Genomic DNA, 263,704 nt, shown 5'->3' on the forward strand with positions numbered 1-263,704 from the left:
CTTCCAAATAACATAATTTTTTAGGTAGATATCTTTTACATTTTAGTAAATGCATAAATATTAAAATCCTTTACTACTTAAATACATCACTAGCGGATACGCAACTAGACTCCTAGAGGTCTCTAGAATGCTTGAGGGAAGATGATGGAGTGGGTCAGTCTGTTATACTTTTAATTTAGTTTTAAAATAAAAACTGAATTGTACTAAAATTTTGTTTTGAAGTAATCTCCCCCAAAATAGTCACGAACCTTCCCTGGACACTGTAAGGGAAAATCATATCAGTCTAGTAGTAAGCAAGATCCTAAGACAGACAGATTTTAAAAAGAATACTAATATCTTCGAGTGAATAAAAATGAAACCAAGTGAATAAGTACAATAAGTTGAATATTTAGTTTAGTATGCATTATGCCTGTATGAGTGGTAGGAATTTATGTTTTAATGAGCCTTGGGGGCACGAAGGTGTTCAGGACCAATACTAGGACTAAATTTTTTTGATTTTCTATTATTCAGATGCGACCAGTGATAGCTGTGTGTTAAAAAAAAAGATTAGACATGAAATACTAACAGGTGCCAATAACTATCTACTAGTCGCCAGTCACCAATAATTGACAGCGCAGCTGTCCTTTACTTGGCAAGTAAGAAACATAATTGTACAAATCAATAATGTTTGGATTTGATCATCAACCTGGCCACTTTATACAGACAACACAAAAATAGATCACTCAAAACCTCTGAACGCCACAAACCATAATTATTGAATAATGGAAGGATTTATATTAGTTTGTTTATTTAAATCTACTTAATGGCTTTTAAGTTTATTTGCTAAGTTTCATTATAGGTTTCTATTAGTGGCGTGCAAATTGGGGGTGTGAAATTTTAAATTGAGGGGAGGGGGGCAGTTTTACCTTATATCTTAGTTTAGGGAGATTTTGACAACCCCTGCCGCTCTACACTATAGTACTTTTAGTAGATTTTAGACAATTTCAATCAACCAACTAAACTGACATGCTTATTTAGTCAAACAAGCCCCTTTAACAACTATTTATTATCTACCATTTATATTTCGTCAAAAAAATCTATTGATTGCACGAACTATGCCAAGATCTTATAAATGTGAAGATATTTTTTCGTCTTTTTGGTACCAAAATAATCTTCCTCATTTTTATGCAACAAACTAAAAATTAAAAATATTTAATTTATGTCTTTAGAATGACGAGGTTTAGACAGACACCCGAATCTTTAAATTGGTGCAGTTACTTTAAACGCCAGAAAATCTCCTGTCTAAGGCGTTTAAAATCTTGCTGTATGTTACTTAATAAAACTGGGCACACTTTACATGGATAATTAACTTTTTATATACAACTAAATTAGTCATCATTCGAAACAACAACAAAAATGATGCACTAAACCAGCTTGATCTTCAAATTGCTTTGCTTTTTCTGTATTCTCAGTTTGAACTATAAACTATAATGGTTTCTGAAGTTTTATAAACAAGTCCTAACCTTTATCGTTGGATGAAAAACTTTTGGTACTTGAGTCAGGATTGGTTGGTTCAAATTTACAGTGTCCAGTCCAAGAATATTAATCAATGATTGTTATCTACAGAAGGAATGAATTATTTCCCTGATGTTTAATGTCCACTATTTAACATTAAAACAAGGATGACACATCCATAAAAGCGAAGCACTAAAACGGTAGGACAAACGGACATTAACACTTATATAATGTCAGAACTGAATAATCAGTATATAAAGGTATAAGAGTCGAAGCAAAAATGTAAGTAAATTTGTTGAAAAACTGCTTGATACAGGATTATGCTTATGGACATACTTACATTTTTAGGACTTGATTATAGAGTTGCTTCGCTTATAACATTATACTTTGTTGCCCCAGGAATCAAAATACCACAGATAAGATCAATCGGATTATTAGATCAAATAGAAATTTGTTGTTAAAAAATCAACATGTTTAAAATGGACGTACGGACATTCTTGTAATGATTATAGAGTTGCTACGCTTTCTAAATCGTACCTAATTACTAAAGGAATCACCATACAAAGTTTGAAATCGATAGGAAAATTCTAACATGCCTAAATTAACGACAAAATATATCGACTCTAATTATAGAAAAGCTTCGCTTTTAAAAATGAATAATGTTTTGTCGTTATTTGGGTTTAATTTCCAGCATTATTACTAAAACCAGTTTCGATTCTGTAACGCTATTCTGGTAATGTCAACAATACTGGAAACTTATGATATTTGAATAACAGCAAATATTCATACACATTACATGAACATCCCTTAATTTTATCCGCCCAAACAACCCGCATTTTTCAACTCCTTTTTCCTCCATTAGCCTTCTTTAGAGCAAATCGCCTCTTATACAACCAAAGCCTATGCAATGCGTCCATGTGAATGAGTACAATTCAATAATTTGATAATAGATTTAGCATATACGTGGATATTATGTCAGGGGGAAAATTGTCGTAAATTTAGGTTGCTAACATGGACATCAGTTATTAGTAAGCTCGTTCATCCAGTATTATTTATCATTTTATTAGAGTACATAAAAATCTGGTGTGAGATCCAAGCAATAATAAACCCATTAATTTGATTGTATTAGTTTTTGTTAAAAAGGTAACTCTTTAGTCCGCCAGTTTGTCCGTAACGCAATATGAGGGACATACGCTTTTCCCGGCTGCTCTTGATATAGACAGCTGAAATATTTGATGAAGATTCCTGAGCTTGTCGGTCATGCTCTGAAAGACAAAACAAATGTTTCTTTAAAAAGGTTGCGTGAATTTCTTAGAATTTTAACATATTCTTTCTGTGACATCTGCTCTAAAACTAACTTTGACCGTTTGTCCATACATGATTAATTTGTGCTTCGATACTTATGACTTTTGTTAAATCCTTGTTTGAGCTTCCTTTCATATCTTCTGTACTATAATTGCAATTACTGGCTTGCTTTATTAACTTAGTTAGGGACCCAAGAGTATAAGATGACCACTATAGAAGAACTAAAATAAACAAGGATGACAACATCCAACAGCGAAGCTCTGAAACTGTAGGACAAGCCGACATTAACACTTGTATAGTGTCAGAACTGAATAATCAGAATATGTATAAGAGTCGAAGCAAAATTGTAAGTAAATTTGTTGAAAAATTGCTTGATGCAGGATAATTATTAAAGACATACTTACATTTTTTGAACTTGATTATAAAGTTGTTTCGCTTACAATATTGTACTTTGTTGTCCCAGGAATCAGTATACCAAAAATCAGATCAATCGGATAATTAGATCATATAAAAATTTGTTGTTCAAAAGTGAAAAAATCAATATGTTGAAAATGAACGTACGGACATTCTGGTAACGATTATAGAGTTGATACGCTTTCTAAACTATACCTAACTACTACAGGGATCACCATGCAAAATTTGAAATCTATAGGACAATTTTCTAACGTGCCTAAATTAACAAATAAAGTTATCCGTCACGGACGGACGTAAAGGACCGACCCTAATTATAGAAAAGCTTCGCTTCTAAAAATATTTATTTGGAAACCTTCCATCTTGACTAAGCTTTTTGGTAGAAAAACGCAAATTATTTGTGCGTTAATAGTAAAAACCCATTAACAGGGTGCATTACATACTATTTGACACCAATAACACAGAGATTACTTTAGATATAAGGGCAGGTATAGCTCATTGGTTTGAATATTGAACTTATTTTTAAAAATGTGCTTTTTGCAGTGAAAAAGAAATAAATGTTCAAAAAAGATTATTAATATTCAATCTATAAAAAAATTGGTTCAACTGATGCTGTCAGGTAAGTGATATTATTTGCAAGAACAGGACACTTGCACAACTATAACTTATTTAAACAGTAATGACACCCAGACAAAGTCATGTAAATTAAAAGATTGATATTTAATGAAACCTGATTCTTGATAAGGTTTATCAAAACATCTCAACTTCAACCCCAAAGGGTGACAATGCCCATTAACCAACTTACAAAGTACTGCATAGTAATTCTATAATTGTCAATGTAAACCCAACTTGACCTATCATCTATCAACCAATACTTCTTCCTTATGGTTGTAGCCAGGTTTTACAACCGCAATAAAAGTTTTTTTTAAACCAAAATACTTCTTATTTCCTTAACTATAATAGGATACCTTGGGGCGAATTTTAAGAATTGAAATTAGGGGGATAATTTTTATGCTGTATTAGTTTAAAGAGATTATTTAGAACCAAATTAAAATTATTTCTGCTCACCCCCTAATCAAATAGGCAGGTTTTGAAATTGATTGGCCAACGACCCAACTAAAAATCCGCCAGTAATGTAGCTTTTATTATAAAGAAATTTAAACAAAATAAGATTTTAGCTACTTAAGAAAGATTTGCGGCTAGAGTACCCCTTCTCTAACTGCTTTAATGTATAGTTACTTTCTCTATTCAAAGTCTATCAATACCAAATCAGGAATTAAGGAATAAAATTGAAGATTTATTCGTACTTAAGTAAAGAAAAGATTATAATAGTTATTTATCGCATCGTATTAGAGACAGCTTCCCACGAATATTAAAATAAAATATTAAAACCAGTTTTATTAGACACGAGGGGCCGCAGGCCCAGTATAACAATTCTTGTATTTACTTCATGATTTTTATTTTAATATTTGTGGAAAATTTCTGTATTACGATGCTATACATGGTTTTCCAGTATGGATGAGAACCAGTTCTTATCCACCGAATATTAATTGGTTTTGAAACCATACAGTAATAGTTATTTCACGCATCGTATTATAAACAGCATTCCACGGATATAGAATGTTCAATTATAAGATTAAAACTAGTTTTTTTTATCCCCGAGGTGCCGAAGGCACGGGCTAAAAAAACTGGTTTTAATCTTATGATTGTACATTTTTATATTGGTAGAAAGCTGGATATAATACGATGCTAGACATAGTTTTTTCGTATGGATGAGAACCGGTTCCTATCCACCGGATTCGAATGAATACGAGAATAGTTATTTCTCGCATCGTATTATAAACGGATTTCCGCGGATATAGAAAGTACAAATATAAGATTAAAACTAGATTTTTAGCCCCGAGGTGCCGAAGGCACCGGCTAAAAAAACTGGTTTTAATCTTATGATTGTACATTTCTATATTCGTAGAAAGCTGGATATGATACGATGCTAGACATAGTTTTTTCGTATGGATGAGAACCGGTTCCTATCCACCGGATTCGAATAAATACGAGAAAAATTATTAAATTAATGAATACACAAAAGCTTAGCAGATGCCCAAAGATAGATAAAATTAATTTAGCTTTCGTTGTCTATCAATATATCCCTGAATATACAGTACACTTACAATATTTTTTTGCAAAATAATAAAACCATCCATTTATAAACAGTTAAGGAAAGTGCAATGAAACTTTTTTAATATTTTGAAACAAGATTGAAACTTCATTAAATTTAGGAGATGTATTGAAGAATTTTGTCTTGTTTTTGAAAATTACATCTACAATGCAAAGTAGAATGATGTCTTTGTGTTTGAAGCTTAAGATCTCGGTAACCGCTAGACTTGTCCTTTTGAGCCTGTGCTGGTTTCAAGCTTTTACTTGGGGGATGAGACATCCACTCTCCCACCCCCAATAAAAAACAACGCTCAAATCTCAATTTGTAAGTAAAAACAAATAAGGGGGATGGGAATTCCCCCACCAAACCTACGAAAAAAAATCAGATTTGAAACGTTAAGCAAAACTAATTTCCTCAACTAATGACCCCAACTGTAAGAAAAACTATTTCTCATTCAAGATCATTACTCATCAACTCGGGACCCTGATTCTAAATATTTCCTATGCATTTTAGAAAATCTAAACAAGGACAAATTTTGTTGATAATACAAGGTAGTTTATCTGTGTGTATAGAAAGATCTCGCTATTTAGGGGGAGGGTAACACCAACTTCCAATGATCAAAAACTTTCCCTTGACCTATGAAATGCTTCATTTGTTATGGAGAACCATATTGGTAGAGCGGTTAGCAAGATCCTTCACTACTAAAGACAAACAGACATCCTGTAACTTTTATATAACTAAAATAAGAAATATCTAAAAAAAAAGCCCCTACAATGGAAAAGAAATCTTTAAGAACCTTGGGCCAAAAATATTGCAAAATTGTAAATGACCGATCGAATAGTTATTTTCATTCTTTTCTTTATATTTACAAACGCAATATAATAATGTATATTTAAAATAAGAATATTCAGACAAAAAATCATTTGACCTTAATATTATGAAATAAAAGAAAAAAAGATTTTTCCTCAGATTTCTAATTAAAAAGACAAATAGATCCATTAATAGCCAACCAACCAATTCTTTCATAAACAAGAAGACAGCATCCATAAGTTGAGGAACACTAAAAATCATGGATTAATAGACTATCAAAGATATAAAGAAGATATTCATTGGTCATAAGAAAAAGAATATATATAGTAAAATCACGAAACCCTAACATTTTGATATGTACTTAAATGTGTCTATTAGTCTGACCGACAGACTGACGGACTAAGTTATATACTAGCTTGATGCTTTTAAATGTGGGGAAACTTCACATAAGAGGCCCAAATAGCAGCATAAAAATAACATTTCACTCATGACGTTACGTACGGTTAAACGGACAGACTTAGTTACAGAGTAGCTTCATTACAAAAAAGAATTAATAAAATTTCTAAAACATATATTAACAATTTATACATAAATAAATAAAACTGGTAAAAAATGCATATCATTAGTAAAACAGCTAGTGTATAACTAGATTATGTCCATGACTGAGCTGTCATGTTTTATCGCAGCTACAGTACAACCAGATTATGTCTATGACTGAGCTGCCATATTTTAGCGCAGTTTTTATACAACTAGATTATGTCTATGACTGAGCTGCCATGTTGTTGCAGACAATATAAATAGTTTTGCAAGGTTCGCTCTTCTCTTTGGTCTCTAGGTATCCGATGTCAACTAAATTCTCCTGAAATTTTTATAAGTTACTCCACAATGTTTACTAACTCTGAAAGAAGCCGACCGGTTAAAAACTTAAAAGATGCAAAAAAGTTCTCTCTATTCCCCCCCCCCCCAACAAAAAAATAAAAAAACTTTTTTCATATGAGGAGACCAAAGGACATTGAAAGAAGGTGTATCAACTTTTTTTTTATAGCTAGCCGGTTCTTTTAGTAAGTAGTAGATGTAAAATTTTTCATAGAATTCAGATATGCAATCGTTTTTTTTGTAGACCTCTTATTTTTTAAGTAATTTAAGTTTTTTAAAAAAATAATTAAGTCGGTTTTAAGGTACTAAAACGCAACAAAATAAAAGAAGAAAATGGCCAGTAAGAACAAAAATAGTAAGATCTTTAATTTGACACCTTACTTTTAAAATTCTGTTGAGTAATTATTGAAAAAATCATTTTTTTAACCTCGGTTTAATAAAAACTTTAGACCTAAATATTTTCTCAAACAGACATAAAAAACATGGGTTCATATATACCTTTAGAATCAGAAAAATATTACGAATCCATTGTAAGCAAAATTGAAAAAAAGTAAAAAAATAAAAAAATAATCAAATGGCCAATTATATTTTTTGTTCAGGCAACACTATTGTCTTCCCTTTTTTACCCCCTCTTTACCCCCTTCCCATTTTTATACTCAATTAAAGAATTAAGACGTTGCCTGTACAATATAATATGATATTTTCATATAATTCCTTTTATTGTAGTTTATATACTATATTGTAAACTTTTTTTTCAATTTTGCTTACAATGGATTCGTAATATTTTTCTGATTCTAAAGGTATATATGAACCCATATTTTTTTACCTGTGAAATGATAAAATTAAGTTCAGAGTTTTTATTCTCGTGGGTTTAAAAAAATCGATTTTTTCAATAATTACCTGACAGAATTGAAAAAGTAAGGTGTCAAATTAAAGATCTTACTATTTTTGTTCATAATGGCCATTTTCTTTTTTTTTTTGTTGCATTTTAGTACCTTAAAATCGACTAAATTTTTTTTTTTTAAACTTAAATTACTTAAAAAATAAGAGGTCTACAAAAAAACCGATTGCATATCTGAATTCTATGAAAAATTTTACATCTACTACTTACTAAAAGAACCAGCTAGCTATAAAAAAAAAAGTTGATACACCTTCTTTAGACTTTTCCATTTGCTCATAAAATGGATACAGAATATACGTGGATATTATGACAGGGGAAAAATTGTAATCAATTTAGGTTGCTAACATGGAACTTAGTTCATTCAACCCGTAGGAAGGAGTGAAAAAGGAGTTTTGTTGATTTAGTTAGCCCACTGTGACTTTATTAGAGATCATGAAAATCTGATGTAACATCACATGTTATAATAAATCCACTAAAAGGCCAACAAAAATTAATGTAAAATTAAGGCCAAGGAAAATTAATGTAGCTGCAATAAAATCAATAAAAGTTTAATCCCAATAACAAGGTTTAATTTACAATTTTGCATCAGATTACTTAATGCACACTTGACATGGGTATTCTTATTAGATATCTGATTTAATGATTTTACCAAAGCATTTAATGTGCATAGGCATTTTTACTGTGCAGCATATTGAAGGACGTCCAAGGGAGGGGGTAAAGTGGGGATTACAAAAATTTTCCCTGATTACAAATTTTTTGTGATGGCAAGGGTAAAAAACTGCCTTGGATATGACGGTGAAAATAATATGTATGTGATAAAACAGTAGAAAAAAGTGCAATCAAGATTTTTTAAAGAAAAGAAAACAAGACAGACACAGATGAATTAAAGAGTAGCTACTACATTATTAAACCTAACAAAACTTACCTGCTTATCTGGAAATTTTGGTGCGCTGAAGTACATGTCACCATAGCTTAATTCTTTACATAGAGCGGTGCCCATTTTATCCTCCCATTCTGTAGTACAGTAAATGTACCATTTCCCCTGAACATAAAAAATATGTATATACCTATAACATTTACTATACCACAATATAGTTTAAAAGATGTAAGTCAATATTTATGAATAAAAATGAGTTCATTTTATCTCTCAACATACAATAAGTATACAATCTACCCTGAAAAAATGAAAAAAGCAGCTATTTCAATATCAAATAATGTATAGAAGTAAGATTTTTTTTGTCTGAAGCTCAATAACTAATGAAGAGTTATCCTTTTAAGGGAAGCTTCACATAGGACATAAAGTTTTATGCTATTTTGTTTATAGGTTTAACCCTTTGGGTGATTTAGGCTATTTTTTGACCCCCTCCTTTTAATAATAAGCCAATCGATGCTAGAGGCGCAGCCGCAATTATCAAATAAGGAAGTTGCAGCACTTTCAGGTTTTGTTACTTAATAAAAGTAGCATATCCGCCTTTTTTAAATTTATGAAATATTGATTAAGTATACATATTAGGTTCCCACCCTGTAGTGCAGTAAATATAATAAATTACTGTAAAAAAACGTAGGCAATTCAGTTTTAATTTTAGTTTCCGGACGGTCGGTTGTTCCATATGCTTGTCGGTCAGACAGGTTTACCTTAATTCTAATCTGTAAATCTCCGAATGAACTCTTGACAGGTAGTATAGAGGAAGAATTTAGCACAGATTTACTAAAACATAATTCATTAGTTACAAGCAAGGAAAATTATTTTGGAAAATTTAGAGGTCCAACATGTTCCAAGGAGAAGAACTCAGAGACGTACTATCATTTTTTTCGGGGGGGGGGGGGGGGGGGTAGGGGGGGGGTGGAGGGGGGCATTGAATGACTGGATACAAGAGAAATTATGATGAATATCAGATAGTTTATTTCTGTACCTTGCATTGAGGTATTGGTCTAACCCTTTCTCTAGTTATTTTTCGCATCGTATTATGTATAGCTTTATGCGGATATTAAAAAGAAATATATCGATTATTATTGGTAGATATTATTTTATATTTATATTCGTAAAAACATTCTGTTATACAATATTATACAATTATTACATGATGGATGAAAACAGGTCCTAATCCAGCTTATAATGATCGGTTTCGAAGCCATACTGGAAAATTCTTACCTGCCCAAATTTATGCACATTGTATGTTCTTCATCAATTCCTATTATTATGATAAACTTAAAAATAAGATGTTTTACATTGCTAGAACAATCTACAAAAAAATAATCCCAGATTAATTTGTTTAATTAGAAAATAAATTTAAGAACACCATTTTTTTTACAGGGGGGGAGGGGCCGGGGCGACTTAAAGGTTAAAGATTTATTTAAGTATCTTTATAGTGTACTCAAAGCATGTTTACACCTACTATCCATTGTTCATCCTTGTTATTTTTACAATTTTACAACACATGTCAATAAAATAAGGATGACAACATCCGTAAAAGCGAAGCTCTGAAATGGAAGGACGAACAAACATTAACACTTGTTGAGTGTCAGAACTGAATAAACTGAATATTAATGCACATGTCAATGCAAAATTATAGGTAAATTTGTTGCAAAACTGATTAAATACATGTTACTGTTTAAGGACATACTGACTTTTTTAGGACTTGATTATAGAGATGCTATGCTTATAACACTCTGCCTTGTTGTAATAGGAATCCGTATACAAAAAATGAGATAAATCGGATAATTTTAAGTTTTAACATAGGTACAAAAAATCAACATGTTTAAAATGGACGTACGGACTGGTAATGATTACAGTGTTGCTACGCTTTCTAAATCGTACCTAACTACTACAGGAACCATTATGCAGTTTAAAATCGATAGGACAATTCTAACATGCCTAAATTAACAAAAAAAAGATATATGTCTCGGACGAACGGACGGACCGACCCTAATTATAGAAAAGCTTTGCTTTTCAAAAGTGACTGAGGAATATTTTTGTTGGAGAAAAAAAAACTAGAGAGGGAGAATATAAAAGTATGTCCAATAAAATTTGTTGAGGAATCTTTATGATAAAATATAGATTCTAGAGACCACACACAAACTTGGGACATGAAACTATTTTCTAACAGTCATAATCTATGTAGAAATAAAGTGCTATTATTAAAGTAAAGTAATAGAGAGGGTATGAACAATTTGTAACTTTGCCCATAGGGCAGGGATCCTGTCCCAATTTTGTGTTAGGTCTCTGTAATCAGCTAATAGCATCGAAAATATCAACACAGCAGAGTTCTAAAAAGAACGAAAAGCAATTTGCTAGCAGACGAAAAGGGTCTCCACCATATGGGCCAGGTAGTTGTCTGCATTATACATCTTTACTTATTATATACTTATTAGGCAATTTGTGTGTTAAAAACGGTGTAAATTAAAAATATTGCTTATGTACTTATTAAGATAATTAAAAACTACCTTTGAAACCTAGAAAAATTAAAATTTCTTAAAATCTATTCGTAAAATGCCCTAATTGTGATTTTATGGTTACCATATAATGAAAATTAAAAATGCACAAATATTATATTAAGGGGGGGGGGGGAAGTTTGTACACTTATAGGAAATGAAATTCAGTACCAAAGATTGGGAGGGCCGTGTGGGCTTGTTTTAAAAGTTATCAACCTAATTCTTTTTGTAGGCTCTCTTATATGACTGGATATACACGTATTTCTTTGAAAATTGAATTTTGGCACTTTCCTTCTAGGGGCTTCTGGAGCAATAGACCACCCAAAACACTAAAAATATGAGTTCTGACCTTATTTTTAAAGATATCAACCTGATTTTTTTTATAATACTTTTTTAACATAACCGAATCAACAAACCATTACAGATTTCATTTTGGGACTTTCCTTCTAGGGGCTTGTGGAGCAATAGACCCCCTAAAACACTAAAAATATGAGTTCTGACCTTATTTTTAAAGACATCAACCTGATTTTTTAAATAATACTTTTTAACATAACCGAATCAAAGAACCATTACTGATTTAATTTTTGGACTTTCCTTCCTTTCCTTCTATTTTTTTATTCCTTCTATCAGTTTGATATATTTAAAAATAAGCTCAGAACTCATATTTTTAGTGTTGGGGTCTTTTGCTCCACAAGCACCTAGAAAGAGAGTCCTAAAATGAAATCTGTAATAGTTCGTAGATTCGTTTATGTTAAATTAATATCTTTATAAAAAAGATCAGGTTGATATCTTTAAAAATAAGCTCAGAAATCATATTTTTAGTGTTTTGGGGGGTCTTGCTCCACAAGCCCCTAGAAGGAAAGTCCAAAAATGAAATCTGTAATGGTTTCTTCAATCGGTTATGTTGAAAAAGTATTATTTTTAAAAAATCAAGTAGATATCTTTAAAAATAAGCACAGAACTCATATGTTTAGTGTTTTTTGGGGTCTTTTGCTCCACAAGGCCCTAGAAGGGAAGTCCCAAAATGAAATATGTAATGGTTCGTTGATTCAGTTATGTTAAAAAAGTATTATTAAAAAAATCAGGTTGATATCTTTAAAAATAAGGTAAGAACTCATATTTTTAGTGTTTTGGGGGGTCTATTGCTCCACAAGCCCCTAGAAGGAAAGTCCCAAAATGAAATCTGTAATGGTTCGTTGATTCGGTTATGTTAAAAAAGTATTATAAAAAAAAATCAGGTTGATATCTTTAAAAATAAGGTCAGAACTCATATTTTTAGTGTTTTGAGGGGTCTATTGCTCCACAAGCCCCTAGAAGGAAAGTCCCAAAATGAAATCCGTAATGGTTTCTTCAATCAGTTATGTTGAAAAAGTATTATTTTTAAAAAATCAGGTAGATATCTTTAAAAATAAGCACAGAACTCATATTTTTAGTGTTTTTTGGGGTCTTTTGCTCCACAAGGCCCTAGAAGGAAAGTCCCAAAATGAAATCTGTAATGGTTTGTTGATTCGGTTATGTTAAAAAAGTAATATAAAAAAAATCAGGTTGATATCTTTATAAATAAGGTCAGAACTCACATTTTTAGTGTTTTGGGGGGGTCTATTGCTCCACTAGGCCCTAGAAGGAAAGTCCAAAAATGAAATCTGTAATGGTTCGTTGATTTGGTTATGTTAAAAAAGCCCCTAGAAGGAAAGTGCCGAAATTCAATTTTCAAAGAAATACGTGTATATCCAGTCATATAAGAGAGCCTACAAAAAGAATTAGGTTGATAACTTTAAAAACAAGCCCACACGGCCCTTCCAATCTTTGGTACTGAATTTCATTTCCTATAAGTGTACAAACTCCCCCCCCCCCCCTTAGTATTTTGAAATTACATGACAGACAATATGATTTTATTCAATTTAAAACAATACATGTATATGGAAAAATTATCCCTATAAAATTGTAATAAATCTAAACTAATGGTATCCTGCTCAATACTCAAGAATCATGAATCCTTTCCCTGACAAAAAATAGGAAAGATTTGGTAAACGTTTAAGATATTAAAAGGGACAATTTCACCTCATTATTTGATATTATTATAATCAATTAATTTTAGAATCTAAAATAAATTATGATTTTATTAAATAATGTTACACTTACATTATACATAATATGAATTTTTTAGCAATCATGATGATAACAGATATATCTGTAGTATAGATGGATATGCAGATAACTACCTTCTCCCTTTCCAGGCAAGTTTTATCTGCTAGCAAATTGTTTTCTACTACTTGGCTATGTTTATATTTTCGACACTATTGGTTGATCTCCAAAGACTGGTTTTTGTTAAAATTTTTATGTTTCCTGAGTAACAATGTTTTCTTCCATCACATAGATTCTCCATTGGCTGGCAATAAGGACTAAAATAAAAGTAAAATAATACCTACTATAATTTTATTTTTAATATTTAAATTTAACCTAAAATAAGAATCACTAAATCTTTCACGCAAATTTTTATATTTTTCAAAATCTATATCTTGTACCATATATGGCTGTGCGACCGACGACAAAGAAAATTACTTACTGGATTTTCCTTGGTACAAGGAATATTAACAAAAACATCAGCTATCTATCTTGAATAACAACTGAGAAAAATAAAATTCCCGCATAGCGTTACGGACTGGCAGACAATTTAATTATAGAGTAGATTCGCTACTAAAAATAGGTATTATCATTTTTGGATACTTTAAAATAGGATTTAAGCAAAGGTAGTGATTATGATCCTTCTTAAGTAAAAATTAATTGTGGTCATAGTCAAATGCTTTACTTATATCAAAATACAATTTTATTTTAACTGTCTGAAATAGACTTAACAAATAACTGATAAGTCATTCTCGCAGCTGGCTAATGCATGATGATACCTTCTATCCACCCCCTTGACCCTCTCTTCCTACTGTCAGTTTCATTAAAGTCAAGAATAACCTCTCTCCCCACCTGTTAAAATGTAAAGAATATACTTACAAATCATTCTCATCATTTGACAAATCTTTACACAGAAAATAATCTTTCGGGCATCCACATAGGGTAGGATCCTGCAATAGTTATTTATGGCATCGTATTATTGACAGCTTTCCGCAGATATCACAAATGATTTTTTTTTAGATCAAAATTAGGTCCGGGCTACAAATTTATGATACTATTTTGATATTCGTGGAACGTTGTCTGTATTATAAAACTAACATGAATTTTCAGTATGGCTCAGAAACGGTTCAAATCCAGCGAAAATTAAATTGTTTCAAAGTCAAACTGGAAAAAATTATTATAAAATTGTTGTTTGCTAATATGCGTACGTTTGTGGCAATATAAATGGCCTAGTGTTTAAAATAAGAGGAAAAGAAGAGTTGAATATGTAATAAAATATCAAGAAATTGTATATTAAAAAAAGACTTGCTATAGATGAGTAGTATCGCCAAGAAAATATCAAGATAAAAACTGAAATACAGCGCCAATAAGAATTTTTTAAATATAGAGATACTTGATTTGAAATAAGATAGTTTCAAAAAGAAAAACTGCGACTTGCCTCATCTTTTCCGTCTTGACAATCATAGTAATTGTTACACACTTTGTTTGGGTTGGTAAACCTATACAGATAAAGCATAAACCGAGTGAGTTCTCGTTTTTAGGGAAGCCTCACGGAGATAACAGGATGTTTTTAGGCTATTTACATTCAGAATTAGACCTTATGATGGTTTTAGGCTATTTACATTTAGAATGAAGCCTTAGGATGTTTTTATGCTATTTTTATGTCCTTCACTAATCCTTCGAATACAAAGCCCATAAATGCTAGGGGCGTAACTGTCTTTGAATATTAATCTTAAGCTTGATCTATTAACAATTAAGTATCTCAGTCTACTAGATGACTCAAAACAATAAAGTACAATGACCAATAAATGTACAAGTTTGAGATGCATAATTAAGACAACTACCTGTCAAAAGTTGTTGATACCCTTTACGCGTACTAGCAAATTACTTTCTGTTCTTTTTTAGGGACTGTGTTAATATATCGGTCGCTATTAGCTGATTTCAAAGACCCAATACAAAATTGGGACAGGGCAGAATTACATAAATCTCATGCCCACTCTATTCTTTTACTTAAAATCCATGACCTATTAATTGATCAAGGATTAAACTAAAGGGATGATGTGGTAAGTGAAAGTCTGATGCTTTAAATAGCTAACACCTAATGTTAAAAACTTACTGTAATTTTGCCAAACAAGTATCACATTGAGGTTTTTCATCAGAATTATCTCCACAATCATTCACCCCATCACAAAACCTATATTTATAAATAATATTATTCACACCAAAATTGTAAATTATACCCAAAGCATAACTATAAACACCTTCTCTAATTTGTTGGTTTAAAACCTTTGGGCATTTTGATTAAATCAAACTATTTTCAACATACAATTTTAACCTCCACACAGGATTAATTGAATCCTACGTTGGGGGTTTATATTAAGGGGTTTTTTTTTAATGCAACCATCTCGTAATCAATGATTAAATGGCACTTAGATTTCGAATTTCGATCTGAAATTGTGCATGAATAATCCTTGGTAGGTCTATTTTCCCTAAATCGAACAAAAGTTGGAAAATAACGGCTAACGGCTGGCGGCTTAGCTGTTTTCCCATTTTTTTGCTATCTTAAGAGCATATTAGTCACGAAACCTATATCCACATAATACTTTATCTTGCTCTAAAACCTTATCAAACGGTTCTAGCCGGTAGCTGTTGGTACTAGAAATTTTAAAAACTGTTATTGCTATCATTTAACATGAATTTGTGGTATTCGGCGACCCTGAGCCATGTTGTATGGCAACCCTGACCTCGGTTCGGAGGAGGGCCGAGGGCCCTCCCCCGAGTAACGGGGGAATGGGTCCACCTGACCCCTCCCCATGCTTTAAAACTGATTATAGATTTGACAGCCGCATTATGGCTAATCTGCATTGTTTGGTTCCCCACCCCTTTCCAGGGATGGGGGATAATTGTTGTCTATTTTGATTAATGTATGTATAGTTATATTGACTTTGATTTAGTATTAATTATTCCAATCTGTGTATTTATTATTTGTTGTATTATAAATCAGTAACCTTTAGACTCTGAATAAAGTAACATCTGAATAGATTCTGTTTGTTATTTGGTGATAGCTAGAGAAGCCCAGTTTCTCTATAATTATACGTGTCCACGTCTGTCCGCACTGCTGTAGTCATTTGAACTTGGGTAACGGCCATTAAACCGAGGCGGTTACCTACCACAAATTAAACCAAAAATATGTTTTAAAAAGTTGATTTCTACGTAATTAATGATGAATTTGCCCTGAAAATAGGCAAAAAACGGCTAAACAGCTGAGCCGCCAGCCGTTACTTTTCCAACTTTTTGTTCGATTTTGGGAAAATAGACCTACCAAGGATTATTCATGCACAATTTCAGATCGAAATTCGAATTTTAAGTGCCATTTAATCATTGATTACGAGATGGTTGCATTAAACCCCCCCCCCCCTTTATTTTTCATTGTCTTGTCCCTTAAGATCTCTGTAAAACCCTCATCTATTTTATAACAATTTGCAATCTTATTACAAATAACAAGAATATTATAATAATAAAAAAGGAAAACTATGACTTAAATACCTACCTTAATTGTCAACTTAAGCAATTTTATTTTACCTAAAAACTTTTAATTTACACAATTTAAAAAGGATAATAAAATGCTTACTTGCTTTCGGGAATACAGATGTTGTTATCACATTTTCCATGCAACTAAATTAAAACAATAACAAGATTGACGATGCCCATAAATTACGAAAATCATAAATGAGACAAACAAAAGAACATTTACAAAAATAGTCAAAACTCTTTTAATATAAAATACTATAAAGTCTGAAAAAAAGGCCAATAGGACTATGGGAGGAATGTGATTATTTTTCACAGCTGACCCATACGAATTACATGCATTATAAAACTTACTTGGTCCGTCAGTCTATCGGTCATGCTTCTAAAGACCTGTTTATAAATATTCTCTATACTACAAACTAGGCTCTAATCTTCAGGGAATATACCTACTGGTCCTGTGGTGGTTTTAAGCTATTTTCTTGATAATTAAAGATGACTTACCAAAGGACAAGCACATGAGGTATCATTGATTTGTTTGCATTTGGGAAATGGCATTTCAAAACTGAAAAATAGTAAGAGATAAAAAGAGGTACATGCATGTCTTGTAAGTTTTCGGAAACTTGTTAACGAAAGAGGATCGTTTATCCAGTATGCAATGTGTTTGCGCTTGGCTGGTTCGGGGTTTATGGAAAACCAAAAACGATGAACAATATTTGTCAAAAAATATAGAATGTTTTGTTGAAAAATTAATTCACTTATTTGAAAGGTATCTTTAAATGGTAGAAATTTGAGTGTATTTACACAATGGCTACTTATCAAGAGGCCACGCTTCAAAATGGATAATTGGGAGCTTTAAAACCAATTAAAAATAAGGGGGGGGGATTTTTTATTTATGATTAACCCCTGTGGGACTACCTAGTACCCAACATAACCTAACGTGACCTCAAGTAACAAAAAAAAACCGATAAAATTACCACACTTTATAATTTCAATTTAAAAAAAAATAAAGGGGTGAGGGTTTCATTGTTCTAAGGTATCTTTGTATTAAAGATCCTGCAATTTGCTTACCTACACTTCTTTTCATCACTACCATCCGCACAATCCCACTGTCCGTCACAGACCTGTTCAGCTGTCAAACAGTTTCCCCTTCTACACCTGAAAACAATAAAATATTTCTCATTGCACTATAACCATGACAAATACAGTGACATCAATTTTAATTGCAAGTTACATCGAATGTTGTTGACCTAGGAATCCTCATTGCAAAATTCATGTTTCGCTACATTTCCAAAGGGGACTATCCACGAACGAGAACAAGTGATTCTAAGCACCTTCCAGCATTGATCTATAGAATTTTTTTTAGTTAATATGTGGTATTCGGCAACCGTGAGCCATGCCTATGGCACCCCTGACCGGGGTTCGGGGAAGGGCCAACGGCCCTCCCCCGAGCCCTGGGGAAGGGGTCTGCCGACCCCCTCCCTATGTCTAAAATTAATGATTGAATCTGACAAGCTTTATTATGGTTAAAACTGTATTGTTAATTCCCCCCACCCTTTCCAGGGATGGGGGATCATTATTGCCCAAACTGACTATTGTATATGTATTATAATGCTTTTATGTTATGATTATTTATTCCTATCTGTGTAGTTATTGTTTGTTGTATATAGCTTTAGTACTCTTTAGACCTTCAATAAAGTGACAACTGAAATAGATGTTGATTATTATTTAGGGAATGCTAGAGAAGCGTAGCTTCTCTATAGTAAGGTGTCCACGTCTGTCACACTGCCGTAATCTAATTGAACTCCGGTGTCTGCCATTTATCCTCGGCGGATACCACAACTTTTGGTGACAGCTGTGTGAGATTACGGCAAACCACAAGTGTAGAGCAGACGCGCAGCTGAGGCTAAGGTACTCCCAGCAGTGAAACTGGCAAAACTGACACAAGCAACCTGAATTACCCACCCTGGATAGCAAGGTCTAACTCTGCATCCGGCAGTTGTGGAAGTGAAACAGCGAAACTTGACGAAGAACCGCGAGAAGCGCCGACATCTAACGGAGAATTGAGCGCTCAAAGGGCTGAAACAGGCCTGCGGACTGGCTGAAACAAGCCAAATAAGTGCAAATGGCTGAAAATAGGCCAACCTTACTGCAAGAGATAGCAGGATCCAAACCAGCGGCGCTAGCAGGACGGGACATTCCCTGCCGCCATCAGCCGGATTTGGATCAGCAGCGCTAGCAGGACGGGACATTCCCTGCCGCCGATAGGCTGAAACACGCCACATAACTGCGAGCTGCGAGCCAACATACGAGTGTAGTGCACCAAAGCAGAGAAAACTACATCAACTCCAAGTATCCCTGAGAGGCTACAACGCAGCCACCCATCTAGAAAATCAGATATTATATCACATTGTAGGGATTACCACCCTGGTGTGATGGTTAAACAATAGATTTATGAGCAAAGATTGGCAAACAATTTGTTGTGTATTGTGATAAAACTAAAAATAGAACAGGCTTGGATTTGTTGTGTATTGTGATAACAACTAAAAATAGAACAGGTTTGGTAAACAAATCTGTTATGTATTGTGATAAGGACAAAAATAGAAGCTAGATGTAATATAACAAACGCCCTGATAAACAATCTAACCACCCCAAGCCTACAGCACAACAAAAATACACCCCTTATTTCAGAGGAAAGGGAGGGGCCCACTCTCCATTGAAGGAAATACAATCAAGGTGACATAACAGATAAGCCTAGGATTAAGGAGAAAGGGCACCATTACCTCATCACACAGTTACCTCAAACCCACAGCACTCCCCCCTTCCTCACAGGGGGAACGGACGGATTTACCCCGTCCCCTCACGCGCTTCCCCCCTCCTACCCACACTTGACTAAGTCCGCCCACGGTGTGGAGCTAGTGACCGGGAACACAGAGCGCCATTTACGGGTAGCGCAACGGAGTGCAGAAATATCATAAAATTCAACGGACAAAGCAGACCAATGAGAGAGCGAGTTGAGGGATAAGTGCGCGTTTTACCTGTGTGCGCGGATTTGACGGTGCGCAAGCGCGTTGCAAGGACAGGAGATTTCACGCACACACACACACACACCGGAGCGGAGCTACTCCATAGCATCTAACAGAGGTATTTTTTAGAAATAAAGAATTACAAGCTTCTCCCTCCTATCTATAGTGTGATAAAGGAAAACCAAATCAGTTCCTGACAGCAGTTCAGACCCTCAACACCTATCTACCCCTACCAGCCTACTCTACAACCTCAGAATCCAACTAGTGATAAGTACAGCTAAGTTATATCTTTGTAACTAAACTACCAACCTAGTGATAAAACAGTGTTGGCTGTTAGGCTAGAAAGCCTCAAGTGACAAATCATTTATAATATTGCCTTATAACCTTGTGTCCCGCCGTTGAACCGTTGACTCGATGGACCAGCCGCAAGCGCCAGGAGGCGACCAAGCCCCAGGATGGCTCCAGGATGACCCTCAGCCGGCTCCAGCCGAGTACCGCAAGCTGATGCTGAGTAACCTGCCGGAGTATAGAGGACCGCCCAAGCAATCCTGGAGTTCCCACAACCGCAGACTCGAGATGTCATGGGCGGCTTACCGCGTGCCGCCCCATGACTCCCTCAACCGCCGCAACGCCCTTTTACTGTCACTGGTAGGGCAAGCGGCGGAAATGGCTTCTCATCTGTTTGGCGAGGCAGGCCAAGCCTTGACCTACGAACAGGTCAAGGCCGAGTGTGAAATGTTATTTCGTCCCGCCTTTGAATCCCAGACGCTTAAACAAGCGTTTAGGGATTACAGGCAACACTCAACAGAACCTATACAAGCATACATATCAACAAAGTGTGCCTTGTATAGGGACGCCTACAGCCATGAGGATCTCGAGTTGTTAGTGGACGAATTAAATCGTGGCATTCGTAACGCTAATGTGAAACGTGAAATGATGAGTCATGAGATCACCAGTGTACCTGAGTACACACGGAGAGCCATGTTCACCGTCACAATGATTACCAAGCAGCTGAAGGAGGGTGTGTGCCTAGTGGACGCTACCGACGGGCTTACAGGATCAGCCAGCATCCAGTTGCCCCAATATGACGAGTCGGAGCCAATGGAGATTGGCGCCTTGGCTCCGGGTCTCCACCAGATGGGGAAGGTCGCTCCAGATGACAAGGTTCCAGGCCGCTGTTTCCGCTGCCAAGGGAAAGGCCACCGAGCTCGAGACTGCCCGACGCCTATGGAAGTCAGCCTAGAGGAGAGACGCACCCAGCCACGCCGTGACCGTTCTGCCAAGTGCGAGCGTTGCCACTATGCCGGCCACACGGCGGCCGAGTGCAGAGCTGACTGGGACCAGGTAGCCGGCCGCAGGCGCACCGCAGACAAGGGTGCTCCCCCAGGAAAGCCCAGCAGAGTAGCCCATATGGAAGGGAGCGCGCCCCCAGCACCACCGCAGCAAGCAGCCGCCCCCAACGCCGCGGGCCGAGCCGACGGGATGCCGCAGTTTGGGACCGTTCCAGCTAAGATCAACGTACTGGGCGGCGCGGCTGAACCCAACCGGGTTGGCCTGGGCTTCAGTCTCAACCACCTGGGGCCGGAGTTTGTGCAACCCAACAACATCGCCGAGCCAGAAGTTCTGAGGCCCCAGCCGTTTAGCCTCAACATGATGGAGCCTGCTCGACTGAGCCTACCCAGCAAGAGTGGAGGGGCGCTACCCAGCGTCACTGAGACGGTGTACGGGGAGGCCCTGGCGGCCGCTGAACGAGAGAGGCAGGAGGCGCTAGCCAGCGCATCAGAGTCGATGTATGGGGCGCCACCCGGCGCCGCCACCTGCGATGACTGGGGGGTGCTATCCAGCGCCTCCAATCTGGTGCCTGGGGCGACAACCGTCGCCGCCACCGAGATACCTGGATCCTGGAACGAGCCAGCCTCCAACCTGGTGCCTGGGGCGACAACCGTCGCCGCCACTGAGAGACCTGGGTCCTGGAACGAGCCAGCAGTCCCAGAGGAAGGGGTGACACCCGTCACCCCCAGCCAGCCAGCGCCACCAGCCTGCAGGGAGAGCCCAACTACACGCCATCCAGCGCCCCCTGCCAGCCGAAGGAACCCAGCTGCCCAGCACTTCCAGTCGAGCTAGGATAAGTTAAATTTAACAAATGTGTTGTATCCAAACCATTGTAAAACCCCAGCCTTGCCTGTGCCCCCTGCACCAGAGGCTGGGGAGATTGAAATTTGGGGATATAAGGACTTGCCTGTGCCACATGCACCTGAGTTCCTAGGGCAGGGGAGGGACGTGAGTCAGGGCGAGCCTGTGCCACACGCACTTCAGCCCCATGCCACTGGGCATGCCATGGACAAGGGAAGGGACCCCTTGGGGCTAGGGGAGCCGACACCCAGGCAAGCGCCAGTCGCCTGCCAGTCTGTCATTGGGGAGGGTATCGGGGTGCCCCGGCCACACCAAGATAACGCTCAATGGAAACTTGTATCTAGCCAGGAGCAGCCCAGCCGTGTCCAGCCCCGAGAAGCAGCCGTGACCCGAGTCGAAGATCCCCAGCCGCGTGCGCGAGGTAGATGGCTGTCTGGTAGCTTCTCACACTGGTGGATGGTCCTGTGGGGACTACTGCTGGCAGCCGTGTGGCCTACAACCAGCTACGTCCTGGTGGGATGGGACTGTGCCAACCCCACCCACGTCACAGCCTACAATAAAGAAAAGATGTGCAACACGGAACCTCTACACCAGGAGGTGCCCCTGGGCCATGAAGTACACGTCCTGCAGCAAGTCAAGATTAGGGAAACAACAGGATACAGTTGCCAGCTCACTGTGTCCCAGTGGACATTCAGGTGTGGGGTATGGGGTCACCTCAAGGTGACCTCGGTCCCCACCCTCATGAGGCCAACCAAGATAGATCCAGAAATGTGCCGAGACCTGGCCAGGAACCGAGGCTACACGCTGCCAGGCAAGACCCAGCCACTTACGTTCCAGCTGAACCATCCCCTGTTCTTCACCCTCGATATGGTGGGTGCCCTTGTCAACAGCCCCGAGGGGGTGGGTTGTGAAGGGGAGGACGTCCACTTCGAGGGCCAGCTGTACCGCAATGAATTAGTGCTCCAGGAGCGACGGCTGCTGGTCAAGGAAGAGACCTACGTAGTAGAGGATGGACGGGTGGAGTCCCAATCTGACCACCTGGCCTTAGAATGTCCCCACTCTGAGCTGTCTTGCATCACTGGGGAAGCAACCTACGTGTGGGACCACCTGGGGAGAGATTGCCCCTTGAGGCTGATCCGCAGCCTCCAGCCTAGCCTAGTGATGGATGCGTTCCTGGTTGACCATCAAGCCCAGTTTTTCATCAACATGACCAACCCCACCTCAATAGTGAACTGCGACTTTGAGGCCCATGCCACCAACCACCCAGCATTGTTCGTGGCAGCTGACCCAGCCGCGGCAGCGCTGCCCAGAGTATCGGCCAGGGATGTTGATGTCCCCTTGCAGGCCCAGATACATGCAGGTTATATTGGATTTACTCTGGAGACACGCATGAAAAGCACAGCAGCAGAAGAAGTAGCGGCCAACTGCTGGAAGCTCCAGCAACTAGACCCGGCCCACCCGGTGCGTGTCCAGGGGAGCACGTTCTCGGTGCTGAGGGGAGATGTCCTGCTCCAGCTTACCTGCCAACGCAACAAATATGTTGTCCGTGAACACAAGGAATGTTGGGACAAAGTACCAGTGGAGCCCACAGGATTTGTAGACGCCGTGACACGAGTGTATAGCGGCCACGCCACCAAGATTCCCTGCTCCTCCACATACCCCCTGACTGTGCACGCGGAGGAAGGCTGGATAGAGTTAACCCCCGCTCCTAAGAAGAGGCCACCCCCGCTGGATACGCCCAAGCAGCTGCTGACAGAACCCTTGGATGACTTCAGTTCAGGGGGCTTGTATTCGCAGGCTGAATTGAATGACTGGCAGCAACTGCTGGCGTTCCCAGCGTATAAAAGCGCCATGCTGACCGGCCTGTCCTATGGCTCATGCGTTCAGCAAGGTAGCTGTTCGGCCACAGGGGACCATGGGATAGTGTCCTACAACATCGACCGACTGGCGGAGGAAGGAGAGGCCGCCCTTGATGTCTGGGCTGGGTTCAGACAAGCTATTCACGAGTGGGGAGATGGCGCAGCCATACTGTGCTTGCTGTTGTTAATCCTCAAACTGCTGGGGGACCTGACCATCATTTCCCTGGCAGCAGCACAAGGAGGTGTACGGGCAGCCATGAATGCGATGTCACAAGTGTTCCTGTACCATCCAACTTTGTACAGGAAGGCCTTGGCCAGAGCCCGGCTCACCCATGCCAAGTCCCGGGACTTTTCAGTAGACTGGGATGCCATTCCCATCGGCCGGGAAGCAGCCGAGGAAATGGTGTCCATGCGATCAGCCGATAGCGGGCATGACCGCCCAGGCAGGCCAGGACCGCCCTCTGGAAGACCCCGCGGCCCCTCGGGAGGTCAGGCTGCCGCCCAGACGGTCAACTTGGCAGCCAGTGCCCCAGCCGCTGCCAACAACAACCAGAATGCCCCGCTGCTGACCGTCCCAGCAACAACTGTGCCACCCGCCAACCTGACACCTGCCGGCGCTGAACTACGTGTCCAACCAAAGCCAGCCTCTGCCTTCTATCCCACGTTGGGAGCCCATCAGCCCTGAGAAACACTCACCACTAGGATTCCATTGAATCATTATCATTTGTATATATCTTAGCCCTAAGGAGCGGACCGAAGGCCTCAACCACTGTCGGAAGTCTGGTAGGGAAACCCTCTCCCAGCCTTCCGAGGGGAGAGTTGTGGTATTCGGCAACCGTGAGCCATGCCTATGGCACCCCTGACCGGGGTTCGGGGAAGGGCCAACGGCCCTCCCCCGAGCCCTGGGGAAGGGGTCTGCCGACCCCCTCCCTATGTCTAAAATTAATGATTGAATCTGACAAGCTTTATTATGGTTAAAACTGTATTGTTAATTCCCCCCACCCTTTCCAGGGATGGGGGATCATTATTGCCCAAACTGACTATTGTATATGTATTATAATGCTTTTATGTTATGATTATTTATTCCTATCTGTGTAGTTATTGTTTGTTGTATATAGCTTTAGTACTCTTTAGACCTTCAATAAAGTGACAACTGAAATAGATGTTGATTATTATTTAGTGAATGCTAGAGAAGCGTAGCTTCTCTATAGTAAGGTGTCCACGTCTGTCACACTGCCGTAATCTAATTGAACTCCGGTGTCTGCCATTTATCCTCGGCGGATACCACAAATATACTAGGTTTATGTTTAATATTTGGGTTATCAACTAAAAAGTTAGGTTTAGGGTTCTTTTTTAAAAAATAATCGTAACATTTTGTCAATTCCTGCAGCCAAAGCTGAGTTACCCACCCGCACCCCCCCCCCCCCCTTCAGATTAAAATCTTGGATAACCTTGTTACATTGCGCATGCCAAAATTTAAACAACAAAAAACATCTTGAAACTGAATGTACATATTTTTGTGGTGGGGAATATGCTGCTGCTCTTTCTAATGCAAAGCTATGTTTTATTTAGAGAAAATAATAATATACTACCTATGAATACACGTATCATTGCTAAATTTATAGTTTTCATCCTCAAAGGCTGTTAACAATCCAGGAATTTCTAAAAAAGAGGGTATTTTAATTTTTTAGTAAAGTTGTGTGTAACCGTTTAGTCAAATGCTCTTCTTAAGTCAAACTGTGCGGATGTGCCACTTTTTGAAACTAAGAGTAAAACGCGCATGATATCAGCCCATAAGAGAGTTACAGCTCTGAAATTCGGCACAGCAGTTGCTTTTGTGAAGAACAGTATGAAACTGAAGAAACGGCGGCGGAACCGCCGCTCCCGCCGAAAATCGCCGTTTCCCGCAGAGATTTTTTTGCCTTTTTTTCGTCAAATTAGACAGTTCTCAATCATCTGAGATAAACTTTTTTTCTCATAATAATTTCCCTTATACTTTAACGTAACACTCAAATTAATATTTCTAACATGTCAATATTTAAAAAAAAATGTAAAATCCTACAAGTGTCTAGTGAAAATATAAGGGATTTTTTTTTATAAAAAGAAGTTTATCTCTGAAGATTGAAAATTGTCTATTATGGCGAGAAAAGGCAAAAAAATTTCGGCGGAAAACGGCGGTTTTCGGCGGAAGCAGCGGTTCCGCCGCCGTTTCTTCACAGTTCCATATTGTTCTCCACAAAAGCAATTGCTGTGCCGAATCTTATAGCTGTAACTCTTTTATTGGCTGAGATCATCCACGTTTTACTTTTCGTTTTAAAAAGTGGCACATCCGCCTCCCCCCTTTGGTCAAAATTAAGAAAAGATTGACTTGAGAAGAGCATTTGACTAAACTGATATACACAACTTTACAGAAAATACACAAAAATGATCCTCTTGATTAAATTGTGTAGGATAAATAAAAGTAATTAGAGTGCATCATTTTAATTTTAACATATAAAGTTATGCAAATGATAACAAGCAATAGTTTCTTTAAAGGTTTCAATTTCTATTTCATCACACCTAAGATCTTTAAACAATTAGCAATAGGTAAATCTCCACCCACACACACACTTTAAAATTCATCTTTTTATTATTGCTCATACTAAAAGAGAGCTTTTTAAATATTATTTTAGAGGGTTGAGGTACACTCCCTCAAAATACACACTGACATCCTGTTACTTTAATATAAGGATTGTTGATGAATCAATACTAATACTTACTCTCAAGCATTACAGAAGTAGCTAGATTGTAAAACTGTTTTGGCTGTGTATTTAAATTTTCAGTATTCAGGCCAACGTAGCTATAGGTTCCTAAAAATGATTTTTATTAACTCTATAAACCTGTAACCATATTATAACATGTTGCGAATATGAGGCAGTAATGGGTTCGAATCTCAGCCCATATACGTTCAAAGTTTTTACCTTCGTCTGCTTTGTCATATGCACAACTTTAATAATAAGAACAATGGAAATGACTTACTCATTACTTGCACAGTTAGAACTTAAAGACAAAGGTATTACACTCAAAATTTGTTGATGTTCTACACGAACAGACGGACGAAGGACATACTCCAGTCATGTAGTAGCTGCGCCACTAAAAATTAGATAGTTTCTAGTTTAGACTCGAGTGAGCCAAAACTAAAATTGCATTCTCCCAAGTTCAAACAAACAATATATAAACAAGGACAATACAATCCATAAACAGAATTGAAATATCAATACGATTATATTTGATTTCATTTGCTTTTTATTAAAATATATTATCTTGGCAGGTGTTAATAATACCATGTATATATACTAACAGCTACGCCCCTAGGGCGTCTAAAGTTACTTGAGTTCTAAAAAGAATTTGTAAAAAAAATTGTAGAGGGAGTTTTTTTTCTATGGGTGATTTCTATTGGCAAGATGGTGGCTCCCACCCTTATAACAGTTATAAACCTTCCCAGAACCTATGAAAAGCTACATTCTAAAGTAAACCATATCGGCCCATTGGTTAGCAAGATCCTTCGGTACGACAAACCTCATAATACTTTCATAATGATATATATTTATGAAGCAGTGTCAAGATCAACTATAAAGATAAATAAAACTTTAAAATATTGAGTAACTTTCTGCAGACATTTTAGAAATATTATGTTAGGTAGAGCATTTTTTTAACTTTATACAAAGGATTTAAAATGGACAAAAAAAGAAATATCCTAAAATTTAGCACAGCAAAATAAATTCCAGGTTTGAATAAAAAAAATAGTTTTGTTAAACGTGCCTTTTGTATTTTTGGGCTAACAAAACTGATTTTAAATCTTATAATTGTACATTTTTATATTCACGGAAAACTGTTTATAATACGATAACATAAGTAACTATAATCGCATCTTATATTAGTGATTGATTTTGTACTTATAATTTAGAACCATTACTGACCTGTTGTATTACGACAAGCCATAGCTTCACCCTATTCTTAGTGTCTAACTAAAGGGGACTATGCACGAACGAGAGCAAAAGAATTTAAGCACATTCCAGCAGTGATTTTGAGTATTTTTTCGGTGAATACGCTAGGTGTCTGTTTAATATAGTTATACTAACTAAAAAAAATAAGTTTCACCAGGGTATTATATTAAAACCAGTATTTTTAACCAGTACTTACCTGTTGAATTACTACAAGCCAAAGCTCCGCCCCAGGTAGTTACATATTTATTTTCTTCCTAAATTTAGAATATTTAAAGCCATTTTTAGCCTCAAGCTAATAATTCAAAAAAATACTAACTTGTACGGGTTTCGTGATTTTGAGCAATTATGGGTAGCAATGCTTTTAAGTATGATAATCTTTTTATCTGCCCCCAGAAATTATTTCATTTGTTGGCTATACCTAATAGCCTTGATTCCAATTTCTACAAAAAGTAGTCCAATGACTTTCCCTACCATTTAGTCATAGGGTATCAAAGGTTAAAATTCATATTTGGAGTTAAATTGTCAAATAAAAGACAAAAAAGAGAGAGAATACATAAGTATTAAACATTAGAAAATCACAAAACCTTTCCAAGAATCTATCTAAAATAGCAGCCGAGAAAATCACATATCCCTATACCATTACGGATAGAAGGACTGACAGATATACAAAGTTAACTAAAGAGTAGCTTAACTTATAAAAGTAATGTATTTCTAAAATATTAATCATTAAAAATTTTAAAAATATAAATTGGAAAATATTATTGAATTTAAAGATTCTTATGAATTGATTTCTGTTAATCTTTATCTTAAATGAGTTTTCAATGGGTTGGAATTGGTTTATTTGAAATCAAGGCCAATACTTCAAGTCCTTTAAACTTTTCAAATAGTTTGTGGAAATGTGCAGTTCTAAAATGATAACATTCCAATTTAGTTGGATTTTGGAAAAATATTGAGTCACAATTGAAATCATTATTTCATTTTTCAATAAAGGGAGGAAGGAGTAGGTTGCGCTAAACATCCGTAAAGGTGTGAGTTTTAAGGCTTAAAAATAAAAGTAGAACGGTAATATTCACTAAATATGTGTATTTCTTATTGAAAAGAACTATAGACAAAAATTTTTTTAAAAGTAAACTTAAATTTTATCGCTCTACTACTGTTTTTAACTTAAAACTCACAACCTTTACGGATTTTTAGCGCAACCTACTCCTCCCTTTCTAACAAAATAAGCTTGACTTTTGAAAAAAATAAAAAGTAAAGCTTAAATAATTTCACTAATGTAGTAGTTGCTTCGCCCAAACATAAGAAAATTGCGGGACACCACGTTCAATGGCATAAAACCTACCCATAAACATTACCTAACCCCCCTGAAAATATTTAGACAGTAACTTAATTTTGTATTGGAGGGAAAGGGATGGGAGGTTATTCTTATGTTTTTAAGGATACTTTTCTTTAAGGGGTAATGTCCCAAGAAAATAGCCTAAAACCTAAGTATGATCATTAGATATATCCCCTAAAAAGCGAATCCCAATTGGTCCTGCAGTTAGTGAAATCTTAAGCTTTAAAGAGACATACAGAGAGAACTTTTTACTTTTTAAGTAGTAACCATTGATTAAATATAGTTTACCGTTAGACCAAGCTTGCAATTTCCATTGACAGCATCACTGCTGTCACAAGTACATAACTAAAATAAAAATATACAGAAAACATACAACTCTGAATTTTTTATTGAACAAAGGCATTTGAGGAAACCATTTACAAATGTTTACCATGAAAGTGGAGAATTAACATATTATTAGTTTTGTTAGACAAGTACGTCTAAATTGCGCTTTTTTCAATTTTGAAATATATTATTCAGATTTCTGAAATATATTCTATTTTACATTATTGCTAGCACTATAACTCTAAAATTGTTAAAGTTTAACTTATTGAGCTAAGCTATCAAGATGATGTCATCCTTGTTTTCTTTTTTTTACCTGTTCTTCTGAAGAACATTTATCTGCCAATTCCACAGCATAACCGTCCAGTAGATTGTTTCCAGTCTTACCTGGTAATAAATAAAATAATAAGTGAATATTTCTGCAAATAGGATACACGTACTATTGGCAACTGAGTCAAGCTCTGACCTTCTAAGGCTTTCCTAACCTAATCATAAAAAATGCACAAAAAGTAATTTTTGGCTCCAATTTAGATAAAAATTAAATTCTTAATTTTCTCCCTGATTCAATATCTATCAAACACTTTTTAAAATATATGTAATAAATATATCATAAAAGTATGACCTTTTAATTACCTGAAGCTTTGCAGGTTGGGCTTTTGGGGAGTAATTGAGACTCCTTTATACCTTTAATTATGACCTTATGTGCCTTCTTACCCTGAAAGAACGTTATATACCTATTGTTAAAACAAATATAATTTCTTACCAGAGACATGACATGCAGTCTGAGGTTTAAAGTCTGGAAGACCTGGACACAAGTGCCTCACATAGTTGGTCATCTCAAATGGACTATCCAGATTGGCTACAACAAATTTTATTTTATAAAAACAAGATAAAAACTTACTCGGTTTGTATCAAAAAGTTTTAAACTGCGGCTTGTTATTTAGTGTCAAGTAAAAATGTAGGGGGAATTTTAGGAGAAAAAAATAAGTTGATTCAAAACTGTCCAATTTGGCGGGAAACTGAGTTTTTTGGTGAGAGCGGCAGTTCCGCCGCCGTTTCTTTACAGGTCCACATTATACCTCTTTAAAGCAACTGCCATGACAAATTTCATTGCTGTAACTCTTTTTTAGTGGACTTTCTTTGACTTTTAGTTTTGGTTTCAAAAACTGTCACAACTGCCCTCTCCCCCACCCCCTTTGGAAATGTAACAGCATTTTCCTCTGGAGGCAAAGCAACTTACATTAAAACTAAAATTGAAAACGAAAGCAACTAAGGTGGGGTCGGGGGGGTTAATGCAACTATCTCGTAATCAATGAGTGAATGGGACTTAGAATTGGTATTTCGATCTGAAATTTTGCATGTGTAATCCTTGGTAGGTCTATTTTCTATAAATCGAACTAAAAGTTGGAAAAGTAATGGCTGGCGGCTTAGCCATTTATCCATTTTTTGCCTACTTTCAGGACAAATTAATCATTAATTACGTAGGAATCAACTTTTTAAAACAAATTTTTGGTTTAATTTTTGTTAAATGATAATAACTATTTTTATAAATTTCTAGTACCAACATCTACCAACTAGAACCGTTTGATAACATTTTGGAGCGGCAAAGAGTATTATGTTGAGATAGGTTTCGTGACTAATTTGCACTGAAGATAGCCAAAAAATTGGCAACTTTTTGTTCAATTTAGGGAAAATAGACCTACCAAGGATTACTCGTGCATAATTTCAGATAGAAATTTGAATTCTAAGTGCTATTTACTCATTGATTACGAGACAGTTGCATTAAACCACCCCCTTCCTTTACAGAAAATAAAATAAAACACCACCTACAAGAACTTTAGTTCCTGAAATGCTCTTGAATTTGCCAAGCCTCCTGACTTGAGAATGTGGGCTCCAGCCAATGGTTTCAAGAATTTCTTTTCCTCCTACAACAGTGTTGAAACCTTTCCTAAATTAGAATTTTCCAAATCAAGAGAAATTATATGAAAATCATATACATATTAATATAATATTTCTTGAGCCCATTTTATTGTATAAAAAAAGTTTGTCCTATTTTCACAAAATATTTTCATAATAAAAAAGTTCCTTTAGTCAAAAATAGCATTTCATTTTAAATATTATTAGTTTCTATTAAAATCACAACCAGAAAACAATATTCTTATAAAAATCAATTAATTTTAAGATTTAATCTCTTGTACATGAAACATTAAAACTAGAACTGAAACTGGACAGAGCCAATAAATTACAGAAACTTAAAAAAATATGTTTTACCTTCTGAGAAGACTGACACCACAATCCCAGGTAGCAAGCAAATATTTTGGATGAATTAGCGAGGCGCTGCAAACATATTCACCATCTGCTAACAAGCTCACCGTCCATGGGTGTACTCCCATTCCTCCTAATACCTGAAATGGCCCTAGATTTTTACAAACAAATTAAAGAAAAAAATATTTTTTTTAGTAAGGCTTGGAAACTTATCAGCAGTCAAACTGAAAAATCATGTATCACTAGTAAAATGTAGGTTTTTTAGCCACAAAGAGGAATACTCTGGAAATTCGAACTGATATCATTTATTTATACCTATATAGAGAGCCCCACGTCTTTATTTAAATCATAAGTGCATAGCCTAAAGAATAAATTGCATTTGAACTTGAGTATATTTTTTCTTTTAAAAAAGCTGTAAAAATGTGTTTTTAACCTAACAAATTCATGAAAAAAAATCCGCAAGTCAAAATATGAAAAATCTGGGAAGCTTTTTAGTAATAAAATTCATTCTTATTGTGATTATTTCATAAATAGCAAACACGCCATATTTTGCAATAGATCTAAAACAATTTGTGTTGCTTGTGAAAGAAAGGGCAAGAATTGCCAAGATTAAGAGAAAAATGAAACGTTGTTTGTTCTTGAAAAGCTGGTGCAAATGAAGGAACTAACAGGTCTTTGTAATACTTGTAAAACATATTTATAAAACATATTTGTAATTATGAATTATAAATTCAAAGTGATGTGTCTATTAAAAGCAAAACTGTTCTAAAAATAGTGTTGGTCCGTTTACCCGTCCATATAGTTTTTTCCCTGTTAACTTAGGCATGTTAGAATTGTCTTATTGATTTCAAACTTTGCATGGTGATTCCTTTAGTAGTTAAGTATTTATTTAGAAAATGTAGCAACTGTATAATCGTTACCAGAATGTCCGTACTCAGTTTTTCAACAAATTTACTCCAATTTTGTTTTGACATTTAAAATATTATCATATATTATAATTATTCTCTAAGTGTTAATGTTTGTTCGTCCTAGTGACCTATTCCAGTATGAGAATCTGAAAAGCTATAATAATTCTTTTGAAATCTTTATATACTTTGAAATTTATTTTTAAATTTTGAATGCCATCTTAGTTTATTAAATGTATTTCTATACAAAACAAATATTATTGTGGATTTAAAAGAACTTCATATAAAATAATGAATAAAACTTGTTGGAATGATGTTAGATTTTTGGAAAATAGAGGGTTTTATTAGGTATAAAATATAAAAATATGAAAAAAATTAGGCTATGCACTTATGATTTAAATAAAGACGTGGGGCTCTCTATTTAGGTATAAATAAATGAAAACAGGTCGAATTTTCAGAGTATTCATCTTTTTGGCTAAAAGACCTACATTTTACTAGAGCATTGTATTACAGAAACAACTTTCCACAGATATTAAATAAAAATCATTGATACGAGTTTAGTTTTCCCGGGCCATCGACCCCCCCCCCCCCAGTCTGACAAAACTGGTTTTAATTTTTCATTTTACTATCCGCAAAAAGCTGTCTAAAATACAATGCGATAAATAACTGATTATTCCAGCAATATTTCATTATTTCTACTCTTATTTCTTACCAACTACGCTTATTACATCCTAGACCTAGTACACCAAAATTTACTCCAAAAAAAATCCATTTTTTAAGATTAATGAATTTGCTTAATCAAAGCCCCTTGTCTTGACTAAGTAAAAAAAAATATTATTTTTTTAAGTTTAAACTATAATACCTATCTAGACCAAACGTGTAGGAAGAATTGTAAAAAAATATTCTCAAATGCTTCAAAAATTTAACCAAACAAATGCTTAGGTAGTATAAAATTTTTGATAAATAACATTTCTATTTAAACTTTTTATTACCTGAGTTGTATCCGTTACACGATGCCTGTAAATTCAAAGATTTAAATAATGAATCTAAAATACTTTTCATTGTCATTTCATAAATCCAACATTTGAAAATTTGAGCACGTTACTGAAAAGATTCTAAATAATTTCTTTACGGAAGCCCTTCCAGTTTTTCAATTAAAAAATATCATGTCTGTTTGTCTGTAGCTTATGATCACATTACCGGCTGGAACGACATGGTATTCCTTTACAATGTAACTTCTCATAGTTCCAAAATATTTTTGGAAGGGTATCTCAACACTCCAAAAAGAAAGAAAAAACTTGTAAAATATAACCCCCTTGAAAGTAAACGGTCGACTTCTCCCCCCACCTCCTATCGTCCCTTTTGTGTCCCTATAGGCTTCTCTAGACCTAGCCGCTGGTTTCTTATAAATTGACTAGCAGCTGCCGCCCCCCCCCCCACCCTAGCATTTAGGGGCTCTACATCCGAAGGGATATTGTCGAAGGGCAGAATAATAGCCTAAAACCAAACCCAGACTTATTTATAAAAATAAAATAGCCTAAAACCATCTTAGGACTTATAAGAAGGTTCACTGTAAATGAGAACCAAATCGGTTTAGCGGTTACCTAGATTCTTCGCTACAGGCAAAAAAAGCTTACTACTTTATATAATAGAAAATAAAATCTTTGTTTTCCTGAGAGCCACAGGATCTCCACATCTAGGTTCTCCACAGGTTAGGTAAACATGGTAAATACAGCTGGATTTTCCTGTTGTATCCTTAAAAATAAAGTATTGATTATAATATTACATTCCATTTTTAGTAGCAAAGCTTCATTATAAATTACTTTCGTCTGTCCGTCCGTTACGCTATGTAGGTAATTTGATTTTCTTAGCTGGTGTTTAAAATAGACTGCTAATTTTAGGTGAAGATATAGTTCTTAGTAAAAGTATTCATTAAACAACATACTCGGTATTAATTTAGATTCATAACTTATTTTTAGTCTATTCTTCTCTTTTTGAAGTTAAGCTATTTTATAATTCACTTAATCTGTCGCTTCGTCTGAAATGCTCTAGGGATAAAGTAATTTTTATACCATGATATTTAGTGTACATAATTATAAATAAATTCACTTACTCCAGAATTTAATGGTGATTCATTTTTCTGAATTAACTGAAAAGTTCCGTCTGAGAAACCCATGAAACTAAAAAGATAAATGTTAAGAAGAAATAAATATAAAGGGGAGCGTTTTTCTTGCTGGTTTGAAGACTTTAATACAGGAGTTTAACGCTGAAATTTGGCAGTTGCTCTGATAAAGTATAATATAGAACTGTGAAGAAACGGCAGAAAACCCCCCCGGTGCTTGTCTAATTTGGAGAGAAAAGGCAAAAAAACTAATCGGATCTTCCTCCCTTTACTTTTAATTTTAGTTTTATAGAGTAAAAAATATTTTGAGAGGTCATTTTTTTCAAGAGGGGGATTTATCTTCAGAGGGTGGTACCCTCCCCCAAAATAGTAATACAATTTACGAGAACCAATGAGCAGCTAATCTGTTAAGGAATAACATATATGTTAAGAGTTTAATAAGATCCTTCAGTACGGACAGAAATATAAGGATATAATTGTGGCTTACTTGCAAAGAGCACTTGTTAGCCTGTTATAGAATGTTGGCACACAGATGGGCTTCCATTCACCACCAGACTAAAATAAATATGGAAGTAAAATATACATGGATATTATGACAAGGAAAGAATTTTCGCCAATGTAGGTTACTTTGTCCCCTGTCATCTATTTATTGCATTGGTTGGGCCGTTTCCAGCAGGATGGGGTGGGATGGGTTAGCGGGAAAGGATGGGGAGATAGCTATTTTAGCCCGCTACAAGGTTCACTTAGATATTATAGAAAAATCTGATGTAGGATCCAAGTAATAATAAATCCATTAAAGTAAATTTACATAATGATAGACAAATACTTGTATATTTGAAACAGTGCAGATGCAAAGGCATTAGAAAGTTATAAAAGGTTTGCAAATGGACAAAAAATTTATGGTAAATGATCAGAAATATTATTGATAACTTATTACCTTTTAAGGAACTATCCCTTAAAGATATCATATAACACAAAATAAATAATACTTACGAAAAGAACCAGGTATCCAGTATTATTCTTGATAATTTCTCCAGTACTGGACATAAGAACTTGCTTGTTACTCACTAAATAAGTAAATTAGTATCAGTGAATATTATGTTATAAACTGTTAGGACCTTCAGAAAATGGTGAACAATCAAAGGGCGTGTTGTCATAAGTTTATGTTAGCAACCATCCACCAATCATTTGATTAATTATAACCAACAGCCATTGAATTTTATCCTCTCAACCTTGAAAGACACAATGAACACATACATATCTATGTGTATAAACATTAACTATACATAGAACAGTACAGTCCACTTCATCCTCTCCACCCTGACCGTCATGCTTTGCTTTGAAATGATAACATCTAAGTATATAAATATTAGGTTTACTTAGAACAGCACAGTCAGTATCATCCTCTCCACCCTGACAGTCATGCTTTGCTTTGAAATGATAACATTTCGGTATATAAATATTAAGTTTACTTAGAACAGCACAGTCAGTATCATCCTCTCCACCCTGACAGTCATGCTTTGCTTTGAAATGATAACATTTCTGTATATAAATATTAAGTTTACTTAGAACAGCACAGTCAGTATCATCCTCTCCACCCTGACAGTCATGCTTTGCTTTGAAATGAGAACATCTCTGTATATAAATAATAATCATCCCTAGAACAGCACAGTCCACTTCATCCTTTCCACCCTGACAGTCATGCTTTTAATGAACACACATCTCTGTATATAATTAATAATCATCCCTAGAACAGCACAGTCAACTTCAATCCTCTCCACCCTGACAGTTGTGCTTTTAATGAACACACATCTCTGTATTTAAATAATAATCATACCTAGAACAGCACAGTCCACTTCATCCTCTCCACCCGGACAGTCATGGCGCTTATCACATTTCTTTCTTATACTCAAACAGATAGCAGTTCCTGATTTCATGCACAGTATGGTTATTTTGAGAAAGGATTGCCTAAAAAGATAAGCATGAAAGCTAATAAATCATTAAAAATATTTACAAAAGGTCCCTTTTCGTTCTAAGAGTAAAGCCTCAATAAAAAATCTATGGAAAAGAACTTTTCTCATTTAAAAATCTATCAACTGTAAGCACTGTTCCTGGACATCTGAACTCGTTTGATTTACAGAGAGTCTGATTTTCATCTGAGCCATCCTACAAAAACATAAAAAGTGTAATTTTTTCACATATTTTCTATAAAGTTGTGTTTCAGCATTTGGTCAAATGCGCTTATTAAGTCAAACTGTTCTTAATTATGAACATTTTATGTATGTACATTTGGTAGAAATTGAGAAGATTGACTTAATAGGCGTATTTGATTGAATGCCAACACAAAACTTTATAGAAAATTCAGAAAAAAATTACAATCTTTATTGAAAAAAGTGTTCAATAGGGGAGGTTAGTTAATATGGAGTTAAATAACTCCAATTTCTTTAATCCTCCTTGAACATACTAAATGTACGGCAACAGAAAAGTGGTTACCCAACAATCAGGAATTCCGTTATTAACCAAAGAGGAATTCATCTGCTTCATCCTATCTCCGCAGGAACATCCTGCTTCATCAGATCTAAAACATAAAGAAAATGTAAGAATTTTTTCAGGGCTTACTTCTGTTAAAATATTAAATACTAGCGGCTACGCCCCTTTAGACCTTTAGGGATACTTGAAATTAATTTTTTTTTTGGGGGGGGGCAGGGTTAATTTTTTTATACCCTTCCCAGGACCTATTAGAAGCTACCCTGGAACGGAGAAGCCTATCGGTTCAGCAGTTAGCGAGATCCTTTGGTACAGACAGACAAACGCACACAAAAACAACTGGTTACTTTACTATAATGATAAATAAATTTAAAAAAAAACATACTTATCAGCACAATCAAAGACTCCATCACACTTCTTGTAGGCAGGTATACACTGATCTGCATAAGAGCATTTTGTATGGTCACTTCCACAGGTAACATTAGTTGGAGTGAATTTTGGCCAATCACTAATAGGTACAGTTCTGTTTCATATCTTAGCTGGCAAGCATATGTATAAATTTTCTGCAATTTTATTAAGTTCTATTTTAAAGTAAATGCAATGCAGAAAAAAACATTTAATTTTATCTTAAATAGATAATAAAGACAGAATAAAATATGAAATTCCTAATATCAACAGCCAAAAACTGATTGCTTTCATTGTGATCATCTTCATTATCAGCTTCAGTACCATGTCCATGATCATGATCATGAATATGACCTTCAGCAGACTCCTCTTTAAAAGGAACTTCATCTACATCCCCCTGAAAAAAGTTAATTAATGTCCGAGTTTGAAAAGTTTATTAATACATTAAGTGGAGATTGCTTTAATCTTTTCCTCTTTAAGAGTTTTTCAACTACGTAATTCATCATCCTAATATATAGGTAATAGGATGTTTGTAGGCATGTATGTCCCATAGCTGCTAATACATAAAATAAAGTAGCAATGTTTATCTCGTAAAAAGCTAAAGATATCTGAAGATACTGGTCCATCTTGGTTGTAATTTTAGGGAAGATTATAAATGTCTTAAGGTGGCTCTGGCTTATTTCCCAGTTATGTGCAAAGCAACAAGTAAATTACATACCTAATATTCATACAAAATTTACATATTAGTTCTGCTTTAATAAGATTGCAAATATATGTAAAATTAATTGTAAAAACTTACCAAATCAGGTTCATCATAGAGTTGAACACCTTCTGGCAGTACCTGGACTCTCTCACCATCAACCTCCTAATGACAAGCAGGATAAACAGAGAAGTTAATTACAAAGATAATATTTCATATAAACTATTAAACTTATGGTTGACTAATGTATATAAATCTAGTGAACACTATACTTTTACAATGTGACTTTATAACTTTAAATGCCTCTTTAAAGAATAATGAAAATATAAGTACTTTAATTAAACAGAAAAATTGTTAACATTGTAAAAACACTAGTATCATAAACAATATTTTATTGTTATAAGCAATATTAATACCTATTCATTTATGTATTAATAGTTGCAGAGTTGCTCTTTTTAAAGGTAGGGTTTAGTCGGTGTTTAGTTGAGTAGCTCTTGGTTTCAAAAAGTGTCAAATCCGCCTTCCCCCTGCCCCCACTCAATACCTGGCAATATCTAACATCACCATTATCAAGACAGCTAACTTTATCATCACAAATTTCTTGTGTAGGAACACATTCTCCTGTACCACACATCAGCCCAGGGCAAACCTAAAAATGATCTTGTTCGTGCAAAGTACCTTTGAGTTTTATAGGGGACTATTTTTGAACAAGACCAATTGATACTAAGCAACTTCTAACATTGATCCTTAGTATTTTTTAGTAAATATATTAGGTTTATGTTTAATATTTGGTTTTACCATGGTTATACATGAAAAAACTTTGAAATTATGATCATTTTTTGATAAAATATCATTATATGTTTTTTTTAGTTCAAACTGTTGTTTCAAAAGCTTTAACACAAAAGTATTATTTTGATAAAAAAATGTATATATTGTAGGAAATAGGTTTGGAAACCTGTAATATTGTAAACAGTTAATTAATGTACTTTGTCATTAAACCAATAGGTATAAAACATAAACCTAGTATCTTCTCTAAAAAATACTAAGGATCAATGCTGGAAAGTAGTTAGAATAACTTGGTCTCGTTCGTGCATTCATAGTCCCCTTTAAAACTCAAAGATACTATTTCATTTTCATGACATTTTTAAATTTTGAACTAAACAAAGCATTTGATATTGTTTTGGTTCATTTATCTATATCATCAGATAGAAATCTAATATATTTAAAAAACATCATAGAAGAGGAAAAAATTTTGTATCACTAATTTAAATTCAGCTGTTTTTCATGAAACTATCCTTTTACCCCTTTAAATGTAACAGGCACCCAACAATAACATATCTATATATGTATTTAATAAGTATATGTAAGGCAATCATAAAATTTATTAAAGTTTGTTCAACTACAAGCTTATGAAAACTACCTTTAAAGGATCTCCAATTTTTGGTATGGTACCGGCCATGATCTGTTCTATCCATTCATAATATTTGGATAGTCTCACATATACACCTGGCTCCCCTGCTCTAAAATTAGTTTGTGGTTTTAGTGTTTTCTAAAGAGGAGTAGATCAATAACATTGTGTTTTTTAAAATACCCGTTTCATAAGTTGAAAAAATAGCATTAGCTTAAAAACACAAGTAATAACTAGAAGACTAGAATAATACAAAAATGGTAATTTTGAAAAATTTCAGGTATGAGGAACAAACAAACTTATTAAATCTATCTGCATCCTGATATACATCAACAATTATGATACACAAAATTATCCATTCTGTCGATTACAATTAGTGGTTTAAACGTTTGAGCAATCAACTTAATGATCCAACCAATCAAAATTCACATTTGGCCCCAAAGTTGTTCAGCCAACGGATAAGAAAACATTACCTATTATAAAAACTTTTGAGACCAGTGGACAGCCCAATGTCCCCTCTTTCCTTGCATATATTCATATAAAATTTTAAACTTACCTTCCACATCCCTTTCCATGAGAAATAACCCCAGCAAGATAGTTCTCGTCACTAAAAGTATAATTTGTTATGATAAAATATTATATTCAAGGGGGGGGGGGGGAGTTCTGACACATTTGCGTAAACGGTGAGTATAGGCTTTATCTTTGGACTGAGAGGATAGGTTATTAGGGATAAAATCATTCTTATATGATGAATTTCCCCCAGATTTAAGATTTTTTGGATAGGCCTCCAGGTTCCGGAGCTCCAGGCCTCCAGGTGGTCTCTGTACAGGTAAAAATGAAAAATAAAATTTTTTTTTTAAAGTTAAAAATCAACTTATAAAACAAAATATGCATATTTTTTCTTCAAATATGTGAATAATATTAAAAAATATGCATATTTTGTTTTATAAGTTGACCTGTAACTTTAAAAAAAATTTTTTTTTTCATTTTTACCTGTACAGAGACCACCTGGAGGCCTGGAGCTCCGGAACCTGGAGGTTTATCCAAAAAATCTTAAATCTGGGGGAAATTCACCATATAAGAATGATTTTATCCCTAATAACCTATCCTCTCAGTCCAAAGATAAAGCCTATACTCACCGTTTACGCAAATGTGTCAGAACTTCCCCCCCCCCCCTTGATAATTTTGTATTTTTATCTGCGATTTTTTCCACAAAAGTGAAGTTTTATGAAGCTTTGCCTCCCTCACTCTGTCCGTCTGTCTGTGTGTTTATACTGCTTAGAATTCTTTATGTAAATATCTGTTGTTTTGTGACTGACTTAAGATTTTTAAAAGCGAAGCTTTTCTATAATTAGGGTCGGTCCGTCCGTACGTCCGTCCGGAACAGATAGCTTTTTTGCTAATTTAGGCATGTTAGAATTGTCCTATTGATTTCAAACTTTGCATGGTGATTCCTGTAGCAGTAAGGTACGATTTAGAAAGCGTAGCAACTCTATAATCATTACTAGAATTTCTGTACGTCCATTTTAAACATGTTGATTTTTTTACTTTTTTAACAACAAATTTTTATGTGATCTAATCATCTGATTGATCTGATTTTTGGTATACTGATTCCTGGGACAACAAAGTACAATACTATAAGCGAAGCAACTCTATAATCAAGTCCTAAAAATGTAAGATTGTCCCTAAACATTATTCTGTATCAAGCAGTTTTTCAACAATTTTACTTACAATTTTGCTTCGACATTTATACATTTATATTCTGATTATTCAGTTCTGACACTATACAAGTGTTAGTGTCCGTTTGTCCTACCGTTTCAGTGCTTTGCTTTTATGGATGTTCTCATCCTTGTTTTGATAAAAATAGGTTAAATCTCACTGTTTAAAAAACAAACACACTAAACATTCACATAAAGCTAAATTACCCTATTATATAAAGTAGTAAGGTTTTTTATTGCATGTAGCCTAAGATTTCGATAACTCTACTTATAGATGTTGGGATGGTTTTATGCCATTTTATTTTTTTTAGGTTTAAGGGGTATATACAGGGGTATATATTCTGCACAAGATTAATTTTTTTCCCCTGTTGCAATTTTTTTATTCTTTTCCCTCCTGTTTTTTTTCCAGCAAAAGAAGGGGGAAATGGTAAAATATTTGCAGAACTCTTAATTTTATTCATATAATCTCCCCTCTTGCATATTCTTTTAGTTTTTTACACCAGGGAGGGGAGAAAAATGGAAAAGAAGGTTTTCAGTTCTCTTGATTTTTACATTTTTTTCCCTCAGCCACATATTTTAAAATTTTTTGTTTCACCTCCCTTTAGCAGGGTCAATTTTGCAGAATTACACCCCTGGCGTGGGATGATTAACGCTATTTTTTACCACTTTCTCTACCTCCACAAATACAAATTCCCTGGATGCTAGTTATTAATAATAAAGAAAATAATTATCAAAATAAACTTACTTGTACGACTGGCAGTACAAGGGGCCTCCAGAATCTCCCTGGCAGCTGTCCTGGCCCTGTTCTGCTCCTGCAAATACGTATCCAGGGATAGGGCAATCTTGATAAATTAATCTTACCCTATTTTTTTCATGTGTGATATTTTGCAGAATAAAAGGCGTATTTTGCTTCAATTACTAAACTTAATTTACAATAGCTTTTTTATTGGGGGGTTGGGGTAAGGATCTTAACTATGATTATTCTCTCCCTCCCTGCACATATCTGATAACTGACGTTGTTATATGATCTCCAGCAATCTTCCAGAACATGTAGCTTTACCTTAAATATATCATCAAGTTTAGATTTACTCTTTTACAGGGTTGGGGGATGGGCAAAAAGTCATCTGAAAGGAAAACAAGCCAAAAATGCCTCATTGGATTTTCACGCCCATGTTTAAAAACTTTTATAACAACTAACTGTTGGGAAAAAATACAGTTATACTTTTAAAATGCTAACTCCTTGAATGATTAATTAAGATCTTTTAAGTGAAATATTTCTAAAATAAACTATTTAAATGTAAATACGTGCATATTATGAATATTTTTTTTACACTTGTTAGGAATTTTAGGTATATAAATTATTTTTTTAGTCTGATTGTACGATTCGATTGAAGTTGTCATCCATTGTAAGTCTTTCTTACCTCTTTAAGCTCTTCAGAAGCAAGTCCTTTTTCACTGACAAGTCCCCAACCAGCTGCTGTACACGTTTGTCCTGAGAATAAAAACTTTGCTGAAAGTGCATGTCGAGCACTAGAATGCCCCCTTATTTTAAAAGAAAAGGTGATTTTTTTTTCCCCACTGTCTAATCCATGCAGGGGGCCATAAACCTTCGGATCAAAAAAAGCCTGAAACAAATCCCAAACTTATCAAACTAAAAGAAATTGACTAAAACTAATCCAGTACCTATGTGTAGCTTCTGCGCAACCGCTAATAAATACCTAGTTAAATAGTTTAAATTGAAATCTGGGATCATGGAAAGAAAACGAAGTAGGGTGTTTCGTAGCTTTTCTCCTAATTCTAGCCCCTGCAGGCTCAATTTTATGGGCAATAATTAACATATACCTAACCTAAATTAACCTATCAAAAGCAACTGTGAAAATACGACGAAACTAGCTACTGTTTTCTTTCAATGGTCCTAAACCTGGATCGGGAGTCATCTCATCATTATACGGTAGACACATGGGCTGTGCAAGTCTGTTCATAAGCACTGGTCTGTCCAGCTTTCCAAGGGCGAGGTCATGACGCAGGAAGTTGGGCTCGTATTCAGGGTGCATGTACACTTCACTGGAAACAAGATCAATAATAAATGAAAACTATCAAGTGATAGAAATTATACTTTATAAAAATTAGCGAAAAAAGCCATAGTTCCTGAATATTTCGTGTCATTTTTCGATAGAAAAGTATTTCAGACAATTATATTTGAAAAATATACATTTCTTTAAGTAACTTAATTGGTAATATTAGAAAAATAACAAATTTACAGAACACTTACGTAATAACTCTGTTTTGTTCCCAGGGGGATTGTGAGATCTTTCTCTGCATTCCAATTCTAATTCTAAACACAAGTAAAAAATCAAGGTAATTCATATTATCTTTATAATATAGCTCCAATTCAAATTAATTTTAGCTGGATTAAGGATAGGGAAATTACAAAGGCTAAGCTATTAAGACTACCAAGCAAAAAGGTAAATCTGAAGAAAAACTTATTTAAAATGTAAGAAGAGTAAGTATTTATAAAGTTTCTTCAAGATTTTATAAACAGCTGAAACCATTGGTGAGTAAATTTAGGCATTCATGTTTGTTCTTTTTTATTTGAGTGTTAGTATTACCTGAAGAACTTATCTCCTTTTTCATACTTGTACAAACAATGACCTAAAAAAGGGGACTATTCACGAACGAGAGCAAGATATTTTAAGCACCTTCCAGAAGTGAATGAGTATTTTTCTGTGAACATACTAGGTTTTTGTTAAATATAGTTATATTTACGAGAAAAAATAAGTCTCTTCATAGTTTTATATGGGAAAATATATATATCATCAAATGCTGTAAAATACAAAAGTACATTATCCAAACTTTTTACATTATTACAATACTTTGGGTACTTTTATTTAATTTTGATATGCGTACCTTAGCAATAGAGTATCTACACGGCAGTTATATGGATATATTCTAATTACCTACTTATATCTAGAAAAATTATTGTGGTAAAACTGAGATTTGTTGTTAATACCTGCTGTTAAAATCCAACTAGGGCTAAGTAAGGTTGCTCCACAAATAAAAGCAGAATTTCTATAAATAATCAAAAGCTTATTTAAGAAAGATTAGTAGATATAGATGATATGAATGTATTTAATAGGTAATTATTATTATAAAAAATTATCATTGAAAAACCTGTATAAAGCAACAGTAGAAGGCCAGAGTTTGATATTGCTTTCCATACCACCAACAATTTTACCTTCTGTTCCTTTAACTAAATCAAAAATATAAATAAAGCAATAGAACAATCTTAAAGGTACTGAAGTCATGAATAACACAATCAAAGGCTTTCTTTAGCTCAAAATACAAAAAATTAACACTTAACTTTAGGATGATAGGAAAAACCATAATACACATGACAAAAAATATACAAGTCAAATCAGAAGGGAATTATTAGTACTACAAAATTATAGCATTTTATTTAATGAAACAATATTGGATTGCATAATGCTTTGCCAAGGGATAGTATAACTTGATTGGGCAAAAAAGAAAAAATAATGTTAAACCCAATTTTAAGGGGTGTTATAATTAATTAAGCTTTGAGGCTTATCAAAAGTGAAAAAAATAATTCCCTTTCTAATTATAACCAGGATAAATTACTTGCAAGTGTTCCATTGAGGAAAGCTTGTTCAATAACTTTAGCAGACAAGTTCTGGTATTCATCTGGTAGTTCATGAGCTCTGAAAAAAAGGAACAGAGGTTGCCTATTTAAAAAAAAAATGCTGAATTGGCAAATTCTATTTTCTACAGCTTCTTTTTTAAATATCAACTGTGGTCTTTTATTTAAGTTGTGGTATTAATAGAAGATATTTGAAGGTTTTTATGATCCAATTATCTGATTTTTTTTTCTAATTTAAGGGGTAGTTCAATGATTTTTCTAATATTCCATAATGAAATATGCAATATTCATCATTTTTCCCCATACTCCGGAATGTTTTATTCTCAATTATAAAAACCTATTTATAGACATTTCTATGATTAATAGTTTAACAAAAGCTCCTACCTCTTTTCAACTTTAGAGAATGCCGAGCACGCCTTAGTTTTGCATTGAACATGAACCATATGCATGTGCTTGTATCTACCATCATTAGCACCAAACTTGAATCTCCTGTAGATAACAAAGAGGTTTTTATTCATAAAAAGGATGATGTATACTGCCTTAGGACAAGCTGATCGATTTAGGACATCTAATGATAACAATTTTTTGTCTTATCATAATATGACGTCTACCTTTATAGTATACTTTTAAAAGTAGGACACAGTTTGTTAGTTGTCTCGCCCATAGAGAATATTTAAGTCTTTGTCAAAATACTTGTAAGTTTTATATGAAATAGTAAGGTTTTTTGTCTAAAGCTCCAGTTTTCAGTAACTACTGAACCAATTGAGTTCTTCATTTTAAGGAAGCTTTAAATAGGTCCAGGGGAGGTTTTAGGCTATTTTTCAAACCATTTTAAGACAAAGCCCCTTATCAATAGAGACGCAGCCGCTAGATAACCTAAATAGTACAAAAGCGAAATTAAATTAAAACTAACAGCTTTAGATGAACATTAGTTGCGCTACTTAAAAATTCTTACTTGTTTTCAGCATCATAAGAATCAATGATGGCAACTTGATCAGGTTTGAAATTGTACTCAATGACATGAAAATCAACCTCAACCATATCAATCAATCCATAACAAGTCTATATCAATACAAGTTATGACTTTTCTATATAATGTAATTAAAAAATTACTTAGGAACTTTTGTATTGTTTATTCATTTTAGAAGCTTATTCATATCTACTTATAAAATTACTTTTTTTAATATATAATATTAAATATATAGATAAAAAAACTGGGAAATGTTTTTTCCTACAGAATCTTCAACCCTAATGAATACACTTACCCTCATAGCTAAAGCAGGAATTAGGTCTTCATGTAAATCTTCATCCACAGCTAAGTATTTGTATTCCTCACCCAGTCTTACTGTTAATAAACCTAGAAAAATAATAAATGTTAGATTACCTGGAGTTGTTAATTTACCAACAAAATACATAAAACAAAAAATCGAAGTGTAAGGAACTTAGGAACATACACAACAGACTATAAATCAATGTGGTAATTTAAGAAAACAGGCATACTAAAGGGGGGGGGGGGGGGGCGAAAGTGACACTTTTTGAAACCAAAACTAAAAGTCAAAGGAACTCAACTAAAAAAAGAGTTACAGGTCTGACATTTTGCATGGCAGTTGCTTTATTGGGGTACAATATGGAACTGAAGAAACGGCGTCGCAACCGCCGAAAACCGCCGAGAGAGGCAAAATAATTCGGCGGGAAACGGCGGTTTTCGGCGGTTGCGCCACCGTTTCTTCACAGTTCCATATTTTACCCCTATAAAGCAACTGCCATGCAAAATATCAGATCTGTAACTCTTTTTTTAGTTGAGTTCCTTTGTTGACTTTTAGTTTTGGTTTCAAAAAGTGTCACTTTCGCCCGCCCCTCTTTATAAGCATAAATGTAATTTTGAAAAAATTGAGAAGGAAGGCCAGGGCTTGACAAAAAATTAATGCCTTTAGTAATATATACTTACCAAAATAAAGCTGTCTATTATTATCTATAACTATCACCTGTAGTGTGCGAATAAGCAGGCCTTGCTTCAGTCAAGTTGAGAGTATGAGGAAAGTTTAGAATACATCCATCTTCATCTCTACCATTTCTACAGTCTTCAACTCCATCACAAACATATTTCTTGAATTGAAAAATATACAAAGAGTCCAATAAACAAACACAAGAACTGGTTGAAAACTTACAAAGAGAATGGCCATCTTACCTTGTCTTTACAAACTGGTTTATCAAAAGGTTCCATATCACAGAAGAACTCATTTGGCTTACATTTACAGTCCAATTCATCTTCTCCGTGTCTACAATCCTCATATCCATCACAATATCTAAAATTGTAAGATAATGTTTGGTAGGTATATTTCTACTAGAATTATTAATTGAGATTTAACCATTTATAAGCCATTTAAATATTTATATTTATCCCCATTACCTTCACTTATTTCTTGTCTGTTGACAAAAACCTAACCATCCAGGAAATAAACCTTATTTGGTTATCCTGACCCTAATATAACCTAAATAAGATTCACATATACTTTTTCTCTTCTTGACAATCTTGCTAAAGAACATTTACCTGGCATCTATGAGTCTTTCATGGCAAGTACAATTACTCTCATCAGAATAATCATTACAATCAACCTTAGAACATACATTTAAGATTAAATGCAATTTAAACAGTTTAAAAGAAATAAGCACAAAGAAAAAAAAATTATTATGAATTCAGCACTTTAAACATAACCTGTAGTACAACGCAATTTCTATATATATATAAAAGTTAGATCATAGAAAGAAAACTTAGTACCTAGTGGGTTTCGTCATATTTTCAAAGTAGCTTTTGATAGGTTATTTTAGGTTAGGTAAATGTTAATGATTGCCAGGCATGATTAGAGCCCCCCGCAGGGGCTAGAAAAAGTAGAAAAGCTACTGTGAAAATACAACGAAACCCGCTACTTCGTTTTCTTTCTATGATTCAAAAAGTTATTTATCCCTGTAAATATACTAACCTCGAGATCACATCTTTTATTAACAGGGTAGCACTGAGATTTATCTGCACATCTCAGCTCTCTCTTAGGATCACAAAATACCAAGGCCCTCCCAGTTGTAACTTCATCATCTTTTTAAAACAAAGAGTAGTTTCATAAAAAAATTACATTGAATTACAGATATCTAAAATTATCACTAACTAATAAACAACCAATGATTTATGATTGTGAATTATATGGACGCATCCTATAATGTTGGTTTGATAAACAACAAAGTTGAGTTGATTTCATGGATCTAATGGAGCTATGCAACAAAAGAGCAAGTTTATCCGGATTAGGGCTTAAAGGGGACTATGCACGAACGAAACAAGTGATTTTTAGCTCCTGCCAGCAGTACATATGAGTATTTTTTTTATGTTCATGTACATTATATTCATATCAATTTAGTCCCCCTTTATTTGTTGATTATTAAAGCATAACCTTAGTTTATTTAATCAAAAAATTTACATTACTTTTGCAAGGTGCTTTAAATCGCTTGCTCTTGTTCGTGCATTGTTCCCTTTAGGTAGATTAAATTATAACTGTCTTGCATAAAGTAAATATACCATCAAACATTTTTGGTTTCAGCCCGTCAAGTTCTTCATGAATATTATCCAACTCTGATATGTGGGCAGTATCAATCTTGTCAAGTTCATCTTTGATCAAATCAAAAGTAGGCACCACAGCAGCTTTCAAGGGATTGTCTGTAACCAAGAGATCAGCATCCTCCTTGACTGCTTCTACTGGATCAATGGCAAGTTGTTCAATGTTTGGAAGCATACTGTGTGGATCATCAACCACATTGTGAGAGTCAGGTCCTATTGTAAGCAAATATTCAATGAAATTTATTTTATAGTTTAAAAAAAAAACATAGGTATAATATGGCTTGAGACAAAGAAATTATAATTTCTTAATTTGAGGGCAAGTATCAAGAAAACAAAAGATGTTGATCATGATAAAAAAAAAGGTTCAAACATACATGAAAGCAAGGTTATCAAATCAGAAAGTATTACAAACAAATACAAATACAGATTATCAATGCATTTAATATGGATGTTTTTACAATTTTAATACTTCATAACAGAGATGCTTATATTCCTAAAGGTCATAGGAATCATCATTTCAAAATCAAGTGGATAGAACTATCATTTTAAATTAGTAAAAATAATTAAGTTTAAAAATTAAAATACTGACTATCAGTTAATGCTTATAGAGTTGCTACACTTTCTAAATTGTACCTTGCAGGTACAGGAATCTTATTGCCATAGTTGAAATCAATAACACAATTCTAACATTAAAAATAAGAGCTAAACATTACATACGGACCGATCCAATCCTAAAGATGCATTAGCATTTATTTAAATAATATGTTGAATATACCTTTATTTGGGTCAACAGCAATGGAAATCTCAAGAGGCAAAATATGATCATGGTCATGTAAATCAATGGCTTGATCACTTTTATCAACTTTGATGTCTGACGTAGATGATATTGTGGTTGCTTCTTCGGTAGTTATGTCTTTTGATGTAGTAGTTGGTGTGGTTTTTGATGTTGCTGTAGACTCATCAGTTGAGTCTGTTAAAATCTAAAAGAGCTTTATCAAGCAGAGCTAAAGTTTCTTTTGTCCAACCACAAAAATCTGCAGACAACTGCAAAAAGTTACTAGAATGCGAAATTTGTTTTGCCAGTAAATAGGTGGTCATTTATTAAAATTTTTTATTTATTTTTTCAACAAGAGTGAGGTGAAATATGATGTAAAATTATGTGTCTGTCTGACTAAGCGAGATAAATTAACCAAAATAATGTATGCCCAAAACAATAAAATAATGCAAATCCTCCTTCAATGAAAATTCCAATTTTGCCAATGACATTATCCTAAATAGCCCCCATATTGATAGCGCTACTGCTCTATAATAAGTTAAGATTACCACTGTTTTGTCTGAAAAATTTTCCGCAGCTTCAAGTGGACCACCTGAATAAAAAAAAAGAACAATAGAAAAACTTATAAGCAAAACCTTTTAATCACACAAAAACAAACTTTAGATAAAGGAATGAAAGCAAGGATCTAAAGGAGATAAGATAAATTGATGTACATTAGGGTGGGTCGATTTTGGACATTTTTATTTGAGACCATAGCAGGATTCTATTTGATTATTTAAAGTATATTACACTTCTGAACAGAGATGGCATAAAAAACACCACGTGGTTTTAATCAAGTGGTTTAAACCAAAAAAAACTAAGCCTAAAAAAACCCAAAAAAAACAAGGTGGGATGGTTTAAATGTTTTTTTTTTTAAATATTTATACAAAGGCCTATCTTTCCAGTTATATCTTTTCATATCGTAAATAATACAGTAAATAACTGTCAGTCAGGGTTGTCAAATCGGGCAGGCGGTTTTGGGCTGCCCTTTTTCGGGTCCTTTTGGGCAGATTTGTACACCCCCTGTTTCGGGGGTGAGAAAAAGGGGGAGGGTGTGAAAAAGAGGGGGGGGGGCAGGCCTATAATTTGGATATATTAAAAAAAACAAAAAAACCTGGTTTTTATCAAAAAAAACCCAAAAAACCTGGTTTAAACCAAAAAAAAACAAACAAGTTTGTTCTTTAAAAAAAAACCCTGTTTTTTTCCAACTCTGATTCTGAATAATTTAAAATAAATCTTAAGCCTTAAAACCGCTGGCGACCACACACACAATTGTATAAGTTTAATGAATGGGAGTCAAAGATTTATTCAATCAGAACTATGACTTCATGGTGAAACCTGAAACTGCCTTGAGGAGTAGAATCAGAAACTTGCTAGATAATAATCGGTTTCAAACCGACACTGGAAAAGTTCATATGATAAAACTTAATTTATACCTTTATTGGCTAAATGTAAGTATTCAGGCTGATTTGTAGCTTCCTAGAAAAAATATACAGTATTAATACAATAAAAAAATGGTAAAAATTATAAAAATATTTTCGCCTAAATAAAAGTAACAGGATTTCGGTCTGTCTGTGTAGCGAGATGTCTATCTTACTGATAAACTGATATGGTTTTCCTTTATTGTGAAGCTTCTCATAGGTCCAGGGAAGGTTTTTACTTTTTTGGGGGGTCCGAGAGTATCTCCACCATCCCAAGAAAAAATGCTCTCCCCAAAAAATCCATTTTAAAATTCTTTACAATTGAAAATAGGGGTGGGGATCGACTCCCCCCAACTTAAGTGACCCTATATCTCAGTGCCATTTGCTCACTGATTACGAGATGGTTGCATTAACACCCCCCCCCCCCGTTTTGACTTATTAGGGTAAATAGGTCTAAACGTTCATATTGTAGAGTTTATGTACAGTTTAGTTCCGCTTTCATGGATGTAAATATCCTTGTCGTTAATATGTGTTTACCTTTATTCCAACAATAATAAGTGCTAAAGCAATAATTCCTCCAAGGATCAACACTCCTAGGTAAACAACAAGATTAGTTCTCATGAAAACTGATGCCTTTTTAAACTGAAAAAAAAAAAAATAACGTCCTCTAGTGTATAGACATACAAACCTAGTGTAATATATTGATTAGGCCGGTAAAATGATTATAAAACTGCATGAACCATTGTTATAGCCATGCTACCAGGGAAAAGGGAATGATATTCTGACAAACAATTCAAAAGGAAAATTTCCCCATATCCCTTTTTCTCCCCTTGTTATCCACCCCTCTTCAGTTTTATAAAAACAAGATATACCCCCACCTTACTTCCAAAGGTTTCGTGATTTTTTTGTAGAATTAATTGTTAGAATAGCTACAGTTTTTGTTAAATAGTCGTTCTAACTCTAAATGTAAATATTTTTAATTTTGTTCTTTTGTAAGGACTCGGCTCTGCCTGCCTGCTACTTACAAACAGAAGAGTATGCCTTTTGGAACAAAAAGACGTAAAAAATATGCGTATTCTCTCAAATTGCCTAATTCAGCAAAGGGGGGGTTACTATTTTTTTTTCTTTTTATGTCCATTTTTTTTTGGGGGGGGGGGAGGGGCTGGAGCTATCCTTTGTATTTGCACCTGGATAAATGGATAAATGAAGCTAGTGGCAGGAGAAGCCAATAACAGAAAAACATATAGGAAAATGAATTTACCTATGCAAGCCATTTTGTTCCTTTGTTTTTTCCTCTCTTCAAATGGTCGTCGGGAGGTTTCACCAACCTTAATAAATTAAATCTTGTTTAAATTGATTATTTTAACGTTACAATAGTTATCTATCGCTTTGTATTATAGAAAGCATGATATTATACGATATTAAAATGAAAAAATAAAATATTAAAACCAGTTTTGTTAGCCGCGACGGTCCGATATACATAATTTTTCGGCGTTATCCTCTTTTTTTCAATTTTGAAAATTTAAGTACCCCCCCCCCTAAACAAGCAACCATTTTAGGTTAGGTTAGGTTATAGGCTAGGGAGCCGAGCGCTGCGGCTAGGCAGGCAAAAGGGCCGAGCACTGCGGCTAGGCAGGCTAGGGAGCCGAGCGCTGCGGCCAGACTTCATAGAGTTCTGTCGGACGGAGGGGGGGGGGGGGGGAGAGGGGTACTCAAACTTACAAAATTGAAAAAAAATTTCTAAGAGGATATTACTAATTTTTCAAATTGAAACAATTTGACTGGGTGGTAGGAAAGTAGTTTTTCGTTTATACAAACAAGATAATTTATAGCCCCGCAGGGTTAGCGCATCGCAGGTATACGGCTGGAGGGTTGGAAAGAAGAAAATAATGCCTCCTTTTTTCCAATTAGAAAGTGGGGGGGGGGGGATGGCGGTTACGTGCCCGACAAGCATTTTGTGGGAAAGCACCATCCTAATTGTGGAAAAGTTAATTGTATCTGATAAGTTGTTGCAAATAAATAAAAGTTAAAAGTACAAATGCTAACCTGTAGGGGGGCCTCCTCCATCAGGGGGGTGTTGGGCATTGGCCCCAACGAATCATCATTATACATATTTATCGTCATTTTTAGGAGCAAACCATCTAGGAGGCCTGAAATACAAGCAAACTTTTAAATATCAAAAAATCACATTTCCCCTAAAAATAAATGATTGACCCACACATTTTCGGAATACAGACGGTCAAATCACTGTACATATAGAGTGGATGGGCATAGGTGATAGAAATCTCCACCAAAAATTTAAGTTTTTAAGGTTTAAGAGAGGGGCAAATATAGTAGAATTTTACATCGAAAAAATTTAAATGACTCTGAGAGCGTGACTGACAGACCGACGGACAAGACAAGGTATAGACTGGATACTCATAGGGTATAGGAATCATCACGATGATATTTAGCTTTTTATCTTTAATAATATCCTAGAAAATAACGTTTTGCTTTCCCAGCAGACAGATGGACATAAATAAATACGGAGTAACTATGCCACCAAAACGTACCTATTCTAAATTTAAAATTAACTAAAAACATTTTACAATAATTTTCTGCATTTCTTCATCCTTATAATAAAGTAACAGAATGTCTGTCTGTTTGTCTGTACCGAAGGATCTCGCTAATCGCTGAACCGATCGGGTACTCCTTAACAGGGTAGCGAGGTATCGTAGATAGAGACTCCTAGGCAACATAGCTAGGTATCGTAGAAACTTAAACGCAACAAAAAAAACATTTAAAGTGCCACTAGAGGCTTCTAGGGTCGTAGCCGCTAGTAACTATAAGAGATTGGACAATAGACAATAAAAAATCTAAGCCTAGTTTTAAAAAAAAATATTAATAGTTGGTCAATATTGGGGTGAAGCAATGGTTGTAGATTAATTCATCCTTCATTATCCTTTAAAATTTTGCTTTGAAACCGATTAGAACCAGTTCTCAGCCATACTGAAAAATCATGTAACGCATCATTTTAAAGACTATTTTATTTTCCACGAAAACTAAAATAAAAACCATAAGATAAAATACAATTTTGTTAGCCGGGGCTTTCGGCCCCACGGGGGGTGACAAAACTTGTTTTAATCAAACAATTTTTCATTTTAATATCCCCGGGTAGCTGTCTGTAATACGATGCGACAAATAACTATTCTCTCCTCGCATGTGACCTCAATTAGTATTTGACGGCTGTGCGTGTCAATTCCGACTGATTAAAAAAAGTGTACAGTTTATACAAATAATAGATTTATTATACTAGATGGACAATTAATAAGACACGAAAATTCTTACAACTGAATAATGAATTTTAGCACACGAATATGTTGGATTAAATTATGATTCAATCACATAATACAATATAATTTTATATAGAAAAAATAGATTCTATGATTAACTTTTAGAAGCTAATTCAAATTGGAATGAAAAGAAAATTAGCTGCCTATTTATAATATTACTTGTACGCTTTCTGACCAATAATATGGTCGGCATTAATAGTTTTTACTAGTAACTACACCGGTTTTTAATTGGTCCCAGATTGAGGATCTAGCATTTCTATATTTATTGTATATACAGACAATGACCAAATTTTTTAACATAAATATAATAAGGTCGACTCGAAAAGGAAACATTTTAAATATTGCTCCTTTTAAAAGTTAAATTTTTTTTTTATTTATTTGAAGGAAAATATTTCGAAAATAATTATGCTTTTTCAGAAGCTTTAGCTTGCTATGTGTATTGGGATGGTTTTAGGTTATTTTCTGTCTCTTGAAGACCCTTCTGATAAAGCCTCGGACAAAGGTGATTATCGAGTAGATATTAAAGGCCATAAATATTTGAAGGAGAAAAAATATAATGATAAGATAATATAAAGGAAAATCACGAAACCTTTACATATCAATTAATAAATGTCTTTTGTAGACTGTACCTCGACAGACGTAGCCGTTGCCGTTGCCGTAGTCGAAGCCTAAGCCGTCGCCATCGCAGTGCTGGCAATAAAACATAGATTTTTAAAAGATTTTACAGCAGTGCTATCTATCCTAGAAATATGGATCTCTAAAATCTATGGCACACCTAAAAAACAAAGTATTTTTTTTAATTTTATTTTTATTTGGCCACGGCTAGAGTGTGGCTGTACCACTGGCAGCGGCAACGGCTACACATTTAAAGACCCAGCCCTGAATCCTTTTTTGTAAGGGTTATCTTCACCAAACAAATCAACAATTTTATAGATAGCATCTGATAAAATTCTCCCAGAGCGTTACAGACTTACGGACTACGATGTTAGGACAGATGAACATCCCAAAGTATAGCTTTGCTGTTAAACAAGGATGATAACATCCATAAAAGCGAAGCTCTTAAACAGTAGCACTAACGAATATTAACATTTGTAGAGTGTAAGAACTGAAAAATCAGAATATAAATGAACAAAAGTAAAAGCAAAATTGTTAGTAAATTTGGTCAAAAACTGCTTAAATACAGGATAATTTTTAAAGACATACTAACACTTTCAGGACTTCGCCTATAACATTTTACTTTGTTGTCCCAGGAATAATTATTTCAAAAATCTGAAAAATCGGATGATTTTATCACATAAAAATTAGTTGTTAAAAACGTCGAAAATCAACATGTTTAAAATAGACGTATGGACATTCTGGTAACGATTATAGAGTTGCTCCGCTTTCTAAATCGTACTTAACTACTATAGTAATAATCATGCAAAGTTTGAAATCGATAGGACAATTCTAACATGCCGAAATTACCTAAAGACAATAGCCGATAAAATGTACATTCCCAATGATGATACTCAAAATTACCCCTGCTGTAGATTAGCAGTTGAAACATTGGAACGCTCTACTTAATGACCCAACCAATCAAAACTCAATAAAAGTCCCCAAATAATTAATAAGCCAACGAATAAGAAAACGTTGTTATAAAACTTTGGGAACTAGTCAAATAAACAGCCGAATGTCCCCTCCCTTCCTGGATTTATTTTTCACTTTAACGTGGGGAAGCGCGTCAAATCCCTGCTCTCGTATTAAATGTAAAAATATTTGAATTATTTATTACAGAAACATCAAAACAGAGAGAGAAGTGAAAACTTTCACAACTGAACAAGAATCGTTACGTTCATTAGTATTGCAAAGCTGTTTTAAATTATGTGCTAACAATTAGGACAAACATTGGGAAAATTGATGTATTATTAATGGATGGATGAACTGACCAATAATTGAATTTCATGTTAGCAACCTATATGGATAGTTCCCCTGTCATTATATCCACGGATATTCTACATCCATTGTTAGGAGGTAAAGAAAGAGAAAGAAAACAAGGATGACAACATCCATAAGTAGCGAAGCCCAAAAATTATGTATAAGAATTTAAAGATTAGTTGTCAAAAACATGTATATTGGGGAAAAATCACGAAACCTTTTCAACATTTTAAAAAAATTTTTTAATACTTATATATCAGTACTATGACTAACAGACTGACGGTCAAAGTAAATTACATACTGGATGCTCAAAGCAACAGAAAATTTAATTTGATATTTTTAACTTAAAAAAATTTGAAATCGGAACAAAGATTTGAGGAAAAATGTGAAAAATATAAAAATAGCCAAAAACCTGCAAAAAGGCAGTCTGACCGCCATTGATGTTTTCTTGAAAAGACAGGAAATTTAATTTTAATATATATAACTGAAAAAATTTTGGAAATCGGACCATAAACACCAAAGGTATGGATAAAAATGTGAAAATACAAAAATAGCCTAAAACCTGCTTAAAGGCAATCTGACCGTCATAGTTGTTTTCTTGAAATGACAGGAAATTTTTTTTTTGATATCCAAAACTAAAAAATTTTGGTAATTGGACCATAAACACCAAAGATACGGAGAAAAATGTGAAAAATACAAAAATAGCCTAAAACCTGCTAAAAAGCGGTCCGACCGCCATTGATGTTTTATAGTTAATTAGGCTCCTTAATAATAGGAATGTTGTCAAAAAATTTCAGCCTTTTATCTTTTATAGGAGCCGAGAAAATCACGTTTCCCCCAAACTAAGACAGACGGACATACAGACAGACGGACATTTCAAGTTATAGAGTAGCTTCGCTACTAAAAATGTTTCCCACTTTTTAAAAGCGTACGTCCGTCACAAACGGATAGCTTTTTAAGTTTATTTAGGCATGTTAGAATTGTCCTATCGATTTCAAACTTTGCATGATGATTCCTGTAGCAGTCAGGTACGATTTAAAAAGCGTAGCAACTCTTTAATCATTACAAGAATGTCTGTACGTCCATTTTAAACATGTTGATTTTTTTACTTTTTTAACAACAAATTTTTTTGTGATTTAATCATCCGATTGATCTGATTTTTGGTATGTTTATTCATAGGACAACATAGTATAATGTTTCAAGCGAAGCAACTCTATAATCAAGTCCTAACAATGTAATTATGTCCATAAACATTATCATGTATCAAGCAGTTTTTCAACAAATTTCCTGACAATTTTGCTTCGACTCTTATACATTTATATTCTGATTATTCTGTTTTGACACTATATAAGTGTTAATGTCCGTTTGTCCTACAGTTTCCGTGCTTCGCTTTTATGGATGTTGTCATCCTTGTTTTCTAAATGTTTGTATGCTAAATTATTGACGGGGAGGGGCAGAGAAAATTAAGAGATGGGGAAGGAAAATATAAGCTAGGTAAATTATCTACCTAACATTACCTAACTGACAAAAGAACAGAAAGACACCAATATCTATAGAGATGCTTTGCTGCTTTAAAAAAAACACAAATATCAAATCTGACACTGAACTAAATAAAAAAAATTACTTGCTACTTTTCTGAGTTTCTAATTAATGAAGTTTCTCTTTGACATGTTTTCTTAATAAGAACCGGGAAAAAAGTTTGGAATTAATCAATAATGAAAATTAATGTAAATGATTTTAGAATTGCAGCTGTTTTAAAATCAAGGTATACCTTTATAGACTTTCGATCGGGTGTGGGTAAAATGGTGTTTACACCCCTCCTTAAACTTTGAAACCCCTTATTTTACCCCAATGAAATTTTGAAAAATAAACTATAGATTACTCCCCTTAAACCTTTGAAACTCTCCATTTTACCCACCTCAAAATAAAAAGCTTGGACGTTTCTGTTTACACTGAATTATACCTCTGAGGACGCCTGGTAGGTCCCAAGGCACAAACATACCAATTAGAACAGACAGACAACCATTTAACTGCACAACCTTTGTCTAGATGTCCTTGTAATGAGTTGCGTCTGTTTTTGGCCAAGCCATTTCCAAAATTTTGGTGGTGGAAAAGAACAGTCATCTGTAAGTCTTAAATTTAAAAATAACTTTATCTTTTTATTTCTTTCCTTCCGATTTCTATTTGATCTTTGATTTTATTTTTGTTTTGTTTGTGAATCCTTTAACCAATACTAACAGAGAAATAGATATGGATTCCAAATAATCCAAATATAAAAGTAACAGGATGGTGTAGGTCTGTCTGTCTGTTGTTGTTGTAGCCCACCACTGAATCGATTTCGTCCAAGGAAATTTTTTTGGGGGGAGGTTAACTTTTGGGGAGGTTAACTAACCCCCGCAAGATAAATTGCCCTTAGAAAAAAAAGTGAATTATAGAGTAGCTTCGCTACTAAAAATACTCATTCCCCCTAATTTTATTACTTTTTCTTTTTATAATTTAAATCGAAAGTGGAGGGTTAAATCCTACCCCTCCCCTCCAGTGCCTCTAGAGGCTACATGGGGGGAATAGCAACCAGTGGTCTAAAATAAATAATTTTACTTGAGCATTTGTAAAATAAAATTGTAAGACAAAATGTTTAATTATAACTATTCTCTTCAGACTAATTACACTCAGAATACTTCATATATTTACTAAAGATAAATACATCTACAAAAGAATTTGAAAAAAGTATTCATATATTATAGTGGGTTAGATTAAGATCTGTGGAAACGTTCGGTTGGACAAGGTTAATTGCAGAAAGGCTTCGCTTCAATGTAGCAGGTTATAGAGATGCTAAACTATCTATAATACAAAGTATGTCTGTCTCTCTGTTTGTTTGTTTGTAACGAAAAATCTCGCTAATCTCTGAATTGATCGGGCTCTCCTTGACAAAGTATCTTCTCATAGGTCATGGGACGGTTTATAACTATTTTAGGGAAGGGTACCACCACCCTCCCAAGAGAAATAACAAAAAAATCAAAAATTTATTTTAAAGTAGAGACTTGAACGCAACATAGAAATAATTACAATTACATGACTTTTTAAATAAAAACAAAACAAAAACATTTAGAGGCCTCTAGGGGCGTAGCCGCTAGTAACATAAAACACAGGTGGTTTTTATCAAAAGTAAACATAATAGTGGAGCGAATCTACCCTGTTTAAGGGCTTTCCCACAAGACTGTAAAATATATTACGGAGAGTGGATATTACTCCATTATGCAAACACCCCCCCCCCGGCCCCCCCTCCCTAAAAAAAGCTTTGATGTCCACAGTTCTTGCTTTCGCTGCCTAAATTACTGAACTTTTTTTACAATAACTTTGACCTAAAAGTAGTAAAAGATAATTTGAATAATTATACAAATCAGGAAAGTATCATACTTCATATCTAGTCTATTGTAAAAATAAACTAGAATTATTATTAAACAAGGATGACAACATCCATAAGTAGCGAAGCACAAAAATCATGGATGGGAATAAGTACAAGTAGATTTAAAGTGTATTTATTAAAATCAAGAATAGATTTATTGGAGAAAATAAACACCAAACCTTGTTTTATTAATTGTATGATGACGATTGTCAAAGTAAATTACATAAAAGATGCTCATAACAATGGGAAATAATATTTTGATATTGATATCCCAAAATTTTGAAAATTGGACTTAAAACACCAAAGATATGGGGAAATTTGTTAAATATATAAAAATAGCCAAAAACCTGATAAAAGGCAGTCTGACCGCCATAGTTGTTATCTTAAAACAAGAGAAAATTTAATTTTTCTATCCTTAACTTAAAAAATTAGATAAATCAGACTATATACACCAGAGATATGAAAAAATGCATGAAAAATTTAAAAATAGCCAAAAACCTGCAAAAAGGCACTATGGTCATCATGGTTGTTTTCTTTACCTAAACAACGGAAAATTTAATTTTAAAATCTATAACCAAAATTTTTTTGAAAATCAGACCATAAACACTGAAGATATGGAGAAAAATATAAAAATAGCCTAAAACCTGCTAAAAATGCAGTCTGGCCGTCATTGTTTTTTTTTGAAACGACGGGAAATTTAATTTTGATATCTGTAACTGAAAAAATTTTGAAAATCTGACCATAAACACTGAAGATATGGAGAAAAACGTGAAAAAATCTAAAAATAGCCTAAAACCTGTTAAAAGGGCAGTCTGGCCGACATGGTTGTTTTCTTCAAACGACGGAAAATTTAATTTTGATATCTATAACTGAAAAAATTTTGAAAATCGGACCATAAACACTTAAGATATGGAGAAAAATGTGAAAAATACAAAAATAGCCTAAAACCTGCTAAAAAGCGGTCCAACAGCCATTGATGTTTTATAATCAATTGTGCTCCATAATGATAGATATGTTGTCAAAAAATTTCAGCATTCTATCTTTTATAGGAGCTGAGTAAATCTCATTTCCCCCATAGCGTTACGGACTGACGGACGGACGGACTGACGGACGGACGGACTGACGGACGGACGGACAAAGTGAATTATAGAGTAGCTTCGCTACTAAAAATAATTAAATCTGGAAGTAGTGCTTTAATAGCTAGAACATTATAAAAAGGTTAGTAAAGTTTCATATAGTATAGGAATTATTTGTAACTTTTAAGACTACATTGGTTGTAATACCTGTAACCTATTAGTTAATTATTAAAAATTTGCGGCTACGCCCCTAAAGGCCTCTAGGGGCCATTGAGGGGGTGGTGGCATTTATCTAGGACCGATTTCTTTTGGGGGGTGGTGGTGCACACCCCAAAATAGTTATAAACCTTACCTGGACCTATGAGAAGCTAAAGAAGAACCATATCGGTTCAGCGGTTAGCGAGATCCTTCGGTATACACACACACAGACAGAAACGTAAATTCTGTTATAATATCGTAAGGATAATAAACTATTTTTAAAAGCGAAGCTTTTCTATAATTAGGGTCGGTCCGTCCGAGATAGTTAGCTTTTATTCGTTAATTTAGGCATGTTAGAATTGTCCTATCGATTTTAAACTTTGTATGGTGATCCCTGTAGTAGTTAGGTACGATTTAGAAAGCGCAGCAACTCTATAATTATTACCAGAATGTCCGTACGTCCATTTTAAACATGTTGATTTTTTCACTTTTTTAATAACAATTTTTTATGTGTTAAAATTATCCGATTGATCTGATTTTTTGATTACTGATTCCTATTACAATAAGGTTCAATATTATGAGCGAAGCATCTCTATAATCAAGTATTAAAAATGTCAGTATGTCCTTAAACAGAATTCTGTATTAGAGCTTCGCTTTCATGGATGTTGTCATCCTTGTTTCTCTAAAGTTACTATCACAGTAGGAAAGAAATTGTTACCCATCAGAATTTTCATATTTAAAACTAAGACAAACAAATTATAATACGTTGTATATTTATAAACTTTATTAGGGTAAATCAAGGCGAAAATTAAAGAATATTTTTTAAAGTGTATCTAGATTAATTCAAGTCCATCATAATCAAATTCTTTTGTAGTATTTGCATTATTAATTTATGTCCGATAATAATGACCGATAAATGATGTCCATGTTAGCAACCTAAATTGACGACAATTTCCCATGTCATAATATCCACATATATTCTATAACCATCTATTTAACAAAAAAACAATTATATTTTAAATCTTCTATCATAATTTTTTTCAAGACCTACGACCTAAATTAATTAGTAGCTTCGCTACTTAATATAAAGAAAGTTGAAACTGGTTGAAGTATCAGACTGTTAAATTTAAAATGATTCGCTTTGCAACCCACGGATCTTAAGGGAAAAGACAATGTCCGAAAATTAATGTATATCCCCAATGATTATACATACATTTCTGTAGATTACAATTAGTGGTTGAAACATTGGACACCCAACCTGAACAAAATTCATTAAAAGTCCCCAAAGTTGTTAAGACAATTAAGGGAATTATACAACTTTGGGGACTAGGATAAATAAACAGCCCATTGTTCCCTCACTCCCTGTTTGCAACCCCTCATTATCTTACTTAGAATAAAGATGCCTAACATTTTTTGACCAAATGAATGTTAATAAGCCTTAATTTTACTTCCAGGGGCAAAGGAAGAATTATCTTGGTTTTAGGCTATTGAAGGGCCTCTGTTTTTCTTTGGATATTAGGAGGGGAACAGTGGGCTGTTTATTACACTAGTCCTCAAAGGTTTATAATATTGTTTTCTTATTCGTTGGCTTTTAACAACTTTGAATTTGAATTTGAAAGTTGTATGTCCAAACGTTTCAGCCACAAATTGTAATCTACAGAAGGGGTAATTTTATGTGTCCTCATTGTACATACATTTTACATCAATTCAATACTTGTATTTCAGAAATTCAAAGTAATAATAAAAATCAACTCGGTTTACTTATTTGATTATCTTTAAATCTTTTTTAGCATTTGTGCTTTTATCTCCTCAATATTTTCATTGCAGGGTTACAGGGATTGAAAAATATGTTGATAAAATAAATCATTTATTCATCAATTCAACAATATTGTCTGCCTTCCTTCCATCTACAAATGGCCAGTCCATACATTAGTCCGTCTGTCAGTCCGTAACTGATAGCTCTAATGTCTTTTTTTTCTACATGTCATAGTTGTCATAAGTAGCAACTCTATAATTAATACCAGAAAGTCCGGATCACCATAATCATGATGATTTTTTGCTTTTTAAAAGAACAATATTTTATATGACACTGTGGGCTAGAATTGAATCAAGACAAAAGTAAGTGCCGAGTCCTGGGACCTATGTATGGTGAAAAAAGACATAAAACCAAAATGATTCCAGGTAAAACCAAAATATTTCAGCGGGGGCTTTTTGAGAAAATTAGATTTGAAAATTTCAAGTTCAATTTTCACCCCCTAGGAGTTGCCGCATAATCATGACAAGAAAAGCATATATTATTTATTTTAAATTTTGAACAACTTTGCTTTTATAAAGTTCTTCATAAAACCACTTCTGAAGGGAGTTAATAAATGGTCATTTCTATTGTGGTATCCGCCTAGGGTAAATGGCAGACATCAGAGTTCGAATAAAGACTACGGCAGTGTGAACAGACGTGGACACCTTACTATAGAGAAGCTACGCTTCTCTAGCATTCACTAGACAAGAATCAACATCTATTTCAGTTGTCACTTTATTGGAGGTTTAAAGGATACTGAAGCTATATACAACAAACAATAATAACATGGATAGGAATAAATAATCATAACATAAAAGCATAAATAATACATATACAGGGTGTTTTTTTTTAATGGAACAAAAGTATTGCTTAATATAACCCACTTGCCATTGACAGAAATTGATAATCTATATCTTAATTTCTTCATTGGGCTGGGGAGTTTTGTATATGAAAAAAATATTTAGCGATTTTCAACAAATTATGCCTTAAAAACCGGTTTTTCCAAACAACCTATTTTTGGAAGATTTTTGGATCATGACCAATTTAAAGAGTGAGCAAAAATGCTTACATTTTTAAAATTCAAATTGTGTGGCTTGTGTTAATAGTAGAAAAATGTTATGCATATTGTTGGAATCATCATAAACTCTAGTTTTTGGGTGTTTAAGAACTATTACTGTGCTACGTATAGTTTAGGAGCTACGTGGTAAAATGTCCCAACTTACTTAAAACTTTTCAACCTTTCTCACATTTTCCAACGTAGCTTCTATACTACAAATAGCATCAATATGATACATATATTTCCAAAAACTAGAGTTTATGATGATTCTAACGATATGCATAACATTTTTCTACTATTATCACAAGTCGCACAATTTGAATTTTAAAAATGTATGCAATTTTGCACACCCTTTAAATCAGTCATGATCCAAAAATCTTCCAAAAATAGGTGGTTTTGAAAAAACCGGTTTTTAAGGCATAATTTGTTGAAAATCGCTAAATATTTTTTGCTTATACAAAACTCCCCAACCCAATGAAGAAATTAAGATATAGATTATTAATTTCTGTCAATGGCAAGTGGGTTATATTAAGCAATACTTTTGTTCCATTAAAAAAAAACACCCTGTACAATGGTCAGTTTGGGCAATAATGATCCCCCATCCCTGAAAAGGGTGGGGGAGAATTAAGAATACAGTTAACCATAATAGACATGACAGATTCAATCATTAATTCCAAGCGTAGGGAGGGGGTCACTAGACCCCTTCCCCAGGACTCGGGGGAGGGCCATTGACCCTCCACCGAACCCCAGATCAGGGGTGCCATAGGCATGGCTCACGGTTGCCGAATACCACAACTCTCCCCTCGGAAGGCTGGGAGGTGGTTTCCCTACCAGACTTCCGACAGTGGTTGAGGCCTTCGGCCCGCTCCTTAGGGCTAAAATATATACAAACGATAATGATTCAATGGAATCCTAGTGGTGAGTATCTTCTTAGGGTTGATGGGCTCCCAATGTGGGATAGAAGGCAGAGGCTGGCTTGGATTGGACACGTTGGTCAGCGCCTGCAGGTATCAGGGTTGCTGGTGGCACAGTTGTTGCTGGAACAGTCAGCAGTGGGGCCTGCTGGTTGTTGTTGGCAGCGGCTGGGGCACTGGCTGCCAGGTTGATCGTCTGAGCAGCGGCCTGTCCTCCTGAGGGGCCGCGGGGTCTGCCAGAGGGCGGTCCTGGCCTACCTGGGCGGTCATGCCCGCTGTCAGTTGATTTCATAGACACCATTTCCTCGGCTGCGTCCCTGCCGATGGGAATGGCATCCCAGTCCACTGAAAAGTCCCGGGACTTGGCATGGTTGAGCCTGGCTCTAGCCAGCGCTTTCCTATATAAAGCTGGATGGTACAGGAACACTTGTGATATCGCATTCAGGGCTGCTCGGACTCCTCCTTGTGCTGCTGCCAGGGAAATGATGGTTAGGTCCCCCAGCAGTTTGAGGATCAACAACAGCAAACACAGTATGGCTGCGCCATCTCCCCACTCGTGGATGGCTTGTCTAAATCCAGCCCAGACATCCAGGGCTGCCTCTCCTTCCTCCGCCAGTCGGTCAATGTTGTAGGACACTATCCCATGGTCTCCTGTGGCCGAACAGCTGCCTTGCTGAACGCAGGAGCCATAGGATAGGCCGGTCAGCATGGCACTCTTGTATGCTGGGAACGCCAGCAGTTGTTGCCAGTCGTTTAACTCAGCCTGCGAATACAAGCCACCTGAACTGAAGTCATCTAAGGGTTCTGTCAACAACTGCTTAGGCGTATCCAGCGGGGGTGGCCTCTTCTTGGGAGCGGGGGTTAACTCTATCCAGCCTTCCTCCGCGTGCACAGTCAGGGGGTAGGTGGAGGAGCAGGGAATCTTGGTGGCGTGTTCACTGTACACCCGTGTCACAGCGTCTACAAAACCTGTGGGCTCTACTGGCACTTTGTCCCAACACTCCTTGTGCTCGCGGACAACGTACTTGTGACGTTGGCAGGTCAGCTGCAGCAGGATGTCTCCCCTCAGTACCGAGAACGTGCTCCCCTGGACACGCACCGGGTGGGCCGGGTCTAGTTGCTGGAGCTTCCAGCAGTTGGCCGCTACTTCTTCTGCTGCGGTGCTTTTCATGCGCGTTTCCAGGGTAAACCCAATATAACCTGCATGTATCTGTGCTTGAAGGGGAACGTCAACATCCCTGGCCGACACTCTGGGCAGCGCAGCCGCGGCTGGGTCAGCTGCCACGAACAACGCTGGATGGTTGGTGGCATGGGCCATGTTGGGTCATGTTGGGTCATGTTGGGTCATGTTGATGAAAAACTGTGCCTGATGGTCAACCAGATATGCATCCATCACCAGGCTGGGCTGGAGGCTGCGGATCAGCCTCAAGGGGCAATCTCTTCCCAGGTGGTCCCACACGTAGGTTGCTTCCCCAGTGATGCAGGACAGCTCAGAATGGGGACACTCTAGGGTCAGGTGATCAGACTGGGACTCCACCCGTCCATCCTCCACCACATAGGTCTCCTCCTTGACCAGCAGCCGTCGCTCCTGGAGCACCAATTCGTTGCGGTATAGCTGGCCCTCGAAGTGGACGTCCTCCCCCTCACAACCCACCCCCTCGGGGCTGTTGACGAGGGCGCCCACCATGTCGATGGTGAAGAACAGGGGGTGGTTCAGCTGGAACGTCAGTGGCTGGGTCTTGCCTGGCAACGTGTAGACTCGGTTCCTGGCCAGGTCTCGGCACGCTTCTGGGTCTATCTTGGTTGGCCTCATGAGGGTGGGGACCGAGGTCACCTTGAGGTGACCCCATACCCCACACCTGAATGTCCACTGGGACACGGTGAGCTGACAACTGTACCCAGTGGTTTCCCTCACCTTGACTTGCTGCAGGACGTGTACTTCATGGCCAAGGGGCACCTCCTGGTGTAGGGGCTCCGTGTTACACATCTTTTCTTTATTGTAAGACGTGACATGGGTGGGGTTGGCACAGTCCCACCCCACCAGGACGTAGCTGGTTGTAGGCCACACGGCTGCCAGCAGGAGGCCCCACAGGACCATCCACCAATGGGAGAGGCTTCCAGGCAACCATCTTCCTCGTACACGCGGCTGGGGATCTTCAGCTCTGGTCACGGCTGCTTCTTGGGACTGGACACGGCTGGGCTGCTCCTGGCTAGATACAAGTTTCCATTGAGCGTTATCTGTATGCGGCCGAGGCACCCCGATACCCTCCCCAATGACAGACTGGCAAGCGACTGGCACTTGCCTGGGTGTCGGCTCCCCTAGCCCTAAGTGCTCCCTTCCCTTGTCCAAAGCATGCCCAGTGGCATGGGGCTGAAGTGCATGTGGCACAGGCTCGCCCTTACTCACTTCCCTCCCCTGCCCTAGGAACTCAGGTGCATGTGGCACAGGCAAGTCCTTATTTTCCCAAATTTCAATCTCCCCAGCCTCTGGTGCAGGGGGCACAGGCAAGGCTGGGTTTTTACAATATCTTGGATACAACACATTTAACAAATTCAACTTATCCTGATGTTGAGCGGCTGGGTTCCCTTGGCTGGCAGGGGGCTCTGGATGGCATGTAGCTGGGCTCTCCCTGCAGGCTGGTGGCGCTGGCTGACTGGGGGTGACGGGTGTCACCCCTTCCTCTGGGACCGCTGGCTCGTTCCAGGGCTCAGGTCTCTCGGTGGCGGCGACGGTTGTCGCCCCAGACATCAGGTTGGAGGCTGGCTCGTTCCAGGATCCAGGTATCTCGGTGGCGGCGACGGTTGTCGCCCCAGGCACCAGGTGGGAGGCGCTGGATAGCACCCCCCCATCATCCCAGGTGGCGACGCCGGGTGGCGTCCCATACATCGATGCAGAGGTGCTGGCTAGCACCTCCTGCCTCTCTCGTTCGGCGGCTGCCAGGACCTCCCCATACACCGTCTCAGGGACGCTGGGCAGCGCCCCTCCACTCTTGCTGGGTAGGCTCAGTCGGGCAGGTTCCATCATGTTGAGGCTAAAAGGCTGGGGCCTCAGCACCTCTGGCTCGGCTATGTTGTTGGGCTGTATCAGCTCTGGCCCCAGATGGTTAAGACTGAAGCCTAGGCCAACCCGGTTGGGTTCAGCCGCGCCGCCCAGTACGTTGATCCTAGCTGGTACAGTCCCAAACTGCGGCATCCCATCGGCTCGGTCCGCAGCTCTGGGGGCGGCTGCTTGCTGTGGTGGTGCTGGGGGCGCGCTCCCTTCCATGTGGGCCACTCTGCTGGGCTTCCCTGGAGGGGCACCCTTGTCGGCGGTGCGCCTGCGGCTGGCTACCTGGGCCCAGTCAGCTCTGCAATCGGCCGCCGTGTGACCGTCATAGTGGCAACGCTCACACTTGGCAGAACGGTCACGGCGTGGCTGGGTGCGTCTCTCCTCTAGGCTAACTTCCACAGGCGTTGGGCAGTCTCGAGCTCGGTGGCCTCTCCCCTGGCAGCGGTAGCAGCGGCCTGGAACCTTGTCATCTGGAGCGACCTTCCCCATCTGGTGGAGACCCGGAGCCAAGGAGCCAATCTCCATTGGCTCCGACTCGTCATATTGGGGCAACTGGATGCAGGCAGATCCAGTCAGCCCGTCGGTCGAGTCCACTAAGCACACACCTTCCTTCAGCTGCTTAGTAACCATGGTCACGGTGAACATGGCCTTACGAGTGTACTCAGGTACACTCGTAATTTCATGGTTCATCATGAGGCGTTTTACATTGGCGTTACGAATTCCACGAATTAATTCGTCCACCAACAACTCAAGATCCTCATGGTTGTAGGCGTCCCTATACAAGGCGCACTTAGTTGATATGTACGCTTGTATAGGTTCTGTCGAGTGTTGCTTGTAATCCCTAAACGCTTGTTTAAGCGTTTGGGATTCAAAAGCAGGGCGAAATAGCAATTCACACTCGGTCTTGACCTGTTCGTAGGTCAAGGCTTGGCCTGCCTCGCCAAACAGATGGGACGCCATTTCCGCCGCTTGCCCTACCAGTGACAGTAGTAGGGCGTTGCGGCGGTTGAGGGAATCATGAGGTGGCACGTGGTAAGCCGCCCATGACATCTCGAGTCTGCGGATATGTGCCGACCAGGATTGCTTGGGCGGCCCTCTAAACTCCGGCAGATTGCTCAGCATCAGCTTGCGGTACTCGGCTGGGGCCGGCTGAGGGTCATCCTGGAGCCATCCTGGGGCTTGGTCACCTCCTGGGGCTTGATGCTGGTCCATTGGGTCAACGGTGCAACGGCGGGCACAAAGTTATACAGTACTAAAATGAATGGTTTGTCACTTGAGGCTCCCTAGCCTAACAGCCAACACTGTTTGTATCACTAGGTTGGGAGTTTAGTTGCAAAGATATAATCTTAGCTGTACTTATCACTAGTTAGGTGTTGAGGTGGTAGGGCAGGCTGGTAGAGGTAGGTAGATGTTGAGGGTCTGAACTGCTGTCAGGAACTGATTGGGTTTTCCTTTATCACACTAGAGCTAGAAGGAAAGAAACTTGCAATTCTTTATTTGCTAAAAAAATACCCCTGTTAAATGCTATGGAGTAGCTCCGCTCCGGTGTGAGTGTGTGTGTGTGTGTGTGTGTGCGTGGAATCTCCTGTCCTTGTAACGCGCGTCCGCGCCGTCAAATCCGCGCACACAGGGAAAACGCGCTCTCACCCCTCAACTCGCTCTCTCATTGGTCCGCTTCGTCCGTTGGATTTATGATATTTTCCGCACTCTGTTGCGCTACCCGTGAATGGCGCTCTGTGTGTCCGACCGCTAGCCCCACACTACAGACGGACTTAGTCTAGTGTGGGTAGGAAGGGGGAAGCGCGTGAGGGGACGGGGGTAACTCCGTCCGTTCCCCCTGTGAGGGAGGGGGGTAACTGTGTGCTGGTGTAATAGGGCCTTTTCTTCTTAATCCTAGGCTTATCTATTATATCACCCTGATTGTATTTGCCTTCAATGGAGAGGGGCCCCTCCCTTTCCCTTGGAATAAGGGGTGTATTGTTGTTGTGCTGTGGGCTTGAGATTGTTTTGATTGTATATCAGGGTCTTTATTATATTACATCTAGCTTCTATTTTTGTCCTTATCACAATTGCATAACAGATTTGTTTACCAACTCTGTTCTATTTTTAGCTGTTATCACAATACACAATAATCCAAGCCTGTTCTATTCTTAGATTTATCACAACACAACAATTTGTTTGCCAAGCTTTGCTCATAAATCTATTGTTTGGCCATCACACTAGGGTGGTAATCCCTGCAAATGTGATATAATATCTGTTTTCTAGATGGGTGGCTGCGTTGTAGCCTCTCAGGATACTTGGAGTTGACGTAGTTTTTCTCTGTTCTGGTGCACTACACTCGTATGTTGGCTCGCAGCTTGCAGCTATGTGGCGTGTTTCAGCCTATCGGCGGCAGGGAATGTCCCGTCCTGCTAGCGCCGCTTGCAGCTATGTGGCGTGTTTCAGCCTATCGGCGGCAGGGAATGTCCCGTCCTGCTAGCGCCGCTTATCCAAATCCAGCTGATGGCGGCAGGGAATGTCCCGTCCTGCTAGCGCCACTGGTTCGGATCCTGCTATCTCTTGCAGTAAAATTGGCCTATTTTCAGCCGTTTACACTTATTTGGCTTGTTTCAGCCGGTCCGCAGGCCTGTTTCAGCCTTTTGAGCGCTCAATTCTCCGTTAGATGTCGGCGCTTCTCGCGGTTCTTCGTCCAGTTTCACTTCCACAACTGCCGGATGCAGAGTTAGACTTGCTGTCCAGGGTGGGTAATTCAGGTTGCTTGTGTCAGTTTTGCCAGTTTCACTGCTGGGAGTACCTTAGCCTCAGCTGCGCGTCTGCTCTACACTTGTGGTTCGCCTTAATCTCACACAGCTGTCACCAAAGGTTGTGGTATCCGCCTAGGGTAAATGGCAGACATCAGAGTTCGAATAAAGACTACGGCAGTGTGAACAGACGTGGACACCTTACTATAGAGAAGCTACGCTTCTCTAGCATTCACTAGACAAGAATCAACATCTATTTCAGTTGTCACTTTATTGGAGGTTTAAAGGATACTGAAGCTATATACAACAAACAATAATAACATGGATAGGAATAAATAATCATAACATAAAAGCATAAATAATACATATACAATGGTCAGTTTGGGCAATAATGATCCCCCATCCCTGAAAAGGGTGGGGGAGAATTAAGAATACAGTTAACCATAATAAACATGACAGATTCAATCATTAATTCCAAGCGTAGGGAGGGGGTCACTAGACCCCTTCCCCAGGACTCGGGGGAGGGCCATTGACCCTCCACCGAACCCCAGATCAGGGGTGCCATAGGCATGGCTCACGGTTGCCGAATACCACACTATCACTTGCTTTGCAAAGGTCACAAAAATTCAGCTTAAAATAAATCATATATAGAGAGGTTTTAAGAAGGACTTCATAAAAGCAAAGTTGTTCAAAATTGAAAATAAATAATATTTGCTTTTCTTGTCATGATTATGCGGCAACTCCTAGGGGGTGAAAATTGAACTTGAAATTTTCAAATCTAATTTTCTCAAAAAGCCCCCGCTGAAATATTTTGGTTTTACCTGGATTCATCTTGGTTTTATGTCTATTTCCACCATACATATGTCCCAGGGCTCGGCACTTACTTTTGTCTTGATTCAATTCTAGCCCACAATGATGATATAATTATCAAAATCTCTTGATTTTTGGAATATAGATTCCTACGACCATTAGGTATGGTGTAAGCGTAACATTTCTATAATTAAGTTTAAAATAATGTAAGTATGTCCTTTCAAGCATCTCTTGTATTTAAGTAGTTTTTGTAATTTATCTTTTCTCAAACTTACAAATGTTGTTGAGCATTAAAAGCGTCGTTTCTCAACATTTGTTAATGGTCATTTGTTTAACTTACTAATATTTTAAGGTTTACTTTAATGGATGTTGTCATCCTTGTTATTAATAATGTCTCTTCCATTAGAGAGTAAACTAGAATTTTGTTTGCATCTCTTTAGTTTGGTCGACGATATTTGTCCCATCCCATAGAAATGACAAAAGTAAGAATAGATTTTAGGACTTTCTAATAAAAAATAGTTTTACAGAAATAAACATTTCATCTCATAATTTCTTCTATCTTTACAGTTTTATTTATACAGGTTTTTAATCCATTACCAACCCTTCTGACTATTTCTAAATTGTGAATAATTGAACAAAAGTTTGATCTTCTGTCCATTAAGATCTTGTTAACAACTGATCAGAGACATTACTCCGGCCTGCTTAAATTAATTCAGGACAAGGGCCACAACAACCAAAAACGTCCTGTTCCGAACAACCTGGGATGGAATTTAATCTGCTTTGGAAAAAAATCGTCGTCCTAAATTATGTATAAAATGTAGGCTGTTGTTGAAATATGTGACTATAGAGGAATGGTATGCTTGTAGTTATCTAAATATCAAATCTTTATGCAACACATTTTTACTCCTAGTTCTTAGGATATAAAAAGGCTTTTTATTGAAGAAAACTTTTAAATTACTTATCCACTTTATCTTAGTGAGGTGGAGGGGGGGGAGTATTTTTATTTTATTATACATAATCTTAAGGTGGTGCAATGGAATGGGAAAGTCGACCCCCCTCCCCATTTTAAATTGTAGTTTTAAAAAGAAAGAGACCATTAAGTTATTTAGTGGCCCCAGTTTGCAACACTTTCTGTTGGCATTTCTTTTCTAGGGGCAATTTCTCTTAGGATGGTGGTACCCTCCCATCAAAATAGTTATAAACCCTTACAGGACCTATGAGAAGCTACATTGTCCTTTCCCTCCTGATATTTTCGAAGAATCAAAAGGACGAAGCCTAATCTGTGACGTCATAAAATGAGGGAGATGAGAGGAGAAGTGGGAAAGAAAACCCCTAAAAAAGAGATGGAGAATATGACGTCAAAAGTGGTACAGATTGGGTTTCGTCATCAAAAGGGATTTAATTGAAAATATAAACGACGGTTTTTATCCAATGTATATACTCTAATAGTTTTGACTCTAAGGCATTGTCATAGTATATACTCTAACTCTAATACGGTTGGAATGAGACAGTCAGTTAGTCAGTGAGGGAAGGTGATACTTACAGAAAAGCTACGCATCTACAAAAATTTTATTACCATTAGTTTCATTTTTTGTACCATCAAAATCATATTAAGATATATATGTATACTATATTCATAAGAAAGTTATTCAGATCAATTTTGATAATAAATAATCTAAAAACTTTTGACTGTTCAATGTACAACCTATAAATTAGTAGGGGATAGGGATATAACATCTGAACAAAATATTTTGCCCCCAAAATTAGTGTCTTTTGCAGCTGCAATGAACTGCTATACATAAAATTAAAAACCTAATACCTAATTCTGAAAAAAAGACAAAGTTGCAAATTAGGTACTGTAATAGACATAGAATATACGCGGATATCATGACAGGGGATAAATTGTTGTCAATGATGGACATCATTTATTGGTCAGTTCGTTCATTCAGTAGGAGGAGTGGGGAAAGGTTAAAAATGGCGGATAAGGGGGGGGGGTATTATTTTAGCCAGCCACAAGTTTCACTTTATTAGAGTACATGATAGTTTTCTGCAAGATTCATATAATAATAGATCCACTGATAAAGGATACAAAAAAACACAGTAAATTTTGAAACTTTGTGACAAATCATTTTATCTCCCAATGCCAAATCCTTGTCCGTTATAAATTAGTTGATATTCATACTTGTAATGGATGTATTACTATTTGGATATTACACCAGATTTTCATGTACTCTAATTAAGTGAAACTTGTAGCAGGCTAAAATAAAGGTACTCTCTATCCACTCCCTTTACCCCATCCCCTCTGCTCCTATTTGATGAACCTACCAATTTACGAATAGCAGCCTAAATTGACGACAATTGTTTCCTCTGTCATAATATCCACCTATATTCTACATCCATTTACTTGTATATGTAAAAGGGGAGAGAGAAAGAAAGAGGGATAATGGCTTTATTGGGACATTTTTAAATGCCGCCAAAATAAACTGGTTAGTATAAAAAAGTTTTTACCTAATTTTGATTTTATAAAAAAAATTCAAGATTGAATTTTGTTGATTAGTTCTAATTGGTCTACTTTGGTCTTTAAGGTAAACTAAATTATTTGTCATTAACTCAAATAAACTTCAAGAAATGACAAGGTTTTTTTTCTTAGAAATGTTCAATAGTTGGCTTTTTCTATTTAAAAATGCTTTACCCTAGTCGTCCAATACTTAAATATTGGTTATGTTGTTAAAATACCTTTTTATTGGACACCCAGAATTTTTGGACCTTAGTTAGAGCAATAATAGATATAATATTACTAGATTGCTAAGAATAAAGATAGAAGGTTGAAATATCAATTTTTTAAAACTCTATTGTAGCACCCAACTAATGGTGCGCTCTCTATTGTTTGTACTTCTATTGTAGCACCCAACTATTGGTGCTCTCTCTTTTGTTTGTAACTCTATTGTAGCACCCAACTAATGGTGATCTCTCTATTGTTTATAACTCTATTGTAGCACCCAACTATTGGTGCTCTCTCTATTGTGTGTAACTCTATTGTAGCGCCCAACTATTGGTACGCTCGCTATTTGTTGCAACTCTATCGTAGCACCCAACTATTGGTGCTCTCTCTATTGGTTGTAACTCTATTGTCGCACCCAACTATTGGTGCGCTCTCTCTGTTCAGACTTTTTGCACACATTTATTTTCAAACCTAAAGAATTTAGTCCACATCAAATTAGAGAAATTGTAAATAGAATAGACACCAAGAAAAATTTGCCTACAAGAAAAATGGCATTAAAAATAAACCTATATGTCTTGTAGAATATGTACTACAAATGTTATTGGATAAAAATTGGTTGATTTCTATGCTATAAGCTGTATAAGCTTAATTGTTTGGTATCTATCTATCTTATTCATTATATAATTAACTATCTAACAATCCTTATACTAAAGTAACAGGATGTTTGTCTGTTTGTTTGTGTGTTTGTGTATCTGTGTGACTGTGTGTCTGTACCCAAGAATCTCGCTAACCGCTGAACCGATCGGGTTCTCCTTAACAGGGTAGATTCTCATAGGTCCCGGGAAGGTTTTTAACTATTTTGGGGGAGGGTACCACCACCCTCCTAAGAGATATTGCCCCTAGAAAATTTTTTAGAAAGAGAGTTTAACGCAAACATAAACGTCAAACGCAATATAGACATATTTTAAATATAAAAAAAAACATTTAAAGTGCCACTAGAGGCCTCTAGGGGCGTAGCTGCTAGTTTATTCAAAAAGTAATACCTATGGGATGATTCCCTAAAAAAGAATTCAATTAGTTGAGCAGTTATTGAAATTTTAAGTTTCTGACAAAAATATCTAACTACTTTTATATATGATAGAAAAATTAGCTAAGAAATGTATGATTCTTTGACTAATTACTCCATTATACAAGATTATACAGAGAAATTCTATTCATAAGGACCCAGATTTTTTTTTATAGATAGATAGATCTAGGGTCTGATAAAGATAGAAAGAAAGATAGATAGATATTATGGTCCGATAAAGATAGACAAATTATTGGATGAATAGAAACAATGCTATGGTCTGAAAAAGATATAAAAAAATACATATAGATAACAGGGCTCATAAAAATAGATAGATAGATGAATATATCTTATGGTAATATGTATAACAGAATTTATCCCCCTGACGAGAAATATTGTAAATCAATTTGGAAAATTATTTCAAAGTTTTTATGGTCTAGTAGAAATCCTGATGGAAAAATATCATACAGATATAAAATTTCACAAAATCGTATAGAACAAGATTTCACTCAGGGTGGTTTGAACTTTCTAAAACCTGACACCCAAGCATTTTCAATATGGTTAAATAGTTTTATGAATTGTCTAAGATTTTCTTCCCAACATAATGATACTACCATTAGCTTAATTTTAGAACATAAACATCTAAACATTCAAGCAATGTTACCTACATTTAGTTATAAAACAATAATTGAGCATCAAAATTTCTTTAAGAGTCTTTATCCATGTGCAGGTGGTAATTATTTTCATAAGCTAAGTGAGTTTTTTTATGATTTAGAACATGAACCATCCACGTTTTTCCAATCCCCCATTATTTCATCCAATTTTGCTAATATTTCAACACCTTTTAATAAACACGATGAAAATATATTACTTAAAACTAAGAAGCTAACCATTGCTTCCATATTTGAAACAAGAAAAATTGATGAAAAAGTATTGTTTTTGCCATGCATAAAATCTGATCTATCGAATATAATTAGAGATGTTTCTTTAATAAATAAATTGAGTAAACTAGTAGAGTCAACAAAAACAGCTTTTCCTAGAGATTGTGTGTTTAGCATGAAGAGAGCAAAGCAACTTTTGATTCCAATTGGAACAGTTTTTTTAAAGAACAAATCTGTATTTTCTCTCCATTTTAAACTAATTCATAGAAATAAAAACTCATGTGAGCTACCTGCACTAAAAACTAGAGTGAGTGATAAGTTATATATTCCAGACAAAGAAATGCTTTCTATGTCGTTAAAAAAAATATTTAGCATGCCAATTATTTTATATTATAAAAATTTTATCCTTGAACATATGAACAGAACATTAAATAGTAAAAATAAACTATATAAATTTAAATTAACTGATTCAAATTTATGTTCAAAATGTAATATAATAAGTTCAACAGAACATGCCCTCTATTTCTGTGTGTTTCCTACCTATTTTATACATAAACTTGCATTATTTCTAGATTATGTTCTAAATGATAGTAAGCCAGAATTCATCTTTTTAAAAGAAAACTTTTACTTATACAATATGTTTTATGAAGGCTTTTCAAACGATTTCTATCTACAATTATCCCATTTAATTTTAGTTGCAAAATATAGATCTTTAAAAATAAGCATAGAGGACGATTTCATTAAGTGGGATGACAACAATTTCTATGCACACTCTATTCTTTTATCTCAATTTACTTGTAAACTCCTTCATAATGCTGGCTTGAATAACAATATAATATATGATTTTATTAATTTCATATCAAACTAAGCCTAACATACACATTGTTTCTTTTATTCGTTCTATGTGGATCGATTTATGTCTTAATTTTATCTTTTTATTATTATTATGTTTTAACTATGTTTGTATATTATTTCGTATTGGAATAAATATTTAAATGATGGTAATATGTATAAAAACAGACAGATAAATAGATAGATCCTTAATCAGATAAAGACAGATTGATAGATAGATAGATCCTATGGGCAGATATGGCTCTATTCAGTAATTTAGTCATGGGAGGAAAGAAAAAGTGGGTTAGAAGGGTAGCAGTAAGAAAAGGATTTAAAAAGACAACAAAATAAAAAAAATAATTTTACTTTCAGTGTTTGTACTTTCGTTTCGGACATTCGTTTCTATTTTTAAAAGCAATGCATGTCAGAATTGTCCAATCGATTTCAAACTTTAGAAGATGCATCCTGTACAATTAGGTACGAAATAGAATGCGCAGCAACTCCATAATCATTACCGGAAAGTCTTTGAAGAATACCCAAATATAACTATTTATGTCGCGAATCTGACAAAGCTGCAATAGGAAACATTTTCAACGTGTTTAGTTATGACAACAACTTGATACGCTACTTGTTCTGACCCAGTCACGTTTGCTGACCATACGAATAGCGAGCTTTCTAAACAAAGTAATTGAAACCAATCCAGCCATTTTCGACAATTTAGCATTTAAAACTTGCAATCCGTTTTTTTCCCTTTGATACTAAAGCACCTGAAACGAGCACCGATGATTTAATTTCATAACAAAGCCAAAACGATGAGATTCCCTTTATAAGGGAAGGGAAGGGGTAGGTCTTGATATGTTTTATTGACACTAAAAACTCAATTGGTATGCCATATTTTTTGCACACCACTGAAGAAAGTCAGGTTCTAGAAAAATGATATTTGCAACACTCGGTTCATCAGTGTTATACCTTTCTAGAGGATTCCTGTAAATATAAGGTATAATCCTAGCATAAGCTGTGTATGAGGAAGGACATATTAATACCCTAGAACAACTCCATGACTAATAGCCTAAAACCATCTAGAAAGCTATGTAAGGCTTCCCTAAAATGAAAGACAAAACGGTTCAGTGGTTAGTGAGATCTTATCGAACAAACTTAATCAATAATTTCGTCAGTTCGACAGTAACGCCATGAGGGAAATGTGATTTTTTTCCTACCATTTTTAACGTGTTATTTCAATTTGTTTTTACTTTTTTTTAACAACTGAGCATTTGTTTTGTAACTCACTTTGTCCGTCCTTCAATGTTTTTAGTATTTCGACACTTATGGATGAATTCATCCGTGATTACAATATTTCGTATAACCTCGGAACTGGCTTTTATCAAATCATATTAATCAGCTGGAAAAAAAGGGGAAGTAGTAGAGTAGGCCAATTTTTCAGGGATAACATGGACATGTTAATGATTTATTTCAATGTTTGACCCCTCCCCCCCCCCCTTCATAGTTTTAAGTGGGATATGATTTTTTGATCCCCTCGTAGTTTTTAGGGGGGGGGGGGCGGGGGGGGGGTGTAGGCACCTTTCACGGGGTCTAGAGGGTGTATCCACCTCTCTTAGTTTTGCCTGGGATGAAGCCAATCTTCTATATAATTCACTTTGTCTTTTAGTCCGTCAGTAATGCTGTTTGCGAAATGTGCGTTTCTCGGCCACTTCTTTAGAAAAACTGCTGATTTTTGTGTTTTAAGATACTCTTTACAACAGTTTAATCCCCTTACCGTAGAAACTCATACATACAGCTTACTTGGCCAGTCGTTATATCATTCTACATATGACTACAAATATATAAAATATTAATAAATTGTATAAGGCTTGTATCATTCTTTATAACTTAATTTTCCCTTTATTTCCTGAAAGTTTTTTTGCTTAATAAAAAGCTTTTATGTAGCTGATGACTTTAAACTGACCACCACAATGTCTTTATTATAATTCAACATCCTTATTTTCAATAATCCTAAAGTATGAATATTTTGCCAGAACCTTAATAATAGTTATTTATTACATCGTATTATAGACAGCTTTCCGCGGATAATAAATTGAAAAATTATAAGATTAAAACCGAGGGACCGAAGGCCCGAGCTTACAAAAGTTGCATTAAGTTTATGATTTTTATTTTAATATTCGTGGAAAATTACCTGTAATTCGATGCTATACGTGAGTTTTCAGAATGGCTAAGAACCATTTCTAATACAGCGGATATTAATCGGTTTCAAAGCCATATTAAAAATAACTTTACAAGTGTTAGAAAGCATGAATTGTTTAAAACCATCTTTAACACATAATTTAAGCCCATAAATTACAAACTTTTAATTACATGGCTCTTGTCTTGATGCCCTGATTACACAGGTCTCACATTCGTTAGCTCTTAATTGATTGGTTTTTGATATTTTAATGTGTACATCAATTTCTCGACCATTGTCCTATCCCCTAAGATCCCTGAGTTAAAGGTTCTATTTTTTACAGTTGACCTCATTCGCCTGATATTGCAACAGTGATTTTCATTTTTATTTTAGTGTCACATAGTGTAAGACAGATTTGAGGTAATTTTTGTTCCGAAAAAAATGCTTTTTTCCAATTTTAAAAAAAATATGAAAATCGTCTAGACTTGTATTATGAATATTATCTTATACCTAATAATAATAACTCTTTTTCCTTAAAATACTTAAAAAATCTAATTTCCAAAATGAAATTAGTTTTTAGTAATTATAGAAAAGGAAATCTAAAATATACAAATTGCATTTTTAGAGAGCGAGGCTACTCTTCAAGTTATTTGTGATGATTGGTCTGTTGGTCTGTCAGGGATTCAGAAAAAATTTATTGATCTTTTTAGTATTTACACTACCTGCTAAGCTGAATTATGTTTTAAAATTGGATAAATGTATGTTAATTTTTACTTTTTTTAAAATTTGTTCTTTTCAAGAGTAATCAAAATTAAAGGCTTTTTTTGAAAGCTTCGCTATTATTGTATTTAGTCGTCCTTGCTTGGTAGACAGACATTTAGACATTTACATTTAAGCTTTTAAATTTTATCCCCTTTTCACCACTAATTATAAAAAGAAGCATTTTACATGCGTTTAAGGGCGCATGTCGTAATATTATTTGGTGGATTTTGATAATATATTTAATAATAACTAGCGGCTACGCCCCGAAGGTGGATTTGGGGGCTCTTATGGGTAAGTGGGACCCCAACGCCTGAAATTGATTGCAGCTGTAGGCAATTTTTTTTCTAGGGGTTATTTATCTTTGAATGTTGGGGGTACCATCCAAAAATAGTTTTAAACCTTTCTTGGACCTATAAGAAGCTTCGCTGTAAAAAGGAACATTTTTAGATCAGCAGGGGTTAGCTAAATCTAAAGTTACAGACAGCCAGCAATTCGTTGCTTTTTTACAAGGATTATTATGGAAATATTTTTCTTTTACAGTCCCCCCTTAAAACGCTACTTGTCTCTGAACTCGAGTTAAAGGATAATTAAGAAAATTAGGTAGCTTAAATTAAACCAATTATTAGAATACGGCCCACTACCCTCTTAAAGTTTGTGCTGCTATTGTATCAACAAAATGTTAGAAATAAGGTATCACCAACAAGCGAAATAAATCTAGAATAATATTTGGGGGGGGGGGGGGGGCAGATAAAATAGTCGTCATGTGTTGCCCCCCAACGACAGCTGAAAATCACGTATATGTGATTCCGTTGTTTGTTGGTATAAGCTGACAAAATGTAGACAGTTTCCCTCAGAGTACCTTTTGACAACAGATCCTCCCCCCCCCCCCCCCCCATTTGAGGGAAAGCACCAAAAACTACTTTTAATGTATTTGTATATAATATTTTTGTAACATAATATATAGTGCATTACTTATACATGCATGCAAATAAAGGTGTTCTATGGCGTCCACAAATTATTTTTTATTTAAGATAAACAGCCATACATTTTTCTAAAGATTACAGAATCGCATATATTAAATATATCAATACTTTCCCTTCGCCTTCATTCTGATTTTCTGTTTTGTTATTTTTAAGCATTGCAGAAATTAAGGACATCATCCGCTTGTGGGTTGCGATACTCTAAATCCAGCTCTGATATTAGGTTATGTATCATCCAACAGACAAAAAAACCTTCGACTGCTAGACCTTTGTAAAGGTTTTGAGGAATTTACACTTCCGATTTCCCCCATGTCTATTAGAATCACACATAAATCATAGCAGTAGTAGGTACCATTTTCAACGTCTCTAGTATGACATGGTGACGTCAAGAGTCGAACAACTTCCTGAGGGCGGACTTGATTGCACCACCACAAATGAATACGCCTAAAATTAAAGATTTCCTTTCCTCCTTAAACCTAGCTAAGTTAACGGACAATCCTATTATATAAAGTAGTAAGCGTTTTTTGTCTGTCCTGAAGGATCTCGCTAACTGCTAAACCGTTATTGTTCTCCTTTACTGTGAAGCTTCTTATAGGTCCTGGGAAGGTTTTGAACTAGTTTTGGAGAGGGTTTCTTTACCCCCCTCCCCCCAAAAATATTTTTTAACTCTTTTTAAACGCAAATTTAAAATGGGATAAGGTCGACTTTTCCCCCTCCTACCAGTGCCCCTAGAGGCTTCTAGGGGTGTAGCCGCTAGTTATTCTTAAAAAGAAGAGATTCAACATTTCTCCTTATACAAAATAAGTTAAAATGGGTACTTACCTTTTATGTTAAGACTATAATAGTCCTTTTCGTGGCAACGCCCCTTAAGGAGCGATTTGTCGTATTTATAAAATGGCTTTTGATATGTTATTTTAGGTTAGATTAGGTTATTTTGGGTTAGATGATTGCCCCACAGGGTTATGCAATTGGCCCCGCAGGGTTAGAGCCCACCGCAGGGGCTAGAAATAGGAGAAAAGCTACTGTGAAAAATACGAAGAATCGCCCCTTAAGGAGCGTTGCCACGAAAGGGACTATACCCAACTTAAGAGAGTATCCTCAAGATGCTTCGTCCCCTAAAATGAAATGGAGATAAAACCCTCTCCCCTAAGATTTATTTTTTTAAAAGCGAAGCTTTTCTATAATTAGGGTCGGTCCGTCCGTCCGTTCGAGATAGATAGCTTTTATTCGTTAATTTAGGCATATTAGAATTGTCCTATCGATTTCAAATTTTGCATGGTGATTCCTGTAGTAGTTAGGTACGATTTAAAAAGCGTAGCAACTCTATACTCATTACCAGAATGTCCGTACGTCCATTTTAAACATGTTGATTTTCTACTTTTTTAACAGCAAATTTTTATATGATCTAATTATTCGTTTGATCTGATTTTTGGTATATTGATTCCTGGGACAACAAAGAACAATTTTATAAGCGAAGCAGCTCTATAATCAAGTCCTAAAAATGTAAGTATGTCCATAAACATTATCCTGTATCAAGCAGTTTTGCAACAAATTTACTTACACTTTTGCTTCGACTCTTATACTTTTATATTCTGATTATTGAGTTCAGACACTATACAAGTGTTAATTTCCGTTTGTCCTACCGTTTCAGTGCTTCGCTTTTATGGATGTTGTCATCCTTGTTTCTTAATCGCTAAGATAAATATGTTACTTTATATCTAGCGGCCATGACTTCAAGGATGGGTAATGTACCAAATAGTCTAAAACCTAACCTGGACCAATACTGAACTTCCCTGAAAACTGGTCGAACCAGCAATCAAGAAATACTAGTGGACATACGTACATACAAACAAACATCATAATACTTAGAAATATCTTTGTCCAGAATATATATCCCAATTTCAGCTGAAACTCCTTTCAGGAAAAAGGAGAGGAAAAAAATATTTGCAAGGACAAAATTGTCAATTTCTTTAGTCATTTGTTGCAAAATTGTTTGCAAAAATAACAATTTAAAATGTTATATTTTTGTCTTTATATTGTCTGAAGCTAATTTATTTTTAAGTACTTAATTTTAATTGTAACTTTAAGTTTTTAACAAGTTATGTAAAGAAAGTACAAATTTTGATGACCCATATTAGAACAAGTTTATTTAAATAATTTGTTGTTCTTTTTTTAAAAACATACATAACAGTACGTTTTTTGTGAAGGATCTCAATAACTGCTGAACCGAAATGATTCTCCTTTACTATGTAGCTTTTGAGGTCCTGGAAAGGTTTTTAACTTTTTAGGGGGAGGGGACCATCACCCTCTACAGGGAAATCCATGGAAAGAAATCTCCCCCTCCCCCTCCGAAATTTTTACTTCATACTTTTTCTTTTTAAAATAAAATTGAAAATGGGGTAGGGTTCGACTAATCCTAACTTCAAACCTTCAAGTATCCTTAGATGCTTCTAGGGGCGTAGCCGAGGGTATAGATATAGGTTTGATGATCTTATTTACAATCTGCAGTAGTCTTCTATACCTTAACAAATTGTATAAATATTTGCATCTTAGCATTGTTCTCCCAAATTTTTTTTGTCCTTTCTCTAGTTGACCCACCCTGTCCTTCCTGTGTTTAATTTGACCGCTCGTTCTTTTCTCCTCGCCTACTAGCTCCGTACTTAGCTTTCCGTCAAATACATTGTATATTTGTAAACAATTATACTTTAGTTACAAGTTTAGTTTACTATAAGCGATGGTTATAAATGATAAAAATCAAGACCTTTTTTCGATATGTGATAAAAAAATCTAGTTTAAAAGAAATATGCTAATATTGCTTGATTAACATCTAATTCTACAAGAAGTGTATAGAGTTACAATATAATAAGGACAAGATTTAAAACTATGTATAATGAAATAGCCTGGATTCCTTTATAGAAAACAAGCAGTCCTCGAAAATTGCAGAATAATAGCCGAATTCCGCCAAAAGGCTTGAATCTAGAAATAAAATAGTCTAAAACCATACTGGGACCTATGTGAACTTCCCAAAAATTGAGAAGTATTAATTTCAGAGTAGTTATTAAAATCTTAAGCTTCAGACAGAAAAACCCTTTCTACTTTATATAATAGAATAAATATACTCTGTTTTGTGATGTTGTTCATCACAAAGCCAAGGTCAACCCAACTTCCAAGTGTAGCACAGCGGTCAAACTGTTGTAATTCAAATGTCAAGAGTATTTCATAATAACCATCATGGAGGAAAAGTTATTGGAAAAAGTTCAGCTGCAGCAACAATGGTCTCCCCAGTAGTGGGTGGGAGGGCATGGGGCGACAACCTGCCAACCAACTTGAGCTGGCTGGTTGTGAATAAGCTGGCAGGGTCAGCCTGTCCACAGTCAGAGCTGGAGCTACGCTCTTTACCTGGAATTAATATAACTCATGTAGTCACCTTATCTCCAGAAGCCAAACCTCCTAACTCTATAACAAAAATTCCAAATCTAAAATGGACCATCATTCCCATTGAAAACTTCCAAGGCGCCACTATTGAAGACTTCAACGCATTCTTTCAACTCCTAGCCTCTGATAATGATGTTGCTAGTGGTGAGAAAAATGGAGCAACTCTGGTGCATTGTAAAAGTGGTCGTGGCCGTACAGGCATGTTTCTGGCCGCATATTTGATGCGGTTTCACGGCATGTCGGCTTCAGAAAGTATAGCAGATGTGCGGGCAAAAAGGCCACATTCTATTGAGACCAAGGCACAAGAAGATAGTCTGCGGTTGCTAGAGGATTTCCTAAAATTATCACAAAAACCTTACACTGTGGGCAAGAATTGAATCAAGACAAAAGTAAGTGCCGAGCCCTGGGACCTATGTTTGGTGAAAATAGACATAAAACTATGATGATTCCAGGTAAAACCAAAATATTTCAGCGGGGGCTTTTTGAGAAAATTAGATTTGAAAATTTCAAGTTCAATTTTAACCCCCTAGGAGTTGCCGCATAATCATGACAATAAAAGCATATATTATTTATTTTAAATTTTGAACAACTTTGCTTTTATAAAGTTCTTCAAAAAACCACTCCTGGAGGGAGTTAATAAATGGCCATTTTTATCACTTGCTTTGCAAAGGTCACGAAAATTCAGCCTAAAATAAATCATACATAGAGAGATTTTAAGAAGGACTTCATCAAAGCAAAGTTGTACAAAATTTAAAATAAACAATATTTGCTTTTCTTGTCATGATTATGCGGCAACTCCTAGCGGGTGAAAATTGAACTTGAAATTTTCAAATCTAATTTTCTCAAAAAGCCCCCGCTGAAATATTTTGGTTTTACCTGGAATCATCATGGTTTTATGTCTATTTTCACCATACATAGGTCCCAGGGCTCGGCACTTATTTTTGTCTTGATTTAATTCTAGCCCACAGTGCTTAAAATAAGGGCCAATAAATTTGATACTGATCTAGATTATTTGTTTCAGAAAAGTTTAGAAGCTATTATCATATTTCTACACACTAAATGTATTAACTTTTCAGGTTAAGATAATAGTTCCTTATTCCCAATGTTTTCAAGCTTTACAAAAAAATTGGCACATTTACAAAGTACCTTGTTTAGCATCTAACAACTACCTTCCTCCATTTGATTTTTAAAATCCAAAATAAATGGGGAGAGGGGTAGTTCTTTTGATGAATTAATTAGCCCTTATAGGGTTAGAGGATTTATTCTTTTAATATAACCCTGTATGTAACACCTTTATAAGAGTTGCTACTTAATTTTGAATAATTTAATGTTTCATATTTTATGTTACATTTGCCTATACGTGTTTAGAGCTTCCATTCTCAAATAATATTACATAATATTTTTTAATGACCTTTTGTTGTATTCTTTTCATTTTAAGAATTTAAGAGAAGCTTATTTGTAAATATGTCATGTTTCAGATTTAGAATGAGTGAATGTTTTATATGCAAAGATGTCAACTCAACCAAATGTATAGGGAAGGAAAGAGATATTATAAAAGCTTAAAATCTACAGCAGTGATGTTGAAGTATTGCTTATCATTTAAAAAAAAAAAATAGTTTTTTCCATTCCTAATAGAATTTATAGTTTGCAAAATTAAATATAAGGAGGGAGGGTAAATTTTACTAGAAATAAACTTTTATGAAACACAAATCTATTTATTTAATCTTATTAAATACTGATTGGTTGGTTTGCTTGCAGTGTCCAAACTTGTCAACCAATAATCTTAATCTACTAAAAGGGTAATTTTCCTAACCATCATTGTCTTATCCCTTAGGATCCTTAGCAGCTTCTTGTATAAAACATGTTATTTTTATTAAATCTGTTTCAATTCTCAATCAGATTGCAGTACAATATATAGTTGTGAGGTTCATATGAAATCACATAGACAGGGTAAACAATGTCTACCATTCAGGTTAGTGTTTACAAGGATTTTATATATAAAGAAAAACTTTTTTTCAATAAAAACTCTACAATTTTGGTTAAAAATTAACAAAAAATAATCTAATTCATGCTCAAGCAATGACAATGAGAAGACAATATTAAACTACGAATCTACTCACCTCTCCAGAGCACTACAGTTCGAGACCTAGCCCTTATGAAGAATTTTCCTCTACCTTCTTTTACCAAATTAATATCTTAAATCTTACCCCTTTTGGAGATTAAATCTTTTTATTGTCAATTCTTATAGAATAAGCTATGATGATAAGAAAGGAAGGATTGTTTTGGCTTCAAGAAATATCAAGGTAAAAAAATTATTTGAAATTACTAATATTGCAAAATTGTTTTCATTATTTGCGAAAAAATACAAAATTCATTATGAACAACTATCAATTACAATTTTCACAGAAAATCTAGTTAATCTTAATTTCAGAAATTGTTTCTAGGCAGGTGATGTCATCCTGATAGATAAGCCTTTAGTCCAAGGACCTGGAGCAAAAACGTCAGCTACCTGTCTCAACTGTTTAGCAGGCACTAGTCTTATATTTATGAATTACAAATATTTAGAAATTAATATAATAAAAAAAAATAATCAACAACATAAGTAAATTAATAAAAAAATATAAAACATATATTACTTATTAATAATTATTTTCATCAAAATTATTAAATTAATCTTAAGGATGGTCCTCTGGATATACTTGTTCTTCCTGCAAATGGCCAGTTTGTAATCAACAGGTTAGAACATTTTCAAAAACTAGTTTCAAATGGTTTCTTGGTTCTCCATATGGGGGGGATGGGCATTTATTATTAGACCTTCCACAAAGAAAATAGCTAGAAATAGAAATATGAGAGAAGAAGACTAATGTATAGTAAAGAACTTGGTCATAATGAAAAAGGAACTATTAGATGGTTTCTTTATTAAGAAATTGTAACAGTTGAAACCTTATTAGAATCAGCTAAAATCTTTTTGTTAAAAAAGAATAAAAAACAGGTAAGGTAGAAACTTAAACAGTTTTAAAAATCATTTATTCTTTAAAAAAGTTTTAATCGCCGCACGTTTATTCACAACCAAAACTAGTTTAATAGATTTCTTTAGTAATTAAAGTATTTATAACCATTACAAATAATATTGTACATTTATTTTTTACACTGCATATGAGAAAATTATTTTAGATTCCAACATTATCTTTAAAAAAAAGGAATCGAATATTTGTTAATTAAGAACTGATATGTAATATTTGAATAAGTGTACGCTAACCAGATTCTTTAATTAAAAGAAGATATTTAAAGAAAATTAAATAGGGTTGAGCATGGTATGTCTTTTAAGATCTCGTCAACATATAAAATAATAATTAATGCTCAATTTTCAGGAAGTGTTTATATCGGCTTGTAGTTTTTTTTCATATTAGAAGATATCAGTTCATACAATATATAAACCTACAAAAGAAAAAAAAATCAAGTATCATATGCCATATTTTTTCAATCTTTCATATTATGGTTACTTTCATCCACCTCTTTAGCGAATCCTCTAAAAACTTTGAATTGTGACAATTAATTTCAAAATTAAAATTGCACTTATAAAAAAATGGAAATGGAGTAGACTCGTTTTTTATTATTTAGTTGTTTCCCTATTTTTTTAAAAATCTATTAAAAATTAAGGAGTAGTGTCAATAGCATCAATCTCTCACTAAATTTGAAAACTATTGAAACGAATTGATCTATGGGTTTTAATAAAGAAATTCGACCGTTTATAGCCGACTTTTTTATTGGGAAGAAATTTAAAAAATAAGGCCTTTCATACCAAAATGTGTACAGTTTCTACCCAATAGCAGGTCTGCCGAGTTCTCCCGGGATATTTTTATTGGTGGAGCCTGATTACCTCTCTTTCTTAGTACCTTTATTTAGCTAGAACATAATAATAGTTATTTCTCGCATCGTATTATAAACGGCTTTCCGCGGATATAGAATGTACAATTATAAGATAAAAACCAGTTTATTTTTATATTCATAGAAAGCTAGATATAATACGATGCTAGACATAGTTTTTTCGTATGGATGAGAACCGTATTCGAATGAATACAAGAAAATCAGTTCAGCGGTTGTCTTTCAGATAGATTTATTGACTGACAGACAGACGTTTTCTACTATAGGCATGTGTAAACAGATCAATTAAACAGATTAATCAAAAGAACCTTGATTGATTTTTGTTATTTGAAACTTTGTAAGGAAATCTTTTTTAAATACAGAAAGCATTGACTGATATCTTTTATTTGTTATTAAAATTAAGCTTAATTTCATAATAAAGTGTGAAGAAGGAAGGTGGCATCAGCTAGAGTGTTCATATTTGTCTTCTTTATCTCTATTACCTGACTTTACGAAAGGTAAACTAGATACTACAGTTTGATCCATTTTTAGACTTATCAATTAAACAAAGGGGATCATTTTTCTGCGCGGATTTTTCGTAAAAGTATGTGTTCTCAGGGAAAAGGGAATGTGATTCTGACAAACTTTTCTAAGTAAAAATTTCCCCTCAACCCCCTTCCCTTTTTTCTCCCCCTTCTTACACACTTCCTTTGCAGTTAAACAAAAAACAAGTTTTACTCCAACTTTACTCTAACAAAATATTTAATTTTCGGAAATTTCAAATGGAATTAATTGGCTGAATAGCAGCCCCTGTGCTTTCTAAGACTTTAAATAGGAGTAGAACGCTAAAATTTTGCATGACAGTTGCTCTAATGTTGTACAATATGGAACTGTAAAGAAATGGCGGCAAAACTGCCGCTGCTGCAGAAAACTGGTATATCTCACCATTTTTTGTAAGGTGAAAATATAGGGAAATTTATTTTTGAAAAAAAAGTTTGTCTCAAACTATTAAAAAATGGTGGTTTTCGGCGGTACTTTAAAAAATCCACAATAAAGCAAATGTTATGATAAATTTTATAGTTTTCTTGTTTTGTTGTTTTGGAACACATACCTTTTTTGCAAAATCCACGCAAAAAATGTCTCCCTTAGTTTACTTTTTTAATGCAGGAATAAGACTAAAACTTAAAAAAAATGTTTCTTTAGAATTTATACCTGAATATTCAGCTATTCTTCCTTTGAGAGTGTGCATTTCTGCAAAAAGTTCTGATACAAGGTAACATATTGATATGTTAAAAAAACTTAATAAATAAATTATAAAACTTGATATTTTAGAAAAAAAAGTCTGAAAAATTAAGCTTGAACTAATAAAGAAACTCCTCAAAGATAAAAATATTGGACACTAGTAAAATTCTAGAGTATATTTGTTTTATTTTAGGAAAAGTTTAGATCTTCTTATGGACCATGCAGGTATTGTTGCAAATGATGAAAAATTACAACAAGGTTATCATTTTAAGAATTTTAAGTTGTATTAACATTGAAAATTTCAAGTTGCATTTTATTTAAGGGGGTGTTGTTAGGTTATACCCCATCTTGTCCTGGCATAGATGGGTTACAAACTTACACCCCGTCTCTGAGGCCAACACCCTTTAATTATATAATAAAAAGGCTTTTGGAATACAACTCCCCCACTCACCTATACGGCAAATTCTGGGAATAGTCCCTTTCGCGGCAACGCCCATTAAGGGGCGATTCCTCATTTTTTAAAATGACTTTTTATAGGTTATTTTTAGGTTAGGTTAGGTTATCTTGGGTTAGGTGATTGCCCCACAGGGATAGGCATTTGGCCCCGCAGGGTTAGAGCCCCTAGCAGGGGCTAGAAATAGGAGAAAAGCTACTGTGAAAAATACGAAGAATCGCCCCTTAGGGTGCGTTGCCACGAAAGGGACTATACCCAAAATTCTTGTTTAAAAACATATAAAAAAGTTTTCCTAATATATGTAACCTATTTTATAAAATTTCCTAGTAAGTATTTGAAAATAAGCTTCTTGTCATTTTATTTTTATCTATGAGGCTTGTTGCTATTTTGGTGTACATAACCTTGATCTTGCTCATTGATACTTATTTTCATGATATCTATAATACAAAGTAGAACGATGTCTGTCTGTCCGTCTGTCCGTCTGTCCGTCTGTCTGTCCGTCTGTCCGTCTGTCCGTCTGTCTGTCCGTCTGAAGCTTAAGATCTCGGTAACCACTGAACCGAATGGGCTCTACCCTTCAGGGAATATACCTACTGGTCCTGTGGTGGTTTTAAGATATTTTCTTGAGGGGTGGGACACCCCTAACCCCCCCCAAAAACAAAAAAATCCCCCCCTTAGGGGAGACTTCAACGTCAAATTAGATGGTATCGTACATAAAAAATTAAATTTAACAAACAAAAACATTTAAAGTGCCACTAGAGGCCTCTAGGGGCGTAGCCGCTAGTAAATGAATATATTATTACTTGAATCTTACATCAGATTATCATGTGCTCTAAAAAGTGAAACTTGTAGCGGGCTAAAATAAAGATCCCCCCATCCCTCCCATTACACCATCCCATCCCTTTTTACTAGATGAACGAACGGACCAATAAGTGATGTCTATGTTAGGTACATTAATTGACGACAATTTTTGCCCTTGTCATAATATCCATATAAATTCTACATCCATTATGATAATCTGTTCAGGTCTAGAACTGATAGAAAAGTTAGAAGAACTTCCTTACTCTGGTGTAAGGGGAGCTGGTATTATTGCTACTAATGCAGTTTCTATGCCACACAGGTCAAATATTTAGAATATTTTTTTCTAGCATGGCTTGGTAACCGATTGATATTTGTTGTATTAGAACCAGTTCCCAGCCATACTGAAAAATCATGTATATCATCATATTACAGATGATTTTTCACGAATATTAAAAAAAGATTATTAGATTAGGACCCGTTTTGTTAGCCCGTTCCTTTGGCCCCACGGGGCTGACACAACTTGTTTTCATCTAATGATCTTTAATTTTATTATTCGCGGAAAGCTGTCTCTAATACGATGCTATAAATAACTATTCTGAACTAGTTAATATTTGACAATCCATGTTCAGGAAAACATATGATCTAATCTATGGACCACTCTTACTTTCATTTCATAATTAAAATTTGAAATAAAAGTATAATACATGCTTTTTTAATGAGGTGGATTTAATATGGTTATAAATCAACAAAAATAATCAAGACACAAAAAAATTCTATTTTGGAGGGAATGTTATCACATTTGATCCGCTGGCAGTGAAAGTGATCATAATTTTATTGATTTTAGAAATGGAAAATGGTTGTTTCCAACATTTTCATTCTTGTCTCACTCTTGTATTAGCAATGCAAGATTTTTTCCTTGTCCAGGTAACATTCAAATTTTTGGAGACAAGATAATATATAATTATATAAAAAGATTCTTTAATCTTTTACTTTTTCTGTTTTTTTGGTTAAGACTAAAATTTTATGTTTCTGCAACCCCCCCCCCCCCCCAACCCCTCCTATTTCTTCAAGCGCCCCTAAAGGCATCTAGGTGCGTAGTATGAAACAACTAAACATTACTAGGTTAACGTTATTATTACTAAAAAAGAGAATCTAATAAATCCAAGTTATTTGTGAAATCTCTTGTATAAGAAAGGCAGCCAAATCAGTGATACATTGATATACATCCCCGACAAAATTACCGTCCTGTAGTCAAAATTGTTGGACACTACTATTTTGGAATTAACAAATAAAAAACAAAAGTTATTGAGTCAACGAATAAGATAACATGTTCACAACATCCTGGGTCTCAGTGTAATTTACAATCCATTGTCCCCTCCCTCCCTGCAACAAACTTCAATCTTTTTTATTATAGGAGAGAAGATTTTAGTGAGAGCCCAAGTTGATATTCCAGATGGGGAGGAAGTAACAATTTCTTATGTTGAACCAGGTCAGATTTAGCAATGGATATACAAATACGTGGATATTATGACAGGGGAAAAAAATTGTCATCAATTTAGGTTGCTAGCAAGGGCATCATTTATTGGTCAGTTTGATCATCCAGTAGGACGGTTGGGAATGGGGTAAAGGGGCTTATAAAGGGGTATCGTTATTTTAGCCTGTTACAAGTTTCACTTTTTAGAGTACATGAAAATCTGGTGTAAGATCCAAGTAATAATAAATCCATTGATTTCTCAATCCCTGATAAAAATCCTAAAGTTGATTATTTACATTTTTTTATCTTTTTACAGTTGCATCTCTTATGAACATCAAGTTTCTTGTGTTAAAATTCAACGTTGTACGTTTATTAGGTATGGGTAATGTAATAAGAAAAGAACACATAGAAAAGAAATGGTACTTCAGATGTGAGTGCACACTATGCCAAGACCCAAATGAACTTGGTACATTTTTAAGGTAAAAATTTTAGGTTTAAGATTAATTTTTTTCAATATTTTATAGTTTGTAACGTAAAGAAATGTCCCCTAGATATATCAAAACCCTTCAAAAAAAGCAATTATAAAATTTTCAAAAACTTAAATGTTTGAGTGGTTGTTAGACATTTCCATTCTAATATATTACAAAAAAAATATTCTTGCTATTAGCCTAGCATTGTTTTAGTGGTATGAGATGCAGATTTTGCAAGTCTGGTACAATGTTACAAAGTAGTTCAGTGCAAGATTTTTGGAACTGTGTTAATTGTCAGGTGTCAAAAATATCCTAAAATTATGACTGTGGCATCGGGAAGGTGATTGTTTCGAATCTCGGCCCGACACCGCGTCATAACTAAAGACGTTGAAAATGATTCCTACTGACGCTTTGTCAGGTAGGGACAGAAGTAGTTAAAATAGTGGAATGCCTTAGCCCAAAACAATTGCAAAATCATACCAGGCACAGTTAGGACTTCAAGACATAGGTCGTGCAATAAAAGGGTTGATTGACTGAAGGACGTTTGACAGCATAAAGCACAGTTTGGTCCAGATATATACTAACAATAAGTGGCGTATCACAGCTTCAAGGTAATCCCAGGCAAACCATTTAAAAATAATATCATAAACCTATATAATTTATCGCTAATCTTATAATGAATTATATTATATCCTTATGGCAATGATATGACAAAAACAACGCTTAAAACAATCTATTAATAAATGCTTAGTTTTAGTGTCATAATCTAAAATAACATTTCATATGCTTTGTTTTAGTCAAGATGACTTAAATGATTATGAATACAATTTATTATTATTATTTTTAACAGGAGAAGGTGGATGGCTCCACAATGTTTGTTCTGAGTAAAACATTATTTTCAAAGGCATTCATTTTATCATTATATTTACCAATAAACAAGGATGACAATATTCAATATCCATGAAGTAGCGAACTACATAAAACATGGACAAGTTATTGAAGAATAAATTTATTAGATATCATGAAACATTCCTCATAACTGAAGGACGGACAGCCAAAGTGAAATATAGCGTAGCTGTGCTACTAAAAATTACTTTTCTTGTTCAGCTATTTTCTCGACTTAGTCCTTAAATCATTGAAGCTCTAATCTAGTTAAACTTTTATCAGATCATTTCTGAGCAACTTACAGAAAATCTTTTATCTTTTTATAATTCTATGAACAAAATTGTTTAATTATCAGGCCAAAGAGATGGAGAGTAAAGAAGAAATAGAAAATCTTTTAGAAAACTTGGAAAGAATATTACATCCAAACAATTTCATATTACTTCATCTTAAGGTGTACAATAATTTTTTTCTATATTATATTACTAATGGCAGCGCCCCTAGCCTATAAAAATTTCGCCCTAATAGAAGGTTATGAAAAAAAACCCAACATTTTACTTTTGTCTAATATATTCAACATACATACCTATGTTTGTACTTAAGAATCTTTTTTTTTGGGTGGGGGGGGGGGGGGATTTTTTTTCTCTTGATGAGGTTTATCCATTCATCACATAATATAGCCTTAAACCTACGACCTATAACATATATGGGACATTCCCTGAAAAGCAAAACCACATCGGTAAAGTGGTAAGATAGTCATGCAGCCATAATCCTACTTTGTATTATAAATTATATATATACATATTATATGTCCATTGTATTATTGGCATGACATATTTACCGACCAACCAAAAACATACCAAACCTAAGGCTTGTAGAACACCTGTATTGCTGATTTAGGAGAAATGGGTTAGTTTACCATGTTGTACGCGTGAAGATTTAGAAAAAGGTCTTGGCTATATGTCTGACATTATGAAATTAAGGTACACTATTATAAAAAGTGAAGTTTTTCTACATTTGATATAGATCCGTATGTTTGACTGTAAATAGCTCCTATCGATCTTAAACTTTACATTATGATTATCGTAACAATAAGTCACAATAAGATTACATTTGTATTACTAGCGGCTACTTTTCTAGCATTTAAAGGCATTTACTCGAAGATTGAGGTAGATAAATAACCAATCAAAAGAGGTTACGCCCATAGCATTTAGGGGCTTTGAATTCAAAGTAGGAGGGAAAAATAATAAAACCAACCAAGACTTGATTTTGAAAATAAATTAATCCCAGGACCAATGTGAAGCTTTCTTTTATGAATAGAATAGTTGGCACGATATCAAATGATAAAAATAAAATAATCTTACTTTTTTAAATAGGATATTCTATCTATAATACAAAGTAGAATGATGTCATCCTGTCTGTTTGTTTGTACCGAAGGATCTTGCTAACCGCTGAACCGATCGGGTTCTCCTTAACAGTGTAGCTTCTCATAGGTCAAAGGAAGGCTTATAACTATTTAGAGGAAGGGTACTACCATCCTCCAAAGAAAAATTTAACTTAAAAATAATTACCTCCAACCCCCCCCCCCACCCCCAAAAAATATTTTTTTTTCAAAAACTAAAATAAAAAATGTGTTTAGGGTTTCAACTCCACCCACCTGAAGTGCCCCTAGAGGCCTCTATAGGATGAAGCTGCTAGTATTTTATAAAACTTTTTAACCGTACGTTAAAAGTTTATTATCTATTAATTAAGATTAAATTAAATTATGGAAGAATGATATTTAAAAAGACTAATTCCTATCATAGTACGGATATTATCAAAATTATTTAAATGTGTTTAGTCTGAAAGTTAGAGGGATAAAGAGATAGGTTATTAAGGTTTTTTGTTTGGCTGTTTATTGCAAATTTATTTTTGATTTAAGACTTGATAAGTTTTGTTCACCCCCCCCCCCCTAATAAAGATGCCGTGATCTTAGGGGTTTAGGAGCTAGTAAGATTAATGGCTGGAATAGCGTCTAACAGACAGAGGAAAGGCCCTATATGGACGTCCAAGCTTTTTCTTTATTTTAAAAGGGATAAATTGAGGGGTTTCAATGGTTTGAGGAGGGTATTATATTGTATCTTTAAAATTTTAAGCTAGGTAAAATGAGGGGTTTTAAAGATTAAGGCAGATAACTAACCACCATTTTTTTTTGACTATTTTAACTCCCCATTTATCCCTTGATATTTGTAGTCGCTAATTTAACCTAAATACTGCGCATATTTCTAAGAATAATTTAACTGATTACCTACAGGCAGAAAGGGTTCATAATAGTTATCCTATCTATAATACAAAGTAGAACGATGTCTGTCTGTCTGTCTGTTTGTTTGTCTGTCTGTCTGTTTGTTTGTCTGTCTGTTTGTCTGTTTGTTTGTAGCGAAGGATCTCGCTAACCGCTGAACCGATCGGGTTCTCCTTAACAGGGTAGATTCTCATATGGCCCGGGAAGGTTTATAACTATTTTGGGGGAGGGTACCACCACCCTCCCTAGAGAAATTAATTTTTTTTTTAAATTTTTCAATTTTAGAAAGAGAGTTCAACGAAAAACAAACGTCAAACGTAATTTTTTTTACTTTTTCTTTTAAAATCTAAAATAAGAAATTGAATTATTAAATTCGACTCTCTCCTCCTCAAATGCCCCTAGAGGCCTCTAGGGGCGTAGCCGCTAGTTATACATATAAAGTATTAATAGTTTTTTTGCCTTAAGATCTCAATAACTACAGAACCAATTTGGTTATGTATTTAGGGAAAGCTTCACATAGTTCCAGTGATGGTTTTAGGTTATTTATTTACAGATTTATGTTTTGGTATAGTTTTAGGCTATTTTTTAGCCGATTTCTGCCACACAGAACTTCTAGATTCTAGGGACATATCCGCTGGTCCTATTTTATAAAGTAGTAAGAGTTTTTGTCTGAAGCTTAAGATCTCAAAAATTTCTGAACCGATCGGGTCCTCAATTTAAGGTAAGCTTCACAGAGGTCCTATGTTGGTTTTAATCTATTTGTATTTTGTATATCCCCTTTTATTATTCTTTGAAAATTGTCTTCAATACGATACGATATGTGATTTTACAGTATGACTCTAATTCAGCCGATTTTTATTAGTCTCGAAGCCATACTTGAAAAACATTTATCTTTCCTTAAATTTTGATATTCGTTGTGAAGCTACTCTATAATAGGACAATTGTTTACGTCTATCTAACAAGCCGTTTGTTACAATATTTTTATATCTAAGACTATTTATATCATTAAACTATCTATCTTTCTTTCTATTTATCTATTAAAACTGTCTCTCCATCCTGTCCTTATATACAGGGAGGGAGGAGACATTGGGCTGTTTATTACACTAGTCCCAAATTCTTACAATTAAGTTTTCTTATTCGTTGGCTTAACAACCTTGGGGACTTTTATTGAATTTTGTTTGGTTGGTTCATTTAGTTGAGTGTCAAAACGATTTAACCACTAACTGTAATCTACAGAAGGGGTAATATTGTATATGATCATTGGAGATGTACATCAATTTAACGGCCATTGTATTATCCCTTTAGATCCCTGCTTCTTATCTATCTATATATTTTATCTCTCTGTCTTGTTTTCTTAATTTAACTAATTTTCAAATATATAATCTACGTTTATGCGCATAATCTAATTCTATATATTTTTTCTATTTTGTTTTTCAACGATAAAATAATAATTTTAGATGTGCATATACTCAGTAATTCGTGTCTGTCCGTCATTCAAACCTTATTACAAATGCACATTAGGGTTGGTTCTTTCGTCTGTAAAATATAGTTCTAATTGTTACTATTAGAATCGTCCAATCAATTTAACTTTGTATGCTGATTCTTGTATTAAAATGGTACAATTCTAAAATCATATCTAAATAGTTCAATAATCTCTTAATCCATTAGCCTCTAGGACTAATGGATTCGGGTCAGGAAAATTGACCAATTTTATAGTTTTAAAAAGATAAAGTAAAAATTCCAATTTTTTTTTTTTTTTTTTTTTGGGGGGGGGGGTAATTTTTTAATATGGGCGATTTCTCCTGGAAGGATAATAATCTCCCCCTAAAAATAAAGTTAGAAAGCTTCACAGGACCTACCAAGAAGCTACCCTGTAAAGGAGAACCATATCGGTTCAGTGGTAAGCGAGATCTTTCGGTAAAAACATACAGACAAACACACAGACAAATAAACAAAGATACAGACATCCTGTTACTTTATTATAAGGGTAGGATAGGATTTGTATTTATTTATCTTGGTATCCTATATCTCCTCTAGTGTGTGCATAAAATTGTTTTGTTGAAATTGTGAATTCTTTGCACACCTCATTTCCTTAATTAAATTGTGTTAAACATATCACACAATGCTATACAAACCAGTTTAATTGGACAAAAATTATTTAAATTTTCTAAAAAGAATAGTTATTTCTCGCATCGTATTATAAACAGCTTTCCGCGGATATAGAATGTACAATTATAAGATTAAAACCAGTTTTTTTAGCTTGGCACCTCGGGGCTAAAAAAACTGGTTTTAATCTTATAATTGTAAATTTTTATATTCGTAGAAAGCTGGATATAATACTACACATAGTTTTTTTTGTATGGATGAGAACCGGTTCCTATCCACCGGATTCGAATTAATACGAGAAAACAATTTTCCTAGATAGGTGTTATTCTTATTGAATTCCATACAGCAAATTTTGTAATCTAAGACATTTTCCTAGTTTTGCTTTTTAGTTTTCTTCTACGTTTTTTGATATTGAGAGAAAAGATTTCGGATCATGGAAAGAAAACGATATAGCGGCTTTCGTCGTATTTTGATACATTATTGTAGGTTAGGTTATTATTAATGATTGCCCCGCAGGGGCTAAAAATAGGAGAAAAGCTACTGTGAAAATACGACGAAATCCGCTAATTCATTTCTTTCCATGATCTAAGATTTCTTTTACCATTTTATAATTTTATATCTATCTTTATAAACATGGACTTTTCCAGGTTACTAAAAGTGATAAGACAATTGCCGATAAATTGATGTGTATCTACAATGATGTTACACAAAATCACCTCTGTTGTAGATTACAATTAGTAGTTGAAACGTTTGGACACTCAACTTAATGAACCAACCAATCAAATTTAAATGAAAGTCCCCAAAGTTGTTAATCCAAAGAATGAGAAAACGTTATTATAAAACTTTAGGGACTGGTGTAATAAACAGCTTATTGTCCCCCTCCCTTCCTGGATTTTTTTTTTGCATAGTTTGGTCCATTGTGTGAAATCTGTGGATGTAATGAAAATATTTTCAACTTTGTTAGGAAAATACTGGAACCTGGATTAACTCTAAGCCTGGCAGAAAACTTGAAAACACTGAATCAGGTCCTGTTTTTATTAAAAGTCACGAACAAGGGATAACTAAATAGTACCCAAAAATCTTAACCTGGAGTGCCCACTTAGCTTATTTTTCATCTATTTAACAAAGCATCCATTTAGACGACCATGTTAAGTTTGGATAGTAAGGTTGAGTTGGCACCAATAGAACCATTAAAGCTTCAGTTACATTACATGAAGCATGAAAAAATATCATTTATGACTAGTAGAAAGTTTTAGGAATCTTAGAGGGTAAGACAATGGCCGATAAATTCATATAAATCTCCTATCTAATATCCTATATAAATTACCACTTCAGTGGATACATTAAGTGGCAACTAAAGGAACCAACCAATCAAAGTTTATAGAAGTTCCCAAGGTTTTTGAGCAAACTAATTAGAAAACGTGAATATAAGACTTTGGGGACACAACAGCTCAACATCTCCTCTCTCATTGAGAAAGTTAAGGCAAAATAATTTCTCATCAAATACCCTTCCCTTCCCAGGTAAAACTTAATTTCAGATTTAAAATACTTTAACCCTGCTAAATAAAAATGTCCAATATAAAGGTTTTACTGTGCATATGTGCTAATATAGGTTTTAAACTTTTCTAATATCTTTCCAGAATGGCTTCAAACCCGATTAATATCCGTTGGATTAGAACCGGTTCTCAGCCATACTGAAAAATTATGTATATCGTCGTTTTACAGACATTTTTCAATAAATATAAAATGCAAATGGTAAATTATTAACAGTTTTGTTAGAAAAGATCTTAATTTATCATTTTAATATCTGCGGAAAGCTGTACAATACGATGTATTAGATGACTATTATCTCTTTAAAAGCTGTAATACGTCATTAAACATCACTAAGCTTGTTTTTGTTCTTGTTTTTTTTGTTGTTTGTAACTTTTGATAATGGATATATGATACACATGGATATATTGACAGGGCTAATTTTGTCGTCAATTTAGCTTGCTAGTATGGACCTCATTTTCGTCAGTTAGTTCATTCAGTAGAAGGGGAGGAAATGGGGGTATCGTTATTTTAACCAGCTGTGAGTATCACTTTATGAGAGTACATAAAAATCTGGTGCAACATCCAAATAATAATTTATTGATTTGTGTAGTTTTAGTTTTCTGTTTTTTTTCTTTTATTAATTGGGCCTACCAACTCTCCAAGTAATTGACCTTGTTTTTGAAAAAGAGACTCTTCTATCAGAGTAGGAAGGAGGGAAATTAGGCTGTTTATTACACTAGTCCCCAAAGTTTTATAATAATGTTTTAATAAATATTTGACTATAAAATTGTAAATTTAGGTGTATTAATAGTTTTATTAAAGTTATAATTAGGGTTCTAAAGGGATAAGGCAATGGCTGATAAATTGGTGTAACTCCCTAATGGTGATAAAAAAATCACCTCTTTATAGATTATAACTAGTGGTTGAAATATATTGACACTCAACTAAATGAACCAACCAATCAAAAATCACCAAAGCTGATGAGCTAATTATTAAGAAAACGATATTCTAAAACTTTGGGGGTACTAGTGTAATAGATAGCCTCCATACATATAACACTGTATTTAAAAAAAACAACTTTTACATATCATAACAAAGTAAGTTAGGACGTCAGTTTGAAACTTTAAGGGCAGATCATATATAAATTCAAGTCAACTTATTGAAGAAAATTAATTGGTTTACTGTGATTACATACAAAATAACTTATTCATGTAGTTTTCCTTATTATTTAGATGATGCTTGAATTAGGAAAACTGAGGCTAGCAGCAGGGGAGATACAGAAGGCTGACTTTATGAAAATTGTGCTAGGAGCAGCAAACAATATGAAGATTGCAAAGAAGTGCTATGAAACAATACCTGATGAATTAGCAAATAAAGAATAGTTATTTATTGCTGCCTCGTGTTATAGACAGATTTCCGCGGATATTAAAACTAAAAAATAAGATGGATTCCAGTTTGGTTGGCCCTGAGCTAGCAAAACTGGAATTAATATTATGATTTTTTATTATTCGTAGAAAATTGTCTGTAATACAATACAATACATGATTTTTGAGATAAGCTACGCCAAAAAAACCTCCAATAAATTGTTTTTTTTGTTTAATGTTTTTGCTTTTTAACTTTTCTGCCAATCAAACATAATCTAAATAAATAATATTTGTCTTATTTTGGATAACTTTAAAGTAATGATATTGCTGTACTTTTGATATTGTTATGTATATTTTGTAGAAAATAATAAATTTTATAATCTTATTTTCATATAACAAGTTGCATTCATATTTATTTTGTGCATTATACATAATTTTCACAAAACAAGGAAGAGTTATATCTTTAATTAGAGGCTAAAATATTTAGCAAATTTTCCATGAAAAATCATTTGGCATCCACGTTATAAAGGGAAAATAAACGTGATTGAGTCAAAATGTATTTTTCTTATTTTTTGCCTTTTTTTAGATTGATGCAATTGTTATCAATATAGTTACTAATACAAAATTTCAAGGGTGCTACAGTTTTAATTCAGATTTCCGATAAAATAAACCTACCTGCCTTGGAAAACCCACCATCAAATAAAACTCCTGCATATGCCCCCCCCCCCCCCCATGAAGAAATATGGTATGGGTAAAATGCACCAGAAACATTAATTCTAGAATTCATTTTATTTTACAGCAATTAGAGGGTAATGAGCTTAGGAGAGCGGATACACAGAGTAACTTGTCATAGAGTAGAATTAAACAAGGACAATTATGCTCATAAGTAGCAGAGTATTGGACCCCAACTATAAACTTGAATGTAATTAGAACATTAAAAAACAAAATTAAGTTGGTAAAAATAAGAAAATATAGTAGAATTATTTAAATGAACTGTAATGGAAATAATAAAATATATAACGAAACCGTGACGGAATGACATACTGACAGTTGCTGTGCGGTAGGGTGATGTTAACAACCCCTTAAATTTGAAATTGGGAAGGCCTCTATTCCACTTTTAAATTCCTTAATGGTTTCACTGGTTAAATTGCTGTGCACTCCACTGCATACGGACATGCCTTAATTATGGAGTAGCTGCTCGACTGAAAGTTGCAGAAGTAATTTTATTCATTATTAAAGGCCAGTTGAGCACTGATTACTACTCCCATTCCCCCCTCCTTCCTTATTTTTTAACCCTGCAGGGCTACCCAGATTTAAAATTAACATAACCTGACCTAAAATAATAAACAAACAAAAATATTATTTTCAATTTGAAAGTAAGGGGGGTTAGGGTATTAATGTTGAAGAGGGTACTTTGAGATGTCCATTCTAATTCAAAACGGGCGGCCTACAAATTAAACACATTTATTTGAAATTAAGAAAGGGCTATATATACACTTTTAATGTATAATGTATCAGGAATTAAGAGAAACTTGAAAAATAAATTCAATAGATTATTCCAAACCTATACAAGACTTTTATAAAGTATGTGTATATAACTTCCCTGAAATGCATATCCTATTAATACTGGATAATTCCGATATTTTTGTTACTTACTGAAATCTCCAATTCCTTTAATTATAATACTGGATGTTTCACCAATACCCTATGGGAGCCCATTTTTTAAAAGCGAAGCTTTTCTATAATTAGGGTCGGTCCGTCCGTACGTCCGTCCGTAACAGATATCTTTTTTCGTTAATTTAGGCATGTTAGAATTGTCCTATCGATTTCAAACTTTGCAAGGTGATTCCTGTATTATTTAGGTACGATTTAGAAAGCGTAGCAACTATATAATTATTACTAAAATGTCCGTACGTCCATTTTAAACATGATGGTTTTTTTACTTTTTTAACAACAAATTTTCATGAGATCTAATAATCCAATTAATGTGATTTTTGGTATACAGATTCCTAGGACAAAAAAGTACAATATTATAGGAGAAGCAACTCTATAATCAAGTCCTAAAAATGTAAGTATGTCCATAAACATTTTTCTGTATCAAGCAGATTTTCAACAAATTTACTTTCAATTTTGCTTCGACTCTTATTCTGATTATTCAATTCTGAGTGACACTATACAAGTGTTAATGTCCGTTTGTCCTACCGTTTCAGTGCTTCGCTTTTATGGATGTTGTTATCCTTGTTTAAAGGTCTTTTGATAAAACACAACTAAAAACAACAAATATGAAGGTTCCCTGCAAAGAACAAACAAATCCCATTTATTTTCAAATACTTGTTTCTAATCTTATGAGCACTGAGTATTTTGAAATAATTTGGAAGAGGGGGGGGGGGGGGAGTTTTTTTCTGCTCTTTTTGAGTACAAATTTCCATTTATTCCTGAACATACATATATGTATACGATAAATAAATGATATCATACATAATATACTTTTCAGAGTAGCACTTTAAACAAACTCTTTGCTTCTTTTAATTCAATGTGATGAAAAAAATTTAATAAAAGTTCTATTTTATATGTTGTATCAATAATGCTTTTTTTTTGTGGAAAAGGTATGGGGGAGAAAGTCACCCAAAAATTAATCACGTGACGTCATAAAAATGAGGGATATGAGAGGAGAAGTGGGAAAGAAAACCACGTAAAAAGAGATCCCTCATTTTTATGACGGCTGATTTTTTTCAGTGACATTCTCCCCCTACATTGCAAGTCTTTCTGTCTGACACAATCACAGCAATTGCAACAACTATAATGTGTAAAGAAAAACAATATTAAGTATGCTAAAAAGGGAGAGTGGGTAGATTCGCAATTATTTTACAGAAAAAAGTATTAATTGATCTTATTAAAACGGCATTTTTGAAGATTCAAACAACAAGTCATACAGCACCTTGCTTTTCAATATCAAATAAACATGATGGTGCATTCTAATGCTATTCTGTGGGGCCATAACTTTCAGTTTATATATATTCTTTATCAATGTACTTTTTAGAAATTTGTAATTTAAATTTGAGCAGTTCAGTCGCATTCACACAAAGTAACTCGTTAAGCACTGATAAACCCTTCAATTCCCTCCTAGCTTGTTTGTTTATTACCAGGTTAAGGAGCTACTACACCAAAATTTTCATTTGCATGGATGACAGCCCTTAAATATAGGTTTGAAGCTGTTTTTATAATTCTATGAAAATTATAATTCATATTCTGAAACCTAGAATAACAATCTTTGTATACAAATAAATTCATTACACATATACATGTACATACACAGAGAAAATTTTACATTTACCTTTTCATATTTTACATTTTCAGAATTTTAAATATATTTTTACTTTTACAGCTACCTAAAAAGTAAGTAAAACAAGTAGTATAGTTGTTCATCGCATCGTATCATAGACAGCTTTCCGCAGATATTACAATGCAAAATTGTAAGATTAAAATCAGTTTTGATAGCCCCGAGGGGCCGAGGGACCGGGCAAAAAAACTCTTTTTAATTTTTTTCTTTTTATTTTAATATTCGTGGAAAATTGTCTATGATACGATGCTATACATGATTTTTCAGTATGGCTTAGAACCAGTTCTAATTTAGCGGATATCAGTCGGTTTCAAAGCCATACTGGAAGTCAATAAACATAACAAAAACATGGTTGACTACATCCACAGCGAGACTTTCAAAATAAAAATGCGTCACTTTGATTTTATTAGACATTATGTTATAGCGAAGCATCTCTATAATCAAGTCATAAAAGTATTTGAGTATCGCAATTTTTTAAAGATTTTAAAGGATTTTAGGTAGGGTTGAATACAAAATGCGTTGATACTCTTCATATGTAAAAATTCGTTTGTCTTACCTTTGTATTTGAAGCTTGTCTATTCTATTGATGTTGTTATTTTTGTAAGTAGTGCGATTTTTTAAAGATACTTTTTTTTTATAAATAATTTGTTGCTTTTATAAGATTTGATTGAAACAAAATATGAAATTCATAAATTCAGATCATATTTTAAATTACTTCTGATGTAGTTATTGAAAGCAAAACTTATCTATATTAAACTGCAAACGTTGCTTGATGATTGCTAGGTATGTACCAGATTGCTCTAATTGCTCATATTGTCTAATCTATTTTAAACTTTGCATGGTGATTCCTGTAACAGTTAGGTACGATTTAGAGAAAGCAGGAACTAAAATATGTGAGTATGTCCTTATTCAGTGTCCTGTACTTAAGTATTTACATACAACTTTATTCTAACATTCATATTCTGCTTATTATGTTCTATCACATTAGTATATAATGTCCTTCCGTTTCAGAGCTTCGCATTCAAAGATGTTGTCATCCTTGTAGTTTTTAAAATTATTTATCATACAGGTTATTTTAAAATTATTTTGGTATTATGAACTTTTATGTAAGGTCCTCCTAAAAATGATTTGCTGCTCTTGTTAGTAATGAAACTTGTAAAGAAGCAGAAAAATCTTACAGTGTTAAAATTTAGATTGTTACATATTTTAGAAAATTAGTTATATAATGCAGGGATTTAAAGAGATAGGACAATATCCGATAAAATGATGTACACATCTCTAATGAAGATACACAAAATACCTCTAGTGTAGATTATGATTTGTGGTTGAAACGTTGGACACCAAACTTAATGAACCAACCAATTAGAATTCAATATAAGTCACGTTATTATAAACTTTGGGGACCAGTGAAATAAACAGCCCAATGTCCTCTCTCTCCCTGTATTTAATGGGTGTAAAGTATTCAGGGAGGGTAGAGCAAAGTAATTATGTTTTCCTATTTTCTAATTAAATTAAATTAGGTTAATTGTTATTTTTTGCTTCCATATAATCACTTTAAATTAAAAGCTTTTCTGAGCTGGATTTTTAAAACATTCTAGTGGTGCGCCAGATCGGGGCGATCCAGAGGTGGTCCGGAGGTGGGCCAACGGTGCGCTACAGCCACTGCTTAAAAAACATTGATTTTTACAAGATTTTTGACGCGTTCCGATCAGCGCCGGTTCAACTTTATAAATTTTGTAACTGCCGCGCCAGAACCGCGCCACTATGTGCGCCGGTTCGACCTTGCCATTTTGATTTAAAGATTGATATAAGGTGCCCCGATCTGGCGCACCACTAAAAGATTTAAAGATCCACCTCAGCTCTGTATTCATGGAGTTTCTGTCTGCACCTACGGTTGTAACGTAACGTAATAAAATCATCTGATTAAAAATAATCTTTGCATGAACTTTGCAAACTTAATTTCTAGTGAGTTGTACAAACTGGCAGTGCCCAAAATCATTTAAAATTTGTAATATTTTAATGTAATTGGGAGTGTACATACGCTCGGCCCCCTAGCCATGTAACCTAACCTTACCTAACCTAAAAATTGAAAAGGACCCCGAAGGAGAGGGGGGGGGGGTGTGGAATAATACCAATTTAAAATAAGGAAAAAAAATTTAAGAGGATAACGCCAATTATCCGTTAAAACTATTACTCTTTTGTAGTTCTAAATTAAATGAAGTTTTAATAACAGAAAGACAGACAAACAACTTGTAGAGTAGCATTAGTACTTGAACCATAAACAAAAAGACATTTAACCTCAGGACTTCAGTGCTATGTAATATTTTTTTACTAAAAGAAACACAGATAAAAACTGTTAAAAAAAATAAGGTATCTAGAAAAAAAAAACAAATTTAGTAGATTTAGATCCAATGTATTCGTGATGACTTATTATATCAAACATTAAAAACATCAGGCCTTACCACTCTTATTTAATAATAACAATATGACTATGGTCTAATGCTAACGACATGCCTTGGCCCAAAACATGTGAAACTCATGCATAGTACCTGCAAAAGTGTCGTGCAATCAAAGAGTCTTTTGTCTGCAATAGTTGGGATGTTTGAGCAGTGGGACCTAATAGAAACTGTGGCCCTAAGCATAGACGTCCAAGGGGGGGGGGTCAAGGGGTGATTACCCCCCCTAAATGTATTTTGGGGTGCCGTAGGCACTCCCAAAATTTTGGGTTTTCAATTTTTATCCCCCCCCAAATAAAAAAAATACGCTCCTAGAATATAGAATACCCCCCCCCAAAAAAAAATTTTATTTTCAAAATTCCCCCCCCCCCCCAAATAAAAAAAACATGGACGCCCCTGGCCCTAAGTTGTTATCAACCGTCCCCAGAGGTATAAATCAGAGGTACGTATGTTACCAACCTCTCAAGAGAAATTGACCTTTGAAAAAAATGACCCCTCAAAAACCTTTTCTCTTTAAAAATACAATTGAAAGGGGGGGGGGGAAGTGTGTCGAATTCCTTTCATTCTTCAAGAGTCCCTAGAGGCCTCTGGACGCCTGAGTTAGGATAGAAGCATTTTACCAGGAACTATATGCCTCTTTATTATGAACATCCAATTTTCTATTTGTGCTTTTACTAAGCTATGTAGTCACAGAGAATGATTTATTATATTTTATAGGAACTAAAAGGATAAGTAAATGGTAAAAAATATTTATTCATAAAAAAACTTTTTACAGCTATTTGCTTTATGAAAAAGTCTAATTTAATAGCAAAAATGCAATGAACTAAACGTAAATACTTATCTATTTGATATTTAACTTTGATTGATTTGAAATTGATGATTGTATATTTGTAGAAAACTGGACATAATACGATGCCATATATAATTTTTTAGTATGGTTGAGAACTAGTTCTAATCCACCGGATATCAATCGGTTTCGAAACCATACTGGAATATTTATCTTTTAAATTTTTATCATTACTTAGATTTGACATCCCGTAATGCCTGGTTTAGGCCCAAGCATTTTTATCAAAATTCTTAGAGGCAAAAGAAGGCGAAATTCTTATTATTTATTACATACATATTCTACTCCATAACTTATACTATAGTCTCTCAGTTAATTATTTTAAGTAGCAGAGCTACTCTAAAATATGGGGTAAAAGTTCAATAAAGATTAGGTCAATCATTAAAGTTTTATTGTCCTAACAAATAGCCTAAACTATTTCTAGATATTTTATTATTTCAAATACCTTCCAACAATATTTTATGCAAATTTAGGTTAGGTTAGGTTAAATTGATTACTAAATGCCCTATATGGTAAGAGCACCGCAGGTAAAGGCCACGTAGGGTTAAGGCATACTGCTTCAGTGCTAAACAGGCACTTGATTCTAAAGGGGTGTGATTCTCCTCCCAAAATAAAACATAAGATTACCTCCCGGCCCTCCCAACCTTTCAAACTTCTTATTTTGCCCCCAACAAAATTAAAGCTTGGACGTCCTTGCCTGAATCCCTGACTATTGCGCATTTAATTGTTTATATTGCATGCTTTTACCTAATTTCATTTACCTTTTTTAAACATTGAATTAAATTAAACAAATATAATTAAACCATGTTTTTTTGGCATATTAAAAACATTTGCATTTAAATGGCTTGAATATTATAAAAATAACAGGAATAAAGCTGTAATACTGTAATTCCCGTTTCTACATCAATCATAAGTACAACTATCCTATAGAATAAAGTAGTAAGGTTTTTTGTCTGTAGCTTCACTTACGTCATCCGTTGTTTTTAAGCTATTTTATCTTAGAGTTAAGCCTTGGGATGGTTTTATGCTATTTTTCTGTCTCCGTCTTACCATTTTGAAGACATAGTCCCTAAATGCTAGGTTCGCGGATGCTAGTTGCAAATATATCAGTTAGATAAAGGTCAATTTTATCCACTGAAATTTTTATGTCTATCAACCATTGCATCACAATTTTTCTCAATTCTTTACTGTTTTAATCTTTTTTGTACCATTTCTCTTAAAAGTAACTAACTGTTTTAATCTTGCTTCATTAACCCTACACTTTAATATTTAAATTAATGTCAACCTTTATACTAAAATATTATTGATTGTAAAAGTTGCCAGTTGCTTTGCTGTTCTTTTACTTGCTATGATGAAACACACCCTAAAAATTGCTGTGTTTAGTCTAGTTACACTAATCCCACAATTTATAGTTTTAATTAATGTCAACCATTGCGTTTAGATATTATCAAGTGCATTGCTGTTCTTTGACTTGCTGCAATATAAATAAATAATAAAATTGCTGTTTTTAATCTAGCTACACTAACCCCACACTTTGTAGTTTAAATTAATGTCAACCATGGTGTGTAGATATTATCAAGAATGATTAGACGCTCAACAAAAAGGAATAGGAACTTTTTGGTGTTCTCTTAAAACAGCTCAAAATTTCAATTACAAGTATATAATTTAAAGATGGCTAGCACAAGGAAATATGTTTGACAGTTTCCGCGGATAATAGTATTAACAATTTTTGAATCAATTAATTTTTATTGGCTTCGAGGGGTCGAAATTAAGGCCAGCAAAATAATGATAAAATAGTGCCATGTTGGAAAAAAATTCCCGCTGCAAATATAAAATGCAGGGACACTTTTAGTATAATCTAGATTAGATCTATATGAAAAAATGGCATGTGTTCTAAAAATTCAACCACTACATATGCTCCACTTTTTGTCAACTTGTAATCAAGGAAGTCTTAATAAAAAGTTTTGACTAATTGACTTTCCTTCCCTAAAAAATCTTTTTACAATATTAAATTAATTTTTTTATTGAATTTTTTTAGTCAAAAATAAATAATATAAATACTTTATTTAATTAAAGAAAAAAATCAATAAGTATTATTTTTAACCCTTTACAAAAAATACAATAAATTTTCTTTGTTTATTTCTATTTATCAAAAAGCTAATATATTTATAACCTTTAATAGGTTTTTTCTTTTTATTTATAATTTAAAACAAATTTATTTAATACTTATATTTGCGGGAACTTTTTTTGAATGAAATCTTCCAATTTTTAACATTTACAAAACAGCCTGCTTTATTGCATCAAGATCCATGACAGATATATATAGGAAATAAATGTCTATTGAGCTCAAGTTTTCCAAGCAATAAATGTTTAAATAGTGCTCCAATAATCCGTAATAAACTCTCATTGACCAGAACGATAAGACCCATTATTTTACTATAGAAAGAATAAATTCATTTTTGTATTTCATGTTGTTATTTGAATTATATTGAAGTATTTAATTTCTATCCTTAAAACTGAAAATTTTATTTTGTAATATAGTAAATAAAAGAAAACTTAGTTTTAAATAATTTGATACTAGCGATACATGCATAATGTGGTCAGATATTGAACTAAAATCTAACAGTTAACTAAACATTTTAACCCTTTCAGAACGATAATTTGAAATAAAAAGTATGAAGATCCTAAAATAGTTTAAAGAAAGAAATCGTCAGGGAGAAGATATTGGAAGAATAGGGTTAATAGTCAAAATTCAGATAACCAAAAGAAAGTAAATAAAACATTGAATAAACCTAGCCAATAGCGAGATAATTATATCGAGCCCAACTCTAGTATTTTATATGCATTATAAATTTCAGAACTTTTTTTCTTCTTTATGGATCCCTATGTATTCAGCCATCGAATGAGAGACCTTGTTTATAAAACTTTGGGTACCAGTATTATTTCCAGACAAAAGACCACTCCTTCCCTGTTTTACCACTAGTAAGATCAGGGTGGCTCTAAATTTAAAGTCAACATTTTATAGGCATCCGGCTGGTTTTTGGCTATTTCTAGTTATACTCTGCTCTACTTCAAAATATCAATCGATATATTATTACTTGGATGTTGCACCACATTTTCATGTACTCTAATAAAGTTATAGATGCAGATGGCTAAAATTACAATACTTACCATCCCTTCCCCTTCTACTAGATGAATGAACTGACCAAAAAATGAGGACAATTGTAGCAAACTAGATTAAAGATAAATTTTCCCTTGTCAATATATCCACGTTTTGTCTAACCATTATATAATTTTTATTGAAGTTATAAATCTAATGAGGGGTTGGGTGTACAAAATAACACCCCAAAAATTTAAATAAAAAGCAATTCATAAAGAAAAGAAAAAATAAATTTTGCCTAAAATTTACCCTGTTCTACTTGTAAACAAGGATGACAACAGCCATAAATGCGAAGCTCTGGAACAGTAGGACAAACGAACATCAACACCTGTAGAGTGTAAGAACTGCGTGGGCAAAGTATGAAAATTAAGTCTAAACAAAATTGCAAGTAATTATTTGCTTAAATATTGTTCAAGGATATTGTTTAATTATGAAAAAAATTAAAAGTCCAGAGTTCATGAAACAAGAAATTAAACATAACATATTTTTGGAGCAAAAAGAAATGATAATTGCTGTGCTGCCCATTTATAGACAAATACAATACTAATTATAATAGAGATTCTACATCTTTAGACTAACAAGAATCAGGGATCTAAAGGGATAAGACAATGGCCGATAAATTGATGTAAATTCCTAATGATACACAAAACTAACTCTCCTGTAGATTATAATTAGTGGTTAAAACTTTTGAACACTCAACTTAATGTACCAACCAATCAAAACTCCATAAAAGTCCCCGTAGTTGTTAAGCTAATGAATAAGAAAACGTTATTGTAAAACTTTGGGGACTAGTGTAATAAATGTCTCCTCCCTCCATAAACAAGAATTAGGGAGGAACACTAATTGTTTTTATGCGTTTTTAGGGAGGTTGAACGTTCCAGAAAGGGAGTGGACCTTGTGCTTTTTATTACATTAGTCCCCAAAGTAGGGTTGGGCCGGATAGTTTTTTGGCCGGATACCGGATACCGGATATCCGGCCGATTTCAAATGCCGGATATCCGGTATCCGGCAAACTACCGGATATCCGGCCGGATAACCGGCCAAATTACTGGCGTCTTATTATATGAAACTGGCGGCTACGCCCTCAGAGGCCTCTAGGGGCACTTGAGGGAGGAGGGGAGTTGAATTTTGGGGGGGCTGACTTATTTAATATTTAGTTGAAAAACAGGTAAAAAGTAAAAACATTTTTATTTACTTAAACAAAGCATTTCATGTTATCAAATACTTAAATATTCTAGAGTCGTACATCCTCATAAGAAATATAGGTGTTCAAGTCGATTTCAGGTTCCAGGTATAGTCCTGCAAGTCCTGAACCTACAGGTCTCCAGAAATCTTTAAACGGTTCCTGTGACAGCAATTTTTGACTTTTTATATGTCTTCATTACATATTACAATTTCATAAAATCCGTTGCTGTTTACCTACCGACCGCCAGTTTGAGGCTGGCAGCTGCCAAGAACTGCTGCCCCCGCCAAAATTTATGTTTTGAGATTTCTAATATAAAATTTACATAAAGATAAACATATTCAAAAAATTGTTCTTATAGCTTCAATAATAAGAAAATTACAGCCATTTATAAGAAAAAAAGCAGAAATATTTGTTGTAAAATATAAAATATTATATTGCCGGATATCCGGCCGGATATTTTCAATATCCGGTATCCGACCGGATATTGAAAATGGCCGGATATTCGGCCTCACCGGATATCCGGCCCAACCCTGGGCCCAAAGTTTATAATAACGTTTTCTTATATAACTTTCATCATTAGGGACTATTATTAAATTTTAATTGGTTGGTTTTTTAAGTTGAGTGTCCAAACTTTTTAACCACTATTTGTAACCTATAGAAGGGCTAATTTTGTCTTTTATCATTTCAATGTACATCAATTTATCGGCCATCGTCTTATCCCTTTAGATCCCTGAGAAATTCACCCTTTAAGCTAAGGACACAGTATTGATAAGAAAGCTTCAGGATGAAGCATTCATAACATATTTGATGAATAACTTTTCTATTTAAATTTCTATTGTTCATTAATGATCTTATTATATATAAAAGAGGGTAAAAAGGGGCAAAACACTTGTAATTTTAATTGTGAAGCTACTCCTTAAATCGTATGAGTAAGCTATTTTGTAATCATAATTTAAAGGCCTTAAGGGCAGTTTAGGTTAGGTTATATTGGATACTGGTTAGCCCCTCATGGTCATTGCCCCCGGGGGTGTTACTCAATGGAAAAGTATAACCCTCTTTATTTTCAATTTATTTAAAAAATAAGAGGGGGGTAGGAAGGATTTTCTTCAGTGCTTTTTGGGAACTTTGAGGGAAAGCATGATTTGGATCATGCTTTAGCCTTAGAAAAGGCATACAATAGCGAATTTTAAGGCATTTATGTATTTTTCATTGAATTACTAAATTTTTAATACAAGGTAAACCGTATTTTGTTTAAAAGTGAATAGAAAAGATATTTTACTTTTTTTACTTCTCTAGTATAATTTATTTATATATGAACCCGAACCCTGGGATGGAGGGGAGCTGTAAGTTAGAGTTTTACCCAGTGTTTTTTAAACAAGTTTGCTTTAAGTACTTGTAGTACACATTGATTGGTTGGTTTAGAAATATTTAGTTATAAAACTTTCAACTTTCATTATTGGAACTTATATACTGAAATTTTCTTCCATTGTCTTATCCCTTGTGATCCCTGAATCTCCAGAGCTCCACAGCCCCATGCCACCCTACTGCTGTTGTAGTTGTTGATAGGTTCTCATTTACAAATTAAAGTAATTACAAGTATTACGGGAAACACCCAAAAATTTACACACTGCACTGTTATCGACCAATCTTAAGTATTTTGGGATTGAAGCTTACAGAGTCACTACGGTTTTTTTTTTTGAACGCTTACATTACGAAACAAACCAATATATACCAACATATGCATCAAAAGGGGTGAACACCGCCCTGTAACAGGATATTTGAAAAAACTGCCTCCCCCCCCCCCCTCCTCCCGGTATAGCGGCTTTACGTGCCTTAATAGCTTTGATATTATTTAACTAATTGATATTGTAACTGTTAAAGAATATTTTTAATTGTATTGCCTAAATTATAATTATGCTTTGAATTAAATTAGTTTTTATAAAGGCTTAATAAATAGTGCATAATAGTTGTATTTTTTAATCAAAAAAAATTAAATCAGCTCTAGGTAAAGTCAATTAATCTTCAAATCTTTTACTCATTTTTATTTTTTGTACTTAAAACTCAAGATTTAAGCTTAAACCAAATTTTACTGTAAAGAAAAATTAAATTGATTACCTTTTTTTCTAGTTTTAAATTACAAAAAAAAACATTATTATTCTTAAAATACTCACCTTGAAAAATTACTTTTTAAGTTAAAAGTCACGAAACCTTTCCAAATTAAATATTGCATGTATGGGTTATTGCAGTAACTTTATACTCGTGTAGAAAATAATATGAAGAGAACATCATTATTATATTCAGCAATGGCCACTAAACATCCCCAATAACTGTAAGACATTTCTATTTTTTGACGCTTTGTTCCTCAGTTGAAGCCTTCAGTTATTACTAATTTTTTATTTTAAACCAAAAATACATATGTAATTTGCATATTTGTCCACATTTTACTACATTTCAAAGTACGATCTGTCTATTTTTGTTTGTCCTTCTGATTTTTTCACTTTCATAGATGTTTTCATTATTGATTTTATGTTCTGCATATGCTTGTGCATTTATAGACCTGGAGGCAAACAAACCTACATATAACACTCAAAGGAAAGCTACGCTACTAAGATTTCAAGAAAGAACCAGGGGTTTAACGGGATAAGAAAATGGACTTTAAATTAATGTCCGTACCCATTGATAATAAACTAAATTAACACTTATTTCAAGATTATTGATTTAAATGGTTGGACACTTCTAGTTTGAACCAACCAAAATTCCAATATAGTACCCAATGATTGGTTATAAAACTTTGGGTACCATCGTAATGTCAATATCCCCCCCTCCTCCCTGAGAAAGAACTCAAGTGGCAAATTTTAAATATTTTTTTCCGAGAAATAATTCTATGATTTTCTAAAATCACTCAGAAAGGCATTAAAGCATGTCAGGGTAGGAAAAATTTAAATTTCAACGTCTTATACAATTATGAATTATCCTATTGTATTTTCCAGGGATAAGACAATGGCCAATAAATTGATATTCATCCCCAATGATGATACACAAAATTAATGCTTTTGTAAATAACAATTAGTGGTGAAAACGTTTGGATACTCAACTTAAATGAAATAACCTATGAAAATCGAATAAACGTGCCAAAGATGCCCAAAGTTCAACAAAAAGAAAACGTTGTAATAAAACTCTGGGGACTAGTGTAATAAACAGCCTAATGTTCCCTTCCTCCCTGGTAATTTCACTTTTATTTGCAGCAATAGAAATATTATGTCTAGATGGTCCGTCTATTCGTCAAACCTATAAAGGAATTTCTAGCAGACAAAAAACTTTTCTATTTATTTTTTCATTCAAGTAATACAAGCGAAGAATTTTATTCTATGGTTTCTTTAATGTGCTTCACCCTTTACTAGGAGATAAATTTCTGCACGATATGATATAATTTACACAATTAAGAAAAGCTATTCTTAAGAAATGCAACTATATTCAAAAAATTCCAACTCTCAGTTATGTGTCATATCCATACTTAAAAAGTCACGCAGTTTGGGCTCTTTATCTTTCACACACATAAAATGAGATAGAAAAAACCGGAGGGCGGGGCGTTCAACGCCCCCCCCCCCCCGACCGTTAAGGGTTAAAGGAAATTTGTGTTTTTCCTTCCTGATATGAAATATGGACTTTTCATTCCTTTTCGTCTTTTCTCTTTTTAAAATTACGTTAGTCTGTCGGTACTTTTTTTATGTCGGTTGCGCGATTTTATACTTGACTTTTGTGATTCGCTACTTAAGCATGTTGTTTTTAATTTGTGATGTTATTTTAAAATTCATTTAATGAATTAGTTTTAAAACATTAAATAGAAAAATTACAATGATGTAAAGTATACTCATAGTATCATGAATGTATTTTATTCCAGAGAAATTCAGGGGACATATGGATATCTAAAGAGAAGATTAATAAATCTTCCTAAAACATACAATGTTTTTGTTGACTAGACTTGTATTACATTATTTCCTAAATGTATTCTATTAAAAATTGTCATGACTGATATTTAATTGACAAATTTATGTTCTTTTATAAAAGCTAAATTGCTTAAAATTTGCTTAATAATAACTTATTTCGTCGGTGTAATTATTCAAACAGTAATTAACACAAAACCCATCTTCTCTATATTATACAGTGTGTTTTTTTTTATGAGCACTTTTTTGAAAGCAATTTTACCCCACTTATAGTTATCAGAATTTAATGATTAATGGCTTATTTTCTTTGTTTTTTAAGGGAAATTATGAAACAACAAAAAAAATTACAGTTTTTGTTGAAAAAGTACAGTAAAGTTGAAAATTAAAAACTTAGGTGTCAACATATAAAAATGGTTTTAGCGCATTTTTCTTAAAAAAATGGATTTTCTGTAGTCGACTTTGGGGGGCCAGTACTCCCTCCTTGGTTAAGATATGACCTTCAAACTTTAATATGTTCTAGTACATGTCCCTAATAGTATCTGTACACATTTTTAGCTCTATATCTCAACTTTGAAGTGTTTAGCAGCCATTCTTGCAAAAGGTTGATTATTTGAGCATAAGAAAAATGCGCTAAAACCACTTTTAGATGTTGACACCTAAGTTATTAATTTTCAACTTTACTGTACTTTTTCAACAAAAACTGTAATTTTTTTTGTTGTTTCATAATTTCCCTTAAAAAACAAAGAAAATAAGCCATTAATAATTAAATTCTGATAACTATAAGTGGGGTAAAATTGCTTTCAAAAAAGTGCTCATAAAAAAAAACACACTGTAGAATGGGTTTAAGTACCTGCGGGAAGCCCACATTCTTTGAGGCTCTACTGACCCTTATTAAAGGTGATTTAACCTAAAAAAGTAAATTAATATTTTTAAACAGTTGTAGGGATTCTTATAATCCTATTATATAAAGAAGTAAGCCTTCTTTGTATGTCCCAAAGGATCTCGCTAACCGCTGAGCCGTTATTGTTCTCCTTTACAGTGAAGCTTCTTATGGGTCCTTGGAATGTTTTAAACTATTTTTGGGGAGGGTGTCTTCACACCCTCCTCCCCAAACTAATATTTTCTTTACTCTTTTGAAACTCAAATTTAACCCATTAGTGCCGAGCGCCACTTTTATGGGCCGATCGAGCTGTAAGTTTCAGGGAAGCTTTATAATGGTCAAAACGGAATTCATATTTTTTTGTTTTGCTCTAGTGGCGTGCACAGGAAAGTTGCAAAAAAACCCGGTTCGGCTTGGCCATAAATACCAACCAGGCATTATCACCCGTTTTTGGTGCTTTCCCCCAGTTTTAAAACCCGGTTGACCTGTAAAAACCCGGTTATTTTGACCAAAAATCGAAAAATGTAATTTTTTAACGCCAAAAGTGAGATGAACACTTTTTAGAACTTTGATACGATCCGTAATTGAAAACTACACAACCTCATGTAATCTAAAGAGCTACAAGTATAATACGAAGCGATTTATTTCAAAATTAGTGTTTCGGCTATAGGTGCCGCCGTTTTCGGGTAAAAAAACCCGTTGCTCGAAGTTTTAAAAGACACACACTACAAAAAAAGAACATATTAAATTTGGGTGTTACATATCAGAAAACGAGCATAAAACTATTGGGTGACACCTAAAGAGATTACTAGGGTTATTAGGGTGGCTCAAACCCTTACTAATGACGTAAACTGTTATTTTTATTGGTTGAAAAGTTAAAACCGGGTAATAAAAACCAAAACCGAGCCGGGTTTTAAAATTTTCGGGTATTTATGGCCAAGCCGAACCGGGTCATAATAGGGCGTAAAAAAACGATAAAAAAATCATATAAAGAATTATAATTTGAATAAAACGAATTCACAAATAGATGTACTTGTCAATAAACATTAGATTTCACAAAAAAAATCAGCGACTTTACTATAAAAACAAAAAAGTTAGAAGGGGTATTTTGAATTTTCATGATTTTCAAATTTTGTTGAGCTATACCAGCAAACGGAAGTAAGCTAAACTGCCTGCTCCAGGGGGAAATGAAAGTCAGGGTAGTAGAGGGGGGATTCATTCTGAGAATGATGCAATTATAAAGCCGGAAACCGGTTTTTTTTTTCCATTTTTCGGAACCGGGTTTTAATGCCCGGTTCGGCACTAATGGGTTAAAATGGGATGAGGTCGACTTTTCGCCCTCCTACCTTAAGTATCCCTAGAGGCTTCTAGGGGCGTAACCGCTAGTCCTTATAATAAAGTAACAGGATGTCTGTTTGTGTGTCTGTCTGTCTGTTTGTGTGTACCGAAGGATCTCGCTTACCGCTGAACCGATCGGTCTCTCCTTAACAGGGTAGCTTCTCATAGGTCCCGGGAAGGTTTATATCTACATTGGGGGAGGGTACCACCACCCTCCCAAGAAAATCACAAAAAAATCGAACGCAACATAGCAAGATATCGTAGAGAGTTGAAAGCAACATAGAAAAAAAAATATTTAAAGTTCCACTAGAGGCCTCTAGGGTCGTAGCCGCTGGTAACATAATAACTGAAAAGATAGTAAATTACAATCGATATAATAATACTTGGATGTTGCACCAGATTTTCATATTCTGTGAAAAAGTGATGCACGCATATGGCTAAAATAACAAACATCATTCCCTCCCATCCTACTGACCAATACATGAGGTGCATATTAGCAAGCTAAATTGACGACAAGTTTTACCCTATTAATATATCCACGTACAACCCATATCCATTTATATTGGTCATATTAGTGATTAAATTGAAATATATCTCTCATTGGTCCATCCCTGAATACATGAATAAAAATAATTTTGAAACTATTAAGATAATGAATGAAACATAATATCTTGCATTTCAAGACAGGGAAAAGTTTTAAAACTTTATAAGTTTAAATAAAAGGTACTGTATATACTGTGAAGATACTGTAGAGTATTGACTGTGTAGATACTGTAGAGTATAGACTGTTCAGTTATTGTAGAGTATTGACTGTGTAGATACTGTAGAGTTTAGACCGAGTAGATACTGTAAAGAATTGACTGTGTAGATACTGTAGAGTATTGACTGTGTAGATACTATAGAGTATGGGCTTTGTAGATACTGTAGAGTCTAGACTGTGTAGATATTGTAGAGTATTGACTGTGTAGAAACAAAAAGTATAGACTGTGTAGATACTGTAGAGTATTGACTGTGTAGATACTGTAGAGTATAGACTGTGTAGATACTGTAGAGTATTGACTTTGTAGAAATTGTAAGGTATAGACTTTGTAGATACTGTAGAGTATTGACTGTGTAGATATTGTAGAATATTGACTTTGTAGAAACTGTAAGGTATAGACTGTGTATATTCTGTAGAAAATTGACTGTGTAGATACTGTAGAGTATGGACTGTGTACATAGATACTTTAGAGTATGGAATGTGTAGATACTGTAGAGTAGTGACTGTGTTGATACTGTAGAGTATATACTGTGTAGATACTGTAGAGTATGGACTGTGTAGATACTGTAGAGTATGGACTGTGTAGATACTGTAGAGTATGGACTGTGTAGATAATTTAGAGTATAGAATGTGTAGATACTGTAGAGAGTTGACTGTGTAGATACTGTAGAGTATTGACTGTGTAGATACTGTAGAGTATTGACTGTGTAGATACTGTAGAGTATTGACTGTGTAGATATTGTAGAGTATTGACTGTGTAGATACTGTAGAGTATTGACTTTGTAGAAACTGTAGAGTAATGACTGTGTAGATACTGTAGAGTATATACTGTGTAGATACTGTAGAGTATGGACTGAGTAGATACTGTAGAGTTTTGAGTGTGTAGATACTGTAGAGTATTAAGTGTGTAGATACTGTAGAGTATTGAGTGTGTAGATACTGTAGAGTACTGTAGAGTATAGACTGTGTAGATAGTGTAGAGTATTGACTGTGTAGATACTGTAGAGTATTGACTGTGTAGATATTGTAGAGTATTGAGTGTGTGGATACTGTAGAGTATTGACTGTGTAGATACTGTAGAGTATTGACTGTGTAGATACTCTAGAGTATTGACTTTGTAGATATTGTAGAGTATTGACTTTGTATATACTGTAGAGTATTGACCTTGTAGATATTGTAGAGTATTGAGTGTGTGGATAATGTAGAGTATTGACTGTGTAGATATTGTAAAGTATATACTGTGTAGATACTGTATTGTATTGACTGTGTAGATACTGTAGTGTATTGACTGTGTAGATACTGTAGAGTATTTACTGTGTTGATATTGTAGAGTATTGACTGTGTAGGTACTGTAGAGTATTGACTTTATAGATATTGTAGAGTATTGACTTTGTATATACTGTAGAGTATTGACTGTGTAGATATTGTAGAGTATTGAGTGTGTGGATAATGTAGATTATTGACTGTGTAGATACTCTAGAGTATAGACTGTGTAGATACTGTAGAGTATTGACTGTGTAGATATTGTAGAGTATTGACTGTGTAGATACTGTAGAGTATTGACTGTGTAGATACTGTAGAGTATAGACTGTGTAGATATTGTAGAGTATTGACTTTGTATATACTGTAGAGTATTGACTGTGTAGACATTGTAGAGTATTGAGTGTGTGGATAATGTAGAGTATTGACTGTGTAGATACTGTGAGTATATACTGTGTAGATACTGTAGAGTATTAACTGTGTAGATATTGTAGAGTATAGACTGTGTAGATACTGTAGAGTATTGACTGTGTAGATACTGTAGAGTATAGACTGTGTAGATGTTGTAAGAGATTTTAGAATTAAAATCTAAGCAAGTTTTCATAATCTTTTTCCGTGCTTTTACTTTATTGAAACCTTTGTACGGATGAAAATTAACTAAAATTTCATTCATTAAAACATTATATTTTTAACTAAACTTTTTAAAATAATATTCATTTTGTTAAAATTGGTGGCGAAATAGCTTTTGAATACGTAGTACAACGTACGAAAATTCCCTGGTTGTGAAGTAGCTACGCAAAGAGATCTTTATGGATAATACACTGGACTATAAGTTAATGAAGAAAATTACCCCTTTTATAGTTTACTAGCGGCTTCGCCCCTAGCCTCTAGGGGCTTTGCCCCATAAGGTAATTCAAAATAATAATAAAAGAGTCTGGTTCTAACGACCATAATTTATGTGAATTAGCGATTTTTTTTATTTTCATTTTTTGTGGAGGGGGGGGATTTTATTTTGGGGGGGTTGGGGGTGTCCCGCTCCCCCATAAATAGCTAAAAACCACCACAGGACCAGTAGAGATATACCCTGAAGAGTAGAATCCGATCGGTTCAGTGGTTACCGAGATTTAAAGGAACGGATAGACAGACAGACATCAAGCAACATTGTATTATTAGATAGTATTGATTTTATAGTGTGGACGCGGCTAGTTTGAAAAAGACAATGTAGCTTAGATAAAGTTTCAGGCTCACGAATGAGAAATCTTATTTTTAAAACTTTTGGGTATCAGTTTGATAAACCTCCAATATCCCCTCCCTTTCAAAAAATGCCAATATCAAAATATAAATATTTGAAATGTTTGTATGGTATATTAAGAAAGAGAAAATAAAGCTTAACCCAAGTTTTAAGGATAATTTCTTATTTTTACAATTAGCACGTTTTGAACTTAAAATCGAGCTTTTAAGCTAATAGGGTCTGAGTTTAAAAATATAAATATAATTTTCAAATTTTCTTAAAGATATATGTACAAGTTTGGCAACATTTATTACAGCAAAGTTCTGAAATCAAACCCGTTTTTATGTTTAAGCAAAAAGGTTATCTGTGTTTTTATTAGTTCGTCCTTTTTTAAACTCAGGAAAAATTAAGGAAATTGGAGACAATTGTAATTTATTACAATTGTCGAAAAATTTTCAATTTTTCCATATACCCTGATCATGAGAAAAATTTTATATACCGGTTTACGGGGGGGGTTGGAGGTAATGCCTCGAATATTTAGGAGGGAAGGGGGTGGGGTAGGAAAATGGGAAAGGTGTCAAAAGTTGCGTATTTATCATACGCAGATAGCAAAAAAAAGTTTGGGCCGATCGGACCAACGGTCCGCGCGTGGCGGGCGCGCAAGCGCCCAAAAAACGCCTAAAAAGTGACCGCGGCAATTTTCCATAAATCCTGACTCATGTGAAATTTCAACCATTTTTCAAAACCTTCGATTTTCAAACGTTAATACCGCCAAGACCGTGACAGATAGAGACGAATGGTTTTCGCGGGTCATCAGATCACCGTCATGGAATTCGGAAACTTTTGTTTCGGTGACCCCCATCCCTCCTGAAGGGGGGGATATGGGCCCCCAAAGTTTTGCAATTTGGTGTTTTTCACAAAAACCTGCTGGGTCCATTTTGGACAGGAAAGAGTCATTTTAGAGGGGTCTGAACATCAGGCCCATAAAACATACCCATTGAGACGTGTTAGAATCTGAAAAAAAATTTGGACTTGCCAATGACCGTTTTGACCGTTATTGACCGTTAAACGTAGCGTTTTTCGGTTTTTCGGCCAAAACTGGTGCAAGGAGTCGTTTTTTGGGATTGACATACAAAAGCAAGTTTGTCCAACTTTTTGAGGCGGACATTTCATTACTTATGCGTTATCCGCCTCAGGCGGACCGTTTGGCCGTTACGCGCCGCCGAAGGCGAGATTTTTGACGATTTTCCGAAAAATCTCGGTTTTTGCCCCTTTAGGGGGTGATGGAGTCGTTTTAGCGACGTTGACCTTTTCTTCACTTTTGTAGAACTTTTTAAGGCGGACATTTCTTTACTTATGCATCATTCACCTGCGGCGGACCGTTTGGCCGTTATTTGCCGCCAAAATCGCGATTTTCGGCGATTTTGCTGTTTGCGAGATTTTAACGGCCATTTAGGAGGCGAAAGAGTCCTCCAATCAAAATGACTCTGAATTACTTTTCTTTTGCAAATTAAATTTGCAACATTTCATGTGAAGTTCATTTTTTTGTATGTCCAACCGGTTTTGTTCTAGTTGGAATTTTAAAAAGAGGTGACTTCAGTTTTTAGTACATTTCCTCTCTAAATATAACAACTACTATTAGTATTACACCACCCCCCCTTCGGCTTAAAAAATTATTTCATCCAAACTTGTTTCTTGCAGGGTAAATATAATTGAAATTAATATCATAATAATCATTACTTTGTAAATCTGAATACTAATTGTTAATCCCTAGCAATTATTACTTTCAACTTTCATATGAATTCAACTTTTTGTATCCATTCACTGACATTTCGCTCTGCAACAGGCTGCCAAATCTTATAAACGATTGCTTACAATTTCTTTTCGATCCCCCATACCTTTAAGTAACTTATTTCCTCATAATTTTTCCGTGTGCCATAAATGTGGTCGATAACAGAAAAATCGATTTACAATTTATGGCGATCCCAGCATTGGTACACTCAGACTCAGGAAAAATTAAGGAAATTGGAGACAATTGTAATTTATTACAATTGTCGAAAAATTTTCAATTTTTCCATATACCCTGATCATGAGAAAAATTTTATATACCGGTTTACGGGGGGGGTTGGAGGTAATGCCTCAAATATTTAGGGGGTAAGGGGATGACCTAGGAAAATGGGAAAGGTGCCAAAAGTTGCGTATTTACCATACGCAGCAAGCAAAAAAAAGTTTGGGCCGATCGGACCAACGGTCCGCGTGTGGCGGGCGCGCAAGCGCCCAAAAAACGCCTAAAAAGTGACCGCGGCAATTTTCCATCAAATAGTGACTCATGTGAAATTTCAACCATTTTTCAAAACCTTCGATTTTCAAACGTTAATACCGCCAAGACCGTGACAGATAGAGACGAATGGTTTTCGCGAGTCACCAGATCACTGTCATGGAATTCGGAAACTTTTGTTTTGGTGACCCCCATCCCCCCCAAAGGGGGGGATATGGGTACCCAAAGTTTTGCAATTTGGTGTTTTTCACAAAATCCTTCTGGGTCCATTTTGGACAGGAAAGAGTCATTTTAGCGGGGTCTGAACATCAGGCCCATAAAACAAGTCCATTGAGACGTGTTAGAAACTGAAAAAAAATTTGGACCCGCCAATGACCATTTTGACCGTTATGGACCGTTAAACGTAGCTATTTTCGGTTTTTTGGCCAAAACTCATACAAGGAGTCGTTTTTCGGGATTGACATAAAAAAGCAAGTTTGTCCAACTTTTTGAGGCGGACATTTCATTACTTATGCATTATCCGCCTCGGGCGAACCGTTTGGCCGTTACGCGCCGCCGAAGGCGCGATTTTTGACGATTTTCCGAAAAATCTCGGTTTTTGCCCCTTTAGAGGGTCACGGAGTCGTTTTAGCGACAATAACCTTTTCTTCACTTTTGTAGAACTTTTTAAGGCAAACATTTCTTTACTTATGCATCATTCACCTCCGGCGGACCGTTTGGCCGTTATTCGCCGCCGAAATCGCGATTTTCGGCGATTTTGCTGTTCGCAAGGTTTTAACGGCCATTTTGGAGGTAAAGGAGTCCTCCAATCAAGATCACTCTGACATACTTTTCTTTTGCAAATTAAATTTGCAACATTTCATGTGATGTTTATTTTTTTGTACATCCAACCAGTTTTGTTCCAGTTAAAAAAAAATAACAACTACTGTTATTATTACACCACCCCTCAAAATGTATTTATTATTCATACTATAATTATCAATTATATTATCTTACTCTTTACAATCTATCAATAATTACACATAATAATTATAATTATCTTATTACTTTTTAATTATACTTCAAATGATTAGTTCTTTGTAAATTCCAATGATTATTACTTTGTAAATTCCAATGATTATTACTATTACTTTGTAAATTTTAATGTTTATAACTTTATAAATCTTGATAATTATTACTTTGTAAATATAAATTCTAATGATTATTACTTTGTAATTATAAATTCTAATGATTATTACTTTGTAAATTTAAATTTAAATTTAACTTTTTGGCAACAATTAACACACATTTTGCTCTGCTACAGGCTGATGCCTTGGGCCTATTACTATATTACTATTGTTATCCATCCTCTTTACAGGGTCCCCATACCTTTAAGTAACTTATTTCCTCATAATTTTTCCGTGTGCCATAAATGTGGTCGATAACCAAACAATCGATTTACAATTTATGGCGATCCCAGCATTGGTACACTCAGGAAAAATTAAGGAAATTGGAGACAATTGTAATTTATTACAATTGTCGAAAAATTTTCAATTTTTCCATATACCCTGATCATGAGAAAAAATTTATATACCGGTTTACGGGGGGGGTTGGAGGTAATGCCTCAAATATTTAGGGGGTAAGGGGATGACCTAGGAAAATGGGAAAGGTGTCAAAAGATGCGTATTTACCATACGCAGATAGCAAAAAAAAGTTTGGGGTGATCGGACCAACGGTCCGCGCGTAGTGGGCGCGCAAGCGCCGAAAAAACACCTCAAAAGTGACCGCGGCAATTTTCCATCAAATAGTGACTTATGTGAAATTTCAACCATTTTTCAAAACCTTCGATTTTCAAACGTTAATACCGCCAAGAGCGTGACAGATAGAGACGAATGGTTTTCGCGGGTCACCAGATCACCGTTGTGGAATCCGGAAACTTTTGTTTTGGACACCCCCACTCCCCCCGAAGGGGGGGATTTGGGCCCCCAAAGTTTTGCAATTTGGTGTTTTTCACAAAATCCTTCTGGGTCCATTTTGGACAGGAAAGAGTCATTTTGGCGGGGTCTGAACATCAGGCCCATAAAACAAGTCCATTGAGACGTGCTAGAAACTGAAAAAAAATTTGGACCCGCCAATGACCGTTTTGACCGTTATCAACCGTTAAACGTAGTGATTTTCGGTCTTTCGGCCAAAACTGGTGCAAGGAGTCGTTTTTCGGGATTGACATACAAAAGCAAGTTTGTCCAACTTTTTGAGGCGGACATTTCATTACTTATGCATTATCCGCCTCGGGCGAACCGTTTGGCCGTTACGCGCCGCCGAAGGCGCGATTTTTGACGATTTTCCGAAAAATCTCGGTTTTTGCCCCTTAAGAGGGTGACGGAGTCGTTTTAGCGACAATGACCTTTTCTTCACTTTTGTAGAACTTTTTAAGGCGGACATTTCTTTACTTATGCATCATTCACCTCCGGCGGACCGTTTGGCCGTTATTTGCCGCCGAAATCGCGATTTTCGGCGATTTTGCTGTTTGCGAGGTTTTAACGGCCATTTTGGAGGTGAAGGAGTCCTCCAATCAAGATCACTCTGAAATACTTTTCTTTTGCAAATTAAATTTGCAACATTTCATGTGAAGTTCATTTTTTTGTACGTCCAACCAGTTTTGTTTCAGTTGAAAAAAAAAATAACAACTACTGTTATTATTACACCACCCCTCAAAATTTATTTATTATTCATACTATAATTATCAATTATTTTATTTTACTCTTTACAATCTATCAATAATTACACATAATAATTATAATTATCTTATTACTTTTTAATTATAATTCAAATGATTAGTACTTTGTAAATTCCAATGATTATTACTTTGTAAATTCCAATGATTATTACTATTACTTTGTAAATTTTAATGTTTATAACTTTATAAATCTTGATAATTATTACTTTGTAAATATAAATTCTAATGATTATTACTTTGTAATTATAAATTCTAATGATTATTACTTTGTAAATTTAAATTTAAATTTAACTTTTTGGCAACAATTAACACACATTTTGCTCTGCTACAGGCTGATGCCTTGGGCCTATTACTATATTACTATTGTTATCCATCCTTTTTATAGGGTCCCCATACCTTAAAGTAACTTATTTCCTCATAATTTTTCCGTGTGCCATAAATGTGGTCGATAATCAAACAATCGATTTACAATTTATGGCGATCCCAGCATTGGTACACCCAGGAAAAATTAAGGAAATTTACATATAATTTTAATTATATGTAAAAATTTTCAATTTTTCCAATACCCTGATCATGAGGAAAAGTTCTAGTACCGGAAATCGGGAATGGTTGGCGACATTGCCCGTCAGTTTTGAGGGGGAAGGGGGTGGGCCAGGGGGATGAGACCAGTGTCAAAAGATGCGTATTTACTATACGCAGATGGCAAAAAAAAGTTTGGCCCGATCGGACCAACGGTCCGCGCGTGGCGGGCGCGTAAGCGCCCAAAAAACACCTAAAAAGTTAGCAATGTCCATTTCCATCAAATTCATACTCATGTGAAAAAATAGCCATTTTTCAAAACCTTCGATTTTCAAACATTAATACTGCCAAGACCGTGACAGATAGAGACGAATGGTTTTCGCAGGTCACCAGATCACCGTTGTGGAATTCGGAAACTTTTGTTTCAAAGACCCCCATCCCCCCCGAAGGGGGGGATATGGGCCCCCAAAGTTTTGCAATTTGGTGTTTTTCACAAAAACCTGTTGGGTCCATTTTGGACATGAAAGAGTCATTTTAGAGGGGTCTGAACATCAGGCCTATAAAACAAGTCCATTGAGATGTGTTAGAAACTGAAAAAAAATTTGGACCCGCCAATGACCGTTTTGACCGTTATCAACCGTTAAACGTAGCGATTTTCGGTTTTTCGGCCAAAACTTGCCCAAAGAGTCGTTTTTCGGGATTGACATACAAAAGCAAGTTTATTTAACTTTTTGAGGCGGACATTTCTTTACTTATGCATTATCCGCCTCGGGCGGACCGTTTGGCCGTTACGCGCCGCCGAAGGCGCGAATTTTGACGATTTTTCGAAAAATCGCGGTTTTTGCCCCTTAAGAGGGTGACGGAGTCGTTTTAGCGACATTGACCTTTTCTTCACTATTGTAGAACTTTTTAAGGCGAACATTTCTTTACTTATGCATCATTCACCTCCGGCGGACCGTTTGGCCGTTATTTGCCGCCGAAATCGCGATTTTCGGCGATTTTGCCGTTCACGAGGTTTTAACGGCCATTTAGGAGGCAAAGGAGTCCTTCAATCAAAATGACTCTAAAATACTTTTCTTTTGCTAATTTAATTTGCAACATTTCATGTAAAGTAAATTTTTTTGTACATCCAACTGGTTTTTTTCCAGTTGAAATTTAAAAAAAATAACAACTACTGTTATTATTACACCACCCCCCGAAATGTATTTTTTGGAGCCTTCGGCTTAAAAAATTATTTCATCCAAACTTGTTTCTTGCAGGGGGGTATTTAGGATCAGAGGTGACTTCAGTTTTTAGTGCATTCCCTCTCTAAATATAACAACTACTATTATAACACCACACCCGAAATGTATTTACCCCCCGCAAGAAACAAGTTTGGATGAAATAATTTTTTAAGCCGAAGGCTCCAAAAAAATTATTTCATCCAAACTTGTTTCTTGCAGGGGGGTATCTAGGATCAGAGGTAACTTCAATTTTGATACATTCTATCTCTATCTCTCAATGACTAGGTATTATTACAACAGTTATTAATTGAATTATCTAACCAATAAGTAATCTACCACCACCTAAAACTCTAAAATAAACACTTATTATTACCATTATCTTCTAAATTATCATGTAATAATAATTAATTACATTAAATAATTATTATTATATGTATTAACAAAATTATGATTATCTATTATAATATCTAACCTATTACTTATGAATCAAATAATCTTATTACATTAAATCTCAAACAATTCTATAAACTACACACTTATAATTATTTAACCTCCTACTAATTATACTATAATAATTATGAATTATAACATCTAACCTATTACATATCAATCAATAATTATTTAAAGTGAATATTGTTATCTTATTATTAATCATAATTTTATAATTATATTATCTTCCCTATAACAACTAATTCAATGATTTCACATAATAATTATAATTATCTTTACTATTTTATTCATATCAATTATCTTTATCTTATTATTGTACTTATCTTATAATTATCTTATTATAAACACTACAACAATTATATCATCTAACCTACTGCAAATAAATTCATAATTACTCATGCTAATTATCATTATCATATTATTAGTTATTAATTATGTTATACATCCTACTATAAATCAGTTTTTACTCATATTAATGACAATTATCTTACTATTACTTATGAATTATAATATAATAATTATCAGTTATATCATTTAACCTCTCACAATCATTCAATAATTACACATAGTAATTACAATTATCAATATTATTATCGCACCTATTTCAATCAATCAATAATTGCACATGTTGATTAAAAGTATCAATAATTATTACAAATCAATCAATAATTACACATATTACTCATAATTATCAATAAAATCATCTATCCAATACCAAACAAATCAATCAATAATTACACATATTACTTATAATTATCAATTATGCCTTCTAACCTATTTCATATCAATTAATAGTAACATATTTTGATTATAATTATTTATTATTAATTATAATATTATAAATATCAAATATATTATCTAACCTATTTAAAAATAACAAACCAATCAATTATCACACATAATAACTTTAATTATCTTATAATTACTTATTGATTAAATACTATAATTCACTATTATATTTTCTTACCAATTATCATTATCAATTAATAATTACACATAATAATTATAATTATTTTATTACTAATACTATAATTATCAATTATATTGTCGTACCCTTTACAAATCAATCAATAATTACACATATTACTTATAATTATCAATTATGCTTTCTAACCTATTTCATATCAATTAATAGTAACACATTTTGATTATAATTATTTATTATTAATTATAATATTATAAATATCAAATATATTATCTAACCTATTTAAAAATAACAAACCAATCAATTATCACACATAATAACTTTAATTATCTTATAATTACTTATTGATTAAATACTATAATTCACTATTATATTTTCTTACCAATTATCATTATCAATTAATAATTACACATAATAATTATATTCATTTTATTACTTATACTATAATTATCAATTATATTGTCTTACCCTTTACAAATCAATCAATAATTACTCATATTAATTATTATCATCTTGTTGTCGATTATTAATTATAATACTATAATTCACAATTATAATATCTTACCCATTAAAAACCATCAATAATTACACATAATAATACTAATTATCTCATCATTATTATTCATCAGTTTTAGTATTATAATTAATAATTATTATACCTAACCTATTACAAATCAATCAATAATTACTCATATTACTTATTATTATTACTTACTAATTATCATTTTATTATTATAATTTATATTAAATAACATTAATTGTAAATTACTTTGTAATCATAATTTTAATTTATAATTATCTTTTTATTATCTAATTGATCTCTAATGACTATTACTTTTTAAATATAAATTCTAATTAACTATTATTACTTTGTAAATGTGAATACTGATTATTACTATCTCTAGCAATTATTACTTTGTAAATATAATTGAAATTAATATCATAATAATCATTACTTTGTAAATCTGAATACTAATTATTAATCCCTAGCAATTATTACTTTGTAAATATGAATTCAACTTTTTGTATCCATTCACTCACATTTCGCTCTGCAACAGGCTGTCAATTCTTATAAACGATTACTTACAATTTCTTTTCGGTCCCCCATACCTTTAAGTAACTTATTTCCTCATAATTTTTCCGTGTGCCATAAATGTGGTCGATAATCAAACAATCGATTTACAATTTATGGCGATCCCAGCATTGGTACATTTAGATTTTTTAAACAGCTCGTGCGATCATGATATAAAACATCGGCTGTGCTCTTTATGTTTAATTCTTTTCTTGTTGTGCTGTCTTTTAATATTGTAAATTAGTGATACGGCGGGGATGTGTCAATGGAAAAATATGTTTATTTCCCTCAATAAGTTAGGCGATATGATTCCTTTACTTTATTTATCTAAAAAAGTTTTTTTTACTATATGGTTTATGTCCATAATATATCGTTTAAAGTTTTTTAGCTGAATAACTATATGTTTCTGTTTATCCAATTATGATATAATGGAATCTTATGATAAATCCAAAGACGATAAGATATGTTGTTAAAACATAACAACTATACAGTTAAAAGCTCTTAAATTCTTTATCATTGCAATTTATTTAAGAATTGTTTAGCAGACTTTTAATCAGAAAATAATTAATTATCTTTCATTGACCTATACCTCTATTCAAGATAGCAAACTGGATGTAATAGTTTGGGGGCAAATTCTGATAGCTTTTTTAATTGACCGTTGTTGTTATATAATGTGTTTCAATGTTTGTAAAGAGGTTTCCAGTATGGCTTCCAAACCGATCAATATCCGCAGGATTAGAACCTATTCTAAGTCATACTGAAAAATCTTGTATATCATCCAATTACAGAAATTTTCAAAGTATTAAAATTAAAATAAAAAAATTACTACTAGCTTTGTTAGCCCGGGCGTTCGGACCCCTCGGGGCTTAGGTAAAAACGGTTTTTAATCTTATATTTTTTTATTTAACCCATTAGTGCCGAACCGGGCACTAAAACCCGGTTCCGAAAAATGGAAAAAAAACCGGTTTCCGGCTTCATAATTGCATCATTCTCAGAATGAATCCCCCCTCTACTACCCTGACTTTCATTTCCCCCTGGAGCAGGCAGTTTAGCTTACTTCCGTTTGCTGGTATAGCTCAACAAAATTTGAAAATCATGAAAATTCAAAATACCCTTCTAACTTTTTTGTTTTTATAGTAAAGTCGCTGATTTTTTTTGTGAAATCTAATGTTTATTGACAAGTACATCTATTTGTGAATTCGTTTTATTCAAATTATAATTTTTTATATGATTTTTTTATCGTTTTTTTACGCCCTATTATGACCCGGTTCGGCTTGGCCATAAATACCCGAAAATTTTAAAACCCGGCTCGGTTTCGGTTTTTATTACCCGGTTTTAACTTTTCAACCAATAAAATAACAGTTTACGTCATTAGTAAGGGTTTGAGCCACCCTAATAACCCTAGTAATCTCTATAGGTGTCACCCAATAGTTTTATGCTCGTTTTCTGATATGTAACACCCAAATTTTATATGTTCTTTTTTTGTAGTGTGTGTCTTTTAAAACTTCGAGCAACGGGTTTTTTTACCCGAAAACGGCGGCACCTATAGCCGAAACACTAAATTTGAAATAAATCGCTTCGTATTATACTTGTAGCTCTTTAGATTACATGAGGTTGTGTAGTTTTCAATTACGGATCGTATCAAAGTTCTAAAAAGTGTTCATCTCACTTTTGGCGTTCAAAAATTACATTTTTCGATTTTTGGTCAAAATAACCGGGTTTATACAGGTCAACCGGGTTTTAAAACTGGGGGAAAGCACCAAAAACGGGTGTTAATGCCTGGTTGGTATTTATGGCCAAGCCGAACCGGGTTTTTTTGCAACTTTCCTGTGCACGCCACTAGAGCAAAACAAAAAAATACGAATTCCGTTTTGACCATTATAAAGCTTCCCTGAAACTTACAGCTCGATCGGCCCATAAAAGTGGTGCTCGGCACTAATGGGTTAATATCCACGGAAAGCTGTTTATAATACGATGAGATAAATAAGTATTACAGGAAAGTTTTCTACAATTATGTCGTGTCCATATTAGTCCGTCCATGTATATTAGTTATTTCTCGCATCGTATTATAAACAGGTTTCCGCGGATATGTACAATTATAAGATTAAAGCCAGTTTTTTTAGCCCCGAGGTGCGTAGTAACTCTAAAATGAAGCCTAAAAATGTAGTATGGCCGTATAATAATCCTCAATTGTTCTGAAACCAGCATTTTAAAAGAGATAGATTAACAAATTGGTAAATTGCTGAATCTGATACGTTTATATTTCGCCCTTAACTTAAGTCTTATGATAAATTCACTGAGTGAAAAAGTCTTTGATACTTCTTAGTTATTTAAATATATTTCGGTATACTTTGACGCTAATGTTTAACATTGCCAGCCAAATTTCAAAATTGTTTTTTCCTCGTTTAAGGTTTCGCCTTTTATGGATGTGTTCATTCTTGCATTTAGTTGTTTGAAAAGGTTGAAGCTAATATGAATTATGGGTTTAATACCCTACTAGAATTCCAAGCCTGTTAAACATTAAATTTTATTGTTTTATTTCATTTGTTGCTTCGGTCAAGTATTTATAATTAAAATTAAGATCTGAAATAATGTTTTTCATTTCTATAAGGGAAATCTATCTAACAAAATAAAGTAAATAAATAATCCATGAAATCTTCAATTTAATTTTAGACTATTTAATGATTTCAATTGTTTAAAAATTTGAAATTTACAATTTTAAGCCCAGGTAAGGATGATGTCGTAAGATTAGGAATAAGCATAAAAATGAAATAAAATAATTTTTTTATGTTGATACTTGTGTTTATGACATGCATTTTTAATAGCAAAGCTGGCCTATAACTAACATTGTCCGTCTGTCTGTACGCAAAGGGGATTTGTTCGGATACTAATTTTTTGTGAAGATTCTTATGACCTAAGCGCATTTTCACAACAGGTTTGTACAACACAATCAAAATGTATTATAAGATTAAAACCAGTTTTTTTTTAACCCCGAGGTGCCGAAGGTACGGGCTAAAAAAGGGTTTTAATCTTATGATTGTACATTTTTATATTCGTACAAAGCTAGATATGATACGATGCTAGACATAATTTTTTCGTATGGATGGGAACCGGTTCCTATCCACCGGATTCGAATGAATACGAGAATAGTTATTTCTTTCATCGTATTATAAACAGCTTTCCGCGGATATAGATTTTTTAGCCCCGAGGTGCCGAAGGCACGGGCTAAAAAAACTGGTTTTAATCTTATGATTGTACATTTTTATATTCGTAGAAAGCTGGATATAATACGATGCTAGACATCATTTTTTCGTATGGATGAGAACCGGTTCCAATCTACCGGATTCGAATGAATACGAGAAAACTTGTTAATCAAACTTTGGATTCCAGCATGATTTACAATGCAATGTTCCCCCTCTTTCTGATCTTATCACTTACTTATAAGTCTGCCTATCAATCTAACTTGTAGAGTTTGAAAATGAAATATATATGATAGGTGGTCAGGGGCGTCCAAGCTTTTTTTTTGGGGGGGGGTAAAAAATTTTAGGTGGGGGGGTAATTCGTGTTTGGGGGGGGTAAAATGACGCACGAAGCGCGCCGAAATTTTTTTTTACCCCCCCCAAAATTTTTACCCCGGGGGTAAAATTTGATTGGGGGGGGTAATTACCCCCCCTAAAGTCTGTTGGGGGGGGTAAATACTCCCCCCAAATCTGTTGGGGGGGGTAATTACCCCCCCCAAACTAATTTACCCCGGGGGTAAAATTTTTGGGGGGGGTAATTTAATTATGTAAAAAAAGCACATACCTAATCTATTAAGTTAATAAGTATAACATAAAGTAGTAAGTAAGGTTTATTTGACTATAGCTTCAGATTTCATTACTTTTAATACTGAGTTCTCCTTTTTAGGAAAGCTTCACATAGATCCCATGATGGTTCCACACTATTATAGGTCAATCCTTTGAGTGGTTTTAGGCTATTTTTCTCCTCCCTTTTTACCCTTTAGAAAACACGAGTTCTTAGATGCTAAGGGCGCCACTACTATTCAAATATATAGTAGTATCTCATTCTTTAGAACATAAAAATACAATAATTAACTCACTAACCAATGAACCAATATGATAATACTTTAAAGTGAAGCGTCTTATAGGTCCTGGTAAGTTTTATAACTAGTTTTGAGACACCCTGACATCCTCCCAAAAGAAATCGCCTATAGAAATTCTTTTTCATTATTTAATGAAATATTTAATTTAGTTAGGTATCTATTTTATGGAATCTTCAGTGCTTTACAATTACATCATAGATCCCCCCCCCCAAAAAAAATTTTCAGTTAAATTTTTTTTTTAAGAACATTCAATTTGGGGGGGGTAAATACCCCCCCCCAAAAAATTTTTTTTAAAGAACATTTATTTTGGGGGGGGTAATTACCCCTCCCCAAAATGGTTTGGGGGGGGGTAAATACCCCCCCCAAAATCGTTGGGGGTGCCTACGGCATCCCCAAGGTAGGGGTAATTTTTTTTTGGGGGGGGTATTGTTTGGGGGTGCCAAATGGCCCATTACCCCCCCCCTTGGACGCCTATGTAGGTGGTGTATCTTAAAATCCGCAAATTAATAAGAGGTATCTCAAGGGATAAATTTAAATATATCCCCAATGAAAATAAACATAATACCTCTTCTGTAGATTAAAGTTATTGGTTGGAAAGTTATAGTTTGGAACCAAGTAATTAATGTTCAATAAAAGTATCCAAAATTTTGAGGCAACGAATAAGATAATGTGGTCATTAAAACTTTGGGTACCAGTGTAATTTACAGTCCAATATTGCCACCCACCCATATCACATAATAAAATCATCAGCAAAATATATTCTTTCCCATTTTGTTTCACGCTTATCATTAAATAGCAAACTTTCCTCATATTGGAAAATTATCGAAAATACAGTGTGTTTTTTTTTATGAGAACTTTTTTGAAATCAATTTTACCCCACTTATAGTTATCAGAATTTAATGATTAATGGCTTATTTTCTTCGTTTTTATAACCATTTATCGAACATTAAAAAAATATTTCAGTTTTTATTAAAAAAGTAGAGTAAAATAAAAAATTCAAACCTAGTTGTCAACATCTAAAAATGGTTTTAGCGCATTTTTCTCATGCTCAAATCTTCTACCCTTTGCAAGAATGGCTGCAAAACGCTTCAAAGTTGAGATACAGAGTTAACTGATACAGATACTTTTGGGGACATGTACTAGAACATATTAAAGTTTGAAGGTCATATCTCAACCAGGGAGGGAGTACTGGCCCCCCAAAGTGAACTTCTGAAAATCAAATTTTTTTTCTTGCCAAGGGTAGAAGATTTGAGTATAAGTATTTATAAAATGCGGGATTAAGGGCACGCTATAATATGTTTGTGTGTGTGAAGTGTCAGTAAGGAAATGATGAGAATACAATAAAATAGTATTCAACTACCATACAATACAACCAATCTTTAATTTATTTAACAAAGATTTAAATAAACATTAGTCAACGATGAAATCCTATTATATAATTTTTTGACTGAAGCTTAAGATTTGAAGAAATACCGACCCGTTTAAGTTCTTCTTTTTAAGGAAACTTAACATATGTGGCTGGATGGTCTTAGGCTATATTTTTAGATTAAAGCCCTGGGATGATTTTAGGCTATTTTTCTACCTTTTGAATAAAGAGCATCTAGATGCCAGGGGCGTAGCAGCTAGAATTTTCAAAAAAGTTTATTATCCAAGTTTGGCCAATTTATGTTCAATGAAATAGAAAAAAATGTGTTTTTTTAATTGGGTCTTTTTATTTTTTGGAGGGTTAGGTGGTTAAATTAGAATTTAATAAAATAAAATTGATACTTGAAACGTCACAGTTAACAGACAACCAACCCTTTTGATTCCATAAGTTTTAAAGGAATGTATTCTTGTAAATTTTTTTTTGAGTTTGGTGATATAAAGTTTGTTTTTAATGTCCTTAGTATGAGGCAGTATAAACACACTCGAACAAGACACCTTTTTTATGGCTATGTAAAATAAAACTTTGTTGAATTATATAAACACTTTGGCATATTATTTACTTTGGTTAGATAACAATATTACTTCAATGCCATTCTAATTCATAAACAGATGAATATGCGATGATCAATACTGGACATCAAGTTTTCGTGGATTTTCTACAGGGGGGCAAATATAAATTAGAGGTTTGTATTATCTACATGCCAAATATTGGACAATTAGAAATTTTTTTTGTTGTGTAATAGCATTTTATAACATTTAGGGAGGGGTGGGGGTGAATAACTAAGAGAGGTTAGGAGGATGTTTTTGTTATTAGGGGGAGGCTATAGGCCCCAAAAACCCCCTTCGATTCGCACGCAACTATTTACTAATAATTTGTCAAATTGTTTATTTAAAAAAAAACTTTTTTAGCTTATGCCATACAGGGAAGCTTAACATTGTTTTTGTAAAGGATTTGGGCACTTTTTTGGTATGAATAAACATATCATTAATAGCCATTGTTGTTCCTTCCCATCAAATACTTAGAAGAAGGATTGTTAAAGGCATTAATGGATGTAAAATGTATGTGGATATTATAACAGGAGAAAAATTTTGACATTTTGGCCTTGAATTCGTTTATTGGTCAGTTCGTTCATCCAGTAGGAGGGGAGGGGATGGGGTAAAGGAGGTGGAGTGAAATCGTTATTTTAGCTCGCTGCATGTTTCACTTAATTAGAGAATATGAAAATCTGGTGTAAGATCCAAGTATTAATATATCCATTAAAGTATTTGATAGATACATAATGAAAAAGGAAAGTAACAGAAAGATAGATAGAATGATAAATCCCATCTTTATAATAAAGTAACAGGATGTGTGTTTGTGTGTCTGTACCGAAGGATCTCGCTTACCGCTGAACCGATCGGGTTCTCCTTTACAGGGTAGCTTCTCACAGGTCCCGGGAAGGTTTATAACTATTTCGGGGGAGGATACCACCACCATCCCAAGATTAATAACCCCTAGAAAAAAATTATCCCCCCCCCCCTAAAAAAAAATATGTTTTGTGATTCTTCTCCTCCCTCCTCAAGTGCCCCTAGATGGCTCTAGGGGCGTAGCAGGTAGTAATATATAAAGTAGTAAGTTTTTTTTGTCTGAAGCGATTTCGGAAATTATTAGTCTAAATGGATTGTACTTTTAAGAGAAGCGTTATAATTGGCCTAAGCTGGTTCTAAGCTATTTTATGACATTTCCCCTCACTCACCTTTCCTAGAGGCAATGGGCAAAAGAAAATTGTTACCTAAAGAAGCGCAGCTATAACAAGGAACAATTAAAATTTTCTACACTGGAGTAAAAAGTTAGTCTGTCTTTCTATATGTACGCATGTCTTGTTTAATGGGAGGGTGGCGATACCCCCAAATAAAAAATCAACACTCCCTCCCAAAAAAGATACGTTTTACGTCCTTTTTAAAGCAAAACATTGAAGCTCTTTATAGTGCCCATAAAAAGGGAATAAATTTAGAAACTTTTGGCCAAAGTATCCCGAATGACGTCATTTCAGAGTAATGGTTTATTTTAATATGACCTTATTTCGAATACTTCGGCCAAAAGTTTTAAATCTATGCCCTTTAATGAAGGCAACATAAATAGCTTTCAAAAATGGGATGGGGAGTTGGCCCACGATGCTAGGAGTGAAACCAATGTGAAAAGAATTTATCTCAAAAGGGTAACCATTAAAATTATAAATAGTCAATGATAGAAAGAAGCACATAAATTCATGGAATGAACAAACGGTCAATGTTCAGTTGTCATAACAAAGAAAAGAAAAAGAGAAAATGAGCCTTAACTCAAAGAAAATCACAAAACTTTAAAAAGCCATGGTTTATGTGGATTTAAAAGTAGCATCGCTATCTTCTAATATAGAGTAGCTATGTTATTAAAAGTAACATTTCAAATAAATAAATTTTTGTTCTTGAAAACAAAGTTTAACAGTTAAAGCGTCATAGCCTCAAAATAAATATTGAATTAAAAGGCGGCTATTACAGTCTTTAAAAACATAAACATCACAACACACAATTAGTTTACTTAGATTAATATTCAATTGTTATACCACGTGACAAAATAAGTTTGAACCCGGGTAAAGTTGATTAAACTTTGCATAGAATTGCACCTCTCTAATTTATTGGTTTTACAAACCAACTTGGGATTTCTCTCATCTCGTGTCAAGAATAAACAAACAATTTTATTTTTATATAGGGAGAATAAAATATTAACTCATTAAATGGTCTAACGTTTTCAAAATCGTACCTCACAGTTATGGGAGTCATCATGCAAAGTTGAAATCGATATGTCAATTCTAACATGTCTAAATTAATGAAAAGTGTTAACCGTTACGGACGGACGAACTGAACCTAAGTTTTTAAAAAATAATACAAATGTAACAATCTATTAAAGCGTTATCTAACCACTAAAACGTCATGGAAAATGCAGGAAGGGTGTTGACATTAAATTTAATATTATACTCGTCAAATAGTTTTATGAAAACTTTATCTCATTCGTTTGGTTGAAAACTTTTGGGACTTTTATTAAATCTAGTTTAGGTGGGGGGGGGGGGGGGGTGTGGGCGGAAGTAAATTTTCCATGATATTGTTTATCATAATAAGGGATGCGATGTACATGAAATTTTTATCCTTTATTTTATCCCCTAAGATCCCTGATATAAATGATAATGATTCAAGTTTTCCCCCGGACATATTTAGGAATTTAATGGATAGATCTAAGATTTAATAAATTTTTGAAAGAATGACAGGCCATTTTTCAGATCATAATATCCCCCTCAACAAAGTAATTAAAAATAGAATAAAAAATAAGAAGAAAGGGGGCAATGGGCTGTTATTTTACAATAGTTCTAAAAGTTTTATAACAACATTTTCTTATTCGTTGGGTTCACAACTTTGGGAACCTTCATTTAACTGTGATTGGATGGTTCTTTAAGTTGAGTATCCAAAAGTTTCTTAATTGTAATCTAGTGAGGAGTAATTTTGTGTATCATCATTGTACATCAATTTATAGGACATTGTCTTATCCCTTTAGATTCCTAATAACAAAACATATGCATATTAATTAATAATGTTATTGTGATCAACCCAATCCCTAATTCCTGGCGTGATGCAAAGCATTGAAATTCTTTTACACTAATTCAATAAGTTTTTGATTGGGATAACAATGGCTCTGAACTCTTTTATTATGTCATGTATACATACTGTAGCAATGGATATATTATTACTTGGATGTTACACCAGATTTTCGCATACTTTAATAAAGAGAAATACGCAGCGGGCTAAAATAACTCTACTCTTCTGACTAATAAGAGAGTTCCATATTGGTAACCTAAATTTACGACAATTCTTCCCCTGTCATAATATCCAGGTTTATTTTACATCCATTTCAACTTTAAAGTAATAAATGTGGGTATTTTAATGACTCCATGGAGGAACGCATTGACTGACCAATAGCTGAAGACTATATTAGCAACCTAAATGAACGAAAAAATTGCACAATATCCACGTATTATATATCCATTACTATAACTCTTTACATAATGGCCAGTAGAAGTCCACCCTTTTTTTTAAGCGAAGCTTGTCTACATTCAGAGTCGAATCGTCCGTCCTTCTATCTGTGAGTTACAGATAACTCTTTTTGTTTAATTATTTCTATTATTTGATTATCTAATCAACTTGTTAAATGAAGATTTATTTGATGATTAGGACAGTGTCATAAACGCGGCAATTCTTAATCAAGTCCTAAAGTGTCTAACTGCATAGGTATTTATTCAAGCCAATTTGAGATTAATAAACATCGAATATTTTTTACAGAATTTTTATATAAAGTGTTGATGTTTGCTTGTCATATTTTTTGCTCCGCTTTTATGGATATTGTTACGTTCCAAAATAGATCAGAGGGGGTGTTTAATAATAAAAGTACAGTAAAGGTGATGGGGGATTTTGAACTTTTTGAAAAAATACGAGTTTAAGATGTGTTATGTGCGGATATCATTGCACACCCACATTAATATAAGAAGATTAAATATTATGGAAAAATTTTAATAATATTTTAATTGAATTAATATTTAAGTTGATTATAACTATTGGTTGAAAAGTTTAAACCAAACAACCAAGATTTAAGAAAAGCATTTTAAGTTTAGAAGCTAACATATGAAAACTCCTTTGTACCATTCCTCCAAATGAAGAATGTAGTGTTATTTATCAAAGTAAGACTTTAAAAAAGGATAGCTTTTCTATAGTTAAGGACTTATACCAAGGATAACTAAATGCATGAGGGAAAGAGAGAATGAGAAATTAATATAGCGGGAAAGATAAATACAGTAACTGGACAAAGTGTATCAAAAATCAGCCATGTGACGTCATAACAAATGAGGGAGATGAAAGGAGAAGTGGGATAGAAAACCCCTAAAAAAGATGGATAAAAAAAAGAGAAATAAAGAAGATAAGGATAGAAAGAGAAACAGAGAAAGTGTTTAAGAGAGGGAGAGAAAGAAAATAAAAAAGATAGTGTGAAATAGAAAAAAGCGAGAGAGTTAAACCATAATGAGAAAAACACCTAAACATCCAAATACTTTAATAAAATATCTTTACAAGCTGGTAAAATTAGTAATAAACTTTAAAGTATAAATGTGGGCGTTTTAATGACTCTAAACAAGAAATAAGACTACAAATAAAAAGGGTTTGCCGTAAATTGAAGTTGTTTTTTTAGTATTTCTTAAACCATTTCTTTTCATTATTTCATTTGTAAGATTGCTTTTATGTAAGTTTTTTTTGTCAAAATCGAAGCTATTCTATTATATAAAGTAGTAAGCTTTTTTTCTCTGTAGCAAAGGATCTCGCTAACTGCTTAATCGAAATGGTTCTTATAGGCTTTGAATATAGAGCACCTAAATACTAAAGCGCAGCCGCTAGTTCTTTATAAAACACAAAATGTATTTTAGAAAGCGTGGCAAACCCAGTAATATTTAAAATTTAATATTTATAAATGTGATTCCTATGGAAATATGACATAGACATTCTATTATTCTATTCTATTACAGTGAGTTTTATCTAATATCTGCGCTGATAAAATTATTGTCATCCTTGTTAGAGAAAGTATTTTGAATGTTTTGGTTTAATGATAAATGAGTTTTGACTTGTTTGATCATAAGATTGTGATTAGACCTATTCAATATAAAGGGGAGGAGCTTTATAAAAACATAAGTAATACAGGTATAGATCAATGATGAATAAAGGACTGGCTTAGCCTTTTGTACTGTGGCGTGGACAGGATCTTCAATGGGGAGTGTGTTCCTCATTAGGGTGTGAATTATAAAATACAAAAATACAGACTATTAATGAGCAATGCTGTCTCTTGGTAAGGAGAATAGTCACAATAAAAAGATTTTAAAAGATAATGAAAAACAATCCATATCCATCTTACGTTGGTTGCATTGGGTTAGATAATAGGATTTTAAGCGACAGGAAAATGGCAGCAAAATTTATTTTTGGGAATAGTCCCTTTCGTAACGTAGCCCCATAAGGGGCGATTCGTCTTATTTTTAAAATGGCTTTTTATAGGTTATTTTAGGTTAAGTTAGGTTATATTGGGTTAAGTGAAGGCCCCACAGAGTTAGGTAATTGGCCCCGCAGGGGCTAGAAAAAGGAGAAAAGCTACTGTGAAAAATACAAAGAATCGCCCCATAAGGTGCGATGTTAATAAAGGGACTATACCATTCTTTTTTCTTTCCCCATTCGTTTATCTCTGAAAAAAATGATATGTAACTGAATTAAGATTAAAGTGAGGTCAAGGGGAAATCAATGATACCCATATATTAGTTAATAAATATAGAAATCCTAGATGAACTATAACTTAATTCGACAAGTAACACAGTGTAGGAACAACCCTATCACATTATTGTTTAGAAATTGTCCTAATTTCATCTACACAATAGGTTAAAGACTATTAACACTTGAATGGCTTCGAACAAGCTAGGCTTGGAGTCTGAAGATATTCTATGATCCTGAAATATTAAGTGATTTGTAAAAAAAATCTGCCAGAAAATCTAATTATTGTGTCTGACCATCTAGGATAATAAATCTATTTAGTAGGGCAAAGAAATCAGAAATTAAGCTTTTATAGTACCTATAAAAATGACGTCATAATGGCATACCATTGGTTAATAAAAATGTAAACTGGCCCGCCCTTGGTAATTTAGTGTGTACACTAGCATAGCATTGGTATTTTGTATTGTATAACATCATTTTTTTATAGGCATAATAAAGAAATTCATCAGACTTTGATTAAATTTTATCTTTATTTGACTTTTTAAATAGCGAAGCTATTTCAAAACTATAGTCTAACCGTACGTCACTTTAACTTTCAACTTAACAAAGATGTTCTCCATGAAAGCATAATAAATTTCGTATAATAAATAATGATATAATAAATTTAGAAGGTCAGGTTTTATGCTACTTTTTGATGCGATACCTTCTAATTACAACTATACAAACACAAATGAGTTAATTAGTATTTTAGAATTGAAGTAATTTAAGCAATTTACATATTTCTTATGGGTATAATAAATGCGAATATAAATTAACAAGGATGACAACATCCATAAGTAGCGAAGCTCATAAATTATGAATGGATATCGGGCAAAATTTTACTACAGAGCAGTGTAATACAATAAACATTAAACATGATAAAAGAGGTAAAACAGGAAACCTTTAAAATAACGCAACCTTTTAAATCACGAAAACTAAAAAATATAAGAATCAATCTAGCACTTCACGGAAATATGTAGAATATGAGCATATTAAATCTCTGATAATTTCAGCCATCAATCCTGAATAGGAATCGGGAAAACCCAAAATAAGTAGACTCTAAAATTGATAGTCCCTGAAAATTTCAGCCCTCTAACTTAAAAAGGAATTGAGAAAATCACTAAAACTTGAAAATCTAGGAATCTATCTAGCACCCCAAAGAACAGACAGATGGACAAAACAATGTATAGATTAGATGGGCATATGTCATAGGAATCTTAACTAAAAATTTCAGCTGTCTATCTTGTATAGGAGCTGAGAAAATCACGTTTCCCCCATAGCGTTACGGACAGACTGAATGACGGACTGACTGACAAAGTGAATTATAGAGTAGCTTCGCTTCTAAAAAGGGTTAAAAAAGGAATAAGCAAATAATTAGTACGAAATAAGATCAAAATTTAAAAGACATAGGCTAGTTTGACCAATCAAGATTAAATAAAAGTACCCAAAGTTTTTAAGCCAAGGTATAAAAGAATTTATAAACCTTTGGGTAAATTCACTTCCTTGTGTTATTCTAGATTTGCTGGTATCAACCAAAAGATGGATGCAATTACAAATTTCTTCTGTTGATCTTTTCCTTTTTCCCTGGGTATGTGTATGTTATCTTACAGACAAAATAAAAACTTTTTCCTTTGTTATATCTCAGAATTGTAGGTCTGTAGTAAATTTGTTTTTATTACCCGGGCTTTTCCCGTAAGGTTGGCCAGCAAAACTGTTATTTTTTTAGGAATTAGCAACGACTCTATTAATGTTACATGTCCGTTCTACTGTCCGGATGTTTGAATGTCAATTTATTGTCATGAACAATAAATCTCAACTATAGGCTATGTGATAGTTAGATTAGTCATTATATACGCAGTCCAACCTCTTCAGTATCTACACAGTCTTGACTCTACAATATCTACGAAGTCCATAGTCTGAAGTGTCTTACAGTCTAACATATTTAAGATCTACACTATCTTATATGCGGAGAATCTTCGCAGTCTATACTCTTTAGTATCTGCGCAGTATAACGTCTGCAGTTTGTACACAGTGGAGTCTCTGCAGTATCTACCCATTCTAACAATAATCATTTATCGCTGTCTAGACTAGAGCCTACATAGTATAGACTATCTGCTTATAGTATTTTAAATGATTTCAGAAATTTTAAAAATCTATTTGTCTGAATGTAGGAACATGTTTACTTGGTTATATATATGCAAACTAAACTAAATTAATGCTTTTAAATTTTATATACAAACTTTAGCTGAAAAAAGTAAGTACGAACAAAATATGCTACTAATTGAAATTTTAGTAGCACAGCTACTCTATAAAAAGCAAGGTATCATTTATTCCTTTTCTTTGATGAATTGAAGTAAAAGAGCATTATCTTAATTTTTTCCATGGCAGTTTTACAAAATAGCCCGTCTAACTTTAAGCATAAGCAAAGACATATTTAAGTAATTCCTACTGCTGCTATGTTAGGTGGGTGACATAAATAGTTAAGGGAATGCCTTGCCTCAAAAATAGGCACAACTCATTACCATGGTCAGTTAGGTCTTCCTGACAAAGGTCGAGTGCATTCAAAGGGTTGGTTGTCTTAATCAATTAGGCAAGATTTGATCCAGAGATGCAACAAACTAAGATCTCGTGGCTAACTTTAAGCATTCATTCTCTATTTTGAAATAATATTGACAGTTGAACGTACTTTTTCTATTGATAGAGTAGCTCCACTACTATTAGGAATGTTGTAACACTTTTCAGAAGTCACCGAAATTTCTCTTTGGATATAACAATGAGCAATATAGACATAGATATGCAAAAAAAAAATTATCAACATAGTTTAAAGCTAAGCTTTTCTATATGTAGGGTATGTCTGACTGACCGTCCTGAATAGCTGTCATGTGACTTTGAAATTTTGCATAATTTTCCTTCAAAATGAATAACTCCATAATCAATACTAAAAGGTATTGATTTTTTACCTTTATTAGCCCTTAAATTTTATTTTTCTCTGAAATTTAACTAAATTTATTGCAATGTTAGTTTGTCACTTTGCAAGATATTTTATTTTCGCTTTTATTGATGTAGTCGTTATTGTTTCATTGTATTAAAAAATAAAAAGGATGACAACATCCATAAGTAAAAAGCACAAAAAATCTATGGTTACATTTGTCATAAATAAAGAATAGATTCATAGAAATCACGAAACATTTCAAAGTTTTTTAAATTTAAATTTTTGGAGCCTGACTTACTTACTGTTGGACTAAATAAATTATATACTAGATGTTCATTGGTATAGGAAATCTTTTTTAAAAAAAAATCAGCTGTTTATCTTGAATAGCAGTTAGAAAAGCATATATCCTATATAGCGTTACGGACTGACGTACGAACAGACCAAGTGAATTATAGAGTAGCTACGCTACTAAAAAAGACACAATAAAGAAATAAAAGTAGATCATCAATTTATTCTATCTTTAGTTAGAAATAGGACAATTATGACCATAAATATCGCAGCAATAAAATGCTAACAACAATTTTGGATGGGAAAGATAGAGTAAAGTCGGGTGTAAAGGAGGGAATATTGGACTGTAGATTATAGTCTCCACATATTTATAAGAAAAAAAGTTTTTTGTTTGTTGACTCAAATTCGTACAAACTATCAGCGTCCAACTCGTATGCTAATAATTTTGATTATTACAGCAGTAATTTTGTTTGACAAAATTTGGACCATATGAACATGAATCTATAGTCTTTTTTTTCGTATTCATTAGGATTTCTATTTTTGAAGGCTGGACAAATTAAAAGCTTTAAATTGGATAAACTGATTCTTAAATATAAGAAAGAAAAAATAACATAAAAGACATCAAATCGACAAAAAAGTTGAGCAGCTTTGATAATGAATATCCAAAAACGACCCAATAGTAGCTGAATGAATATCCACGTGGATACTCAGCTACTATTGAGCCTAAAAGATATACTTTTAAAAATAAAATTAATAATCTTGTTTTGTATGGTTATACAAGTTTATAGATATTCATATACATATGCATTCTCTAAGTTTCATGGATAGATGTATGATCAAGACGTATAACTACCTGTTCTAAGTGGTGGAATCAATTTCTACTTTAGAAAAATCTAATCCAACATTATTTCTTCAGATAATGAAATAATTGTTTTCATTATCTAATGCTTTAAACAAAACAAAATTGAAAATTGCCAGATTTCAAAATTTGGTACTGACAGACAAACAGAAAGAAATATAATTTACTATTGTAAATTGTTGCAAAATTATTAGAGTTAAACAATAGACGGGGAAGGGGTTAAATAGCCGTATGTCCCTAACCCGAGGACCCTGTGTCGACTTTCAATTGGGCCTTTGAAATTTAACCAGTAGCGTCGGGAATATCAACACAGCCAAGTCGCTACAAAAGAGCAGAAAGCAACTTGCTAGAAGACGCAAAGGCTCCTAACAGGGGGATCCAGGTAGTTGTCTGGTTATACATCTCTATTTATAGATTTATTGGAAAATGTATTAGGTAGGCGTTTAAAAATATTTTTATTATCCCCATGCTTCCGTGACTAAATTAGCCTACTCATCTCATTTGATAATTACATTTGCTTCAACAACACACACTATATGTATACTATACACATTCTAATTCAGACTGTTTTTAATTTTTATATTAATTTATATCAAAATTTACACAAATGTTAAAAAGAAGCATTTATATGTAGTATAAATGTATAGTCGGTCGGTGGCCATTTAATGAACTATGCAGCAATATCGGTAAGCACTAATTCAAACTGAATAGAAAGGCTAATCAATATAATTATATTGGTCATATCTTATTATATAAAGTGGTTAAAAACTGATTGAGTTCTCCTTTTTAGGGAACCTTGGCATATGTTCCAGGATGGTTTTAGGCTATTTTTATTTTTAGATTAAAGCCAATCAATGGTCATAGTCTTTTTATCTCTCTCCTTTTTACCACTTTGAGTTATAGCCCTTAGCTGCTGGGGGGCGCAGCCGCTAGTATTCATATAAAGTATGCATTGTTATTTAACTTACTTCCTGCTCCACACTTTCCTGAAAAGAACAGATCAATTCTATTGAGCATACAAAATTTACTTAATTTTGATAATTTAATTCTTTTCTTTGTTTCTAAATTATCTAACTTAATTTATTAGAATTGTATTGCATCTACCTTGAAAATAACAATTTAATTACTAAAAATACCAATTTTAATATTCAAGCAAAAGCAGTTAAAACCAATGTTGGACAAAAATTGTAAAATTCCAATTACTGTAAAGATTTATGAGGAAATAAGCGCAACACATTAAAACTTTTGGGCTTAACGTGGTTTAGATTCTATTTAGATAAGTTACTAGGAGGAAAGTAGCATAAACTCATTGTTAAATTACCCATATATGTAAGTTTGTTCGGGTGTGTGTTTGTATCTGTTTTTTAAAGCGAAGCTTTTCTATAATTAGGGTCAGTCCCTCCGTCCGTACGTGAGTCCGTCCGGGACAGCTCTTTCTGTTAATTTGAACTGGTTAGAATTGTCCTATCAATTTTAAAATTTGCATGTTGATTTATATAACGTTAGGTACGATTCAGGAAGCGTGGCAACTCTATAATCGTTATCAGAAAGTCCGTTCGACCATTTAAAATAGTTAGATCTTTAACCTTTTTGACAACAATTTTTATGTGATATTATTATTCAATTTATCCGATTTTTGGAACACTGATTTCTATTGTCCCAAGGTACAATGTTAAAAGCAAAGCATCTCTATAATCAAGTAATAAAATGTATATATGTCCCTGCAGTATTCTGTATTTACGCAGCAAATTTTGTTTATACTACACATGTTAATGATCGTTTGTCCTACCGTTTCAGAGCTTCATCATCATGGATGTTATCATACCTGCTATATAAATAACATCTCTATAAGTGTGTTCCTTTCCCTCACTGAATTACTCCTTCCTTAATCAATCAATTGTTTAAATTACAGATAGGTTAAAATTTATTGTAAATGTGCATAAATTTATCGTCGATTGTCTTATCCCTGAAGATGCCTGCTGTCAGCTAGACAATCATTCAATGATAACTTCATTTTTAATGCAAATTCTTTGATTATCTGCTACATATTGCCTTCTTTCTTCATTTTCTTAAGCTTTTAAATTTTAGTCTTGGATTAATATATTCTTGTAATGTAAGTTAATGTATGTTTTTGTTTGTGCCTGCCTTTAGATATCGTTCAGTAATTTTCTTTCATTTCAAATCTTAAGTATTGTTCAAATAGTTTAGGTTTGGTTACTTTCCATAAAAATAAGCTTAAGCAGTTTTCTTTATTCATTTAAATATCTTTAAAACTGCTGGACAAGAAGCATGCCATTACCAAAGAAGCTTCAGTGTAAAATGGTTTTAGGCTATTTTGTTAAACCTCTAATACCTAAAAACATAGCTTCTTGCTGCCTTATGAAATAATTCATTATTCTTTTTTAAAAAATAGAACAAAATGTGTAAAACATTAAAGTACATTTGTCAAACTTTTCAATGAAAGAATATTTGAATTTCTTTCAGACAAAAAAATAAAGAATAGTTATTTCTCGTATCGTATTATAAACAGCTTTTCGCGGATATAAAATGTACAATTGTAAGATTAAAACCAGTTTTTATATTCGTTGAAAACTGGATTTAATACAATGCAAGACATATTTTTTTCAAATGGATGAGAACCGGTTCTAATCCACCAGATATTAATCGGTTTCGAATAAATATGAGAAAAGGAAATATTTTTTCTAGTTACGCAGCCACCTATTAACTATGGTTAATCCTTCCGTCTGTCTGACTCATATTTTCTCAGCTCCTACAAAATAAAGAGTTTCTATTTTTGTCAATTCGCCTAACCAAAGAATGTCTTTTGTCTAAGAAAGGTTGTAAGTAACTTTTGGCCATAAGGAAAATCAATCTTTAGCAAGGCTAAAGTTTTAAAAGACTAGGGGGTTACTTACACATCATTATTGAAACAACTTTTATTTTCTTTCAAAATGCAGTAAAATTTTGTCATTTTTATCTCAGAAAATTTGCATTTTTAATGAAATAAAAGAAAGTGAATTTTTATAATAGACACAAAGATCTTTGTCTGAGGTAGACAAAAATTGTCTGTCACATTAGGAAATATTTTTGTCCGTTGGTAACGAAGCAATTTTTTTCAAGGTGAGATTTAATATGAGAGGGTAAGTCTATACCTTTACCAAAATAGTTTCAAACGTTCTTTGGACTTATACAAACCTTTACTGTAATCATATTGACCCAGTGGTTTGCAAGATCTTTCTAAACAAACATACAGTCAGACAAACACACAGAAAGTCATCTTGTTACTTTTATAGAAGGAAGATTTTTGCTTAATACTTGGGACCAGGGAGTAAGGGAGGGGACAATGGATCGAATATTCAATCTTTAGGAGTCTCAGACTTTGGGTACTGGCTTAAAGGGAATGTGCAAGAATTTAGCAGTTTCTGACTGAGTTTGGGTACTTGCGCAAGAAATGCCGCTACTCACTGTGTTAGTTTTGAATATATATAGTTTTGCAGACAGAGAGTAGTTTAAATATAAATACACGGCCCCTCTCCCATACTATATTTCACTCCCTTCTCCCCCACCTCCTTTTATAAAGTAGACAAGAAAGGGAAATGGAAAAGGGAGGTGGAGAAATAAACAGGATAAAAAGGGGCAGGAAGGCGTGTGGGTCATATTCTTGCCCAACCAGCTAGCAGTTACCCTACACGCCTGCCTGCCCCTTTTTTCCATGTTCACATCACTTGCCCCCAAATCTCTTTTCTCTTTCCCTCTTTCCAGGGAGATTTTTCTAGTAATTAATTACAGAATGGTTATGTCAGTCTGTAATACTGGTCATCTAATTTTCAAATGATTGCTTTTTTTCTTGGAACTTTTTTCTTAGTTTATGGTTTTCTAGATTTAATTAACAATCACTTTACAATTTCCACCAAATTTTCTGGATTATTCTGGATTTCATGGCCTTTTTTCAAAAACTCTTAAATTGAATTAATTGCCCATTGTCCCCTCCCTTACTCCCTGACTTGGGACCCTCTTTTTGTTTCTTTTTGGTCTTATTGCATTCTATGTGCAATTTATTTTATTTATGAATATTCTCTGGGTCCACCGCCTTTCACCCAAAAGATAAACCAACCAACAAATAAGACATGCAGAGTAGGTATTCTTTCTCTCTCTCTCTCTCTTTCTCTCTCTCTCTCTCTCTCTCTTTCTCTCTCTCTCTCTCTCTCTCTCTCTCTCTCTTCTCTCTCTCTCTCTCTCTCTCTCTCTCTCTCTCTCTCTCTCTCTCTCTCTCTCTCTCTCTCTCTCTTGTGGAGAGTAAAATGTTAGTTAATCATGATAAGCTATGATTTATACAGCTTTCTTCCATCACCTTTTCCCCAGGGATCTAAAGGTATAAGACAATGGCAAATAAATTTAAGATATATATTCCCAATAATGATACACAAAATTACTTACCCCTTTTTAAAGATTATAGTTAGTGGTTGAAACGTTTGGACACTCATATAAATGAACCAACCAATCAAAATTTTATAAAAGTCCCCAAAGTTATTCTAACACTTGAGAGACTTGTATAATAAAACAGCACAATGTCTCCTCCCTGCCTTTTTCCTAGTAAATAATGGTTGTTAAATTCATAATACCAAAATTAATAAAAATTATTTGAAATCAAATTGCAGATTTGGCAACCATGTTTAAAAAAGAAAAATAGTTTCCAAATTTGGCGACTATGTTTAAAAGGGAAAATTAATTTCCAAATTTGGTGACCCTGTTTATCTTATGGAAAGGAAAAATAATTTGCATAAACACATTTGCAAATTGCTCATCAGATATGCAAACCTAAGATTTCAGATTCTGCCACTTTTCATATTATTGTTTGTTATGCTAATATTTTTTTTTGGTAGCAAAGCTTCTGTATAAGTATTTGTGTCTGTCTTATTTTATGTTTGTCTCCAATATATATGACTCTTGTCAATTCATCAGTGCATTGTAGTAGCGAGGCTACTCTACAAGCTTTGCAGTTGCAATTTTGTAATATGTTTTTCCCTAGTTTCATTTCTCTTTTTTACCCTTCTGTGTCTAGCTTAGCAAAAATCTCTAGCTCTCTCTCTCTCTCTCTCTCTCTCTCTCTCTCTCTCTCTCTCTCTGATTCTTAGTATATCCTAATATTCATCTCATTGTTTCAAAAGGCTTTACTAATTTTCTACGTAAATTCTTGTTTAATGGTTTTTGGAGTTTAGAAACTCTATAATCAGCTGTTATATATTTCTAAATTCTGTGTTTACAAGGATAACATTTGATACAGGACTACAGTGGCGTGCGCAGGGTTAAGCCCTTGAAGGAGAGGTAAAGAAGGGGTAAGGCACGCGTATGACTGTCATTATGTTTTGTCTTGGCTGCTTCTTTTTGTAAACATGACAAGGTTTATGGGACAAAGTCATTACCACAATTTTGTTTTCTTGTAGAAGTGAATCAAGCAATATTAGCTTGGTCGTTTCAGAAAAAAAATAAATCAATTTTGATATGAAGTTAACATCATGTGTATGTAGAAAGCTTAGCTGCTATTGGACGTTACCCTCCTTGTTATTTTCACATTCGGATGAAATTTTGTTTATTTAATATGTTAGATAAGAATGTGTGGGTTATCATATATTCATCTAAGGTGTAAAGTTCTCAAAATAAAATATACAGGGAGAGGGACATGAATTGATGTAGAATATAAGTGGATATTGCTACTTCCCCTGTCATTCTTTGATCATTTCTTTAATCAATTAGGAGGGGAGAGAATGGTATGGTATTTTTTTTTTATAAAATCTTGTTTGGCAGTTACTAACTTGCATTGTATAAACTTTTCGACCAATATTGTTAATCAGCAGAAAGGGTAATTCTGTTTATTTACATTAGGGATGTAAATAATTTTTGGGGTAAGTCACCACCTTAAGAAAGCATTAATAGATAATTTTATCTATTTTGTCCCTCTCTGTGATTTTGTGTGACTTTGAAGATATTTTTAAGAAAATTCACAGACACATATATTTACATACAAACACAAGGTTAAAACTTTCGGTTTCATTTATAATTTAAAAGTTATTTATTTTTTTTACAAAAAAATGCATCATCCTGTCTGTTTGTATGTATGTATTTCTGTTTTTATAAATGTAACGTTGGCGTTCTTTGCTGATTTATTATTCAAACCTTTCAAATTTTTATTTCTATGCAAAATTATACATTATTATTTTAATTATCCTTTTTAAAAGCGAAGCTTTTCTATAATTAGGGTCGGTCCGTCCGTACGTCCGTCTTTTCGTTAATATAAACAGGTTAGAATTGTCCTATCGATTCCAAACTTTGCATGATGATTCATATAGTAGTTAGGTACAATTTAGAAAGCGTAGCAACTCTATAAACAATACCAGAATGTCCGTACGTCCATTTTAAACATGTCGATTTTTAACATTTTTGACAACAAATTTTTGTATGTTAAAATTATCCGATTCTTCTGATTTTTCGAAAACTGATCCCTATTACAACAAGGTACAATGTTATTATCGAAGCATCTCTATAAACAAGTCCCAAAAATGTAAGTATGTCCTTAAACAGTATCATCTATTTATGCAGTTTTGCAACAAATTTTCTTAAAATATTGTTTGTACTGATGCATTAATATTTTGCTAATTCAGTTCTGACAATCTACAAGTGTTAATGTTCATTTGTCCTTCCATTTCAGAGCTTCGCTTTTGTGGATAAATGTAACGTTTGTTTCTGTGGCGTTCTTTGCTGATTTAGTATTCAAACCTTTCAAATTTTTAATACTATGCAAAATCATACATTATTATTTTAATTATACTTTTACAGGGGATATATGGTTTGAAATACTCCAATTATAATACTATCATTTAACTTTATTTTGAGGCAGGTTAAGTCATAGACGTCCAAAGGAGGGGGGGGGGGGTAAAAAGGTGATTCCCCCCCCCCCCAAATGAATTTGGGGGTGCCACCCCTAAAATTTTGGATTTTCAATTTTTACCCCCCCCCCAAAATAAAAAAAATGCCTCTATGAAATAAAGATTACCCCCCTCCCCTCCAAATAAAAAAGCTTGTGTTTTATGTTTACCCTTTAGTATGTTAGAATTTCATGAAGGAATTTGTACAGTATGAAATTAAACAGAATTGCATATGTCGCCGAATCGCCAGTTTACACTTATAATCCCCCCCCCCCCCCTCTTATTTCTAGCTATTTCATCAAACCTCGAAGGTCTCTGTTATACCTTACTTCAACCAAAATAAAATGTTAAAATTAAGTAAAATTAATTGTACGAGGAATTATGGGTAGAGAAGGGAGGGTGCTGCTTCAGTTGGCATATAATAGAATAGTTATTTCTCGCATCGTATTATAAACGGCTTTCCGCGGATATAGAATGTACAATTATAAGATTAAAACCAGTTTTTTTAGCACCGAGGTGACGAATGCACGTGTTAAAAAAACTGGTTTTAATCTTATGATTGTACATTTTTATATTCGTAAAAAACTGGATATAATACGATGCTAGACATAGTTTTTTCGTATGGATAAGAACCAGTTCCTATCCGCCGGATTCGAATGAATACTAGAAAAGGAATTATTATCTAACTTTGATTCTTGTAACTCATACTCTGTAATACAATGTTATTATTAAAGGGATAATCTTTTACTTAGTTTTATTTACAAGAAAAAATGAATGTGTGCTTTCCCTCAAAGTGCCTAGCGAGCACAGAAACCAATCTCTTATTTGATTTTGTTTAAAAATAAAGGAGATTGCCAAGATTTTTATGTGTACCTATCCCCTGAGCTGGATCTTTAAATCATTTAGTGGTGGGCCGGATCGGGGTGCACCAGAGGTGGTCCAGATTGGCACACCTTATATCGATCTTTAAACCAAAATGGCATTGGCGATCCGGCCCACCAAGTGGCGCACCTCGGCGCACCAGTTACACTCGTTTGGTGTAGCCACCGCGCCGGATCAGGGTGAGCCGTATTTCATTAATAAATATTTTTTTCAATTAGTTTTAATATTTTATTGCAAAACTATCGTGAAAACATATTAATAATTATTTTTTAAATGAATTATATATTGTTTTATATAAAATACCATACTGACCTGGCTTAAGTTATAAAGTTGTACTGGCGCGGATCGATATTTTATTAAGTATCACCAGAGATCTGGCAACACCGCGCCAAAATCTTTTAAAGATCTATGTTTTTTAGCAGTGGCTGTAGCTCACCTTCGGCCCACCTCCGGACTACCTCTTGCGCACTCCAATCAGGTTCACCACTAAAATGATTTAAAGATCCAGCTCTGATAAGGCCCTTACAATTTAGGCCTTATATATAATCTTTTTCCAATCAAGATATTTTTTTTATTTTGCACAAATAATGTTTCGGTATGTTTTTCTTGTATTCCCTGGCAAGTTCGAACCCATTAATCCCTGTTTCCTTACACCAAATTTCCTAGAGAATGAGTGTGTTACGCGGCATTCCTAACTATCTCCGCGCGGCGCGTGGCTTGTAAACGGACAAAAGAAACGCGCACTTTTCCTTTGATTAGTCCCACGTGAGGAGCTAAGTGAATAAAAATAATGTATTGCTTTAATATACATGTGCTCTGATGTGTGGAATATCTCAAATAAGCCTTCCTGCTTAGTTTGACATCATATGTGGTAAGAATTTATCTTTAATTCTTGAAATTAAGTGTAAAATGGTATGATTTTATGAAGAAATTTTAAAACATTAATTTTTCAATAAATAGACCATTTAACTGCTAAGTTTTGACATACGAATATTTTCCTTTATATTATTGATCATTTTATTCTAAAATTATCAATTTCTGATGCTATTTAATGTGATTCGTGCCAATTTAAAGTTTTTTATAAATTTCATATTTTTCATTAAATTGAAATCACGCAACCTCGATGTTACAAAATAATAACCATTAATTTTATGATATTAATTCTTATATTTTTGTTTTAGACTCACTGTTTTCATGGTAATAAATACACATTTGTAAACTTCACATGTTGGTCATTCGGAGGGCTTGAGATTAAGATTTCGAGAACGGCAAGGCATGCGTTCCGAAACAATGAAAACAAGACAGAACAGATGGAACTAAGAACATTCTGTGAAGTTTTGTAAATGTGTTGGTTGTGATACCTTACCACACATTATTATTATAGTCATAATCAGTACAGTTAACTTTAGTGACAATTATGGGTCCTAAAAAGAATAAAGGTGAACAATTGAGTAAGCGGCTGCGTCCAGCCATTGATGCCCTAACCAGTGAGCTAAATAGAGTGATGAAGTTGGTCAGTGATACTTCAGAACTTAATGTTAGACATCTCACTAAGGAGTCAATCCTTGTCCACGACAAGTTCGAAACGTTCGACAGCATCATGGGCGGTTTTAGCAAGCTTGGTTTGAGAATCCAAGAGCTTGATGAGTTTAGTGACATTTATTCTGATATAGTTACTGTACAAAAAGACTATAGTGCCTTGAAAGATGCTCTTGATGCTATAGAAGAGCTTAGTGACATTCAAAGTGTTGTTGATGTTGTTGGTGATAATTTGCCTAACCATCAGGCTGAACTTTATGATCGATGTTTGAAGATTGTGAAAGTTATTAAAGGGCCATATTTTCCCTTACCTGATGCAATTATAAACACTTTGTCTGCTTTGATGAAACGGCTGGCTGAGGTTAAGCTTGAACCTGTGAAGCCACCCACGACGACGGCGGGTGCCTCGACAGCATCGCCATTTGTGTCACCGTTTGGCACACCACAGTTCGCCGCCGGTTCTATGTTCACGCCAGGATATATGAATCGTGTCGACGAACGTCTTCTTCCATCTTTCGACGGCCTGGAAGCTTCCTATGTAAGTTTTAAAGACACTTTTAAAAAGCTTACTGTAGGACAAGACCCGTCGTATTTACAGTTATTGTTGAGCAGTGAAAAGGTCTGTAAAAATAAAGAGCTTAGACTCCAGTTAATTCAGATTCAATCGCATGAATCTCAGTGGGCCTACCTTGACGCACGTTTTAAGTCCAAAACACGTCAGATGCTCTGCCTTTTCAACCAATGGGAGAAGAAATCTAAACCATCGGACTCCAACCAGATTGTGACAGTCTTAGCAGAGTTTGGTGGCGCAGTTAGCCAGCTGGAGCAGCTGACTAAAGATGATGAAGATGATGAGGTCACCACCAGCCAGTGGTTGACCGTGATACTTCTTGAGATGTTATCCAAGAAGTTGCCACGTGATTTTCAAGATAAGCTCAATTTATCATTGGGCTCGATGGATGTCCCAAACGTCCCAAAGCTGTTAAAGATTATTGAAGAACAGCGTGGCGCCATTTTAATGAGGTGTTCGACTGATATGGACACCCCCTCTAAGAAGAAAGGTAACCCTGCGACAGCCGCTACCGCCGTAGGTAAACCTGGTAAATCTAAGATGAAGCAGTCATGTTTTGTAAATGGCTGTAATGATATGCACTTACTTTACAAGTGCCCAAAATTTCATGACCTGTCAGTGTCAGACAGGAAGAGTATTGTGGAGAGTGCTGGATGCTGTTGGACTTGTTTGCAGAAAGGGCATAAATCTGTGGATTGCCCGAAGGCAGATGTAATAGGCGGCTGCAAAGTGGACAATTGTGGTCAGGCCCATAACAACTTACTCCATGAGAGTGTTGATATGGCTGCCGCCGTCTATGAAGTACATACTTCCCCTGAGGCGAATCTAATGTTAATGTTACAACAGTTAGACGTCGTTGATATTAATCGCCAGAAGGTCTCAGTGAATGCCATGTGGGACACTGGTTTAACTACTTCAATGGTAACCCAGTCACTTGTTAATAAACTTCAGTTACCCTTTACTGGACGTTCAGCAAGAATTTCTCTAGCTGACGGTGAAGTTAAATGTCTCCCGACGGTCAAGCTAGGTTTAGTTGATCGACACAAGAATTATCACATGTTAGAACCTGTGGTAGTGCCTCTCATTGGTCCTCAAGAGGCGATCTGCTCCATAAATCCTGTGGAAGCAGCTGTTTTGTTTGATATGAAACCTGAAGATTTTACTTTGGTTAATGGGCAGGTTGATTTGCTCGTAGGGCACCTGCACCCATCGATGTTTCCCTACTCTGAACGTTCAGTAGGAGAAACCATGCTTTACTCCAGCCTGTTTGGATCTGGATATTTTGCTGTTAGTGCTAATGGTTTAGCAAAGAGTAGGTATGTTGTCTGCTCAGATTTCGAGTTGGAAAGTGAAGCTATAGGGTTTTTAAAACCAGAAAGCTCAGATGTTCAGCCGCAGCCGACTGTTGGTGCTGCTTGTGATGCTATTATTGAACCTGTTGGTTCTGCTTGTAACGCTGCTGATGCACCTTTTGGTTCTGCTAGTGCTGCAGCCGTTGACAACCTGGCTACGGCGGGTGTTGCCGTGGTTATTACTGATAATGATGTTAGTTGTGCTGCAGTTATTCCTGATGATATTGGTAACGATACTGTAGTCGTTGATAACTTTGTTACGGCGGGTGTTGAGCCGCTGAATGATTCGGTTCCAGCCGGACAAGAGCCGACGGGAGTTTCGGTTCCGGCTGGACAAGAGCCGATCAGAGTTTTGGTTCCAGCTGGACAAGAGCCGACGGGAGTTTCGGTTCCAGCTGGGCAAGAGCCGATAAGAAATTCGGTCTCGGCCGGACAAGAGCCGACGGGAGTTTCGGTTCCGGCCGGACAAAAGCCAGTAGATGATTCTAAGTTTTATGACAGCCACACTTTTATTACGTGCCCTGGTGGTGTTATGAATCAAGAATCGACTTGGTTGCTGCCAAGCTGGCCGCCCGACGCAGGGTAAGAGGCCTGCCAATGGCGGTTGGAAATATGGCGGGTGTTGCCGCCAGAAAGTCATTGAAAATATTCAAACCACACATATCTAATCTACAACATAAACTATTTTATGTGAAAATGATCTTTAAAGAAAATATTACAAGTTATATGTTGAGCTTGTAAAGGGAACCTAAATCGGTTCTGTAAAGAATAAGTATTCATTATTCAACTAATTTTATTGTTCATACCTAAGCACAAAAATTCTACAAAACTGTTTAGACTTTTAAAGCAGATTTTAAAAGATTTTGTTTCTTTAAGTATGATTTTGAAAAGCAAAAGTTCGTGTGTAATAACTACCAAATGATTTTTGCAGAATTAAAATACCTCGAAAAATGTATTTTTTTATGGTTCACGTCTACTTAAAAAATGTTATTTCTCAGATTCTCATATGAAATAATGCATTAAAGTAAAGAACACAACATGTAATATCATTATGATAATGTTTAAGATATTCCTCGTTATTATTTTAAAAGATTATCGCAAAAAATCAAGATATTTGTTTAAATTTGTAAGCAAATCAAAGATTTTCTTTCATTCCGGAGGCAGAGATTCTTAACAATTCATGTACAAAGTTTTTTTTGTTCACTCCGGGAGCTGGGATTCCTATTAATCCACGCGTAAAGATTTTTTTTCTTCATTCCGAGAGCAGAGATTCGTAGTAATATACGTACCTAGCGATTTCGGACAATTTTAAACCTTGAGAAAATACTCTAGCAATTATTTTCCTAGGTATATATATTTTTCGTTCATGTTTAAGCATTTATAATAATGAACACGATGTATGGTATTATTAAAATATTGATTATTATTTTATCTGAATGCCACAGAATTAATTTAAGATAAACTATGCATATTTTAAATTAACTCTACCTTCATTTTTTATCGCATATATTAAAATACTGCTTCAGTGTATTTTTTTTTGTAAAAAGAAATTAACCATTTCTTAAGATTTATAAGTAACGCAAATTTTGATACAATTTCGTTTAAAACTTTCAAATCGATGCAAGATTTTTTTCATTTGAAATGCAAACTTAAGTTTTTTATACGTTTACGTAAGTTTTTTCAATGATTTAAGTCTTTCCGGGACCAGGGATTTTTTTCGCGGAAAATTTCCTAGGTACCTACGCAGATATAAACATTTTTATCCTTGTTGGATTGAAATTTAATATGATAAGAAATTAACACAATGAGATTTTTTACATCATTTAAACATTTCTTTATGATTTATTATAATCACATAAATAATTTAATATTACATGTATATTAAAGTTATTACTATTTACCTTTTAACCGATGTACCTAAAGAAAAAATGCAGATTTTTTTCGCCTTGAATTAAGTAGATTCTTTGAGTTTCGAAGATTTAAGCTTAATAAGACCGCTCTACGGTGTATCTTAGCTCTGTTTCCTCGGCCAGACATACCGCAGAACGGCAAAACTAAAGCATAAGATAATTTTTTATTTCGATTGCTTTGATTGATGATTTTAAAGTTTCTTGGATTATTCATGATTCTTTTTTAATTTTAATTTGATTTAAACATCACTAATTATGTTTGTTTCTGTTGATGCAGCCCTGCGCCAGAAATCCTGTTAGAAATTATGCAGTATCAAAAATTGTGATGGAAAGACATAACGTCCGACAGGATAGCTGGAACATGGCAATTATTAATATTTGATGGATTTGTTAGTTTGTATCTTGAGGGATTCATTCTGACTGAGGCCCCATATTGCCTTAATTATGACTGTTTGAATATGTATAAGTTGCTTTCTTTTCAAAACAGAGAGAAATTGCAAACTCAGCATTTAGAGAAGTTCTTTTCTTATATTGAGCTTTTGTTTTATTTTGGTAATTTAATTTGCATATTTCAATTGCGATTTTATTTTACGCAATTTTGATTCACGAAGATTTAAAATTATGAAATTTTAATTTTCCGATGTTTGATGATTTTTTACAGTCATATTTTATTTAGATTTAAGTATCTATTTTATAAAACATGTTTAGATTTAAGGATCTTACCTATCTTATCTGAGAAATGTTTAGATGTAAGCACGAGTATTTTTCCGCCGGAGAAAAATGCTAAATATTGAGAAGTTTTTTATGAAATTTTACTTTTCTTTTCTAGCAAAAAGATTTAGTAGAAAAAATGTCATTATTTAATCTTTCTTTCTTTTGATGAAAAAAGTTTGAGTTGATTATTTAATTATTGATGCGATTTTTAATATAAAAATCATTTGCCTATTATTATGTAGATACCTAATCAAAGTTTAGGTACTATTGATTATTAATTCATGTATTCGCAATTACATGGTCTGTAATTCTAATTTTAATTGAGATTATGAGGCCATGATATAATGAGATGTGTGAGTGGTAAATGTGCAATTCATGAATGTTGAATGCTTTTCCCATTCCTTATTCCTATCCTTATGTGGTAGTGGACTCGGTTTGAGTTATTGTGGTATTCGCGAGTTACCATAATTAATTTTAGGCCTTATGGCCATAACATTTTAAACTCTTGTGGTTTATGTGTTGTGAGATTGTGATTTCGTGGACACTGTCTGCACGCATATTGCAAAGATGAGGTATTGTGTTCGATTCCCAGTGAATAGACGGGTGTGTTTCGGTATGTTTTTCTTGTATTCCCTGGCAAGTTCGAACCCATTAATCCCTGTTTCCTTACACCAAATTTCCTAGAGAATGAGTGTGTTACGCGGCATTCCTAACTATCTCCGCGCGGCGCGTGGCTTGTAAACGGACAAAAGAAACGCGCACTTTTCCTTTGATTAGTCCCACGTGAGGAGCTAAGTGAATAAAAATAATGTATTGCTTTAATATACATGTGCTCTGATGTGTGGAATATCTCAAATAAGCCTTCCTGCTTAGTTTGACATCATATGTGGTAAGAATTTATCTTTAATTCTTGAAATTAAGTGTAAAATGGTATGATTTTATGAAGAAATTTTAAAACATTAATTTTTCAATAAATAGACCATTTAACTGCTAAGTTTTGACATACGAATATTTTCCTTTATATTATTGATCATTTTATTCTAAAATTATCAATTTCTGATGCTATTTAATGTGATTCGTGCCAATTTAAAGTTTTTTATAAATTTCATATTTTTCATTAAATTGAAATCACGCAACCTCGATGTTACAAAATAATAACCATTAATTTTATGATATTAATTCTTATATTTTTGTTTTAGACTCACTGTTTTCATGGTAATAAATACACATTTGTAAACTTCACATGTTGGTCATTCGGAGGGCTTGAGATTAAGATTTCGAGAACGGCAAGGCATGCGTTCCGAAACAACTATACTGTTCCCATTACACAGGTTTAAAACTAAGGGCACTTGAGGAAAAGGTAAGGATTGGGGGGGGGGGGGGGTAAAATGTAAAAGTTGGATTAAAAATTTAAGTGTTTCTTTTTAAAAACAAAAACAAATATCAGATTGTCCTGCTAATGTACAAGAACCTTCCTGTAGTTGTTTAATATTGTTAAGTTTCATAACAAGAATGACGTTTTCAATTTCATGGGTTCACTGTTTTCAGAGAGGGATAGGCCAAGTATAAGGAATTTATAGTTATTTACAGACAGCTTTCCGCGAATATTAGAATAAAAAATCAGTTTTGTTAGCTCAGAGAAGACAAACTAGCATTAATTTTTTAATTTTTATTTTAATATTCGGGGAAATTTTTTTGTAATAGGATGCTATATAAAATTTTTCAGTATGGTTGAGAACCGATTCTAATCCAGCGGATATTAAACGGATTCGAAGACATACTGGACATAAATCTACAACACTTTCTTTCAATTTTCAAATCAAAATGAAGATTCTATGTATTTCACCAAAAAAAAACATTATAAAACAATTAGTAAAACTGGAATAGTTATTTTTTGCATCGTATTATAGACAGCTTTTTCGTGGATATCAAAAAAATAAAAGATTTAAACCACTTTTGTTATTCTTGAGAGGCTGAAGGCCCGGGTTGACAAAACGGGCATTAATTTTAAGCTTTTTATTTTAACATTCGTGGTAAATTGTCTATAATACCTTGCATTACATTATTTTTCAGTGTGGTTGAGAACCGATTATAATCCAGCAGATATTAAACGCCATACTGGGAATAATAATTTTCTGATTATAGAACTAACACCTTTAAAATTGTCTATAGAAATTAGACTTAATTGCGTTTTGATCTACTCTAAATAATGCTTTATGATTTAAATATTAAAATTCTTAGAGGAGAAAGGAAAAAGTGCCCAAAACTTGCCATATCATGCCCGAAAATTAACTGGTGAATAAAATATCGCATGAGAAACCAGGACAATTATGTTCAGAGGAAGTACAGCAATAATAGGCAACTGACAGGGTATTGGAAGGGTATCTGTAAATCAACCCCATAAGGAAAATGTATCTCGCAAAGAAATTAAAAAATGATAAACAAAAGCTAAAAAAAACATCTACCGGTAAAAGTTAGCTATTATTGGAACCCCAACTCCGATCTTAGTAAGTCCGTAAAGTTTAAAAACAATAAATTAGATTTATTAATAAGCAGTGCTTACGTATGGACGGTTGGACTATATCTATTTGTAGAGCATTTGTGCTACTTCTAATAAGATGATTATCATCCAATGTCTATTATGAATCAAAGGTGTATCTCAAATTTGGCGAAGATTGAAAATACGTACTTGAAAAGTGTGACGAAAATTCCAAAATTGGCAAAACTGCTTTACATTTTAGATAAAATTAGATTTCTGTAATTAAAAAAATTGTAGCTTTGAAAGTTAGATATTTTAGGTTTCAAAAAAAGTAATGGCAATTTTTAAGTTAAGCTGATTAAAAAAGCAATGATTTGACATTTTTCTTTACATAAAAAGATATAAAATATGATATAAATATTGTGTCTTAATCTGGAATAATAAAGAGGTGTCCAATTAGCTAATATTTATTACTATAAATTGTATGGCTTGAGAAACAAAAATATAATTTCTACTTACTAGTGGCGTGCACACGATTTCAACCTATCGAATGATTAAATTTTGCCTTACCCCTGCTCCACTATAAAGTTTGAGCAGCTTTAGAAGTAATTTTGTAGGAGAGGGGGGGGGGGATATAAATGAAGAGGAAATTTTGTGTATCATCATTTGGGATGGACACCAATTTGACGGCCATTGACTTTTCCTTTTAGATCCCTAACTTTGTACAGTGATTGGTTTAAGAAATGCGTGTTCTCATCTGTTAACTTTTTACACTCTAAAAAATTAATGCATTCAATGAATCAAGTATATGAAAGTAATTCAATGTCTGACTGAGTAGCTATAAATGCTTAACCGATTGGTTGTCCTTTACAGTAAAGGTTCTTATAGGTCAAGGAAAATTGCTAAAATATTTTGGGGAAGGAAACCTGCACCCTCCAAAGAGAAATTTTCAATAGAATAAATCCTTACCTTCTCTCCAAAAAAATGGTTTTAACAAAATTTTTCAAAAAATTTTATACTTACTGTCAATTTAATCTACTTTTACATAAAAAAATGTATATGTATATGCAACTGTAGATATGCTGCTTATTACAATTTTCTTTCCAGTGAGTTTTAACTAATCAGATAAAGGTAGTAAAGTATTTGTTGCAGCAATAGTTTGACATATAGAAAATTGACCTTAGTTTGACACCATGGAATTTCTCCCCTATTCACATGTTAAAGCGAGTATACAAAGTAGCAAAATATTAATTAGCAATTTTGAGATTTTTACCAACATGTTTATTTAATGTTTCTATAAATTAATAATATCTTAAAACGACTTAAAATTTTTGTGTAACGCTTTGTATAGGTCGTAGGCAGTAATAAGACAATTTTGAAAAAAGTTAAGTTTCCCCCCCAAAAAAATTTTTAAAAAAAGCATAAAAGGATTTTGAGATTTAATATCAGAAAATTTAGGTTAGTTTTATTACAGCTTTCAGAGGGTTAGCACCTTTTGCTTTAATTATTCTCTTGAGGTTTAATTTCAATTCATTTTTTTACTGGTTTTTATGAACACTATAGCTTTGGACAATCAGTCTTTGAGAACATTTTTTTTCTGTCAACTTCTGAAATAGATAAAATATGCTATGATCTATTTTAATATTAGTATACTATCTCATTCTCCACTTAGAAACATCTATACAATTCATAGTTTATATTATTACCATATGATACATATATCCTTTTTTATAAACAAGTAAGTTTTTTGTATGAAGCTTAAGATTTCAATAACTACTGAAATTATTGAGTTTTTTTTAAAGGGAATCTTCACATAGGTCCTGGTATGCTTTTAGTCTATTTAATTTTTATTTTTTAGTCTTTTAGGCTATTTTTCTACCTCCTTTTTATCCTTTTTAATACAGAGCTTGTAGATGCTAGGAGCACAGCCGTTAGTGCTACATATTTTGATAAGGGACAAAATAAAATGTATAAAGAAAGATATTTAGAATTTATGGCATTTATTTTTGCTTTTCTAATCTAACAAGGAAGAAAACATCAATAAGAAGTGAACTTGTGAAGTATACAGGAAAAAACAATATTCAGAAAAAGAGAAAATAATCAAAATTACGGAATCATTTTACATAAGATTTATAATATTTTTTGTAACATGATCAACGGACCAAGTAAATTATACACTGGATGCTCATTGGTGCGGGGAATCTTGTAAAAAAATTCCAGTCGTATATCTTGAATAACAGCTTAGAAATCACATTATTCCTATAGTATTAAGGACCAGGAATAAGGTAAAACCAACAAGCAAAATAAATCTAAAATAATATTTGGGGGGCAAATGGAGAGGTCGTCAATTTTACGATGTGTTGCCCCCCAAATGACAGCTGAAAAACACGTATAAATAGGTTTCGTGAATTTTTTCCGAATTAATTTTGTAATTGGTATAAGCTGATTAAAGACGCACTAACGTACAAACAAAGTGAAGAAAAGAGAAATCATTCAAGCTATATAAAACAAGGATGACAACATCCATAAAAGCAAAGTACTGAAACGGTAGGACAAACGGAAATTAAAACTTGTATAGTGTCAGAAGTGAATAATCAGAATTTAAATGTATAAGAGACGAAGCAAAATTGTAAGTAAATTTTTTTGAAAATTTGCTTGATATAGGATAATGTTTATGGACATATTTACATTTTTAGGACTTGATTATAGAGTTGCTTCGCTCATAACATTACTTTGTTGTCCCAGGAATTAATTTACCAAAATTCAGAACAATCGGATGATTAGATCACATAATTTTTTTTGTTAAAAAAGTAAAAAAATCAACATGTGATTATAGAGTTGCTACGCTTTCTAAATCGTACTTAACTACTAACATGCTTAAATTAACTAAAAAAGCTATCTGTCTGTGACGGACGTAGGGACCGACCCTAATTATAGAAAAGCTTCGCTTTTAAAAGGAAAGCTATTTTTAGTCTATGAGTTGGGAACGTAAGAAAGAAAGAAGTAAATTAATTATTTTAGCTGTGCTCGCAATCATTGCTTAATTCAAACCAAATATGTGGTAAAATCCTTTATACTAGAATATTACCACCCCCCCCTCCCCACCCCCCCAACTCCCCTATACACAATAAAGTATTTTTGTCAAAGGGCATGTGAACCTTAAAGGAAAAGGCTTGTCTCCAAATTTGAACGCCTATGCTTTTGAGTATCAGTTATGACCACTTTTATTAAATGACATATTGTCGACATATACATTTGTAACTGTATGTCATCACAAGCATTTATGGGTAGGCAGGGGGGAGGGGGGGTGAAATGGCCCACTTGCAAATTGAGGAAATTTACAAAACATTCTTGGGTGTAATTAATTTTAACACTTATTGACAAGTGAGAACATTGGTTGATAAATTAAGTGTTTCAAACAGAAAAAGAGCAAAACATATTACACATGTAGCCTGAAAGTCGACGGAAGTTTTACTGCTATTGATTAATTGCAAACAGGCATATTTTTTTAATATAGTCGTTGTTGTTTACTATAAATTCTGATCAAATAAGTGTTATTATGTCCAAAAAAGACAATTTCTACATTTTTATCGGTCTGTCTGTAAGTCTTTCCGTAACAATTAGCTATTTTTAACGATATTATAAATGTTAGAGTTGTCCTATAGATTTCAAACTTTGAATGGTGATTTCTGTAACAATATGATTTATTAGCTCTTTGACATTATGGACATCAAAACTAGATTTTTTTTGGAATGGTGATTACTAAGAAAATTTGACACATTATTAAAAGCGAAACCCCTTAACAATCGATCAAGACCTATGATTAAAGTAGGGACATAGACTAATTTTTGTGTCTGTACGTATATTCCTTCTTTTATCTGAAGAAACGAATAAACAGAAAGGTCTACAATATTAGGAAACATGGAAATAACACTGGGTAGGTTTTATGCTCTTTTCAAGGTTTGAATTTACAAAGAAGTTACTCTGAAAAACAAAATGCATCAAATAGTAGACTTTAAACAAATACTTAATGAATATACTAAAAAAAATTAAATAAGTTTTACGTTAGGTGCACAATAAACATACCTTCGTTGTTCGAATAGGCCAAAAAATCCTATTTGTACTGAAAACTATAACACACAAAAACGATCGATAGCTTTTACTATTTAAACATCGTACCATTGGTGTGCGAACAGTTCCACAAATGGCATTAAAATATTAAATCATCATAGCGCCAAAACATTCTCTCTTTTTGAGAAAATTAAACTTTTTGGTGTGTGAAAATATGCATAAAGGATGTCTAGCATAACCGGCGACTGTGGCTGCAAACGTAGTGCGTCCGCTTGTTGCTGGGTAGGTGATAGGTTCGAATCTAGGCCCATCACAACGTAATAACTAGAGACGTTAAATATGTTTCCTGTTGCTGTTATGCCAGTAAATAGTTAGAGTAGGGGGAATGCATTGACCCTAAACAGGCGAGAAGGACCAGTTTCAAAGTCTCAACTCGCCCGCGGGAGCTAATAGGGTGGTATATGGGACACATATATGTAGGTTAGTATTCAAAATTAAAGCTTTCAAACAACGAATATGGGAAAGGTCTATGGAAAATATTTCATTCTACAATATCCTTGTATATAGTAACTTTATTGGTACATAATCCCAATGATGAAATACAAAACTTCCCAATCTTCAGAAAGCAATTAGTGGTTAAAACGTTTGGACACTTAACTTAACGAACCAATTAATATTAATTCAATAAATGTCCCCAAAGTCAGCGAATAAGAAAACATTACTATAAAACTTTGGGGACTAGTGTAATAAACAGCACAATATCCCTTCCCTTACTGCATTTGGGCTAAAAGTAAATATCAAATAAATTAATTTAAAATGAATGAAACCAAACTAAAACAGATAAGAATCAAAATGTAAATATTAAGCATTATTATTTAAAATATTAATCCACTAAAATCCCCAAATGTATGAAACTTAAAGTGAATATTATTATGGTGTTTTTGCACTTTCGCAGAAAGACTTGATTTATAATTTTGCTGAAACAATAAACATCCCTTGGATGTTAACTCTTTTAAAGGGACGAATGATACTTAAAAATGATAGCCCCTTAAACCTTTACTAACTTTAACGATTTGACATTGGTAATTTAGCGACTCTAACTTCAAAAGGGTGAGATGGGGGTCAGAAAAATAGCCTAGACCCATCCTGAGGCTTAAATATGAAAATAAAATAGCCCGAAACCATCTTATTACATATGTGAAGATTCCTTAAACGGGAAAACTTAATCAATAGAAATCTTAAGCTTCAGTCAAGAAACTTTACTAATTTATAAATAGGATTTGTATAAAATAAGGATTGTAGATTAATTTCTTCCCCATGCCCCATGATTGTTACATAATTATTTATTTTGCAGACACAATTAAACACAGAATATTAGTACGACTCATGAAGCTAATTGGTGAACTGAAATTAGTTTCCGAATGTGAACACATTTTCCTAGGTGTTTCCCAATCCTATCTCAATATTTGCTACTAGCTAAAAAACCTTCAAACTTCCAAAAAAAAAATCAAAATTTGAAAAATTAAAACTTTGAATGTATAATGTATAAATCGTTAATACATTCAAATTTTGATTTTTTTTGAAGTTTGAAGGTTTTTTAGCTAGTAGCAAATATTGAGATAGGATTGGGAAACACCTCGGAAAATGTGTTCACATTCGGAAACTAATTTCAGTTCATCAGCTAATTCCATTTTTATGTTTCATCAATTCAGCGAAATTATAAAAAAAGCAAATGTGGCCATATAAAATAGTCTAAACTAAATACAGTATTTAAATTATTAGATATGCAAATTAAAACTAAAGACCATAAAAATAATATACCTAGGCTATAAAGGGGCTATACCTAGTATTTGAAATTCAACTATAAACAAAATTACCATGTACAAGTAGTAAGTAGTTCTAACAGACAAAGATAGTGCAATCAAATGGTTATTTGCTGCATAGAAATTTTCTAACATTAGTTTTGTATAAACACTTTTAATTCTATTTATCCCCCCAGTCTTAATACTGAAACAAACACTTTAATATAGGATAGACCCATGGAGGGAGAGGACAATGGGCTGTTTATTACACTAGTTAAAGTTTTATTATAACGTTTTTTTATTTGTTGGCTTAACAATTTTGGAGAATTTTAACGGATTTTGATTGGTTTCAATCGTTTCAACCACTATTTTTACGCTACATAAGGAGGAATTTTGTCAATCATCATTAAAGATGTACATCAATTTATCGACCATTGTCTTATCCCTTTATATCCCTGGGATAGACCAGTCAACCAAATTATTAATAATTCAAGAGAGTTAGGCAAATTTAAGGGAACAATTATCTTACATAAGAATTTTACATAAGAAGTTTTTGAATTATCACAGATTTTTAGGGGCAATTTTCTATAAAACTTCTAAATCTGCTTGAATTTATTCACCTGACGAAAAATACACACAAAGTGCCTGTTGATCCATGATAACCTTGTAATTATTTTTGTCATGAATTTGAAAAGGAAAGAAGGGGAGTAGTTTTTTCTTCTTTTGCCTAAAAATATTCTTGAACACTTAAATGAGATCATTATCATGAATAAATCAATTGATTAAAAATGAATAGATTTATTATATATGAGCAGTAAAACTTTTTAAACTGTTAATTATTTATTTCTTACTTTTTATCATTCAAAACTTCTTATAAATATAGAAAAACAAGGATAACAACATCCAAAAGTAGCAAATATGTAAAGTTATGTAAACTTAACAAATTACTTTCTTAAATTTTTCAGGACATCAAAGTAATTATTAACAAGGTAATCTACTTTGTAACTCTCTTTGTCCATCAGTAGTTATGTATTTTCTACTAAATTGTTAAAGATTTATTTTATATTATTTAAATGTTGTCATCCTTGTGATAAATTTAAATACTCCTGAAACAATTATTATTATGGGAGATAATCATTTTATACATTTGGAATTGGGTTTACTCATAAGAAGATTAAAATTCGGATAAAGGGAAAGGTGAGTTTATTTAAACAAGGGCAATTATATCCAACCATTAGAAGCAGTCATACAATTTGATTAAATAGAACAGTAGGGTGTATTTTCCATTTTGGCTTCGAAACCAATTAATTAACCGGTTCTAAGCCATAATTTTTCAGTTTTTTATCCGCAGAAAGCCGTCTATAATACGATGCGATTAATAAATTTTATTATCATAAAATCGATTCATTTACAAATACATTTATCCTTAAAATTATCTCTTATGGAAGATTAATTTTATCATATGATTCACTTGATGTTTTAAATTACAGGGAAACAGGAATATAAAAATAGAAGAAATTTTTTTTATATTTTTTAGCGACCAATGATCTCCCCCCCCCCACCTTTTTGAAAATAATTGAAGAATAAGGGGAGGGGGGGGCGGGGTAGTTTTCGTGTGTGTTAGAGTATTAACTAAGGTTAAGTTATAATGTATTCAAGGTAGACCTGTATGGGTAGGCCCCACAGGGTCAAGGCATGGTATTGATTAACAAAAAAAATTAGGGGAAAGCAAGAAAATTCTCCTACTCCTAAATTTCATAATCTGCCTTTATTATCCTAAAAAGATTTATATCTATCATACAAAGTAGAACGATGTCTGTCTGTCCGTCTGTCCGTCTGTCTGTCCGTCTGTCTGTCTGTCCCTTAAGATCTCGGTAACCACTGAACCGATCGGATTCTACTCTTTAGGGTATATACCTATTGGTCCTGTGGTGGTTTTAAGCTATTTTCTTGGGGGGTGGGACACCCTCAACCCCCCAAAAAACCCCCCCCCCCACATTTTTTTCTTTTTTTTCTTAAGATTTCCTTGGTCCTTTAACGAATTTCGCCTTAATTTTTTTCTTCACCTTTTGGGGCAAAGCCCCTAGAGGCTAGGGGCGAAGCCGCTAGTAAGTGATAAGATATTAACAACACTTATTCTTTAATTATTTTATTCCATATAAATCTGCTATACATGGCATTAATATTTTAATATTTCATGTAAATCTTTTTGTTTTTCAATGATCAAGGCCCTAGATCCATATTTAATGTAAATGCTTATCTATATGTGAATATAACTCGGAGAAAATGTCAAAATAGAATATAATCCAGCTATAGCATGTTTGCATACAATGGCTTTTACTATTTTACTTTAATCCAAGAAATGTCCTAAATTTTACCTTTTTTATTCTATGAAATATGTTCACATCTATAATACAAAGTAGAACGATGTCTGTCTGTTTGTGTGTTTGTGTATTTGTGTGTTTGTCTGTTTGTAGCTAAGGATCTCACTAACCGCTGAACCGATCGGGTTCTCCTTTACAGGGTAGCTTCTCATAGTTCCCGGAAAGGTTTTTAACTATTTTCTGGGGGGGGTGGGACACCCCCAACCCCCCCAAAAAATGAAAAATTATTCCCCCCCCCAAATTTTTTTTTTTTAAAACCCCCCCAAAATTTAAAAAAAAAATCCCCCCCCCAAAAAAATTTTTTTTTTCTTTTTTATTTTAAATCTAAAATACGAAAAATTGGTTTGATCAAACCTCTTGGGGCAAAGCCCCTAGAGGCAAGGGGCGAAGCCGCTAGTTATCTATAATACAAAGTAGAACTATGTCTGTCTGTCCGTCTGTCCATCTGTCTGTCCGACTGAAGCTTAAGATCTCAGTAACCGCTGAACCAATTGGGCTCTACTTTTCAGGGATTATACCTACTGGTCCGGTGATGGTTTTAAGCTATTTTCTTGGGGGGTGGGACACCCCCAACCCCCCCAAAAAATGAAAAATCCCCCCCCAAAAAAATTTTTTTTTCTTTTTTTTTTAAAACTAAAATCAAAATAGTGGGGTCGACCACCCCCCCCCCCCTCCCAAAAAAAAACAATTGTGTTTGGATTGTTCTTATATTGTGTTACTGTACTGCACTGATTCTTTATATAGTTTTTAAAAGAGAAGTTTTTTTCTATAATTTGGTGCGTCCGTCCGTACGTACGTAACGGATATCTCTTTTGTTAATTTAGGCATGTTAGAATTGTCCTATCGATTTCAAACTTTGCATGATGATTCCTATAGGAGTAAGGTACGAGAGAAGAGAAGCAACTCAATTAGTTTCATTTTTGGAATACTGATTCCTTGGACAACAAAGTACATTGTTATAAGCGAAGCATCTCTTTAGTCAAGTCCTAAAAATGTAAGTATGTCCTTAAACAATATCCTGTATTTCATCAGTTTTCAACAGATTTACTCACAATTTAGTTCGTTTCAGAGCTTCGCTTTCATGGATGTTGTCATCCTTGTTTACATTTATTTCCATTGATATCCAATTTGAATATAATTTTATAAATAAAGAAACTCTAGTTATTTGTTAATCTATCTATCTATCTTTATGACTGGCAGATTCAATATAATATTACATGGTTCATAACTTTTATGGACAGTTTGGAAAATCAGGGAACACTAGAATATCTAGATAGGGAAAGGAATAATCTTATTTAAAAGAATGTTCTGGTAGTTTAAAGCAAACTAGCAGCTCCCCCCTAGCCTCTAACTTTTCTTAAAGCTATAGTGATATTTTCAAAATAAAATATTCCTTGTAAAATTACTATGTGGAAAAATTAAAATTAAAATTTCATGTACACACTTAAAAAAGGTTTCAGATGGATATCCGATTGTCCTTTCCCTCAACTTTAGTTGGGTTACAGCTCTCTGGTCCTGCTTAACCTTCTATTTACCCAAGAGTAGGGTGGTTTGCTTGATAACCAGACAGATTCCTGTCATTTTGTATCAACATCAGAAATCCAATTTTATATTTCTACACAATAACTAAATATCAATATTAGTACATAGTATGCATCTCAAACAAGGTTTATACATTTAGAGAGAGAGCAACTAGCCTAAAACCTGTCTGGCCGCAACATTATGACTTAAAGAGAAGATTTTCATAAATGTTTGAGTCTTATATTTTGAGAATGATTATGCATGTCTTTGGGAGAAACATGGAACACAGTTATAGAGCAGTAAGATTAGGCAAGTTAATACAGAGATTATACCAATCACAATTTCCCCCATGAAAACCAGAGTTTTTAAATATCTTTTATTATATTTGTTGAACATTTGACACTTTTAGGAAATGTTTAGACGGTGGTAGTTTATACAATCCAATCAAAGTTTGATAAAAGTCCTTAAAGTTTGTAAGCCAAAAATTTGAAAAAAAATGGGGCGAGGAGTCGCTTCAGGTTCTAGTCTTCTTCAAGCACCTTGATTCATTCTCCATTATTTAATTGCGATTAAAAGCTGAAGGGCTCTTGGTAACCCTACAGACAACCAACCCTTTGATTGTATGACCTTTGTCTGTTTCTCTTTTAATGTTTTAGTATGACGCGGTATGGTCCAGAGAAATGAGAAAACTAATTAAATTATGAGGAATATTAGAATTTACAAAAAAAATCAACCCTTCCTCATTTGAGCCTGATCGTATAACTGAATAATCCATAGGTTGAAAACTTGTACAGTATTCTATTTTTTCTTAATCCATGTAGAAAGGAAGCATAAGGTATAAAGGGTAAATGTGGAAATAGTTATTGTTTCTAAATGTTTGTCTCATATTCAACAAACTTTATTATGTCTGTTATATTATATTCAGAGCTGGATCTTTAAATCATTTTAGTGGTGAGCCAGATCGGGGTGAGCCAACTTTCCACCAATGAGAGCACAGCATTTTATGAAATGCCGCGCTGTGATTGGCTGCAATTCGGCTCACTCCGATCTGGCTCAACACTAAAATGATTTAAAGATCCAGCTCAGGATAAACTTAGTTATAAGAATAATTCATAAATCTTTTATTCAAAATTTTGACAGTTTAAAATCAAAATAAAAATACCGTTTCAGTGCTTCGCTTTTATGGATGTTGTCATCCTTGTTATATAAAGTTCCTTGATTTGTTCTTCGAAATGTTATTTGTATTAAGTTAGATTACAATGAAATGGTAGACCTGACTTACTAGGCATGCATATAGAGTACTTTTAAGACTAAAATTATTTTATGCTTTCCCTCAAAGTGACTATCGTGCACTTAAATCCCTCCTGATTTTGATAAAAATTAAAACTAGGGAGGACGGAGTAGATTTTTTTCTCTATTCTTAACCTCTGCTGGGGTCCTAAACCTCTGGGGCCTATACTTATCCTCACGCTGCAAATTTACCCATTACCAAACCTGACCAAAAGTGATAAAAAAACAAAGATGAACTAACCCCTCTCATTTTAAAGTTATTATAAAAAGAGGTAGGGGTTTTTAGTGCTTAACCAGGCTCTTTGAAAGAATAGCCCGTTTGATAAAGCTTTTATTGTTTCTGTTAACATTATCTAACCAATTTAACTAATGCATTTTAAAAACTATCACAAAATAATAACCAAACAAAAATATCCTGTTAATGTTTTACATTCTTATTCGTTGGCCTACATAAATTGGGTACTTTTATTAATATTGATTAGTTGGTTCAAACTAGCAGTTTCCAAACTTTTCAAATAATACTTCTAATCTACAGATGGGGTATTGTGGTTTTTTTATCATTGGAGTTAATCTATTTTTAAGTTGGTAAAATTATTAAATCTAATTTAATTGGAATTGTATAGCAGATTCGCTCTAAAAAAATAAGCTGTTCAATTTTGATTGTTGATTATTATTTGAGTAATTTGATAAATGCATTAAACTTAAAAAGCCAAAGCTAATTAATCCTGGGAGATTTTTATTGTAAAGATAAAACCTAAATTACATGCAGGGATTAGGGAGGTATAACGTGAAAAAAATATGAAATTTTAAGAAAGAAACTATTCTTAAAGGTGTACCTAACTATATATTGACCACCCCTCAAGGGAGCAAAGCTTTTTTTTACGCAACCTAACCTAATATAAGTTATTCTTCTTTAAACATTTCGTTTGTGGTCCTTTAGCGATGTAAGGGAAACTGCTAATTACACTTCCCTTTACCCTGAATTACTACATAGAACATTTAAGAAATGTAGATTATGGGCTAATTGATGGTACTTAATATTTATTGAGATGGTGTCTCAAGACATTTATGATTATGAAATGACATCATAGTTAAGCAATGATACCTTAATTATAAAGGTAACCATTAAACACCAGTGAGATCCTTTTCTAGTTAGCTTATGTATCTTTTAGATGGTCTACCATTGGGTAATCTTTTAAATAAAGCCTCCAATCACAAGGTTGGGGTTTTTTAGGATTTTTGTGATAGAGATGGTGCTTGCCCTCAAAGTGATTATCGAACAATGAAAGGTGAGGAGTTTTTTCCTATTCTTAACCAATGCAGAGAATATACATGCGGTGCTTAACAAGGCACTTAGAGAGAATACATCTGGGGAAAATTTTGCGATAACAGTTTTGTTATCCCGGAATTTCATTTTTATTTTCGTGGAAAATTGTTTGTAATTCTATGCTATACATGATGTTCAGTATGGCTAGGAACTGGTTCTTATCCAGCGGATATTAATTGATTTTGAACCCATGCTGGAATATGTCTTGCTGTAATTCTTTCCTTTCTCTACTTTAGAAACTGTTAATGTTTAATTTCTTCTGTGTTCATCTTTACTTTATAATATAGTAGACGTAATAAATATGGATCAAGAACCTGGAAATTTTTAGGCAGTTACATAGAGCTCTGGTCCCCTCTATTCTTTTACTTTGATACCTAACCTCCAAAACATTTTTGTTTGCCAGAATGTATGTTTATGATTTTTAATAAAAACTTAATTCTATCTATATTATTTATTGCCTCCATTGTTAAGATTTAATTAAGATTATCTAGTTCACTTTAGACCATTTTCATAGTCACCTACTCTCACCAGTATAACATGACATTGTCAAAGAAATTAGGGCATAAAATATATGGTAATGATGAAGTTTTTATTAGTTTAAGAATCCATATTTAACTAACATAACTCTTTGGTAAGGGACAATAGATATTTCTTAGAGTAATACAACTATAATTACCATTTTAAACAGCGATTTTTCTTATAATAGATTTTATCTGTCTATTTATCAATAAGTCTTTTTGTCTTTCATTCTTTCTGTATTTTTGCATGAATTTGATTTTCTTTCTGTCTGTATAATTTACTGTCAATTATGTTAATGATTCTTTCTCTTTCATTGTTAGCCTATTTGTCTATATTTCTGTTTTTATGTCTGTCTTTCTGCGAGCATACAAAACCCTCCCTGATGATTATAATAGGTGGGGGGGGGGGGGCCCGGGGGGTAGTAATAGTTATTTCGGGTATAGTCCCTTTCGTAACATGGCTCCTAATGGGGCAATTCTTCGTATTTTTTACAGTAGATTTTCTCTTGTTTCTAGCCCCTGCGGGGGGCTCTAACCCTGCGGGGCCAATTACCTAACCCTAAGGGGCAATCACCTAACCCAATATAACCTAACCTAACCTAAAATAACCTATAAAAAGCCATTTTAAAAATACGACGAATCGCCACTTATGGGGCGATGTTACGAAAAGGACTATTCCCGTTATTTCTTTCATTGTATTATAAACTGCTTTCCGCGGATATAGAATGTACAATTATAAGATTGAAATTAGTTTTTTAGCCCCGAGGTGCCGAAGGCACGGGCTAAAAAACTTAATCTTATGATTGTACATTTTTATTTTCGTAGAAAGCTGGATATAATACGATGCTAGACATAGTTTTTTCGTATTGATGAGAACCGGTTCCTATCCACCGGATTCGAATGAATAAGAGAAAATCTTTTAATTTATGATTAACACTGCAGGGCTACACATAAGCAAGTATAACCTAACCTAACCTTACTTAAAGTATGAAAAAAACTACCACCACTCCCCCCCCCCCTCCCTTATCAAAAATTTATTTAAAAATAAGCAAGGGGAGGCTCCAGTGATGAACTAGGCAATTTTAGGAAAACTGCCTAAATTTCTTCTATTTTAACTCTATAGTTTGCGGGGAGGGTGGGCTGACGGGTGGGCGGATAAAGCTTTCATAATTGTTTTAATGTTTGTGCATTAATTACTTTAATGGACATTTTTAGGTATTTATTGAAGCATATGAAAAAATGCTTGGGTCAGCAAAGTAATTGTAAATTTTGGACATTATTTAAAGGCTTTATACCCAGGGATCTAAAGACATAAGACAATTGCCGATAAATTGATGTATATCCCCCATTAGTGGTTGAAACGTTTGGACTCTCAACTTAATGCACCAACCAATCAAAATTCATTTAATAATATGACTAACAATTTTTGTCTGAAGAGCATTTTAAAAATCTTTATAAAAATAAATTCTTCTTCGCTTTCTTTGGATGTTCTTGTACATGTTCTTATAACCTTGCTACTTTCACTGCTGAATAATCAGGAATCTTAAGGGATAAAACAATGAACAATAAATCAATGCACAATTATGACAAACCAAATCACCCCCTCTGTAAATTAAGATTATTAGTTGAAAAGTTTGGACCATCCATTCAGGAATAAATAAAAGTTCTCAAAGTTTTTAATAGCCGACGAATTAGAGAACATTGTGTACCAATATATTATATACAGCCCAATGTCCCTTTCTTCCCTGAGAAAAATACACATATAATCAACTTATTTATCCATTTCATTCTTTACTCTGATACAGATATGATATGATATGTTTTGATAGCTCTAGTCAGAACATAAATATAATCACTATACATATACTTTTAATATAATAAATATATGAGAATTAGAGAATCAGAACATAAATATAATCACTATACATATACTTTTAATATAATAAATATATGAGAATTAGAGAGTCAGAACATAAATATAATCACTATACATATACCTGTAATATAATAAATATATGAGAATTAGAGTCATAACATAAATATAATCACTGTAATACATATACTTTTAATATAATAAATATATAAGAATTAGAGGGCAGAACAAAAATATAATCTCTATACATGTACTTTAGATATAATAAATATATGAGAATTTAGAGAGTCAGAACATAAATAAAATCATCAGTATACATATACTTTTAATAAAGTAGATATATCAGAATTAGAGAGTCAGAACATAAATATAATCACTGTACGTATACTTTTAGTATAATAAAAATAGGAGTATTAGAGAGTCAGAACATAAATATAATCACTATAATACTCTTATATATAATATATATGTAAGAATTAGAGAGTCAGAACATAAATATAATCACTATACATATACTTTTAATATAATAGATATATGCGAATTTGAGGGTCAGAACATAAATATAATCTCTATATACTTATACTTTTAATATAATAGATATATGCGAATTCGGTCAGAAAATAAATATGATCAAATTAAACAATCTATACTGCGCATTCCATCAAAGTGACTTTCGGGTTCTCAACTCCAACTCCAGTATTCAAATGGAAAAGAAGGAGGGAGGGTTGAGATCAGTTTTTACTTTTTTATACTCTATAGCAGATTAGGTTAGGTAATATAAAGTACTAGGTATCCCTGCAACGTAAGGCCCTACTACGTTAGATTCTCCTCCTAAGGATACACATTGGAATATTTATCTATCATTATAGACAGCTTTCCACAGGTATTAGACTGAAAAATTTTAAAATTATAACCAGTTTTATTAGCCCGAGTATTGAGCTTTTTATTTTAATATTCTTAGAAAATTATCTGTAATACAGTTCTAAACATGATTTATCAGTTTGACTGAGAAATGGTTCTAATCCAGTGTATGTTAAAAGGTTTTGAAGCCTAACTGAAAAAAAGTTACACCCCTTATTTTCAATCTAGTTCAATATGCACTCTAAGAGATTGAATCAGTAAGGGAATAAACTTTCAAATATAAACCTCTTATTCTAATATCTTTATTATGAAAGGATAGATATTTCTGCCTATTCTACTTCGGACATCTACTTATAGTGAATATTTATCAAATGTCTGTGTATATATAGAATCATATTTTTATTTATGATATTTATGTATTGGCTAGATATAAAGAGGTTAAATGAGCTATATCCTTTTAGGAAGCCCTACCACTTAGTATGAGTTTTACAAAAGGAAAAGGAAATATATATTCAAAATTTGAATTCCTAATAGACAAAAATCTTGATAATGAGGGAACAGCAATTAATAATTTTAACTTTTCCCAGATAGTTTTTAAATATGGTAAAATGAATATAAGGTTTAATCGGCTAGCGAGATCTTTTAGTACAAGCATACAAGAAACACATTTCAAATTTGAATGGAATAAATTAATATTTTTTCTCGTATTCATTCGAATCCGGTGGATAGGAACCGGTTCTCATCCATACGAAAAAACTATGTCGAGCATCGTATTATATCCAGCTTTCTATGAATATAGAAATGTACAATCATAAGATTAAAACTAGTTTTATTCTAATAATTGTACTTTCTATATCCGCGGAAATCCGTTTATAATACGATGCGAGAAATAACTATTAATCAACTCTTAAATTTCTGTCAGATAAATTACATCAGTCATAGTTGTGGAATACTTTGCTCTAAAAACAGGCTTCAATCTTCAATATTTAAACAGTCAGACTGTATATCAAAAAATGATATCATATTTTGAATAATTTTACTTGAAATGTCTCATATGCAGTGAGTTAGAACAATGACAAATACATAAATACTCCCCCACAAATTTTTAAAATGAAACTAAGTCAGAATAATAGGTGAAAGATCAATTTATCTTCTATTATCCCATCCATTTATCTCTAACCAAATGTCCCAAGTCTGGTCGCCATCAAGGATCTAAAGGGATGGGTAAGAAATGATCCCCTAATAATAATAATCAAAATTACCATTCAGTGTATTTAACTAATGGTTGAAAAGTTTGGACACTGTTACTACAACTTAAATCAAGTTTTAATAAAAAAAAGGTTTCAAACCAGGGAATAGCAGAACGAGTTTATAAACATTAAACAGTATTATTTTTAGTCCAATGTCCCCTCCCTCCCTGGGACCTCATAAAGATTACTTTACAACAAAAACTTTCCTTTATTGCCGCAAATTTGATTCAACACACGGGGTTTACTTTCTCAGTAGCGAAAAAAAATCTAAAATAAATAATATTATATGATCTTTAAAAGGTAAAATCATCAGAAATAAGTTAGTTGAGAGACTGTCTAATTATTACGTTTTGGCTACAAGTCCAGAGTTGTTAGTTTAAACTTTTAAAAATCTTTATTGAAAATCAATTTAATAATAATGCCATGTTTCTTTACTTAAATGCTTAAAAATGAAATGGTTAGAACTCTTCAGACAACGTGACCCTAACCAAAGGGTTTTATCGATCCTAATACAATGCCCAATCGTCCCAGGAAACATCATGCAAAATTTTCAACAAAAAGTCAGGTTAGAATTTTAAAACAGAAAGAAGGACGCACTTCCCTTCCGTAGAAAGTCTACACTTTAAACAGGTATTAATTCAATAAGGAAATGCTTCATAATTCATTTTAATTGCATATATTTGATATGGTAACAAGGGGAATTTAAGGGAAATTTTTTTAACTTTGATATTTGTAATCGCGACGTGCATCATATCATTTTTTTCCAAGCATGAAGTTTTGATCTCTTAAACTATTCTTTACTTTTGATGAAGCTTTTTAAAAACAAAATGAATATTGTACATATCTTTGTTTGAATGCAACAACATGGTTTGTTGGTATCCTAAGGTCTCTTGGTTATTGATTTCAAAAATTCATACATACGTATATTTTTAAAGAAGGCGTAGAGTTGAAAAGGCAATCCTGATAAATCCTATGTAAAACATCAATAGATTTAAAATATTCCATCTCTTTAATAAATGTAAGTATACACCATATCAACAATGTAATCTTAATAAAAATACAAGATAAATGTAGCAGATTTAATTCTCATACAAATTTGTAGATTTTATTCATTTATAGGGGGAAACATGCTATAAATCAAACCGTCTTTTAGTAACCCTGTTAAAAAAATACCCTATTTTGAAAGGGCAGATTTAAGGCTATTTGAGGGGGAAAGTTTACACTACCAAGAAAAAAAACTTCCAACCCCCCCCCCCACAACCACCATTTTTTTTATTAGTGGATGTTAAATATTGAAAACTCGGTATTATGATTTAGGTGGAGGGGTGTCCCGCATAAATCCTTCTTTGTCCAGTCGATAATTTACACATAATTCCTGGAAAGCGGTTAACGAGATCATAAGCTTCACCTAAAACAGACAGATAGACAATCAGCAGTGTTTCGGAGCCGGAGCCGGGAGCCGTGAAGCCGCCATATTTTGCTGGAGCCGGAGCCGTAATTTTCGTTAAAAAACGGCTCTGGCTCCAGACTAGATAAATAAAGAGATTTTTTTTATAAATTATAATTTGGTAACTCTGTTTTGTCCTGTGCAAATGCCCTTTTTAAGTTTTTCAAGTCTATTTTTATCAAAAATTGAACTTTTAAATCCTTCAAAAGTCAAAAATAAAAAATATTTTTTTTTATGGGGGGGAAAACTATGTCGAGTTTTTCTTGATTTTAGGTCGGAGCCGGAGCCGGAGCTGAAGCCGGAGCCACACCAAAATCAAACGGCTCCGAAACGCTGACAATCAGTGTAAATATTAACAGGGAAGAATAATACTTTTGTTGGTAGAAAATTCCCCTGATAAGACATTTACTCTTATTGGGAGAAAACAGGGATAATGTGATTGGTAAATGCATTGCACTATGGTTTATGCCTGGCTAACATTTGATAGGATAATTGTTGTCTTTCCAGGAAGCTTTTTATTGTGCTTATAAACAATGACCACTGTTCAATTAAAAAGTATACTGGCCTTTCATCGGTAATTTAGTCTGTGTATTGACCTTTCATTGGTCATTTGTATTGTATGACGTCATTTTTTTAAAGTAAGCATAAAGAGCTTCCTTTCCAGGGATGGAAGGGACATTGAGCTGTACATTGTACTGGTAACCAAAATTTTATAGACACCTTCTCTCATTTGTTGACATCTTAGTTAGTACAAACCAACAGTGTCAAATTTTTTTAACCAATAATTTTGATATACAGGTGTTATACGATTCATTATTGTTTATCAATTTTGTTATTTTTGTCAATCTTATTATCTTCTTTATTCCTGATAAGAAATTTATGTTCTCTCATTACAAGTTGTTGGCTGATTAAGCCTATTACTGTTCTACCCTCCATAGAATAATGATACATAGAATTACAAGTTGTTGGCTAATTAAGCCTATTACTGTTCTACCCTCCATAGAATAATAATACATAGAATTGCAAGTTGTTGGCTTATTAAGCCTATTACTGTTCTACCCTCCATAGAAAAATAATAAATAGAATTACAAGTTGTTGACCTAACAAGCCTATTATTGTTCTACTCATATAATAATGTACATAGAATTACAAGTTGTTGGCTGATTAAGCCTATTACTGTTCTACCCTTCATAGAATAATAATACATAGAATTACTAGTTGTTGGCTGATTACGCCTATTACTGTTCTACCCTCCAGAGAATAATAATACATAGAATTACAAGTTGTTGGCTGATTAAGCCTATTACTGTTCTACCCTTCATAGAATAATAATACATAGAATTACAAGTTGTTGGCTGATTAAGCCTATTACTGTTCTACCCTGCATAAAATAATAATACATAGAATTACAAGTTGTTGGCTTATTAAGCTTAATACTGTTCTACCCTTCATAGAATAATAATACATAGAATTACAAGTTGTTGGCTTATTAAGCCTATTACTGTTCTACCCTCCATAAAATAATAATACATAGAATTACAAGTTGTTGGCTGACTAAGCCTATTACTGTTCTACCCTCCATAAAATAATAATACATAGAATTACAAGTTGTTGGCTGACTAAGCCTATTACTGTTCTACCCTCCATAGAATAATAATACATAGTATTACAAGAAAAGTTTTTGGCTGATTAAGCCTATTATTGTTCTACCCTCCATGGACTAATAATAAATAGAATTACAAGTTGTTGGCTAATCAAGCCAATTACAGCCCTTCCATAGACAAAAAACATAGAATTTAGAGTATATTATAACTATAAATTTGCTATGGTTATCTTTGATAACAGCTAAGAAATTCTAAAATTTTGTCAAGAATCTAATTTAGTTATGCAAAAAATAAATTTAAAAAAGCATGCATTTTACATGAAAATCTTATTTGCTCCTCAGTACAGAGTACAGACTTACGTACAAACTAAGTGAGTTTTTGTGAAGCTTTGCTACTTAAAATCGAATACTTATGTTATATGCCAACGAATAAGAAAATAAGACTTCTTAAGTTTGAAGTTCTCTATATAGTATTCTATGGACTTTTTTATGTAAAAAGGGAATTGTACTCTTTAAAAAGATTAACTCTGTGCTGAATTGGTTTGCTTAAAAGATAAGCTTTTTTATTACTCTACTTTGGGGGATTTTTTATTAGCACATTTTTATTAGATCTATTTGTTTCTTTTTTGTTGAAATCAAGCTATCTTTTAATTAAATGAGAGAAATTTCTTTTTGGAATAAGCAAGAATGATTACTTTCATTAAAGCCACCCCTTAAGACGCTCATAATTTCCTTAGTTGGTAAAACAAAGTAGCAAGGTTTTTTGTTTGATTTTCACAAGATTCGGATAGTATTGGACACACCGAAGTTATTTTATAGGAATCTAAAACACGTAAATTAGCATTGAACAAGGATGACAAGATTCATAAAAGCGAAGCACTGAAACGGTAGGACAAACGGACATTAACATTTGTATATTGTCAGAACTGAATAATTAGAATATAAATGTATTAGAGTCAAACCAAAATTGTAAGTAAATTTGTTGAAAAACTGCTGGATACAGGATAATGTTTATGGACATACTTACATTTTTCAACAATCTGGCCCCATTCTACGTTATTATACTCTTAGTTCAATAACACAAGCATTTCAAACTAAAACAAAAATCAGAGCTACACTAAAACAGGGCAAAATAAGAGGGTGGCTAACGAATTCTGATTTTAATTTAATGGACCCTAAAGAATGTGGACTTGCAAAGTTTTATCAAATCTATAAAATCCACAAACAATTCAATGAAGGACAATTACCGCCAGCAAGACCAATCATCAATAATATTGGTTCACTTACTGAAAACATCTCAAAATATGTCGACCATCACACTAAAGACCTTGTCAATACATTACCTTCCTACCTTGAAGACACAAGAGATTTCCTGGACCTTTGTGAAAACATAAACCAATCTGGAAATCTTAAAGACAATCACATCCTTGTTACTATAGATGTAGTTTCCTTATACACCAACATTTCCAAACAAGATGCAATACCATCAGTTCAACATTATTTAGAAACAAGACGAGACAAATCCGTTCCTACATCATATATTTTACAATTACTTGAATTAGTATTTGACTGCAACTATTTTAAATTTGGCAATAGAGTGTTCAAACAAGAAATAGGTGTAGCAATGGGTACAATATCTGCACCAAACACAGCCACACTTACAATGGGAAAATTAATTGATCCCAAACTTCACCAACTAGCATTAGACATCCAAGGTAACTTTGACCCTATATCAGCACTAAAAAGATTTTTAGATGACTATTTTATGCTTTGGACAGGAGGCATACAATCATTAGAAGAGTTCCTGAATGAAATCAATAATATCCATCCTACTTTAAAGTTCACATACAATTATACTTCTCCCTTTCCATGCTATGAAACAACAGATGTGCCACACGACTGTTTTTGTCATACAACAAGGAAAATCCCATTTTTGGATGTAGAAATAGAAATAAAAAATGACAAACTAATAACAGACATTTACAGAAAACCAACAGACCGCTGCCAATACCTTCTTCCTTCATCCTGCCATCCACCCCATGTTATAAAAAATATTCCTTACTCCCTGTGCTATAGACTGGTTAGAATTTGCTCAGAGAGACCAACTTTACTGAAAAGAATGGAGGAGCTGAAAGACTTTTTCCTTTTAAGAAACTATGATAAACAATTAATCAATTCCAGCATTATGAGAGCATTAAAACTCAAAAGATCTGATACCCTAAAAAAAGTCACTAAAAAACAAAACTCAAGAACAATTTTTACTACTACCTACCACCCTGCACTCCCACATATATCAAAAATATTAAAAGATTCGTGGAGAATGAATATTGAAACAGACAACCAATTGAACAAAGTTTTTGACAAACCACCAATGGTAGCATATAAACAACCTTCTAATTCCAGCCTACGTCAAATTCTTGTGAAATCCACACTCCCTGACAGGGAACACAGAATTCTGCCAGGACTCAAACCATGTAATATGAATATATGTAATATATGCCCATACATCGATGCAAAATCTACAACCACAAGTTCAAACGACAACAGTATAAAGATATCAATAAACTGCGAGGCCACCTGTCTTACAAAAAATATTGTGTATTGTATAACCTGCTCTTATTGCAAACAACAATATATTGGTGAAACTGGACGCACTCTAAGAACCAGAATTGGCGAACATTTAAGATACATAGCAAATAACAAAAACACGACAACAGGACAACATTTCCAACAACCAAATCACAACATGAAAGTTACAATTTTACATGTTCTGAAATATGAAGGAGAAACCGAGAGAAAAATTAAGGAGGCAAGATGTATCAATCTATTCAACACAAAAACAATTGGCCTCAATAATAGATAATAGAATTAGTAAATGATTAGCTAATTAATTTTTTACACTTTTTGTTTGTACAGCAACATTTTTAAAAAAACTTCTTTTAGTTTACATAATAAAACAATAAATGAAAATATGAACTAATTCATTTTTTTAAAAAGAAAATTTTCTAACAATTTGCTCAATGTTTTTTGTCAATATAACGGATATAGTAGATAATAGCTAATGGCAAAATAATTTTTTTATTTTTCAAGACCTAAAAAATTTTACTTAAATTTTATTATCATATTTATGTATATACCTAGAGTTATCTCTTTTTTAAAAAAATATTTTTGGAAATATAATAGATATAGTAAATGATAACTAACTCCAATATTAAAGAATCTTTTCCACAAAAACTTTTTTTAAAATGTTTTTTTGATTATCAATAATAATATATAAACAGTTTAACTCTTAAATACAAATCTTTTGTCAATATAATGGATATAGTAAATGATAGCTAATAGCAATTAAAATTTTTTTTATTTTACAAGACCTAAACTTATAAGAAAAATTTTTATTATCATCATGTATAAACATTTACTTCTTTAAAAATCTTTGGAGTACTATAATAGATATAGTAAATGATAGCTTACTCCCATATATAAAATAGTTTTTTCAAAATAACCTAAAATGTATAAAAGCTTGACTTCTAAATACTAATTTTATTCTACAGTATCTATGCAGCATAACCTAATTCTAAATACTTCATCTATAAAAGTAAGCTTTAATTTTGAATGATAATTTAATAAAAAAAGAAAATAGTTTTTTTCATATAAAAATGTTAAATATTAAAATTCATGTATATCAATGTATTTTAAACACCCCCCCCCCCCTGCTGATATTGTCTCTTGCTTAAAAAAATCCCTTCCAGTTTACTTTTAACATCCAACTAAACTCAAGGTTGATCATATTATTTTCTTCTTTTTTAGCAACATTTTCTGCCTTTATAGATCTACAAATTTCTTTATTTTTACCTATCTTTTAATATGTAAATTAAATTAATATGATTTATGTCATTTAGACTGATGAGGGTGCAATGTCCACCGAAATATATTTCAATAAATAGCTGGGAAGTATCAAAGACTTTTTCACTTTTTCTCTTAGTGAATTTATCAACTTGATTATAGAGTTGCTTCGCTTATAACATTATACTTTGTTGTCCCAGGAATTATTATGCCAATAATCAGATCAATCAAATAATTTGATCACATGAAAATTTGTTGTTAAAAAAGTAAAAAAATCGACATGTTTAAAATGGACGTACAGACATTCTGGTAATGAGAGTTGCTACGCTTTCTAATCCGTACCTAACTACTGAAGGAAATTTTTGTCTTAAACTTGTTTGTCTATCTAAAATGCTCAAAATAATTCTCAAAATAATAACTGTTGAATGATAAGGCCTCTAACTGCAAAAAGGCTCTGAAGATAAACATATCCTTATACTAAAGTAACAGGATGTCTGTTTGTCTGTGTGTTTGTGTGTTTGTGTGTCTGTACCGAAGGATCTCGCTAACCGCTGAACCGATCGGGTTCTCCTTAACAGGGTAGCTTCTCATAGGTCCCGTGAAGGTTTATAACTATTTTCTTGGGGGGTGGGACACACCCAACCCCCCAAAAAATGAAAAATCCCCCCCCCTAAAAATGAAAAATCCCCCCCCGAAAAAAAAATTTTAAATTTTTTTTTACTAAAATTAAAAATGAGGGGGGGCACCCCTCCCAAAAAAAATAAAAAAAAATTTCGCCCCTCCCCCCCCAAAAAAAATAATTTTTTTAAAAATATTTCTTTTAAAATCTAAATAAGAAATTGGGTTATTAAATTCGACTCTCTCCTCCTCAAGTGCCCCCTAGAGGCCTCTAGGGGCGTAGCCGCTAGTATACTATATAGCAGACAAAAAATAACGTTGCCAAGTTTTAAAACAATCAGATCATTTTTTCATTCTCTAAAAATGCAAAAGGATGGTGATTACGTAATGATATATTTGCGAACGTATCGACGTTTTGAAGAATTTCGAAACATCGAAGTTTAAATAGTTTTTCTTCAGGGGCATCCTCCCGACAAATATTCATGAAACTTTAATTTGATTAAAATTTAAACAAATTCAAAATTAATGATGAAATATTGAAAGGGTGAAAGAATTGCAAAAGTTGACGTGAGATAGAAAAAAAAGAGAGGAAAAGAAACAGAAAAAAAGCAAAGAATAAAAATGAGGGAGATAGAGAAAGAAAGAATGAGAAAGAAAAGCAAGAGAAGAAGAAGAGAGGGGGGGGGGGAAAGAAACCGATTTAGAAAGAAAGAAAGAAAGGAAAGATAGATAAAGGGAAAAAACTGAATTTACAATGTTGCTTTTTATAGGTCCTGGGAAGTTGGTGTAGGGTACCAAAATTGAATAATGAGAGTGGTCGAGTCCCCCTCCCACCTCCATAGGTGCCCCTAGAGGCGTAGCCACTAATGAAGAATACAGAATGATAGATGGATGGATGGTTAATTAGATTGCTAGAGAAAGAGAGAGAGAGAGAGAGAGATATGAATAAATGAGAGAGGAGAGAAGGGAGGGAGAGAGAGAAATATTATGTCTACTAGACTTCACATTTCATAATTAGATTTCCAGGATAGATCAAAATAGAGTTACACCGGTTATTCTTTTTTATGAAAGGTAAGAGTTAAATCGTGATAAAATCACTCTAAATGGATAACCCAATTGGCCAAGCGGTTATCGAGATCTTAACGATTGAAGTGCTGGAAAGTGTCGTGAGATGAGACAAATAGATGAATGTTCTATAATAATACTTTTGCCAATTCTATTACATAAAGAAGTGTTTGTTTGTCATTTTTTTGTTCTTTAAGTTCTCATTAACCATACTGAATTAGTTCTTCATTTACAAGGAAGCTTCATTTAACTCCTAGGATGGTTTTAGGCTATTTTATTTATGAATCAGTTTTGTTTATTTTTCTTACTTCTTCCTCAAATACAGATCACCTTGTAATAAAGTTTAGATATAATTAGTCATCTATAAAAGTCACAAAACCTCTTGTATTAAAAGTTAAAATCCATTTCAACATTATCTAGTAGTACAGCTAATTCGAAGTAAAAAATTCTGATCAATCTCACTATGGGATTGATTTTTTACGGCATTTCGTGGGAACCCTAAACGTAACTACCATAATGTAGAATCTTCCCTAATTTTAATCTGAAACTATTGTCCTATCGATTTCAAACTTTGCATGATGATTTCTATAACAGTTAGGTACGATATAGGAAGATACACAAGTTACTAAAAAGTCCGTACGTCCATTTAAAACATGACGATATTCAAAAAAATTTTGACAACAACTTTTTGTATGATATAGTTATCCTATTTTTAAAATGATGATTTTAAGACAAATAGTTCCAATATTATAGGCAACGCATATCAACAATTTAATCCTATGAAGGAAAGTATGTCCTTAGCAATATTGCAACAAATTTATTTTCAATTTAGTTTAGACTTACAAACTAATGTTTTCTGCTTATTAAGTTCCGACACTCTACAAGAGTTATTGCTCGTTTGTCCTTTTCTCTTTCTTAGAGCTTCGCTTTGAAAATGATTAAAGCCCCTCAATAGATTATGACGTCAAATGATAAAATAACCAATGAGAGGCTAGTATAAATTTTACTATTAGACCATTACAGTGTATTCTGGCCGCTTATTGGCTATTCTATCGTATGACGTCATAATCTGTTAAGGGGCTTTAATCATCTTCATTCGCTTTTATGGATGTTGTCGTCCTTGTTTTCCGTGGTAACCCTAGACGTAACTAGCATAATGTAAAATCTTACTTAATTTCCTCTCAAACTATTCCTACCAAATCAAAGATAACAAAACTTTGTAATTTCTAATGTTTGGTAAATAACAAAACCTCTCTAAATATAAGTCCGTCTGTAAATGCCAATACACCCCCATAAAATCCACCCCTATATAATTAGCATACTGAAAAAAATTTCACACCTTTTTTAATTTAAGGATATGCAAATTTTTACCTGGACATCCCGCTAGGCTTTTTTAGACAATATAGAATCTTTTTATGGATGATGAAGAGGGTTGTAGGGGCTGGACACATGGGGGCGAGTGTATCCATCCATCTTCTGCATGCATCTTGTAGTATATATTTTTTGCATTTTACTAGTGCATTACATAGCAGACTAATTGTTAAACCAAACTAACAACTCACTTATAGAGTAGCTTCTCTACTAAAAATAAAAACAATTATAAAATTATTAGAGTTAAATGAAAGTAGGTGTGTGAATCAATATTCAGAAAATAAATCAGATAAACCTTCAATGGAAACTCTCAGTTTTATCTACTATTTACTTCACTTTCTTTTTCCAAGTATCAAAAAACTTTTGATTTAGATTTTACACACAAGAATTTGTGGAGGACAAAACTGTCCTATTTTATAGTGAGTAAATTGTTTTGTTTGTCCGTTAAAATCTCCCTACCAACTGAACTGATTGAATTCTCTATTTTGATGAAGCTTTATATAGGTCCAAGGATGGTTTCAATTTTCATATTTAAGACTTAGGATCGTTTTTGGGTACTTTTCTTATAACTTTATCTCTCCCCCCCCCCCTTCTCAATGGATGAATAAATTTCCTTATAAATGAGTTCCATGTTAGCAACATAGATAGCAACAATTTTTCCCCTGTAATAACATCCACTTATATTCTATATCCATAGCCTGTTCTAAAATCAAGCAGGACAAAAAATATCAAAATTACAGGACTTCTGAATTCATTATTCAAACAAAGAGTGTCCTTTATACTAAATTATTAACCCTATAGAGAAAATTCAAACATGGTAAGGGGGGGAAGGGATGTTTGCTCTGATTAAAGCCCTCACATCAAAGATATCTGGAAAGGTGGGAGGGGGGAGTCTGATTAGCGCCCCTCACATGAATACCCTTATCTGTTTATCAGTGTTAGGACTTTAGGGGGGCAACTACATTTTAGCCTTTACTTTTAAACAGGAGACATTTATACAATATTCTACAATTTTTGTATAAATGTTTTCAAAATACATAAGGCATAGATTTTCTTTTTATATGTTATAGCATAAAAACAAATTTTGGGTGGGATAGTTTTTTTTTGATTGTAAGAATCTTCGCTATAATTAGATATTTGTTATATACGTATAGATAGACATTCAAATATTTTCCCTCTTTTGAATAGAGATTATCGCTTTTCTGTAGTTGCGCCTAAGTCCATCATCCTTTTGGTGGGTTCTAGAGTTGATCCGCATTAACCCAATCACACTTAGATTACTGGATTGCTGAGTTGTTGAAATCTTAATAATATGTTAAACTTAACAGGTTCAAAACCCAACCTGCTATCTGTTTGAATCAGTGAGACAATTCTATGTAAAATTTAACTGGCGCTCCAGTTATCTTTCCACATAACTAGACACTTTGATTATTGGATAATTCCCCCCCAGAAAAAAATCAAATCCTCAATGCTTTGACTTGCATAAGAGAAGAATATCATGGAGAAATAGCAAAAAAACATCCTTTTTTTTGATGCTCTAATCATTTTCTAATTAGTTAAAAACTTAGTGAGATAATATTAGAAAAAGCCTTTATCAGAATACACCAGAAAAATGTTACAGTATAATTAGACCAATCGAAATTATACCCTTGATTTATACATCATATGTAATACATCAAGCTAAATTTTAAAGAGTAATTTTGTAATGAACTAAATATCCTACAATTTGTTTGATGTATTTTACATAGTTGAGGGTATTATCCTGTAAAAATTTTTCTTGTATTGAATCTTTTGTAAAATATAGGGATTTTTCCTAATGGGCTAAACAACCTGCAACATTTTTCTAGGTGTATTTTGATGAAGGATTTTTTCCTTATTGGGTAATTGACCTATAATTTTTATCTTGGTGTATTACATATCATGTATAAATCAAGGATAATTTCATAATTGATTAAATATCCTACAATTTTATATTCATATATTTTATTTCATATAGTTGAGGGTATTTTTCTTTACCAAACGTCCTATATAATTTTTTTTTTGGAATTACATAGTATTTTTTTTACTTTTTGTCATTTTTTTACATTGTCCTATAATTTTTTTCTTGGTGTATTACATATCATGTATAAATCAAGGGTATTTTTTCTCATGGGCTAAGAGTCCTATAAAATTTTCTTGGTGTATTACATATCATGTATAAATAAAGGTTTTTTTGTGACGGGCTAAATATCCTAGAATTTTCTTGATTTATTTCATATGGTTGAGGGCATTTTTCTAATGGGCTAATTGTCCTATAAAATTTTTCTTGGTGTATTACATATCATGTATAAATCAAGGGCATTGGTGACATTCCGAACCAAGATTAAAACTGATAAACACACGAACACGGACAGTTGTTCCGGGATTTGTATAAATCCGAGTCTTGTAATATTTATTTGTATTATTACCATTTACCTTTTTTTATTGTTCCATTATTGTGAGAGAGGGGGCAATGGGCTGTTAATTGCACTATTCTAAAGTTGTATAATAACGTTTTCTTATTCGTTGGCTCAACAACTTTGGGGACTTTTTGATTGATTGGATTATTAAGTTTAATTGTTCAAACGTTTCAACCACTATTTTTAATGTATTAAAATGTAATTTTGAAAAAAAATTACGGAAGCAATTTCATACAACTACTATATGATTTAAATCAAAAAAACAACTTACAATTTGTTCCCTAGAAAACATAGTCACAGTTCTTCAATGGAGTTTATGTAATATTGTAAAAAATTTGATTAGTTACGTCAGTTAATTTTATTTGAATTTACTTAGTAATTAATATCAATATAAATATGTAGGATGTATGTGTGTTTGAATATCTTAAAAGATCTCGCCAAATGCTAGACTGGTGACGTTTTTCCTTTCATATACAGCCGGGGCAGGTTTTTATCTATTTCGGAGAAGAATAGGATAGTCTAACCTTTCCACGAAATATAACCTTCATTAGAAAAATATTGTGTGTGTAATTAACCTTTATCTTTATCTTGGAGCTATGGGTGAAGCCACTACTACTTAACATTATTTTTCCTCTAATAATTTGTTGCATGTTATAAATGATTCAAACTAAATTTTTCCTGCTTATAATCAATATTATGTCTCATTTGCTTTGCTATCATAGCATCCATTCTAGTATGTAGATTAGCTAGATTTGTAATTTTACTTTTTTGTATTTTAACTAGTTTTCTTATCTTATTATTCTAAACCCCTTTTCCTTATTATTTACAGTTTGTTAAGTAAATGTGTGATTAAAGATAACCTTTAATGAGAGAAAATTTTAATTTTCATAATTTTGTTTGTTTAATAACCGAAGCATTCAATTGTAATTCCTTTTGCAGTATGGCTTAGAAACCGATTCATATCCATCGGATTAGAACCGGTTTTGAGCCATACTGAAAGCCATGTATCGTATTGTAGACAATTTTTTAGCCCAATATATACCAAATATAAACAGACTAGAATAAGATTTCCAAACAAAAGATTTCCATTTTTGAAAAAAATACCCAAAGTAATAACTCAAAGAAGCTTCTTTGAAAAGTAAAAATATAATCTGTAAAGTTCATTGATTGCTGTAAAAGAAAAAAGTCATTTTAGGATGGCTTTCATAGAACGATTTAGAGTTTAGCCGAAAAACCTACCTTTAACTGATTGGAAAATAAAATATTCACTAAACCTCAGGAAAGTGAGGAATGATATTTGGAATATTGGTCCGATACCGTCTAATATACGCTGGATTAGTAACGGTTCTCAGCCATACTAAAAAATCATGTATAGAATCGTGTTACTGACAAATTCCACGAATATTAAAATAAAAATGATAAAATTAAATTCAAGTTTTGTTACCCCTGAGCAAAGCTATCAATAATACGATGCGATAATTAATTAATTTGTTTAAAACTTAACATTGATTGATTGAAACATATATTTTATTTTTAATATTAAAATTAATCTAAAATATATCATAATTTAATCATATTGTATTAATTAGATGGTAAATATGATATTCCTTACTTTCTAAAGGTGTAAAACCAGGGGTTGGAATATGAAATCATTAGAAAACAATTTTACGAGGTAAGACAATGGCCGATAAATTAATGCATATATACAATAAACATCCCCAACAATACTACACAAAATTACCCTTTCTGTAGGTTACAATTAGTGGTTAAAACGTTATGACATTCAACTTAATCAACTTAATCCAACCAATCAAAATCCAATAAAAGTCCCCAAAGTTGTTATGCCAACAAATAAGAAAACATTTTTATAAAACTTTGGGGACAAGTATAATAAACAGCTCAATGTCCCCTTCCTCCCTGATATTATTAATAATTTTTGAGGCAATTAAACCATAATCTGGAGTGGGGACAAAACCGCGACAGGAAAAAAAACCGCGACAGGGACAAAACCGCGAAAGTGACAAAACCGCGACATTACAAAAAAATCTATAATAAAAAAATCTTAATGCTAGATGGTCATGGCCGCAGAGCTCGGCCCCCTGGCCTGCCTAGCCGCGGGCGCTCGGCCCCCTTGCCTATAACCTAACCTAACCTAACCTATATGTTTGAATGTTTAATGTACATTAACTTATCTATAGTTTAGAATTTCGTGGATTTTACAAAAAGGGGTTGGTAGATTTTTTTTCAAATTTTTAATATTTATACAAAAAAATCCTACATAGTTATATTTCTCTTATTTTTTAACTGTCGCGGTTTTGTAACTGTCGCGGTTTTGTAACTGTCGCGGTTTTGTCATTGTCGCGGTTTTGTTATGTCGCGGTTTTGTCCCCACTCCCATAATCTTTATCATAAGTAGTGCAGCTTCTCTAAAACAATATTTTGTCAGTACGTCCGAACTACAAACATCACTTCATAAGAGTACAACAATGTACAACGCTTTCAGTGCCACAAAATAATAACTTTACTTTCCCAGTGAACATACACAAACCTCCACAGACCAGTAATTACACATTCTTGATTGGTCGAAAGCTAACTGAGAACCAATCTTCCGATGCCATATCCTTGTCCCTGTGTAAAAAATGTTATCCATTTGTAAAGGAAATTGAAAAATTTGACACATTCGGTTGTTCAAACATCTCTACATAAGAACCTGATTTTCACCCAATCTACCACTTGTAGATTTGTACTTAAAGCCTCCCTAAAAAGTTATTAACATTAGCTATTGCATTTTTTCCAATTATGAAACTAAACTTTTTCTAATTTGTTTTTACTCAAAGGTAAATTTTACATTAAAACCAGCGATCTAAAGGGATAAGCCAATGCCCGATAATTTGATGTACATTATTGTACAACCACAATGCTTTTACCTAAAATCACTCCATCTTTAGATTACAATTAGTGGTTGAAATGTTTGGATACTCAACTTAATGAACCAACTAATCAATAAAAGTCCTCGAAGTTTTTGAGCCAACGAATAAGAAACGTTATAATAAAACTTTGGGGACTATTGTCATAAACAGCCCAATGTCCTTTCCCTCCCCGCATTGAAACACTTTTTTGGCAAGCTCAAATGTTAAATTAAAATAATGGATCATGTTACTTGTAGGTTTAGCGCTTAATACATGTTACTTGTAGGTTAAGCAAACTCATACATGTTTAACATGTTACTTGTAGGTTAAGCAAAGTTAAACATGTTACTTGTAGGTTTAGCGCTAAACCTACAAGTAACATGATCCAAAATAATAAATATACTAATTTTCACAGACGGGCATACTTATAGTAAAGTAGCGGCTCTAATAAGAAAAAATTTTGACAGATTTTACAGAACACCTTCATATTCATATGAATCATATTATTTAGCACAAAGACAGATATTTTAGGTGTCAATACACAACAACAAAATAGTACGTCATACATAATTTCATATCATATAATTTATATTTAATTTTCAATTTGAACATAGAAAGAGGTTGCGCCTTTTTATAAGCAAAGGCATTCCTTTTCATCCAACAAATATAGTATGCAATAGACGTATAAGCTTTATAATCATTTTTTTAACATCTCTAGCAGGGTTTAGCCGAGAATTCCATCATCTAACCGACCATTAGGGGATGCTTTAAGTTAACATCTTAGCAAAAGTAATGAATAATATATCGCAAAAGACTTAAAAAGTTACAAAATAAATGGATAATTAAAAGAAAAGAAACAAATTCCTAGCTCTATTTACAAATTTTACTGTCTAGAATAAACATGGAATGCAATTGTAAGAACGTGCGATTAGACCTATGCGGGTGCTATTGTTAATATACAAAAGCCACGCTCATTTTTGCTAAAATTTAAATATTCACCCCCTTCCCCAATTTTGACAAAGTTTGTTAACTTAAACTTTCTCATTTGTGATTATGATATTTATTGGTTGAAAAATTTGGACACTACTAGCTTGAACAAACCAATCAAGCATTTAAAAAAGTACACAAAGATTTTTTTATGCATAAAAATTTACAGTCCAAAGTTCTTTCCCTCCCCCGAAAAATTAAAACATATAGCATGTTGAAATATTAATTTAATATCTCTAAATTAAGTTTAAAGAATATAAATTATAATGTTATGCTTTTATGATTACTAAAACTGTAAAATGTAATTTTCAAGGAAGCAAACAAGAAATATAAAATGTTCTAAAATTTCACTGAGTCCTTTCTTCTAACAAACCCATTTCATTGTACAGTTTAAGGACAGTATAATTGCTGTAAAATTCATTAAGAAACCTTAACTCCTCCCAATATTTACTTTAGAATAGAAAAAATAGAGTAGGATAAATTTTTAATCCATTGTTCTATCCCTAGAAACCTAAAATTATTATTTGCATGCTATTATCACCCCTTTTTCCTTTATATAATGTTGTTCTTCTAACCCAATTTTTGACCCAACCCCTTTATAACTTTGGTGTTTTCACAATGTGTCGATAAAGATTTAAATAAATAGCAATCTTGAAATTACCTATTTTATGTAAATAAAAAGAGCAAAATGTATAATCTGATAAAATCTACAAAAAAAAAAAAAATAAAAAAGTAAATTTTTAAATTAATTGTAATAATTAACATTAATAATTACATTTGAGAAACACCATCCCCAAACCCCAACAAATTTTTGGACAAGACAACAAAAGATTCCTCGGGGTTGGGGGGGGGGGGGGGGGGGATAATCAGAGTTTTGAAGAAATTCAAGAAAGTGTTAAATATTGATGAATTGAATTCCTACAAATGAATATTAGAGTTATTATTAAAGAACTACTGAAAACAACGTAAATTTTTTTGGAGTGAGAAAAGGGTGTATCGAAAATAAGCATAATACCTAATTGTTACTAGAATCATCAACTTAATTTTTAAATCAATAGGACGAAAAGAACTAAATAAGCAGAATATAAATGTATGAGTCTAAACAAAACTGTAAGTAAATTTGTTGCAAAACTGCTTAAATACAGGAAACTGTAAATTTATTACAAATTTTAAAGTAATTAAGACTGGTTTTCTGTTGTGATGTTTTATGTTTTGGTCTATAAAATCGTAGCGGCTAAATAGATAAAAACAAAAATAAATACTTTTAACTCTATTATTGTGAGATACATAAACGACTCTGTTGTATATTTGCTATATATGTAGGTGCAGTGTTTTTGTAAAAACTATAGAATTTTGCTATTAACTTAGCAATAACTTTAATTTTGTACAATCTTAAACTATGTAGCTATTTTATTATATTTCAAAATGTATAATTCGTTTATACATTTAAAATTTTAATTTTTCAAATTTAGATTTTTTTTAGAAGTTTCAAGCTTTTTTAGCTAGTAGTAAATATTGAGATAGGATGAGGGTGCTATGTGCACAATCGGAAACTCAAATTCAGTTGACCATATTTCTAGATTTAAAAAAAAAACTAATTATTAATATACATTTGCTAACTGAGAAAATTCGCTGTATCTATATAGAATCATAATATGCCTGTTTATTCATAGGGTGGGGGGGAGGGGGGGACAGGGGGTGTGAGTTAATCATAATAATATGTACCTTACTTCAAAATATGGAGATTTTATTATAAGGGGGTTTAAGAAATTTACCATAGTTTAATTCAGTTTAGAATTGTAGTTGAAATTATTTTCATTTGTAAAGCAGCAATAACAGTATAAATGCAGTAAAAATAACTGTAAACGAAAATTGTAATATTCCAGAAAACTAAAAGAGAATGTCTTAGAAGAATAGCAAAAAAAACTATAAAAGCATGTAATTGATGTAATTGATGTTGTGATATATAGACATGTATAAATTATAGAGCAGCTTTACTTATAAATATTGTACTTAGGGCAATTAAAAATCAGCAAAATAGGTAATTTTATGAAGTAAAAACATTTCAATAATATATGTTAATTACTAGCGGCTGCGGTCCTTGCATCAGAGGGCTTTATATTCAATGGGATATGAAGGGAGCAGAAAAATTGCCTAAAACCATCTCAAGTCATAATTCTAAAAAATATGAAAATTAAATAGCCTAAAACCACCCAGGGATCTATGTGAAGCTTCCCTAAAATGGAAAACTTAATGAGTTGAGTGGTTATTGAAATCCTATGCTAAGATTTGAACATGATTTGGAAAACTATATTTCTTACGAATTGCCTATTCATTTAATAGACATTTTATTTATCATTTAATCTTTTTTAATTTATTTTTTTCCACATATACGACCACTCTAGAAGTGAATTACTCAGTGATGCACTGCAATTATATTTACATATGTAAATACTGCCCATTCAATAAAGATTGATTTCAACCAACTCAACCTATTCAACTATAGGCAGGGATGTTTCATCCGTAGAAAATCGACTCTACTTTTAACTTGATGGCGAAAAGTAATCATTTCTTATTCAATTAGGAGTAATAGAGTTTTTTCCTATAGAAGGATGTGTTGTTTTAATGAACAAAAGTATTGTTTAATTCAACCAACTTACTATTTACAGAAATTAATAATTGGCTTGGACCTTTTAAAAGAAAAAAAAATTAGAAGTTTTCAACAAATAAATTTTCAAATCCTTAAATTTTCAATGCAAAATCTGTTCAATCAGAAAAACAATTCATTTTTAACCCAAAGATATTTCACAATAAGTCAAAATCAGAAACAAAAGATGCAGTTGGGATCATGAAACAATGTCTTACATATTTGAAACAAAGTCTTAATAAGTTGAAACTAGTTTGGATCATGAAACAATTGAATACTAAGTTGAAACTAGTTAAAATCATGAAACAAAGTATTACTAAGTTGAAACAAGTTTGAATCATGAAACAGTGCCTTTATATGTTGAAACTAATTTAGATCATAAAACAATGTTTTACTAAGTTAAAACTAGTTTGGCTCATGAAACATATCTTACTTAGTTTAAACTAGTTTGGAACATGAAACATGGTCTTACTAAGTTGAAACTAGTTTAAATCATGAAACAATGTCTTACTAAGTTGAAACTAGTTTGGATCAAAGAACAAAGTTTAACTAAGTTGAAACTAGTTTGGATCATGAAATAAAGTCTTACTAAGTAGAAACTAGTTTGGAACAAGGAACAAAGTCTAAAGTTGAAAATAATTTAGAACATGAAACATTGTCAACTAAGTAGAAACTATTTTGGATCAATCAACAAAGTCAAACTAAGTTGAAACTAGTTTGGAACATGAAACATTGTCTTACTAAGTTGAAACTAGTTTGGATCATGAAACAATGTCTTACTAAGTTAAAACTGGTTTTGATCACGAAAGAATATCTTACTTAGTTGAGACTAGTTTGGATCATGAAACAATATTGTACATGAAACTACTTAGGACCATGAAACAATAATTTACTAAGTAGAAACTAGTTTTGATCATTAAACAAAGTTTTACTAAGTTAAAACTAGTTAAATAGGCAGATTATTAGATTATTGTTTCAAGAAAAGTGACTTGATTTAGTGCTCCTAACTGCTAGATGAAATTATTCTAGAAAATGTTGTAAAAACTTGAAATAAAATTGCTGATATCAAATAGTGGATTTGGTCCATAAACTGTAAAGTATAGAGTCATGTCAATGCACTTATATGATTCTCCCATTCAATGCATAGTTCCTGCGATGTTTAATACTATTTTTGCGGAGGTTAAATTACCCCTACACATTTAAAAAAAACCTAAAATTAAAAAAAGGAGGGGGGGGGGTGCCGTGCCTGTATCTTAAGATTTCTTTAACTGTTGAACTATTAAGTTCTTCATTATAAGAAGCTACGAAGGATGGTTTATAGCCTATTTGACTTTTAGATTGAAGTGTTGTTAAGATTTCAGGTTAATGGTACCATGCTTCCATTACCTTCATACTTTTCTCTTTGTATTTTGAAATCAGCTGAGATTACTATTCTAGATATTTTTCTATGTTTGGTGCATATTTTGAATAATATTTGATATAATATGAAAAGACATGTGCAGTCAAACTTTTTATAATACTGGGATTTACAATTATGGATAGATTTTTAGAAAATTTTAACCCACTAAAATTTCAAATAGTCATATTTGAAATTATGAAATATAATTACTGGAGGCAAACAAAATCTTTTTCTGAATATTATTTGTTTCCAAATATATTTCAATCAGCTTAGCACCCTCTTCAGTCTAATGAAGATTAGTTATATATTAGATGCTTAAAGCATTCTAAAGAATGTTATAATGTTTTTTTTTTTAAATTTTATAATTATACAATGCAATAATTAATATTTCAAGTGTGGGTAAATTATTTTACAGTTAGTTCACTTTATAAATAAGATGTTCATAATCATTATCAAGCTTTTAAGAAAAATATGATTTACTAACGTCTACGGGGGGGGGGGGGATTTTTTCTAGGGGCGATTTCTCTTAGGAGGTGGTGGTACCCTCCCAGAAATTTATTTGACTGGCATCTGACCACTTACAACTTTATTCATGCATGTAGAACCAAAAGTATGTCCATTGATTATGTTTGTATTCCGTTTAAAATCAAATAAGCCATTTTAAATGTTTTATCTTTAGTTTAGTATATTCACTGCAAAAATAAAAGCATTTATTTGAAGTCTGGTTGAAAATGCAAGTTTTATTTTATCTCTTATCAAATCTAAAAGGGGTGTAGTTAGAAATTTATTTTTGGTCAATTTCACCATTCAATGAAAATTTGCATTGGTGTTTTGAAATATTTACTTTAATAAATAAGTACATTTGAAGGATGTCTAAAAACTAAAACAAACATTTAACATAAATTTAAAATAACTTTCATCTTTTAAAAAATTTATTCAGTAAATAATAAAGTAATCCCAAACATATGCCAACATTAGTAAGGATTTTTACATACATAGGTACATGTAAAGGATTAGTCAGTTCATGCTATAGTAATGTCAAATTTAAGACTATATCAGTAAAGATTAAAAAAAAATACTATATCCTTCATCTTTAGACCAATCCTTATTAAAATTTAATCAGTTCCTACTTAAGTTATGTCAAAAACAGATTGAAACTATTTGGAGATTTAATTTTCATAGCTGTAAATCTGTAAAATATTTTTTTTGACACAATTTATGCATTTTTACACATCACAGTAAATAGTTATACCAAAAGATCTTTTTTCATCCTTGTTTAATTTTTGCATACTCTAAACTCAATTTGTAGCCCAAAGGCCTGAAAACTTCCCCTACACCTAGACTATAACCCTTTGTAAAATATGAGTTATAATGAAATAAAAATAGAAATTGAATCAAGCAGCCCTGATGCTCAGCTAAACTTTGGTGCTGTTATTATATCAACAAAGGGAATTTTAGATATAATATTGATCTTAAATTTATGCAAATTGGCTTTTTTTACCTAAAAAAGAGCAGCAAAAACTGACATAAAATTGAAATATTTTGTATAACATTCATGTCGATTTATAACCAAAGTAGCATGATGTTTATGTGTATGTTTGTGTGGCGTGTCTAGCGAAGAATATCGCTAACCGTTAAACCGATGTGGTTATCCTTTACAAAGAGGCTTCTCACAAGAAAACTATTACTTTCCGAGATAAATCGCCTCTAGAAAAAAAACACTTTTCTCAAGTGACACCAAAGGCCTATAGGGGCGTAGCTAGTTATAAGAAACCATTAGCTAATGTGTAATGCTTTACTGAAAGTTTAACTTTTTATCTAGTCTTCTGTTGATATAATAATAACACTAAAGTTTAACAGTGAGTGCATGGTAAAATTCACCCCGAAGGATTTTAGTCCAACTGGCACTTTTTGTAATTACAAGTCAAATCATTCCCCCAAGATTTTTCACTGGTAATTTTCTTCAATGGGTATCGTTTCTTTAAAGAAGTTTTAAATGTATGTTTTGTGTGTCCATTTAAATCTCACAAAAGGCTGAACCATATTCTTATGAAGGTTTGTTCTTTAGGGGTTAAGACAATTGACGATTAATTGATATACATCCCCAATAATGATGAACAAAATAGGCTCTTCTGTTGACTAGTACCCAAAGTGTTGAGACTTCGTACAAGATAACAATAATTTACAGTCCAATTTCTCCTCCCTCCCTGGTAAAATTAATACAGGTTCTGCAAGGTTTTGTAAACACGTTCTTCCACTCGTTGTCTCAAAAACTTTGGGACTTTTTCAAAATCCTGATTGTTTTTCATAAAATTTTCATCTAAAAAACTGGCAATTTAAAAAAAAATAATTAGGGTGTACATCAATAACCTGTAATGTCTCCTAGTGTTAACAGAAATGCCCTATTTGCAGAGCAGCTTTGCAACTAATAATAAAAGTATAGGGTACTAAATTTGGCACGGACATTTAGACTTTTTACCAAAATGGGGTTTAGACGAGTTTCGGTATCCTTAATTTGGTGCGAAGCAAGTTACTATATATGCCTGTCTCCTACTCTGTTTTGTACTTTGCTTAAATGCAATTTAGATTATTAAACATTGTATCTGAAGTCGCTTACTCCATTTTAGATTTTAGTCTTAAAAAGAGATATTTTTTTTTTGGGGGGGGGGGAGATGAGTATTTTTTTAGGGGTTAAGGCTCTTTGGAGGGTGGTGACACCCTTCTCTAAAATAGTTATAAACCTTCCCAGGACCTGTGAGAAGCTACATAGTAAAGGAGAATGATAAAAAAATGTTTTCGTTCTTGTTGCATTCAAAACTACTTTAATATGTCCGTCAAAATATTAGACCCCTACATTTTAGGGGCTAATATTTAATGGTAATGTAATATATTAGGATATTTTGTTCTTAGAAGCAGGGATAAGACAATGATTGATAAATTATTAACTGTTTTGTATAGTGCTTTGCCTATCTTTTGGCGTGAAAAAAGATCTGTAAGATAATTTTATTATGCTCTCCTGGACGGTCTATGGATAGTTGACAAAGTAAAACTTTTTTGATGTTTTTGGGTATGATGTCGGTTTAGAGTTAGTTCAACACCACGTCATAATATGGACCCATGCAATAATAGAGTTAAATAATAGACGGGGAAGGGGTCTACACCCAGTCGACCATGTATACCGACTTTTGAATTGGTCTTTGAATATCAACCAATAGCGTTGGAAGTATTAACACAGCCAAGTCGTTAGAAAAGAGCAAAAAGCAATTTGTTAGCAAGCGAAAAAGGTTCCCACCACCACTGGATCCAGGTTGTTGTCAATGTTATACATCTATATTTACTACATTTATTTATGCAATAGCAAAACCATGAAAAGCGTCGCTAGCTTAATCGTTATGCCTCATATATATTAACCAGTTATTTGGATTTAAAAAAAAAAAATAGACAAAAATTCATTCCAATAAATACCTTTAAAAATATGTACGCATAAAAATGAAAGTTTGATATAAAAATTTCTTTGAGTAATTATCTAACATTATAATTATAACAACAAGGACGAAAACATTAATTAAAACGGAACCAATTAAATAATTGAAAATATAAAAATAGTCGATAAGCAATAAAACCATCAGATGATATTATTTTTTGAAAATATGAAATATTTAACGAACTGACTTTAAACATAGAATAATTTTGCTACATGAACTAAAAGGCCATCCTATAATATAAATTAGTATTTTTTTTGTCTGAAGTTAAATATCTCAAAAACTGCTGGTCCGAATCGCTTGTACTATTCAGGTAAATTTGTAGGCTCTTCTTCTGTAATATATTTTAAATAAGTGCCGAAAGGTTGCTCTAATCTTCTTACATAGAAGCTGAGCGACTAAAAATTGTTACGGACGGACGGACATAAATCAGTCATAGAGTAGCTTCGCTACTAAAAATTGCAAGTCCATACTACATAAGCATATTAATCTATATAAAACGTGATACTTGCTGCCTAAAGCCACTCTAAAAATTTCAAAACAAATCGAGATTCTTGAAATTCTTGATTAAAAAAAAAGTTTTCAATCAATTGGTCATGCATCTCATAGGTTTATAACAATTATAGCATGCATACAAACCTCCATCCTAGAAGTTACCTTATTTAAACTTTAGTGGCTAGAGGTCTCTAGGGGCAACCGAGGCGTGGAGGGGACCAAATAAATTTAAAGAAGAATTAAGGAGAGAGGGGACCATTATTTTCTTGGGAAGGGGGGAAGTTGTACCTTTCCTCTAAAACATTTTCCCAGGACCTATGAGAAACTACACTGTAAATTAGAACCATATCGATTAGCGCTTACCGAGATCTTTCGGTACAGACAGAAAAACAGACACATGGAAACAGCTCTTGTTATATTTACATAAGGATTTTTTTTATTAAATCTAAATAAACAAATTTTTAAGAGCTTTAGCACACTCCAAATATGTCTAAAACTAGCCGCGGGTCAAAACTTTTTCTTCAACGTATGCTCAATTTTATCCTGTAATATGATAAGACGCAAGGTTTGGAAAAAGGGTTAGTTAGATTGCAACAAAAGTATTGATTTTTATTTTAAAATAGTAGATTATTGATAACTAATGGCTAAACCCTTAACATTTTAAGGGCTATTCGAAGCCTAAAACAATTCAAAGACTCAAATCTTAAAAATAGCCTAAAACCATCACATTCAAAGCTTCCTAAAACGGAGAACTCAATCGGTTTAGTCGTTTGTTATTAGAACACTTAGTGCAATTAAAGTTAAAGATTTAAAAAACGGTTAATTAGTCAAAGATACAGAACAACCCAAAGACATAGACCTATAAAACGCATGATTTAGAAGCCCTTAAATTAATAATGTATTTAGATTTCACCTTTTTATGGGCAATGGCATTTCCCTATTCTTTAATTAAACATCAAAACTCTTGTTCAGGTTCGAATCTCGAATCTTTTATGTTTTTACAATCCTTACTACATTTTATTTAAGGTGTATTGTGCCTATCTATTCCTTTACTTCTGTGCGAGTACAGATTTGTGCAAGTTATAATGTATTGCTAGCAAAAATATGCACTACAATTGGCACAAGTGATTTGCGAAAAAATTCTTGCAGAAGCAGTTTTACTTATTTTCAGTAGCGCAACTACTGTATTATAAATACTGTATGTAAATCTAAGAAATAAGGTAAAACAAATTTCCAGCAAAATTAAAATAAGCACAAAAATTTAACTAAAATCATTGTAGGAGTTATTTTTAAAGCATAGCTACTTTATAACTAGGGTAGGTAAGTACGTCTTACTGTAGGTTTGATCGCCTAGATTTATACAGATACCATAGGGCATGTCCGTAGGTCTAGCAGTCCATCCGACTTTAGAGTAAATTAGTAAAATCGTTTTGTACCGTTGCTTCTTTAAACTATGATATGTTGTGAATTTAAAGTAAGGCTAAATATTTTTCGAGGAGAATAGTCTTTAATATGGGAAAAAATTATAGGCTATGAAAAGGCTGTAAATTTAGCTAATTAAGAATGAAACAAAATGCAACTATAAAGCAATCAATATATTTTAAATCAACAGTTAATTTGTATACTAACTGTTATCTGTGTGCTACAATTTTAAAATTTGTTTCTGTCTGTTAAACATCTATCTGACAGGGGATAAAACCAAGTGATCGAGTCTGATATACGAAGTCGAGTCAAATAGCTTCCTTAGGGAAGGAAGTAATTTTTTAAAAATTATTATGGCTTCTTACGGTGAAAAGGCGGTAGAATAGGACATACAAATAAAATATGTCGCAACATAAAGAATACTTATAGCCTAAAGGTAATAAAATAGACAATTATTGTAAAAAAAAACTAAAAAAAGCAACATGAAAAAAATAGATATTTTGCTACGCTTTCAAAGTTGTACCTTTTTGTTACAAGAATCATCATGCAAAGCTTGAAACCATTTAGACAAAATTGACAAACAAAGCTCTCCGATACGGATGTACGAATCAATGTTAATGTAGAAAATCTTTTCAAACTAACTTCCTTCGTATATTCGATCGACTAGATCCAAAGCAATTAACAACATTAGATTTATCTTATTCTCATTCATTGTTACGTAGATTAATATTTAAAAAAAGCATTTAAAAAAAAATCCGATGCTCCTTTATAATAAGGGTCTGTCCGTCTTCCGTAATGATATCAATCAATAATACAAGGAGGGGATAAAAAAATATTATCACGTACAACTATCTTTTTTTTTTAGCTAAAACCTAATTAATTATTTGTTATTTTAATTAATTTGCTAAGATATAAGAACATAAAAATTTATCTGTAAACTATAAAGGACAATTTTTCAACCTCCATTGATTTCTCTGGCTCATAAAAGCTGTTCTAGTTATTTTAATGGATAAAGGGAGGGGTAATTTAAATTTTTTAAGGTTCAAACAATAATGAATTAATTATTACTTAAATCTTACACCAGATTTTCATGTACTATGATAAAGAGGAACTTGAAGCTGGCTAAAATAACGATCTCCCAAATCCACCCGCCTTACCCCATTCCCTCCCCTCCTACTGGATAAAACTGATTAACAAATTATGTCAATGTTAGCATCTTAAATTTCCCCTGTTATAAAATCTGCGTATATTATATATTCATTTAAATAATGTTCAATCAACACATTATCGCTAAATTTCTCCATTCGTTTAGCTTTAAAACTTAAGTAAGTAACCTTTGATTGCCTAATCTTTTACTGAAAGACATGACACATTCTTTATGTCACACACCTAATATAGTTACAACAGTTAAAAATATGAGGAAATATCTTTATTTAAGGTTTGGAGAAAATAACAAAGAACCTATAGAGGGCCGGTACAAAGCTTCCACGAAAGCAATACATTTATTAAAAAGATTCCTATAATAGTTGGTAGATTTATGAATCGTAGCAACTCCATAAACGTTATCAGAATGTCCATACGTCCATTTATAATATGTTTTTTTTTATCAGACAAAATACTAAACATTTTTTTTATTGAATATACTTTTTCTTTTATCTGATACAGCTTCACAGTCTATTTAATAAGTAAGATGTTATTAGAAAGAGAAATTTGGATTTCATTTTTTATTGATTTCATTTAAAAGGCATTTTATTAATACGTTGAATGAAGCTTTGGGGGTGTGCTGGAGTGGGTGTCAACACTCCCTTTATTAATTCAGTTACCTCACCCCCTTATATAAAGAGAAAAGTAAAAAGTTGCAGATAAAATCTGTGTTTTAAGGCTTAAAAATAGTAGTAGAACGATAATATTCACTAAATATGTGTATTTCTTATTGAAAAGAACTATAGACAATTTGTTTTTAATTTAACATAATTTTTTATCGTTCTACTACTGTTTTTTACTTAAAAGACACAACCTTAACGGACTTTACCCGCAAACTACTTTTCCCTTTCTCAATTTGTATAATTTTGGGGTGTCAAAAATATTGAGGGATGATGGCATTGGCACAGTAATTGTTCTTCAAGGTTTACCTTGCAAAATCCTGTGCACGCCAATAACTCTTTCATTTTCTGTTGCTAAAATTTTAATTAAAGAAGAAAAAAAATTGTTTGAATTTAGACAAGCTTTAAGATTTTTTTCTATCTTGATTTTGCTGCACTACATATGAGCATAATTGTCCTTGAAAATTTAAATCCCATAATAGCTAAAATTATATAACTTATATTTGATATTTTATTGTATTCAAGAATGGTTTCATAATATAAAACACTCCAAAATTATTCTATGAAATATTTTCAATTTTTCAAAACTTTTTTTTATGAATTTTTAAAGTTGAAATATTATTGAAGTTAAGTTTTTAAATTCAAATATTTTTGACAATGAAATCAACTGTCTAGAATATTTTTAAGAGTGGTTGGGTTGGCATTGTTTTATCCCTCATCATTTGTATGGATCTAAAGTCCATATATCACAAGAATAGATATAGTATACTCAATAGACATATTATATCTAGATGGTCCATCTGACCCCAAAATTCACCAAAAGGATTATTTAGCAGACAAACACCTTTGTTTATTTTTTGCATTCTAGTTAAACAAATTTTTTGAAGATATAATTTCTAGAAAGCATACTTTATCCTAAGGAATTCAACTTATTATAGGTTTTGACATGTGCTTCACACTATACTAGGACATAAATTTTTACACAACAAAAGCTTTATCTTAAGAATACGATTATCTATATTTAACTCATTATGCGAACCAATAAAAAAATAATGCCCTTTCCAACCTAAACCTATACACAATTTCATCCAATGACATGTCTTTAATGTACCTCTACTCTTCTCCTGTTGGCTGATTTAGGGATAATATCTCTAGATTATAACAAGGATATAACACCTCAAGATATATCTTAAAGTCTACAGCATGACCCAAAAAAAAGTTCTTATTACAAAAAAAACTTTCACACCAAAACCTTAAAAAAATTTGTTCCACAATTGGAAACATTTTTTAAGGCTAAAGGGCATTATTAAAAAGTTTATAACACTTATTAAAAGTATTGCTATTTTTAAGCAACACCAATTGCTCTGGATTGCACTGTAAGATACCCACAATACAAAAGGATTTTTCAAGACAGATTTTGGATAATATAATCACAGTACAATACAAGATATGCTTAGTATATATTGTAAGGTTATCATATTAAATCTAAAGGACCTTTGAGATCGCAAAAGAGTCGTATTTTGATTGATTGGCTTCTATGGCAAAAAATCTGCAAGTAGCGACGCACAGCGGTTTTATGTTGGCGGATTTTTTAAATTGTCTGTAATTATAGGACTAATCAAATTTAAATTTTTTACTGTATATATATTTAATTTAATTCAAAACTCTTATTTTTTTTTATAATTCTAAGCTGTTTTGAATCTACTAACATTACACGTTTTGGCAATATTTGGCAATAGACCTTCACCTTTTTCAATTTCACCTTTTGTAGCTCCATTCTTTACCTCCTGCCAGCTGCTTTCCCCTGAATCCTTATGTTCTCCTTGGGCTCCACCAGCATGCTGTCCATCCCGACCAGAAAACTGTCCACCACGCCCTCTACCACGTCCTCCAGGAACACCTCCACGTCCACCAGGAACACCTCCACGTCCAGCTGGCACTCCACTACGTCCACCATGTCCAGATGATTGGCTCCAAGGCCCTCCATTGCCTCTAACTGGGCCCTTAGATCTCAGTTGGCGATTATTTGTAGGAAGATCTGCTCTACTTTTTCTGGAGGGTGATGAGTCAATGTGGGAGGCAACAGCTTTGTCAACCTCTGCTGTGGGATCTGTCCTTATATCCTCAACAAAGAATACCTCTGAGAACCCAGCTCCAGTTTCATTAGACTCCTCACCTTTGCTGTCAGCCAGAGAGAAGGTCAGGAAATGCAGAATAAAATTTAACACCCATTGTTGTCTCTGCTGCCGTTGGATTTGGCATAAATTTTCTCTTATATTTGAGAAACAGATTTCTCATATACCTTGACATGAATCTTATGATGATAGTTCTTGGAAGATTATCTCGTTTTTTACCAACAAAATGACCATTTGAAAGGAGATCAAAAACTTTAGGAACAGAGTCAATCTTTGTAGGGCCCCATTCTGTGTTCACATCAGTGTCTTCAAGGTTTGGGGTAAGCTTCCTCAGCACAGGCTCAATGATAGCATTGTAGGCAGTAGTTATGCATGCCTCATCAGCTCCCACTTTCTTAACTAGCTCAGAAGAGACAGATAGCCCATGAATTCTAATGGTCCAATTGCGATTATACTGCTCATTACTGTTGCAGTATAACTTTAAATCACTGCAACATTTTTTGAGGTTTGACTTATCCAGAGATATTTTTGAATCACTTTTGTTAGCATTGCATAACAGTTCTTTTAGTTTTTCTGGCGTCACTTTATTGTCAATGAGAATTTTAGTTAAATCCCCAATATTACTATCACTTTGTTGTTGTTCAACTTGATTTGTAGCCATTGTTAAAATAGAAAATTGTTGTACACCCTGTCACCAATAATTTCTATTTATAGGTCATACGGGATATGTTTATTACACGTCCGTTCAGTCTGGCGGTCAACTACACGTACATAAACTAACCTTTTATTTTCATTTATTTTATAGATATTCTTAACGGGTAATGTTGATTTATTACGCCTGTTTACATGCCAAGGAATTTTCTCTTTTTTTACAATTTTTCACGAACATAAAAATGTCCCACTCGGAACCGCTGTGGTCTATACACATACAGATCTAGATGTCACTTTATCTTAATACTACGCCATACAGATTTCTTTTTAGTAGCCAAGCTACTCTATAATTCACTTTGTCTGTACGTCCGTCTGTCAGTCAGTTATAGGGGAATCGTAATTTTCTATTCTCCTATTTAAGAATTTCCCATTATTTGGTGTGATAGATTTTCATGTTTTCGTAATTTTCTTGGCTTCTTTTCAAGATAGACGTTTGAAAGTTTCAGGGGTGTAATAAGTTCACATTATACTTCGATACTTATGGATTTTGTCATTCTCTGTTTCACATTCATAACGTGTTATTTACCTATTAGCATTCTTTTACTTTGTAAACTTGTAGTTTTCCTTTTAGTTTACCCTTTTGTCTTATTCTTCTTGATCACTTAATTAAAAGGAATATTCATAAGATAAAAAAAAACTAATTGTAATTGACTTTTTGTTGCTAAAATCTAACATGACTTGATGATACACAATAACAATAAATATGTCAGACAAGGATGAAAACATCAACAAAAGTAGAGCTCTGAAATAATGCGGTAGAACAAACGAGCAAGAACACTTATAGAGTGTCAAAAGATTAAAACAAAATATTATGAACTTGCTGCAAAATTACATAAATAAAGATAAATTGTTGTCCCAGGAATCAAATGAACAGGATAATCATATAATATAAAAAGCTTTAAAAAATTTAAATTAGCATGTTCTAAATAGACATACGGACCTCCAGGTAACGATTATAGAGTTGCTACGCTTTCTAAATCATAAAATATATGGGTTTCATTGAATTTCCTCTTAATTTTTCTACTTTAATATCATGTTCATGAATAATGTTAATAAACAAAAACTTGCTATAATCTAATTATTTTTTTTATGTACATATACTTTTTATAGGATTAAATTGCACATTTTCTGGCACGCATAAAAAAAATAAAATGGTATGAAACCAATATTTGTTATTTGTGTAAATTAAACCTGTCAAGACCAAAAATATTTCTTTAATTCGCTAATTTTCTCCTCATATATATTTTCTTTTTTTTTGCAAAAAATAACAAGAAAGTTTTTAACCAATAAAAGTAAGCTTTATGAGAAAATTATTAAAATAGTAAAGAATTTATGGGGTATAATCAGAGAGAAAGGAGACATTGGACGATAAATTTTATTGAATTTTGATTGGTCGGTTCCAAACAAGTAGTATCCAAACTTTTCAACCAATGATTTAATCTACAGAAGTGGTAATTTTGTTTATCATCATTAACGGAGGATGCAAATTGATTTATCGTACATGTCTTGTCCATTGAGATCCCTAGGGTAACTAGAGAAACTTAATATGCACGAACTTACATTTTAAGTCTTATTTGTAGCGATGCTATGTCTATATCTTTGGGCCTACTTGTCCTGGGAATATCCCTTTCACAAAGCAATTTAATGTGACTATTATATAACATAGAATTTGTTTAAAATTGGATTATACTAATTTTGGTAATAATACCAAAGGAGCTACGATATTAGAGCTATCCGTAACAGACGAACGGACAAGAAACCGTAAAATGTAGAAAAATCTTCTTTAAAAAAAATCCTATGCATTTTCTAAACATGTATTGTGAATGCCAAATGATTAAAATTTTTACTTTATTTTTGGACCTTCTTGTAAAGTATATGTCACATCAATAATTGCAATTTTAACATAAGCAGGTGAAATTTGCATGCTTGCAAAAAAAAGAACTATTGGAGAGGAGGGGACACTATGCTGTTTATTACACTAGTTCCCAAAATTTTATGATATTTTTTTCTTATTTGATAGCTTAACAGCTTTGAGGACTTGAATTTTGATTGGTTGATTCATTACGTTGAATTTCTAATTTCTTTTTGCTTAATTTTGTGCGTCAATTATTCTGTCTGACTTTAAATATTGATTTTAGAAGAAGACGTTAAAAATGGTTCCTACTCCTGCTATGTCATATGAGCGACATTAATAGTTAGAGTAGGGGGAATGCCTTGGTTGAAAACACGCGCAACTCATTACCATGCATTAGAGTTGGTTGTCTTGACAAACAGTACGAAAGACAGACGGACATACCTTATTACATTTCAATATACTTTTTGACTGGTTGCCGTGCTGCTCATGAACTGAATTGTCCTTGTTTTGTAGAATACTGAAATTTGTTTTTTGCTGCGCTACATATGGTAATTATTACCATTGTTTTTTTTAGATAGCTCTTTACCAGAGATCTAAAGGGATAAGACAATGTCTTATACATTGGTGTACATCCCCAATTATAATATACAAAATTACTCTTTCTATATTCAATAAGAGTCTCTAAAGTTATGAAGCCAATGAATAAGAAAGCATTATTATAAAACTTTGGGGAAAATTGTAATAAACCTCCCAATTTCTATTTTTATTCATATAAAATTTTCTCTAATATTTCGCTTTGGCTGTAGAATAAATGGTTGTAAAAAATGCATAATCTGTCCCCTACAGCAAAAGTGATTTGCGAAAAAAGTAAAAATTTGCCAATTTTGTGTATTATCATATCCTTCCCATAAAATGCAGTTTTTTTTTTTAACGAGATCGGATAATTTGTTTGGAATTTTATACATACACAAATTTTTGTTAAACAAGGATGACAATATCTATAAAAGCAGAGCTCTGAAACAGGAGGACAAACACAAATTAACACTTGTAGAGTGTTAGAATTGAATAAGCAGAATATTGAGCATAAGTCTAAACAAAATTGTAAGTAAATTTTTCGTATTCATTCGAATCCGGTGGATAGGAACCGGTTCTCATCCATACGAAAAAACTATGTCTAGCATCGTATTACATCCAGCTTTCTACGAATATAAAAATGTACAGTTTTTTTAGCCCCGAGGTGCCGGAAAGCCGTTTATAATACGATGCGAGAAATAACTATTATTGCAAATCTTCTTAAATAGAGAATACTGTAGAAGGCCTACTTAGATTTTTAGGACTTGATTATAGAGATGCGTTTATAATATTAAATATTGATATAACTAACTGTCCCGGACGGACGGACCGACCCTTCGCTTTTAACAAGGGTGGTCACATCCATAAAAGCAGAGCTGTGCAAATAAGAAGATCAGACATAATAATCCTAATATAAATGTAAGAGAAACTGTGTATGTCTGTGCAAAAAGATATCTGTAACTGCCGTACTGATATGGTTCTCCTTTACAGTGAGGCTTCCTGTAGTTCCTAGGAAGGTTTTTACCTAGGCCCTGGACATCGGCCCCTCGGGGCTAACAAAATATAATGATTTTTTTTCATTTTAATATCCGCGGAAAGATGTCTATAACAAGAAGGCGATAAATTACTATCATTTCATTAATATCTCCTTCTATTTAGATATACAAACTTAGAAATAAAAAGCATAAAAGATTAGCTTTTTGAGCTACAATTAGTAAACTAGGATAGGCTAGTGCTTTGAAAAACAACAGAAAGCCGTTTCTATATATTTAATTGTATAAGTAACTCATCAAATTTTAAGTCGAATGCTAGCTTTAAGGTACTGTTATACCTTAATAAACAAGGATGACAACATCCATAAAAGCGAAGCACTGAAACTGTAGGACCAAAGGCCATTAACACGTATAAAGTGTCAGAACTGAATAATCAGAATATAAATGTATTAGAGTCAAAGCAAAATTGTAAGTAAATTTGTTGGAAAACTGCTTGATACAGGATAATGTTTATATGGACATACTTACATTTTAGGACTTGATTATAGAGATGCTTTGCTTGTAACATTATACTTTGTTGTCCCAGGAATCAACATATCAAAAATCAATTCAATCGGATAATTAGATCACATATAAATTTGATATTAAAAAAGTTAAAAATCAACATGTTTAAAATAGACGTACGGACTTTCTGGTAACGATTATAGAGTTGCTTTCTAGTTCGTACCTAACTCCTATAGGAATCATCATGCAAAGTTTGAAATCGATAGGACGATTCTAACATGCCTAAATTAACGAAAAGAGCTTTCCGTTACGTACGGACGGACCGACCCTAATTATAGAAAAGCTTCGCTTTTAATAAAACATTAGAAATCAGACTTTTATCTAGACAATAAAAAGCATCTTAACTAACGACACATAGTTTTGGTGGTGTAATGGAAAAGCCACACAAAATCTATTTTAAAAAGTGCTTGTGTGATCTGTAATATCTTAAAAACGGCATGATTATCAACATGTTAGTCACTTTGATTTTTAAATTGTTTTACATGTGTTTTAAGAAAGCTTAATTTAAAGCAACTAGAATCTCAAAACAATTTGACGATAATATGTCGACTGCTGAACCTTTTGAGTTCTTCATTTTATAAAAACTTCTTTCTGGTCTCTGGGTGGTTTTAGGCTATATAATATTTAGCCTAGTAGCGTATTTTAAAATAGTATTCAGAGCCAAAAGAAAAAAGGGCCAATTTAGTTAACAAACAAGGAATTCCACTCTTACTCTGAAGTTTATCAGTCCTCCATTCAGATAACAAATCAAATAGGGCTAGGACAAACAGCCCGTATAGAAATATACACACAGAATTCCCAATTTTGTTTCAATTTAAGAAAATACAGAGGGCTAAAGCAAATATCCTATATAGAAATAGTTTACAGTGATAAATATAGGATTTCCAAAATTTTCCCTCATTTGCAAGAATTTTTTGGATAAAAAATTATTAGGGCAAGTGCAAATAGTCTCTATAGAAATAGTTTACTACAATATAGATATTTACTGGTGGGCTATTACCCATGATTAAATATGGATGTATAAATAAGTATTTCTGACTAAACAAACTGTATTGAGAAGAAATGTTTATCTGCAGTTTTCATCTTGCACGAGTTACATAGAAGCTCTACACCTTAATATAACATTAGGATATACCTTTTGTGTCCTGTTATGTGTTGTTATTCAAAAGTAAAGTAATGGTTTTAGAATCGGAATCTAAACTTCTAGTTCTTATGTCTGTTTAAGCAGGTACATAAATACAGAAGGGATTGGTTAATGGAGAAAAATATATAGATATATTTACATTTTACTGATACATACAATAAATAAATTTTCTCGTATTCATTCGAATCCAGTAGATAGGAACCGGTTCTCATCCATACGAAAAAAACTATGTCCATCATCGTATTATATCCCGCTTTCTACGAATATAGAATGTACAATTATAAGATTAAAACCAGTTTTTTAGCCCCGAGGTGCCGAATGAAAGAAATAAATACTAAACAATCATCTTCATATCACGGACGGACAAACGAACAAAAGTACATTGAATTTACCTCGTAACAAAAAAAAAATATTTAGATTTTAAAGAAAAAGTCAGTTATTTTTTCTAATGATAATAATTTATCCATTTTTAAGCAATTGACAGTAACAATTAAATAACGAAAGGGAAGCTAAGTTATTAACAACCCATTTAAAAAGTTTTTCCACCATTTTCACTGAAAAAAAGGATGGCAACATTCATAAAAGCGAAGCACTGAAACGGTAGGACAAACGGACATTAACACTTGTATAGTGTCTAAACTGAATAATCAGAATATAAAAGTATAAGAATCGAAGCAAAATTGTAAGTAAATTTGTTGAAAAACTGCTTGATACAGGATAATGTTTATGGACATACTTACGTTTTAAGGGCTTGATTATAGAGTTCCTTCGCTTATAATATTGATCTTTGTTGTCCCAGTAATCAATATACCAAAAATCAGATCAAACGGATAATTAGATCACATAAAAATTTGTTGTTAAAAAAGTAGAAAAATCAACATGTTTAAAATGGACTCACGGACATTCTGGTAATGATTATAGAGTTGCTACGCTTTCTAAATCGTACCTAACTACAACAGGAATCATCATGCAAAGTTTGAAATCGATAGGACAATTCTAACATGCCTAAATTAACGAATAAAAGCTATCTATCTCGGACGGACGTACGGACGGACTGACCCTAATTATAGAAAAGCTTCGCTTTTAATAATTATAGAAAAGCTTCGCTTTTAAAAAATAACAATAAAAACGAGTATGAAAATATTCATAAAAACGCATACAAAAAAACATTGTGGCTGCTTTTATCAAAAGCAAATGGTTAACACATATTTGAAAGACTAATTTAAAGATGAACAAATTATTTATGCTAGAAGATGATTAAAGTCCCTCAACAGATTATGACGTCATACGATAAAATAACCAATAAGAGGCTAGCATAAATTCTACCATTAGTCAATTACAGTGTATACTGGCCTCCCATTGGCTTTTCTATCGTATGGCGTCACAATCTGTTTAGGGACTTTAATTATCTTCCTTATGCTATAACAAAAATCCTCGAATATTACTAAAATGGTCTAATATTTCCAGATTATAATAATGGATTTTTTTACTTTGATCTTACACAGATTATTATGTACTCATAAAGTGAAACTTGTAGCTTTTTACTCCATCCCCTCACCTCCTACTAGATAAACGAACTGAACAATAAGTATATCTATGTTATGAACATGAATTTCCTCTGTCATAATATCCACGTATATTCTCTATCCATGATTATACTAGGAGCTATCCGTTAAGACTAACGGTTAGACAAACACAAGTTTAGAGTAGTTTTACTACTAAAACTATAGGAAACTCATTGGAAATATAACGGTTAAGATTAATCGTTTTTTGCTCACATCTATTCATGACAACTTTTTAATTGTAAAAAAATTTCTAACAATTTTTTTATTCTGATGTTAAGTTCAACAAAACATAATCTAAATAAAATTGTAAGTAAATTTGTTGCAAACATGCTGAATACAGGATACTTTTTAGGACATACTTAAATTTTTAGGATTTCATTATGGAGATGCTTCGCGTATAACCTTGTACCTTGTTGTCTCAGGAATCATTATTCAAAACATCATATTAATATTATTATGTTTTAACTTGACTAAATTAATAAGAAGTGCTAATTGTGACGGACGGATGCACAGCACAAATTATAGAAAAGCTTTATAAAAGACCTATCCCTACAGATCAACCACACTGCGGGGCTCTCCTAACCCTTAATATCAAATAGTTGCTACACTTTCTAGATTGAAACAAAATCGAAGTGAAAGATAAACTAAATAGTTCATCTGAGAATTTTTAACATATGTCTGTTAGAAAAATATCCTAATAATAGAAAAAATGCAAACGAAAAACTACTCCTCTATAATACAATTGTATGATAAATAGAGAAATGAACTAAATTTTCTATATTTTCATATTTTTATTGAATGAAAAATATTTGCTTTTATATTCTGAAATTGTAACATAATAGTTGTGGGGAATCTGCAAATTTACAGGAATAAAAGGATCATAGGTCAATGATAGATAAATTAATTTTTGTAAAAAATACTAATTCTTGTTATAAACATTATAAATTAAATTACTTTTTTATCGAATATGCTTTTGGAGGGGTTTATTAATTTTTTCTCTGCTGTTTTTAAGGTTGCTTTACGTACAACTCGTAAAATAGCCTAAAACCAGGACCAATAGAAGGCTTTAAAGTAGACTAGACTTTCTGGTAGCTTTCCAGATCTCACTACACACACACATTCAGGCGAACATCAAACTACTTTTAACTATGAAGTAAAGAATAAATCCCTCAAATTTCTGAATAGTTAGTGTATGGATATTAAACTGTATTGTATATCCCTTCATCAGTGGGGATCATCAGCAAATTTTATTTACTTAAGCGGCTATTAAGTTTAAAATTTCTAAAATGTTTTTAAAGACCAAATATATTTGTAAAGGCTATATTTATTTCTCATAGCAGTTGAATTTAAAAAAACAGATACGTATTTTAATTAATGGTTTATTATATCTATAAAAATGATTTCAGGGCTAACAAATACTCCTGTTATTTACGTTATTTACAATGATCTGTTTATTATACTAGTCCCCAAAGTTTTGTAATAAAATTTTCTTATTCGTTGGCTTTACAAGTTTGGAAACTTTTATAAAACTTTGATTAGTTGTTTAATTAAGTGGAGTGTTCAATCGTTTCAAACACTAATTTTCATCTATAGAAGGGGTTATTGTGTGCATCATTATTGGGGATGCACATCAATTTATCGGCCATTGTCCTATACGTTTCGATCCGAAAGTACTACCACTCTAATTCAATATTTTGTTCTAATATTGACTAAAGTGTTTGAATCGGTTTTCCACTTAAGTAGAGAGTCATACTCTCAAGTTCCCAACTCTATTATATTTTCTTTTACTGGATTAAAATGTTTATGCAGATTTGAAATAAAAACATTTCAGAGATATTATTTGTATGGATTTAACACCTTATATCTTATTCCCCTAGAACTCCCCATACTCTCCCCCCCCCCCCTCTTCAATATATCTCCTCTATTTTCTCCTATTTATTATTTGGGGTAAAGCTACTCTTTAACTAAACTAAGAGATGGATTTAAGAATATTTATAATGTTAAATAATTTCAATGGTTTATTTCGATTATATGGTACTTTAAATGAGTGATAAGTAAAGGCTAATAGGTACTTTGTACCTTAGATATATACATTTTCCGGCCTATTTTGTTGGAAGCAATTCTGAATTTCAATCAACAAGTTATATTCAAGTGATTACTTGTAGAGGGCTAGATATTCGGTAATTTTATTTAATTTAGCTTATTTGATGCTGGCGGATACGCGCCAACGGCCTCTAGGGGTAATTGACTTCCCTTAGGAAAGTCGATCTTTAACTTTATAATTCATTTTTTTGGAGGGAAGGGATGTGTTTTTTCCTTTGGGGCAATATCTCTTGAGAGGGAGGGGGTACTCCAAAATAGTTATAAACCTTCCATGGACCTATGAAAAGCTTTACTGCAAAGGAAACGCTTATCGGTCCAGCGATTAGCAGCTATTTTTTTATATCTTTTTTCAAATTTCTGAACAACGGATTCTTATCTTTATGAAAAAGCATAAAGCATATTTTTTTATACTAAATATCATAAATCTAATATATCATATATCCATGTGTTTGTTACTTTAAAGCTCTAAAATGGTTAAATTTAGCCTTGAAAGGAAAACATCCGACAAAAATTATATCTTATAATATCAGTGAATCCTCATTTTGAAAAATGTGTTATCCAAATTTTAGAATATAGATATTTATAAATATAATTTTTCTAAAATCAAAATAAATATTCGATCAAGTTTCCTTTTTTATATAAAATGAATGTGGTGCATGTATTTCCACATATTATTATATTTTTATATAATTTCTAGATAGTCAAAAGACAAAGTTTCAAACAAAATTAATAAAAGAAAATCTTAATAAAAATAAGACATACAGGCGGACAATAAATATTCACGAGGTTAAATGAATAGAAAAATTAAATCGTATAAAACAATGTATCATAACGTTTATAGTTGCTACGCTTTCTAAATGGTACCCAACTGTTTAAGGAATCATCATGCTAACATTGAAATCGAAATAACAATATTAACATGTATAAATTATCGATAAGGGCTATTTGTTATGAAGGACGAGCAGGCCAACCCTGATTATAAAAAAATATTTTTGATATTTTTACAGTATGTGATTGCAATGATTTGATAATAAGAGAAATGCGCAGAAGTGAAAGCACACTAGAATTCATTCACTGGGGTGAAATATGTTTCTTTCTCAGATATGACACCTAAATAAACCTAAAGTAATAAATCATATCAAAATTTCAAAGAGAAACGTTAAAAGAGTGGAATAGTTTAATCTATCGTATAGTATTATAGATGGCTTTCCGCAGACAAAAAAAAATAGGATGAAAACTAGTTTTGTTAGCGTCGAGGTGCCGTAGTCCCGGGCCAACAAATTGGTAATATTTATATTATATTTGTTTAATATTTAAAAAAATTGTCTATAATACGATAAAATTTTAGGTCTACTTAAACTCTGGAAGTTTTAACAGTACATGATTTTTAAATTTCTACAGTTTGTTTTTCAAGACATTACCCTTACTAGAAAGAAATACAATAAAAATAGTTCTAAAAAGCTATATAGTATTAGGGGGATAATTGTCGACAATTTATCAATAATTAGAAATAAATACATTGTCGTAGGTAAAACTATTTTGTAAATATTGTCATCTCTAACTCCAATAACTTGTTGTTTAAACTTAGCGGAAGGACAACCGTTACAAAACCTAAGAAATGAAGCAGCACAAATAGAATAGTTGATAGGTGTGGGTTTATATCAACAAAAATGAAACAGACGTCCAAGGGATTTGACTTTTGAAGATTTTAAAGGTTCAATTTTTGTTAAAAATGTACTTGAAAAACTTAAGAGGGCAATTTGCACATGACAAAACAGAGTTACCAAATTATAATTTATAAAAAAATCTCTTTATTTATCTAGTCCGGAGTTGTTTTTAAACAAAAATTACGGCTCAAGTTCCGGCTCCGCAACACTGGTTTAAATTTTAAATAATACTTTTAAACTTATTTTACCCAATTAAAATTTAAGAAATACATTGTAACCCTCATTCTTATTTTAACCCACTGAAATAACCCACTGAATTTTATATACATGTGTTTAATTCAACTAGAACAGAAAAGGTATGTATTTGAATAAAATCAGGAATAAGGTATAGCCAACAAGCGAAATAAGTCTAAAACAATATTTGGGGGGCAGATAAAGGTAGTCAAAGATAGTGTTGACCCCAACGACAGCTGAAAATCATGCTTAGGTTGTTTTTATTTCTTTTTTGAATTAATTTTGAAGTTGATATTTATGGTAAAAAAGATTTTTGAAGAAATGCGTTTAAATGTGAAAAAATGTTTTATAAGTTAGATAAAAACTAAAAAAGAAACAATAAAATATTTTTAAAGCTAAAAAATAGTTTAATAAAATGGAAACAGTAAATAGAAGAAATAGAATGGCCAAAGTTAAATGAAAACAAGGATGACAACATCCATAAAAGCCAAGCTCTGAAACGGTATGACAGACGAACAATAACTCTTGTAGAGTAACTGAACTGAACTGAATATACAAAATATAAATTTATAAGATCTGACAAAATTATATGTAAATTTGTTGCAAAACTTCTTAAATGCAGAATTCTGTTTTAGGATATCCTGACATTTTTAGGACTTTACTTATAATATTGTACCTTATTGTAATAGGAATCAGTACTCCAAAAATCAGATTAATCGGATGATTCCATAACGTAAAAAATTGTTGTTAAGAAAGTTAAAATATTAACATGTTCAAAATGGACATATGGACATTCTGGTCCATTTGCCCATGGGCAAATGGACGCTTTACACCGCTGGTAATGATTATAGAGTTGCATTGCTTTCATAATGCAAAGTTTGAAATCAATAGGACAGTTCTAATATGCCTAATTAAATACTTATCTGTTACGGACGGTTGTACGGATCAACCCTCATTTTAGAAAAGCTTTGCATTTAAAAAGTAACAGCGAGAAAGTGTTAGAAAATGACATGGCAACTTCTTAATCTATTCAAAGCTGAACAAGAAGTGCATTTTAAATTGATTAAAGTTTAGTTGAATTAAACTCACACCTTGCCAAAAAAAAGTAAAGAACAACTTTTGAAATTTAAGTTTAGAGTTTGATTTTATCAGGTAGGAATCGTATTTTATACAGCTTTCTGCGGATATTCAAATGAAAAATTATAAGATAAAGAAAACTAGTTTTTATTTTATTATTTTTATTTCAATATTCTCTATATTCCTGTTATAGATGCATTAAATTAATTTTTAAAAGCGAAGCTTTTCTATAATTAGAGTCGGTCCGTCCGTCGGTCCGTCCGTCGGTCCGTCCGTGCGTCCGTAACGAGTAGCTTTTTTCGCTAATTTACGCGTAGCAACTCTATAATCATTACCAGAATGTCCGTACGTCCATTTTAAACATGTTATTTTTTTTACTTTTTTAACAACTAATTTTTATGTGATCTCATAATCCGATTGATCTGATTTTTGGTATTCTGATTCCTGGGACAACAAAGTACAATTTTATAAGCGAAGCAACTCTATAATCAAGTCCTAAACTTGTAAGTATGTCCATAAACATTATTCTGTATCAAGCAGTTTTTCTGACATTATACAAGTGTTAATGTCCGTTTGTCCTACCGTTTCAGTGCTTCGCTTTTATGGATGTTGTCATCCTTGTTCAGGTTAAATATTGTTCTCCTTTATGTGAATTAACTTTTTTATAATAAAGGTATGGCCATTCGTTCAGCCAGCAAATTCTTCAAAATAATCTCCTTGAGAATGAAACATGACTCAAAATCGTTAGGACTAAGTGGTAGAATTATCTTAACCATAACATTTAAAAATTAGTAAACACTGCACTGCTGCTTCATAACGAAATACATTTCAAAGAAAAAATCTTCATTATAAATCGCATCTCTTAGTGAAGTGAATCAAGCAAATTTAGCTTTGTCAGTTTAGAATAGTAACATTTTGTGCAAAATCTCAATGGTTTAAACTGCTAAATTTGTATATTTTTCAAATTTTCAAAGATAAAATATCGTTTTCATTTCTATTTAAAATTATCTAATTTGACATTTTGAAATGTTTTTACTAGTTGAAAGAATATTTGTACCAAGTAACACAATTTCTAATTAAAAATTTATCATCAATCAAAGTGTTATTTTAGATTTGACACATATTGATTTTGCAAGAAGGTTTTTTTTTTTATTTTTGTACAGTTTTTTATTCTATTTTAAGATAAAATTGGAAACTTATTTGGAAATTTATTATAATCTAATTTATTTAAGCAGTCAATGAAAGTATTTAGGTACGAATAATTTAACCACTATGAGTTTTAAACTCTTGATGATATAGATGATATAGTTCTTATATGGATCTTGAAGCTATAAATCAGGCCGTTTACATACGTTTGTATAAAAAATCTGTCGAAAATATTTCTTAAAGTAAAAAATAGAAAAAGTTATCGCTCATAGGTATAAAATAAAAGATTTATTTCCACCGGTTGAAAAGACGTGTATCGGATAGAATCAAAGACTATGAAGATAGAATACATGGATATTAGATCTTTTCATGAAAATGCCCTTTTTCGAATTTCAATCTTCTGCTAACCTAAAAAGTTACTTTAGGGGCCTAGAAATATATGTACAAAATTTCAGCTCTCTATCTCTACTGGCGACCTAGCGCCAGGCATGTAAAATATCAACAGATAACGGTAGCACGGCGGTTTTAACAATATCTCAGTAATGTGCAGGTTTTCAGCTCTTCTGCATATTTCAATTTAAACACATAAGGCCAAAGATATTATATCCAAAAAATCTTTTGTCAAAGTCTACTCTAGACCTAGCGCCAGTCAGTTTTCTAAAATCATGCATTTTATACCTGTGAAAAATGAAATCGCCAGCGCTAGGTGTAGAGTAGACTTTGACAAAAGATTTTTGGGATATCATATCTTAGGCCTTATGTGTTTAAGTTGAAATATGCAGAACACCTAAATTCACCTTCCAAGCCATTCTCTAAGCATTTTTTTTTTTTTTTTAAATAACGGGATTTCAAAACTGCCTTTTGAAAAGGCCTAAAAAATATCTTTTTTTGTCCCTTTTTTCACTGTATATAGTTACAACTTATTAAGATATTATTCTCAGTTAAAAAAAAATTGGCGCTTTCAGCACCAAAACCGGCAAAAACAGGCAGTTAAACTTCTGAACCCCTACTTAACCCCCTGACAGACCCCCCCTCTATCTCGGCTCCTGTTACAGATAGAGACGTAAAACTTTTTTCTGGTTGTTCATGTGTATTTTTAGAGAATTACTTTTTCTAGTCATAGCGGTCAGACCGCTCCTTATCCGCTTTTTAGCAGCCAGCCACTAAATATTAAAAAAGCTGTAGAGCGGCCAATTTTAAAGCTAGGAAAACCAAATTTTATAACGAGCAATTATTTTTCATAACAAAAAAAATGCTTTTTCTGACCATCGCCAAAAAACGACAAATAACGGAAACCGCCAATTTCGGCTGTAAAACGGCGGTTGGCGGCACTAGTTTTATCTGTTTATGATCACAATAAAGACTACATACAAAAATTGGCTGGTCTAGAGCTGTTTTAGAATTCCGCTACTGGCAGCTTAAAAACGGCAAAACTACAGATAGGAAATAAAAAATCAGTTAAAAATCGGTCAAGGAGTGGCCAAACGGTCATGGCCTTAATATTCACGGAAGTTTACTATTACTCAAGAATTAATATATATTTATCAAAAAATTTAATTGATTTGAAGCTTACATGGACTGCTGCCACTGGCTGCGGTCAGCTGGAAACAACAGCTGATTTTAAAAAAAAATTTAATATGTCATGTAGGCATGTAAGATAAGCTTAATTTTACAATTTTAAGTCTATGAGTAAAAAAATAAATACACTGGAGCCATTCAAAGTTATTTGAAGACTAGGAGGATTATATCCTGCTGGATCATACCTGAACACCTAATTTTCATCTTATTTTTTACTAAGGTTGATTAAATATTACAAAAGTAATTACAAGAGAGTTGTCCTTACTTCTGATCTTAGAGCTTTGTCTTTATGGATGTTGTCATCCTATTTTTTGTCTGTATTTAATCACTTATTAATTTTGTCATTTTATAGAGAAGATCACCTTGATGTTTTTAATAATTAGATTTGTATATTTTGATTTTGTTGTTAACCCTTTGTAGACAAATTGATAATATTTCTAAATGTTATTTTTTTTAATTGTCTGCGTCTGGCATCTGACTAAAATGAAAATCTATTACATTAGTTTAAACAATTAACTGTCTTGACCCTTTCCAGACATTAATCAGCCAATTTTTGTATGTAGTCTTTTATTGTGATCATAAACAGATAAAAATATTAATTGGCGCCGCCAACCGCCATTTTACCGCCGAAATTGGCGGTTTCCGTTATTTGTCGTTTTTTGGCGATGGTCAGAAAAAGCATTTTTTTTGTTATGAAAAATAATTGCTCATCATAAAATTTAGTTTTCCTAGCTTTAAAATTGGCCGCTCGACAGCTTTTTTAATATTTAGCGGTTGGCTGCTAAAAAGCGGATAAGGAGCAGTCTGACCGCTAGTTTGTCATAAAATTTGGGTTTCTTAGCTTTAAAATTGGCCGTTAAAAAATAATAGTTTGTCATAAAATTTGGTTTTCTTAGCTTTAAAATTGGCTGTTTTACCGCCAAAATTGGCAGTTTCTGTGATTTGTCGTTTTTCGGCGATGGTCAAAAAGTATTTTTTTATTATAAAAAAATAATAGTTTGTCATAAAATTTGGTTTTCTTAGCTTTAAAATTGGCCGCTCTACAGCTGTTTTAATATTTAGCAACTGGCCGCTAAAAAGCGGATAAGGAGCGGTCTGACCGCTATGACTAGAAAAAGTAATTCTCTAAAAATACACATGAACAACCAAAAAAAAGTTTTACTTCTCTATCTGTAACAGGAGCCGAGATAGAGGGGGGGTCTGTCAGGGGGTTAAGTAGGGGTTCAGAAGTTTAACTGCCTGTTTTTGCTGGTTTTGGTGCTGGAAGCGCCAATTTTTTTTTAACTGAGAATAATATCTTAATAAGTTGTAACTATATACAGTGAAAAAAGGGACAAAAAAAGATATTTTTTAAGCCTTTTCAAAAGGCAATTTTGAAATCCCGTTATTTAAAAAAAAAAATTAAATGCTTAAAGAATGGCTTGGAAGGTGAATTTAGGTGTTCTGCATATTTCAACTTAAACACATAAGGCCTAAGATATGATATCCCAAAAATCTTTTGTCAAAGTCTACTCTACACCTAGCGCTGGCGATTTCATTTTTCACAGGTATAAAATGCATGATTATAGAAAACTGACTGGCGCTAGGTCTAGAGTAGACTTTGACAAAAGATTTTTTGGATATAATATCTTTGGCCTTATGTGTTTAAATTGAAATATGCAGAAGAGCTGAAAACCTGCACATTACTGAGATATTGTTAAAACCGCCGTGCTACCGTTATCTGTTGATATTTTACATGCCTGGCGCTAGGTAGCCAGTAGAGATAGAGAGCTGAAATTTTGTACATATATTTCTAGGCCCCTAAAGTAACTTTTTAGGTTAGCAGAAGATTGAAATTCGAAAAAGGGTATTTTCATGAAAAGATCTAATGGATATATTGACAGGGGATAATTTGTCGTCAATTTAGGGTGCTAATTTGGACCTCATTTATTGGTCAGTTCTTTCATCCAGTAGAAGGGGAGGAGATCGGGTAATAGGGGTGGATAGGGGGTATCGTTATTTTAGCCAGCTGCGAGTATCTCTGTATCAAAGTAAATGAAAATTTGGTGCAACATCCAAATAATAATATATCCATTTCTACGGCCCCTTGGGAAATTTTTATTACTGCCATTTTTATTGTAAGATAGCCTCGCTTGTAATAAAAAAACCACTGAAATTTGATAATTAAACAAGTGTTTTCAAAAAGGATTTAACTAATATTCTAAATATTTTGCAGATTATTTTTCTGTAAGAATTACATTACAATTAAGCTTTAGTTATATATTAGAATTCTGAGACAGTGGGAGGAATATTTAATTTTTTAAGCATCTTATAAAATGATTTGTTTAATTTTAATGTTTTTATGCTCTGCCTCTAAATCACAAATTCTAAATGATTATAATGATTCAGAGAATATATATTTAGAGGTAAATAAACCATTTCTAGTATGGCTACGAAACCGATTAATATCCGCTGGATTAAAACCGGTTCTCAGTAATACAGAATAATCATGTATAGCACCATATTACAGACAATTTTCCTCAATTATTGAAATGAAAATCATGAAATTTTTACCAGTTTTGTCTAACAAAACTGGCATCTTGAGGGCCGTATTTTAAATTGGGAATTCCGTTGTAGAAAAAATCTCACTACTAAATTTAATAGAATGATGATCAAGTAGTGGGTTGTGTATGTGCTAAGTGAGGTGTTAAAACAGCATAAATTTATTTATGGATATACAATGGGAGAGTGAAGTAATTAGAAAAGCTCATTTAGGATGTTTTGCAAAGTTATATGCATTGAATAAAAACAAATTTTAGCTGCAAACAGACCTGATCAATATTTATTATTGCAGGGTGAAAATTCTGGTTATATAGCTGAAGACTATCCTCTGTTATCAGACAACAGATACAATAATTTAGATTCTTTGTTATTAGGTAATTATGGGATTAATCATCCTTGTTAGTGTGTAATAGTAAAAGGTTGTACATCTTTTTGTGTGTCTTTGTCTGTGTGTAGCGAAAGATCTCGTTAACCGCAAATATCCCTGGTTTATCACTATTTGGGGAGGGTACATCGACCACCATCTAAAGGGATAAGACAATGGGCGATAAATTGATGTACATCACTAATTTTAATACACAAAATTACCACTAATTGTATTGTACAATTAGTTGTTGAAACGTTTGAACACTGAACTTAATATACCAACCAATTAAAATTGATTAAAAGTCCCCAAAGTTGTTAATCCAAGAATGTGTGGTTTGAGGCACCTACAAACTGTCATAATAAAAATAAAATTTTCCTCGTATTAAAATAAAATTTATAATAATTTTTAATTTTGTAGGTGATAATGTTGAAGACCAGCAACTACAGCCTCAATCTCAGGTTATAGTGGAATAAAATATTGGTTACATGGGTTCGATAATTGCACTTAAACGTTGCTTTTTCGAATTTGGAACTTGTGAGGGAAGCTTCAGGAATGTTTTAGTCTATTTTTCTGAAATTGTATTCCCTCTGCGAATAAGGGCGAATAAACTATGTATTCATAGAAATTTCTCTGATTCATTTATAAAAAGTAATAAGAATTTGGTTTATCCATCTCGCTAATTTTAGATAATTTTTATATAGGTCTAGGTTTAGACTATTTTACTCCTCTCCTTAATCCTAAATGGTTGAAAATATATCTCTAATTTGCAAATGCTATGAAGCATATACCTATATTATACAAATAAGTACAATGTCGACCTTTCTGTTCTTCTTTCTGTATGAAGCTTAAAATCTCGATAGAAACTAGAGGCGAAGCCACAAGTTCTTTATATTCCAACAATTTTATTTCACTGGATAAGGTGTATGAAACACAAATAGAACAGCCCCAGGATGGCATTATTAATGAAGAAATTAAGGTTTTGGTCAAATCAGCCTTAACAACCTATCTGGCATCGCTTCTCAAGGATTGATATACATAATATATGTTTTAATTGAGCATTAATCCTCTGTGTTTCAAAAATATTGGTTGAAAACTTTGGACACTTCTTGTTTGGAAGCAATGAAAATTCAATATATAAGTACCCAAAGTTTGTAAGCTGACAAGTTAGATAAAATGGTTATAAAACTTTGGTACTAGTGTAATTTACAGTCCATCCCTGAAATTTTACCATATTCACTTAAGTTTAAACAATTTTTATATGAAGTCTCTAAATGTTAATTGGCTAAAAAGATAAGGAGGGTATTTTTTTACCAAAAATATTGTTAAATTATAGAACAGCTCTGCTATTGTCAAGTTAAAGGTCAGAAAGTAGAAATTTAGCTTTAAATCAATATTTACTTATAAAGTTAAATATCAAGTCTACAAGACAAACTTACATTTGTCTATAAAACTTAAAAAAAGACAAAATATATATTATGTTTTTCTGTTAGGGAAGTCCTATGCTTTCTTCAATAAAAGGTAAGGTATCATATATATTTTCATTGTGTCTGTCAGTAGTGAAGAATCTCTTTAACTACTGAACCAATATGGCTAATTTTACAGAGAAGCCTTGTCATAGGTCTAGGGAATGATTATAACTATTTTGGGGAGATTATCTCAACCCAAGATCTATAGTATAGATGAATATACAGACAACTACCTCCCTTCTTTTTTCAAAGACCTTTTTCGTCTGCTTCTAAATCATTTTCTACTACTTGGTTGTTTTAATATAAGAGACACCATATTGGTTGATTTTCAATGACCCAATAGAAAGGTTGCACAAGGTGGTTGCGATGGGGAGATACAGTTATCTAACCCTTTCTCCCTCTAGTGTTTTACTCTAATATGTCAACAAACACGTTCCTAGGAGCTTAGTCATCAGTATGAAAAATTGCGTATTTGAAATTATTTAATAATTTAATTATTTAGTTATATAATTTTAGACTGCTATGTTTCTTTGAACTTAGATTTAACTCCTCAACTGTTATTGTACATGGTTATAGAGTGGCTACTCTTCTAAAAACCAATAGTATTACAATTTTTTTAGGAACCAACCTGAAAGATCCCAGCCTACTCCTAACCCAGCCTGTATCACGCCCACCAACCCACAACAATCTGCTAAGTTCATTAGTTGACTCAGAAAAACTAATCAGCCTCAGTAACCATGCAAAAAAGGTAGATTTACAAAAAAAAACATTGTTTTCTAGGCTTATGAATAAAGCTTACTATTATATTAATAACTAGTGGCTACGCCCCCAGAGGCCTCTAGTGGCACTTTAAATGTTTATTTCAAATATGTCTACGTTGCGTTTAAGTCTCTGCGTAAATTTAAATTTTGGATCATGGAAAAAAAACAAAGTCATTCCTAATTAGGACAGAAGTCACTGAAAATTGGTCTAAGGAAGGCTACTTATGTCCTTCATCTAACAAAATCTAACTTAAGGGAGGTGACTTATGTCCTTTGTCTGACAAATTCTTACATTAGGAAGGCTGCTTATGTCCTTCAAGTTGCAAAACTTAGCTTTTCTGTCCTTTACATAGCAAAACCTCACAAAACATAGCATTTCTGTCATTCACATAGCAAATTCTTGCAAAACATAGCATTTATGTCCTTCACATAGCAAATTCTTGCAAAACATAGCAAATTCTTGCAAAACATAGCATTTATGTCCTTCACATAGCAAATTCTTGCAAAACATAGCATTTATGTCCTTCACATAGCAAATTCTTGCAAAACATAGCAAATTCTTGCAAAACATAGCATTTATGTCCTTCACATAGCAAATTCTTGCAAAACATAGCAAATTCTTGCAAAACATAGCAAATTCTTGCAAAACATAGCAAATTCTTGCAAAACATAGCAAATTCTTGCAAAACATAGCAAATTCTTGCAAAACATAGCAAATTCTTGCAAAACATAGCAAATTCTTGCAAAACATAGCAAATTCTTGCAAAACATAGCATTTATGTCCTTCACATGGCAAATTCTTGCAAAACATAGCAAATTCTTGCAAAACATAGCAAATTCTTGCAAAACATAGCAAATTCTTGCAAAACATAGCATTTATGTCCTTCACATAGCAAATTCTTGCAAAACATAGCAAATTCTTGCAAAACATAGCAAATTCTTGCAAAACATAGCAAATTCTTGCAAAACATAGCAAATTCTTGCAAAACATAGCATTTATGTCCTTCACATAGCAAATTCTTGCAAAACATAGCAAATTCATGGAAAACTTAGCATTTATGTCCTTAACATAGCATTTTGGTCCTTCACATAGCAAAATCTCACAAAACATAGGTTTTTCTGACCTTTTTCTACCAGGAGATCAGAACTAAATCAGAACACACATAACAAGAGTTTTACATAATTTAACTCTGCATAAATTATGATAATTCATTATTATTACCCCTCCCCCCCCCCTATTTAAAATTTACCCCTGCATAAATTATGATAATTCTTTATTATTACCCCTCCCCCCCCCCCTATTTAAAATTTACCCCTGCATAAATTATGATAATTTATGCTGAGTTAAATGTACTGTTTGAACTTCTATCTAACAGGATATGAGAACTTAATCAGAACACACATAACAAGAGTGTTTACATAGTACATTCAGATTAACAATTATTCAATTGGCCCCTTTCCAGTCCATCATATGACATGGGAAGGAGGTTGAGGAGCATTTTATGCAGCCTAAATTCCACTTTGCTATGCCACTTTTCCTAAAAGGCGTCATAGGCCTCTTTTGTGTCCATCATATGACATGGGAGGTGGTGCCATGTAGGAAAAGTGGCATTGCATTCTTGGGAATTTAGACTGCATAAAATGCTCCTCAACCTCCTTCCCATGTCATATGATGGACTGAAAAGGTAAGCTATGACGCCTTTTAGGCCCTAGAATGCAATGCCACTTTTCCTACATGGCACCATAGCTGGCCTCTTTTGTGTCACAACCTCCCAGTTCTCATATCCTGTTAGATAGAAGTTCAAACAGTACATTTAACTCAGCATAAATTATCATAATTTATGCAGGGGTAAATTTTAAATAGGGGGGGGGGAGGGGTAATAATAAAGAATTATCATAATTTATGCAGGGGTAAATTTAAAATAGGGGGGGGGGGGGGGGGGGGAGGGGTAATAATAATGAATTATCATAATTTATGCAGAGTTAAATTATGTAAAACTCTTGTTATGTGTGTTCTGATTTAGTTCTGATCTCCTGGTAGAAAAAGGTCAGAAAAACCTATGTTTTGTGAGATTTTGCTATGTGAAGGACCAAAATGCTATGTTAAGGACATAAATGCTAAGTTTTCCAAGAATTTGCTATGTTTTGCAAGAATTTGCTATGTGAAGGACATAAATGCTATGTTTTGCAAGAATTTGCTATGTTTTGCAAGAATTTGCTATGTTTTGCAAGAATTTGCTATGTGAAGGACATAAATGCTATGTTTTGCAAGAATTTGCCATGTTTTGCAAGAATTTGCTATGTTTTGCAAGAATTTGCTATGTGAAGGACATAAATGCTATGTTTTGCAAGAATTTGCTATGTTTTGCAAGAATTTGCTATGTTTTGCAAGAATTTGCTATGTGAAGGACATAAATGCTATGTTTTGCAAGAATTTGCTATGTTTTGCAAGAATTTGCTATGTGAAGGACATAAATGCTATGTTTTGCAAGAATTACCTATGTTTTGCAAGAATTTGCTATGTGAAGGACATAAATGCTATGTTTTGCAAGAATTTGCTATGATTTGCAAGAATTTGCTATGTTTTGCAAGAATTTGCTATGTGAAGGACATAAATGCTATGTTTTGCAAGAATTTGCTATGTGAAGGACAGATAAACTATTTTATGCAAGATTTTGCTATGTGAAGGACCAAAAAGCTAGGTTTTGTGTGGTGAAGGGAGGCTACTTATGTCCTTCATCTTGCAAAATCTTTGTTAAGGGAGACAAGTTATGCCCTTCATCTAACAAATTCTCACATAAGGGATGCTACTTATGTCCTTCCTAGGAAGGTGACTTCTGTCCTAATTAAGGAATGACTTTGTTTTCTTTCCATGATCCTAAATTTTTTCCAACTTATTTGTTATTTGTTTAAACTGATGAGCTAAAAAGGAAACGGGGAGGGAAAGGGGTGGAAATGTAAATTTGTTCTATGAGTTCTATGAAGTCAGATACAAGGGGGATAAGGTGGTCAAAAAAATAATTATAACTTTGATTGATCTATGAAATAAAAATCATTTTTAGAAAGAGAAAACCCATATGAAATTGAAGAAAGAAAAGAAGACTAAACCCTCTGGTAGACCATTTAGAGAACAACTTCAATATGCAGGAGGTTACTTTAACTATTGGAACATACCCATATTCAAAAGTAACATGATGTATGTCTGTTTGTAACTAAAACCTAACACTGACCACTTTGCATAGGTCCAGGGACGTTTATAACAATTTTGGGGGAAGGTACTTACCTCCAAACCCCCTAATAAATAATTTTGGAATAGTTATTTCTCGCATCGTATTATAAACAGCTTTCCGCGGATATAGAATGTACAATTATAAGATTAAAACCAGTTTTTTTAGCCCCGAGGTGCCGAGGGCAAGGGCTAAAATACTGGTTTAAATCTTATGAAAGCTGGATATAATACGATGCTAGACATAGTTTTTTCGTATGGATGAGAACCGGTTCCTATCCACCGGATTCGAATGAATACGAGAAAATCTATTTACTTTAGTTTTATTAAAATTCAAATGCTTTGTTTATGTTCAGGTTCTGTTTACGGTGCTCAAGATCCACAATCAAGGGAAATTGACGACTTTGAGACAAGGTAAAGTAGTTGGATTAATATATAAACAAGGATGACAACATCCATAAAAGCGAAGCACTGAAACAGAAGGACAAACGGATATTAACACTTGTATAGTGTCTGAACTGAATAATCAGAATATAAAAGTATCGAAAGAGTCTAAGCAAAATTGTAAGTAAATTTGTTGAAAAACTACTTGATACAGGATAATGTTTATGGACATACTTACATTTTAAGGACTTGATTATAGAGTTGCGTCGCTTATACTATTGTTCTTTGTTGTCCCAGGAATCAATATACCAAAAATCAGATCAAACGGATAATTAGATCACATAAAAATTTGTTGTTAAAAAAGTAAAAAAATCAACATGTTTAAAATGGACGTACGGACATTATGGTAATGATTATAGAGTTGCTACGCTTTCTAAATCGTACCTAACTACTACAGGAATCATCATGCAAAGTTTGAAATCGATAGGACAATTCTAACATGCCTAAAATAACGAATAAAAGCTATCTATCTATGACGGACGGACGTACGGACGGACCCTAATTATAGAAAAGCTTCGCTTTCTAAAATTAAATTTAAGTCTTCTGGTTATAAACAAGCATATCAATGATTTATTGTAGTTATATCTAAAGTACTCATTAGAATATCATGTATTTATTTATAATCCAACTTATGATTTATTAAAACTAAACATTGAAACACTGTGTATTGGACAAATAAATAAACTGTGTTTATCCCTTTATATTAAGCACGAGATCTTAAGGGACAGGCAGACAGACGGACTGATAGACATCAAGCTACTTTGTGTTATAGATATTAATCTTAAGATAACTTTAGTCATTGATATAAATTGATAAATCTTTGAAATATTTTTACTTATCTGTAAATATATGTATCAATTTAGAAGAAAAGAACGAGAACAATCAGGATCAGAGGAGCAGAGCGAAAAAATTAACAAAATCTTTAAAGAAAAAGATTGGGACAAAATGCGGGTAAAAAAATTATTTTTTTGTTACTTATTTTTGCATTAAACACGCATGACAACACCCATGAAAGCGAAGCAAAATTAATATTCACCTAAATACAGAGATTCTCGCTTTTAAAACTGTGTAAGGGCTTTGAAATAGCTCTGTCAATAATTATGTTTAGGCTGATCTTGCAAAGAAAGAGTGGATTAATGACAAAGTGATGAGCTATGATGATTCTTACAAGAAGGATAAGGCTGTTGAAAACAAGGAATTGAGTGAAATAAAAATTAAACCTCTCAGTTTAGATTGCAGTTAATTCTACCTTATGGTATTTAATTTTGGCATAAAAAACGGTGCTTCACACAAAGAGCCTATTGAGCACTAACATACCTTTCCCTCCTAAATTTAAAATAAATTGAATAAGATAAATGATTTTTATTCTATGCCCCTCCTTGCGTGACTGCCCAAAACCTAACATAACCTAACCTTAAGTACTAAACAAATAATCGAAAACTAACCTCAGTTCTTATCTTAAATTATAAAAAATATAGTGGAAGGGTCATCAGTGCTCAACAAGGTATTTTGTGTGAAAGCACAAAAAAACTGTACCCCTGCAGCAGCATTGTTGTTGTCGATGGGCAAAATTACAGCTTCTGCAGAATAGTTTCAATACAGCTAATACAATCATTATTTTATAAAAAAAAATTTAACGAATGAGAGAACAGTCTAATATCCCCTACCTTCCTGATCAACCTATATTTACAATCTCTGTTCACTCAATATATTAACCAGGATGTTAGAGATAATCTGGATGGTAAATTAGACATTGCCAAAGAACAGTTTGGGGATGAAATACAATTAGCCAAAAATAAAATTGTGCAAAAGGTCAATGAGATTTAATATTAAATATTAAACATACTTTTGAATAAACTTTTGCTTTATTTAAAACTAGTGGCTTCGCCCCTACAGCTACTCTAAAAGTATTTTGTGTTAGTAGTTCAGTAAAAAAATTATTACTTATCTTACTTACCCGCGTCTTGCTGCTTCAGCAAAAAATCATTACACAAGTCAAATAACTCTTTGATTGCAGAACGTTTTACACCTGTTCATGTGCCAAGGTATTATCCAAAATATATTGTTGATCCTATATGCCTATCAATGCAGTACTAACCAGCGAGTAGGGAAAATGCCTTGGCCCAAAACAGATGCAACTCATTACAATGCACAGTCAGGACTTTTCAGACAAAGGTCGTGCAATCAAAGGGTTGGTTGTCAGATGGATGTTGATAACCCAGGCGATTGAGAGCGTTACATTGCAATTTAATATGCAGAGTATGTTTAAAGGTGACGTGGAGAGGACTTGTACCCGAGGCGTTACCACGCCTCTAGAGTCAATAGTTAATGCAGTAATAGAGGATTTCAGCAAAGATCGAAAAAAATTTAAGGGGATAATGTGGCCAAAAATTTGGACATAAACTTGATATTTCACTTTTATATCATTACGTAAAATCACAAAGAACGTTGTAAAAAATGTATTTCTGTTAGCCTAAAACTTTATTCTTTAGAAATACAAACAAAAAGTGTCTTCATTTTTAAAACTTTATCACAAAAGAAAATGAATACATAAATTTGTGTGTTTCCAGGGAAAGAGAAATGGTATGAAGAAACAAGGATGGCAACATCCATCATTATAATTTTGAAGTAGGGAAGCAAAAAGAACCCAAACATTGGGACACCCCTTCAGAGCAAAATCGAGTAAGGTGTATGGGGTGTGAAGTTTGTGTTTGACAAAAAATTGTGCACGCAATTTTTTTCTCTCTTACCCCTTAAAGTACTCCAAAAAGGTAGAGACACCTTCATTCATATACTAGCTAAAAACTTTTAATTTCTTTGTAGGGACTCGGCTGAGTTTATATTTTCGACGCTAATGCCCCCATCTATTCTTACTTTAATTCATATACTACCATTAGGGGCAACGACTATAGAGGCTAGGGACGAAAACATATGCATGATTATAAATAACCAACGAACGTCCTGACAAAGTGGGTTATAGAGTAGCTGCACTCCATTAATATAAAGTTGTTAACTTAGAAAGATTTTAAATGTCACATTATAGAAGAAAACATGATAATCGGAAAAATTTGACGGAAAAAATGAAAAGTAATTAGGTTTTTAAATGAACTATTTTTACGGCGGTGTTTCCTTTAAATCGTATATTTACAGATTACGTACGAACATTTTTGGGAGAAGAAGGTACGTTTATTAATGCTTATTTTAGAATAAGGGGCGGTTCTCCTTTGGGTTATTGACCCGCAGGGTTAGGAACCACGTATGGGCTAGATCTTTTTAAATTTAATTTTAGGGGACAATTATCTTTGTATGCAAGTCTTAGTTGTGTATGATTGTGAGTTGTACTTGTTTTTTTTAGTTAAGGCATTCCCCTACTCATGCTATATATATCACAATCAACCTTTTACAAGTTTTAACATTTTTTAACGTCTCTATTACTTACCTGTCCCTATATTTTCAACAAAACTGTGAAGTCATTTTTAACATGGAATCTCGATTTAAATATAAAATTATTCTATCATAACTTAACAAGGGGTCTTGAGCCAAAAAAAACTCAAAAGTCATCACTAAAAAAATCATGATTCGGTTTCTCATAAAAAAAAACGTTGATGTAAAATAATAATAAATCTATCAAATGAAATATTTTATAAAGATTTTATTTCCTTACACATAAAATTACATAATTACATAATTTAACTACTGGTTACGCCCATAGCACCAAGGGAATCTGTATTCGAAGAGGAATAAGGGTGCAAAAATAGCCTGAAACCATCCCAAGACTTTAACTTAGATAGAAGTAATTTAGTCTAAAACCAGCCAGGTGCTTGTCAGTAGTTTATAGATAACAGAAAACCTTATCATTTCAAATGTTTACGAGATCTTAACAGACAAACAAAAACTTTAGGAGTTTACATTTTAGGGATAGTAATTTTGGAAAAAAAACCTGAAATCACTCATGGCTTATATAACTTTTCTTAAACTTTTAAAGTAATAACAAAATAGTTAACTATTAATAAATATTTAGCATTATTTGTATGTTTTATGATATCAATAATTTGGAAATTTTAAGTTCTCATAAAATTCGGCAAACCCATCATTAAATCATTCTATTGTAATTTTGACAAACTCAGTGACAATATCAAATATTTATTTCATTGTAATTTTTTCTCATAATCCTTTAGAAAAATAATCATTTATAGAAAGAAGAAATAGGGGTGGAGGGTTTGAAAAATCGATGTAGTTGGGAGGGAGGGAGATGACAATGGCTTCTTAATTAATCTTTAGGCTTTCCTCCCAAATAATAACCACAAAATACAAAATTTTGCAAAAAATGTAATATTATAAATCGTAATTATAATATTTATAAATTTAAAAAGAAATCGCATTAAGTAAGTGGGATGGAAATTATATTTTAAGTATCTAACCGATTCTAATTATTGTAATCTATTTAGTTCATATTTCTTTATGGAAATTATAAATAGGCTTAACCTCCACCCTTTCCGTTAGTTCATCTTCTAACAAAGCATTAAAATGGGCGTGGCGATAGAGTTTAATTAGATTAAGCAGTATCAATTTGCTCGAAAATTATAGGCGAGCAGCTGCGCTTCTAGTATCTAGGAGCTCTATATTCGAAGGAGTAAAGAAAGTAGGAAAATAGCCTAAAACCAAGCTTAGATATAAAAATTAAATAGCCTAAACCTATACAGGGAACTATGAGAAGCTTTCATAAAATAAAGAACTCAATCGGTTCAGTTGTTAATGAAATCTTAAGCTACATACAAAAAAAACTACTTCTTTATATATTAGGATTTAAGGTGATAGTAGAGCGGCGAATAAGTAAGTATATTTCAATTCAAACAATTTGAATCAAATATAAAATACAAGTGGCTTTGCCCAAAGAGGTAAGGGGGGGTTTGGATGTCCCATCCCCCCCCCCCCCCCAAGAAAATAGCTTAAAACAACCACAGACAGTAGTTTTATTCCCTGAAGAGTAGAATAAGATCGGTTCAGTGGTTACCGAAATCTTAAGGGACGGACGGGCAGACATCAAGCTACTTTGTATTATAGATAATTATCAATAATCAATCAGATAAGATAATCTGTAGAGAAGGAATCTAGAACTCATAAATCTAATACTTTACCTAATATTTAAAGTGAATAATACGAAATATTTTTTTTAAAGCGAAGCTTTTCTATAATTAGGGTCGGTCCGTACGTCCGTCCGTCCGTCCGTACGTCCGTCCGAGATAGATAGCTTTTATTCGTTAATTTAGGCATGTTAGAATTGTCCTATCGATTTCAAATTTTGCATGGGGATTCCTGTAGTAGTTAGAAAGCGTAGCAACTCCATAATCATTACCAGAATTTCCGTACGTCCATTTTAAACAAGTTGATTTTTAACTTTTTTAACATCAAAATTTTATTTGATCTAATTATCCGATTGATCTGATTTTTGGTATACTGATTCCTGGGACAACAAAGTACAATATTATAAGCGAAGCAACTCCATAATCAAGTCCTATAAATGTAAGTATGTCCATTAACATTATCCTGTATCAAGCAGTTTTTCAACAAATTTCAACAAATACATTTATATTCTGATTATTCAGTCCTGATGCTATACAAGTGTTAATGTCCTTATGTCCTACCGTTTCAGTGCTTCGCTTTTATGGATGTTGTCGTCCTTGTTTATATTTTTGTTAATATGTTCTCAATAGGTTATTGTCACAACAATTATAAATATAAAATGGTGGATTAAATAAAAAATAGGAAAAATTATGAATATGGATTAAAATTTTTGATAATAAAGAATGAACAAAATAATAAACAAATAAAAAGATAAAAAAACATTTAACATATCATATATGATATAGCTCAAATCGCCGGCAAATTTAAGAGTATGTTACATTGCACATAGGGGCAACAAGGGGCAACAATTCACCACCCCCAAATCAAGTTTTAAACATTATATGAGTATTATCATACCCAATGTACATCAGATTTCAAAGGAATCGTAAAAATACGCTTTTTAAGTAAGCATTCTAATGCATGGAAGTCAAGAAATGCAAAAATTTTCTTATAGAAAAAGGCATACTTTTTGTGTTTCACCAACAATTTTAAAAGTATTATAAAATCTCTTAGAATTAACGTAATTAGACAAAATAACTTCTGATGAGTCATGCATTACAAATATTTTGACAGTATAAAAGAAAAAAAACACAAATTGAAGAAATTAGTCCTAAATAATTCTAGTTGAAGTCAAGATTTTAGTTTTTATTTGTTTGTTTTTTAATCAACATTTAAGAAGACAGTAAGAGGAAACATGTTTTCGCCGGGTGTCGCTGGCTAAAAAAACAATATTTGATTACCCAAAGACATATTTTAATCGCCAGTACTGGTTTCATTTACCCCCCCGCGCCCCCGTAGGGTTTTTTAGCCCGTTTTCTGAACGTGGGTGCACGAAAAGCTTGTAAGAAAAGGCGTTTAAATGCGCTTTTAAAGTCAAAACTTAAGATATAATTCAAATAAATAAAAGACACAAAAACATAGACATATTGGGAAATATTTATTCTGACTTAGAATTAAAAGTTAATAATAAATATTTTCAAGTTCTATTGCACTAAATGATGAAGAGGAGAGAGGGGGGGGGCTAAACCTAAATCTAAACCTCTTTATGTTTGATGTTTTAATGTAACTAAATAATCGTTTCTATAGATTATTACAAATATCAGGGATTTAAAGGGATACGACAAAGGTCAATAAATCCCCAATGATAATACACAAAATTACCCCTTGTGTAGATTAAAGTTAGTAGTTAAAACGTTTGAACACACAACTGTAAAACTTTTGGGACTAGTGTTATAAACAGCCCAATGTCCCCTACCTCACTGCGTAAAGGTAAAGTTAATATGCAAATAACGTGAGGTTCTTATAATCATTCTAATTTGGAATTAGCAAGTAGTCTTCTGTCTGTCTATTGGTAATGCTTTGTTTTTAAATTATGAAGTTATAGGGTATTCATGTTTAAAGTCAGCAGCTTTATTTAGAAAGGGAGGGGACTGTCAATTACACTAGTCCCCAAACTTCAAAGTTTTATAATAACGTTTTTATATTCGTTAGCATAAGAACTTCAGGAAATTAATTGATTTTTTATTGGTTGGTTCATTAAGATGAGTGTCAAAACTTTTCAACCACTAATTGTCATCTACAGACAAATAATTTTGTAATATAATTTATTAAATATGTATTTATTAAATATGTATCAATATTGGGGATGTACATATTAATCAGTTATTGTTTTGTTCCTTAGATCCCTAGGTGTTAATATATAATACAAAGTAGCTTGATGTCTGTCCGCCCATCCCTTAAGATCTCGCTAACCACTAAACTGATTGAATTATACTCTTCAGGGAATATATCTACTGGTCCTGTGGTTGTTTAAAGATCTTTTTCAAAAATAAAAATCCCCCTCAATTTTTTCATATTTCTATAATTAGGGTCGGTCCGTCCGTACATCTGGTACAGTTAGCTCTTTTACTTAACTTAAACAGGCTAGAATTGTCCTATTGATCTCAAACTTTTCATGCTGATTTCTACAACAGTTAGGTACGACTTAGAAAGCACAGCAACTCTATAATCGTTACCAGAAAGTCCGTACATCCATTTATAATAAGCTGATTTTTACTCTTTTTGACAACAAATAATGGTTTTGAATGTTAAAAATATCCTATTCATTGATTTTTTGAATACTGATTCCTATTTCAATAACGTCTATTGTTATAAGCGAAGCATCTCTATAATCAAGTCCTAAAAACGTCAGTATGTCCTTAAACAGTAACATGTATTTAATCAGTTTTAATTACAATTTTGTATAGACATGCATTAATAGTCAGTTCTGACACAAGTGTTAATGTTCGTTTGTCCTTCCATTTCAGAGCTTCGCTTCTTTTATGGATGTTGTCATTCTTGTTTAATTACCTCTTGGGGCAAATCCCCTAAAGGCTAGGGGCGAAGCCGCTAGTGTACATATAAACAGTAAACAAGAATCATAATATCATTATAAATATAGATATTAGTTAATAAAAATTTATGTTAATCATGCCCACATTTATAATGGATTTATTAAACATAAAAATAAAGTGAAACTTGTAGCTTGCTAAAATAAGGATCCCCATCCACCCCCATTTACACCATCCCCTCCCCTCCTACTGAAATGAATTCCATGACTCCAAATTTGACACTTTGAACACTAAAATCGGACTACAATTAACCTAGTTACACTTTAAAGGGCCCAAAAAGCTAGTGATAGGGTAGCTGCGCTACTAAAAAATTCTCATATTGCTCTGATAACCAAAACCCCTTATTAGACACTTTAAACACGAAATTCAAGATAGTTGATGGATAGATAGATGAATAGATAGATGGATAGATAGATGGATAGATAGATGGATAGATAGATGGATAGATAGATGGATAGATAGATGGATAGATAGATGGATAGATAGATGGATAGATAGATGGATAGATAGATGGATAGATATATGGATAAGTAAATGGATAGACAGATGGATAGATGGATGGATAGATAGAGGGATAGATTGATGGATGGATAAATTGATAGGTGATGGATAAAGAGATGAATAGTTAATGGATAGATAGATGGATCGATATATAGATGGATAGAGAGATGGATAGATATATGGATAGATAGATGGATAGATAGATGGATAGATAGATGGATAGATAGATGGATAGATAGATTGATAGATAGATGGATAGATAGATGGATATATAGATGGATAGATAGATGGATAGATAGATGGATAGATAGATGGATAGATAAATGGATAGATAGATGGATAGATAGATGGATACATAGATGGATAGACAGATGGATAGATATATGGATAGATAGATGGATAGATAGATGGATAGATAGATGGATAGATAGATGGATAGACAGATGGATAGATATATGGATAGATAGATGGATAGATTGATGGATAGATAGATGGATAGGGTAAGGGAAGGCTATTTTCGGGAGGGGTTAATCTGGTAATTTTCTATCTACCTTCATAAAATGACCTTTATCTCCATGTTCCTTTCAAATGAAAGAAAAAAACATAAAAGCAAATTTGTTTGTTGTTAAATTACCTACAAAAAAGTATAATATGAAATTTTTGTGAGATGAATTTTAAGGGTACTAAATAATTAAATCCCCTTTTTGGTTGATTTGCCCCAAGGTGCATTGTTACAATGTTTTTAGATTTCAAAATGTTATGATTTGACGAAATATGTTTTTACATTCATTGTCACAGTGTATCCCAAGAGGGCTAGGACCTTTCGGAGGGGTTAGGCATAAAGAATAAAATACTCGTTATCTTATTTTAAATTTTTTTTAAGAGCAAGAGGGGTGTTCTGTGCACAATAAGCATTTTTTTGTAAAGCACCGAGTACTTACAAAAAAAGAAATGTGTTGCAAAGTGTGTAAAGTAAAGGAAAAGGCTTTTCTTGCAAATAATTGAATTTTAGATAACAAGAACATTCATATCGGACAGCAGAACAGTAGATAGCACAGCTACAAATGTGGAATGGAAAATATTTTCCTTATTAATCTTTAACTTGTTTATTTTATTTACGGAAAAAGTTTATTTTTTCTTCAGATTTTTGTGGAAAAATATTGCACTTTTTATATGCTTTTTAGGTTGACACAAAGTCTTTTTACTAATATTAAAAGTAAGCATATGTATGTATGCAATTTTTTATTAGGGTATTCAACTCCTGTGCATTTTCAAAGTGAGATAAACACTTCCCCTCCCCCCCCCCCTGGGAAAATTTCGCAGAAAGATTGGTATGAATATTGAAGTATAAAATATGAGTTAAGCCTTACCTAAACCCACAAGGGGGGGGGGAGGTGCAGAAGAAAAGAATAACTTTTACAAATTAAGACTTACTTGAAATGTTTATTTTAGTTGATATTCTTTTCACCGGTGTCCTGGATAGGAAACAGGTTTTTTTTGACATACGTCTCACAAGACCTATGTAGTCATGACCGGGAGACAATGATGGTTCAGTACATGACTTTCGATAAATCACAGCTGATCATTTTTGTGGCTTTTTTTGAAAATTACTTTTATACCCAAATTTTCGTAGTTTTTCCTTCAAAAATCACAATTTTCTCACATTTGCAGCTTAGTTAAAGGACGCCTGAAGAAATAACACGCTTTGACTGCTGAAAGACTGCCAATAGAAGACCCAATACCCCAAATTATAAGCCTTCAGCTTCAATAACAAAAAAGTTCTAGGCATTTCAAAATAGCATTTTATGTACAATGGAATTTTTGAAAGATTTCCAATGCTCATAAAAGAAAAAACAATATTAAATTACGTTGCCTAGACATAAAATTATAACCTTATCTTTGTCAGAAACTTAGATTGCCTGTAACTGATTACATTTTTACAATAAAAACACCACATTTCATAGTCAAAATCTATGAAAAAAATTCGATTTAAATTGCATTTTTAAACAAAAATCATTGCGGAAACAAAGGGGTAAACTAATACAAGCTTAGCTGTGATTGGTTGTTAAGCTGATTCAGCCTTCTGATTGGCTACAGTACATTCGGTACAACGCAAGTAAAACTTATTTTTTTTAATGATTTTGACTATAAAAATGGGTATTTTTATTGTAAAAATATAATTAGTTACTGGAAACCTAAATTTATGACAAAAATAAGCTTATTATTTTGTTTCTAGGCCACATAGTTTAATTTTAAAGTTTTCAACATGAGCATTGCAATTCTTTCAAAATTTCCATTGTACATAAAATGTCATTTTAAAATGCCTAGAACTTTTTTGTTATAGAAGCTGAAGGCTTCAAATTTGGGGTATTTGGTCTACTTGTGGCAGTCTTTCAGCAGTTAAAGCATGGTATTTCTTGCATGCTTCCTTTAACTTAAATTTACACAAGAAAAATATAATAAATACAGCTGAACTAAAAAACTGTGTTATCATTAATAACAAAATCTTTAAGAATCTTGAATAATCTAAGATTTGTAGTCTAGAAATGAAATAAGAGTTATTTGAAGTAAATATTTGAATTGATGTCTAAACAACTCTTGTAATTAACTTTTTAAAAAATATTTCATGTCCCTGTTGCATGCCTCATGACATATTATATTTTTAAAACAAGTTTTCTTAAAATATTAATAAGTTATCCTGCTCAATATTGGTTCCTGGCTGATTTGATGTCTCAACATCAAAACAATATCTGCTTGGAGTATAACATATATATCCACAACCACAGTTGCCATGTTTAAAGTCCTATATTACCATATATACCAGGCTACAATTCAATATACAACCAGTCCTTGGTTCAAAAGAGCTTAGTAGAAGGTTAATATTTTTAACAAGTGGGATTATCACTTGTAAGTGTTTGACATGAACTTGGAATCCGTGTAAAGATCAGTCTATAGCTGGTCTTGATTAAGTCTCTGCCTTTTGTACACACTGCTTGTCTTTACTACTGATTAAATGTCATAGTGAGAACCATGGAAGGTTTTACATAGGTGAACCTACAGAATGATTATAGATACATATTGGATTCTAAGCTGGATGAATAATTTGCAAGATAGTGTATTCAAGATAGTGTAAGAGCAGCTAACTGATAGGAAAGCACTTGGCTCATAGCTTGAAGAAAATAATAGTAGCTTATTACTAGAGTGAATGTGAATGCTGGTTACGTGATCATAACTGGATTTTATTCAAGTGTGATTTCCAATGGCGACTTTAAAATCCAATTTGAAAATAAACACAGGCAAGTTCTTTGTCCTAAGAAGATCAATACTACCCTTCCTAAAAGCTACTAGTAGTAAAGGGACCTAGGAAGGTGTTGAACAGGAAGACCAAAATGTAGGATTAGCAAAGCAAAAATAAAGGGCAGTTTGTCTATCAAGTGGTGTTAAATTTGGAATTATAGACCCACCTGACTTTCAATCAGCAGAGTAGGTGGAAACCATGGTGAATTTCTGAGTAATAGAGAATGAGAGGATATGAGCTCTTAACTGAAGTAACTAAGGCAAGGGAGTCTTAAAGACCATGTAGCTAGATGCCTGGCAGTCTTGGCTTTCATTCATGGAAAGATCTCTCATGACAGTAGTTGGTTCATAGGAAACCAAAGGAAGTAAAAAGTAAGAATACTTGAAAGTTTATTCTGAATCTTGAGGTTATCCCTTTATATGGCAAAAGTCAAGCCTCAAGTTCAATAGCAAACAAGTGCCATAAAGAAAGAGTCAAAAGTGTGTGAAATTGTTGATTAACAAACAAGGTCAGAATTCTAAACTGACTTCCATCAAGATTTATAGGTTGGGTGAAACATGTCAGCCGGCTAGAATAGAGGTCTGGCTATACCAGGGTGGAGAGAGGTACCCTGTTTAGTGGAAAGTATTATGAGGCATACTTGTTAAAGTTGAAGGACAGGGATGGTAACTTTAAACTCTTTAAACAAGAAGTTGTGGACTCAAAGGCAAAGTCAGATAGATTGAATCATGTTAAAGCCAGGTGAAAGCCTATGGAGGCTAGAAGCAGTTCTGACGTGCAAATTTATTGTTGAACATTAATTTAAAATAATTAACTCTTACTCAACTTCTAGACTACAAATCTTATTCCATTGATTCTGAAAGATCTTGTTATAGGTGATAGCACAATCTTCAGTACAGCTGTTACTTATTATACTTTTCTTGCATAAATTTTGGCTAACTAAGCAGCAAATGTGAGAAAATTGAGATTTTTTCTGGGAAAAACTATGAAATTTTGGATAAAGAAGTAATTTTCAAAAAAATCCATAAATTTGATCAGCTGTGATTTAACGAAAGTCATGTACTGAACCGTCATTGTCTCCCGGTCATGATACAATTTATATAAAGTTAAAGCCATAGCTATTCAAGTGTACTGATTTTTTTTTTTTTAACTAAAAAGTAAATTTTACGTGTGATTACTGACTTTTGAATTAATATTCAATGCCATACTTTCATTTTCATTTGCGGGAGAAAAAAGTTAGCAGAAAAGAAAATAATGTTCGATTTAGAAATAACCTTAGAATGATTTATAAGGGTCTTTTTGTGGGTGTTTGTGTGTGTCTGTACTGAAGGATCTCTCTAACCGCTGAACCTATTCGGTTCTCCTTAACAGTATATCTTCTCGTATGTCCTTGGAAGATTTATAACTATTTCAGGGGGGTACGGTGGGGTACCATCACTTATCCAAGAGAAAACATTTTAAGTGCATCTAGAGGCCTCCAAGGGCGTAGTAGCTAGTTCTTAATATTTCGAAAGTTTCATAGATTTTGTTTTTATAAAAAGTAAAAGGTGTTCATTATGATTTTTAAACGACTAAGTTGATTTATCAAAAGATTTAGAGGGGGTATCTTTCAGTTTTAATAGATGATAGGGGGTACTACCCTCACTTCAAAAAGTTATTAACCTTCCCCCAGGATCTATTATAAGTTACCCTGTAAAGGAGAACCATGTCGGTTTAGAGGTTAGAGAGATCCTTCGCAACAGACAAAAAAAGCTTACTACATTTTATCATAGGATCTATTCAGTGAAAAGGAGAATCTTGTAATTCTAGGTCATGTCCAGAATACAGGGCCCCTAGATGCCAGTGGCGCAGCCGCTAGTGTCTTAATAGAGTATTATAATTAATTGATCAAGGAAAAATGTCAGAGTGACTTTTATAATTTGTAAAAGTTAGAGTGAAATTTTTGTACCATAGTTGGGGTTTTCTTTCGGATATAGTGTGCAGTAAATTATTTAGTTCACGGATCTTGGGATCATACATTACGCTAAAAGCTACATAATAAATATTTGGATCTATTGCAGTTCACAGTAAAATATTGCTGGTAACGAATATTACCAAAAATCTATGAATTTTAAGGCTGCCAGCTGCCAAACGGCTGAACGTACAGATCATGCTCGCACACTGTTTAAAGCGGCATAAGAAGGCCTACAAATAATCTGGAATAGCCATAAATCAATAATGCATAATTATCTCGCAGTGAAGAGAAATGCGCGAAAAAGGCCTATTTTACGCGTTTTTTCTTCAGTGAAGCTTTCCCTTTGCATCATTGGATCTTGGCTATTTCAGATTATTTGTAGGACTTCTTATATCGCTTATAATGGTGTGCGGTTATAATCTGTACGTTCAGCCGTTTGGCAGCTGGCAGCCTTTAAAATTCATAGATTTTTGGCAATATTCGTTACCAGCAATATTTTACCGTGAACTGCAGTAGATCCAAATATTTTTGAAATATGCCTTATTGTTTTTGTTTTAATTAGGGGGTCGTAAGCCGTTTTAAGCGGCGCTTATTTTTAAAAATGAAAAATACAAAAATTTAAAGGCGGGCATGTTTATTGTTTTTCTTTTATATATTCAATAATGTTATTTGCAAGACTGTCTTACTCTTTATACTTCATTACTGGGGAAATAGCATTTACTTGACTGTCATTAAAGACAGAAGTTTAAAATTTAGTGTAACCACTTCTAATTCGTCCTTGTATCAATTATCAGAGGCTACACCACTTTGGGGCTTCTTGGGAGGGTAATGTTAAACTCCCCAAAATAGTTAGAACTCTTCCTAGAACCATGAGAAGCTTCAGTGTGAAGCATAACCATATCATACCAAGGGGTTTTGGGATCTTAAACTACAGACATTCAGACATCCTATTGCTTAAGGAGAATGTTCAGAGATTATTTTTAATACATTGAATTTTAAACTCGTATTATATACTTTTATTTTTCTAAAAATAGAAATTTAAGAATTTTCTGTTAAAATATCCGTTGTACGTGTAAAAAATATTGCACAAACTTTTTCAATCTTTTCTGCCATGCCATCAACCTTAAGCTTTGCTAGTGGAATAATCATATTTGGATGCAGACACGTTTTAGTTTGAGATCAAAAACAAATTTTCTAATCATATTAGTGATCTAAGGTAAATGGTATGGCTTCGAAGCCGATTAATATCCACTGGATTAGAACGGGTTCTCAGCCATACTGAAAAATCATGTATAGCATAGTATTTTAGACAATTTTCCACGAAAATCAAAATAACAATCACAAAACTGGTTTATCTAATAATTTTAATGTCCAATCTAAACATACTATGTAAACCGTTATCCCATTTTTTAGCTTAACCTTTCATATCCAATGGCTGTTTTGTAAAATGGGTGACAACATGGATCGGGAGCCCCAGCCACCATTAGCCACACGGCTGCGTAGACAACAACCCAATAAGCCTTACTGTCAGCTGCGCTGCTTAGATAGCTAAGCATTAGCTACAGCCGCCAAAATTAAGAGATTAATTGTCTGGTATCAAAGTTGACATAATGCATCACATGATGAATCAATAAACATCTATTGAATTGTCAATCCATTGTTTTGTCCATATGTTTTAAAATCCAATATTTTTTTCGCACAAAATGTACAATCGCCCCTATTTATACCAACAATTTAAATAATTTAGAATATTTTTCTGCTGAATTCTTTTCAAATAAATACTTCTAAAATTGAAATATTATTTTACACACACAAGAAGTGGGAAAGAAAAAACTTAAACCATCTCAAGGCTTAAATCTTTTAAGAAAGCCTAAAACTACACTAGTATCCATAGACGCCCAAGCTTTTTTTTTTTGGGGGGGGGGGGGGTAAAAAATTTAAGGGGGGGGGTAATTCATATTTGGGGGGGGATAAAATGGATAAAATTACCCCCCCTGAAGTCTGTTGGGGGGGGGGGGGGTAAATTTTGTTTACCCCCCCCAAAAAATTGTTTTTGTTAGAGATTTTTAATTTTGGGGGGGTATTTAACCCCCCCCCTAAAAAAAAAATGTAATGGGGGGGGGGGTAAATACCCCTCCTAAATGGTTGGGGGTGCCGTAGGGGTAAATTTTAAATGGGGGGGGGGGGGTAAAATGATTAAAAATTTAAATCGCCCCATTACTCCCCCCCCCTTGGACGTCTATGCTAGTATCTTCTATAAAATTAATAAGTCGATCCGTTCAGTAAAAAACAATCTGACTAAATACACTATATAATAGGATAACCCTATACATAAAATGTTTTAACAGAGCTGAAATGACTTAATGTCTATAAGATAACATTCAAATTCGGAAATTGTTATTAATTACTTATAAATAATCCTTTGATTTTGATAAACAAATATTTGACTTGATATTTCATATTTATAATGGATTAAATGCTTATAAAATCAAAAGAGATAATCTATAATACAAAGTAGAACGATGTCTGGCCGTCTGTCTGTCAGAAGATTTAACTCTCGGTAACCGATAACAACCGATAAACTAATTGGCCTACAATCTACAATATTGATACTGGGCATGCAGTGGCCTTAAGCTATTTTGTTTAGGGGTGGAACACTCCACCCCCAAAAAGAAAAAAATTACCACAAACAATGGCATAACATGTGGTCGACGTCTTTCCTCAATTTCTACTCTCAAAGCCCCCAAAAGCTAGTGACGAAGAAGCAACTAGTATGTAATATAGTATTTGAATTTAAATGTTTAATGTATACAAATATTAGTTCTTAATATTAATCAAACAGTTGGAAACAAGGACAATTATGTAACAATAATATATTACAGGAAGTAATACAGTACACTGATGGTATACTGTAGTAATTTTTATTTGTGGTTTAATGCTGTGCTTAGCTAAATTGACTTGTTTTATGAATTGATAATATTGATTAAATGAATAAATAAAAGAAATATTATACATTTCTTAAATTGTTGAACTGCCATTTTTCTTAAATTAACCATTCCCTGTATTTCTGTCTGATATAAATACCTCTGTTTCTATTCTAATGGTTTGCAATTAAACCCATTCCTCTTATCAATGCCTTATCTTGTGAACTTAGCAGGTGAAAATTTACAAACACGGTTAGATTGTGGATTCATTTAAAAATAGGGTTATTCAGCAACAAAGAAAGCTAACATGAAATTTAGGATATCTTTACTTAGATTATAGGATGCCTTACATTTATCTAAATGATGATTATTATGGATTGATGAATAATTCCAAGGAAAGTAATTTGTTGTCTGAGATATAAAATAAGTCTTTGCTTCAGTTAATCCAGGATATTTATAATCCTAGATTCAGTTGTTGTTTAAATTTTTGACCTGTATGCATGTAAGCTATGTTCTAGAACTGTAAGCTTAGTTAATGGCAGTCATATTCAGAATATATCATGGATACAGAGATATGACAATGTTCTAGAACTATAATCTTAGTTAATATAGTCATATTCAGAATATATCATGGATACAGAGATATGACAATGTTCTAGAACTATAAGCTGAGTAAATATAGTCATATTCAGAATATATCATGGATACAGAGATATGACAATGTTCTAGAACTATAAGCTTAGTAAATATAGTCATATTCAGAATATATCATGGATACAGAGATATGACAATGTTCTAGAACTATAAGCTTAGTAAATATAGTCATATTCAGAATATATCATGGATACAGAGATATGACAATGTTCTAGAACTATAAGCTTAGTGAATAAAGTCATATTCAGAATATATCATGGATACAAAGATATGACAATGTTCTAGAACTATAAGCTTAGTTAATAAAGTCATATTCAGAATATATCATGGATACAGAGATATGACAATGTTCTAGAACTATAAGCTGAGTAAATATAGTCATATTCAGAATATATCATGGATACAGAGATATGACAATGTTCTAGAACTATAAGCTTAGTAAATATAGTCATATTCAGAATATATCATGGATACAGAGATATGACAATGTTCTAGAACTATAAGCTTATTAAATATAGTCATATTCAGAATATATCATGGATACAGAGATATGACAATGTTCTAGAACTATAAGCTTAGTGAATAAAGTCATATTCAGAATATATCATGGATACAAAGATATGACAATGTTCTAGAACTATAAGCTTAGTTAATAAAGTCATATTCAGAATATATCATGGATACAGAGATATGACAATGTTCTAGAACTATAAGCTTAGTTAATATAGTCATATTCAGAATATATCATGGATACAGAGATATGACAATGTTCTAGAACTATAAGCTTAGTTAGTATAGTCATATTCAGAATATATCATGGATACAGAGATATGACAATGTTCTAGAACTGCAAGCTTACTTAATATATTCATATTCAGAATATACCATGGATACAGAGATATGACAATGTTCTAGAACTATAAGCTTAGTTAATATAGTCATATTCAGATTATATCATTGATACAGAGATATGACAATGTTCTAGAACTATAAGCTTAGTTAATATAGTCATATTCAGAATATATCATGGATACAGAGATATGACAATGTTCTAGAACTATAAGCTTAGTAATCTTAATATAGTCATATTCAGAATATATCATGGATACAGAGATATGACAATGTTCTAGAACTTATTTGTCAATCCTATTCAATCCTATTTAATCATTGTCCCTTTAACTTTTGTATAATATTGAATAAAAAAGGATAACAAGAATTGCCTAAATGCTGTATGATGTTTAAGGATATCCTTATACTAAAGTAACAGGATGTTTGTCTGTCTGTGTGTCTGTACCGAAGGATCTCGCTAACAGCTGAACCGATCGGGTTCTCCTTAACAGGGTAGCTTCTCATAAGTCCCGGGAAGGTTTATAACTATTTTCTTGGGGGATGGGACACCCCCAACCCCCCCCAAAAAATGAAAATACCCCTCCCAAAAAAATTTTTTTTTTCGTTTTTTAACTAAAATTAAAAATGATGGAGGGGGGCACCCCCCCCAAAAAAAAAAATTTCAACCCCCCAAAATATTTTTTAAAATTTTTCTTTTAAAATCTAAAATAAGAAATTGGGTTATCAAATTCGACTCCCCCCTCCTCAAGTGCCCCTAGAGGCCTCTAGGGGCGTACCCACTAGTAATTACATATAGGACTTTATTTATACATGCTTCTCTTATGAGGTTGCTCCTTGTTGTCCTAGAAATCAGTATTCAAAAAAACGTTGTCAAAAATACAAAATCAGTATGTTTTAAATAGACTTACGGACTTTCCTGTAAAAAATTTTAAAGTTTCAACTCTTTTAAAATCGTAACATGAATTAATGAACGATGAGAGCTGTCCGTTACGTGTGGACGAACCAATCGAATTTATAAAAATGCTTCGCTTTAAAAAAGGTCAAATATTGGTGAAAAGAAATTCCATTTTCCCTATGAGTCCAAAGCGTTTTTTTGGTCAAATTATTGAATCTTTTGTTTTTAGTTGTTATCGGGAATCTATTCATAATTGATAAGATCAATAGTATTTCAAGAAGAAAAAAATTCTAATCCTAAAAAACAAAAGGTTCTTTTAGTATTCAATTTTCTCTAATTGTAAAGAATTTTTTGCTGTTTAAGATTTTCAAAAATAAGGATAATACAACCATAAAAGCGCAGCAATAAACAAGTTATTTAAAACATGGATTTTTAGGTAATGTTATGATAAAAAAGTTTTTTGTTTGGTCTGCAGCTGAAAATCTAGAAAGCTTGTTAAACTTCACATTTTTAGAAAAGGTTTATTAATGTCTCTAGGGGATTTAGGCTATTTTCTAAACCCAAAACTCCTAAAATAATGCCCTTGGATCATATAATTTTATTCAAAAACAGTAAAAAAAATTCACCTTTATTTTTGGATCATTTTCTTGTTTATAACAAATACAGCACATAATTATTATCAAGCAGAATGACATTTTACATTTTACAAGGAATAATGTTTCTGACGTAAGTTAGTGACGTACAAACCACAAATTTAGAAAATCCTGGTTTTACAAAAACCACAGATTTTTCTAATGTTGAAAATATTTAAGTATCATTACTCCACAGGAGTAACTAAATACTTAACTATTATATCCTGAAAGAGTTCCTGTAAAACAACACTTTTGAAGGTAAAGATTTTTAGGAAAATTCTTCTAATTTTCTTTAAATTGAAATATACTGATAAGAGACTTATCTACATTTATCATTATAAAGTAAACAACGCGAATTATAGATTAGCTTCGAGTATAGAAAATTTTTTTTTTCAAGATCAAAATTTCTTGTTCAAATATTATGGAGAGATTTTAAACAAAGTTTTTTTTTGTAGATTTTGCAGCATTGGGTGAACATCCCCAACCCATCCGACATAATCTGATTTACCTATATTTTGTTACCTATGTATATGCTACATGTAGAAGGTGATTTTGGTGAGAATTTACTCGTAACAATCCCTCCACCTATAGTACCAACCCCCATTTAACTTGCTTCCTATTGCGAGGTCCGTTTTTAAAAATATTTTCAGATGAGAAGCTTTTCCACAGTTATGATTGGTCCGTCCTTAACGAATAGCTCTTTTCGTTAATTTTGACTTGTTAGAATTGTCCCGTTGGCTTCAAACTTGGCATGATGATTCGTCAAAAAGTACAATTAGCAATTCTATCAAAATGACCAAAAAGTCCAAAAGCTCTTTTTTACTATTAACCTTATTTTGAAATATTGTCAGTCTTATTTACCGTGCATCGCGTTTCATACTAAAAAAGTTGATGTTTATCTGTTTTATCAGTTATGTTTCACAAAAATTAGGTGTATAATAGGACAGAAAAATTTGCATTTTTTTACATCTTACAAGAAATTTTTAAAAACTTTGTGATTTAATGTTTAAAAACTGAGATGTTAGAGTTTTAGATAATTCATTATTTGTTGTATTCATGTCAATATGGACCATGTCACACGCACGCACACACACACGCACACACACACACGCACGCACACACACATAAAATGTACAATTTTGTGACTTTAATCAGGGATAAAATTGGGTTAAAAAGGTAAAAAATATCAAATTTTTCCTTTCCGAAAATGCAATTTAAAAATATTTTAAATGTTACTAAGGAGAGTAGTTGTTTCCCCACCACCATAAAAATTCAAGAAAACAAAACCGCCAAAATGAAAAATAATATAACCCTGGGCAAAAAAAATCAAACCAAATCAACAGTTTAAAAAACCTTTTAATAATATAAAACCTCTTTTATTTTATGATAAATAAAAATCTAATTGGTCCAGTAGTTACTTTAGTTCTTAAGTATCACCCAGGCAGACATAATTAGTTTTTGCACATATAATGTATTATATATAAGACTTAATATTATACTTGCGGCTACTCCCCCTAGAAGCCTCTAGTAGGGGCACTGGTAGGAGGGAGAAAAGTCGACCTCATCCCATTTTAAATTTGAGTTTCAAAACAGTTAAAAAATATGTTTTGGGGGAAGGGAGCAAGACACCCTCTCCAAAAAAAACGCTTACTACTTTATATAATAGGATAAAATTTATCATTATTCATCAAAAGAAAAAAACACCAACTATTATTTCTAGTTGATTTGCCTATCCCTTTATTACAGCACAGTACCACCACTAGCACCACATAATAAAAGGTAAAGAATTTGTGTATGAAAAGGTTCAGTGATTAGAGATTGTTTTGTACCCCCCCCCCCCCCCTCCATTCCAGCATTCCCCTCCCCAATTTTCCCTCTTTTTCTACTCCACATGCATGGGTTAGGACCTGTAATCTAAAAAAAGTATTTACATTATATCCACTGTAAAATTTCAGGTGAAATTAAAATTAAAATAACATTGGTATTTAGTACCAAAAGTTTTATAACCATGTTGGCTCAATACTTTGGGTGCTTCTTTATAATTTTTATTAGTTGGTGTCTTAACTTTTTAACCTATAATTTTAATCTACAAAAGGGGTGATTTTGTTAAACATCATAGGGATTTACGTCGATTTAATGCCCATTGTCTTATCACTTAAGACACCTGCCTTCCAAACGTATGTAAGCACAATTATTAAATTCACTTTAAATTTTTATATATATTTTAAATTTAAATAAGAGTTTTATTGTTATTTTTTGTAATACAGTTAGTTAGTTTCTTAGTTTTTGATTATTTATACAAATATTTCAAAAATCTTCAAATACATTGTACTCAATTTTAAATCAATTAACAAGATTAACAGTGATTTCCTTTTAACATGTCCATATTCTTTTTATTATCAACCTTCCCTCATTTCAATGATTTGAATCCCCCTCCCAATTTTTTCATTTTTTGTTACACCTTTTCTTTTCCATTTCATTAAGCATTTATAAACATTAAAATAACTATAACAGCAGATAGGCAACTAAAAGTTAAACTCTGATTTATTTCAGAACTTTTTGCTATATAAAGGGTGTGCAAAAAAAATGCGGACATTTTTAAAATTGAAATTGCGCGGAACGTGTTAATAGTAGAAAAATGTTACGCATATCATTAGAACCGCTAGGAAGTCTATTTTTTGGAAATATAAAAACGATTCCTGTGCTACGTATAGTTTAGGAGCGATGTGGTAAAATGTCCAAACTGCTTTAAAACTTGTGAGAAAAGTGGAAAATTTTTTTTTTTTAGTTTTAAGTCAGTTGGGAGATTCTACCACATAGCTCATAAATTATACGTAGCACATGAATGGTTCTTATATTTCCAAAAAATAGAGTTTATAGTGATTCCATAGGTATGCAAAACATTTATCTACCATTAACACAAGCTGAGCAATTAGAATTTTAAAAATGTATGTATTTTTATTTGCATACCCTTTAATTTAATCTTTTATGATTTACTCGCAAGTCAAGTTTTACATCAGTTGGGACAATTTAACACGTAGCTCCGTAACTATACGTAGCAGAGGAATCATTTTTATATTTCCAAAAAATAGACTTCCTAGCGGTTCTAATGATATGCGTAACATTTTTCTACTATTAACACAAGCCGCGCAATTTCAATTTTAAATATGTCCGCATTTTTTTTGCACACCCTTTATCAGGAATGAAAACATTTATGGAATCGGAGCCAAACTAAGGTTTTAATATAGAATATAATTTTACATATATATTTGATTTTGAATTTACTTTTTAATAAACTAAATAATCAACATACGAAGAATAATTAATTTTTCCTCTATCAGGATTTATTAGTATTCGAATATCAGAAAAGCCTGTTATTAGTCCTAGTACTTACTAGGCTTTGTTGTACATTTGTGTGGGTGTTGGGGGGGGAGGTTGGACCTCATAGAGAAAAAAATAAAAGAGAGGAATCGAAGCAACTAGAAGACGAAAATAGGCAGTGGGCCTAGAGGCCTACTTAGCGCTAAAATTTATTGCTATTCCACTTTTTTTCAAATGGGAGGATTAAAAATTATTAAAAAAAATATTTTTTTTACTTTTTACTATTTTCATATTTAGGGCAAGAATATTAGATTAGATATTGTCGTTTTAATGTTTTAATTAAAAATTACATAGAATTTTATTTTTATTCTAAAAAAATTTGTTCATGAAAGATGAATCCTTCTATTTCTAAAAAGGAGGAAATTTTTTTCATAATGAACATTCAGCTGATTCTGACCGCCCACGGCTGTTTGCTAAATATCGCTTTTCTTTTTATTCACATTATTATTTATGATTGACTTACAAAAAGCCCTGGGCGGTTTTTGATTTTCGTCTGCTTCTAAATTTAGGGATGGGGAAGTAGTATTTTACCATGAAAAAGGGGTGAGTATTCATCCTCTTATCCTTTTTCCTTATGTTGGACCTAAATTTTTCTTTCAAACTTGAGTTTTGTGATTAAAGTAACACCCCCTCCCCCCTCCACAAATATTCTATATTAAATCTTAAAGGAAAAGTTTATGATAAAACACGTATAAAAATGTAAAAGTTATTGTACTGCTAAATACAGTGTTGGTTAAATACCCCTGCAAACTATTTGTAGGTAATTCCCTCATATATTTCATTTGTGTCTAAATATACCACCCCGCCCTTCCGCCCATTTTTTTTTACAATAATAAGTTGAGGGCGGGTGAGCATTAGGCGGTTTATTACATTAGTCCCAAAGTTTTATAATAATATTTTCTAGTTCGTTTGCTTAACAACCTAGGGGACTTTTATTGAATTGCTATTGGTTGCTTCATTAAGTTGAGTGTCCAAAAGTTTCAACCTCGAATTTTATCTGCAGAAGGGATAATTTGTGTATCATCATTTGGGATGGACATCAATTTATCGACCATTGTCTTATAACTTTAGATCCATGGACATAAAATCATCAGTCAAGCCGTTTACAGGATCTTAGCGGACATACATACATTATTTTCATATTGAAATGATTTTTGTATGGCTTTATATTAAAGCCCACCTTCCCAGGATTAAAGATGGCACTTTTCAAGTTACGAGGATTATTCCCATATTTATGATTTCGTGACCTTTTTAAATTGAAAGTTGTAAGTATTGTTTACTCTACAAATTATACTGGATATGATACCACGGCCGATAACAATTGGTTTCAAGATTTATACAATTTGAACAGTCCATTATAGAAAAAAAATAATTTATATGCATTTTTAGAATGGCTGTATATACATAAGTTCTAAGCAATTTTTAGCTATTATTGAGGGAAGAGGGGTAGGTTAGTCACTACCCCTTTCAAACATATATCCCTAGAGAAACTACCATAAACAAGATAATACATATATTAGAGGGGAAAAAAGAAACCTTTCTCACGTATTTTACCTTTTTTTTATATTAACATTCTATAGCATGACTGACAGACCAACGAACAAAGTAAATTAAATACGGAATGCTTTGCTCATTAGTAAAGGTAATCTTCACAAATAAATCAGCTGTCGATTTTGAATAGCAGCTGAGAAAATAACATTTCCCCCCAAAGCGTTACTACGATCAGACAAAGGAAATTATTGAGTAGCATCGCATATAAACGATGGGTGGGTTGTCTAATATGTGTTAGAAACTAGGGATTTAAAGGGATTAGACACTAGTAGATAAATGGATGTACACTCCCAATGATTACAAAATTACCCCTTCTGTAAAACACTATTAGTGGTTGAAACGTTTGGACACCAACCAATAAAAATTCAATGAAAGCCTTTAAAGTTAGTCCCTAATCGAGAAATGTAAATTATAAATCTTGTAAGTAAATATTGGCCACCGTTACCAAAACCGCATTTAGGAGTTTAACAAGGATGACATCATCAAAATTGCAAGTGCAAACTAGGCATATCCCAAACCCTAAACAAGGACAATGTTAATCATAACCAATTGTTGATGTGAAAAATAAAATATAACACTATTATTTTGATCAAATTTTTAAATTCCTCTAAGATTTTTCTTTTCTTCAATTAGGGCCGGTCCTTTTGCTCATGATTATGTACTCTAATATAGTGGAACTTGTAGCTGGCTAAAATAACGGAATCGATCAACGAACTGAACAATAAGTGATGTTAGCAACCTAAATTGACGACAATTTTCCCTTGTCATAGTATCCACGTATATTCTATATCCATTGCTGGAATCTTAGTGGTGAATGAATCGTTTGCAAATCTTGAATGATACTTTTTCACGTGACCATAAATCAACCAATAACCATGGAGTGAGGGGACATGATGCCTAACCAAAAACACGTTTTCTTCATCTATTTTCAAGTATCATTTCCACATTGAGCTCCATCCTTGTTTTGAAAAATTACTCTCACGCCCAATTTCCAATTTACTCAAAACTCATAAATTTTTTTTTTTGCAATATGAGGTAAAAAACTAAAATAGTTTCATACAAAACAACGAAAGTAAATTGATGCTCTTTATAGTACCTAGAAATGTCAATGACGTCAAATAATACAATTAACCAATAATAGGCCAATACACAGACTAAATTACCAATGAAAGGCCAGTATACATTTTAATTAACGAATGGTAGGCCATTATGACGTCATTTTTTATAGGCACTATAAAAAGCTTCAAGTAAATTCAGTTCTAAAAGTACTTTATGTAAAGTAACAAGGATGACAATATCTTAATAGCGATGCACAAAAATATGATAAACTTTATTAAATACTCAAGGATAGACAAGTAGAAGATCTACGTTCCTGAGAATCTTCATACGGATTTTTAGAAGCTTATGTTTTTAAAAAGTTGAGTTTGGCTATAAATCCTATTGGTTCCAAAAGCTTGATAAACACGAGATCTCATTCGTTGGATTAAAGTTTGGGGACTTGTTTTTAAGTTGGCATAGTTTTCAGTGTCAAATTTTTTTACCAATGAATTTAAACAAGAATTTTATAAGAGGGGTTATTTTTGTTTATTTCGTATGGACACCCAAATATAAACATTTGTTTTCTCGCTAGCACTTCTATTCAGAAATATAGGAATAGGTAAATTAAAGATTATTAAATTACGATTCAAAAAGGCAGAAATATTTGTGTTTTAATAATTGGGTGATTAATTTCTATAAAATAAGCCATAACTGAATTCTATTACTGTTAAAAAAGCTAGCTATTGTTGACATTATGACTTTATCATATCACTAGCGGCTACGCCCCTAGGGGCACATGAGGAGGGGGGAGTCGAATTTGATAACCATCTTATTTTAGATTTTAGAAGAAAAATTTAAAAAAATATTTTTGGGGTGGAATTTTTTTTTTTTTTTTTGGGGGGGGGGGTGCCCCCCTCATAATTTTTAATTTTATTTAAAAAACGTAAAATTTTTTTTGAGGGGGGGGGGGTATTTTTCATTTTTGGGGGTGTCTAACCCCGAAGAAAATAGTTATAAACCTTCCCGGGACTTATGAGAAGCTACCCTGTTAAGGAGAACCCGATCGGTACAGCGGTTAGCGAGATCCTTCGGTACAGACACACAAACATCCTGTTACGTTAGTATAAGGATTATGACAGTTACCTTAAGTTATTAAAATAACATCATAGATTAAAAGAGCAACAAACCACACAAAAAAGGCTTTGGAAGAAAACGTCCAAGCTTTATAATTTAAACCGTTTGAGGGGATTAATCTAATGTATTTTTAGGGGGTAAAAAGAAGGGTTTCAAAGTTTAAGGGGGATTAACACCCCCTTACCCCCACCATTGGACGTTTATGCATTCATTTTCCTATTACTACACCCCAAAGTTCCCCAAAACAATATATCAAAATTTCTCATTTCATATCTTTATAGAAACCCTTGATAAGTAAATTGTTCATGTAAACGATAAATCCTCTTTCTTTCTCTTATTTGTTATCTATCTTTCACATGAATGGCAAATTCAGGGTCCAATTTTGTACAGTGATACTATGTACAAGTGTTTTTTTCTTCAATTTTATTAGAACTTAAATCTTCATATTGCAATATACTTTCATTTTAAGGATTTTATTATAGCGATGCCTCGCTCAGAATATTGTACCTTGTTGTTCTAGGAATTATTAATCCATAAATCAGCTAAATAGTATAATTATATTACACAATATTTTGTTGTCAAAAAGTTAAAAATCATAATGTTTTAAGATAAGTGAACGTACGGACTTTTTAGTAACGATTATAGAGTTGCAACTCTTACCAAATCGTACCTAATTGTTATAGGAACCATCATGCAAACTTTGAAAACACTCTTTCTTATTCTTCCTTTTTATCTCCCTCTTAATCTCAAACTTTTATGGTAAAGAAATGAAGATATGTCATTTTGTTTCTGGTAAAAGGTATCAATTTCTTTATTGAACGTGTGTTACAGTATGTTAAATGAGTGGACTTCTGATTACTTATACGACTAATAATGTCTTTATTATAACTTATTAGAATATTAAAGTAAAGCTATATGTAACTCTCCACACAAGGGTTCATGTTCCGACTTATAATTGGGTATTTGAATATCAGTCAATAGAGTCGGAAATATCAACCCAGCCAAGTCGCTAAAAAATAGCGGAATGTAATTTGCTAGCACACGAAAAAGGTCCCCAACACTTACGCCAGGAAGTTGTTTGGGTTATACACCTATACTTATACATTTAATCTTGGAATACCTTACCCTCCATAACGTTGGTCCTTAGCTACTAACATCCTATTTATTGCAGACAACCAAGTTTTCAATTGCACGTTCTTCATCTGGAAGTCCAAGGCAGTGCGTTTCACTTGTTTTGGGTCAGTTCTACACCACAAATCATACTATTAATGACATTCAGCAGTCCGAGATTCGAACCCATCACTTATTCCCCACGATGCTACAAGTGTTACGCTAGGACGAGTAACCAGGGGTTAATCTATATTCCCAGCTGTGTAATATCTTTGTTTAGTATTTGTATTTTTTATATTTATTAAGTATTGGTTCAGTTTTAAAACATAGTTTAGTTTAAACAAACAAATGCATTATTAGACAGTATTTTAGGTAATTATTAATCAGAACATAAATGTCCGGTTTTTTTTTATCAATTCAAGACTTATGTAATTTTATCAAAGGGCAATTTTTAACAATAAATATAATGAAAGTAAGGATAGCAGAAAGCTGGAAGCTTTTGTTTTTTGTTTAATTACTTTATATTAGGTTATATTGTGTACAGGTTTTGCTAAGAAAAATATCCTAATATTTTCTTTTTGAGGACTGATCCATTTTCTAAAATTGATCCCTTCTGTAAATTGGGAGGGAAATAAATAGGTTTTCCTAATAAATGTAATATATAGATATCTTTTTGGAATCCTAGCTAAAATATAATAGTTTTGTCTGTTAGATTTTTGGTAATATATTGGTACCTTGTGTTATTAACGTCATTACGACGATCAAACATTCTTTCAAAATAGGTATTTCTATGAGTTGGTGGGGGGGGGGGGGAGGGATGTTATAAGAGTTTTTCAATTTTAGTTTTCTTAAGAAATTTAATTCTTTTTTCGTTTTTTTGGAGGGGGGTTATTTTTTTCTAGGGAATTATTACTGTTTGGACGATGATGGTACCACTCCCCAAAATAGTTATAAACCTTCCCATAGTAAATGAGAACCATGATTATGTCTAAATAAAAAATTCTTTTTACAATATAAAAGCGCTGACATTCTATCTTTTTTTAACTTGTTTGTACGATTATCATTCTGTTTAGCTACTCTGTTATAAATGATGTCATCCTTGTTCTAATATATAAATGTACTGTTTACTAGTTGATAAGGAAATTGTAAATTATTTTTACTATTTTCATATTTTTGCGGCACATAAACTATTTAACTATTGTCTATCCGTACGTCCATACTCTATCTTTAGTAATTTAGGATTTTGCTAAGCAAGTAGAAACATTATAAATCTATTACAATTAGGTAAACCAATAAAATGTTATTTTCATTTACTACTATCTATAATACAAAGTAGAACGATGTTTGTTTGTTTGTCTGTTTGTTTGTAGCAAAGGATCTCGCTAACCGCTAAACCGATTGGGTTCTCCTTTACAGGGTAGCTTCTCATAGGTCCCGGGAAGGTTTATAACTATTTTCAAGGGGGTCGGGACACCCCCAACCCCCCCCCCCCAAAAAAAAAATGAAAAATACCCCGAGTTTGTAGCGAAGGCTCTCGCTAACCGCTGAACGGATCGGGTTCTCCTTTACAGGGTAGCTTCTCATAGGTCCCGGGAAGGTTTATAACTATTTTCAAGGGGGTCGGGACACCCCCAACCCTCCCCCCCCCAAAAAAAAAATGAAAAATACCCCGAGTTTGTAGCGAAGGCTATGGCAAGGTCAAAAATACAAATAGATTATTTTTTCTCTCATTATAATAATCCTTTTCAGTAACAATATATAAATCTCCATTTGATTAAATAACTTTTCATGAACATAACTTCCATCATGATTTACAAAACTACCCCTTCCGTTCATTAATTTTTTTAGTGTAAAAACCAACTAACCAATTATTTTTTCTCTCATTATAATAATCCTTTTCAGTAACAATATGTAAATCTTCATTTGTTTTAATAACTTTCCATAATTAGTTAGGTTATCATCAGAACAATAATTATTCATAGTAAATAACAAGGAATATGAAATTTATAATAGCGCAGCAAAAACAAACTTATTATGCATTATGTTAACAAATGTTAAAGAAATGAAAATGTGTAAACATCATTGTACCATTCCAATTTTTATTGAAAGTGGAATGGTAGATTACAAAAACCATATTGGCCTTGATGATATCATTAACAAGAGAGGTGAAATACATAACCTTCGTAACTGGACAATGAGTCTCAGCAATGTCATAAAATAAGGGAGATGAGAAGTGGGAAAGAAAACCCTTAAAAAAAGATGGATAATCCCTCTTTTTTATGACGTCACATGGCTGATTTTTTAGACACTTTGTCAAGTTACATAATATTTTAAATAGTGGTCAAAGCCGTGTATTATATTTCTGCTTCTATAAAAGTGGTTTGAACCTCCTAACTGTATGAATTATAGAGTAGCTGCTATGCTCTTCTACAAAAATCCCATCTGTTATTGTAAGGATT

At 33.1% G+C, this 263,704-nt stretch overlaps 3 protein-coding genes across 3 annotated transcripts; 2 read left to right on the top strand and 1 right to left on the bottom strand.

The window, feature by feature from the left end:
• Positions 1 to 6,729: 6,729 nt before the first annotated feature.
• Positions 6,730 to 222,672, bottom strand: ndl (serine protease nudel). The gene is made up of 58 exons (XM_080171787.1): positions 222,639 to 222,672; positions 53,245 to 53,347; positions 52,460 to 52,526; positions 51,736 to 51,791; positions 51,214 to 51,256; positions 50,287 to 50,330; positions 49,739 to 49,943; positions 48,925 to 49,176; positions 48,341 to 48,450; positions 47,911 to 47,975; positions 47,548 to 47,665; positions 47,345 to 47,465; positions 46,625 to 46,716; positions 46,315 to 46,421; positions 45,744 to 45,848; positions 45,341 to 45,420; positions 44,876 to 44,954; positions 44,715 to 44,773; positions 44,314 to 44,356; positions 43,977 to 44,039; positions 43,626 to 43,768; positions 43,126 to 43,196; positions 42,697 to 42,764; positions 42,450 to 42,515; positions 40,543 to 40,593; positions 39,999 to 40,098; positions 39,123 to 39,227; positions 38,678 to 38,743; positions 38,139 to 38,275; positions 37,859 to 37,981; positions 37,480 to 37,564; positions 37,094 to 37,152; positions 36,824 to 36,909; positions 35,980 to 36,053; positions 35,474 to 35,541; positions 34,978 to 35,044; positions 34,536 to 34,619; positions 33,857 to 33,880; positions 31,966 to 32,099; positions 31,521 to 31,642; positions 30,458 to 30,553; positions 30,011 to 30,081; positions 29,662 to 29,718; positions 28,234 to 28,291; positions 26,811 to 26,900; positions 25,644 to 25,713; positions 18,105 to 18,191; positions 17,538 to 17,598; positions 17,140 to 17,183; positions 15,625 to 15,702; positions 14,947 to 15,007; positions 14,388 to 14,458; positions 13,728 to 13,786; positions 10,105 to 10,141; positions 9,588 to 9,660; positions 8,878 to 8,994; positions 6,927 to 7,034; positions 6,730 to 6,874 (listed from the first exon to the last, which is right to left on the bottom strand). Exons 2-57 carry the CDS (start codon positions 53,320 to 53,322, stop codon positions 6,936 to 6,938), a joined length of 4,749 nt encoding a protein of 1,582 aa, XP_080027913.1. The 5' UTR covers positions 53,323 to 53,347; positions 222,639 to 222,672; the 3' UTR covers positions 6,730 to 6,874; positions 6,927 to 6,935.
• Positions 83,663 to 84,720, top strand: LOC145328552 (dual specificity protein phosphatase 23-like). The gene has a single exon (XM_080172287.1). It carries the CDS (start codon positions 84,112 to 84,114, stop codon positions 84,718 to 84,720), a length of 609 nt encoding a protein of 202 aa, XP_080028413.1. The 5' UTR covers positions 83,663 to 84,111.
• Positions 86,228 to 101,199, top strand: LOC145328553 (SET domain-containing protein SmydA-8-like). Its single transcript, XM_080172288.1, has 17 exons — positions 86,228 to 86,315; positions 86,592 to 86,646; positions 86,788 to 86,872; positions 87,024 to 87,079; positions 88,650 to 88,725; positions 89,411 to 89,480; positions 89,643 to 89,707; positions 90,930 to 91,023; positions 91,549 to 91,628; positions 92,119 to 92,193; positions 92,555 to 92,657; positions 92,862 to 92,946; positions 93,499 to 93,552; positions 93,889 to 93,984; positions 94,431 to 94,513; positions 98,882 to 98,942; positions 100,683 to 101,199. The coding sequence occupies exons 1-17, from the start codon at positions 86,275 to 86,277 to the stop codon at positions 100,830 to 100,832; spliced, it is 1,329 nt and encodes a 442-aa protein (XP_080028414.1). The 5' UTR covers positions 86,228 to 86,274; the 3' UTR covers positions 100,833 to 101,199.
• Positions 222,673 to 263,704: the final 41,032 nt, after the last annotated feature.

Source organism: Acartia tonsa, chromosome 9 (genome assembly GCF_053477335.1).
Source record: "Acartia tonsa isolate MP-2025a chromosome 9, ASM5347733v1, whole genome shotgun sequence".
Lineage (NCBI taxonomy): Eukaryota > Metazoa > Arthropoda > Copepoda > Calanoida > Acartiidae > Acartia > Acartia tonsa.

What these genes read in the sequence shown, in the direction of transcription:
- ndl (XM_080171787.1), bottom strand. Translation starts at nt 53,322, where the DNA reads ATGACGATAAATATGTATAATGATGATTCGTTGGGGCCAATGCCCAAC. An exon ending in AAATTGGAGATCCTTTAAAG is followed by an intron (nt 39,228 to 39,998) that starts GTAGTTTTCATA and finishes GATCATTTTTAG; the next exon opens with GTTTGCCCTGGGCTGATGTG. An exon ending in ATCTGTATTCCCGAAAGCAA is followed by an intron (nt 15,703 to 17,139) that starts GTAAGCATTTTA and finishes TTATAAATATAG; the next exon opens with GTTTTGTGATGGGGTGAATG.
- LOC145328552 (XM_080172287.1), top strand. Translation starts at nt 84,112, where the DNA reads ATGTCAAGAGTATTTCATAATAACCATCATGGAGGAAAAGTTATTGGA.
- LOC145328553 (XM_080172288.1), top strand. Translation starts at nt 86,275, where the DNA reads ATGAAATCACATAGACAGGGTAAACAATGTCTACCATTCAG. An exon ending in GCAGTTTCTATGCCACACAG is followed by an intron (nt 91,024 to 91,548) that starts GTCAAATATTTA and finishes TATTGATTTTAG; the next exon opens with AAATGGAAAATGGTTGTTTC. An exon ending in GGAACTGTGTTAATTGTCAG is followed by an intron (nt 92,947 to 93,498) that starts GTGTCAAAAATA and finishes TATTTTTAACAG; the next exon opens with GAGAAGGTGGATGGCTCCAC.